Source organism: Lacerta agilis, chromosome 1, assembly GCF_009819535.1.
Source record: "Lacerta agilis isolate rLacAgi1 chromosome 1, rLacAgi1.pri, whole genome shotgun sequence".
Lineage (NCBI taxonomy): Eukaryota > Metazoa > Chordata > Lepidosauria > Squamata > Lacertidae > Lacerta > Lacerta agilis.
In genome coordinates, this window is record NC_046312.1 from 69,710,821 (window position 1) to 69,912,858 (window position 202,038).

General features: G+C 40.2%; 1 protein-coding gene across 13 annotated transcripts; it reads right to left on the minus strand.

Moving 5' to 3' along the window:
- Positions 1–318: 318 nt before the first annotated feature.
- PLEKHA7 (pleckstrin homology domain containing A7) lies at positions 319–146,286 on the minus strand. Of its 13 annotated transcripts, none has more exons than XM_033153623.1 (29): positions 146,164–146,286; positions 145,925–146,001; positions 145,513–145,570; positions 79,514–79,597; positions 70,206–70,317; positions 65,824–65,928; positions 63,136–63,208; positions 62,111–62,211; positions 50,316–50,494; positions 49,535–50,011; positions 39,163–39,685; positions 37,945–38,031; positions 36,080–36,133; positions 30,135–30,215; positions 27,079–27,147; positions 26,889–26,969; positions 26,115–26,264; positions 24,301–24,402; positions 21,218–21,326; positions 19,800–20,038; positions 19,062–19,250; positions 18,691–18,808; positions 17,756–17,835; positions 16,918–17,118; positions 10,057–10,209; positions 8,705–8,832; positions 5,466–5,605; positions 3,107–3,209; positions 319–1,459 (listed from the first exon to the last, which is right to left on the minus strand). In XM_033153623.1, exons 1-28 carry the CDS (start codon positions 146,259–146,261, stop codon positions 3,118–3,120), a joined length of 3,960 nt encoding a protein of 1,319 aa, XP_033009514.1. In that variant the 5' UTR covers positions 146,262–146,286; the 3' UTR covers positions 319–1,459; positions 3,107–3,117. The 13 variants fall into 13 exon arrangements, with proteins under 13 accessions (XP_033009514.1, XP_033009505.1, XP_033009523.1 ...); XM_033153614.1 differs by having other exon boundaries at positions 8,699–8,832; XM_033153632.1 differs by lacking the exon at positions 3,107–3,209 and having other exon boundaries at positions 8,699–8,832.
- Between the last annotated feature and the right edge of the window lie 55,752 nt (positions 146,287–202,038).

The following is a 202,038-nucleotide window of genomic DNA, read 5'->3' on the forward strand; positions in this document are numbered from 1 at the left end:
ATAAATATGACAAATGCACTGAATTATGTGTGAATTCATTTTGAATTCACTCAATATGAACAGCGCATTGGCTGCTGCAAAGCACACACTTTTGAATACACACATACACATATTTTCAAGTAAAAAACCACCAGCTTCTCATGAACTCTTTCTCCAATTGTGCCAGCCTTTTGTCCAAGACTCAAGAAAATATACTTGAAAGTTTTAGCAAAACTGAGGGCACCAGCTGAATTACTATACAAAGCTAACAACAATGGATAGCAAATCATTTTTTGCTTTTTTGTTGTTGAAAACGTTAATTTAAAAAGAATATAGATGTAAAATTATACATTCTATTAATATTTGCATTGTTCACTTTACATATTTCAGTTTCCATGGATGATCTAGTCCCATCTCAGGTGCAGCACCCATGTGCAGAAAAGAGCTTCAAAAGACCAGTTTCTCTTCACTCCCTCTCCTTGTCTTTGCACAAGCTATTATAGGGAATTGGAGGTTTTGTGCATACCTCCTGCTCTCCCTCTCTGCATGACACAAGTTACTCAAGCTCAGAGCATGAGTAACTGGTGTTTAGGCAAAAAGAGTGAAAGGTGCTCCAGATCTCACATTCCTCTTAATGGCCAGTCATGCTTTTGCTCTTAAGGAAGGAAGTAGGGAGTAGCAATAGAGATTCTATTGACCTCTACGATAATCCTCTGTAGTTCGCAGATGCTTCATCTGCATTGGGATGGAAACCAGATCACATTCAAAATATTTCAGTGCCCACACCCTAAGTTAAAGAGAAAAATATATATTTGAAATAGTAACTGGACAATGTTCGCTTGGACTAAGCTACGTAATAAAAGGACAGTGACATACAACTATTAGCAATGTTTTGTACCTGCCTTTTGCTGTTTGCATGGGATTCCAGAACCATTGAAATTTTGAATATTTCAGTAAAATTTTATCTGACTGATAATCAGTAGTAACAAATGTATTATAAACCCTGAAAAAATAGGAAAATATTTCATTATTCCTACCTAAATGCTATGTGCTTCCAAAAATCTTCCTTTTTAAAAAAAGAAGCTAAAAACATCCACCTTCCTTTATTGCATGCATCCAAACTTTTAAATGAAACTATATATATAGTTTCTAAAAATACATTGGCTCACAATCCAGCACTTTAAAGCATTAGGACCTATTAACATCACAGGAATTGAATGCAGTTGATTGTGCAGGGTTGTAACCAATGCCAATATACAATGTCAATATATAATATAGTATATTAAAAGTGCTGTTTATATAAACAATTGTTCTTTTTTTGTACAAAACTCTTCTGTGCAGTTATTATTTGTAATGTGTGTTCAAATAAAAATAAACAGGAGAGAAAGCTAATGTAGGGAAGTCCTCCTCCTCGCTGCTCTCTTCTTCAGGTGTCTGTTACGGGTTTATATCAGGGATCAGCGTTCATTTACTGCTTTGGCTAGTTTGAAGAGAAACAATGAAGTTAGATATTATTCCAACAGGTTTAGCACACACATCCACAAAAGGAGCAATATCCTTTAACAGCATGCTAATGGATGTTTCATGAACACTAGATGATTCAGAAAGTTTGTAAATGCAGTCAGATAAGCAGACTGCTTACAATATACCTTGATACTACTTAGCCAATGGAGAATACAATCAATACATCAATACTTTTCCCGTTCAAACTAATTGTTTTGCTTCACCTGTAAACTGAAGTTTCTTAGTCTTTGAAGAAGGAAAGAGAATATTAACAGTGAAGCTGAAGGCTTGTTTTGGGCACTTTCACTCATTGAGATATGCCTATATTATGTGAAGAACATTGCCCATAAAACCTTTAAAACCATTTTGATTAAATATGGTGGGTTTTGGTGATCAGGATTAAGAGTATGTTAAAGGGGGGGGGGGAATGCCCATCTCATTCCCATGGCAACTTGAGGAATTCCTGAATAATGTCACAATGATTTATTTGTTCTTTTAATATCCTGCCCTCCCTCCCAAATGGGAGCACAGAGCAACCAATGTCATAGAACAATATATTAATCACAAAAGCATTTAAACAGCCTCAACAATGAAAAATACAGTACCCTCCTCAGGCCTGGACAAATAGGTGAGTTATGATTGCCCTCCTAAAGTACGGTCTATCTCATTTGGACAAACCATTTTAAAAGAAGAAATTGAGAAGTCTGGGACAGTGATCTGTGACAGTGTAAATAGTTGAGTTCTGGGCCCTTGTTAATATCTTCTTCAGGTGATTTCCTAAGATTTAACAGTAAAGAGCTCCAAAATTATAAATAGTGCTTATAACACAAAGTTCTTTTGAAATCTTACACTTTCTGTACAGATACTTATCAATCTGCAGAGTGAGATATTCACAGTTAGATCCTGCCAGTGAAGGAACCCTTAAAATTATAAATTGTGATATTGTAGGTGGAGTTAAAGAGGAGTTATATGTCAAACTGCACCATGGTAGAGAAATGGGAATACAGAGGGAAATGAAATTTCCTTTCATAGAATAATTACAATTGCTATAATTGCTATAATTGTGGCAAAAATAGATCCCTCAATTCATGGCAAAGATTTCTCATATGGAAAATTATGAAATCAACAGGTTAGGAAAATGACAGAAAACATTTAACATAGAACCAATTTTTTCTAGCTAGTTAGTCTGTAATTTGACGAAGGCTTTTTCCTAGACCCAACCCACCAGCAGTATGTTTCATACAGTTGTAATTTTCCCATTTAATACAGGAAGGGATTATTTGTGCCATTTAGCACATGTGCTGCATTAGATACCTTTTTAAGGTGTAATCTTTAGTAGGTTGCTGATGAAATGCCACATCTACACATTTCTCTTTTAAATTTTACATCATGGTGATGGGGCAATCAAAATCCCAAACTCACAGCAATTACTGAACATTTCCATGAGCTCATATATATTTCATAAGGCAATTTTTAATAGCAGGAGGCAGGAATCTTTTAGATCACTAAAGTCTGCATGCATTAATTAGGATTACGTTTACACTTAAAGATCAAGTTAGCTACCAACAATGTTAAAACATACAATTAATGACAAAATAAGCAGCCAAGAGCAGTTAGTTCTTACTTTCAAGATGCTTAGACAAATGTGTAGTGAAATCCATTGCTTAAGGGGGGTGGCTGAGGTACAGAAGGTGAGGGTGCTTTAGATGGATAGGTCAATTGCGGAGCTAGAAGGGATCATACAAAGGAATTAGGCACCGTGATTTTACACTCACACATAACAGACATGTGGGCTGGAATACAAGACAGCAGGGTCAGCAGCCAGTGCAGCTAGGTCTTTTTAGTACTGTATAATAATAATAATAATAATAATAATAATATTGTTATTGTTTATGCCATAGCTATCAACCGGGCCATAGCTATCAACCTTTCCCTTTTCTTGTGAGGAATCCTATTCGGAATAAGGGAATTTCCCTTTTAAAAGGGGAAAAGTTGACAGCTATGGTCCGGGCTGCATGCAATCAGAGAGGGTGCTTTGGAGCCAGACAGTCGATAGCCCTGGTTAACTCCGCATTCCAGTGGGTCACCAGGGAATCAGCTGAAAGGCGATGAGCATGGGATAAAACATCCCCTATTACTCTCTGCAAACCATTTGGATTCATTAAGTGGCGTGGGCGGACCATCCAAATCGGTCCCACCTCCCTGCAGAGGGGAAGGGTCACAGAGAAGTAAACAAATTCTTTGCCTAGGTGTGCCAAATTCTGCAACAAAAAAGCCAGTTCCTGCAATGTTAAAAATGACTAAAAATTCTCCCAACTTGTTTGTTTAAGCTTTCTGCCTGCACAAAAAGAGGACAGGGAACTCCACCCCCTGACCTGTAGAAATATTGCTCAGTACTGCCCCCACCCCTTAAAATATATTTTCTCTCTCTTTCCTCTCTTGGCACTGAATTAGGGAGGAGCTGTTTTCTGAGCTCTAAGACCTTGCAGTGACACTATGTCAAATGTGGAAGCAGTGCTTCTGCATGGTAAGTGAAGGAAGATGTGCTCAATTTGGCATGGGGAGAGGGGGTGGCACCAGAAGAGATTTGTGGGTTGGGTGCAGCCTGCAGTTTTGCAACCCCTGCCCTAGTGACGCATCAAAATCTTAACCTGAGTATCTACAGAATTGCTTTTTTGTGCCTCGACTTTTCATGGCTGATGTAAAGCAGGCCCTTTGCAATCATGCAAGGTTTTTTTAAAAAAACAAACAAACAACAACAACAACTAGTCAGTCAATATTTACAGGAATTACCAAATAAAACTGGATATTATATTTTAGTAATTTTATTGTGTTGTGATTCAAAATTGTTGTTACTTTTCCTGAGTATGGGATAGAAACTGAAATCAGTAAATAAAACATAAAGCCACCTGGGGAGGCTGCAGGCCCTGCTAGACAAACTGAGAAGAACGTGCTATATTAGTAATGTACTGAAGCACTGAGCTACAAGGAAAAAGTAATTAGCAATAACATCTTCATCTGCTGTTTCTGGCTCATGCTGTTTGTCTAATGTACATTGTGCAAATATAAAAGTTTTTGGTTTTACTATACTAGGTTCTACAGAAATAAAAACAACCAAAATATCAATAATAATTTGAAAAATCAAATGCATTCACCAATTTTAAATCTTGGAACAGTACTACAAGTTAGTCCAGATTCACTACTTTATTTTTATGCCTTTTCTACTTGAGCATTCTATATATGTGGGCAGAGAAACAGACGAGAAGATGGAGTGCAAGATATAACAGTTAAACATAGGCTTGCAGGGAATGGGAAACAAAGATGGAATTTTACCCCTTGAGTAACGAATCATTCAGCACAGTCTGATCCATTTCGAAGCTGTATTGTGCAGGCAAGTACAGAGAGAACCCGCCAGCACAGCTGTACACACAGGGGCTGCTTTGACATAATGCTGAATAATGCAATTTAATTTCCAGTCGTCAAACTTCTATCCAGCTTTTTGCAATAAGTTTCCAGGCTATTTAAAAAACAGTGTCCCTAACAACTTGATATTTGCCATTTCAGTTCTAAATCAGAGGTGGAAAAATTTCGTGTATTAAGACAACAATGTCTGCTTTAGAAGATATGGAACCATGGTAGAGCGATTCCCAGTAAAAATATACATATGGCGTGTAATTGCATCTCCCCACTCATGACATTGCTTCTGATTGCTCCAAGTTGCGGTAACACTGTGCTCAACACTGATAGCAACCCATTTATGTTGTGCAGGTGAGTCCATGGTATAAATCCAGTGTCTCACAACTACACTGGAGTGCATTCAAAGAGCACTTGCCTGGGTATACCCCAAAGGGTAGATATGGCCTTGCTGTTGTTCCTGGTATGTACTGCAGTCCAGAAGGAACACAAAACCTTAGAAGTTTGCAGCCATAGGATTAAAAGAACATATTGTCAAAGCCATTGCTTTATAAATAACTGAGCAATACCTGCCACCTCCTTGCTCCGCTGAGAGGCTTCAGAAGCCAGTGCGTATGATATGGTAATGATGCGTTCTTGCTCTTGCAACTGTGAATCTAAATTAGCAGAGTTGTGTTTGTCCTGAGCTGAAGGCTGGAGGTTGTGCATACTAGGGCAAAATACAAAAAACCCACATTAACTTTAAGGCATATGCTACACATGTATGCACACATTTTATTTCTTTCTTTAATAACATTGGTATACTGCTTGATTGTAGAAAAATAGAAAACTGTCACATGCACAAACACACTCGTTTCCACAATGGCAAAGTCCTCAGGATCATGATGCAATTATGAAATTCCTGAAGCTGGGAATTCAACAGTAGACTGTAGTCTTTGGATCATGTTTGAATTTCATTTGATTTCATTTGAAAATCATTTGATTTCAGTTGATAAAAGGACTTGTTAGCACATACAGAGAAACATGTTCTATTGTTATTTCGACTGAAAAACCAACATCTGGTTATTAGCAACTATGGTGCAGACATGAGCTGAAACGTTATACTTAGTTGCTGAATAGTCTCCAAATTCCAGTGGAAAAGCACAATACAGTCGTACCTCTTAAGTCGAATGGAATCTGTTCCGGAAGTCCGTTCGACTTCCTAAATGTTCGGAAACCAAGGAGCAGCTTCCAATTGGCTGCAGGAAGCTCCTGCAGCCAATTGTAGGCTGCGGAACCCGCGTCAGCCATTCAGGTTCCAAAGAACATTCGCAAACCAGAACACTCAACGTTCGGGAGCCAAAACATTTGACTCTCAAGGCTGTATATCAACTAGCCCTGTGCTGCCAGGACAGCTAAGGTATGGGGCTGAAACAGAAAGCTCATCTGCTCAGCAGAAAGTAGAGCTGGAGAGTTGCTTCCTCTAGAGGAGGAGAATAGAGCTGCTGTTCTTTTTTATTTTGTTTTGCCTGAAAAATTGAGTCTCAGTGTAGTAATTAATCTTTGCTGTCCCATTCCAACCCTGCACCTCATGTGCTGCAATGAAGTTTCAGCTGTGTTCTCTAGCTTCCACCAATTGAGAGACATTAGCTTCCTAGGAAAAAAACCGGTCTGTGGAAACCACTACCTCTGGCTACACTTAAATTTTAAACACAGGAGACGCTCCAGGGAACCCTTTCAGTTTGCTATTCACAGTTCTTGCACTGTTCTCTTGGCATCTTTGGGCTCTGGGTGCTACTGGAGGCCATTTTATGTCTGTTGTGAGATGCTTCAGAACATCATGGGGCAATGGGGAATTGCAAAGCAATGTCCAGGGTGGATCATAGCGGTTGAGCCTTGCCTTGCTTCCAGGCTGGACATGCAGGAAGGAGATGAGCAGTTCAATAGCAGTATTCATTAGCCTATTTTGCTGCAGTGTAAGCTGCAGGGAGAAGCCCAGAACAGGAAACTCTGCCAGGAAAAGGAGGTCATCTCTCCTCAGCAACTCTTCAGACTTAGGGGTTAAAGAATAGTTTAAAAAACCTCTAGGATGAAGAGAAGGATAATTAATTAATTAACTATTACATTTTAATCCATCATTACTTACTTTGACCTCTCTGATCTGTCCTGTTTAATTAATATAAAACAGAATATATTTTTATAATCAAAAATGCTGAAATAAGGAGAATGCCCTTGTTCTTATTGTCAAAGCAAGACAAGGCTCTGTTATAGAATCAGCCTACTTGAGGTTAGTGGCATTGTTCCTAGGAAATTCAAGACCATGAACACTAGCCTCCTATACTCTAGGGAAAAGTTATCACTCAGGTAGGAGATCTCAACCTCGGACGTATCCTGACTAGAATGTTCATTCTGTTGAGACTTTAATCTTCCTCTTTAGCAACAGCAGTCTAATCTTTTATTCTGCTGAATTATACCATCAAACTGTTGGCTCAGTTCACCTAAATACCTGTCTTAAGTCAGCTTCTACCAACTGCCTTCTTGTCTAAGCTCTATGTGGGCTGACATAAATTCTTTCTTTAATATTATCTCTTGTCAACTTGGAGAAGAGGCTGCAGTGGTAACCTCAGCAAGATAGTGAACTGAATGTATTATATATATTTGTAAATAAATCAAGCTGAGAACCCGACTACTTAAATGTGTTGTTTGAGTTTTAATGGCCTGATCCTAGGAGCTGCTGTTCTTAACCAGTGATCCCATCATATCTGAAGCAATGGAAATCCTCCCCTGTAGTGGTACAGCTTTCGCCTCCACTCCCAGGGTTCCAACAGCCCTTGATGCTGCTGTACCTCCATGTGGCAGAAGAAGAGGCTATGCTATGCTACGTTCAGTGGTGGGAAAGCGAGGCAGCTGAGCTACATGTCTTTGCTCAATAGCAAGGTCAGAACAAGCTGATTTAAGTTGCAGCAGCACTTGCCATTTCTTGTGTCAGTGAAAGCAGGACTGGGCTGTGTGTTCAGGCTGTAAATAAGAGTATACAGAGAGAATAGGAAAAGAGAATAAAGCCCTGCCCTGCTTCTCTCCACCTGGCTTGGGGCGGGGCCTGACAGGCTCCATAAACGACTGCTGCCGCTGCTGCTGCTGGGCAGAGGGGCCCCAGTTTTTGTTTTTGAAATTGTTTTTCATTTTTATCTATGCCATTTTAAATTGTGATTGATATTAATACTATATTCTTAGTTTTAGATTTTATGATTTATGTGGAAAGTGTTTCCCACTTGGTTGTGTATTTTTTGATGTGTTTTATTTATTGCTTATGACTTTTGTTATGTTGGTAATTATGTAAATCTTGTCATGTTGTAAGCCGCCTTAAGCATTGTTTTAACTATGGAAAGGTGGCATACAAATAAAATGATGATGATGATGATTCACCATATTCATTACATGCAGTAGTGCTGTGGGTGGTGTTGCTGCATTGCTGTTCCAACTATGGTGGTGTTGCTGCCTGCCAGAACTGGAGTGGTGGGGAGGGCAGGAGAGCACCATTTTGGTAGCGGCAGTGGGGAGAGGGCATCTGAACTTGCTGCGAACCTGGTACCCCACACTCTAGCTCTGCTTGGCAAGCAGCACTACTCCCCACCTCACATACCACACTTGATTCAATGCAAAAAGTACAATTAGTATTAATTGTAGTACTAATATATTTCTATAAGTTTCTGTACTATGATCAAATGCATATAACTCTACCAAGACTGAAGCAGTAGGTTCCCCCCCCCCCCATTTCTAATGTTAAAAACGAATGGGAGTAATATGTTTATAAGAATCTGACCTTGACTTTGTAAGAATATTCTTTATTTTTTCTGCCTTACGGTGCCTTGCTGCTAATTCTTCTGGAGTAAGAGGTTCTTCAGGTTCCAGGTCAACGTATCGCTCTGGAATTGCAACCTTTTCAGGTTTTGACAACTGGTGGTGGCAGGGAGAGAGAATCATAAGTGATTAATGTAGCTTATATAGAATACTACAATCAACTGAAACAAAACTGTTGAAATCAACAAAAGGAAAAAAGCAGGGCAAAACAAGAATTTTAACACTTCCTTATGAGAATTGTAACATAATATACTTGTGGACCAATCCCCCCCCCCAAAAAAAACAATGTTTTGATAAAAACAGTAATTCCAATGTTGAATTGCTGATACAAACTACAACAAAGTCTAGCAGTATGTTAGAAAACCAGAATTAAATACAAACATTATCTGCAGTGTGTGTATATGTTTGTGTGCTTGTGTGTCACACTGACGAAGACACACACACACACACACACACACACAGAGAGAGAGAGAGAGAGAGAGAGAATCATGTATTTTTAAAGCTGTAAACCACACAGAAAATTAAACAAATGGGTGATATATATAAGAAAATAAAAATAACAGAATTCTTAAAGTCATTTAAAGATTTTATTGCTTTTAAACTGATCTTGCATTCAGTAGATTTTCCTCCCTGTTCCTTCATATTTCAGTGACAGCGTAATATACTTCATTGGGCCACCAGATGGCTCTACAGCTTTTCAAATATATGCATAAAAACGTTAATACCCTCTTGCTTTTCCATTAGCCATGGGGATTATTTGTTACCTTTTGGGGAGAACACAATGAAATCTTAATCTCTAATACCATTTTCTCATAGATCACCATTTCATAGACACTGTGCTTGATAGGTAATGAGAAAGCATAGGAATTCTATTTGACTTTATTTTAAGACAAGGGATAAACGAAAAAAAAGCTTTTTAGTCCGGACACAACTTTTGGGTCCGGAATTTCACTTTTTGAAATATGGCAACCCTAGAGGAGTGGCGAGCCAAGAAACTTGGCTTCTGCTCGTGGTTTGTTTGGTGAGAAACAGGTTCAGATGACACAAACTAGATGACGGCTTGTTCCCTGGCAGCATGGAGGAAAGTGAAGCACTCATGATTTCAGCAGTGTGTGCCAGCACGCTGCTCGTTCACAGTAAACCATAGTATTTTAAATATGGTTGAATGTGATGTGCGCAGACCATTATCTCCCTTTTTTCTAAAAACATAACACATTTCTGCATTGTAGACTTCATTACTTAAAGCTGCCTTTCTGGTCGTTAATATTTACCCCACTTTATACTGCATATAGCAATACGAAAACAGACAATGAGCCTTACCTCTCTGTTAATATCCAAATTATAATCTTGAGGTTCTAGGTCTGCTTCTGTCACCAACACGGGTTCAACTCTTAGCCAGTTATTTTCCTCTTTGTGTTCTGGGCGTACAGCTCTTTCCAGTAGCTGCAAGTCAAATTCTTGTTCCCGCTTCCACTATTAACAGATAGGAAACAATTACAAGTTTTACCATTCCAACTAAAACACCATGTAGAAATATTCACTCCCACTACCTCAGATTCTGGATTGATGCAAGGGGAAGCTAGGACTTACCATAACATTTGCTTCTGGGTGCTCGCTTGATGGCTGTCCTTGATGAGGTACTCATCCTGTTCAGCCAGCAGATGGCAATAAAATCTCACAAAAAAGCTGTCAATAGACCAGGGTTAGATCTGACTTTCCCAGTCAGGAGCCACATTCAAGTGGCACAGACAGGGGTTGCATGGGGAAAGCAGGACAAAGAACTAAATGGACTAAAAATAAAATGGAAAAGGAAGTATTCTTTGGAATTAATAAGAGGCTATGATCAGAAGGAAAAATCTGAGCTGAGCTAGTTCATACAATAAAGCCTATTTCCATGTACAAGTGTTTAGGATCAAAAAGTATGGTTTTGTTTCTGATGGTATTGCCTTTTAAAAAAAAATTGGTCCTGTTTTGAGAGATGATATAGCTAATTGCTGGCTTAAGAGAGTGAGTACCCCATGTAGGTTCACCATCTAGGGGAAAATACATGTTGTTATTCTGTTAAACAATCTGCACAAATGATAAGCCAAAACAATGTTTTCAAGACACAACTTTCTAGTAATGTGTTTGCTTTGCAGATGTGCTCCATAAATTCCACTGTTTTGAAAACTGTCCACTATAATAAACCATGTTTATATATTAGATCCGTTAATTCTTACGAACACTCCATATTCGTTAAAAATCCATTTGGAGTACTTTTTACAACGACAGAACATTGAACACTATGTATTCTGATCAGTTTACAGTCTTCAAAAGCACTGAATGCATGCTCTTCTAAATTGCAAAGAAAATAATCCTACTATTTATCTCAGGGCAGCCCAACTATTCATACCAAGCGGGCCACAAGAATACCTCAACACAGAAACTGCAGGTCACACATTGCTTTGTCGTGTGCGGGGGAGAACAAGGTCAAAATTTGATGTCCCACCACCAGCCCTCACACTGCCTTCCCAAAGCCAGCTAACCGAGGCCCTGGGCCTTGGGAAGGAGGTGTGAGGCTCTAGCTGGTTCCTAGGACCCTCCCACCTCCTTCTCAAAGCTGGGAATGTGCTAACTAGGTTTTGGGGAGGAGGACTCTAGGACCCTGCAGAATCCTCACACCTCCTCCCATTTGGGAAGGCAGTGGGAGGTCGGGAGGGAGTCAAATGTTGCTGAGAGCTGCGAGAAAAGACCTTCAGTTGGACCACCCTGGTTTAACTGGACACCTGAAAATGTTTTAAGTACCTCTAAAATACGTAATATGTTTCATATAAGAATAGTTCAGTGCACCTCATTAAACTGCCCTAGAGCTAGCATACTCTACTCATACAACTGCCCACAAAACAACCAAGTTTTTACTGTTACAAAATGTAAGGCTTGAATGGAATACCTACTTTTGGGGAATGCAAATGTGAAAATATGGTATCTGTATTTTCCTCTCTAATTACAGTAATATGTAATTTTGATCCATTGGCTACAATCCAGAGACCCACACATCTACTGGGGCTGTGGACCTTTGGACCTGCATTACTCAAACTGTCTTCCCAGCATGCTACGTGGCAGATAGCTTTTGATAATGCAGCTAATGATAATGCAATTGTCCCTGCTGTTCCGAGGAAAAATAAAATTAACCCTCCCTTAGTCTTTGCAGAAACCAAGCAGCCCTCTGGCTCACAAGCCTAATTGGATGGTTTATGTTCTCACCCATTACCTCAACTCACAAAGGAACATTTCTGTTTTCTCCCAGTGTGCTTAAGGGATTAATCTCCCCTCAAAGACATAGGTTCAACAAAGAAAGGACATTACAGCAGCATATTTGCATTTACACTTTGTAAGACATGGGATCCAACCTCATGCTGAGTCAAGAGTTCCAGTGACAGCTGGAAGAAGTGAGGAGAGTAGTTTTTGCTGATTCCTACTTCCCCCTGCCATTGCTTCTGGAACAGTGTGGGAAGTTGCCCAGGGAAAGGGGGATCAACAAAAATGGCTCCCATCCCTTTCTTCAGTGAAAGCACCTGCTAGATCTTAATCCCTTGCATGAACAGAAGCCCTTCAGTTCACCAAGGGGACACTGGATCTATATATAGTCCATAGTGGGTTTGGGGGGGGGAGTTCAGTGGGTGGGGCAATCATTCATGCACAAGCTCTTGATTTTCACTCAGAACATATCAGGTATTTGTATCAGGAATAGGATAAATATTGCTTAATTTAAAGGCAGCTGCTTCTCAAGCAAAATTTGGAGCCTTTAAAACTGTTGAAGAGGAGAAAGGAGAATCTTCTTCACCATTAAAATGCACCATAACCAGACATCTCAATATTCAAACCAGGCCTGATTGCCAGAATATGTATAATAGAAACACAATATTAATTTCGAATTAATTTTATACTTGAAGAAAAACGTGAATTCAGTATTAGGAAGTATGTTTATTGGTGTTGATACGGAGTCTTTTACATCAAAATTAAATGACAAATCCATATATTCTGCTCAACATTTTAAATGTCATACTACATTTAAAAAGTGATCTTTTAAAAAAATATCAGTGCATTGTATTAAAAGTAGATTTACACATACAATGTATGCAATGTTATAAACTGTGCACAATAATTACATATTCCATTGTTTACCATTTGGCTGCTAAATTAGTGTCCTGCTGTAAATTGTGCTATCAAATGTTACTTTTTGTGCACTGGAGCAGTTTGGGCATACAAGGAAGAGATCTCTATGAAACATTTTCTTCTTGGCCCTACTGTGCCATTTGTATATTTTACAGCAAGAACACAGACCAATATGGCATGCAAATATGTAAAGTTATTTGTTTAACTTGTTAAAAAGTTATGAAATGTTTGCATTTGAAATAAGTATGTGTGCAATAGCTATACATTTTTTAAAAAGATTTAAAACCTGCTACTTAAAACATGAATATGGCAGGGCTTTACCTTTCCTAAAAGATATATACTGTTACTCAATTAAAGTGTGACTGCAAATATATAAATGTGAATGCACCAGGTCCCTTTAAGAGTCCAAATGTGTATTTAGTAAAGTAATGAATCATAAATGGATTGCAAATTAGTGCTACTAAGCAACTATTTAAAATGGGAACAAAAAAGGTTAAAGGGCAAAGCCCGTAACAAAAATGAAAAACTCAGTAGGAATTTAACAAAAAGCTACTAAAATGCAATTAAGCCTGGCAGAAACTGAGTGGTCTAGTTAGAAAAATTGTTTTAAATAATTAGAAACAAACATAAAAGCCATTATGTATGATGTGAGTGGCAACTCTAGAAGCAAGAGACCTTGTGCAATGAATTAGGCAGGTGATGAGCATTACATAGTTCTAGTGTACCAAGAGGAGAAGGCAATGCAAAGAATTAATGTTACTGTGATTGTGTAAATCTCTCAGTGTTATAATCAAATCATTATCCTAAGCAACAGATTCCTATGACACCTTAAAAAATAACAAATTCATAGTGATGTAAGCTTTCATAGGCCAGTGTCCACCTTAAATATAGAGAGAAAAATTAAGATATTGTTTGTTTTTACAAAGTGGGGCCAAAGGCTACACCTGTAGCAGTGTTACAGTATTATGCAGAGCACAAGTGAATACAGAATACAGTGGTACCTCGGGTTACAAACACCTCGGGTTACAAACACTTTGGGTTACAGACTCTGCTAACCCGAAAGTAGTACCTCGGGTTAACCTGAAACGGTTCTTAACCTGAGGTACCACTTTAGCTAATGGGGCCTCCTGCTGCCGCCGCACGATTTCTGTTCTCATCCTGAGGTAAAGTTCTTAACCCGAGGTACCACTTCCGGGTTAGCGGAGTCTGTAACCCGAAGTGTTTGCAATCCGAGGTGTTTGTAACCTGAGGTACCACTGTATATCTTTAAGGGAAATTCTTATCAATGAATTATAGAAGTATTAGCTGAGAGCAACATTATGTTAGACCAAACGATGTCAGCCTGACATCAAAAGCTTGTTCACTCACATCTAAATGCCATTAAAAAATTAATCAGGCTAGTCTCTATGCTCAAGAATATATGGAGAGAAATCAGACATTTAAAATAGTCACAAAAACCAGTGGAAGAGCATTTTAACCTTCTAGGACTTGAAATCCAAGAAAAAGATTTCAACGTGACACTCCAATACAAAGCCACTATATGTGAATTCATTAGCAAATGTGACACTCCAGAAATCATGGAAATGGCTAGCTCGCTATGGAAAGTAAGGGTTCCAGTGGCTGCTAATCAGGGGAGGGTCACACCTACACTGATTGGATCTTATTTTCATTGGATCTTTTTTTCCATTTGTGCTATGCATAACACTGTAATTCACCTACCATTATCTCTTGCATTGTTTGACCTTTCGGACTCACTTTGATCCTCCTTCCTCAGCTGCAATCAGGATCTATATACCCAGTGCCTTTATAAATTAAAATAATAAAGAATGGTGCCAGTACTCACCATGAAGTTGTTACAGTAAGTGCCACACTTTTAACATGGGGGGTAGTATCAGTACTGCATACCCTTGAGTACCCCCAGAAAAAGCACTGTTATACTTAACTTCTAAGGGCCAAACTAGATAATGGCCTGGTTTGCACATCATGGTAGGCCAAAGTATTGGACTGCTTGAGCACATGGATTCCCAGACAGGAACTTGCAGCTGCTTTGCTACTCCCTGACCATTTTTCTCCCAGGCACTGAGCTAAGCCAAGGTTAGGCTTTGCATGTCAACTGAACCTGGACTTTCTGAAACGGGGCTTATCTATCCTTGCTAACTATAAGATGCAGCCAGGAACAAGCCAGAATTTGGTTTGATGTGCCAATATTCTAAATTTATGAATGCACTTAACTTCTCTGACTTTTGTTATTAAATAGCAGTCACAGTATGTGTGTGTCTTCAGAATGAGGACTTTGGCATGCTGGGACTGTGGCCATTACTGTCTTGATCTCTCCCACCCAAGCAGCTGCAGTTTAAAAAACTCAAATCAACCATATTAAGTGCATTTACTTATTTAACAGATAAAATAATCTGGTTCTTAGACTACCACTTCATGCATCTGGGCCACAAATCGAGCTGCAATAAATTTGTTTTGCTGCAACAGACAAGTACAGTTACCCATCTGAAATTTATCATAATCCTAAACACATTGGCCACAACCTAACATTATTTTCAGAAGTGACACTTCAGCAAGGTTTTGTATGTCCCACATCCATAAATTTATATTTAAAATCTACATTGGGTGGTGTATTACTTTCATTTATGCCTCTTTTCTGCCTTTTTTTTACATCAACATTCACAACGGACACATTCCAGAGAAAGAAGTATTCTGAGCAATGCTTAGAAAATGCAAATGAATGCTAAAAACACAAAATTTCAACAGGCGCTCTGTACTTTTAACTGTGCATTGGACTGAGGCCAAATACTGAAAGTAAATCCCATTTAGTTTAGTGGAGATTATTTCCATGTAAACATGTTTAAGGCAGCAGCCTGGCACCCGGATCCTAAGCAGGATGGTTGCAATCCCAAAATGCAGTGCACACATAAGCAAAACCAGCACATGCCGTAAAAAAAAAAACTTTGCTCACTGTTTCTGTCCCAGATAGTTACCATAACCAAAGAGATAAGCTATTCGTTTTTTTAAAGAGCCTCATTCTTTGGCAATGAAAACTGCTGTTGTAGAAATGGTAAATGAAACTTTGCTCTTCATGAAATTCTGTCCTGTGCACATCACTCTTAGATCATGCCCATTCCTTGGAAGTAAAACTTATTAATTATAATGGGATATACTTCTTTGTAAAAGTACTTAAGATTTGTTATGTAAAATAGAAATGACTGAACCAGTAAGAAATGCTGTGGTTAACCACCCAAAATGAATCACCCTGCGTTTATATTTAATCCAACTTTTAACCATTGAAATAATTTAATTTTTGCTAACTGAATGCAGATACTTGCTAAACTATTCTAGGAATCTGAATAATAATTTATAAATGAACATTAGCAGCTGTATAAACATCTGTTAAATTAGCTTCTACACTTTATAGTTAATATATAAAATTTGTCAAATCCTATGCTTTCTTTAAAAAAATCTTTATTTGACAGAACCATAGCTACTATGGTCTACTAAACTTGCAATATAGTTTCTTTAATGTACTACCTACATCTACAGGGCTCATTCTTTTATGCTTCAATCAGAAAAAAATGCAAACTTATTGTTTTCATAGCATAGCTTAAGCCAATAAGATGAGGTGGGAAAGCTGTAGCACTCCAAATGTTGCTGGAATACCATAATTCCTAACCACTGACCATGCTGGCTGGAAGTTCAACAATATCTAGAGATCCTCAGATTCCCTACCCCTGCAATAGGGGGGATAAGCCAAGACCAACCCAATATCCATATATGAATCCATTTCCACAAAATTCTTTCATTGCTAGACTTTTCTTATGCCAAGTTACTTCTGCACCTGCTACATTAAGCTGTGACTATTTAGAGTTAAAAGCCATATTCTGTTATTTGCACTTCAGAAACTGATATAGCACTATAATTAAATAATACAAGTGTAATGCACTTTCAAATAAAAGTGCTTACTAGAGAAGCTACAGATCATATTTTTAGTCTAGTCCTCTTAAGGCATGTCTAACATACTGAGCCTATGTCTGCAGAAACAGGCCGGACGAATGATCGTGATGAGACAGACTGTCTTTCTCCTTGACCAAGAGTTCTTTTGCGTTCACGAACTAATGCCTTTTGATGTCGTTTCATTCTTTCTAGTTGTTCCTCGGCACTCATCTTGCCTCTTTGGTGATCTCCGGAGTATAAACGTTCCAAGGCACTCTTCGGTCTATCCTGTTAACAGTGACACACAACAGCGTGTGATATTTAATACTTTTAAAGCTGTATCCTAGGGATGAAATCCAAAGCTCCTGTTCTACATACAGAATGGCTTCTGATCCATCAGAGGTGTCTGCTATTTTTTTAAAAAAGGGGAGAGGACAGAGGCACCAGCAAAATTTGCCTCCCCTCTATTATAATAGTAGATGCACCTGCTAGACCATACACTGTACTGGATTTCCCTTTTTATTTCCAAACTGTAATGCACATACTCTGGAACAATTCTATTTAGAGTATGTCACTATAAAAGACTAAAGACAGTGACCAATCCTTTTCTTCTTTCAATGGAAACAAAAAAGCTGTCAGTTTCCCATACATTTTTCAGATGTATAATTTGCAAAACTGCTACAAGAAAAACATTAGGGAGGAAGAATATGGTGGAATGCGTTGTAACCTTTCTCTCGAAAGTAAATACGCCCCTATGCTGCAAGCTTAGGGTTTATAGTTACTGCAAGCACCTAACAAATCTGACAACTGAACAGAATTATATAACCCCTCCTGTCTTATATTGTGGCTGAACTTGTTATATATTAAAGCAAAAAGCACCTCTGTTGATTAGATTTGGTATCCATAAAGACATGTGCAAAATTACCTTGGAACCATCTCTTCGAAATGTTGCATATGATGAAGCTGTTGATGACTGATGCAGTCTGGAAGTTGATCCAGATAATCCTTTACAAAGAAAAAAAGTGCATTTAAAGCAAAATTGTATTTAGGAAGAAATGTACTCAGTGCTTTCTAAATCTATTTTTTAAAAAAATATTTTTCTTTCTATCCAGGTATGTCCTATTAACTACATGTAAAAGGATCTGGCTGTCCTGATTTGTGAACAGGCTATATGCTCAAAGCTAATAGCAAATTTCAAGAAAGAGATGTCTGAAATGGAACAAGAAATTCAGCTATGAGGTCCCAGAAGCTAAATTTAGGTTGCTAGGTAGGAGGTTGAAAGACAAGGCAACTTTTTCTGAAATGCAATGCTATCTGTCCCATACAAAGGGCCAGCTAGACAGGCAAAGCTGGGGATTTATCAGTGTATGGATGACACAGCAGTGTATTGACAAATTAAAAACTAACAAATCACTGGGTCTAGATAGTATCCATACAACAGTCTTTATAGAGCTCAAATATGAAACACCCGATTTTCTTTTTAAATAGATCTATTTAGAGCATTTAGCTCCCAGAGAACCTACAAGTAAATATTGGTGATAACATTATTGCTGATGGATAGGTGTGGCTTCAGACTCAAGCTATGTAGATTCTTTTAACTGAACCGTTCATTGATCTCTGGTGTGAGTCACTAAAAGCTCTGCTTCTGGGATAACACAGTCTCAATTAGGTGGGTTAGTCTGCCAGGGAAAGGGATACAATGAAAGCTTAAGCACTTAGTATAGGACTGGATAGGATCCTTCTATCCCTTTAAGAATCATGTAGAGTTTTAACACACCCATGTATCAACACCCATGTATCAAATGGAACTAAACAGCTTTGAATCTATATTTATATGTATTGGTGAATCTCTTAACTTACCTCTGCTAGGTAATGTTTGGTATCTACTGTCAGTACCTAGAAAACCAGCAGAAGGTTGGCTCAGATCACTGCTTATTGTTTCCAGTTCAGGTTCACTCACATATGAGCGGAGTTCTACCTGTACAGATGAACACTTGATTAAATCAGATTGCAAAACTATAGGACACATTTTCATAATTTTGTTGGAGTTGTATACTGTCCCCTTGAAGTCATCATATTATGTTTCACAATGGTCATATTTGAGGAAATACCAAGAACAAACTCAGTTGGTCTCTAAGGTGCTACTGGAAAGAATTTTCTATTATATTTGAGGAAACATACTTTATAAAGCAATACAACTACATTTGGAAAACCAGGGCCTGCGTGCTTACCCTATAATCTCCATTGACATACTGCCCTAGTTCACGGTCTCGTTTCCTTTCATCTGACTGGCGTTTCAGGCCCCGCACTGAGGTGTGCCTGATGACAGTGGCTTCCCTGGGAAGAGGTGGGACGGCTGGTGGGTGGTCATCAGGGCTGTACAACTGTGGAAGAGGAGGTCTTGGTGGCGCTTCATCTTCCTGACACAATATCAAGAAGCAAACATTTCCTTTAGCCTGCGGTGTTCAGCCATTTCAACAGGTAGAAAATGGTAAAACTGACATTTCTTTTGTTTAAATCCAAGAAAATAATGTGCATTAATTCAAACTTAATGGCCTTAACACAGCTTCAAGAATGTGTTTTGGGTATTTTTCAGTCCTGTTTCCTGTCTTTCTTAAGCAGCGCCAGCAAGTCACAGCATTACATCTCAATTAAGAGCATTGCAAAAGTGAAGTAAAGAGAGTCAGAATAAAATGCTGTCTGGTATCAGGCTTCATTACTGTATGTTGTATACACAAAGAAAACCCATTCCCAGATACTTTTAGCCAGTGCTTTTTTTCTAAAAAATTGTTTAGGGGTACTCTCATTTTTACTCAAGGAAATCACCATTTTATAGTTCAAATCGGGAAAAATAAATTCAGTAAATGGACAAAAGTACAAAGATTAACAAAATGTTTAGGGGTATGCGTACTCCTGCATTCTCCCAGAAAAAAGCACTAATTACATGATACTGTAGTTATGACACTTACAACATTTGGCGTTAATTTTACAGGTGACTGAACTGGAGGCTCAACTTTTTTCATTTGCTGGGATGGCGAGAACATTCTAGGTTGCGTATAAGGCTGCGGAAGAAGTCTGACTTCTAAAGAGGGCTTGACAGGACTAGATGGTGAGCTTTGCTGAGTAGAAAGTTTGCTGTCCCCTGACATGAGAGTAGACGATAATGAAGGCACTAGAGGTTTTGAAAATGAAGGCACTGTTTTTCTCTCTGCAAAGAGGAAGACATAATGCACACAGATGTAGGTCAGAAACACTGAGGAATCCACATGCACAATATGAACCTAAATATAATATTTAGACACAGCACCTTAATGTTTATTGAACTACTTTTGGAAATATAAAAAGACATACTCTTCTATGTATGAACCTGACTGATTTCAGCAGGCCCTGAATGGTAATGCTAATGAGGTGCAAGAAAAGTTGCCAGCAGTGCAAGGTGGGATATGCTTTTGTTAGAAAAGTTAAGAATGATAAGCAGCTCGCGACTGGATTCTTGCTAGGGACGTTGCCCTTGATCAAGAACTATCTACTGTGGCCAGACTCTCCACTTGGTTCCCCTCCGTGAAGGTAGTTAGATCTCTGGCCCACTATTTGAGTGATCTGATAAATCCTGTGCTAAGAAGGGCCTTTACACTAGCTCGATTTCATGCCATCCCCACAGCATTCTTACAGGGTGTATTTTCCAATACTCCTCTGGACCTTCGACTCTGCCCATGCAACAAAGGAAAGATAGAGGACTTTATTCACTTTTTCCTCTACTGCCCACTATATGCCTCAATAAGTCCCAGGCTTTTCCCTCTAATCCCGCCGACTATCGCCAGGGACGATGCCGCATGAAATACTTACTGGCGGATGCCAACCCCTTGATTTCACATGGAGTGGCCATCTATACAATACAGGCCCTGAAATTCAGGACCACCTTTTCGGCAAACTTGCCTTAGCCTTAGTCCTATGTATCTTCCTGACATGGACACTATCAACATGCCCTGCTATTGTTCTCTATTTTATCTGTATTATCCAGCACGATTTTACATTTAATGTTTTAACTGTATCTGTAGTATTCTTAGTATAAACACGCCAGGCCACTGCCTAGTTTTTTACTATGTGCTATGGCCATATGGCTAATGCAATAAATAAATTGATTGATTGACTGATAAGCAGCCAATTTGAATGCAATAATGTTGGATAACCTCCCATCATTATGCAGAATTAGAAGTGAACCAAGGAGATTCCTCTGTGATGCAGATATCATTGTCCTAAAATAATAGATGCAACTCCTGAAAGAAACAAATGTGGCTGCCAAATTTAATTCAAGCATAGATCTGGATATTTGGATAAGGAGATATAGCTTTTAATGTATGCATTAAAATGTGTGCATTTTACTTACCTGGATTCTTTATAGACTCTATGATGACTTTATAGTTGGATTTGTTTGCACTTAGGCCAGCCGTAACATCTTCTATTCTCCATAAATCTTTTTGCATTTGGGCTTTCTCCTAATAAGCAATGAAGACCAGGAAGATGGTGAAGGAATGGCAAAAATATGAACAATAGTTACATAAGCACATAACATATTTTTCCATTTATTTTGCTTTAAATCAAATGTTGTATATGGTTGCTTTGGCTACAAAACAGCGTACAGTGATACCTCTGGTTAAGTACTTAATTCGTTCCGGAGGTCCGTTCTCAACCTGAAACTGTTCTTAACCTGAAGCACCACTTTAGCTAATGGGGCCTCCTGCTGCCACCATGCCGCCAGAGCACAATTTCTGTTCTTATCCTGAAGCAAAGTTCTTAACCTGAAGCGTTATTTCTGGGTTAGCGGAGTTTGTCACCTGAAGCGTATGTAACCTGAAGCATATGTAACCCGAGGTACCACTGTAGTTGAAAATGAGAGCTCTTACATCATTTTTGCAAGAAGAGACAATGGTCCTGACAGTAAAGTCTAACTCAAGGGCAGCAGTAACCACTGGTGTTGCTACCCCTGCTACAGACTAACGCACACACAATGCTGATCCTGATTGTCAAGTCTGTTCTTCTCATGTGTGTGTGGGGGGGGGGGGAAGGAAATAGCATTGTGGTTAGCATCTTTAACATTGTGCTTATCCTATCATGCACAAATCAAGAATAGAAATAGATAACCCAACCTACAAGATGATTGACGCATGGAATTTATCTATAACAAACAATTTTAAAAATCAGGTAAGAAGCTCTGTCTTAACTTAATACCTTTTGCTCACTTATGCTCTCTGCTAGTTGTACAATATTCTGGATAATGTCATTATCCAGTATGGAATTGTGCTACAATGAAGGTATTAAAGACAGACGGCAAGTAAAACACTTTTTCTCAGTGCTGGGCAGTTAGGTAGATTGTAAGTTCTATGATGTATGTACTGTATGGCTGAAAGAGACAAAGTGTGAGTTTCTGGAAAACAGACATCCACTGGGAATGCAGAGATCCGTGTGTAAATGGATGTAACTTCTGCTTTGTATGCAGGAAGCATTAATTTTCACCGACCCTGCCCCTCAAGCAATAGCCACCTGTACCTCACTGTACACTGTTCCAGAGGGTCTGTGGACTGCAACCACAGTCTTTCACGGGGCAATGGGAGGACAGTAGGTAAGGATGTGATAAAACCCTGATGTGTACATTCTGTTTGGGGTTCAAACCACTAAAATGAATGAAACTCAGAAATCAAGATGAGAGAAGCTTTATTACTTATTTTTGGCTGTTGTTAGCGAGTAAGCCCTCATCTCTTTATATGTGCAGGTGTAGAAATGAAATTTTAAAAAATCTCTCCAGACAGGCATTTGGATTTCTATTCCAGTTTGATATGGATTTGTAACAGTTTGATTTAAATATGAATTTCTGGAATGTTTTATTGTTTAATATTTATATTAATTTGCATGACACTTTTCAGAAGCAGCAAAATTTAAAAATCAATACAATAAATAAGGAGAAATAAGCTGCTTAATAACCTGTAAAGCCATGCCATTTTATCCTTCAGATGAACACTAATATACTGTTTAACTTGGTTGCAACTTCTGACATCCTTTTTCCCAGCCAAATACCAAACCTCCCCCCCCCCACAAGAGCTTATTAATATAACAATGCAAAATGTCAAGGAGCACTACCAAGTTCTCATCTAAATCTTACTTTTATCTCAAAATTAATTATAACTTCCTTTTAAGTAATACAGACTTTTTCTTTATAATGCATTTTAAGAGTTTGCTTGAGAGATGAAATTACAAAGGTCAATTTTGATCAATTCATTTCAGCAAATGGAGAATGTGCATAATCTTTTTAAAAAAGATTATATAATATGAAATGCAATTTAAGAAATCCTAATTCCTAGAATGAAGGTCCCTGTGACCAAAAAGGAGCAATAGCCTGCTTGGCATAATTGGTCTACATTCCAAACTTACATGTGTTTGTGTCTCATTACTAAAAGCAATCAAGTATGAATTTGAAAATAAAGAATGAGAATATTTTAACTCTATGTAGTCTAAATCAGGTGTCCCCAGACTTACCGGACCTCAGGCCGCTTCCTCCAGTGCTGATCGCGTGGTAGGCCGGAGTGCGGGGGAGTGTGCGCCCACATGCTATTTCCGGCACACTTTCGGGTTGACAGAGCGCCGGAAATAGCTTGTGCGCATGCGCCTCCGCAGACACGGAAGTGCGCCGGAAATGACGCAAGCGCGTGCACACAAGCTATTTCCGTTGCTCCGCTGACCTGAAAGTGGGCAGCCGTACCGGTAAGAGCGGGCAGCAGCAGCAGGTGGCGGGGGTTGCCGGGGGCCAGATAAATGAGCCCCTCGGGCTGCATCCAGCCCACGGGCCTTAGTCTGGGGACCCCTGGTCTAAATGAACACAGAAACACATGACACTACCTCATACTAAATCAGACCAGTGGTACCATGTATGCTGACTGGCAGCAGCACTCCCAAGGCCTCAGGCCTTGTGTGAAAATTGTTATGTGCCCATTTTCTTCACTTACTCATTGCCAATCCCTCGTTCCTAAAGCAGCTTTTCCAAGAGCAAAAAAGGAAGTCACTGGGCTACTGATACATGCGTTTTGGTATAACATGTAGGTTGCTGGTGGTGCATTATTACAGCACACTGTGGTGGAATCCACACGTGCAACTCTCCACAAGTGTGAGGAATTCAATATTGGTCTAAGGCGACTGTTCTGTCACAGCAAATATTTTGGCTTGCCAAACAGAATGATCTCCCTTCTTCTCCCCCTGCATGCTGTTCTGGGAATTCTCTCAACCTCCAAACAATTTCAGGGGATGGATGTGGGGCATGGGGAGGAGAGAGGGGGAAGCCCCATTGTGCAAATGGAATCCTGGCCCCTGCGTTTACCTCAAGATTCAATCACATAATGGGACAAGATCTGGCTACACAGCCAAAGGGCTTGGGCACATTGTGCAAAAGCTACTTGAATCATGAAGGTGAATAAGCCTCACCTGAGAAAAAAACGATCTGTTCATTTGTTCCTGTAAGGCTTGCTTTAGCTGGTGTACATCTTTTTCCAGTTTCAGATATTCATTCCAGGCATTTTCCATTTCCTATTGACAAAGACAAAATATTCAGCTTTATCCTTTCATCCCCACCATCCTGTGTGTGTGGTGGGTCCATATGGATTCCTCACCCTTAGAAAAAGATGGAACCTGAGGTGTTCCTGAATGCTCTGGGAGATTGAATATACCCCCACCTATGTTTTTAGCTGCTCCGGTTTTGTCTGTAAGTCACCTCGAGTCCCTGTCAGGGAAAAAGGCAGGAGGAGGAGGAGGAGGAGGAGGAGGAGATTGATGATGATATTTCCCAGTGGATAAAGCTGTTGATCTTGTCAAAGCCCTGATCTCGCTATGCTCCCACATATCCTCTCCAGCATTATGGAGCCAGAATAACCTCTTGGTATTCCGGGGAGCTCCAGGGTATGAAACAAGCCAGACAAAGACTAGAGCACAACTGGTGCAAGTCTCACTTTAAAGCCGATGGGACACTGTTTAGAGCACATAATTGTGTTTACCATGCAGCAGTATCAGCTGCGAAGAAGGCTCATTTTGCAGTTTACATTGCATCCTCTAGAAGGTGGCTGATGGGAGTTCTTTTAGACAGTTCAGAGGTTACTGACTCACATTGTGGGGGAGGAACCTCTGGAACATTCAAGGACCCAATGTGATCAACTGGCTACACACTCTAAGGATAAAGTCTCTTGAGTTCAGAGTGATATTGACTCTGCAGTTGTTGCCGCTCTGGTTGATGTACCCAATGCTAGAATCAATGATGTGTTGTGAGATCAGTTTCAGCTGCCCTCTGGACCCCTGTCCCTCCTGGCTTATTAAATCTAGCAGAGGGGGGTCTGACTGGTTGGGTCTAGAGCATCATTAATGCTTCACTGTGTGAGATGATGCTCCCCAATGCCTTGAAAGATATTTGTGTGGCAGCACCCACACTGTGGAACTCCCTGCCTATTGACATCAGTCACGCACTTTCACGGTACCATTTTCGGTGCCTGCTAAAAACATATTTATTTAGGAAAGCCTACTCAGAAAAGTAGAATTCTGGCATGAGTTTTAATCTGGTTTTTAGCTTATTGTTGATTATAATTATTTTTTCAATGTTTTAAAAAGTTTTTTTTAACTGCTTTTCACTGATAATTTATTGTTTTATTCTTTTTGTAAACCATTTTGAGGTTTTAGTACAATCAAGCAGTATTTACATCTTTTGAAACACATACATAAACAAACAAGCAAACAAGCAATAAAAGATATAAAACACTGCAGGCTGATCTAAGTATTACAGCAACTACTTTATGCTGTTTAAACCACAAACAAACATACTTTAGCTTACAAGACTATGCATTCTTATTTGCAAATTACACCCACTGAAATTGATGAGGCATTATTCTAAGCATATAAGAAAAGACTGGACCTAAAGAAAAATTACTATGGCTTTGGATTCACTGGCTCCAAAACCATGAGGATCCCTGAAGGGCTCAACTCTGGAAGTAATGTAGCAATTTTGTAAAACAAACCCCGTCTTCCCACTTTCTGTCCTAGATAGCATGAAGTAGAATGACTTTGGATGCAAAGGTGGATTCACTGTTCAGCTCTGCCCTACTGCTTCCCAGTCCCAGTTCAGATTGCTCTGAAAGTATTGGTAGCAGATAACCATATTCCATTTCAGTGGGTCTGACATAAATATTGAATTAAAATGACTGAACACTAAAATATTTGTCTACAAGTTAAATTTTGTATCTCTAGGAATTACTTACTGTAGATACTTTGGATATTTCTGCCCGAATATGTATGAGATCCTCCTGCAAAAGTTTCTGCTGGTATGAAATCTTTTCTGTGTGCTGTGGTTGGTCTTTGTATTGTTCCATCTGCCTATGCAACACTTCCAGGACAGATTCCAACTGATCCTGTAGAAGAGGATTTAAAAGATATTGAAAAGCAGCATATCATCAAATTTAAAACAAATTTATACACATATCTAATTGACCTTTAGCCCTGGAAATATATATGCATATTATCTGAGGGAGATATACATAGGATTGTGCTGTTATTTTCTTTTTACTATATTATTAACCTCAAATCAGCCTTAGTTCTTGTTCACTTTTATTCTATGTTATTAATGATGCTACCAGCATCTACTATCACCCTCATTTGGTTAGATAAGTATCAGAAAACAGAATTTAGCTACTCAATACAATATTACAACATGGGAAATTTCAGACCTTCTCTCCAAAAAGTTGATTACGGACAGCAGTTATCAACCATTGTTGACCTCTGCCTTGATCATTCTAATTCCAATTCCATACCCAACAGCTGGGCTTGGAAGCAAAACATGCCGTGACATCTATTTGCCAAATCACTGTATTTTAATAATGCATCCTACTTTCATCTCAACCCTGTTCCCATCAATGAACACAGCAGTTGCATGTACTATCCAAAATAAGCAATTGCAGAAACTACAATGACTGCCATATTTTACTGCAAAACCTGTTAGAGAAACAAGGCAATGGAGGGATTGCAATACTATTTACTTTATTTTCCTTCAGGGCTCTTATTTTGTCTTCTAGGTCTTGTAGAATCCTGTCTTGTTCACAGAGAACACTTAGTTTCACCTACAAACAAGAACGTATATAAAGAAGATTAGAATAATAAAACAAAACTGGATTCTGACTGCTTCATCAGGACAACTGCATCCTTAGTAAAATTATGCTTTATTCTTACATCAATATCACTTTCTCCAATCCTGATGGGTTTCGCATTTCGTTCTTTTATTGTATCACGACCTGTTACCTAAAAAAAATAAAGATTTGAAAGTAAAATCAAAAGTTGGTCATAAACAAAAAAGGTCTGGAGAAAACTTTACTAATTCCCTCTAAATTTTAAAGATTATTTAAGGAGCAATCTAAGCTCCTTGGGAGGCATCAGAAGGGCCTCTGGATGCTGTGGACCTAGAGGGTAGTCTGCAGATGGAGGAGAACACTGTAACCAGATGTCTCCTTAGTGCAGGAGCAGCAGCAAGGTCTGTCGCCATTACTTTGACAGTAGTAGGAGAAGAGAAGAGCTTATAGAGACGGATCCAAGAGGCCTTGGACACACAGGATCTACAGAATTCCCAATCTCCCAATAAGGAAGAAAAACTACACCAGCCCTGAAGCTACCAGTTATTTTCCTGCCCACTGAAACCAATAGAAATTTTTGTTTGTTTGTTTTTTAATAGCAAAATGAAGGGAGGGGAAAAAGAAAGAAGCCACCCACTACCATCTCCCGTGGGCACAAGCCTGGTAGGGCTTAGGAAGGAGCAGATTCTTCACCACAGATATATCCCCATATGATGGTGTTGCCTGCACTAGAAGTATTACAAATATCTTATATAAAATTTGGGATCTTTTAAAATATGGTTGTTTAAGTTTTATAGCAGCAATGTGAATTCTTAACAAAAGGGGCAAGCCAGCATTATTTTTATCTTTACACATTCTATGATTCTTATACAAAATTTCTAGACAAATCCATTTTATCTTAACACAGCACAGCAGGTTTTGCTGGACTACATCCTCCCAGCACTAATTCTTTGATTTCTTAATGCTGAAAATTAAACATCCGTAGTTCTATTTAAAGGCTAGGTTTCTTGGGCTTTTTTTCAGAAACACATTGTTTTAAAATGCTTTAATACCCATAAATGTCACCAGTTCTTTGCTGGTATAGCAGCCTGATATATAGGCCCTGATCCAAAGTGTTTCAGGGATGATCCACATGCACAATAATTCTTTCAAATTTGGCTGGGTTCCAAATGATAAGCTTCCTTATGCAAACAATGTTCACCTGCAATATGCTGCTGGTAGCTGAAAGAGAAATATACTGACCCTATAAGGTGTTAAGTTCCTGCACTATACAGGATAGAAAGAGTAATGGGTGGATGGATGGATGGACCCAGTATTGGGAGCAGACCCATAGAAACGTGGGGGGGGGGATAGTAGAGACAGGAGTGCAATGTGCAACCATCCTAATAGATCAGATAAAATTCTCAAGTGAATAAAATACAGTGGTACCTCAGTTTACAAACTTAATTTGTCCTGGAAGTCCGTTCTTAAACTGAAACCATTCTTAAACTGAGGCGCGCTTTCCCTAATGAGGCCTCTTGCCGCTGGTGCCCTTCCACCATTCGGCTTCCGTTCTGAGACCGAGGTAAAGTTTGCAAACCAGGACACTACTTCCAGTTTTGTGGAGTTCATAAACAGAATAGTTCACAAGCAGGGCTGTTCTTAAACCGAGGTACCACTGTCTATGTTTGGCCTATAACATGGTTATAACCCTATAGGGAGACATGCAGTGATGAGCAGGGCTAGAGGCAAAAGCGAATGGAACAATGAATGTTAATTTTATATCTGCACACTAGGCTAGTTCCATGCCCCACCCCCTCCTCCTGGCAATCTCTTTATCACCCATCCAGACAAGCAAGAGGCATTATCAAGAGTTCAAGGACACATTCCAGCCATACAAAATACTTGGGGCATGAAGCAGGGCCAGTGAGGGGTGTGGCTGGAGGAGATATGAGGGCCTGGAGGGAAGCATTCAATCCCAGGTCTGAGGTTCCTCACGCCTCGTCTGTAACAAATCTGGTGCTACTAGAAGTGTTTCCCAGTTACTCAGCACATGCAGTCATGTACATATATGTATATTTACATATTTAACGAATGCTACATACAAAACCCCAAACAAGAAATATAATAATGAATGTTACTGGGAGGTTTTTTGCAACTGAAATATATTTTTATTTTCACCACATGCAATTACTTCAGGGGCCAAGCCATCATGATTTACCCAAAGGATATGAAAATGATATTTAACTCTTGAGGTAGAAGACAGTAGTTAGTATAATGGCTAAGAGAACAAGTAGTGAGCCAGAAAATGTCTTGTTCAAAACTCACCTTCTGTATTATTACACTAGGTAGCCTTAGAAAAGGTACTGTTTCAGCTGCAGCTATGTGACTGCAAGGTGGTGTAATAATTCTGACCTTCCATATAAGATTGTTACAAAGATTACTGAGAAAAATGTATGTGAAGCCTTTGAACATTCAGAAGGCACTATAAAAAAGCTGGAATTAATATTAGTACTATTATTAGTTCTATTTACCATTCATGACTATTTGTCACAGCTCCATCTTCAAGTTCCCATCATTGTAAACTGATAAAATGGAAACCAAATCATCAAATACAGGAGGGCTTATTGCCTTTTGGCAATATTTAGATTAAGGTTTTTTTTATTGCAGTAAAGCACTGTTTCCTTTTAAACTGCCACCTAGAATATTGTGTGGATTTAAAACTTTCTAAGATAAGCAACACATACTATATATTGGTATAACAGAATGTAAGTAATCAGTATAACAACAAATATGCAAGCAAGAGAACTGATCTGAAATCTAAAAGGTATACAGTGCACAGTGAGCCAAGGAAAAAATATGCAATTGTATCATATAACAGTACACGTAAAATCAACTCATTGTCAAAGCAGCAAAATCAAAACAAAATTAGCATGCTTCTGTATTTTCATAATTATAGAAATGGAATCACCACCACTAGTTTCCAAAACATGAGAAAATGAAGTCAAGCAGTATTGTGCCAGCCATAATATTACACAAAGCCTCCAAAAACACACATCTTGCAGAAAGCTGTGGTGTCATATATATCATGAGACACCTGTGGATGCTTAGCCATTTAAACATTGACTGCCATTGAAGAAAGCAATGGAATGGTTACATTTCCGTTACAGGCACTCTTACATTTATACTGGATAGTAACCCTTGTGCTGAGCTCTTTAGAACTTTGTAAACCATGTTGATCAGAGGTCCATTATTTTTTATCTGTTTCAAACAAAATTTTAATACATATCTTGTTATAGAGGAAAAGTTGACACTAGAAGCCAATAAACAAAACAAGAAAATAAAAATATATGTATACTATTATTTTTAGTAGCATGACTTCTCCTTGCTGCAGTTCAACACTGCATACAGTTAGTTGACTAACACACATTTCTTAGAAACTGGAGTGGTGGGAGGGACGGGGGGGGGGGGAGAGAGAGAGACGTAAAAGCATTTTTTGCTTCTCATGTGCTGTTTTCCTTTATGTCCCAAGTTTGCAGATGATACTAAGTAATTCAGGGTCATTGAAACAAAAGCAGATTGTGAAGAGCTCCAAAAGGACATCTCCAAACTGAATGAATGGGTGTAAAATGGAAAATGCAAATCAATGTAAATTCTCCAAAGATTCTTTGCAGCAAAATATATTTATTTCACATCTACACTTATGTGGTCTGAACTGGTAGTGAATGACCAGGAACGAGACCTTGGGGTCATAGTGGATAGCTTAATGTCAATCCAGTGTGTGGCAGCTGTGAAAAAGGCAAATTCCAAGCTAGGGATCATTAGAAAATGAATTGAAAATAAAACTGATATCATTACACAAATCTATGGTGTGACTGCCTTTGGAATACTGTGTACAGTTCTTCTCTCCTCACCTCAAAAATGATATTGTAGAGTTTGGAAAAGGTTCAGAAAAGGGCAACCAAAATGATCAAGGAGATGGAGCAGCTCCCCCAAGAGAAAAGGTTGCACTATATGGGACTTTAGAAAAAGGTGAATAAGTAGTAACATGGTTGAAGTTTATAAAATTATGAATGGCATGGAGAAAGTGGAGAGAGAAAAGTTTCTCTCTCGCACATATCCCTGGAACTCATAGACATCCAAGGAAGCCGAATGTTGGAAGATTCAGGACACATAAAAGAAAGGACTTCTTCATGTAGCAGTGTAGCACGCAGTTAACTCTGGAGCTCGCAGTGATAGTCATCAACTTGGTTGGCTTTAGAAGAGGGGTAGACAAAATTCTTAGCTAAGTCTATCAATGTCTGTTAGCCATGATGGAAGCTATTCTCTGCTCTGATCAAAGGAAGTATGTTTCTGAATACCAGTCACTAGAAACCATAGTGCATGCTCTTGTGCACAACCTCTGCTTGCGGGTTCCCCCACAGACATCTGGTTGGCCACTGTGAGAACAAGAAACTAGACTACTGTAGATGGATCATTCACTTGATCCATCAAGCTCTTCTTATGTTCTGATGATCACGATGGAAGTAATAAGTGGTGATTTTCTGTAACTTTCAAATACAATACAAACTAGGGACTCGAAATAAAAAAATGTACTGTACAGTCTCCTACACTCCTTGTTTATAGAAAAAATTCTAGCTATATATACCTAATATGAAACAGCCTTCAGTATGTTCTGGTTGCTAGCATAACAGTTAAGAAATTCAGGGCATTAGGTTTATCTACCAACCTCCTCCAATGAATGAATAAAGAAAACATTATTTGTGTGCATTATTTATGTGGAACATTATTTGTGTGCATTTTTGGTGTCCTTGGGTCTAAACATTGAGAAGGCATGGAAGCACAGAGTCTTTAGAAACAAAACATACCCCCTACTACCACTGCATACAAATATTGAGGACTCCCTCTTCCTTCCACCAAATATCCAAAACTTGCAGAGGGAGAGGATGAAAGAAGGACAGGCTGAAAGGGAGCAGGCGGCCACAATCCCTACAGACTGAATGCAAAGGTGAGAAAGGGAACTGGACTCTCAGGGCTTCTAAGACTAGTCTTCCTCTTCAAATGACCCTTTTGGTCACTGAAAGGATCCTGGAAGGAAGAATTATTAGCCTTGGATGATATGGCACCATATCCAAGCCCAGATCATCCCAGGATCCCTTCAGCAGCAAGAGGACTGCAATGGGGTGCATGCCATTCAAACCTGAAGGATATTGTTGCTGATAAAATGTGATTGCAGCCTCTTTAGATTATTTGCAGGTAATTACTTGTATATTCTACTTCCTTTTCCCTTCCTATTCTACATTCTGAGTGCTTGGATACTGCTGTGATGACAATATACAGCAGGCTAGCCTCAGATTAACAGCTCAGGAGAGTATCTCAGGCTAACTTGAATTTGCCTTGATTTAGGAACTGAATTTATTCTTATGACTTCCCATCCAGCTTTCTATGACAGTTCTTTTTTACATCTTGATTTGCTTCATATACATTAATTCCTTCAACTTATTTTCCAATATTTAATATTGTCAACTGTTGGTCACAAAGTAGGAACTGAATTTATTCTATGCAGAATATAATCTAAAGCATTATTTCAAACTCCACCAACAAAAATTAGTGGCCACCAAGGAACTATAAACTTAACATTTACAGGATCACTCATGCTGCAGGTTTTTTTAAAGCAACACTCTTCAAAACATACTGTACCCAGTTTTTATTTTCCTTAAAAAATGTTTAGGGGTACTCTCAATGTCCTACTCATATTGAAATACTGCACCTCAATGAGGCCAAACTTAAGATTCACAAAATGTTTAGGGGTATGCGTCCCCCTGCGTCCCCCCAGAAAAAAGCACTGACTGTACCTAATTCATAAAAACAGAAAACAAGAACCATTACAAGACTCAATAGTTACCATGATATTCCATCATCAGAATAACTGCATGTTACATGAAATGCTGCCTATGCTAGCCAAAATATATACATACAAAATATATAGAATATTTTGAAGAGGTGACTGTTACAAATTTAACATTAACTATCTTTAGAATTTCAGACTGCAAGCCTATGCTTACATCTATGGGAGCAGGTTCCATGGAACTCAATACAACTTATTTCCGAGTGGTAATTTATGAGATTGCACTAGAAAAGTAATGGCCGTCTAAATCAGATCATTACAATCTGGTATCATTCAGACATGGTTTTCCTGAGCCCATCTGCTTTCTACTTGAGATACACAATGGTATGGATATGTTAGGATTTTTAGGTACTCAGGGTTTTGTTTGAACATTGGATGTTGGGCAATTCACAGTATTCATTCGAAAGAACCTTCTGACAGTGGGAGCTGTTTGGCAGTGAACGGACTCTCGCAAGAGGTGGTGGACTCTCCTTCCTTGGAGGCTTTAAAGCAGAGGTTGGAGGCCATCTGTCATGGATGCTTTAGTTGAGATTCCTGCATTGCAGGGGGTTGGACTAGATGACCCTTGGGTCCCTTCCAACTCTACAATTCTATTAATGGATTCTGTGAAGAAGAGGGGCTTAAGGTACATTGCCCAACTCCCCCCCCCCCCCAAAAAAATCTCTAAGGAAAGCTGAAGTTATATTAGAATCTGGGATGGGAATCAGAAGCACTGTGTTCCAGTCCAACCTGGCAAGGTGGTTCCACAAAGCGATGTGGGGCAGCGGCAGGGGGTTTCTTCTCTCTCCTATGCAATGCACATTTTGAGGTAAAGATGGGTCTACTCTGTCCTCCATGCCATTTAACATCTGCCTAACTTTTTTTTAGAGATTTGAGGTGGGGGGCCATCAATATGCTGATGACACAGAGTTTTCCTCTAATCTAGGTATGGCACTAGAAATGAGCAGATTTTCTCAATTCCACTCTGCTACTGTTCTGATATCCCATGGATTTTGGATTCAGTTGAATTGCAGAACGGAAGAATGGACTTGACATCAGCTAATAAACTCAATTCAGACAATACAGAGGAAGGGATAGGGTAATATTGGCCTGTTCTCAATGGGGCTGTTCTCAATGGGGCTTCACTCTCCCTGAAGATTTGCAGCTTTTAAGGAGTATTACCTCAGGCCCTGCATATCAATGCTCAAATGGTATTTATGGCCAGGTATACTTTTCATCAATTCCTGTTGATGTGGCTGCATCACCTCCCACGAAAAGCTTATCTTGCCACAGTCACCTATGCCTTGTAAACCTCCAGGTTGGATCACTGCACTCTGCTCTGTATTAAGGATGTCGCCAAAAATGTTCAGAAACTTCAAATGGTTCAGAAAATGAATCAGTTTATTAACTGAGACTTATACCAAACATATTATTTCAGTACTTGAATATCTTCACTGGGTTTCAGTTTGTTTCTGGGCACAATTCAAAATACTGTTGATCCACAGAGCACTATGTGGTCAAAGACCAAGATCTCAAGGACTGCCTCCTCAGGTATGAATTTAATTGTTTGGTGAAATTGCTCTGGGTTTTAATGGCTCGTGTCTACAGATTAAATAGGAAGCTACCAAGGATTATCTCTATAGAATACTCTTCTCCAAAAACATCTGTATAGAATCTACTCTGTTGTCTTTTGGGCACCAAGTTAAATCTGTTTTGTTTACACAATCTTTTGGTGAGAATAAATTTGGAAATGTTTTCCTACTACCTTTAAACACTATTTAGTTAACTGCTGCTGGATCTGTTTTGTTCTGCTTAATTCATATATGTTATGTTTTCGTTTCTTTTATATTGTATTATTGAAGTGTATTTTTTTTAAAATAAAAGCTATGTCTCATCCACTTACCTTCAAGCAGAAAACAACAACTTCAAAACGGAACCTTCTATCTTGGAATACTTTTTTAAAATAAACCTTTCAAATATGTCTTTTATGTGCAGTCCAGAAACTCTAAGAAAATGTATTGCTTTGGGGCCTCCATCTGCTCTGACCAGGGGCAAATATCATTATGACTATGTTCCCAGATACAACACTACATTTGAACTATGGTTAGGAACTAATAACAGGCTATAGGCATGTGCCTTTTCTATTTTCTTTCCCTTTGCAAACAATTTTACCCTGCCACCCTTAACTGTGGGTTTTAATTAGGGCTGTACGGAGCATATTGCAAACAAATAGCTTCAAATGATGGTTGTGTTGTTTCACAAACCACAGCCTTTATTTTTAGTATCAGGAAATCACATCTCCCCAAAGATTTACTTTGGAAACATTTCCTAACAGAAAACATAGCCTAGGTTAAGGTATGTTCAGAAACTTATTTCTATTTTTCTGTCCTAATAGAATTAAGGTGAGTGCATTAAATTGCACACATATCTGGGAGTAAGCATCATTAAATACAAGCGCTCTGATTTCTGAGTAAACATGTAAAACATTACAGTATTATTCACACGTATCTGCACTCAGATTTAACTCTATATAACATTGTTATATTTAATTTTTATTCCTACTCCTAAACCAAACTGCTGAAGGTACCAGAATGTCATGATAAACATTTGTCAAATTGGTGCTTTTTATTTGCTTTGCTTTTTTTGTTGCTAGTTTTACTGTTGCTGCCGTTTTTAATGAAGGATTTTAATGCTGGCATTTGTATTTTATTATTAATGTGAACTACATTGTTAGTCTTTTGCGCTACTATTAGGAGCTGACTTTGGAATTGATAGCAAATAAGGTAATACAAATATTGTAAACAAATAAGTGAATAAATAATTATTAGTAAAACAGGCAGTTTTTAGCAGAAATAGAATTAAAGAGTAAGAAGAAAGCACTACCATCTGTTTATTAGCAGCTGATAATATTGAGCCCCTGGCATAAATATGTTGTGACATGGGGGTGCAGTAGTAGGGGAACTGACAAAAGTACCTTTCCTTGCATGAGTGGAAGTGCCTTCAAGTAGTGCATGAGACTCTCTGATTTTCTCCAAAATAAAGAGGCTGTTTTGATGTCATGTTATACTGTATATCCAGTGTATTTTACATTTAAAATTTACTCCAGTTACAGAAAAAAGAAATCAGAATATCGAAGGACTGATAACTGATACTATAACATAAATACACTAATGAGGATTGTATATAGAGGATAGATCAACTGTAAAATACTAGAATATTTTATACAAACATGTTTTACCTTCAAATCCAAATAGTCAAGATCTTTCTTCAGCTGGATGTAGGTATCGTCAGCCTGCAAATGGAAGTACATAAAAAGAATATAGAACATTCTATTGCAATACTGGACTCTGTAACTAACTAGCAACTACTTCTGGGAACTTCTGCAAAAGCATATAGATGATAAATTAGCTATCTAGGAAGACTTATCATTAACACACTGATGTTTATGGTTGAATGACAAATGAATACAGTGCATCAATGGCAGCACATCATCTTCATCAACCTTACAAACATCAAGATCACAGATTTTTTTCCTTTCTACGCAGTTAGCTAACATGCACTTGTACATTTTAAATTATTTTCAATTATCAAGACCTTTTTATGAGGAAGATATGAAAAAATCTTTATTAAATTCATCATGTAATTTTTTTTTCTTGACAGAGAAGTATTAATTGTTCATTAATTTTTTTTAGCAATGTACTGTATTTTCCAGCGTATAAAACAACTGGGCGTATAAGACGACCCCAACTTTTCCAGTTAAAATACAGAGTTTGAGATATACTCGACCGCAGATTCTCCACTCGGCGTATAAGACGACACCCCGACTTGAGAAGATTTTCCTGGATTAAAAAGTAGTCTTATATGTCAGAATATACAGTATCTATCACTTTCATCTAATTAGTGTAACTGATGGACAAAATATTTTTAGTTTTATTTTCAAATAATATACAGAGGCGATGACTATTTCATGCACCATGAGGCACATCTTTGTAACACAAATAATTTTATCCTAAACTACAAACTAAAGCTCCAAGCTTAAAACGATCAAATCTGATAATTATTCATTCAAAGTAGAGTTATTGTTATACTGCTGCCTTTGATTGTTACTTGTATATGGTGCAAAAAGACAACTAGATTATGGTAAGCTAATGGACACACAAGTAGCTGACACAATGCTGAGGCAATACGGATATCCTCCCTAGTTCCTTAATATATATCAGTTTGAGGGGGGAGGACAAGCAGCATGTGGTGAATTAAGCCACTTCCATCAAGAATGAGTGGAAAAGCTTACTTTTTCAGCCAAAATTAATAAACCTGCAAGTTAGTAAGCTTGCCTCTTGAACGGATTTTTAAGGCAACAATCACAAAAACGAACATCAAAGCAAAATAATAGCAGTTATTCATATGCAACAGCATCCTATAGTTAAAAAAATGCTTACAATCTCCAGCACATGCCAGAGCAAAGTAAAACTATGAATGAACTGGGGACTTGAACATACTGAAGAATGGGCAAGAAAGCACAGACTTGAGCATGGCACCAGTGAAGCACTTGCAGTCACAGAATATCATATACAGCACAAATGAGCCAATCAGCAGCTGACCTGGTAAGAGGAATTAGTTGGCAAGTGCTGTAGTAATTGGGCGATTGTGTAATTTCGTATACTAGCCAACTTAGCCTGATGTCTCCTTAATCGAATGAGAAGCAATGTTAGCTCTTCAGGCTGTAGGTATTTGGACACATTGTAAAGAGGAAATTAGCAGTTTTCAGGGAGAGTCACTGTAGCTATAATTCTTCACCTAAGGTGCCCAGAAAACGTATATTTGACACAGTTAAGCAACCAGTTGGTATTTTTGTCTTTGATTGGAATATTGTACTTTAATGTCAGAAAACACAAAAGCAAATTCCATGAACAGTTCCACTTATAATGACTTCAATGGCAGTTGAATGTAGGCCACATTTAGAGCCAGGAAGTTCAAGTTACTTGATTCCGTTAAGACATGAAAAATCAATAAAGAGTGTTTTGGACTCAGACATCCTTAGAAGTTCTAGTAAATTCAGCTGGTACATAGAAGGGGAAGGAAAATAGAAATGCTTATACGTACCGATTTCCCATGCAAACTTGGAGCACTTACAGTATGGGTCATATATCCCATTGTAGGCATGGAACGCCTATCTATGTGTGCTGAGTTCTGTATAAATGGAAAGGCAGTATTAAAGAGTAATTTATAATGGGATTTTCTTTTCTTAAACCCTTCAAATTCACACCTCCCATCCTTGCATCAAGGTGGATTGACTTAAATTGCCATTCGATGCAGCCAATACTGAGCTAGATGAACAAATAATCTGACTCGAAATAAGGCAGCTTTCTATGTTATAGTTATGTAAGCCCTCCCCTGCTGTCATGTGAATAATGCATGAAGCAGGGTTTAGTTAAAGGGCATAAAAGGAGCAACAAGCAGGGTCACCTAAGTGGGCAAAATGGACAAACCTCCAAGAGACATATAGGATGGTATCCCCTGGAGCCAGGGAATGAATCTTTGTGCCTGTGGTGACTTACCAGTCACTGGGTCTCTCAGTATAAAGCCTATAATAATATATGATCTACAGTGTCATATTTATACTGCTTTACCTCCAAAAGACATTTTTCTCATGATTTTTTTATATAGAAAAATAGCTTTATAACTCGAAGGGTTAGAACCAGATTAATTTAGTTGCACTTAGGTTCATAACAATATGAAAAGTTACCCATGATTAATTTAGTTCCTACTGATTTCAGTGGGAACTAAGTGCAACTAACTTGGCCTGAATCCAACCAAATAAATTTACATAGAGCCACGGACTCAGTAAATGTACGGTTAACATGTTTATAGTCATGTGATGCTTCCATACATCATCTAGCCTTTTTTTATATATAAACGACAAAGTTTGCATCTCATTCACTTCATCTGGCCAGGGCCTCATATGTCTATTTGAACAAATTTTGCTCAACCTGCAACTGACCAAGCACTGAGGACATAAATCCTGCCTTTGAAAATACAAGTTTCAGTGGATAATGTAAGAAAATTGACAGTGAACATTGATCAAATAATCTAAAGGTTAGCACTTAGAACGGTAATTTTATTACATCTGAAGAAGTGTGCATGCACACGAAAGGTATCTGAAGAAGTGTGCATGCACACGAAAGCTCATACCAAGAACAAACTTAGTTGGTCTCTAAGGTGCTACTGGAAGGATTTTTTTATTTTTTATTTTTTTATTTTGTTTTGTCTATTACACCTCACTAGTATAGTCTGAAAAATGTATCAGTAAAATTTACTCACTTTTATAGTTTGACTTCGAATCTTCATGGGTGATCCAGCAAAAGGAACATCTATCATTGGTCTCTCATCAGATGGTATGACAGTAACCCTTTCTGCAGGAGTGTGTGGTCTTCGAGGTGGAAAAACTTTAGGGGGCCCAGGTGGTGGTATATCAGAAGGAGATGGGGGAACAGAAACTGAACGTGGAACATCTAATGAACTTCTTCCCTTACCACGGTCTGTAAAGTCTGGAGAACCAATATAAATAGGTGCTGTGGGACTGCCGTGTTTAAACTGCTGTCTCTGTTGCCACTCATACAGCTGCCACACAGTACCATCTTTGTTAGCTCTTCTCTCATCATGGGACATCTTCAAGTGGCTAACCCGGTCTTGAGCATACTTGTAGTCACTTGGCAGATTGCGATTTGAGGGCGGTGAACTTCCTGAAGGCTGCCTGGTATTCTTTGGCAAGGTATGATAATTCTCAGGAAAAGATATGGAATGACTGGGCACTTGGCGAATAAGGGACTGATCAGATGCAAGACTGTTTGAGAAAAATTGTTTCATTAAATATTAAATGAGAATGCAGCTATTATTAAAGTCAAGGTTTCACAAAATCCAACTTTAGAATTCCTTTATTTAATTGAAGCAAACAAGTATGTGCAGAATCTCATAGGCCACAATGGCCTTTAACAGTTAACCGTTTTTTCAGAGTTGACAGCCATTTGAAAGAGTGATGCCCTTTCATGGTGTATTTACTCAGGCTACTTTTGCCTCTGTTTTATCATGTTCAAAACCCTGCAAAATATTCAGGCAAAATTTGGATTTTAAAAAGTGTGTCTACACCATGTGAAGCAAGTTACTCAGCTCTTCTTAAAAATTGTCAGTCTCAAACCTGAGACAGTTTCCTTAGCTAGTTTCCTAACCTGTCTAGATTCCTTAGTTGACCACTAGGTGGAGCATGCTATTCAACAAAATGTTACTTGTTTATCCTAAGGGTTCCCACCACCACCACTTGAGACTGTTTTGGCAGAGCACTTAATGATTTTTCTGTCTGTTGCAGCAAATGTGAAGTCCTAGATGCTGTATGATTTGTAATTGTATTTTCATTAATTATTTTATTTATTGTATTCTATTGCATTACTATTTGTATTCCAAATAATTCAAATTGTAACAAAATAAATAAAAGAATTAAAGCAATAAAAACACAATTAAAATAAGTATGATTATTTAATGTGGACATGCCACAGCCACTTGAATGCAGCTTGCAGACCACTTGTGGTCCATGGACCATAGGCTGGAAACCCTTGCTTTTTTATCCCAAATAAATCAATCACCTGCTGTTGGAAAAAGGAAGCTTTCAAAAAGATATGTTCAGTAAACATACGTGCATTTTGTGGAAACAGAAAGGATGTTTCTGATACATTATCATTTGCTAAAAACGTCTCTATCCTCAGGGAGTTATTTGTAAAATAATATTCTCAGCAAAAAAACAAGCAGATTCTCCCAAGGTTCTACATCACTTGACTACCTGGCTTCATGACAAGATTAATTATGCTTCATGACAAAAGTAGCTTAAAGCCTGAGCAGCCAATTTAACAGGAAACCATCATGTCACATAAGTAGTCTCATCTGTTGCACAATTAAGGAGCTATTGATTTAATGCATCAACCGACTTTACTGGGCCTTTTGCCAAGCTAACATTAAAAATCATTCTCACTTTTTTCTTGAAGAAAACAAGCAAGGACCTGAAACACTTGGACTTCATCAACAAAGTAACTGTTGGGTAGCATAAGCTCATCATGCTCATGCTGTGAAGGGTGTCCATCAGTTAAATGTTAGAACTAAATGGATGGAAGACAAAGGACCATATAATTGTAGAGCTGGAAGAGACTCTGAGAGGGGAAGGGGAAGGGGAAGGGGGTTATTGACTTTTTTGTTTTTGTTATGTATTTTGTATTTTTATCTTGTATTCTCTTGCTGTGAACCACTTTGAGATCTAAGGATGAAGGGTGGTATGCAAATTTAATGAATGAATGAATGAATGATCTAGTCCAACCCCCTGCAATGCAGCAATATCAACTAAAGCATCCATGACGTGCATCCACCCAACTTCTGCTTAAAAGCCTCCCATGAAGGTGAGTCCACCACCTTCCAAGGGAGTCTGTCCCACTGTTGAACTGCTCACACCATCAGAAAGTTATTTCTGATTTTTAGTCAGAATCATAAAAGATAACGCCATGCTGCTGCTATCTTTTTCAATAGGCTCTGAGATTGTGAGACCAGATTCCTGACAGAGGAATGAATAGCTGGCAGGAAAAAAATGAGCCCCCCCTTGAGCTTCATACAAATTTTTCTGTACATTTTAACCGGACTTTAAGGCACTCCTTTTTCCCCTTCACAATTTTCCCGCCTGTATAACATGAAATTCACTGTGACTTTTATGTATAATGGTCAGTGAAGAAGCTCTAGTTTTGCAAGGCTTTTTCCTCACTATATTCCTTTCCATGAATACTTAGAATGAACTCTGTTCTCCCATTTCATCTTTCTGGTTACAGAGAGAATGCTGTTAGTCCCAGCTATTTATTGGTAGAGAGAGTGAACAGTTTGCTTCTTGAAGAGGTTTGCTATAAAAGTTGGAAATAAGCACACATTTGGTTGAATTCAAACAACATGCCCTATAAGATGCAAAAGCTGTCTTCAGCAGAGGAGAGATATACCCTTTGCTTGAGAGTATTGAAAGTATTGCATGGGAAAAGTGAAACTTGACATGATATTTTTCCTTCCACTTGTGCAAGAGGTTATACAAGCAGAAGCATGCTACAGAACCTACTATAACACATGTGAACTACTATGCTACCGGTAACTCTTGTCCAAGCATTTGTGGAGCACAATATCCAACTATTTCCCTTCTGTGCAGTTTTTTTTATTCAATCCATTTAATTTCCATTTTTGTGTCTGCTAGTATAATTTTAAAAAGAGCAACACAATACTGTACTAAAACACAACTTACATGACAAACCAAGGTGAGAGAGAGAAATGTGAGCTTTAACACCTCTTGTATATAGTCCTTTATATAATAATGCTATATAGTTCTTAAACTGTCCAGAGGGCAGCACCAATACAAAAAAGGGACAGCTGGCAACACCACTGGTTCACTCACAAACACACACAATGCTCCCCCCCACCAACCCTCCCCAAATGTTTTTCTTTTTTTTTTTTTGCATGAATTTTTTTATTTTCCAGCAAATAAAATACAGACAAGTTGAACATACAATATTTTACAATATTACATAAAACTCCGTCGAGTTTTCTGACTTCCCTCCTTCTTTTCTCTGGTTTTCTAACTTCTCACTACTTCCTCGCTTTTTCTTATTTCTGTTCATTTTACTAACTTGTTTTCCTCACTTTGTCTTAACATGTCATCCTAGTGCAAGAATTCTGCCAGCACCCGAAAGTGTTACCAATTTTTACAGTCTTTCATATAATCTAAAAATTTACCCCACTCCGATTGAAACCTTTGGTCTCTTTGGTCTCTTACTCTCCCCGTTAATTTGGCCAATTCTGAATATTCCCATAACTTTGTTTTCCAATCATCTACCGAAGGTAAGTCTTTTGATTTCCAATACTGCGCCAAAAGTATCCTTGCTGCTGTAGTTGCATAAAGGAAAAACCTTTGGTCCTTCTTTTTTATCTCATTTCCAACTAAGCCAATTAGAAAAGCTTCCGGTTTTTTTATAAATGTATATTTAAGTATTTTCTTTAGTTCATTATAAATTACTTCCCAATACTGCTTGATTTTATCGCATGTCCACCACATGTGGTAGAAGTCGCCGTCCTTCATCTCACATTTCCAGCATTTCTTGTCGTAACTTCTATACATTTTTGCTAGTCTTACCGGTGTGAGATACCAGCGATACATCATTTTCATGATGTTCTCCTTCAAAGTTATGCAAGCAGTAAATTTTATGTGTTCACACCATAATTTCTCCCACATTTCAAATTGAATATTATGACCTATATCTATAGCCCACTTTATCATTGTTTCTTTAATTTCTTCATCTTTTGTGAACCACTCTAATAGGTAATTATACATTTTAGATAGTAATTTCTCCTTTCCTTCTAATATTTCTTCTTGGAATTTTGACTTTTTCTTATCGAAATTAAGTTTTCTTTTATCCTCATTAAATAAATTATACACCTGGTGGTATTGGATCCACCCTGTCAACCTTTCCGCCACCTGATCATAGGGTTTAATTTTCCATCCTTTTTCTGATTCAATTAACAGGTCTTGATATGTTATCCATTTTTCATCTTCCGTATAAATCTTTTTTATCGTTATTATCTCTGTGGGTGAGAGCCACCTAGGTGTCTTTCTTTCTAGTAAGTCCTTGTACCTTTGCCACACCTCGTATAATGGTCCCCTAAATATATGTGATAAAAATTCTTTGTGAACCTTCGCTTTGTCTTGCCAGAGATAGGAGTGCCAACCGTATCTATTGTTAAAACCCTCCAGGTCTAGCAACTCCTTATCTTCCAGCATTATCCATTCTCTCAGCCAGACTAGACAAGATGACTCATAATAAATTTTAATATCTGGCATTCCAAACCCCCCTCTTTCTTTTTTGTCTACCAATAATTTATGCTTGATTCTCGGGTGTTTGCCCTGCCAGATAAATTTTGTCAGATTTTTCTGCCACCCTTTTAGCAGGCTCGTTCCCTTAATTACCGGCAATATTTGGTACAAAAACAGAATTCTCGGTAGTACATTCATTTTTATACATGCTATTCTACCCCACAGAGATAAATTTAATTTGTTCCAAATTTCTAAATCTCTTTTAATTTCTTTCCAAATTGTTTCATAATTATCACTAAATAGGTTTATATTTTTTGGGGACAACCAAATTCCCAAATACTTGACCTTTTTCACCATCATAATACCATACTCTTTTTGTATTTCTTCGATTTCCTTCTTGTCGAGATTCTTAACCAACATTTTTGTCTTTTCCTTATTTATCTTTAAGCCTGCCAAATTACCGAACTCCTCTATCACTTCCAGCATTTTCCCCATACTTTGTAATGGATCTTCCAAAGTCATAACCAGATCGTCCGCGAATGCCTTGACTTTAAATTCCCTCCTACCGACCTTCACTCCTTTTACCTCTTTTGTGTCTCTTAATTTATTTGTCAGGATTTCCAAAACCATAATAAAGAGAAGTGGCGATATCGGGCAACCCTGCCTTGTGCCTTTTGTAATTCTAATTTTGTCTGAAAGTATTCCGTTAACCACTAATTTCGCTGTTTGTTCTTTATAAATAGCCGTGATGCCCTTTAAAAATTTTTCTCCCACCTCCATCTTTCCCAATACCTTCAACAAAAATTCCCAAGATACATTATCGAAGGCCTTTTCGGCATCAATAAAAATTAGTGCTGCCTTTCTATCAATTTTCAAATCCAAATATTCTATCAGGTCCACAATTGTTCTTATATTATTTTTCATTTGGCGACCTGGTAGAAACCCATTTTGATCTCTGTGAATTACTTTATTCATAACCTTTTTGAATCTATCAGCCAATATGTTTGTAAATAATTTATAGTCCAGGTTCAATAAGGAAATCGGTCGGTAGTTTTTCACATTCGTCAGATCTGTACCTTGTTTGGGGATTACTGTAATAAAAGCCTCTTTCCATGAGTCTGGTATTTTTCCATTGGTTAGAATCCTATTCATCAATTCTAGCATCCTTGGAACTAGTTGTGGTGCCAAGTCCTTATAATACCTAGCCGATATGCCATCGGGGCCTGGGGCTTTCCCCCCTTTTAATTTCTGTATTGCACTTTTGAGCTCCTCTTCCGAAATTGGAATATTCAACTGTTCTTGGTCTTCCTTTGAGATTTTCCTTGGTTTATTTTTCTCCAGATAACGGTCTATTTCTTCATCTTCCTCCTGCTCCTTCTGATATAAATTCTTATAGAAATCCTGGAATACATCTCTAATTTCCTTTGGATTATCTGTTATTACTTCATTCTTTTTAATTTTGTTTATTATGCCCTGTTCCTGTCTTCTTTTCAATTGCCATGCCAATAATTTTCCTGTCTTATTTGCATATTCAAAATTTTTTTGTCTCAACCATTTTAACTTCCACTCAATTTCTTGATTGATCAGCGATTCAAATTGGTTTTTTAGTACCTTAATACTCTGCTTCAATTCTTGATTTTTTGGTTTCCGAATTAGTTGCTTTTCTTTATCTTCCAATGCCTTCAGTAATTCTTCCTTCTTTTTTTCTCTTGCTCTTCTTATAGCAATATCTTGTGAAATCATGAAGCCCCTCATCACCGCCTTACTGGCATCCCAAATTGTGTTTAGATCTGTTTCTTCGTTTGAGTTCAATGCAAAATAGTCATTTACTGCCTTTTTTGCTTTTTCAACCACTTTTTCATCATTAAATATATTCTCATTCATCCTCCACCTACTCTTGGCACCTTCTCCTTTTAGTTCCATATAAATGGCATTATGATCTGATAAGGTTCTTGGCTGGATCTCTATTTTGTTAACTTTTGACACTACTCCCTTGGTGGCCCAAATAAAATCTATTCTTCCTGAGCTTTGGTTGGGCTCTGAGAAGTGCGTATACTGTTTCGTTGTTGGGTGTTTGGATCTCCATATATCCATTAAATTTAAATTCTCTATCAACGTGAAAAAAGACTTCGGTAATTTCCCTTCGGAGCCCGTGCTTCTAGATGATCTATCGATTGCTGGAGTTACCACCCCGTTTAGGTCTCCCATTAAGATTTGCCTTTGATCAGCATATTCAAGTAAGATTTCCTCAAGTTTTTTGTAAAACTTGGCTTTCTTATTGTTTGGGGCGTATATTCCTACCAGCAACAGTTTCTCACCCTGCCATTTAATTTGTACAATTATCACTCTCCCCTCCTCATCTTTATATATTAATTTGGGTTCCAACTTGTGTTTTACATAAAAAACCACCCCACGCTTTTTCTTTTTATCCGCTGTCGCGAAATCCAGACCCAGTCTTTTGTTTATTAATATTTTCCTATGTTTTTTGGCAATATGAGTTTCTTGCAAACATATGACATCTAATTTCTTTTTAATCAAAACATGTTCAACTTTATTTCTTTTACATTTATTGTTTAAACCATTTATGTTCCACGATTGGACCTTTAAAATCATGTCTACTTTCCGATTTTATGATCTTTCTTGTCAAGTTCTTTTAGGTATTTGCGTTGTCTTCCTTTTCTTCTTTCTTCTCTTCTTCTTCCTCTTCCTCTTCTCCTTCTTCTTCACTTTCTTGTCCACTTCCTTCTCCTTCTCCTTCTTCTACCTCGTCCTCTTCTTCTGCTCCTCCTACTGCTCCTACTTCCGTCTCGCCCTCTACTGCTTCTCTCCTCCTTTTTCCTTTCTTCTCCTCCTCCAGTCCCAACTCCTTTGGATATCTTCTGGTGAATTTCTTTAATTCTTGCTCACTCTTGATCTTATATCTCTTGCTTTTGAAGTAAAAGGTTAATCCTTCAGGAAATTCCCATCTAAAGCTTATCCCTTTCCTTCTTAAAATACCTGCCAGCGCATGGTATGGTTGCCTCTTGTTTAAAAATCTTGTTGGGATTTCTTTATAGATGATGATTTCCCTTCCCCCTACTATCAACTTCTGCGAGTGGCTTAATTTCAATATTTCATTCCTAATGTCCATCGAATTGAACATTACTAGGCAGTCACCTGGCAGTTTTTTCGCTCTTGCTTTTGCCGACTTCACACCTATTCTAAAGGCGTTCAGGATTGAGTATTCTATAATTTCTTGTTTGGTGTCCAGCCATCTGGCCAGTTCCACCACTAATTTTTGTCTAATATTTTCATTGGCTTCCACCGGAATCCCACGAAATTTGAGATTAAGCTGTTTCTGCCTCAGTTCTAACAATGCAATATTATCCAGCATCTCTTCCTGGGCCCTATTTAGGTCTCCAATCTCTTCTTTTACTTTTTCTGAATCTTTTTTTGATTGTTTAACTTCTTTCTGGACTTTCTTCACTGAATTTTCTATCGTCTTGGATTTAGTGGACAGCTCTTTTAGCTGTTCTGTTAGCTCTCCCACTACTTTCTCAAATTTCTCATCCATAGATTCCTTCAGATCTACAATTTTTTTCTCAATATTCTGCTCACTCTGCCTTATCTCTTTTTTAATTTCTGCCAATAAACCTTCCCACTCCTTTCCTTCCTCCTGCTTTGAGGGTCTTCTATCCCTCCCCAAATGTTTTTCAAGCAATTTTTGGAATTCTGTTCTACTAATAAAGACAAGAGGCTTAACTGGTGGGACAGGTAGCATTGCTGACATCTGTATTTTGCTCTATTGAAAAGTATTATTATTATTACTAACAAAACTTTCCAACAATGGGGATGCGGCTGCTTTCCAGAATGGAGAGAGTTGATGTAGCAGGGGGGCTAAGGTTGCAAGGGTGGAATCAACACAGAACCTGCTGGTGTGCTCACACAGACCCAACCTCTCCCTTCCAGTAAGCAGTAGTGATGCTACTGCCAAGGATCTAGCACTGCAGCTCTGTCCCACTGGGTGAGCTGCTTCTGTTCTGAAAACAAAATAAAAATTCCATGGCTCCTTACTGTACACAATAGGCACTGCTGCCTTCTGCTTTTAAAATATTAAGTTTCAACCAAATGAATATATACCATGTATCACAAATTAAAGTTTATTTTGTCCAGGATCAAAGACACATTTAAGCAAAGGCCCTAGTGTGGTGGGGCTTTTGACTTTACCCCACCCAGCCTTTACAGGGTATCCTCCCCTTTAAGAGTTAGTGGAATAAGAAAATCAGTTTTAGCTTACACAATGATATGCTACTAATCTCCAATATATAAATTGCTTTCCACAGGCTCTCACAACCTTTGGTCTAAGATCTCACCTATCTCAAAAGCAGCTTTTCAAATGGCACATGGAGATTATGTAAGGAAATAAAAGACGCTTCACTATACACAGAGTCTGCAAAATCAGGGCTCTTATGATGTGCATTGTTCTCAATATTTTTGAATGGTAGTAATATAGTAATTTAGACCACAATGCTGGGATGCAGTTGCAATGGTCAAGCTAATCAGCAAATCTTGATGGTATCTCAAACAATTATCATGCTTTTTATCTTAGCCCAAAGTTCTAATCAATTATCACTCTTGTGCACCCATTATTCTAATACACAAAGATCTCTTATGAAGCATGGCTGCACAGAAACAGCATTTTGTAACCAAGAAAAAAGAAAATTAACAACGTAGATTAATTACTATACTACATGAAATGCTAAGGGAAATTCAAATAAGTAAGCTGGATTTTGGCCAACAACAACAACACTCTAATGCATATGGTGTCATACTGGAAGTTTGGTCTATTTGTGAAGAGTATTTTATCTTGACCATAAAGAATAGCTGATGGAATAAGAAAGAAGCAACACTAGTTTTTGTAGCATTATGTAAAGGGGAATGACCTAATATATGAGAAGTATATAACAGCCTATAAGCAGTCTTCACTGGTCTGGTTTTGCACATCACACCAAGCGAAACCTTGGCTTAGCACAAATGTGTAAATATGTGAGGGCTTCTGGACAGGAGTTTGAAGCCATTCCAAGCGCAGTCACACCACAGATTTGTGTAATGGCATTATGATTTTGGTATTTTTGTTTTCAATCCATCTCCTGATGATCTCTAGCATGCCAGAGGTGGGTGACTATCACATATGTTAGTTTAAAGCAGAGGTGGCCAACAGCTTTTGGTCCAAGTGCCACATTCTCTCTTGGGCACGTCTCCAGGAAGTCACATGCAAAGGTTGGATGTGGTCACCCAAGCCTCTCACATACGTGCACACAGGACATACCCAGCCACAGAAGAAGAAGAATAAGAAGAAGAAGAAGAGGTAGTTTGGATTTGATATCCCGCTTTATCACTACCCGAATCATGCAAACACACAAACACACACACACACACACACACACACACAGACCTCCTTCCTTAGTTGATCCGTGCAGATCAGATAAGGAGGAGGGTCTATCACCCTTCCCTTCTCAACAAATGATCAATCTGATGACTAGGGCATAGCTGTCAACTTTCCCCTTAAGGGAAATTCCCTTATTCCGAATAGGATTCCTCGCAAGAAAAGGGAAAAGTTGACAGCTATGGATTAGGGATGGGAAATTTGCATCCCTATCAGGGCACAGGACCAGGTATAGAAGTTTAAACCCTTCTGTCCACCCCAGCCTACTTTATTTTTTATTGTTTTAACTGCTGTTGCCACTAAAATTAGCAGGGTCTTGCAGCCCTCCCTTGCCAAGGCCCTAGCAACCCATTTTAAAGCAATAAAACAGACAATCTAAGTTTATTACTAACCTTTTGGGATCTCCTTTTTGGACTTTAACCCAGTGCTCTATGTGAGCCATATTGTTTTTCCTCTGTGTCTGCTTTTTTTGAGCTGGTCTGGAAACAAATCCTTGTTTATATAAACCAATACCATTCTGCTCCACTAGGCCAGGACTTGTATTTAACGAATTGGAAAGTGTTCCATTCTTCTCAACAGGCTGAGCTCTCTGGGACCGAGACAGACTTGACTCTGTATTCAATGTGCCAACCTCCGATATCAATGGATGTTTAGATTTCTCCCTTTTTGATTCCACCGTGTTCTTCCTGACAGCATAATGCTCATCTTCTATTGCTTTTCTCATCTCTTCATGCTTATCATATGCAGAGGTTTCAGGAGATTTTCTGTAACATCCTTTTGCATCAGCAGAATCTAACTTTGCACATTGTTTGCAGGCATCCACATGATTAGCTTGAGGAACAGCTTGCTGATCTGGATTTCCTGTTTCTCTAAGGGGGGAAAATGTACACGAAAAGTCAACACTTTATTTGTTGACACTGTAACGCTAGTAAGTTATCTTTGTACAGACTTAATGCTTAGCAAACTTCTTTAATGCTAAGTGATGCCTCAGAGCTCTTAGTTTTGTCCCATCACTTAAAGGCTCCTGTATATGGCTGATACGTCATTTTTGCAGACGTCACTCAGATTTAATATATGAGTATTTTTCAAAATGCAAAATGTACTTTTTAATATTGCATTGATATCCGAGAGACACACAATGGAAGTCTAAATACAGACGATCCCTGAACTTGCCTCTTTGGTGATGAACGTGTTTGCATAAGAGCAGCTTGATTCATAGCACGGATCCAACCATTCATATCTTCTTGAGTATCCGCACTAAAGTAGTACGTGCGCATCCCTGAATGCTCTGCCTGAGAGCCAATAACAGAACTCTTGTTATATATATAAGCCCTCATGCCTGTATGGACAGCCTGCAACAGAAGAAAGATGAATTAGGTAATTTTAAGGAAGGAGGGTAGGCAAAATTCCTTACATATGAAAGTAGGTTGGGAGGTTTTTTGTCTGTTTTTTGTCACATCTGATGAAATGTGCTGCTTTTCCTCCCATTTGCATTCAACTTTTTATTGTTTGAGCATCCCCCAAAACACACACACACACACACACAAAAACCCAATGATGAGACAGCGCTAAGATGTCTGAATTATATGGCAATATAAAGTGTATATCTGAGCTTAAAATAAAATAGGTTGGTAGTTTTTAAAACCCAACAGGATTGCATCACATTTCCAAATAACCAGGGTAGCCCTTGTAACTAAACAGAAAGTTTTACTACCAAAATCACTGCAGAGCAGCAACTTGGCATTCTGTAGTGTTCCCCCCCCCCCAAGCACATTTGTGATAGGGTATTTTTGTTGTGGCGGGGGTGTGTGTCTTTCATAATGTTGTGATATTGTTACAGAATTTTATTCAGCCTTTGTACCAGTAAATTTAACTCTTTATGATGTTCCTCTTGATGCATTTTGTTTACTGCAAATGTGACACAAAACAAGCTACTAGGTATTTTATTTGCTATTTCCCTTGCTGAATTTACAAACTTGAATATATTTTATAGATCACTGTATGAGGGTTAATCAGCTGAGAAGAAAAGTAGGCTACATATCTTGTGGTGCATAAATGCTATTTTAAAGTATCATTTTGTAATGAAGAAATTATTTCCCTTTTAATTATAGTTTGGTCTTCGAAAAAGCTTTGTTGAAAGGTCACTAGAGATGAATGAAAATTATTGGTACCAATCATGAGATACCCAGTCAGGATAGAGTGTTCTTTATGTATGCCACAACAGCTGCTAGAATTTTACTTGCAAGAAACTGGAAAGGTGAAGAGATCCCGACAGTGGAAGAATGGCAGATGAAGCTAATGGACTTTATGGAACTCGTTGAACTGACCGCGAGACTCCGAGACCAGAGGGAGGAGAAGGTGCAACAGGATTGGAAGAAATTTAAGGACTATTTAAAAAATCGTGAAAAGTTAGATATTTGAAGCAGAACTGGCTTGTTTAATTGGCTTTAGCTAGTTGATGTTAGACGAAAACAGTAGACAAGAAGTAATGTTATGAATGGTTTAAAATATTTAGAAATGTCTAAGGATATGTTGTTTAAGTAATGAATTATATACGGTTAGTTAGTATCTTTATGATTATTAAGAATAGTGGTGAATGTTAAGAAAATCGTTACAAAGTTACCAAAGTATATTTGATATTGAACGCAGTTGAGAGAACGGGGGAAGTCCCCCCAACGAAGATTGGAATTAGAATTAAACAATGATTTTCTCTTGGTGTTCCTGTTTAGGTATGTATAGGTTTCTTTTTGTTACTCTTATGTTGTTTAAATGTGTTTGATGTGTTTTCTTTGTTTTATCTTTTGTTAATTGTTTTTGTTTATTTGTTTGATGTATTTGTTGTTTAATGTAGAAAATAATAAAAATCTTTTTTTTTTAAAAAAGAAAATTATTGGTACTTTTGAGCTTATATTGAGAGAAATATGCTTCAATAAATATAATGAAAGATTCTATTAAAAAGTAAAAACAATGTCTTTACTTTTAAAAGTAAAGAAAATGAGTGGCATAATCATATGGGATCCAACATACTGGGGCTATGTTAGTACAAGGAATGGAGTTCTACTGCAGCGGTTTTTCAAGGCATGGCCCTAATAGTCATAACATGCAAGGAAGCACAGGACAAAGGCTTGGTGGAAGGGGAAACTAGAAGATTACAAATTGCACAAAGTAAGTACAGTACAGCCATATCAGCATGGACAAGGAAGGGATACACCCAAGATGCCAGAGGGAAATAAATATATAAATAAATATTGCTTCGGAACCACAACACCAACACTAAACACAAACACATTATTCACAAAGCCCTAACAATATGTGGTGCTCCAAATACTAAAGGATATAGTTAAATACAGGCAGCATGTTACTTGTAGGCTAGGAGCAGCAAAGGTTTCAATATCAGTCATGTAAAGCAAGACATAAAACTATAATTCTCAATAGTTAACAGAGTTAAAATCAATGGCAGCAAGAGCAACCACTGTTGGCAAATTTTGAACATTAGAGCTTCAGAGTTGCTATATGGATAAGAAAAGGAAGCTGAAAGCAACTCAGTGTCCTGCAATGTTTGCCTAGTTTCTCAGGTCTAGTATCCTACCTCTTCTCCTTCTGTGCACCAAACTACATGGGACATTAACCGTCTAGTTTGGTGTTGCACTTGTCTTTTTTCCTTTTTATTGTGAATAGCAGCTGATGGGGACTCTCCAATCAGTATAAGGACTATGGTACTATGAAATAAAAAATAAAAACAAATTCCTTCCAGTAGCACCTTAGAGACCAACTAAGTTTGTTATTGGTATGAGCATTCGTGTGCATACACACTTCTTCAGATACCATGCACACTTCAGATACCATGCATACACAAGAAAGCTCATACCAATAACAAACTTAGTTGGTCTCTAAGGCGCAACTGGAAGGAATTTTTTTATTTTTTATTTTATTTTGACTACAGCAGACCAACACAGCTACCTACCTGTAACTAGAACTATGGTACTATGGTGTGTGTGTGGCAGTTAGCCCTTTCCTCCCACACTGCAGTCACAATGAAAAGTATTCTGCTTCTCTTTTAAATTCCTATTTGGCATGGAGAGGAAATTTTGTTGATACCAAGTGTATCTTTTTTATACAGTGGTACCCTGGGTTACGTACTTAATCCGTTCCAGGTTACAGTACATAACCTGAAAAGGACGTAACCCGAACAATTCGTTCGAAAAAACCCCGGAAAAACCATGAAAAACACTCTGTGCATGTGCAAATGGCACACACATCGGGTTGCGCTTCCGGGTTAGCGGAGTTCGTAACCCAAAAAGTACGCAACCCAGAGCGTATGTAACCCGAGGTACGGCTGTATGTATTTTTGCTACCCCTTTAACCATTGCTTCAGTCTCCTGCTGTCGTTCAAGGCATCATGTAACAAAGAACAATCCACAGTAAAGAAGTTGATTTTGCTCCCAAGTTAGCAGGGAGTTTCATGCATCATTGAAACTTGCAGATACATATCTGCAAAGGGCTGCAGCCGTAGACTGTGTGTACCACAGCTCACCACAACATCTACTCAAGATAAAAAAAACAAAAAGCAGAAGTTCTGTTCTGTACATTGCAGGGACTACCATGGGTATGCAGACCTGTACATACAGTACTAGGTATTCCTGCAATGTCTAAAGTAGCCTAATATGAGACTGCCCTCATGAAAGGGTCTTACAGTTTAATTTGATATACTGTGGATCTTTAACTAATAAAAGGATATCAGAACCACAGTGCTTCTGTGACTGCAACATACAGCCAGACAGATTAGACAACACACCACTTCAGGCACACCTACATCTCCTCCAGGCTTCAACATGTGTGGCCATGGCCTATCTCACATTTATAACTAACCTGCCTCCTGATTGTTGAACACTGGTGAACTAATTTATAGGATTTCTGTTGTGGCCTCTCTAATAAGGAAACCTATTTACGATCATGTGACCAATCTGTCATGGTCCTATGCAATGTCTGCAATAGGGAAAATCCATCCTGGTGTGCTTGTCCTATATAGCGCTATAATCAGGCTGCGGGCATTTTCGGTGGTGGCTCCCCATTTGTGGAATGCTCTCCCCAGGGAAGCTCACTTTAGGCACCAGGCAAAATCTTTTCTCTGTAACCAGGCCATTGACCTTTAACTATCCATGGCTTTTTAGAAGTGGGTGGGATGTTTTTAATGTATTTCTGTCCTTTTGGTTTTAATGTATCTATCTGGGTTTTATTGTCTGTTTGCTGGGTTATAGGTCAGTTTGGGTTGCCCTGGGCAAAACATTGCAAAATATGTGGGGTTTTAAAAATAGGACTTGGGAGATAATATTATATCAGAAGGGACTTCATTTCTGAACATGCACAAAAGATAAGAAAAAATAGGGCTGTGGCGGAATAAGGCCTGGTTCATCATGGGTTAACCTATCACTCCCATGTTAGGTAGGTGTTCCCTGGGAGGCGGAGCTACTTGGCATTCTAAAAGGAGGGGGAACAACCTAGAAAGGGAGTTGGGGGTTTGGCAGTTGGGTGTGGAGGTATAGAAAGAGAAACTGCGAGGTTAGGCTTTGGGGAATGGGAGGAAAGGTCATTACCATTGCTAACGGGATGCTGGAAAGATTATAACTGAGCTGAATTATATTAGAAGATTTGTACCAGTATTAACTCAAGACATCCATGTTTTCAAGTTACCTTAATAAAGTTAAAAGTGCTTAAACGTTCGCTGACTGTGGCAGTGCGTCAATGCCTCAAGAGGTGTGGCTGAGGGGAAAAGCACTAAGGGTTTCCTGTGACAGAGGGAACGGGTGGCTTATTTTCCTGGCATACAGAGGACTGGGCAGGGAAGCCAAAGGTGCCACGCAGTTGCCAAAAAGGGAAGGCAAGCTGCAGTAGTTTGGGAACCCAGGGCGGGAGATCCCAAAGGTGGCAAGAGTTGTTTCGAACGTAAAGCACTGAGGTACCCCAGAAACACTCCCATATAACCACTGAAGGATTCATCCTAGTGGACAGTGAAACTTAGGGAGAGTCACGGTTGGGGAAGAATCGAAAGGGGAGGGAGTGGGATCCCTCACAAGGGCCAGTTTGGAAATAACATTATGAGTCATGGGAAGCCACTGGCATGCATCCTCCCTACTTCTTTTGCATACCAGAACAGAACAGGAGGAGATCAAAAGCTATGTCTTCTATTTTAAACTAACCAGAGCTCTATTACATCTGAGCACAAGCAGAAGAAAAACTTGGCAAACAGTAGAGCAAAGATTTAGAAAGATGTTGATTGGTTTGATAGGTATTTTAATTTGAAAATGTCAGTTGCTCATTCCACAACAGACTTTGTAAGAGAAAGATAATTTACAGACTGAAAGAGAAACCAATATCTAACACTGAGGGTGAAATATATTGCATGGTTGTATAAGACAGGCAACACTACAAAGGGATGTATGAAAAATCATCTTTTTCCATATATGTCCATAACGTCCTTCTTTGTATGGGTCAACCAACAGATCTTCAGAGCATATTGGCTTGTGATAGTAAGCTATTAGCCAATATAGCAATTCATACAATCCCTATGCTGCCTATACAGCAAGGGTCAGGAAACTGTGGCCCTCCAGATGTTTTAATAAAGCAACAGCCATCTGGAAGGCCATAGGTTCCCTGCCTCTTCTATACAAGCTATAGATTGGATAAAGCCCATCTTCTCCCTGCTGAAGGATTAGTCTGAAGAATAATTTACAATGCTTACTTGGTTTCGAAATATAATTATAGTTTTTGACAGCACAAAATACATCTAATCCTCCCTATAGGATCTCAACTACATGCATTACTGGATATTACTGAGTATTTATTAGAAGACTGAAGCTTCATAAATCCACCGCCAAGTCCCCATATGCACAGACAGACTTCTTGGAACTAAGTCTCTCCCCCCCCCCCCATTACTGCATTTAATATATTCTGAATCACTGAACTCCTCTCATTCATTTACACAGCAGCACTGAAACTTTCTGAGTAGGGAATAGCCTTCATTCAAATCAGGGGTGAGGAACTGTTGGCTATCTACATGTTGTTGAATTATGTCTCCCATAAACCACAATAAGCATGCCTAAAACCAGGGGGGGATAAGAGTTGTAGTCCAGCATAATATGGAGCCCCAAAGTTTCCCACACCTGATACAAATGAACAAATAAAGGTCCTTTACACTTCCTTTAAAGCTCAATATATGGTGGACTGTTATTACTGCAGTTATTTTGGCTAGTGACAGCCTCTCCATTGTAACTCTGTCTATAGAGCAGCTACAATCTCATTTTAAAAGCAAAAGCAGATACTGTACAGTTTCATTATCAATTATCTAGCTAAAATGGAAGCAAGCAGAACATTGCACGTTTCCACATCCAGCAGCTGAAGAAAGCATATTTACAATATTTGAGAAAGCAACATGTGCAGTGTTATCAGCAAATTATTTCCACTGGAAGGGCCAGCTCCAGTGTGATTAAATTAAACTGTGCAAACATATCCAGTTATCTCTTAGCAACGTAGCAAATGAGCAACATGTACATGTGTGAATGTAAGCGTGAGGACAATCAGTGACAGGAAAAAACAGAAGAGCTTTGTGATGTCTTAAATTATGAGTAAGAATTTCTAAAGCATAGCAGTCTGAAGGACAACACATACACATTCACAATAGGGATGAAAAAGTAATATTTGTACCTATTCATGCATTCAGATGCCCTTATTCTGGAAAGAGGGAGAAGAAAAGGCAGCCTCTCTCCCATATTGCACAGAAGAAGAAATGGAGAGCAAACCCCAAGAGCATACCAATAAGAACAAAACAAGGACAAAAATTCAGTAAGTTAAAAGAGCAGAATTCCTAAACAATTCATAGAAAGTTGGCATGATGAAACAAGAAATTGAAGTCCATCCCCTCAGACACAGGCATTATTACTTATTTTCACACAACACCTGTTTACACACTGAGCTCTTTAGAGGTTCACCTACTCAAAATGCTCACACCCTTAATTCCTCCCACACAAGTCCTCAGGGTCAAAATACAGCAGCACTTTTAAATGCAACCTACTTGAATGGAAATAATTAAGAAGAATTGCAAAGGGGCTGTGTAATTGCTAGCAATGTGCCTTCCAGATTTCCATCTACCTCTACCCAGTCCAGGCAACCTAATTCAGCGCAGAGGCTCACTAGATAGGAAGAAATGTGTAATAAATCCACTGAAGGTCTCTGTAAGCTAACCATTTGCCTCTGAAGTTTAAGTTTTAGCATTGCTAAGCAGAGACAACTAAGAAATATTGAGTAATGTACAAGCAATACACTATGGATCATTGTGATTCTTGCAAAGGGAAAAGTTGATTTACACAAAATAGCAAAAAACAAACCACCCAGCCCTAAATAAATAAGCACATCCTTCTAAATGTCCTATTTTAAAACTGTTCTGGAAGGTTTTTAAAAGGAGTGTCACTTTTCAAATAAGAAATGAGCTGGATAGGCCACATTAAATTTGACAAACTTCTATTTTTAGTCCTATATGAACTAACCTGGGACCATGTCACATTGAACATAATGGTGCTAACTTCTGAGTACAAGAATTGCACTGTTAAAATGATTTAATAATGAGCTAGAATATAATATTTCAGCTTTGTTTAATAGAGAAAACATCTTATCAATTCTGCAATTAGCGTTTATGACACAATAAACATTTTGGGAAAGGACCCACATAAATTTACATCAATAATGCAAAGTATGAAGCAGAGGAAAGTTGGAACAATTTTTAGAATGAAAGGCTACAATGTTAACACTTTCATTAGAATAATAAATACAACTATTTCCTAATGACAAACAATCCTTCTTGAAAGTTGGAATGAGTTAAGTTGAATTTACTGCCCAGCATGTATGCTTATGACTGCAGTCAAATAATGATACATTTTAATCAAAGTGGTAATAATAAATCCAAAGGTAGCAATTGTTTATCATATATACATGCATTAAGTTGGACCCAAAATTGGTAAGTAATGTGGGGAAATGAATTACCGGTACTTTGAGCTTACACCTTAGAATACAGAAAAGAGAAAAGCACTGCAGAAGAGACAAATAACCACACTGTTTGCCTCAAAGGACCAATTCAGATATTACATTTTTCACCAGGGAAAAGAGGGGAAGACAGAGATAAAAAGACAAGGCCATTTTTTCTCTTATAATGCCTTTCCATAAAAATAAAAAAGCAGAAGTCTGAATAGATCCTTAGAAGCAAACTGTCTAGAAGGATAATTCAGCTAGCACATTTTCTCTTCAGGGATCACCTTCAAGAACATTTTAAACATGGAGATCTGTGGAAACGTCAACCATTTATTTCCCTTTTCCAATTAACTACATGTTCTAATATTCCAGAATTTAATGGATAAGGAAGCAAGTTTCAGCATTTATGAATTAATGTTTAATGCTTCCTTGGGTATCCGTATATGGGAATTGCTTCCCCAGCAAATGTAATACTGCCCTATTACAGTAATTAATAAACAGAAATTAATATGATGGTAATTGGAGCAAAGTATAAGAAATAATTTAGCATTACAGTTTGAAAACTAAAATCAAGGATATTATGCATGTACCCTAATGTTTAACTCATTGCAGGGGCCTAGGAAGGGGGGATGGTGAGGGTGGTCCACCCTGGGTGTCATCCATGGGGGGGGGTTGATAAAAAGGCGAGCCCACTGTCCTCCTTCCTATGACCCTGCCTTTAGTCAGAGGGAGGGACCCATTGTAATAGGACTTCTTTTTATTTTTTATTTTGAATAAAATTGTATTAAGACCTTACATTGTACATTACAATAAAAAAACTAACCAATCTAAACAGAAATAGAAAAAAAAGAAAATAATAATACAAAAGTATTCTTTCACAGCTAAATCTTAACTTGTGCCATACAGAGAGATGTGAACCCTCCTAGTTCTCAGCTGGGAACTTCCCTATCTTCTTCCATCCTCCCACCCTGGAGATCTTCCCTTCCCTGCCTCTTACACAGGGGTAATAGGACCTATTTTTCAACTTACTTTTTCATATGTAGATTTCCCCACTTCAAATTCAAATAACACACATTCTTGCTATGCTTTTTTATTTCAAACTGCATTTAACAGCACTAAACTGATTAGAAAGTTAGCTATAAAACTAATGAGTGATAGAATTCTGGTCAGATGGTAGTTTAAAGCTGACAAACAATGGCACTTTAACAAGCATTTTTTAAATACTGCTTTGGAACTTCTAGAAAAATTAATATGTTCTTCCCTTCTAGATGATGATATACAATTTGAAGTGGTCTTGATCTTAAAGCTAGGATCAGAAAGCAGATGAATTATTTAACAAGAAGAAATATAAATACTTCAGGCCATGGTAGGTTTAATAGCATCAAGTAGATATTTCCTTAAATCCATCTATAATGTCAAATATGCAGAGATGCATACTGATATCAACTGGAAAGAATATAATATTTTACCCAAAGGATTTTGGATATAATACAAATATGCTGATATTTCCTTTAAGAAGCTTCCCTCATTGATCCCATAATATTAAGTTTAGGAAGCAGGTTCAGAGTTTAAGCACTAATAGATGATTAAAGGGTAACATACATTCAAAGACCATCAGCAGAAATAGGTTTTATTTCAGCTACTCCGAGTACAGATGATAAATGTGCATGCTTTGAAGTTCATCCATTGTCTATACATATTCCATTATATAAATAACCTAGTCTTCATTGAAGTTATGCTTAATCATAAAAAACAAAATTACTTCTAAGTTAAAAAGAAACTAAGAACCAAGACATTCCTTGACATTTTAAATTTACAGTTAAGTAAACACCTTGCACATCACTGTTATCTCCAATAAGAATTAAGGATTCACAGTGCACTGTTATATGTTATGTAGACAGACATAGGTCACATTAAGTTCAGTGAGACTTGCTCCCAGGGTTGCAGCCTTAGTCTTGCATAGCATTAACAAAATTCAGCATGTTATTGAGTAGGCATGCAACTTCATATATTTTAATACTGGGCTGAGGCAATCAATGCATTGCTGCAGCTAATCCAAAATCTGACTATATGTTGAAATGACTGACCAAATGCAATCCAACTTACACTTTATATTTTAAAAAGCCATGGGTGAGATTCAATCACACTACCACCTCCCTGAGTGCAAGTGGGAAGCATTTGTGCATGAGAACGGGGAACAGGCACGTTTCTTCTGAAATCAACTCCTTATATACCTTGAACCTATACTGCTGATCTTGAGAGGGGTTTGGGGACTGAACACAGGATGCTCTTTGAAGGGCTTAGGTTAAAAGTCCCCTTCTATAGGCACAGCCAGCCAGTTTAAAAAAATGAAAAATCAAATTACTGCAAGACACTTTAAGACTGTTGGAACAAAACACTGTGTTGGCTGATTAAATTCTAGTAATATTTGTAAGCCTCTTCAGAATTTTTTTTATGCCTCTATGGACAGGGGTACACCAAAAGGTGAGACTATGCTCCCAGCTCTCCTCCTCCTTCGCACAAATAGATGTAACCACTGGGTTGCTCAATTCACAGCTGTTTATTAGGGACATGTTACAACACATTCTGATTTCTCACTGAATATAATCTGGCAGTTTCTTCTTAGGAGGATGACTCTCTGGATATATGCGACAGTCTACCTTTCAGTACTGCACACCATGTTTCACCCCCAATATCCTGATGCAATACCAAATTACAGACAAGTTGACCTCCTTGGAGCCTTCTCCAGATGATTCCAAAAATGAAGAACTAACCTGGAAGTAGAACACATTGCTTGGTGTCCCCTTAATGTTCCTAAGTAACACCCCATACACCAAATAACAAAAAAAACAAAACCTTGACACACAAAAACACAAAAAGGGGGCAAGGAGATGAAACAGAAAGAGCTAGCAGGGATAGCCTGGCCACAGCGACCCTTGAATTGGTAATCTCAAGAGTGGGTTATTGCAATGTATTGTATGTTGTGCTGCCTTTGAAGTTGGCCTGGAAGCTGCAGCTATTGCAAAATGCCACAGCTAGGCTTTTAAGTGGCACAGCTCACCAAGGAGCTGCATTGGCTGCTGATATGCTACAAAACCAAGTTAAAGATGCCCGCACCAACATGTAAAACCTTATATGGCTTAGGATCTGGATGGATAAAACTGAACAGAGGACTTTCCCCCATATCAATCTGCCTGGAATCAAGCTCCACTGTAATGATAAGTGTTCAAAGAACAGCCCAAGTAATAGGACTGCGTATAGTCACAAAAGTGGATTTAAACACTACCATACTCTCGCATTGCAAAAATATAGAGGGCACATTATCACAAATTGTTTACAGCTCCATTTAGTGAATTCAAATTAAACAAGCACTTTGAAGCAAAATAATAATTTAAACAGAAGAAAAAGAGTATTGCCGTTATCATGTACTGCAAACCTATGTATATTTATTTAGATGTACTGTAAACTCCACTCCACTCATTTAAACCTACTTCTGAGTAGCATTGGTTTAATGATTTAGATAGACAACAGAGAATCATAATTTAGACTAACATAGGAAAACACACATTAAAGCAATGAATAACATTGTGTTATGGTGGAACAATGATCTGGTCTGATAATTTTCTTCTAAGAAAGGAGATCCATTGCTATAAAAATATAAGGAGGTTTGAAGTCCTACAACTGCATGCAAAACGTTCTATCAGTGCACAAGCAATCTCCAGATTTCCCTTCCAACTGCAACATGTCACATTGCATTGGAAGCTATTCAGGGAAGACCATCCAACTTTGCAGGGAGGACAAGCACTGCGGTGGAAAGGAGAGGTTCCAATATGTGTGCAAAAACTATCAGTGGCTCTTTACATTTTACTCCAGATACACATGAAAAATGATAGGAAATGACAGGTTTACTGTTTAAAATAAACCACAAACTTTGAAATTACTAAATTTACCTTAAATGAGTACTTGCGGTTTATATGATCTTCAGGTCCAACTGTAGATATTACATAGCTAGGCAATGGTATACTTCCGAGAACAGATTCTTCTCTGCTGTCTTTTGAATGAAGAAAGAAACAAATTAACTTCCATATTTCAACTGAAACACAAAATGTATTCATGCTATCAACCATGTATTGCGCAACAGCCCACATCTTGTGCAACTCACTTTAGCTGAACTCAGGTATGTGTATAACTTGTGTGGTTCTTTGGGGGGCAGTTGGGCACAATACAGTTCCACAAGCCATTTAGTAATTGTACCACTGTAATTGTACCACTGTACAGCAGTAGATGGCATTTGAGATACAGGCTGACAGAAAGGTTATGGAGCGACTAAACCTTGGAGGGACAAGGTGCACTCAGGGTTCCAGGTTCAATCACTGGCATTTTCAGTGAAAAGCATCAGTGGGTAATGTGAAATATCTCTGCCTGAAGCCCTGATTGATTAGCTGCTGCAAGTTAGAATAGACAATACTGGCTGAGATAGACAAAAACATTTATCAGTTTTTCTGATAATTTAATGTGCTTTATTAATGTTACATGTGACTCTCCTTTTTTGGTAACACAAACATTTTGTGCATCTCACAGTGGAGCTTATCAAGGCATCTGTATTTTCCAGTGCATTGTTATTATTTGTGAGGAGCGGAGAGAAAGAAATACTCCTAGCAATCAAGAATTGTTTGAAGGAAACAAATTAGAGGGCAGGGAAAGAGAGAGAATTGTTGTCACCAAGAACTGGGAATGGCAATTGGTTTGCATAGATGTTCTTCAATCAAAAAGGTAAGAAATGCATAGATTAGCTTCCATAAATGACTCCCTGACATTAATGCAAGCAGGAGGCAGGGAGTTGTTCTCTAGCATTCTCCCAGACATTGTGAACATCAAAAAGCTCAGTTTCTAAGACTTTAGAAACAAATGTAACATTTGTGCTCAGCTCTCAGTTCCACAAAAAAATATTAAAATCAGATCTTCATTCACTAACCTTTGTAATAAAATAAACAATAATCAGCAAGCACAAACCACCGCCTTTTCCACAATCTCATGCCAGAGCTATCCTAAAAATACAAATAATAAAATACCAAATTGGTAACACAGACAGTAGAAGAAACGATACAGCTAGGCACTGAACAGAATCTGAAATGTTTATATGTTTTCTTTAACATATGAAAATATGCTAACAATCATGCAAAGCTATGACATAACCTTTCCAGTACAGTGGTACCCCGCTAGACGAATGCCTCGCTAGACGAAAGCATTCATGATACAGTGGTACCCCGCTAGACGAAAATAATTCGTCCCGCGAAAATTTTCGTCTAGCGGGGTTTTCGTCTTGCGGAGCGGCAATGGGAGCCGCGCTCCGCAAAACGAAAAAAAAAAAGACGAATTTTTTTCGTCTTGCGAGGCAGCCCCATAGACTTTTTCGTCTAGCGGGGCTGCCTCCCGCTAGACGAAAGCATTCGTCTAGCGGGAGGCAGCCCCGCTAGACGAAAAAGTCTATGGGGCTGCCTCGCAAGACGAAAAAATTTCGTCTTTTTTTTTTTCGTTTTGCGGAGCGCGGCTCCCATTGCCGCTCCGCAAGACGAAAACCCCGCTAGACGAAAATTTTCGCGGGACAAATTATTTTCGTCTAGCGGGGTACCACTGTATCATGATTGTCTCATACTACTTCCCAAAAGCTTAATTTTTTTGTTACTGGGAGTAATCTAACTTGTGCTCTTAAAAACATGGAAGGCTTTTGATTCTGCAAACACTTCCACTAATAAAAGCGGAATTTTCGCTTGCAGCTGCCATGCTGCCTTCTACCCTGTTCTGGAGAGTCTCCCAACTCTCTTGAACTGATTTTCAGGGCATCCTGGGGGAGGCAGAAAGGAGCCAAAAAAGGCAAAAATCACATCTCTTTCTTTATTGCTAGTGGAGCCATCCACTGGATCAAAAACTCTTCCATCACTAATTAGATACCATTATTATGAAGAAAAAGCATATTACAATTAGTGAATGCAAGTTAGCAGAGATTCAGTAATGCACAAATGACAGATATTATAGGTATGCTGGATGGATCAAGAGCAGTGGAGCAGTAGTGGCCACTGTGTGATATATCTGAACACGTTTATGTTTTTAATTCTATGTAGCTTGGGAAAGGTTTTCAAGACTGCAGTGCTAATAATGATACAGGCAGAGTTCATCTTTCATGTCAGTAGAACACTGACAGGCACTAACCGCTGACCTTTTTGTTTCCAGATAGTTGTTGACCTGCCTGGCTATTTATTACATGCTGCCTAGGGCAGTGCTGTAATTTTATGCAATAAAACTAGTTATGTTAATATATGTGTAGGACACAGTAATTTGCATTGTAATACTTTGAAAAAATTGTTAATTATATTTATAGAGTCTGGTATTTCATACTTATTGCCTCCTGGAAAGGTGTTTAGGTTACAATCTTTCTGCTTGAACTGTTCACATTTTGATATGACTAAGCTTTTATTCCCCCTCTGCTTTAAATACACAGCATCCTACGCTGTAAATTTAACAGTCCTACACGATATAATTTGACAAAAATATTACAGTTGTGTTAAAGCTCTTATTGGTGGTCTATTTTCACCTAACACTCACAATCTGTTCATAAGTTGCCCAAGAAAAAAACAGTAGACTTTTTAGTACGCTATCTAGATAAGTCATTTGCAGAACTACCTGCCTATTAGATTATTCATAATATAAACATGTATTTTCCAATGTTAGATTTTCTACAAAGACTGTACACTTATACTAGAGACAGAAAACAAGACAAGAAGATCTGAAGTTAAATTCTGAGATTCCCTGATCACATGAAATTTGAATCCCAGCAATTCCACTCCAGTGGTGGAGGAAGCCGCTCAGGCTCCTGGGGCGGCACGCCCAGGGGCAGGGCGAGTTGCCCATGGGGAGGGGCAAGACGCCCATAGGGGCAAGGCGAGTCACCCACAGAGGCGAGACAAGTTGCCCATAGGGGTGGGGTGAGGGCAGGGCGAAGTGCACCATGGGGCCTCCAGCGTCTGCCTGTCTCCTCCCACTCAGCTGCCCTACAGCTGGGGGGGGCAGTGGGTGGACCGTTTGGGCAGCATGGAGCCTGTGCATGCCCAAGCCACCACATCTCTCCCAGGATGCATGGCTTGGGCGCACTGCAGGTCCTGTGGTGAGTGCCGCCTGGCATTCTGTCACCCCCCTCAGTGATGATAACTTGGGCGGCCCGAGTCGCCCACAGGGGCGGGGTGAGGGCACAGTGAGTTGCCCATAGGGGCAGGGTGAGCCGCCCATAGGGGCAGGGGGATTCACCCACAGGGGCGAGGTGAGTCGCCCACAGGGGCGGGGTGAGGGTATAGCGTGTTGCTCATAGGGGCAGGGCGAGGTGCACCATGGGGCCTCCGGCATCTGCCTGCCTCCTCCCACTCAGCTGCCCTGCAGCTTGGGGAGAGGCAGTGGGTGGCTCGGACGTGCTGCAGGCCCCACGGTGAGTGCCACCCGGCATTTTGTCACCCCCTCAGTGGTGATACCCGGGGTGGACCACACCCACCGCACTCCCTGCCCCTGCTCCACTCCAGCATTTTCAAATGCTGTGCAAAAAAAAAGAGATCCTTTTCACCAGGCAGTTTCTGATTTAACTTCTTGCAACACATAAATATAATTACAAACTCACCTGCTTATGAAGCCAGCCTCTTACCACAACAGGAACATTAGGGTTTCTCCTTATAGCCTGATCTCTTTTCCCAAAACTGTGTATTTTATTGCCAGATTTTACCACCTTCAGACAAGTATAATACAGCAATAGTAAGTGCATGACATGAACAAACATAACAAGTACACATACAATGTATTTTTTATAATGTTCCCTATTTTATTACACAATGATGTAGTATTTAAACCATTCTGCCACAAAGTGGGAATTAGCAATTACTACACAATTACACGTTTCCATTTCCTCTACATCTTTTAATTCTTTCCAAGAATCCACTTATTCAGCAACTCTTTCTGCAAAGAGAACATCCTCAACTGGGGGTACCGGTATATCTAGCAATTTATCATTGTATCTTGGGGCTAATCTGAATATTAATATTGATTTATGCTGGTCAAGAGGGAGGAAACTAGCACAAGTCCTTGGGCTTCTGAACCCAAATTCAGACTAGACTCCAGCTTTTGTGCAAAACCCCTCCAGTTTAAATACTGGTATTTTGAAATCAAATCTTCTCTTTCAACTCCTCCTTAACTTCACACACTGACTGCACTGATCAATTATGTTAATTGAAACCATGGCTTAAGAATGAACGAGTCAACATGTTGGCTCCTCAGGATGAGAAAAGCTCTCTGGGCTTTTAAGACTCAGAGTATTGACTGAACCCAGGGTCACAGTTAAGGTCATTCTTCCTTAACCATGATCTGTAGCCAAGGTTTGTCCTACGGTTAGATGTCATGGTCAAGAAGGAGAGACCTTAATCATGATCCCAAGTTCAGAAAACCTTGGTTTATCTGCCATCCCACACTGACCTAAAAAGCTAGGAGGAGCAAAGTAGGTGTGAGCTCCTCAGCAGGAGCCAAAACATTTGCATAGTCATGGTAGGTCATACCCAGGCTCAGAGTGATGTGTGAACTAGGCCAGTGAAAATCAAGTCCTCTTTAAGGTCAAGCAGCTTTCTCCTTTTCTATTTTCTAGTATTAAGCACATAGTAATATATCAGCATTGATTATACATGGGTGATATATTCAATTTCTGCCATGAGCTTAGGGTGGCATAACATGATTGCACTAGTGGGTGAGATATTATTTTATTCCTCGATATAGTAAAATCCTTAAACTCATGCCATAGACACAAATCTTAATTTCAGGAGCAGAATCAGAATCACTATGGCTGAATTTACCATAGAATAAAGCCTTTCACTCTTGGCTAAGCTCTTTCTACCTTCATGTCTATGTTAGGAGGTATAATGAGAAAATAAATCTACTTAAATGTAGGCTTCATTGACTTCTGCTTCATTGACTACGCAAAAGCATTTGACTGTGTCGACCACAGCAAACTATGGCAAGTTCTTAAAGAAATGGGAGTGCCGGATCACCTCATTTGTCTCCTGAGAAATCTCTATGGGGGACAAGAAGCTACAGTTAGAACTGGATATGGAACAACTGATTGGTTCAAAATTGGGAAAGGAGTACGACAAGGCTGTATATTGTCTCCCTGCTTATTTAACTTATATGCAGAATTCATCATGCGAAAGGCTGGACTGGATGAATCCCAAACCGGAATTAAGATTGCCGGAAAAAATATCAACAACCTCAGATATGCTGATGATACTACCTTGATGGCAGAAAGTGAGGAGGAATTAAAGAACCTTTTAATGAGGGTGAAAGAGGAAAGCGCAAGATATGGTCTGAAGCTCAACATCAAAAAAACTAAGATCATGGCCACTGGTCCCATCACCTCCTGGCAAATAGAAGGGGAAGAAATGGAGGCAGTGAGAGATTTCACTTTCTTGGGTTCCATGATCACTGCAGATGGTGACAGCAGTCACGAAATTAGAAGACGCCTGCTTCTTGGGAGAAAAGCAATGACAAACCTAGACAGCATCTTAAAAAGCAAAGACATCACCTTGCCGACAAAGGTCCGTATAGTTAAAGCTATGGTCTTCCCAGTAGTAATGTACGGAAGTGAGAGCTGGACAATCAAGAAGGCTGATCGCCGAAGAATTGATGCTTTTGAATTATGGTGCTGGAGGAGACTCTTGAGAGTCCCATGGACTGCAAGAAGATCAAACCTATCCATTCTCAAAGAAATCAGCCCTGAGTGCTCACTAGAAGGACAGATCCTAAAGTTGAGGCTCCAGTACTTTGGCCACCTCATGAGAAGAGAAGACTCCCTAGAAAAGACCCTGATGTTGGGAAAGATGGAGGGCACAAGGAGAAGGGGACGACAGAGGATGAGATGGTTGGACAGTGTTCTCGAAGCTACTAACATGAGTTTGGCCAAACTGCGAGAGGCAGTGAAGGATAGGCGTGCCTGGCGTGCTCTGGTCCATGGGGTCACGAAGAGTCGGACACGACTGAACGACTGAACAACAACAAAATGTAGGCTTCCATAGGGTCCATAACTTCCCTGAAGTGGCTTGCTAAAACCTGTCTCTCTTTTTTTTTTTTACTGCACATCACATTTTTATAACTATTCAATAGCAGGAATTCTCCCAACAGTGTCATAAAGGGCTCCCCAGTCATGAAAGAAATTGCTGAAGCATCCTCAAGCATGACAGCCAGACAAAGACAATACCTCTTTTAGCTGGTTGTCCTCTCAACCTGAGCATGGGGAAATGAGTTACAAGAAAAAAGGAACCAGAGCCGTATCAGCATGCAACAATCTTTACAGCTCTTCACCTCAGGGGCATACCAAATTAAGAAACAATAAGCCATACTTGACCCCACTAGCTGTTTCAACTACACAAACATACAATCATTTGTATGGTACTGCTTGGAAATGAGCAAAATGATACTTTCTGCCTCAACAAGAGCTACACAAGAGTGGGACTTGGAGGAGTATCCTAATAACGATCTTTACATGTTTTTTGTTTTGTTTTGAAGGAAAATGCAACTAAAAACTTTTCCAGTTTCTATGATTGGGCTTTATACACCAAAATCAGCACCTTGAACTTAGTCCAGTAGCTAAATGGCAGCTGGTGCAATTATTTCAATAGCTGGGTAAAGTGCTGGCCTGATCCATCTCACTGTTCCACAACATGACATGAATCTATTGGATTCCATTGGTCTCCAGGAGTAGATCATCAAAATCTGTCTACCACCCTGCAGGGAATGACTGAAGCTACAAGTACAACCTCATCATGAAAACAGGGTGACATCTACACCCCTGTTTCCAGACCATGCCTTCCACCCTCTGGAGCAAAAACTGAAATCAATACTGTGCTCTGCCCTATGTGTCAGATCAGAGACAACCTGAGACAGCCTCATGGTCGTCATGGAAGCTATGAAGTCATGAGCCAGAACAACCAAGGTAGCTTCAATATGGATATTCATCAAACACCACATACAAGACCACCTCTGCCAGCTCAGTCAGAGAAGCTGCTAGACAGCAGGGTGGACAGAACACCAGCAACAACTATAGATTACTGTCTCCTTGGCATGATACCAGGTGCAGGACCTCATAGTAAGCTCCAAGACAGAGGGCTTTCCTGGTGATGGAAGTTCTATGGACCATGCCACTCCTCCCTTCCATTCTGTCCCCAGTTCCTGCAAGCCAATGCTTATGCTGCATTGAATATCCAGGTGGGTGCAGCTGGGTCAGATCAACTCCTCCCAGCACACCCACCCAGGGCTCAGTAATACACGCCAGATTAGCACTCTCATCCATGAACAAATCATGGATAACAGGTCAGTGAGCACAGCAGATAAGCAACCAGGAACCAGCCCATGGCAGCGGTGGGAGCAAGGAACAAGGCGTACATAGGTTTGTCCCCATCTTCCGTGGTAACCTATTGCCTCCCCATGGCTACAACTCCCACTACCCATGATCATTGAAACTGGGATGGCATCACCCATGCCCTTCCTTCCCAAACTCCTCCAAAACATATTATGCAAACAACAACAGTCCATCAAGAAAATCTACCACAACCAATTATACATATACAGAGCTCCCTAGTCCATAAGGGGTTCCCTTTAATTTCTGTTATCAGAGCAGCTTTATAAAATGACACTGTCTGATATAATGAATGGTGCAGCCAAACACCATGATATATAAAGGATTTAAAAAGATTTTAAAGAAATGCTTAAGGCTGATATTGTGCAAGGAAACAGTGTGAAAGAAAAAACTCAAATCAATGAAATAGAGAACATGTACCAGAGTGGTTAAGAGAAACAGGAAGCTTCTAGCTCAAATCTTAACTCAGCCATGAATTACTGTATGACCTCAAAATGACTGATGTGCCATTTATCTGTGCAGATCTAATGAAGTGTAATGATCACCTTGCCCAAGGGCTAAGCTCAGTCCTTGATACTGTTCACGTTTCAGAAGGGGTGGGGGTGTCTTACCTTGGAACCAGGTTTTGTATCTACAGTGGATGTAGTCACTGCAGTAGATGTTTCACTGACCATGCTTGAGGGTCTTTGGTTTATCCGATGCTTGGACATAAGTGAATTTTGCCTAGAAAAAAAAGAATACTGTAGGGCATTTATGACATATTTAAGCTCCCCCACACCCGGGGGCCTTTTTGCTCTTGTATAACCATGCCACAAAAGGATAGGTTGAACTTGTGAGCTTTTCTGCACTTGCGCCAATGCAGTAAACTGTTCACTTACAACAGCTTTTATTACAGATATCACTGCTAACAGAAGCGTGCTCATTCAGTCTGTCCTGCAATCTAAACACTATCTTCTATAGTTCAGCTAACAGATGTGCATTAATTTACTTACATCATATTTAACACATTTATACACTGAAATGATTTTAAGAGCCAAATAAGCTGATACAGTCAGTAACTGTAATTTTCTGCAGAGTGCAAGTTTAGAAATTTTTATTTAGTTCTTTCTGTACATGCAACTGAACAGGACCCAAGAGGGGCATATCAGGCCAACATCAGCTTCGGGCATTACAAAAGCCTGGGCTCCTACCCAGTTTGGGCTAGCAACTACTTCTGGGTCAAGCTCACTCTCAGCTCTCACAACGACCTGGAGGAGGTAGTGTCCTTCCTGATGAAGCACATGCTCTGGGGGATAGTTGTACCCCTAGTGGTCAATCCTGTGTCACAGGTGGCCAAGGAGTGTGGAGATAGAGGGCCACAAGGTTAAGTGCACCGGAGTGTGCAGAGGCTGAAATGAGAGCCAACACAGTCAGTAGGCAGAGCAGGGGTGGCGAACAACAGACGTTGTTGGACTCCAACTTCCATTAGTCCCCAGCCAGCATGGCCAATGGTCAGGGATGATAATTTCAATCAGTTTCAGCTGGTGGCCCAGCTGCACATCTATCTGGATAAGGATAGCCTAACTTTTGTTGTCTATGTCCTGGTAACCTCTAGGTTAGATTACTGCAACATGTTATAAATGGTCTGCCTCTGAAGATGGTGCAGAATACAGTGGCCAGGTTGCTCACCGGGGCAAGACGGTTTGAGCATATAACGTCAATCCTGGCCCAACAGCACTGGCTGCCAATTTGTTTTTGGGCCCAGATCTAAGTGCTGGTTTTGACCTCTAAAACATTAAATGGCTGAGGACTGCAATACATTAAGGACTGCTTCTCCCCTTATGAAACAACCCAGAGCCTGCAATCATCACTTGAGGCCCTTCTTCATATTTCTCTTCTGCAAGAGGTCTGGAGGGCAGCAACCAGAGAATGTGTTTTTTCTGCGGTGGTGCCCTGCTTGTGGAATGCTTTCCCTGGGAGGTTTGCCTGGTGCCTTACATATTATTAGGTGCCAGTTAAAAACATTCCTCTTCTCCCAGGCCATTGGCTAATTAAACAACCTGTGTGATCTTTAAACTGGGGGGTATTGTTTTTGTTTGTTATTATTGTATGTATTTTTGTGTTTTAATATTGTCAACCACTGTGTGATCTTTGGATGAAGAGCAGTATAGAAATAATGATGATGATGATGATGATGTGGTGGTGGTGTTGTTGTTAAGAAGATACAGCTAAAACCACACATCAATATTTTAAATATTTTTTTAAATTAAATAAGTTAAGAAAACTAATTAAGGGAACAGGAGCAGGTAAGCGGCGCCTACTTTAGAGATGAGGTCAGTGAGTGCCACATGAGTTTTTGTTGCTACTAGTTAATGCAAAGGCAGTATTAAATAAAACATCAACCATTCAGGATTCATTTCAGCATGAGACCTAGTTCACTCAGGTGTTTCAGTTAGTGGTTGCTCAGATGATTTCACATTGCAAGCATTAACCAAGGCTATCATGGGCAAGAAATTTTGAGCTAGGTCCAATTCATGAGCCATGGAAATTGAATGTTCTTGCCATTAACAATTATTTGGAACTTCAGCAAGTACAAAACAGAGAAGCTGACTTACTGACTCACAACATCATCTTGACTACATGATCGTCTACATCAGGCATCGGCAAGGTTATCCAGCCACGGAGAACGTCCGTGGGCGGGACATGCGCAGCGCGATACTGGAAATCGCATCTGCCCATGTCCATGACACCAAAAATCGCGTCTGTGCATGCCTAGACGCCAAAATTCGCGCCTGCGCAGATGCAATTTTCGGTGTCTGGACATGCGCAGGCACGTTTTCCGGCATCACGGACATGCGCAGACGTGGTTGGCGGGCAGCTCAGGGGCCGGTAAAATGGCCTTCGTGGGCCGCATACGGCCCACAGGCCGGAGGTTGCTGACCTCTGTTCTACCTGTCAAACTTAAAAAGTAAAGCACACTTTTCTGCTGATGGCTGTCTTATAAATTTCCATTACAAAAATGTAAGCATGTTTATTTGCATTAGAAAGTTGTGAACACACACACATATATACACATAAGCTTTCGTACTGGGGCAGCCTAGAAACTGGAAAAGCAGCAAGTGAAATAAATGCCTTTAGCTACCAAGTCTCTGAATTCCAGGAGATAAGTGTGTGATCTCCCACATTCATATTTGTAAGACTGATCATGTTGCCTCTTCATTTTTCCATTAACTATATCAAGACTCTTGATTTTTAATCCAGATATGAAACCATTCTTATAGCTTCCCTCTTCCCAGAGCATCCCCATTGTTATGACAAATCATGTGAAATATTTCATTTTATAGAATAAATATAAAACCAAGAATTTCTGTTGAAAGGATAGACAGGTGAGAAGAAAATTCCAGCCAACTTAATGATGGCAAGGGTGGAATTTTAATTAATTTAAAAGAAAATTTTATTCCAATTTCTAATAGTGGAGTGTGGGTTTTTTTTTGGGGGGGGGGGTTGGAAGCTGAACAGTTCAACTCACTGACATATACATAAATATGCAAATAACCAAATCACAAACCTGCACTATTTTACTGAAGGAATGTTAAATATAAGATCATGTTTACCTTTATGTTCAGGGAATGAAAGCAGCTAATTCTTTAAATGGAATACTATGAACTTTTATGAAGGATGAAATCTCAACACACAGTAGGGGAGGAGCTTTCTAACTGTTGTTATAGTTCATTACACTTAATAAATGGGCATTTTAATATCACATCTATATGCTAAACACGATGAGCATACTCAGCTTCTTCCTTTGACACCTGCCCATTGTGCTTTCCTTGCTGTGCACAGAAAGAAAAATAGGATTTCTTATTTCACTTCCTACTAAGAAAGTAGGTATCTGCCTCTTTACAAGGTCAGAGGTGGGTGGGTGGATGTTCCTTTTTCAGAGAAAAAGAGCTTGTGCCTCATGTTTCAGAACGAACTTTGCCATGCACCACCACTAATCTACTAGGGAAGTAATGTTATGCTGACATTTCTCATTAAAAGCTAACCTGTTATCTGTAGTAGTGGTGGTGGTGGTGGTGGTATGCCAAACCAGCATAAATGAGCGAGCTTATTCAAAGTTCATATAAATTATCTGATATGGAACTGTTTAAAATATTTTACTGAATAAATAAATTACTTTTGTCATGATCATTGTAAATACTGGAGACAGTAGCAGCAACAATGGCCTGCTTCAGGTTCCAGGATTAAAGGGTTTTCTCAGGACGGTGGAGGGTGTGTATGCTGTGTCCTGTTGGTGTAGTAGTGGTGACACTCACCCTTCTTCCGATAGGAAATGCTCCGTGGGTGGGGACAAAATTGGGGGGGGGGGGTTGAGGAGGGTCAGTTGAGGAGTGAGAAATGCCCCTGATTTCATCTGAAGAATGTTGGAGGGTATGGTCTTTAGTGTGTCAAATTTGGACATCACAACTAACAATGGTCAGAGTAAATTTATTTATTGGTGTTTTTCTTTTTAAAAAAATTTTTATTCTTTGGTAGATTTGCAAAAAGAAAAGCACACACCAATAAATATATTTTGGAAAGTGGCAAGATTAAATGCAGACACACAAAGCATTTTTCAAAAAATCAAAGCAAGCAGCCACTACAAGCTGTCTAAGGGAGGAGGCTGACAGCAGCAGAGAGGCAACGGGATGCTCCCTTTCCGCCGCCCGGGACAAATGCCAGCTCCTCCTCCTCGAGCTCGGCAGTGGAAGCTCTGGCAGGGGGAAGAGCGACCTTTTGGGATGAAATCAGAAGCCAAGATGGCTTTCCTAATTCCAGGACTGTCCCTGGAAAACCAGGAGACTTGGAGGGTACGAAAGACAAACTAACCAGAAATGCCTCAAAATAATGGTTCGCAAACCCATTTCTTGTTGAGTTTGATTGTTTCAAATCATGGTTTGGAGGCAAATCCAGTTACCATTGTTTATCTGATCTGAATGCTGTGGAAAACTACAGATGGATTACAAGACAGGTGGAAGTGCATGAGCTCACATGGTGTTCCTGATTGCCAAGAAGTGTTTCGTGCCTCATATTTAGGTAGCCCTTGAGCAGGTTCAGACAAACCTTGGCTTCACCGTCATAGTTTCTTTGGAAAAAAACAGCAGGTTTGGATGGCAGACAAAGCCAAAGCTTCGAAATGGGATTGCTTGAGCTGTGATCCAGAACACAGATTTTGCACATTATGGTTTAAACAAGCTTCCCCTCCCCCACCCTTCAGATATTTTGTACTACAACTCCCATTATCCATGACCATTGGCCATACTGGTTGGGACTGATGGAAGCTGTAGTTCAACAACTTCTGGAAAGCACCAAGTTGGGGAAGTTTTAAACAAACCATACAACTTGACTTAGTGTCATATGTGCCAGTTACATACAAACCAGAAAACAATGGTTTGAGCAAACCATAACTTGCCTGCAAATCAGAATTGGAAACTACCAGTTTGAATGCTGTTTTCAGTCCAGTGTTGTACAAGCAAACCATGGTATGCCACAAATCCAGAAGTGTAAGAGGAAAACTCATCACGTAAGTGGGGGATGAATGGGACTGAATCAGCACAAGGTTCCTAGCTGAAGAATGGTTGTGCTTGATTAATAGTCCAGTAATGTAGTACAAACTTTCAAGATCTATTTTATATTATGCAGCTTTATTTTCATAATAAATAAATTGGTCATACTCAGAGCAGATTCACTGAAATCAATGGACTTACACAAGTCATGTCTTTTGATTTAAGTGGGTCTACTTTGAATTTGACTTGGTTTGTTTCAAACTGACTAAGGTGAAAAGGAAAGAATGATAAGTCAGTATCAGTAAACACATTTTGCCAGCTCTGCATATTAATTAAAAATCAAACCCACACAGCAGTTTTTGAACAAAGCTATAGGCCATTATGCCATGGGAGATTTGGTTGTTTATGTCACAGAAAGGGGGCCAGGAAAAACAAATAGAAAACAATGAAGTATTATTTAGACTCAGAGGAATAAAAGCAGTTTAAAAGGACAAGGTCTCTGGAGGACAAGGAAGATGCTCAATTTTGCCAACAGAAAAAGGTTGCCACATTAAGTTAATTATCTCTTGCAGAATCAAGTCATAACATGCTAGTTAACAAAGTCAATTTTAACTGAACACATCTATTTAATAAACCTTAATTAGGGTTTTATACATTAAGAGAATAATTTTTTGCTACCTTCACAAATTATAGAGACATGTGAGAATAGATGAGTGCATTCTTTTACATTTAATGACAGTTGTCAAAACCAATTTTAAAATATGTTACTTTAGTCTTTCGATGTATATAGGCTCACATGCAAGTAAAAACATGATACATTAGTTATGCCAGAAGTAACATGTTCCTTACAAGTGTTAATTTAAAAGTTTCCTTGCTTGCTAGCATCTATCCGCATTTTTAAAAGGGAAAAATACTATAGCTTAGAGAAAGTGTCAGAATATGGAAGAAAATGTGGAAGATGGAAGAAAATATGGAAGAAAATGCATGGATGAATGTGGTGGGGGTTTCTGTTTTATTTTTTTACCAACAATGACTCCTATTAATCTAAACCAAAGTGCTCATGCCATACTAATTTTAAAGCATCAGACAACAGAGTTTGTTAAACAACCTGCACAATTTGTAAATGGAAAAAAGAGGACTCAAATTAGCAACATAAAGAACAGAAGGTTGAGTCTAAGAGCACGGCTGAATGAGGCTATACTGGGCAACATATTGCTGCACAGAAACCTTACAACTTCTTATCTACCTTTAACACAGCCAAATGGGAGCTCTGACAAATTGGCTGTCCTGAATGTTTCTGTGGCTGTCACTGATATTCAATGAAAGAATAAACGAAATAGGTAGGTAAGAGCAATTCTTGGGTCATTGTTCATTATTTCTCCTACAAAAGAGCAACCTATCAGACGAAAACAGCTAGTGAACATGACAATCAGCTTCATGGTTTCATTCAAGACAGGAACAGGTCGGCCTCCAACATCTACTTGGGATTAATTATATTTTTAGCACCCAACTGTTAAGCTGATTCCACCCTTCAAAAAAAGGCAGTTTCATTAAAAGGTTTCACAATATTAGTTGCTTGCATGTGCACTATTTAAGAATTCACTTAATTTTTATTTATTCTACCTTGTCCTTCCTCTCACAATATCCCAGAGTGGCTTACAACAATGATCAAAAACCAACACTATAAGCAAATTAACTCACACCCCACAATTGGTATGGATGCCTTCCATTTAGACTTTGTAGGAAGGCTGAGTTTCAGAAAGTGGAAGATTCAAAGCTCTTTAATAATAATCTCAAACAAAGTTTATGACCTTTTTGAATAATTTATCTTATATATTAGCATATGCCGTAACAGTTGCTGTCTTCTTTTCTCTACATCAGAGGAAAAAATATATTTTTAGTATTTTGCTATCTTATTCGTTCACTGCTGAGGGAGAACATATGTATGGTGCTTTACATAAAGAATTCTATTTGGCAAATAAACACTTTGAAAATTATTATGCTGTCAGATGCATATTCTATACCCATATAATACATTTGTCTTTCTCAGCTAATATCTGCACCTTTTACACACTTTCCATTAATTAATTTCACTGGAGTTTGTACAGAAAATTTCCTGATAGATTGCACTCAAAATTTTGGATTCCTTCCAACTGTACAGTTCTTTGATTTTATGATTTGGCAAGGTTCCAGCTTTTCCTTCTTAAATTGCGGCACCCAGAACTGGACACAGTATTCCAGATAGGGTGTGACCAAGGCAGAATAGAGCGGGACTTTTACTTCTGTTGATGCATCGTAGAATAACATTAGCTTTTTTTTTTTACTGCTGCAGCACACTGTTTATCATGTTTGATCCTTTTCAGATACACTATTAGCAAGTCAGATGTCCCCCATATTATATTTGTACAGTTGGTTATTCCTGTCTATTTGTTTCAATGGAAATTCATTTTGTTAGCCTTGGCTCAGTTCTTCAATCTGTTAATGTCACCCCAATTTTGTCTTCTGCGGCATTAGCTACTCCTCCCAGTTTCATCATCTGCAAATTTGATGAGCATCACCTCAACTCCTTTGTCCAAGTCATTTATAAAGATGTTGAACAAAGGGCCTAGGATAGAACCCTGCAGCAGAACCCTAATTGCCACTTTTTTCCAGGATTACAAGAAACCAGAAAGTAAGTACTCTTTGGGTTTGGTCAATCAACCAGCTACAAATTCACCTAACAGCTACCTTGTCCATCCAAAATTATACCAGCTTCATCGCAAGAATATCAAGGGGGACTCTGTCAAAAGTTTCACTGAAATAAAGATAAAGATGATATCCTTCCTCCAAAAAGCAACTTTGAGCCTTTCACATTTTCAGCTAGTGAGAGATCTGAGAGATGAAAAGAGGTATCTCTAGGAGTTATGGCTGAGTTCACTGGCAGTCTTTGTCTCATTATCAATTTTTTTCATCTTCTTCCATCCCTATTTTATCAATCTGTGGTATACTGCAAGCCTTCTGGATAGGATTGTCACACTTCCATGCCCTTTCAAGTGACTAGAACTGTGTGAAGTGAGAAGCAGTATGTGAAAGACTGGATAAAATTTACTATATGAAGTATAGTATGTTCCTGGAATAAATGGTTTAAAAAAGAGGCCTATGTCAAGTAATTGGTCACTAGCTAATCAGCTGTTTGACTGAAATACTAGAATATTGACTGTGACTGTAGAACTGCAGGCAAAGTTGCAGAACTTCAGCAATTAATTGTGGACTAAGCAGTTATTAGATGTGTTTCTGTACCAGCACTGAAGTGATATGATCTCTCTCTATTTATGGCAAAGGTCCAAGGGGCCACATGCCAGTGGTGGGAAAGGCCAGAGTCAAAAGTGGATGCACAATACAAATACAATACAAAGTGTGCATGCACACGAAAGCTCATACCAAGAACAAACTTAGTTGGTCTCTAAGGTGCTACTGGAAGGATTTTATTTATTTATTTATTTTTGTTTTGAATACAAATAAAGTTTACCTTTGTGCAGCAGACTAGTTTTGACACACACTCTAACACTCCCTGCTATCCTCCATCTAGGCAAGCAAGATGCATTGTCAGTGTTCAAAGGCATATTCCATCCATAAAAAAACACTTAGGGGAATGTGGAAGGTGGCAGTTGAGTGTTTTGGCCTGTAGAAAGAGGATGTGGCCTGGGGAGAGTCCCAAAGGCCAGACAGAGAAGCCTGGATTTGGCCCTTGGGCTTGATGTTCCCCAGCCATTATTTAGATCTATGTGGATGAACCTCAATGAGCCTTGACAAACTTCAGGATTACTAGCTCCTCCCTTCCCATCTCCTCCTCCTGTGCAGCCAGAATTACTTTCACAGAGTTTAGTTTCATTTTTAAATAATCTTGGGGTAGCATTATTTTAAACCAGTTATCCTGGATTTAAACTAACTCCATTCAGTTTCACAGTAAGGCTACTTCATGGTTTATGAAGCTATAAACTACCTAGACTGTTTTCAACCAGGACCTCAGGTTTGAATGCAATGCTAAGCAGCGATTCTTTAAAAGTGAAACTAAACTTGGCAGAATTTTTTTTCCTGGCTGTGTGAGAGAAGGAGGGAAGAAGAAGGAGCATGCAGGTTTGTGGGTTTGCTTTGGCTCCTTGAGAGTTGTCCACAAAACATGACACCCTGACCATAATCTTTGACTTCAGAAAAAATTCTGATTCTCTAAAGTTACTGTTTCTAAAAAAAACTTTTTAGTATCAATACAGAAGGTAAGATTGTAGTTGGGAATAATGTTGATAATTGACGTATTTTAGTTGTACATGTTTGCGTTTACCTTGCAACACAAAAATTCAAATGTTTACAACACATCCTATTTTGTAAAAAGTAGTAAGACTGATCAAGCTACTTACTCCTCTTGTAAAATAAACTCAACGTTTTCTGGGGAAAACTGGCCAGTCACAGGATGCCTAAATGTTGTAGTCTGCTGGTTGTGGCTGAAAGGAAAATCAGAATGTAATTTAATGCCAAAGCAAGGACAACTCTGAGAAAATTACAACTTTTCAAAAATATTTGCTCTGCCTAGTTGCTGATCTTACAAAGAGATCATATTTCCTGCAGTACAGCAGGAACATTAGATCCTTTTATCTGTTTTGTCACAGGCTTGTTGAATCTACGAGAGATCTACTATCCTATTTAAGTCCAAAATAAGGACATCATTTGTTACATACACTTCTGATATTTAACAGAAACAGAAAAGTGTGTTTCTATCATCACCACCAAATGCTTGCTCCCATATTGAACACCGGTTACATTTTTTGTGTACAGACAGGAGAATCAGTCTTGTCTCAAAAAAATAAACAAATATTCCAAGAGATAAATTCTATACCACATGATAAATGTTATGCTGTACAACCAGTACATAGAAAGTAAACAGCTCTAGCAATAAGAAATGTTGCTGTCAACACTTATTTCCCCAATATAGTTTTGACTTTTACTGAACAAACTTTAAAACAAGCTAAAGCTTTTGTACAAATGATCTCCATTGATGAGACTGGTGTGTTATTAACATATAATGTAATCTCAGGGAAAGTTTGTCAGTATTCAGTAGTACTGTATAAGGCTCTCCTAGTCTTTCATAGCCATTCACAATTGTATTCTTCCTACAAAGATATAACCCTAAAATGATACTTGTGAAGAAGGAATCTCCTAGTCCCTGAACTGGTATTTTGGCATTTCTTGAACTCTCTGCGGCAGAAAAACTGAAGGGACTTTCCAAAACAATTGGCCTGGCCACTTAGTCTTCAAAGAAAAAAATGGTGAACATCACACCAGCTACCTTTAAGCTCTGGGGCATTCCTAAAGGAGGTCTTTGGATTCTGACCATACTGCCTATTTGCATGAAGCATGTTTTTTAGACAGCATAGGCATGAGCTCTGTGACTTGTATGCAGCCCCTGTGCACTAATGGGAAAACAAACCAGAAGGCCACAGTTAATCATAGCTGTGCAGTATATAATAACCGAGAAGAGTCTAGGGCTTGCTGATCAGAAGGTCGGCGGTTCGAATCCCTGCCACGGGGTGAGCTCCCGTTGCTCGGTCCCAGCTCCTGCCCACCTAGCAGTTCGAAAGCACGTCAAAGTGCAAGTAGATAAATAAAGACCACTCCAGCGGGAAGGTAAACGGTGTTTCCGTGCGCTACTCTGGTTCACCAGAAGTGGCTTTGTCATGCTGGCCACATGACCCGGAAGCTGTCTGCGGACAAACGCTGGCTCCCTCGGCCTATAGAGCGAGATGAGCGCCGCAACCCCAGAGTCGGACACGACTGGACCTGATGGTCAGGGGCCCCTTTACCTTTACCTAAGGTCAGTAGTTACTAAACAAGTCAGGTTTAGTAAGCCACCTTTAAACCACAGCTTTATATCCTTGCTGGTTTTGAACAAATTAGCTAGTTCCCTGAGTTAGGACATAACAAGAAGTTCTTTTTGTTCTTCCTGACTTGTTTCTCCGTTTGTGCAAAGGAAGGAGTGAAGGGGAAACAAATAGACAGCGTGAGAGTGCATGGCTCATGGAGATCATCTGAATGTATGCAGAGAGTGACAAAATGCATCCAGAAAAGCTATAAGCAAATAGAAGAATAAATTAAATATTCAAAGTACGCTATGTAGCTAGCAAAACCTGTTCCGTATCTACTGGAAACAACAACAGTAAAATCCCTCCAAATACCAACAATGGGAGATAGTTCCATCTCCTTAAGAGCTATATTTAAACAGTCTCTAACAATAGCTCTTAAATAAAGCACCAAAAATGGCAATCAGTTCTGCCTAACAGCCTTCACGAGTCTTCAAAATATTTCAATTAGCATCCTATACTTTGAACAGCTATTTAATCTGGTTGAAGTACATTCCAGTAAGATACACCTGGCTTTGGAGGTCAGCTGTTGCTCTTTTCACCAGCAAGCTCTGTTCAAATTCTGTCCTTTCCCGTTGGTTAATTATTCCTGCATGGCTCAAGGTTAACTGCTAAATACCTTTTTAACAGGACTCAATAGATTGCTGAGTATGGGGAAGAGAAGACTTGCAACTGGCTGCATATTTCCATGTCTGGGCAGGTTAAATCCGACCTAACACAAAACACCTTTTTCTCACACATTCCTATACTTTTCTTTTGTCTGTTAATTAGCTTTCCAGATATATATATATAAAGTTCCCATTTGATTTTTTTAACGCACATAAAAATATGTAATTAGATTCATACTTTTGAGATCTTCCATCCCAGGAGTAGGTTCTGTATTGAAGTTATTAAATCACCAGGAGCACGCACAAAATATGTATTGCAAATCTATGCAAACAGTAATTTATAACATGTTTAATCTATCAGAACCAAGCTTCAATTATTCTAAACTATAAACTCAAAATTTACAAGGGCTGGGATCCAAAATGCTACTTTAGGCAATTCCATTAGACTGCCTAAATAAGGTACTTGAGATACTTAATCCCTTCTTCTATTTGCTTATAGCTCTCCTGAATGCCACATGCCTGGGAAAAGAGGAAGGTGAAAGGAGTTCTCTTATTCATGAAAGAACTACTCTGGATCCAAATCATTGTTTTCATTAATATACACAGCCTGATAATATATTAAATATATGGATAAATTATAGGTATCTTTGACAAAGTACTGGCTACTGTAATAATGTATTGATGAGCAATACTGGATTGATCAGCTGTTTAATTGATCCAGTTGAATGTCTAATCTGATGAACTTGCATATCTGGCTTAATTTTTAAATCTTAAATTATAAAATGCAGGCTCAATCCCCAGCATCTCCAGGTACAGATGGAGAGTACCCATCTGAAATCCTGGAGAGCTGCTGCCAGTCAGTATACACAATAGTGAGTTAGATGAACCAATGGATTCTCACCTCAAATTCCCATTAAAGCCATGAGAAAACCAGGAAGATGTATGAAACCAACCCACCTCTTGCACAGGGAGGCCTCACCAAAAACTCCTCCATCCCCTGGCTCTCACCCAGGGTGATAGAACGAAAAGAATGCCCCACATAGTATGACCCAAAGAGATGATACCCTTAGTGGTCTCATCCTGCAAAGTTTGCCCTGCTGCTAGGCACTCTGACACCCACAGTGGCACTTCCTATTGTCCCTGAACAAAATGCCAGCCAGAGCCCTCTTAAGGAAGCACCCAGAACTGGCTCAGTTCATTAACACTTCCCTTCATACCCACTCTTGAGCTGCCAGAAAAGTTCCCACTGCACTTAAAGTGCCATTAGTTCTCAGCAGGGCGGGTGTTTCAAGACCAAGGGGGGAAATACAAGGGAACAGTCTGCCACTCCAGCTCAGATGCTACAGCCTCTGCTACTCAGCATCAAAGTTGCTGCTGCTGCCATAGGCACCAAAAGAGTTGCAAGCAGTGCCTTTCCCCACCCCCACCGCCACCCCCAACCCAAACAGCAGCCAGAGCTTTCCCAAGAACTAGCTCAAGTGTTGCTGGCCAGGAAATTAAGGGTTAGTGTCATGTCCCATTTCTTCTCTGCCTAGCATTTTTTCTTGGCTAAACAAGAGAGGATGCCACTGCAGTAGAAAAAGGTGAGGAAAATAACATGCTGCAATGAATGGTCTCCATGCTAGCTATAGCACCATGTTTGATGGAATTGAGCGGAATAAAAAATGGGAGAAATTTAAAAATCTTCCCTATACAGTATTGTATTATTTAGCATTTATTTACAGAGAACTCTGCAAATAAGGTAATATTTCAGCATTCTCTTGATTTAAGACACAATCATCATCTCATATAACGTGAAGGTTAATTTATCAGACATTGAAACACGTACTTTGTTTCATATCTACCATAAAAATGGGGGGGGGGATGCTATAAACAAAGAACATTGATTGCTTTGGTATATGACTCCAGCACTGCTTTGTTTGTAAGAAATATTTTCCACAACATGACAATTCAGCACTTTGATTACCCACCAACAATGTAAAATCTAGAAATCCAGACTTAAATCAGCAAAACTTTTGGGAAAAAACATCTTCAAGCTAGATCACACCAATACGTTTTTCTTTCCCAACTGAGAAAAATTATTTCTATGGCTTAAAATTTAATATAATGGAGTTCACAGAAATGAAGTTCCCCTTCTCTCTTCCCTACAGCAGCACCCCCATGCCCCACCCTACATTCTTACAGAAGGCCTCCCCATTGTCCAAGGAGGATTTTTGAGGAATGCAAGTGACTGTTGGGGAGGGGAAGGGGGAAACATTATTTCCATGACTTTCCCTTGGTTAACTTACGCTAGGATCCAAGTCAGTAAATTTCTGAGTACGCTATACAGTACATTGATAACAACAAACAACAACAACAACAACAACAACAACAACAACAACAATTTATTTATATCCTGCCCATCTGGCTTGGTTTCCCCAGCCACTCTGGGCGGCTCCCAACACAACAACAACAACAACAATAATAATAATAATAAATAATGTGACAAAACATCAAACATTAAAAACTTCTCTAAACGTTTTATCTCAAAGAGTTGTCCGTTTATTGTACTTATTTTTCTCATAAAATTTATACACCGCTTGATTGTTTTAAAAAACCCTCAAAGTGGTTTACAAAAGATAAAATAGTAAAATCAAGAAAAATTCCCAACCTTACTTTAAAACATACAAAAGTTAAAGTACTAAAACAGACTGAAATGACCTCAACTTTCTAAGCATCTGGGAAGGCTTTTCTAAACAGGAATGTTTTTCGCATGCACTGAAAAGAGCACAGTGAAGGCGCCTGCTTGATCTCAATAGGCAGAGAGTCCCAAAGTTAAGTACTGTCACACTAAACGATTCAGTTCTTACAAATGCAGTGGGTATTATGTGGCACCTGTTGTACTGCCAGTTCTACTGATCGAAGCAGTCGTGTTTAGTTCCCAGTCACATCAAAGACATGAGGTGAGGGTTGTCAAAATAGTCACTATACTATACCCTTCCTGGTTCTTCTTAATCAGTCAGCATTTAATAGCGCATTCCTGTGCATACCGACCTCAGAAGAAAGCCTCATTAGTTCAATGGGACTTATTCCCAGCTAAGCATGTAGAGCAGAGTTTTCATGTTGATGACACAATTTTTAGATATGCATCATTTTGTGACACAGTAATTCAGTTTTACTAGCAAACCGGAGGTTAAATTAACCCCTTTCTAGCCCCGGGAGGAGCACAGGGAGCACTTGCGCAACACACCTACACACTGCAGCTAACACACTAATGTGTCGCGACACACAGTTTGGAAAGCTCTGATGTAGAAGACTATGAGTGCTTAGTTTACCATATATTAGCATGGAGAAACAACACCTCATACTAGCATAAGTTTTTATATTTTACTATCCCCATATTTATTTACTTAGACAATTTAAATACCACTTAACATAAAATAACAGTTTTCCTGCAGAGGAGGAAACGAGTCCAGAATGAGTTGTCATGGCCCACTTGCTCCACTGGCATGAAATTGAATCTTTCAGAGGGGTTTCCTGAACACTGAAGAACCTGAACCTCACTCACCAGATTCACTTCCTGCCAGCTCCATTGCAGGTCAAGAGCTGGAGTTCTTTTTCCAGCCATCCAGGGAGCAATAGAAGGTGCACATAGGGCCTTATGTATATATGTTTTGAAATAATCTATCAACGGAATAGTCAGCATAGTCTTGATCTCAACTATTGGTTCAGCACAATGTTGGGGAGTTGTAAAGAAAACATTGTTTGCGAGCAGTTTTCCATGGAAAGTGGATTAGAGCTGGATGGCTCTACTTTATTTGCCAGGATTATAATGCCATTTTAGTTATTTCTATCACTATTTAAAAAAATAAACCTTAGAATGTGGCTATTAGACCATACTTTCTGGACATTGTGGTTGCTAAATGAGAGAAACATGTTTTAGTGACTGATTAAATCTCTCTCTCTCTCTCTCTCTCTCTCTCTCTGTGTGTGTGTGTGTGTGCATGAATGAATGAAGAGGACATTTAAGAAATGAAGGCTATTGGCCTGAAGATGGTTGAGCTCAGTAGTATGGCCAGTTTTTTATTACCTCCTCTCTGTGAATGTGAGTATTGCTGTCTAGTTTCAGGTTCTCATTGAATCATTTCTGGCTCTATAGTCTCATCTTGTGATGTTTTTGTCTTTTGCTTTTTGCCTTTCAGATGGTGACCATTGCTTCTGTTGCAATCAACAACCTAAAATAGGTTACTGTTTGACATATTTCGTGATGGATATCACTCCAGTTGATGTGATAAAAGATATACAATACAGTAATTGTAAGATTTTATATTTATTAGTATAAAGCAGATGAATCTGGCATTGACAGACACTTATCAAACTGGCAGGTAGTTTCTATCAGCACCAATTGGGAATAAATTGTGGTATTTCAAAAGTTATTTATTGAGCATACTTTGCACTGTGAGCTGTATTATGCCAGTTTTTGTCATCCTCAGTATCAAGCAGTGATAGGAAAGCTTGATAATACACCAGACAAACAAATTTAAGCTCAACTATAAATATAGCCCATGAGCTGGAAGGCTTCTGTACTAGTCAGGGGGCAAAAGCTCATCATGTGTTTTTTTGTGTGAACTCCATGTTTGGTAGTGGAAAATAGCTGATAGCCTTGCATAACTCTCTGCCTTCTCTGTGTTTTCAACTACAGCCCTAAAATTACTAGAGTTATACAATTGTGTCAGGAAGTCTTTATATTAATTGCCTATTAATCTTTATTGGTTTAGTAAGACTATTCAAATTAAGTATACTTAATTAATTATACTCAATTAAGATAGTCAAATGCCTTTCAGATATATTCTTCTGACTGTAATCACTTCTGGTAACAGCTTAAGATAATGTCATAAACATTCTTAACGAAAGTCAAGGTAGCCCATCGTTTTGACATACTAAGAGTTTTGGTGCATATATATGCATATTCTTAACTCAAGCAGTCTTACGTGTTTTCATGAACCTATTAGTGCCTGTGTTGAAAATGCAGGAAACTTTGTGAATGCAGAAGAAGATATACCGTAAATCACAGCAAGATTAAGGCATGTACAGCCTGGATGGTCTGATATCTTGATTTGTTAACTAACTCTTATTTGCAGAAACCACAGTCTCTCATATTCAGATTAAACAGAAAAGGAATTTGTTTTAAACAGTGAACAGATCTTTCACATGCAGATAAGCCCTTCTCGTAACAAACCATGCAATTAGTGAGCTGGTTAATAGGAACAGGGAAGAACCTCAGTGAAACTCCCCCACTACTGCACAGCTGGGAGAATAACTTCTTAGTGTTTGCTTTCAGATTCACAGAATACTAGCCTATAAATATTTATAATCCAGAAATTATGGATCCAGAATAAAAATAAATAAAATAAATAGAAGCTGAGTTGTTGTATGAAACTTCACCTAAGAGGCAGAATGGCAATGCTTGTTTTTCCAATTTGTGAAATAGAAACACTACAAATGTATATGAAATACAAAGGGTCTTTGCTTCTTTACCTTGATCATTTTTTAAAAAAAACCATGCATTGATTACAATTTGGTACAGTTTTCAAGTGCCAGATGTGACCAATGGACAACCAGATGGTCCTGATGCAGATCATGCAATACTAACGACAATTTCTTATATTCTGTTTGTACCTACCCAACATTGTTGGATTAATTGCCTTTCCAGAAAATATATGTATACTTGAGAGCACAAGTACTGGTATTTAAACTCAGCCCTCCAGATGTTTTGGGACTACAACTCCCATCATCCCTAGCTACCAGGACCAGTGGTCAGGGATGATGGGAGTTGTAGTCCCAAAACATTTAGACAGCCAGGTTTGCCTGTGCCTGCTTTAGTAGCAATATTCATGATGTTCACTGAATACAATTAACATAACACAGTTTAATCCTATATATATTTGTAAAATACTCAAACTCAACAATGGGATTAAAGAAAAAAGAAAAGAAAAACCACTATACATGAGGCATTGGCTATGAATTACAACTTCAATAAGCACCGGAATGTAGAAAAGTAGATAGAAATCAGTTCTGTTAGAAAGGTGAATGATCTATAAATTTCCTCTTATACCGGAAGACCAGCTAATCCCTGTGACCCTGTTTGGACAGTCATATCTCAGTTTATTAAAATGAAGCCTCCATTGGACAGCTCAGTTAGTAGAGAATGAGACTTTTAATCTCAGGATTCTGGATTTGAGCCCCACCAAAAGATTCGGGCATTGCAAGGGATTGGACTAGATGACCCTCTTGGTCCCTTCCAACTCCACAATTCTATTATTCTAAGCATGCACAAGTTTTTATTTGTTTATATTTATTTATAAAAGTATTTATATACCACTAATTACAAGACATCTCAAGTTGCTTGTGTACTGAACCCTTTCACTACTGCCTTCAAGCAAGCTGTGATTAAACCAGAAATGCTACCTCAACCATAGCTTCCCACTTCATTTAAGCCAAAAATCTATTGTTACTAGCTTTGAAACTAGCCAGGAATTTAAACCAGCTTCAGAACTGTGGAATTTGAGATCCTGGCTTATTCTAAGGCTCATAACCCTGGTTCCCCTGTTAAGATGGATGAGGAAGCATGGCTATTTAGAAACTTCCTGTTTAATTGCATCTAATGGGAGGATGAAATGGACTACATAGATGGGTAAAAGGCTCGTGCATTTCTTGACTAAATAAGGGGCTTAAGAATCTAATACATGGTTTCCAAACACACCTTTACTCTGCATAGCTTTAAGGTAACCCTGTGAAAAAATAAATTTCTCCACGCTGGACCCATAAAACATTCAGAACAAGAAGATAATGTCACTCTCCACAGCTGACCTACTAAATGTTTTTTTTTAAGTTCATATATTCATGTAGCCTTGAAAGAATAAATCAGAAAAGCCATGGTTGATTAAAACAAGGAATTGCACTTTACTTCAATATAAATTTTAACAAATGATTGATTGTAATAAATTTCATTTTATTTAAACAGATAATTATTTCAAGAAAATTGATTTTAAGCAATGTCTTACATGTCATCTTCATATCAGAAGGAAGTCTGACAAAAGAAATCCTAATCCTTGAAGAGGCTGCATGGCATATCAGGCTAAGACTGCAGGCTCAAATCCCCACTTAGCAATGAAACTCAGTGGGTGCCCCTGGGCCAGTCCCTCTTTCTCAGAGTTGCTGTTTGAATAAAACCAGTAGGAAAAAGCACTATGCTTCAAGCTTCTTGGAGGAAAGGTAGGATATAAATTAAATAGATCAAATCCAAGTTAAGATACACATCTAGTATGTCCTCAGCATGGAAAATCCCATAGTTCAAGAGAAAGTTGAGGCTGAATTCCCATATGGTTTATGAGGACATAGGATACTGCCTTATACTGAGTCCATCCGCTGGTGCATCTAACTTAGTGTTGATTGACTGGGAGCAGCTCTCCAAGGTTCTACACAGGGATCTTTCCCAGCTATACCTGGAGATACCAGAGACTGAATTTTGGACCTTTTGTCACATGCAAAGCATGTGCTCTACCACAGAGTTATGGACCTAATAGCTCAGTAATAGCTAACTTGTAAATATCTTTTTGTCTTGTATTCTGGAGAGGGTTGCCGAATCATAAATATATAAAAGAAACTTAGAATAAACAAACCATGGACTTCCCTCTCCCCAGCCGACTCTCACACCGAAGAAAACCTTATCTCAGTTCAAACCTTTGATCCATGTAGCTGATATGTTCTGCAGTATATTGTGGTGACCTTTTTCCACCATGCACCAGTACTTTAAAGTCAATTAAAAATCCAATTAAACAGAAAACCTCTGCTTCTTAATGGAGGTGTAGGAGAGTTGTCGCCAGGCAAAGTGCTTTTGTACTCAGCGCCTCCCTGTCTCCCACATTCCATGCCGGAGCAACAGCCCAGTACCAAGATGAACTGTGAGTGAAGCCCATTCCTCCCATCCCTGGGGGGAATTTGCAAGGATGATTTACCCTCTGTCATCCTTGTATTTCATTCGCCAACGATCCCCCACTGACATTGGGACTGCCTTCATTAAGGTGGGTGGGACCAGAAGCTGTGATCAACAATTCTAAGTCATGCAAATAACATTGCTAGGTATGTAGCTCTTTGCTTGGCTTCACAGTTGACTATCAAAGTTATGTACAGTACAAATACACACACAGCTTTTTCTTTTAACTCACGGTGATTGGAAGGTGGAGTTTTCCTGAAACAAGGCTCTGAAAACTGTGGCTGAATCAAAACATTCTGATTCTGAGAATTAAAATATTCTAGAGAAAATTCTAACGACACGGTACGGAATAGAAAGAGGAAAAGAAGACATGGGTTGGCAAGATAATTTTGACAAAAGATTACCTAAACAATACTGAAAGGTATGCTAGACCAGATCTGGAATATTATCTGGTGTCAACCTCTCTCTCTAAATTTAAAAAGAGCATTTATGGTACTGCACAAAAGTTATAGAGCTCATTCACTGACTGGTTTTACCCTCCTCACAGTACAGTTAACAACTAGCCAGGAAAAGAAACTGGATTGGCCTGCTCTTGGGTCTTTAACAGCAGTTTGCTATGCAAAAATCAACAGAGAAAACATTATCAGCTGCAAATTGCTACGAGTGTTTAAAGACACTGCAAACTGAACATCAAAAATTGGTTCTCTTAGTTTTATCTTCCTAAGTATGTTATCATGCTGATCACAGCAAATAAACAACAAAATCTCACATATTTCAATATGCCAATAAGCAAATTTAAATGACATTTTAAAGTGCCCATTATACAGAAGTCTGCAATTTTATTCTGCAAACTATTCTCAATGAAGTTTTAATTATTCTCATTAGCACTTACTTACTTTTATACTGCACTCAAATATCACCATGGCAACACAAAAATCTTCTCATGATCAAAAAGGCAATGGACATTTTGCTTATTGCCATCCATTCTGCAATTTGAATAAAACTGTTTGTACAAAAGTTTGCCAAAAATGAAGAGGCAGTAAATACTAATTGAGATTTAAAAAGTAAAGTTGTATTCTTCCTAATAGTTTTATTCTTTGCAACTTTTAAGAAATTTGTATCTAATAGTACTGTGGATGTAATCTGCTGGCTGTTGACATCTGAGGCACAAACTAGACATCGTCCTCATTTACATGCAATGCCAAGCTAAATCATAGCTTAGTGCAGTGTTTTTCAACCACTGTTCCGCGGCACACTAGTGTGCCGCGAGATGTTGCCTGGTGTGCCGTGGGAAAAATTGTGTTTATTTGATTCCTATTCAAGAGAATTACTTTATATATAGTCAATATAGGCACAGAGTTAATTTTTTTAACATTTTCTAATGGTGGTGTGCCTCATGATTTTTTTCATAAAACAAGTGTGCCCTTGCCCAAAAAAGGTTGAAAAACACTGGCTTAGTGCAAGTGAACAAATGTGTGGACTCCCCAAAAGGATATTGTGGCCTCTTTGCTTCTCCCCGTTTTGCTGCTGTGCTGCGATGAGCTAAGCCTTCTATGGCTTAGCATGTTGCCAAACCTTCGGTCACTGTTTAGCTCTCCCACACAAACCACAAGCTGTAAAACATAGCAAAAAAATTGTCTGTAGGGAACTAAATCATGATTCTGTGTTTGGACAGCTCACCAAGCGAAACCATGGTTTAGCTTATGCAGCGCTTTCTAGTGATCTCATCTCATCAACTGGTACATGGGCTCCTACCTCTCCACTTGAAAAGGGAGGTTTGGCATCTCAGCATTATGTCCAAGGCCACATTGCAGCCATGTCAGCCACATGAAAACTACTGTAACATGACACAATCCAAATTCCATGAACTACATTTCCAAGGACTCCTGGCTGCTGGGATGCTGTTCAGGCCCTGTGCAGTAAATTCTATTGCTGTACTAACAATATCTATTGCCACATGAATACAAACTTATATAAATGTGTAAACATGTGTGTTGTGTTCACCATAAACCACATTACATCTTCTAAGGAGGCATCTGTTTGAAGTTTCAAACTAAACAACCATGAAACTAGTTCCATGAGTCCAAGGTGGCTTTAGACCTCACTGTCAGCATCTAGCCCCATGCTGCATTTGGTTTGGTTGTTCAGTAAAAACAAAACAAAAAAACCGTATCTCACAGATAAATACGCAGTGTCAGTAATAGGCTCTTTGTCTTGCCATGTTCAGCAAGTCAAGTGAAATAAAAGACTTGTCGCATGCAATCATCCCTTGAACCAGACAAAATAATCAATTCCTGGATGTCCTCCACACATTTTTGTAAACTTTTATTAGGAGCACTATCAGATCTCCAATGTGGTGGAGTTTGAATTGTGCAAATACAATTTATGGGGAGCCTACCAGTTATTGTGTATTGCCCATAACGACAGTATACATTACTTTGTGGTAAATCATATTCACCTCAGCACTGTCCTCATGCCAATCACTAACTGAGACGAATATTGCTGCATTTTGGAAGTTGCATACTGATGCAAAAAATTCTTATTTTCTCTGGATGTAGTTGCATACTGCTAGGAATGCTCCACTCTTCTTAAAAGTAGCTTGTTTGCTCACTCCTCTGCAATAAATATTTATTTTCCACTGGATGTTACAGCTGACTAATGAATGTTTTTAAAATGCAGGACACTCTATATGGTGCTGTTATCTGTCAGTCAGCTTTTTGAAAGAGCAGAAAAATCTCAGCTCTGAACTGAAAATTGGTGAAAGTTAGGATCTATTAATACCTGCTAGGAGTAATTTTCTCTTCTTAAATGGCAGGTAAAACCACTTCCTCCTGTGGTTTTATGGCTGCACTTTGTCAGGTTGCTGCCTTCCAATAAGTCAGTGTTAGGATCCCCTAGCAAGCATCTATTAGTTTGCAGTCTGCTTCTTCCATCTGCTGACCACTGCTACTCATACGCAGAGGGACCACAAAAAGGAACTGTAAAAAAGACAGGTTTGATAACTTGAAAGCAGGACTTCTAAGGCTACACATGTACATATTCTGCCCGTAGACAACTGATCCACGCACAAAACTGTTCTTCATATTTGATCTTGATCCTTCTTCACTTTTGTTTAGAATTTCACTTAACAGTTCTCACTTTTTGAATCCATGAAGCGGGTGGGGAGTATGTTCCGACATGTCCAGAAACAGAGGAAACTGAGAAATCCTTCATTAATGTAGAATACAACTAGGTCTCATGGCTTGGTTTTTAGGCACTGTCACCAAAGGGGACACAGGTGTATCAGAAATGTAGGTGTCTCATTAACAAAGCCGGAGGGTAGGGAGCCTTCACCAATTCATGCTGTTGGATACTCCAGGCAGTGGCAGAGGGCTATTCTACAGCATTTTTTCTTTCACTTACACTATGTGAAGCTAAAGAATGGAGAAACACAGCAGTCTTGGTTGATGCTTGTTTTCTCCTGGACAACAAGACTATAGAAAGGATGATTCCATACAAGAAACCATCAACAGTGTTTCAATCTACTTAATCATTATGAAGAAGAAAGGGACACCTTAGATCTCACATGCTGTAACTCAGGGATGTATTAGCCTGATTTCCACATTCCCATCTCGGCAACTTTCTTGGGATTATATGCCAGTGACCAGAGGAAAAAGTGTGTGGAGCAAAAAATGTTACTTTTACCTCTTTGCAGCAGGCTAGATTCTATACACACGCAAACACACACCACTCTATCCCACCGCTCAACAACTTAGAGGCATTATCAAAGTTCATGGACATGTTCTAGCCAGACACACTCAAGGAGGGTGCAAAGCAGAGCAAATAATGGGTATGGCTTAGGGAAAGTCCAAAGGGCTAGACAGAGAAGCCTGAATGAAGGTTCACAGTTGGCGTCTGGGTCTGAGGTTCCCCATCTGTGCTGTAACTGGTGCATACATGCCTGTTACAGAGAAAGTTTACTAAGGAGCTTTTTGAACTTCTGTGACTTGGCCTGAGAGTCTTATAAAAATTCTCAGCTTTGCATACAGTCTGGAGCAATGAGACTGGCTACTGGATTCAGTGGTGTCATCTCAGACCTCTCCAACTCTAAATGTTCTCTTGATAAACATGTCAATCCCAGTTCTTGATTTTTACTTGCCAATGAACATGTGGCTCCTGCATATGATCTCAGTGATGAAGCTGGGATAGAAGGGTTCAGGCAGCCCCTAAAGTACCCTTGAATTAAGTTGCTAGTAAGTGTCAATACATGGGAACCAGGTGGTGTTGTGGGTTAAACCACAGAGTCTAGGGCTTGCTGATCAGAAGGTTGGCGGTTCGAATCCCTGCTACGGGGTGAGCTCCCATTGCTTGGTCCCAGCTCCTGCCTACCTAGCAGTTCGAAAGCACGTCAAAGTGCAAGTAGATAATTAGGTACCGCTCCAGCGGGAAGGTAAACAGTGTTTCCGTGCGCTGCTCTGGTTTGCCAGAAGCGGCTTAGTCATGCTGGCCACATGACCCGGAAGCTGTCTGCGGACAAACGCCGGCTCCCTCGGCCTATAGAGTGAGATGAGTGCTGCAACCCCAGAGTCCCTTTACCTTTACCTAAGTGTCAATACCAATTCAAAGTGAAGACTACTGAAAACATACCACAATGCAGAAGGCTAGAGCTGCTCTGCACAAGGTATCTGTAAAATAAAAAAAACTTTTCTTTCTTAAGCTCTTGTTCTGCATTCCTTAACAACACCAGCTTTGAATGGATGTGGCCCAGTATTTACATGTTACTCAAAATTTAAGCCATTAAAAATGTTTAAAAAATATATAATGAATCTTCAGGGGAAAACTGTTCCCCCCCCCCCTTTGTAACTCTCAGTTTCACCAGTTGTTTCACCAGTATCTGAAGCATTATTGTGAGAATAAATTATCAAATACAGAATTTACATATTATCATTGTCCTTTAATGTTTGGAAAGATAGCATGAAAGAATAAGAAGCAAGTTATATTCTAGGTCTATGCATGTACTGTATGTGTATATCATAAATCATATCAATTCTTACGGAAAGTTAAATGATTTGTTTCTAAATGCAATTACATCATATGGTTCCTGCCACAGAATATTAACATCCCAAGCAATACTGCATAAATCAGGCTACAAACCAATGCCTATTTATCTTACATTTACCTTATATTATATTACATTACCTTACATTGAACTGAATAGACATTCTGAATAGTATACTGTACTTCTGAATAGACATCCCTAGGATTTCACTACAAGTATCAATTTCAACAGTGATAGAAAATATTCTATTTTATACAAAATGTTGCTCAGAGTTACCTTAACCTACATAATGACTTTTTAACAATATGGTATATTAATTTATCATTTAGACATTTACCAATGTAACCTAAATAATATTAGAAAAAAGAGTTGATTTTATTATGTCATCCTCAAAATATTAGCACACCCCAAAATTTGCCAAATTTGCCAAAAGTCTCTAGCTTAATTAACATTGATTAGTTAATATTACATTGCTTTAGATTTCAGTAGATACAGCAAACAAAGTAGGTACCATATATTTTTAAGAAATGTTTTGACCAACTTTTCTGGAAATATTGTAGTAACTGTAACTGAAATTTTTAGTTAGCAAAAATGCAATAAAATATAGTTTTATAGCTCCTTCTATTAAAAGAGTGTTAGATGTGTGCTGCCCCACAATAAGTTCATGGAGAAAAAAATATATCCATAATGTTAGTCAATTAATCATGGGAGTGTAGAGCACCACCCTCTACAGCAGTACTGCTTTGCTTTATATTAATCTTCTTTATTTTTATTGAAGAGAATGCATTAAGTTCAGTGTTCCTTTTTCCAAGCCCCATTTTGCCTGCTAGTGTGATTTATAATAAAACACTGCATTTCTCAGCTGCATTACTCATAACTTTATTCTCACAGTAAGTTTCAGCTTGCACAGTATTTAGAACTGTAGTCAGGAGAAAGCCAAAAGGACAATATATAAGCAGAAACAAATCAAAATTCAACTTCTACTAATATACCAAACAACTTACAACTTTGTGATTATTCTTCCCCAAGTGGGAGACAGGGAGGTGGTTTGGAGTGAAGATTGAGGATTTCTACAAGTGATTTCTACAACCTTTTTACAGGTTCTATACTCTTGCACTCTTGAGGACAATATTTTCCTGCAAAGTAGACTATTACAAATATTATTCCTAACATTATCCCCAATTGAGGAAGAAGAGAAGATCTTGAGTTCTTCTGTGATGGAACGGAAATGCTATTATGTATTGAAATGAGTTATATCTTTTGTTTTGCTGTGTTATTATGAAATGGTTACTATGTCATTGTTTTGCTTTTTTATTATGAGATTGTTTTTCTAGTGTTTGTTTGAAATGCATTACTATCTCTTTGTCGTAAGCTGCTTTGAGCATGATTTTTTTTTGGTGGGAAATAAAATGAATGAATGTCCGAGTGCAGATTTGGAATCCCAGGTCCTAGTCTAACACTCTAAAGCACCACACCACACTGGTTCACATAATTACCATATGATTTCTGTAATACAATGTGAAACTTCATGCTCCCCCCTATCCAGTTGGAGAGCCACTGTTGTAGTTTAAGAACTACTGTTGAAGTTTCAAACTCTGATTCAACTGACTGAACTGCACAGTAATCCAGATCTCTCATGCTCTTTGATTTTTACAAATGACTAACAAAATAAACTGGAGGTCTATCCAACAAGCTGAAGCCTCAAAATGCTCCTCTACTATCACTTTGCCTTTGAAGAGAATGTTCAAGTATTATTCCCTTCAAGCAAAATGAGTCTACTGTTAATTTTAAAGTACATTCCTGCTTAGCAAGTTATTTTTATAATATGCAAGTGTTAACTGTGTTGTTTATTCTGTGAAGCCCAAATAAGTGCTGACATTTTAACTGTCTGCCAAAAACGTTTCTCAAAATCAATTTTCTGATTTGCCAGTAAAGTAATTATATGATATTTTATACCCTTTCATTAAATTACTTCTATATCCAAAGCTTCAGCAGTGGATAAACTAGACTGTGCCATCTTCTTGCATTTTGATTTTATCTTATTTAATCCACTGTATGTAGAGCCAGTGTGGTGTAGTGGTTAAGAGCGGTAGACTCGTAATCTGGGGAACCAGGTTCGCGTCTCCGCTCCTCCACATGCAGCTGTTGGGTGACCTTGGACTAGTCACACTTCTCTGAAGTCTCTCAGCCCCACTCACTTCACAGAGTGTTTGTTGTAGGGGAGGAAGGGAAAGGAGATTGTTAGCCACTTTGAGACTCCTTCGGGCAGGGGCGTAGCTAGCCGCTGGGCTGCCGGGGGCGGCAAGCCAAGCGGCACCCATGGGGGCGGGGTGTTGCTCCGTGCGCATGACGTCATGACGCATGCGCACGGAACGACGCCTCCGCCCGGGCCAGTTGGCCCACCCCTCTCCCGCTGCGCTCCGTGAGCGGAGCCATCCCGGGGAAAGGAGAGGGGTTGGGCCAGCGAGCCCCTGTCCTTTCCCCCCGGGCTCCGCTCCCTGATTACAGCGGGCAGGGAGCAGAGCGGCGAAAAAAGCCGCTGAAAGGGGGAAAGCCCCCTCTTTCAGCGGCTTTTTTTCGCCACTGGCTGGAGGCGGGCCGTGCGCTGCTGCTCCTGGGTGACAGAGGGAGCGGCGGCGCGTGGGGAGTGGTGGGAGGGGCCGCCGCTTGTCACCCCACGTGCCGCCGTTCATTCCGTCGCCCCGGGAGCAGCAGCACCGCTCACACTGTGCGCTGCTGCTCCCACGACAACGGAGCGAGCGGCGGTGCGTGGGGGTGACAAGCGGCGGCCCCTCCCGCCACTCCCCACGCACCACCGGTCACCCCGTCCATGCAGCGCTGCTGCTCCCGGGGTGACGGAGGGTGCGGTGGCGCGTGGGAGTGGCAGGAGGGGCCGCCGCTTGTCACCCCCACCCTCCCCTGTTACTGGGGGCGTACCGCCCCTACCGCCCCTCCCCAGCGACGCCCCTGCCTTCGGGTAGTGATAAAGCGGGATATCAAATCCAAACTCTTCTTCTACTACTAGTCCTCATACTCACAGAGGAAGGAATTATTCTTTCTGCATGAAAAGCACATAGAACAAATCCATGTTCTAACCAGTATAAAACTGCATGTTTCTAGGTTTATTGGATTAAAATACAGCTTTATCTGGTGGCCTAATGTTCCTCTATTTATGTTTAATATTACACTTTACATTCCCTACATATTCCCTATACAATCCAGATATTCCTATGAATTCTTTTTTTAAAATACTAGTGAAATGCCTGTCATGAAGACATGTGGGAAATGATATATATTGCACAGATGGATAGCACTGTCAGTGGGGTCAATAAAGGCTGATGAGCCTGCCTCTGTCAGAAGCAGAAAGGCACAACTCCCAGATTTATTTCTGTTGTATCTTCTGCTGAGAATAGCAGAAAAAGGAACTATGACAGAACCAAAAGTCAGAAAGTGAACAGGTCATAGTCTACTGAACACAGAAAAAATATAACTTATTTTCCATCTAAATATGTCAGTGTCAAACAAGGGAATTTCTCTTTGCATGAAACAGATCTACTATCCACAACTATGGAATGACTTCACTTTTGAAAAACCATGTTTAAAAAGTCTCATTCATCTTAACAACATATTCCAACACAATGCAGGAAAAATCATGCCAATTATACAATCGTTCAAAATTCTGTGGCATTTCCCCAAAGTTCTGCATTGTGATGATGTTTTTACTATCTTCTCACATGCCAGCCTGGTTATTTTACTGAAGGGTGACCCAAAAATATTTTCCTCTCTTCTCCCACAACTAAGTATGTTACAACTAAGTATGCAAAGACCTCACTGAGGTATTTTTGAGATATTTTTTGCCTTCAAGCATTCTTTTCTTCAAGCTTTTCTCCCTGACCAATTATCACATTTTCATACAGATTCAAATGTGTATTTGCAAAGTTCTATGTATTACTCTAGTTGCACACTACTGGTCTTGAAATTAGTTTCTTGTCTTTTTCTATCATATATACTTGTTATCAAAAGGGACACGGGTGGCGCTGTGGTCTAAACCACTGAGCCTCTTGGGCTTGCCGATCAGAAGGTCAGTGGTTCGAATCCCCGCGACGGAGTGAGCTCCCGTTGCTCTGTCCCAGCTCCTGCCAACCTAGCAGTTTGAAAGCATGCCAGTGCAAGTAGATAAACAGGTATCACTGCGGCAGGAAGGTAAATGGTGTTTCCGTGCGCTCTTGGCTTCCGTCACAGTGTCCCGTTGCACCAGAAACTGTTTAGTCATGCTGGCCACATGACCTGGAAAGCTGTCTGTGGGCAAACGCTGGCTCCCTTGGCCTGAAAGCAAGATGAGTGCCGCAACCCCATAGTCACCTTTGACTGGATGTAACTGTCGAGGGGTCCTTTAGCTTTTTACATTTACTAGTTATTAATGAAAAGGTGAGTTGTTATTTATAAGCCTGTCTTAGAACAAGGGAAAAATTAATGTGACAAGTTTGCCAGGTCCAGAAGGTGCCAACATCACAATGGGTGTGTTCAGTGCTGGCTACTCGCTTCTCCCCTGGGAGGCTCCCTTGACTCCATCACTACATATTTTTAGACACCAGGCAAAAATGCCTTTTTAGTCAGACACTTTTAACTTTCTATGGCCTTTTTGTGTGGGTGAAATGTTTTAATGTAGTTTTAAAAAATATATAGAGAAAATTATATTTTAGGGTTTTTAATGCTGGTTTTAATGTATGTGTATGTTCATTTTTCGCTTAAAATACTACAAGTTGCTTTGAGTTGATGTGGCAAAAAAACTACCAATAAATTTAAGAAATAAATAAACAATATTCCTATGTCTAGAATAGGATTATCAATTATATATATCAATGAAAAATCCCAAACCATGTAAGGAAAGCTATTTATATATACAATTACTGTGATTCTATTTTCTTTATATTTGCTATTTGGATTTATTTTACTTTTTTGTAACCAAGTTGGTATGAGCAGAAAATCCTACATGGAACAACAGACAACCCTAAAATGTCTGTCCCAAAATGAACAATGCCATAAAAGTCTCCCCCCCCCCCAAAAAAAACTCCTCAATCACATAATTCATCTCAATAAAGCACCAAAAGTAATTCCCAAAAATGACAAAACTTTGATTTATGGTGCTGGAAGAGACTCTTGAGAGTCCCATGGACTGCAAGAAGATCCAACCTATCCATTCTTAAGGAAATCAGCCCTGACTGCTCACTGGAAGGACAGATCCTGAAGCTGAGGCTCCAATACTTTGGCCACCTCATGAGAGGAGAAGACTCTCTGGAAAAGACCCTGATGTTGGGAAAGATGGAGGGCACAAGGAGAAGGGGATGACAGAGGACGAGATGGTTGGACAGTGTTCTCGAAGCTACCAACATGAGTATGACCAAACTGTGGGAGGCAGTGGAAGACAGGAGTCCCTGGCGTGCTCTGGTCCATAGGGTCACGAAGAGTCAGACACGACTAAACGACTAAACGACAACAAAGAAACCTGAATGCAATCAGTAATTAGAAGGCAGAAAACTTAACAAGAATTCAGTGTGGATTCCACTAAAATTAAAAGGGAGCACAGGGAGACTTGGCAAATGTGTTAAAGACAGTCTGCCTCCACTCTCATTTGAAACACCAAAAGCACAAACAGAAGCAGGGGGCGCTATCTTAAAGCCCTCTGAAGAAAGTCTTCACAGCAGCCTCACTCCTCTAAACACTGATCATTAAAAATTAAAACACTCTTTAAAGTAGCTACCCACTATGCAGCTTTAAGACGGTGAAGTGGAATGGGGGGGTAACTTCTTTTCAGAACCATTGGGATAACTCTGTGGTCCCCAGGTTGGGAACCACTCGTATAATCCATTAAAAGAGTTTTGTGTGTTTCAGTCCCAAATACCTATGCTCAGTTTTATTTTTCTAGGAAGAGGTGTTGGAACTCAATGAACACCTCCCTTGTTCTCTTACAATGACACTGGTGCCCACTTGAGAGGTTCCGGCAAGTTCTTGCTGGAAAAAAGCCTGTCTACGATACTTCCAGACAACCAGACTAGGGAAGATAATCACAGTGTTCTTCTCATTCTGGAGAAGTCAGTCATTCCAAAATATTTGCATAAAATGGGAATTGTGCAGAGACAAGACATGAAGACCGATAATGTTGTTTATTGTATGTTGTATCCAACTAAGTTATACTTAATAAAATTAATGTATCTAATCTAGTAATGTCTATTAATTTCAATAAGACATTTCTGAGTGTGACTAACATTAGATACAAACCTGTGCTTTTAAAATACATAACTGAATGATACTAGTCAGCTGCTTTCATAGAAATTATATTCTGAAAGTTGGGATATAAATAATTGTGGTGGATAAATAACTAAAATTTAAGACAGTCGCAACTACACTGATTAACATATGGAACTGCAGAAAGCTTAGTAGCTATGAGCTGATGAGTGAGACACGACTTCCAGTCTCCAAATGGATGACCCCATCCTACATCAAAACCCTTTAGTTGTTGTTTATACTGCTCCTGAGTCCACACATCCAAAATGTGCTCAAACATGCCTGCCAGAGCTGCACACCCAGGCCAAGCAGTCACCAAAAGAATGAAGACAAGGACATCTCAAAAGCAGGCAGCCAGATCATGCACAGGCTGTGGCACCCAGGAGCTCAGAATGGCCCCTCACTGGCCTGATCTGGCTGTGCCCCTACTAACCACCCTCCCCACTTCTGGATGGCTGTTTTATCAGTGGGTAGGTGGCAGCACCCCTTTTAGATGGGAGCAAAATGTGATTTCTTCCTGCAGTAGTTGTCCACCTTCAGGTATAGGTCCAGGTAGAGGTCCAACATCATGTGGAGAGCTCAAAGTCCCCCCACCCTTTTCTAAGTGGTGCCTCAATTACCAATGTCTCTAGTTCAATCTTATTCCTAACCCACACTACTAAGCCAGTTGCAGCCTGATTTACATCCAGAAATTACCTTAGCCTTCCGGAAGCTCACACATGCAGTGTCTAATAGTGGAACACACCCACACCCACAAACTGATTGCTAAGGCTAATTTGTTCATGAGTGGGCAAAATTCTTATTCAGACATCAATACGTGATCAGCTAGTCTCACACTGTTGAGGAAAAGTAAGCAATCTGGTTGGCCACTCAGAACAGGGTGTTAGACTAAATAGGCCTTGATCTAATCCACCAGGACTCTTCTTATGTTCATATGTTAACAATGGAGAAATCCAGGATTTTAGTATAGCTGCAAATAGGTAGAAGCAAGTACCCTCACAGACAAATAGCAGCAACAAAGGGCATGTTTTCCTCTCTTTACTATCAATGTACTTCAGTAGGTTTCATCACCAGATAATGAGGCGAGTTTTCATGGGTTTCTTATCTCTGTAGATTCAAATGCCAATTACATTCCTTCAATATAGGAAGTGCCTAAGTCCTTCTCAGGCCATTTAGGGATATGTGTGTGTGTGTGTGTGTGTGTGTGTGTGTGTGTGTATATATATATATATATATATATATATATATATATATATATATATATATATATATATATAATCTCCAGATAAATACTAGGGAGTCCTGCATTTAATTTTGGGTAGGCCTGCTTTGCTTCCGAACTAATGGGTAGTTCATCACCTGAGTTTGCTGTTAGAGGGAATGACCCACACTCTCTACACAATGCTCCTCACATGCCAGGTAGTGTAAGCTAACCATATTCACCATGATTCCTTCAGGGGATTTAATATAAGCAATCACAACTGCAAACATTCCAAGTCCTATCACCAGGTACATTCTTATGTTTAGACACATTATTAACTTCCTCTTTTACTCTCTTCCTCAAACGCATTTCAAACACATGAGTAATTTTACAGAAACTCTGAACTCTAGTTTTCACTTCTTTTTACAACCTTGCACCAGAAAGAGGCAAAGGTTTCAGATACAGACACGGTAAACAAAGACTGCATTCCTTTAAAAAGGTGTGCCAGAAACCAAAGACAGTTAGTGAAAGCTGAGAATGAAACTTGTTTAACTCCTATTTGTTCTTTATTACACTTCAGTCATCAACACAAGGAACGTAATTTAACAGAAATCTTTGAACCTTTGAGCCATGTCACAACATGCCTAGAAAAGTTACATGAGAAACTATTTCTATAGGCAATATTGATCTCTTGCTTAGCAAAGGAAACCACATACAAAAATGCAGGTATCATTCTTCTTATCAGCATTCACTAATTTCCCCACATGCCTTGCCCTATAGCATTGAAAGTATAATCAAGTCACCAGAAAACTGATTTACCAGGATCATGTTCTCTGGGACTAAACAGGTTTCCTTTAATAGGAACCTAATAGCACTATAACAGACACATATTTGACACAGCATGACAAAACAACCATCCTAATGCACTATAGGCACTGTTTTAAAAAACTGAATGATAAACGCTTCACTTTTGCTCTATTCAAAACATTTGGAAGCTTCAAATACCTGATTATGGAAACATCAACTGCCTGTTTAAAATGCAACATCTTTTTAAAACACTGAATAGAGATTAGCGCAGAAAAGCACACCATAATTTTACCGTTAAATATTGCCTTTGTTCTCCAGTTCTAAGTCTTTTCAGGCAAATGTTCATACTGCTATTAGTAAGAGAAGCACCACACTGCAGTTTTACAAAACTAAATACATATACTAAATCTAAACATGTACATACCTGCATGACACCTGGAAGAATGGATGTTCTGGCTGAGAAACAGAGTTTGAAAATCCAGCTTTACTCCCCATTGTGTTCGTGTACTAGAATCACTTACATTTCTTTCATATTCCATATGTTAAAACCGGAGTATTAAAACACCCACATCCATCTGTACAGCATCATTCAGCATCGTTCAGCAGCCTACTAAAAAAAGCCAAGAGCACTCTGAGCTGGTCTTAAAATTCTGACCGCATATCTGATTGCTTCTTCCTCAACGGCAAAATTTCCCACTATCAACAGTCTTCTAAATACTATATACCACAAAATTTACAAACATATGGTTGTATAAGCAAGAAACAAGCATCTTATTCCCAACTGGATATAAAATCTTGTACTGTATTCTTCTTTCAAAGACAAGGTTTGGAATGCTGTAACGAGAACAAGGGAGAGAAAAAGAGCGAGAGACCTGGTATCTTAAACAGCAGCCTGGTTTGGCTGTCAGCCAGCAACCAGCAGAACTTATTGCCAATGCTGCAAATCCCTCCTATCAGCTAATGAAGATCAAGACTGCAGGTGAAACATGATTTTTATCTCTATGACAAGGATTCCCTTGGAAATACAAAGATATATGACCTTGAATTCTGTAAAGGAAATTAAAAACAGCAACGATTTAAACCAAATGGCACCATTTGTATTATATTATCTACCATAGCTAATGTTTCTGCATATCATAGCAATGCAATAATTCACTGGGTTGAAGTCTTAAAAAGAACATAGAAGGGTTTAATTAGCTGCTTTTATTTTAAAAAAATAGTCATAAATTCCTACTGATTTCTATAAGATCACATATAAGCCATTTCAGAGGAAAGTAATCATATCTGGAACTATCAACAGAAAGTATGAACAATAGTAAATTCGTCCATTTCAACCTCTTCTGCATTATCCAATGCCAATAAAACTTTAACATCACATACACAACAGTCAAAGACACTACTATGAGCACTTACATTCTGAACTGGCATCAGGCTAGCAAACTGAAAGCACAGCCATGCTTGAAAATTGTGCTGGATTTAATATGCTAAGGAGGAATGCCATTCTAAAAAATTCCTTACAAGACTGTGAGGTCTATACCACAGTTGTGGGAGGTTTTAAATTAATGCAGATAATTGGTGTAGGTGACAGAGGGTGCTGTGCATAGTCAATTGAACAACACTGTATGCGGAAACCCAGGATGTATTGAGTTCTCACACAAGAAGGGCTTGGCTGAAGACTGCAGGCAAGACGAGTGAAAAATTCTCATTCCCCACCTTGCTGGGAGCAGTGGGGGGAAGCGTTCTCCCACACTTTGTGACTGTATGGGATGATGAGGGTGCCTGGGATCTTGGGACCCAATCAGCACCCAGCTAGGCTCCTGAGGGGCAGAATTCAGCATGAACCTGGGTGATAACTTCTATCCAAGTCCATTCAAGGGGTGGTTTTAGGCTTTGCTATGGACATCCATTGGTTGCTGGTTACAGGCAGGATGTGAATTTTCCTAAAGACAAATTGACTGGTTTTGCTTACTTCATAGCAATGTTGCAACTTTGGGGTGAAGAGGCATTGGGTTGGATCCTTAGTTGTGACAGGCATGGAAAAGGTCTCTGCTCACTTGGTCAAGGTCACCTAGTCTAACCCCATGCAATGCAGGAATCTCAACTAAAAATTAAAAACCTCCAGTGAAGGAGAGAGTCTGTTCCATTATTGAACAGCTCTTGCCATCAGAAAGGTGAGTCCAGCACCTTCTGAGGGAGTTCGACTTGAACTCACTTCTGTCCTATTTATTTTGACTCATTTCATTTGGTCCACCATAAAGATATAGGGTGCAATTTGAAGTCACACTAAAGCTTTCCCAAAGGAAGAATCTCCCTTCTCTCCCACCCCCATGCGTTCTGTTCCGAGAGTTCTTTCAACCAGATTTGGGAAGAGCATGAAACGAGGAGAAAGGAAGTCCCATGCACTACTTGAACTCATTGTGCTGGCTTCTGATAATGTGATAACTTAGTTGAATGTAGCCTATAATGTCAATGGTTTTCCTGTATTGGCAGGTTGAACTAGATGAACTTTGAAATCCTTTCCAACTGTATGATTTTGTGCAGTTGAAAGCAACTAGTAGATTCAGAAGAACCAACAGGATGCATTCCTCCTGATTAAGATAATCTACAGGAGGACCAGGGCAGTTTCAGTTCCAAACCTGGGTAAAAGTAATCAATATAACTGAAGAAAATCTGGAGTTCAGATGTCACAACATGTTCCATGATTCCTCCAAGTGGACTAAAGTTTGCTGGTGCTTCCATTTTTTAAATTGGGAAGCATGGCCTCTTTCTAGTCCATAGGGGTCACCTGCTCTGTCATTTATTATTTTTACCATCCAGTAGCCAATCAGTACCATCTGATTAGCCAAGGTGGGCACTGATGGAAAAAAACTAGTTGCGGGTATCACATATCCAAAAATCTTGTCCCCAGCTCCAGGTTGCACAAACTGAAAGATATCAAGAATCCAAACACACGAGGACCAGCGGAAACTTCAATCACATCCAAATCCATATCTGGAGTGAAAATGGCATCCAAATCAGAACAGTTGCAAATGATCTAATCCGTAATGTGTGAAGCATATGGGACACAGCAGAGCAGAGGGTCTGTAACAGGCTCCTAACCACACAGGATAGTTTCTGTGAATGGCACTACATTCACCCAATGGCAAAAGATGACATTCTACCATATTTTACATCTTAATTGCCACAGAACAGTCTATAGCCATGCTCCGTTAGTTTTCATCATGAGCCTTCTATCACTGCCACAGAGACTTTACTGCCCCCAAGCTCCTCAGAAAACAAAGGGGACCCTTGGGCTCTAGCCAGTAGAAAATTCTAAGCGTGATTGTGCTTAGGCTTAGGCCACTTACCTTTTTCTCAAGGTAAATTAGGCTTTCTACAGTATTACCAGCTATGCCTGCAGAGTAATGAATCCATCAGAGCCATCTAAGAACCATAACAATCTTTCAGCATCCAAGGCAAACATTATTGATGGGTGCCCTCCCAACCACTGCAGAATTACTTTCATTTCATTTTCATCATATTCTGTATTAATCTCTTGTGCTGCATGCAAAACATTTATTTTTATTTTTCTTCCACTGCTTTGGGTTAAAACCCAATGTTAACTGATGAATCAGGTTTTGTGAGATCCTGGGATAATCTGAAGAAAGATTTGCCCCACTTCCTAAACTGCTCCCAAAAAAATAGCTCTTGGACAGGATTTCTTGTACTTTCCCTAGAGCTGCATTCTCTCCTCCTCTCCTTATTTCTCTGCCTACCCCTCAAGGATTATTTTTCAGTTGCCTTTCCAACTTATGAGCAGTCCATTCTCAGCACTGCCAACCCAACCGATTGTATGATATAAGCACAAAAGTAATTTCTGCCACCTTAGCAGTTTGTTTAAACTTTAAATGCAGGTCTGACTATGAGAACATAATTTGTTTCTGATAATGATGGGGTGTGATGCACTGCCCGCGGGGGTGTGGCGCACCGCCCGTGGGGGCGTGGCACCTGGCGCGGTGAGGGGAGGGGGTGCATGGCGAGTGTCCAGGGGGACAACCGAGATGGTACCCCCCGATGGTGCCGGGGGCAGTGTGCTCCCCGCCACCCCGCCCTGTTCCTCCGCCAATTGGTGGAGACAACATCAAAAGAAGACTATTGATTATAGGAAAATGAACAGGGTTTCAGGGGTCTTTCCCTGAGTAAAATCTGAGGCAATAATCACAAGTGGGAACACCCAACCCCAGACCAAATTGAAACAGCAAAGATGTGTGGACTTAGAGGGAAAGTGTGGCTGAGCCCTCAGCCTCAGAGACCATTTGTGGTTGAAAAAAGAGAAAATGTCAGAGAACAGATAACATGCTGCAACTGCCTATACTACTATGTAGTGTTGTCCTAAAAGTTTTCTATTTTGACTGGCTTTCTGTGGTTACTGTCAAGTCAGAAGATAGGTGATAGTTTTGTAGAACTCTAGCCTAACTTATTCTGCTTTATGCCCCTTTAATTGTAATCTACCCCAAGTCTTCAGAGTAGAAGAGGTTGTTGTTGTTGTTGTTGTTGTTGCTCAGTCATTCAGTCGTGTCCGACTCTTCATGACCCCATGGACCAGAGCACGCCAGGCACGCCTATCTTTCACTGCCTCCCACAGTTTGGCCAAACTCATGCTAGTCGCTTCGAGAACACTGTCCAACCATCTCATTCCTCTGTCGTCCCCTTCTCCTTGTGCCCTCCATCTTTCCCAACATCAGGGTCTTTTCCAGGGAGTCTTCTTTTCTCATGAGGTGGCCAAAATAATGGAGCCTCAACTTCAGGATCTAATCTTCTAGTGAGCACTCAGGGCTGATTTCTTTAAGGATGGATAAGTTTGATCTTTTTGCAGTCCATGGGATTCTCAAGAGTCTCCTCCAGCACCAGAGGTTACAGTATATACATAATTAATAAACTATGAGTTAAAATGTATTCTAACAGTGGTCTCACAAAATTTCCAAATGAGACCTCTTGTTCATTAAAATAAGAAAGACCTGTGTAACATAAGAAAGCAAGTAAGACTGAGGTTTGCTTGCACCATTACCAGTAAGTCACTAGAGATTTCTCTTGTAGTAGGAGCAGGACAACAAGAATGACAGACATAAGATGATAAACATAAAACTCCAATGAATGGATATGTGGTCTGATCCAATTCTATACGTCTGATGTGCTTGCTAATCCTAATTTTTTTAAATTCAAGAATAGTTATGTTGTCTGAAAAGTATTTAATGCTCTTACAAATCAATACTGAAAAGTATTTAATGCTCTTACTTGTCTCCTGAGTTCTGAAGTCCTGGGTTATCTCAAACCTCCCTCACCAGTTCTGGTAATAAAAAAGCTATGCAGCTCCAGTAAGTGGCTCGTGTCTGTTAAAGTGATTGCCTTCTTTGCTACTAAGAGCAATTTCAAAAAGGAAGTTCACTTTCACTGTTAGAAAGTTTGGTACTATTAATTCTAGTAATATAATATGCTGCAAAAATCCAGGCACCCAAATTTATTGACCCATGTCTATGTAGGCATTTTTATAGTTTCAGCAACACATTTTATAGTTTCACCAATATCCCAAAAAGGTACATAATAGCCCACTGTGGTTATTTCATCTCAAATTTATGAAATGATGTGCTTCTTTTCTGTTAGGATAAGGTATGAGAAAACAGTGGCTGTTGACAGACAAATTGTAATTTAAATAGAAGAGAATTTTTTCCTCTTCAGCTCTTGTATGGCTCTTGGAGTTGAAAATACACACAATACACATTTGCCTTTAACTCAACCTCTAAACCAAGGGCATGAGCATGTGATAACTTATGAAACCAGTCAGCAAATATTGCATAGTCCCCACATGAAAAACTGCTACATGACAAATATATATTCTGAACAGGAGTTATTAACATTAGCAAAGTACCTGCACCAGCGTACCTTCCATTTCATTTGAGCATCTTATTGGTAGATTATACAGAACCTCCGCTAAAACAGCCTTTCGTGTTTTCTTGTTGCTACTTCTTTTCTTCTCTAACAAATTTGTACAAAGGCCCTGGCACTAGCAATGTACAACTAGTGCCCTTGAATGGAGATCACAGAATTGTAGAGTTGGAAGGTACCTCAAGGGTCATCTAGCCCACCCCTTGCAATGCATGAATCTCAACTAAAGCATCCATGACAGGTGGCCATCCAACCTTTGCTTAAAAACCTCCGAAGGATAGTTTGCCACCTTCCAAGGGAGTCTGTTCCACTGACAAACAGCTCTTACTATCAGAAATGTTTAGTCAGAACCTCCTTTCTTGTAATTTGAACTTGCCCTAGCCTTTTGAGGAAAAAACAAGCTTGCTCCATTCTCCATGTGACAGCCCTTTAGATATTTCAAGATATGAGTTTTCTCATATTGTGTCAAACTTTGCAGCAGGTCGAAGCAGTCAAGTCCTCCTCAGGGGTGTAGGAAGGCGGGTGCGGCCCGTTTCGGGTGTCATCCTTGAGAGGGGTGACAAAATGGCACACCGCAGGGGCGGCACTTACCGCGAGGGCTGGCCTGCAGCATGCCCAAGCCACGCATCTCTCCTTAGAGTGACATGGTGGCTCAGAGCCCTGTGCCGCCCGAAATGGCAGCGTGGGGCTTGTGTCCGCCAGGCAGACTCTGTGGGCAGCTCGCCGTGGGGGCCCCATGCTAGCTACGTACCTGGTCCTCCTGGACCAAGCTTTTAAACTATTGTATTGTTTCATTACCATTTTGTAAATTGTCTGCATAGGCAGTGCTTCTGCAATATCAGCAACATGGCAAACATGTTGATAACATGGGGAAAGCCAGCACTTAAGCCCCTTGAGCTATAGGCTTGCAGGGGTTAAGTGTGAAGAGTGTCTTTTAGACTAGGAGATTAAACATTGCCAAAAAAAATCCCTGGACTGCTAAAGTTTCTTGGATATTCTGGCCATTTGCCTGTTCAGAAAGCCTTCTCTTTCTTCTCTTTTTCTTCTTCTTCTGATCATTCTCACTAATATTTATTTACGTACAAACTGAGTCCAGAAAAGGCCCTACCTAGGTAGACAGCATTATAAGCTGACTGTCAGTAACTAGCCTGGGGAAATTCTGAATTCAAAGGATTTGGTTCTAAGGTCTAGAACAAGCTAAATTCAGAGCAACACTAGTCTTCCACAAAATAACATGCATACTACCAATATTTAGACTAGTTTGTAATTGAAATGTTTCAACATTTTATAAATGTTAATAAACAGATGTCAACAAGCCTTTGCATTTTCAATCCAAGTTAAAGGCCTTCAATGAAATGTTGTAAAGGAATTGAAATAGCTTATAACAGCTCCTGAACTTAATGGACTGATAACGAGAGAGCTTCCAGAATTAGCTTTCCTTATTAAGGCTTAGGAAACTATGCTAGCTGACATTCACTTACTATCACTTCCACAAACAATCTAAACTATTCCTGATAAAATATTTGAAGTACTGCTGTTGCTCGTTTCCAACCTACAAGAGCAGGTTGAAGGTCATTTTTAGCCTCAAGAATAAGAAGTCTCAAATTGAATAAGGGCTGAAATATTAATCTTAAAAATACAGAAAACATTTTAAGAACAATTTCACAACATGCATTGTATTTTGGCTCATGGGAATGAGAATCTGCTAAAGTCTGAATGGTTTGATCATTTTTATATGCCTTAGTGTAAATATGCTTGCTCTACAATGCTTTTGTTTTATCTATGAAAGAACACATGCCATTGTATTTCCTATGATAGGATAATTCTGTATTAATGCTACATTATGAAAATAAACACATTATAAGGTACTTGCCAATCTGGTTAGTGAACGAATGCCAGGACTAACTTTCCATCCCAGCTGGCTATGCTCCACCACTATTTCTGTTTCTGTTTGTTTGTTTCTATTCCTTGGCATCCTCAACTCTGTTCCTGGTTCACCACGTCTGCAGAGTCACTCATTTCTTTCTAAACAATAGCTCTGCTGATAGCTGCTATCTCCATATCTCTGTACATCCACACTAATTTTTGAATAATTGCTCCCAGATCTGTTAACCATGACAGCCTACTGTCTTTTCTTAGTATGAGATCTGCTGATTGGTTGGCATGCCAACTGATCTGACATGTGGATTGGGACCAACATAATTGGAGCTGCCATAAAGACAAAGGTGTCTTAAAGCTTAGAAAGCTCTCATTTTGGGGGACAGTAGTAGCCAGAGATTTTACTTTCTTGGGCTCCATGATCACTGCAGATGGTGACAGCAGTCACAAAATTAAAAGACGCCTGCTTCTTGGGAGAAAAGCAATGACAAACCTAGACAGCATCTTAAAAAGCAGAGACATCATGTTCCCAACAAAGGTCTGTATAGTTAAAGCTATGGTTTTCCCAGTAGTGATGCATGGAAGTGAGAGCTGGACCATAAAGAAGGCTGATCACCAAAGAATTGATGCTTTTGAATTATGGTGCTGGAATAGACTCTTGAGAATCCCATGGACTGCAAGAAGATCAAACCTATCCATTCTTAAGGAAATCAGCCCTGAGTGCTCACTGGAAGGACAGGTCCTGAAGCTGAGGCTCCAATACTTTGGCCACCTCATGAGAAGTGAGACCACTGTTAGAATACATTTTAACTCATAGTTTATTAATTATGTATATGCTGTAACCTCTGGTGCTGAAGGAGACTCTTGAGAATCCCATGGACTGCAAAAAGATCAAACTTATCCATCCTTAAAGAAATCAGCCCTGAGTGCTCACTGGAAGATCAGATCCTGAAGTTGAGGCTCCATTATTTTGGCCACCTCATGAGAAGGGAAGACTCTCTGGAAAAGTCCCTGATGCTGGGAAAGATGGAGGGCACAAGGAGTAGGGGACGACAGAGGATGAGATGGTTGGACAGTGTTCTCGAAGCTACTAACATGAGTTTGGCCAAACTGCAGGAGGCAGTGGAAGACAGGAGTGCCTGGCATGCTCTGGTTCATGGGGTCATGAAGAGTTGGATACGACTAAATGACTAAACAACAGTAGCCAGCAGGTCGGAGCTGCTTACCTAGCTTCCCAACATGGAAGTAGCTGCTAGTAACTGAGAGAGGGAGGAGCAAATTGGCTGGGAGGTTGAAGCAATGCAGACAGAGGTGAGGGGGCACCAGATTGGCTCCACTGGGCACCTGCATCTCACCTCTCCCTCCCTGCCAACTTCTCTCTGCCCCCCCCCCCATTGGGAAGCCAGCTAAGTCAATTCCGCCCAGCTAGCTGCTACTGCCAATTTTGCACTTAGGCATTACAATAAGATATTCATTCTGCCAACAGCAGTATAAAACACCACAATGATAACATGTAATCCTAACTTTAACAAACAAAACTTTTAACAAACCAGCAGCGATACCAAAGTGTGCCAAAAATAATCCATAAGAGGAATCCTACACATACATTACTTTCAAATAACAAACATAATCACAAAATCAGTTTCTAAAATTACAACCAGAAACAGAACATAGTTGCCTGTTTTCTGTGTTGCAAATATTGTATATTTGCTTTTGAGGTTCTGTGATATGTAATTTATGCAGATTTTCAGCAAGAACATTACAAAACACAAGAGTAACCTTTCAAAATAACACAAATGAATCAATCAAACAAAAAAGTTTGGTAGGTTTCAGGAAGTGCTGAAATCAAATAGGTCAATGATCAGAAGAGATCTGATTATAACCAGATCAAAGTAGCTAGGAGATAAGTGAAACCTGTGATAGTCCCCTTTCCAGAAAACATGGAGAGTTCCCCTCTGCTCAGTGCTCCACATTGTCGCTACTAGTGACACTGCTGCCAAGAGGCTAATTGTTGTGGCTCTGCACTACCAGGCAAGGTGCTCTTGATACCGGTATGTCATGAAGCAGTTTCTGTTACCTAACTCTACCTAGCTTGAATGACAAATTTCAGAAGCTTGCCACAAACAGTTCCAAGCATTAGAACATAGACTGCACCCTAGAAGGAATGTCTCCAAAGAAACTAAGAGTCACCAGTTATTTGAAGGCTCTGTAGAATTATTCCTACGACCTGTAAATTACTCCATCATAGATCTGAGGGTAGTTCATGAGACACTGGGGAAAGGGGTATAAGGATGACCCAGTCTTATAAGTCATTCACAGTAGATACTAACTGCCTGCCCACATGTATTTATTTTACTTATTTGTGGCACAGTGATTGCCTGAAGGGAAAAACGAGCCAAATTTATTCCAGTTCTTAAAAAGAAAATATTCCTGGATGGTTACCTACAAGGAATTTTTACTCACCATAGGCAACTAATTGTTGCCTGATTCACAGCAAACCACCAATTTTGTTTTAGATAAACATGTTGAGCTTGTAAAGAACTTTGCTAACACAATTATTAAAACAAAATGCTTTTGCTTTAAAATAAGCTTCCAAATTAGGCTGCTGATAAGAAGAAGGCAGGAGGGTTTGTGTGTGACACGACTGTGGATCATGGAATTATTAAGAACTTAAGAACTACCTACAGGATCAGGACAGTGGCCCGCCTAATCCAGTATGCTGTTCTCACAGTGGCCAATCCAATACATATGGAAAGCCTGCAATAAAAATAAAGTAGGTCTTGCAAGCCTAAGGTGCGCCTTTCCCTGCTGTATAGATCATTGCTGCTCTATACAGAGGTGCACCTTACTACACTCATAACAAATGTAGAAATTCCAGCTCTGCGGGTGGGAGCTGATGGGAGCAAGTCAGAAAATGTTCATAAACCCTGATTTAAACAAATCAAGTGGGATCAGAGGGTTTTGGTTATGGTTTTTTAAGAAAAAGACAAATTTAACTTTCTAAAGCAGGCTTTCAGCAAAATATAAAAGATGCCTCTCGAAGAACTATAATTGCTGACATCAAGTAGCAAAAGCAACCACACCAGATGCATACACAATCAGGTTGTAACAGGCTCTAAATTCCAATGGCTATATTTCTGCAATGTTGTGTGCACAAAGCAGTAGTCAACTCATCATAGGTGTCTTTTAGTTTTACATTTAACTCTCAATTTGAAAACTCTCAGTAACCTATTGAGTTTGTAACCGATGCATTGATAAGCTTCCATCTACATTGTCAACAAAAATTATTCATGTGATTCATATGATTTTAGGTGCTTTTAATATTGCTGATAAGAAACTATGTTCAAAGTCAAACAAACTTCTGTTTTCTAAAGCAGACTTGTTTCCCTGGCCCCCCCCCCAGTGCATTCCTCTGATCTATAGATAGTGATTTATGAGGCTGTAAAGACAGCTACAAAATAATGAAAAATCACTTTATCTCCCATTTCCTCCCTCAGGTTTTTATGAACCAAATGAAATTGACACGTCATTCATGAATAATGTGCAAGACAATTGGTTTAAGACAATTACTTTCCTAATCTGACAGGTAAGCAAGATAGATTGGAACTAACTCTGAATCCTGAAAGGAGTCAGATTTCCTACACTGATTAATGGTATGTAACATAATTGTGTTTCCAGGTAACCAATATTGTTTAGACTTATCCAATACAAAACATAGGTTTTATATACTGATCCTTAGAAAACCAAACAGCAGTATGGAAACATAAAGACCACTGGACTTGGACACAGTGCTTGTGTTCAGGCACAACACTAAACCATGGGCACCAACACAAAGAGGCCCATACACATTTGCCCCTCCCAAAATAATATTTAGGGAGTGTCCCCCGAAAAAACTGACCATACCAAGCCACCCCAGCCTCCTTTTCCACTGCTGCCACATAAGGCACCCGATCAAGCACCCACCTTCCTCTCCCAGGGCACCCTCCGTCCTTGCCTCCCACTGCCTGCTGGCTTGTGGACGGGGCGAGGAGGGGGGCTGCGCAGGCTGGGTCTGCCATTGTCCCCTGGCGAGGGCCCCCCGCCGGCTCAGCTTCGTAGTGCCAGCCCCAACTTGAGCAGCACTGCCTCCCATGCTTGGAGCCTGGCTGCCCATGCCTCGGAAGTGCCAGGTGGAAGAGGAAGGTGGGGCAGCCTCCACCGAGCCAAGGGAGGCCTCACCCTGGGCTGCATTCATGTGGCTTTAGCCTTCCTCCCTCTTTCCTTCTGACAACCTTCTGGCAGGGGTGGAGCAGCCCCCTGAATAGTTTTTTTCAAGTTGGTGCCTACATAAATGAGCCTTAAAGTTGTGAATCCTGGGTTCATACAGTTCTAAGAGATCAGGAAGGATTCTAACAGCAATCCAGTGGGTCTTAGTTCTTCGTAGACATGTACTGTATAGGATTGTATTGCTATATCCCAAAATGTGTATGAAGACTCTTCCAGTAGGATTATTAGCAATCATGTGATTAGAGAAGAATGAACAAAGCTGATATGACATTAGTTCAAAACTATAATACAGGAAGTAAGTGTCACCTTCATTTTTGTTTCTGTCACCCATTCTAAACATGAAATTGGTAATTTAGCCCAATAGTCAAATCTGTTTGAATCGTTTTCATCACCCGATGTAATTCTCATCCAGTATCTTTGAGAATAATCTGTTGTTGTTGTTTTTTTTAAAAAACAACCCTCCAAGGTGCATATACCCCTTGCATTGTGAATTGTTGAATATTTAATATGTGATTACTACTGTTCATCCACACTTATAACTAGAGTTTCTGATTATAATTAATATTATAACCAGATGTCCAACTAAACAGTATTCTTTTATTCATAATGTTATAACTGATAGTCTAGAAGCCACTTAAAAATGAAAATAAAGATATGGAATTTTGTTTTAACATTTTGGACTTGGAGCTAATGTGCCACCATAGTACAAGGAAATAGACTTTCAAATAATAGGCCCAGAGGTAATTTTTTGTTTAAATTCAGTGTCAACATTCAATTGTAGAGGAAAAAGTAATAATTGATGCTGTACAGCAAATGAATTAGGAATATTTGCTGCAGAAACTAATTCATTTCCAAAACAAAAAGGCTTTTATCACACTTAAAATAGGATTTCAAATACAATATACCGTATTGAAGGGGAACACATATTAAATTACATAAGCAGATATACTTCTCATTGCTAGGTTTCCAGTTTAGTTGCATAATCAAAAAAAGACAAACCAGACAAGATACCAAGATAGCAACCCAAAATCAAGACATGTTTTATAAGGTTAAAAGAATCCTGAACTTTCCATATGGAGAGATTAAGAAGTCCAAATAAGATTTAAGAGGTTTAACTTTAAAGAGGAACAAATTAAAAATGTGAGTATAGAAAGATGAGGCAGATGGTAGAATTACATTCTATCTCAATATGCAGTGATAGAGCATTATTGAAATAATTAGCTCAGCACTGTTTCGGAAAATATGAAATTCATATGAGTAACAGCCTCAAAGTACCCTAATAAATAAATTATTTTCTTTAAATCTGTTAAGACTGCATGGCAAAACTGAAAATAATATTTGAGCCTCAGCTGTATTTGGCTTTGACAAAACTAAAGTAATTAATGAAGAGGCTATTTCTCCCCATGGAAAACTTTTCAAGCAAATAATTGCTCAGGCTTTGTGAAGAGATACCATTGCATAAGAGGGATGTAAAATATAAACTCCTTGAATGTCTGAATCAGCTGACTAATTTAAAACCAAGAATATGTATATAATTATGAAAAAGGCAGCATATGTCTGATCGACATGAGTCATGAAAAGCATTTTATTTCAGGTGAAATGCATATTAGTATTGAGAATTAAGGTTTATTGACAAAATTACCATTGTAATCATGCTATCAACTATTAACAAAGATGGCAGCCCTCTTCCCAGGAATCACTCATAGCTTTATGTAGCAGAGATGATTGCTTTGTGTACACCAGGGTTTCCCTGCAACAAAGTCAGTATGGGTGGCAAGTATTATACCAGGCATGGCCAAACTTGGCCCTCCAGATGTTTTGGGACTACAACTCCGATCATCCCTAGCTAACAGGACCAGTGGTCAGGGATGGTGGGAATTGTAGACCCAAAACATCTGGAGGGCCAAGTTTGGCCATGCCTGTATTATACATAGGTTTACTTCCATATCGCTTCCCTCCTCTCCTGCATTAAGAACCCTCTATTCCCAACTGCAAGACGGGAGAACTAAAAGGAAACTGGCCTCTGCCACTAGTCAGGGCACTGAGCACCACTGGGAAGCTGTACTTCCTGCTTCTCAGGAAGAACTTCTGCATATCCCCATACTGTACCAGACCCTCCAAGTGTCCCTATTTTTCAGGAACGTCCATGATTTAGAGAAGCCATCCTGGCTTCTGATTTGACCCCAGAATGTCCCACTTTTCCTTAGGATGTCCCTATTTTCATTCCACTGTGATGGAAACTTCAGCTTCAGGCAGGTGGTGGAAAGCTACCATCTGAGTTAGCTGGCAGAAAGCCCAAAACTGTGTGTTTGGGGCAGGACATTGACAGCTTTGGTTCTGTTGGATCCAGATCTCCATAGATCCCCATAGTGGCCTAATCCCTGAGCTCCTCAACCATACCATCCTGGAGCTTGGAAAGGAAAAAGATAGAAAAAATGTCTCCATTGCAGCAGCCTGAATATTGGTAGCAAAAGGTTGGAAAGACTAGGAACTCCCAAAAATTTCAGAATGGCCAAGTAAATTTACAAGAATACGCTGAGATGGCCTTATTAACCAACAGTTTAAGAGGAAATTCCAAGCAGAAATTTGTGGGACAATGGGATATATATATATGAGATATGTGCAAAAATATAACAACAGCTTTGCTTCCATGCCAGCTTTTGAGTGTTAAATGAAAGATATGTGCTGGAAATTTTGGATGTATAATGTTCAAGAATGTATTGGAAAATTTATATATGAAAGTTTATTGTTTGGATCACATTCTGTATTAAGCGAGGTATATGCAAAGGGATTTAACAGGAAGTCGGACTCGTGGAACTATTTTTTGTGTATATGAAGGTATGCAAGTTTATATATATAGAGGTGTGGTTTTTTCTTCCTTTTTTCTTCCTCCCCCCCTTCTTTTTTTTCTTTTTTTCTCCCTTGTTAGTTGAAAGGGGATTAATTAAGATACAAAAGACAAAATACAGACAAGATAACGTTGTATGTAAAATTTTATTTTGGAATGTCATATAATAACAATTGGACTAAGATGTTTTTCCCTGTGTTAAATTATAATAATTAATAAAAAATAATTTAAAAAAAGAAAAGAAATAATGTCTCCATCTTCCACCCTGGTGAATGTGAGCTGGCAGAGCTTGGAAAACTGTAGCAAATCCACCTCTCTAGATTTCTTTATCCATCATTTCTAAAGGTTTTTGCAGCTTTAAAATGAAGAATCTGGATGGCTATATTAAACTAAGGTTGAATCTATAAATGCTGGAGAATGCAGTTGCAGAATGGACTCTATTATTTCACTGTTAAAGGAAAGAACGCACATATCCGAATGCTCCCCTGTATTAAAAAAAAAGAAATCTGCAAAGAGAGCAGCACAGCAGAATCATCTTGATCTGAAGTCTTCTTTTGCTACAGACATATAACATGAACTCTACAAAAAAAAACTATTCCTGGAAGACCTTTAGTCTTTAAAAGAATTGGATTGCTGGTACACTAAGGGTTGGCAAATTGCCATCCATGAAATGATATCTCATAAACTGCAAGTAACTAAAGAACAGAGCTCAAAAGGCCTCCCTCCCCCATATGTCCTATGTCACCAGTATATGCAAATACCTGGCTCATCTAAGACTTTATAAAACCTTTAATTGCAATAATGATGGAACTCACAGGTGAAGAATGCCTTTGTCCTTCCAGGTTGTGGTGTTTTATAGTTCACATTTTTTATTCTTTGTTTTCTTTCTTTTTCATGTTTGTACTTTTAAACAAATCAATAAAAATACTAAAAATGAAATGATAGAAAGTTCTGTTTTAAAGGCAAAGTTCTGAAAATAATTAGGTTAATGATATTTTATATATCTCCTCACGATGGCAGCATAAACCATTCTGAATTTAAATTGGCAGCATAATCCTTTCTATCCTGCTGTTTTAAGTATTAAAGTTATCTGTAACATTGTTTGTGACTGACAGTTGTAAGTTTTAGGCAATAGTATTAACCATTTTCCAACAGCAGCTTAATATACTGGGTATTAAACAGAATTCAGGAGCACCCAAGCGTGGCAGATGTCAAGTATGTCATAGTCCTGACTTCAAAAAAAAGTCGAAGTTTCAATAGAATGAACAGCACATAGTCCTTTATTTTTATTTTGTTAAGTTAATTTTTTTCATAACAGACTTAGAAAGCACCAAAAATGATTAAAGGAAGGAGTAATAAAGAATACTGAAGCCAAGGTAAGTTATTTCTGCCCTGTTTTAAAAGTGAATACAGTATGAAGCTGCAACTATTGCATACTTAAGATAGGGAGGGAGGATATTACATTTATAAAGCTGGTGGAATAAAAAGGAGAGCAAACATTTTTCTCCATTAAAGAATGTAGTGAATGATGTAATCAAGAAAGCTATATGGGTGGAGTTCAGTGGTTAATTATGATAAGTAGAGAACTTAACTTAAAAAAAATAATCATTAACACCTTGAAAGCAGTCTAACCAAACATGGGAAGGGCCATTAGTATGTTGGTACTGGATATAGGGAAAGCTCTGACATTTCTCTAAAAAGCAATTCTATCAGCATGACACATTTCATAACTGACTAAGAATGAGAATAGTACAGAAAGCTGAATACAGTACTAGGAATAGATACTTGGCAACATCTTCAAAATACAGTACTTTCATCCAAACCAGATATACTGCGGTTAATCTTAACTATGGTTTGGTTGAAGCAAGCCAACTTTAAACCACGTCTTACAGAGTTGCTTGTTTCAAACAATCCATAGCTAAGATTAGCCACAGTTTAGGGTTCAGACTTAAAATTAAATTGTGCTTAATCAAAAAGCTTTCATTTTCCTCTTCGTGGCCACACAAGAGAGAGAATGGAGATAGGAAAGTGCATGAGCCCAGAAATCATCATCTAGGCTTATTCCCATCACAACAAAACAGGAACACCATCATCAAGGAAGAAGACAGAGATCAAAAGGCAATCATGACTGACAACATGTATTGATAATCATGTATCTTACCTAGCAAAATATAAAAAGTGATAACTGCTATTAAACCGTAATAAGACCTGATAAGGAGGATTAATATTCAAGAGATAATAGTTAACAGTTTGAGGATGGTCTCGCTTGTAGTTTTTCAGACACACTGTGTAAATATCTAGCACTGTGTCTACATTGATAAATTCACTTAATTTTACTTTTAAATTTTCAAGATGGTATCTGAAAATAATCTCAAAATATTCAATCCCTATTTGTAACTTAATTACATTCTGAGATGTTCAAAATGGCATTTTATTTGCAGATGTGCTGCAACTGCACAGAGATCTGTAAGCATTTGTGGAAGGTTTTCTTGTCATTTAAATGTTTCCTTAGTTATTTTGTTTAATGTTAGCAATTCTAGCTATGCTACTTCAGAGTAAGGGCCAAGGTCCACTGTTAAAACAGTTATCTGACAATGATTCATGAATATTTGTGTTTTGTGTTTATTCATTCTAGTCACTGATACTGTAGTCCAGCAGGAACTCAAATTCTAGATTTGATTCTCCCTGCAATGCTACTCCACATGTAAAAATGCAAAGTCCATTTAATCTTATCAAATCATTAACTGTGATTTAGAAGAGCCACCACCAGCAGATAAGTAAACTATACCTTCCTGGTAATATTTCAACTATAGGTGTAATGAATGTTTCAACACTCTCATTACACATGCCAGCTCAAATGTCTGGAAACTGCTGGCATTAATAGTACAGCATTATAGCAGCTTTGTCGAAACAATTTTTAGAGCCTCCCTATAGGGAATGTAACATTTAAGTCAGCCATAAGATACATTAAATTCAAAATTCAACCCCACAGCTTCTGACTAACCAGGATTGTTTCCTACACAATCACCAAAAACATGTTTTTGGCCAGAAAGCACACAATATAAATAAGTGTTTTTAACATTTTTTTTCTTCAGTAAAATTTATATACCATTTAAAACCATGAAATTGTTTGCAATAATAATAATTCAATTAGTACTTCACTGAAAGAAGCCCAACTTATCTCTTAACACCAATGCTTTTTTCTGGGGGAACGCAGGGGTACGCATACCCCTCAACATTTTGTGAAATGTTTGGCCTCATTGAGGGGCAGTATTTCAATAGTAGGAAAATGAAAGTACCACTAAACATTTTAGGGGGGGGGACACTGCTAATGGGACTGCTGTGGCCACAGAAGCTGGTTGAAATATTTGTAAAATATTTTTTTTGCAAACCTGAGCTAGTTCATATTCCATCTACTCCTCAACCTGTCCTCCTCTCTATTTGATTTTTTCTGTTTTTTTGCAATAAAAAATTATTTTCCAAAATAATAAAACTTTTAACAATAGCAACTGGGTAAGTGTCTAGTTAGGACCTAGGTGGCGCTGTGGGTTAAACCACAGAGTCTAGGGCTTGCTGATCAGAAGGTCGGCAGTTCGAATCCCTGCCATGGAGTGAGCTCCCATTGCTCGGACCCAGCTCCTGCCCACCTAGCAGTTCAAAAGCACGTCGAAGTGCAAGTAGATAAATAGGGGCCGCTCCACCAGGAAGGTAAACGGCGTTTCTGTGCGCTGCTCTGGTTCACCAGAAGTGGCTTTGTCATGCTGGCCATATGACCCGGAAGCTGTCTGCGGACAAACACCAGCTCCCTCGGCCTATAGAGCGAGATGAGCACCACAACCCCAGAGTTGGACACGACTGGACCTGATGGTCAGGGGTCCCTTTACCTTTACCTTAAGAGTATAGTTATATAATACAATCTACACACAAAGATTAAATTGAGTTTGTAATGCCATTTCAAGCACATTCTTAAGACATTAATGGTAATATAGCCTATCCACAGACAAACTGAAATGTTGGTGGGAGAGAATTGTTATCATCTTTCCTTACAACACCTTTTGCTACCCTTCGTTCTAACCCCAGTTAGTTGCTGTGAGATAGTCACATCCCAAATGTTGTTGAACCATACCTTGAGGGGGTAGCTCAGCCTGAGATTTCCAAAAGTAGGCTATCACCAAACATGAAGCCATAGTAGAAAGAAAACTACTGTAAATCTTTATGTTGAATAGTAAGGTCAGAATCTACGTTTAATGAAAATACCTGAAGACTGTAGTGATTGCTCTCAAATTATAGCAATTATTATAACATATAAAGGAATAGAAACAAGTACACAAACTTCACCCAATTTATTTGGCATAAGGTTTTGTGGACCTCAGACCAATCCACCAAAGAACTCAAACTCAAGCGTATTTGTAGTTTTCAGTCAATAATAATTTAAAAATCCAAATAACATCCACGACAACTGAACAGTGTGCCTGTAAACATGATTTTCGACTCTCACTTTATTACCATTTATGTATAGGAATTGTGAATTGCATTCTAAGCACTAGATAAGATTTGTTATAAAAAAATTACAAACACATTATACTTCAAAACCAGTAACAAATCAATGTAATGGAACTGAATTAGCTCAGTGAGAACATTGTTTACATTCCATTGTCTTGATTAGAAGGGTGATTAGGCAGTGAAAGTCCACACTTGGCTGAAATCTAATTTAATCTGTGGTTGCAGAACTGAAAGCACAATTTCACTGTCAGTAAACTGCTCCTTTACCTGATTCTGCACTCTCAAAGACACTTTGACTACATGGATATTCTCTTCACATAGTGGTGTGCTTTGCAGTCTATTAACAAGTACCAAGAACCAGTGCTAAATTGACAGAACCTTTGATCACAGGAACCTTAGTAGGTATCAGTATACTTAAATAATCAACAGAAAAAGAGCCAGTGTGGCATAATTAGGAGTGTAGCATGGGGGGTGGGGTGCCGCGGGGTGTGTGCCAGGAGGGACATAGTCTGGGAGCATGTGTGCCTGGGAGCATGCTTTTGAGGGAGTGCCAACCAGGCACCCCCACCTGGGGATCCCCGTCCCACTCTGCCTGCCACCAGGGGTCTCTGGGCCCAGCCTGGCCTTGCTGCTGTGTCCCTGGCCTAGAGATGTCAAATTTCTAGAAATTTTGAAGCTCGGGGGGGGGGGGACCCGGTTTTTTTCTGGGGGTTTTTGGGAAAAAATGGAAATTTTTGGAAAAATTGAAAAAAAATGCTACATTAGCACTTGTTTTTTCTTTTCCAGATTGAAAGTCATTCTGTTACTTTAGAAACATAAAATATAACTATGGACAATTTTAATGGGCATAAAATTATCACAACTAGCATATTAAAAATATAGTGTATCCAAACAATTATTACAAACAGAATTTACTTTTAAAATAATATTTATTTGTATTTGTAACAAATGGAGCAACAATCCCCTGAACTGTTTACTAGTTTATGTGGAACAAAAAAAACTCTACAAAACATTTTTTAAAAATCCAGAAGTAACAATTATATTTCCTCTCCACAGTATTTAAAAAAAACATTCTCATAAAAAGAACTGAAGAAGGAAGTGGGACTAAGTATCAATGAATGGGCATGAAATTTAATCAGAATCATTTTCTGAGCTGTAATTAAGTATATACTGTACTTTCAGGCCCTTTTGTTGCTCTATATTTTCTTTCAGTGCTTTGGGGCATAGTGAAGAGGAACAGAACCAATGTATACCACACGCATGCAAAAACAAAACTGAAACCTTTTTCTTTTCTGGTGACAACAGCACCTCCTAAAGGAAGAAATGTATCTTGTTCTTGCATTGGAGAGTTCAGTTTGTAAACTAGGACTTGCTTGTCCTCACAGAAATTAGAATAATCGGATACCATACATATTTTTTTAGAAATGATTTATAAAATATTTGAACCCCTTATCTTAAAATGTTTTATTCATCATGTTAAAATAAAACATTCCATAATCTATTTTTTATTTTTCCAATTTTTTGGAAATAAACAAAAAAGGCTTCAGGGAAATCAATGGAAAAAAACGTTTTCCTCCCTGAATTTTTCTGGGTTTTTTTCCGGGCCTTCACATCTCTACCCTGGCCCCTCACTTAATGGCCGCCCGGCCAGTGTTGTGGGGATGCGCCTACCAAGGGTTACATTGGCCATTTCCCCTGTGTGGGCAAGCGACGTAGTGCAGCCCCATGAATTCTCCATGCCCTGTGCCCACCCAGCAGCATCACTAGCAGGTGTTGGGTGGGTTTTGTTCACCCACTGTGTCCCACCCCCAGTCCCGACCAGCACGTATGCATGTATGCCCAGGGTGCCAGCAAAGGACACAATGTCACTGGGCATAATGATTAGAGAGATGGACTAGGAGCTGGGAGAGCAGAGTTCAAATCCCCACTCGGCCGTACAGTTCATTGAGTGACCTTGGGCCACTCACCATCTCCTTATTAAGTCTATATATATATGCCCTATAATATATAGAGTGGTATAGAAATGTAATTAAAAAATACTGTATTTTCTGGCGTATAAGACGACCCCCAACTTTTCCAGTTAAAATATAGAGTTTGAGATATACTTGACTGCAGATTCTCCACCCGGCGTATAAGACGACGCCAGACTTTTGAGAAGATTTTCCTGGAGTAAAAAGTAGTCTTATACGCCAGAAAATACGATAATATCCTTCTGTGTTTGTGTTTGTGTTTGTGTGTGTGTTATTTTAATAAGCTTTATGTCATATCTTTCTAAAGAACATTTAAAATGGAATGTTGTTTTGTAACTTGTGTTGCTTTCAAACTTTACAACAATATACTGTTTGCCCACTCACAAGAAAAACTTTCAAAATATTCATCTCACTGTTATACTGAAATATGATGGGAAGACTCAAAGCATTCAAAACTTTGATTTAAATGTCACCAGTGATAATCACATGAAACAGAATGTGACTTTCCATGTTGAATTCACATCTTCCCACTAGCAGTAAGTTTGAATACTTGCTCTATTTCTTATTTACAAAAAGAAAAGTAATCTGCCAAGAAAAGGCTCATGAGAAAAGCAATCCCACACATACTACATCAATCTATTTTCAAATTAAAGATTGTTTTTCTAAAAATTCCCTGACAGAAGAGTTCCAAAAAGTTTTCTCAATTCTGGGACTGTAGAGCTGTAGAGCTGTATACTCTAGACCCCTCCATCAGCTAAGGGCTAAGGGCTCCTGTGCTACATGGCACAACGGTTGTGTGTGATATGTGAACTGGCATTATTTTCAGATATATTTAGTAGAAGTATATCTGCAAAATATTATGGGAGCAATTCAATATAGCACTAAGAAGATTGCCCTCTCAGCACAAGCATCTCTGCGTGCCTGATGGAATGACCTCTCCACTCTCCTCCCTCTGCACCGCTCTGGGGGTTCTCCCAAACTCCCTGAGACGATTTGGAGGGGAGGGTGAAGGAGAAGGGGAAAGCCCCATGGCACTATCCAAACTCCTTGCACAGACTTCCACTTGTGGGACGCCAGGAGACTACTATTAACTTTCAAATATTTTTTGCAAGGTTATTGGAAGAGGGCCTCCTTGGTAGTTGCACCCACCCTGTGGAATGCCCTCCCATCAGATGTCAAGGAAATAAACAACTCTCTAACTTTTAGTAGAAATCAGAAGGCAGCTCTATATCGGGAAATTTTTAATGTCCAATATTTTATCATTTTTTATTTGTGCTGTAAGCCGCCCAGAGGGAAACCCAGCCAGATGGGTGAGGTATAAATAATAAAATTAGTAGTAGTAGTAGTAGTAGTAGTAGTAGTATTTAATAAAGTTTACAATCAGAGGTGTACCTAGGGGTTGATGAAACCGGACTGCACTAGGGGCACAGGCCCGGGACACACACAAATCACCTATCAGGGATTGTATAATATATACGTGTGGCAACGTGATGCCAGTAACGTGGCAAGATCAAATGTGAGAGAACCTTTCCATCCTTCTTGCACAACAGCACAAAGGTGTGTAGTAAAGTAATTTTATTCAGTGGGTGGGAGTTGCCAATACAGCTCCTTGCCAAGGGCGCAAGGGATCCTAGATGTGTCTCTATTTACAATATACATTAGTTGTCTAATGCACAATAAAAAGGAAGCGCATACCTTTTAGAACTCTACTCTCTACATAGATTAGCAAATACATTATCAACTCTGCTGTGATAATTATGTCAATGTTTAAACTTAGAAAAAGACAAGAAGATTAAGGCTGGTAGATTAAATCAATTTAATCAGTAGACTAATCACTAGGACAGATGTTAATCAATAGGGATATATTTTAATTCACAGACTGAAGATAGAATGGCATAAACTATTGTGACTATAATACATTATGATTTTGCAAACGCAAAATCCAGCATTACACAAGTGGCTTCCACTCATGCAACAGGACTTCCCCCCCTCCCCGTCCCCTCCATGCCCCCACTGGTTATGCTGTAGAGTACATACCACTTATGCAGAGACTACATTTGCATTTACTTCCTTTAAAAGCATAAGTCAGAATAATAAAATCAGAATAAAACACAACAATAAACTCTGCAAAAACAAATGCATGCCAATAAAGCATGGCAATAAACATTAGATGAAACTTTGGCCTGATCCAGCAGGGCTCTTCAAATGGTTTGAGGAGAAATTCATCACTCCAAATACAGTGACTAGATAGACCCTAACCATGAAGTATAACTGATTTACCAAAAATAAAATTATATTTTAGGTTTCCAGCAAAGAGTATCTCTCCACTATGTATAAAAGGTTTGCTATAAGGGGGAGGGGGAGAGTAGGGAATATGTTACACCATTTTGAATTCATTGAGGGCACACCATTCCTCATTAAAGCATTCTAGAGCACTAAAGCTTCAACAGAGCTTCCATTGTATTAATCTAAATACATTGCATACCAACTTGTAAATGAGAAACAAGTCATCGTAAGGCTGGTATGTAAAGCTTTGTCTTCAATTAATGATACCAACCCACTGCTGTGGGTCTGTGTTGAAAACAATAGGTTTAACAGTGCACACCTATATGCCCACTCAAAAGTAAGTTCCACTGTGTTCAATAGCGTTTCCTCCTAGTGTGTATAAAACTGCAGCCTAAGTTTTGTAGAGAATCTCAAAAGAAATATTTTCTGGTCACTAATTTAATGTGTTTAACATAATTAGGCATTTGATAAACAAGGCAACTGCACAATGCACAGGCTTGCACCAGTTATTTAGCTGGAGAATTCCATGAAAAACAGATGGCCTTAATGGCCTTCATCTTTTTTATGTGGTTTAGAGCCACTGAACAAAATCAAGTATTTTTAGGAGAGGTAACAAATTTAGAATTGGATGTAAAGAACTGTGAAACAAAGGAAAATAAATTATTGCACTCGTTCACAAATGCTTGCATAAGATTGAGGCCTGGTTCACATATCATTGTAAGCCATATTTAAAAATAAACTATGGTTAAATGAACAGCATGCTATATGCTGCTCAATCATGCCTGCTTTGCTTCTCCAGTGCTCATTCCTGTCCCCAGCCAGGAGGAAACAAACCAGAGTGTTGGGTTACTGTTACATGCAAACCAGTCCCTGTTTCTCTCTAAACAAACCACAAGTGGAAGCCAAGGTTTGTTCTTCACTTACCACACAAGATTCATTTGAGGGAAACAAACCACAAGTGCTGGATTGCATGAAATACCAAGCCAGCACCCTGACTCATTTCTTCTCCTGTACAGCATAGGAAGGAAAGGGCAGGTGTCAATGAACAGTGTACACGGGTACATTTTTCATTGGTGAAAAGCCATGGTCTACTTACATACAAATTGAGCCACTGTGTGAGCTCACAAAGTGCTATAACAGAAGTTCTACTGAAGTTCTCATACACCCGCTTACACAAACAAATGAACCTCTTTGCATTCACATGAAAACAGCTTTTCCAAAATTGGAATATGTGTTCCACATCTCAATCCAACCAAGGATCAATAAGACAAACAACAAAATAAATGCAAGGGATATGAATAGACCCTTCATCTTAGTACAGGAACTTTAAAATCTTACAGTAACACTGTCCTTTTATGTTGTTCTAATTTATATAGTTTTGTTGCCTTCAAGGAAAAGGTTTATTACCAATCAACATAATTTGTTCAACATAACAAATTAGTAGGCTCCCTTCTACAATTGCAGTTTATTATTCTCTTAGTATTTTGTTGCTGTCCTAAAAAAGGACACAGTACAATACCAAAAAGTTGGGAATCTTTCTTTCTTCTACAAAACTTTTATTTCAAAACAAATTAAAATATTAGGACAGAAATCAAGAGTGCAAATAAAAAATGAAAAAGTTGGTAGCCAACTTCAGATGTGTTGGTATGTGTGTATGCATGGAGCATTAAAGAAAGTCTACACAACATACTGTATAGCAAGTTACCATGTTAAGCAATCTACAAATGATCTAAAACGCACAAAAGTTCAAATGGAGCCATTGTAAAATGTATGGTGAAATAACCAAGACAGCATAAATTCAAATGCGATAATCAGAACACCCTTATTGGAGGAGGGTACATCAAGGTACCGGTATATGAATTTCTACCAATGCAACTGATGCTTAGCAACATCAGCCTATGGCCCAGTTCACATGTCATAGTAAGCCATGATTAATTGCTTGCTGTGAATTAAGAAACCTTGGCTTCATTATCTCAAGTTCTTATGTAAAATGTAGCGAAGTTTCATGGCTTGTTGTTTTTGCTCAAAGCAGAGGAGGAGTGAAATGGGAACCATTGAGCAACATCCGCCAGCATACTGCTTATTCACAATAAACCCTTGACCAAAGCTTTCAGTGATATGCAAACTGGCCTACTATCTCACTATGACAAATTCTGAATTGCTGTATCATTTGTGTAAGAAGTTCCATCCTAGAATGAAACGGGGAGGACAGCAGGAGAAGCTTATCATTTCAGAAGAGATCAGCCTGCAGAAAAGTGGCAATACAAAGCATTGTTTGAAAACAAAGAGGTAGCTGCATGACTCTTCCTAGCAGCTATTTTAACATTCTGAATACATCCACAATGTTAGAAAACACAGTACAGTATTCCAAACATCAGTTTCCCCAGTGAAATCTTTCAGATTCAGAGAGGCATAAGAATGACACAGCAGAAGTATGTTATTCCTTTAACTGTAGAATTCCAAAACATTCCACAACATCTTTAGGGAACAGAAAGCACTGCATTGTGTGTTATTCTAATAATACTGTTTTTAACAATACAAAAGACTGCATTGAACTATGACCTGAGACCAGGGTTCAAATCCACACTCAGCCATGAAGATTAATGGATGGCCTTGGGGCAGTTACCATCTCTTAGCTATTAACCCACTTCACAGGGTTGTTGTGAGGATAAAATGGGGAGGAGAACCATGTGCACCACCTTGAGCTCCTTGGAAGAAAAAGGTGGTATACAAATGTAATAAATAATAAACATAAGTTAAAATTGAGTGTGCTCAATAAATCCTTCAGGAAGATTTAAGGGGAATTGATAGGTTTAGAAAACCCACATTTTCACTTATATGTCCCCTGCTCACTTTATAAGCATAGTTTTTAGTGCATCTTTCAGTTAAAAGGAGAATGTAATACCGAGTTTTCTAGAGAGATAGCAATTTAAAATATTATACAACAAAAGCATTACTATGCTATTCATGTTTATTTAAAGTGTAAATGCAAGCCTGTACCATCTATGCACAAGACAGAGCTATTACTAGACTTGAAGTTACCCTGAAGTTTGCAGATGCTCAAAACACCTTTAAAGAAAAAAATCCAAAGAAGGGCCCCCTAAAACAGGCATCCCCCAACTGCAGCCCTCCAGATATTTTGGTCTAAAACTCCCATGATCCCTAGCTAACAAGACTAGTGGTCAGGGATGATGGGAATTGTAGTCCAAAACATCTGGAGGGCCGAAGTTTGGGGATGCCTGCCCTAAAACATCCCCATAAAAACTCAATGGCACAGAATGTTGTGAGACTGAGAGGGGGAAACAAACAACCAGATGGGATGGGAAATATAATAGAGTGGCTAGACATAGGTATATAAACTGATCACTTTCTAGTTCACACTGAGAAGATGTTTTAAAATGTATCCAGGAGTTACAGTGAGAGCTGCCTACTGAAATCAATGGAGAAATTCAAGTTTTTAATATAGCTGGGACTGCACACTAGTATGTCTATTATTAGTGGACCACCAACCACCACCACCACCACCACCACCACAACAACAACAACAACAACAACAATGTGGAGTTGGGGGGGGGAAAGGGGGGCACAAAATAGGTGAACATAAAAAGCAACTGACTGTTGGTGGAGGTAGAAAAATCAGGGGAAGGGGGAACATAGTGGCTGAAACTCTGAACAGAAACACTCGCTCAGCAATCGTTTTGTTTCAATGCCACACTTCTAGCATTTCAGTTATGTAAAAATATATGTGACAGTGTGGAGTATATTGTCATGGTGAATGCTTGTAGGTTTCCCATAGGTCACTGCAAGAATACGGACCCTCAACCTAATCCAATAAAGCTCTTCTCGTGCTCTTCTTATTGCTTCTTTTATGGTAGGACTGTAAACATTATGCATCTAGTAATAATTGCCTTTCCCCCCATAATACCATTGTTTTGAAGAATGAGGAGTTGAAGTTCTTACAAAATTGCTTAAGAACAGGAATTGGAAACCTGTAGCCCTCCAGATGTTATTGAATGCCAATCCCATAAGCCTCAGCCAGATGACAAGTGGTCAGGAATAAGTTGAGTTCTATTTCAGTAAAATCTAGAGGGCCACTTGTTCCCCATCCCTGGTTTAGAAGACCCACACACTCTGTATTCAGGTCATATGTAAATTCAATTACAGCTAAAAGCATTTGTGCGCCCACACGACTGCTTATATGTTTGGAATACTGTGTTTTCTAAATGGCACTAGTCAGCTGCTTTTGTGCCGTTTCTATGGGTCACAAGTTGACCCAAGGCAACACTGCAGTTTCTTAATGTATGTACACCCTGCATCGCTGGAAAGAACAAGGTGCAAATTTAGAGGTTAAACCAACACTGCCCATCACATTAGTGGAGAAAATAGAGTACATTTATAACAGGAAATTCCCAGGCTGAAACTTAGCGCTGAATGCTATTAACTGCAAAAAGATAGCAGTTATATGGTGCAGGGGGAGCCTAAAAAGAGATCACTAAAAAGAGCTATTACAACCATGACTTGAACATATTACCCAATGGCAAACATAATCATCAGGATATGACAATCAGTAAATAAAATAAATGCTACAACAAATCATGGATCTAGTATTCCAATAATTATTTTTAGTCAAGAGTCTTTGCCTATACCTAGAATCCTTGAGCAGCAACTTATAAGGGCCAAATCCTGCAGCAATGTCTTGCCCCGCCCCCCACCACACTGGACATCTGTGCCTGTGAGCCACATAATTCACAGAATGGCACAGTAGCAACTACCGGTAAGTCATATTGCAACATACACTGCTGTTCTTGCAAGTACAGGAGAATTCTTTCAACGACAACTTTTTCCAAATCATCCAGTGTTAAAGGGTTCAACAGCTATCCACAGTGCTCAGGAGTGGGTGGCGCTGCAGACTGAGCATCTTGGGCTTGCTGATCACAAGGTTGGCGGTTCAAATCCGCATAACGGGATGAGCTCCCGTTACTTAGTCCTAGTTCCTGCCAACCTAGCAGTTCAAACACATACCAGTGCAAATAGATAAATAGGAACCACTGCAGCGGGAAGGTTAATGGCATTTTCATGCATTCTGGCACTCATCACAGTGCCCCTTCACACCAGAAGCAGTTTAGTCATGCTGGCCACATGACCTGGAAAGCTGACTGTGAACAAATGCCGGCTCCCTCAGCCTGAGCAAATGCCGGCTCCAGGGGTCCTTTACCTTTACTTTTTAGTGCTCAGGAACCCAAATAAAACTTATAGATTAACAATTGTTATACAGAATTGAAGCTAATAATCATAATCATAATAATTCAATTTATATACTGCCCTTTATCTGAAGATCCCAGGGTGGTGTACAACGTTAAAAACATAATTTACAAAGCATAATAATTAAAAACAATAAAACAATCACAGAAAAAAATCCTTACAGTCCCCCACTTAAAAAGGCCATAGATTGTTTAGTGCCTAAAGACGTGTAATGATGGTGCCAGGCAAGCCTCTGAAAACTAGAACTGACCACTGCGTGGAAGGGGTTGGAGCTAATATTATTTGATCACTCTTGTGACTAGCTGGTCACCCCATCCAACAAGACTTGGGTTCTATACATAGACTGGTTAGAGGGTACATCCATGTTTAGTTTGAACTTTCATTCATGAGCCTGCTGCTGACTGGCCATCTATCCATCAGTCATGCCTCGAATGAACTATGTTGTCCCAATGATAGCAAAGCTGGTATTTGGGGGAACACCATTATTTTTTAATGTCTTCCTAAATGTCTTTCTTTATTATCTCTATGCAGCCCTCTAATCTAGACAGATGGAAGTTTCTTTTAGAGTTATATTCACTACTACATTTTTACATTTTTAAACATGCTAACAGAATCAATTCCAGGCTTCTCTATATGTAAGAGAACATTTCTGCAAGATGTCTAAAGCACTGCAAAAGGGATACATTTCTCTTTTTCTAATTCCTATGATTTACTTTAGTTGCTAATTGTAGAAATCACACTCCTTTGCAGCATTTTGGTGATGCAAATATTTGATTATATTTGAAAACAAGTTTACCCTTAAAAGTTTGACCTACCGGTATATAATCTCAAAATGAAGAAAGATAGCTCATAATTTCCCAAAGAAGTTGCCGCAATACAAAGGAAAGCTTGCTGTTAAACAGGGAAATAAAACTACTGTCAACAACACTAACATCAGCAAATGAACAAATGACTTACAAGGATTAAGAATGCTGCAGAAACAGGTTTAAAGTTAACCGTACTGTACTTTATGATACTGCATGTGAGTTTCATTAAAAATTACAGCTAAAGGGTTAGACTTTTGCATTTGTCATTGAACTCTTGTATAGTTACTGTAAAGCCATTACTGGGTATTCCATATTTCCCTCAGCATGTTTTCAGTTTAAAAAGAAAAGTTAAAGGTCAACAATGTTCTTTCAAATATGGCTTCTTACACTGAAGCATACAGGGCTACTGAAACAGCTGTCTCAAAGGATACCCAAGGACAGAAACAGGCATCGTGACTGAGTCAGACAGAAGTGGCTCAAAGGACTAGCTAAAGGTTAACAACACCTTTAATGTTTTATCAGAAATGCCTCACACTGACCAGTAATCTAATTTGCATATGCTTTCCTCTCTAAGTGCCAAAATAAATGCCTCTATCAATAATGTTTTCTCTCCTACAATCCCTCTGCTCTCATGGAGGGAACTTACCACAGGGAGTGGCTGCAGAATTCATGTAGGAGCAGAACAGCAATACTGATGTAAGCTTGTATATTTAATAAATCTCAGGTAAGCAAAAATGCATAGTAGTCTAATTCTTTTTTAAAAACTCACAAGAAGTAGATTATACTGTACCTTGTGCTTGTATGCCAGAGGTTTGGCATTTCCAATTAGCAATCATACTATCTTTTGAAAAATGAATGTTTCTTCATACAAGTACCGGGTACTTCAATCTCTTCAGATTCTCGGAGCAAAAATTTTCAGTCCTTCTCAACTCCAATCATGGCACAACTACGCATGGACTTCTGAATGTACTTTTTCTACCTATAGAAATGTCCTGCAAATAACTATTTATTTTCATCAAGTGGATCTTTTTTGTATAGTGTTTCACAGGCCATGAATGCAAAATGCTTTTTATCTGACCCAAACATCTCTTGTAGACAGTTCCAGTCCAGAGTGTCTTTCCTATGTTTTCTCCCATTGATTATAACCCAGTGGCATGAATGGAATTCATGAGGCACACATAATTAATTTTAATTGGTCTCTGACAAGATCTCTACTCCAATTTATGTATAAACTGAGTCAATTACAATAAATTACAGAAAGTTATGGAATCTGTGAGGTGTAAAGTAGCAATGCATCACAGTGAGGTCATAGGAGGTAAAACAGGAAGGCAAACACAGAAGCAAGACCAAGAAAGCAGCTTGCATTCAAGGTTTTTAGTGCTTAGCTCCTATAACAGTCATCTGTTCCAACCCACATCATTCTCCATAAAGACAACATTGTTAGGTCCTGGGAAGCAATTATTCCATGCTCCAAATGAGAGATGTAAACATTTTCTTCTGTCAAAAGAAATGTAATTTTCCATCAACATTTCATAAACATTTGTAAATGTTTGCCTATTTTGAAACTGTATTTTGCAGCCTGTTGTTTAGTGTGGATGAAGGAGTGGGTGTCTCTGTGAAATAAGACACTTTTGAAATTAGAAGCTTATACCTTAAGGTTTGGATGGCATGGATATTTGTGGTAAGATAAGGTCAAAATCAATGTGGACTTTAAAAACCATTTTATCAGATGTACTATACTGATAATCTGGAATAGATATAAAACTACCTTATATGTGAAGATACCTTTATGAATCTCAACACTAGAAGTGTTTCATGGAAAACAGGTGATAGGCAAAGAGAAATGATTAAAGTACCAAGAATTATTAGCGTGGAACCAAGGAGACTGTAAAGTTAAAACAAGGGAACAATTAGCAAGGGAAGGTCACAGTCTCCAATGGTTTTCCTGCTTACAGTTTACAGAGATTTAAGTTACAGTAGATAAAAAGACTTTTGGTATAGAACAACAGAAAGACTTTGAAACACAGTTGTGTATGAATGATGATCATGTCATTGCAAAAATGTACAAATTACTGTTGAAATTTGAAATGCAAGAAAAACAAGTTAAAGAATGTCTAATTAAACTGGGGGGGGACTTTGGGCATAATATACAGATAGAACAGAACATATGTCAGCAAACTTTTTCAGCAGGGGGCTGGTCCACTGTCATTCAGACCTTGTGGGGGGCCGGACTACGGTATATTGGGGGGGGGGTGAATTAATTCCTATGCCTCACAAATAACCCAGAGATGCATTTTAAATAAAAGCACACATTCTACTCATGTAAAAACGTGCTGATTCCCAGACCGTCCGCGGGCTGGATTTAGAAGGCGATTGGGCCAGATCCGGCCCACAGGCCTTAGGTTGCCTACCCATGGATTAAAGAATAAACTGTGACACCTAGCAACTTTTTCCAGAGTACTCTTACCTAGTCTTGGTTGTCCAGGTGGTTTATATTTTGTAGGTTGACGAAGTTCTTGTCTACTGCAAGAAGTATTCTGTTGTCCAACCAGGGCTTTCAATTTCTCTTTTTGTTTTCAACCCTGCTTTCTATTATGTATGTGAAGGGTGCAAACTGCTCCAAAAAGGCATACTACAGTGCCCTTCATCCCATCCAGCTGGGAGCATTACTACCAAGATCAGTTCCTACTTGAAGTCCTCCACCTCCCTAGGCTACTGGTTCCATTGTTGCATTACATTTACTATCAAGTTTCTCATAATGTTACACTAAATACATACTGTTCTGCAATTTAAGTACAATAAACCTAGTACTGCCCTCTGTACAGCAGAGAACAAATCTTTGTTCTCTTCTATATGATAGGTATTTGGATATTTGATGAGAACCTACTATACCAATGTTTCGTGCCACCTAACCCCATTTTTTTGCCACCATCCACATGTGAATTGACATGCCAAATTGGAGTTTGTAGGTAATGCCCCCCCAATCAACATTGTCGGATCAATGTGTGCCCCAATGCATTGAAAACTCTTGATTTATCTAGCATAGAAAACAAAAACAAAATTTAAAGCCTATAGACCGAACTTGACATAAATGATAAGTAACCATTTGGCTTCTTTGGAAATTGAGTAAAATCTCTCTTATTCCAGTAGGCTTTTATAAGTAAGTGCAATGTTCAAGGCATTCTGGTTGATTTGATATCATAATTTCATGGTGATTATTTTATTTTACCCCTTAACTACAGAAGCTACATCAGTTTCCACTTTTGCAAAATTTGAATATAAAAATAAAATGATATCTTAAAGGCAAACATTTAAGATGGAAGAATGTACATTTAAAAAATTAATGGCTCTATTATATTCATTCTTTATTAAGTCTTGAAATTCTTGTGCCCATCACATTATAATATTATATACACGCACACTTTTTATGCCCCACAATTCCTATAAACTAGAGTCTGGGGCAGCTTACAATATAAATACTGTACACAAAACCACCAGTACAATAAAAACAGGACTTAAAAACACAACCACAATCAGTTAACATAACTGAGCTGTGATGAACATTTATAGCATCGCAATTCTCAGCATCACTCCTTCTACAGTTCAAAGGCCTGAACAAATAAGAATGTATTCAGCTTATGCCAAAAGGCCTCTACTGTGAGGGTCAGCTGAATGTCTCCTGAGTGGGAGTTCCATAAACATACCGGTATTATCTTGGGGTGTTTTTTTATTATAAGCAGTTTCATTGAAATATCAGCTGTGTACTTCATACATCACTCTTCAGTGCTACTTGCATATAATGAAACCAATCAATCTTGATCTTGAATGATCATTATCATTTATTATTATTATTATTATTATTATTATTATTATTATTAATTAATTATTATTATTATTATTATTATTTACTGTTTAACTAAAAGGTTTATCTGCAAATTAAAAACACAGCTTTAAGTGAGAAAAAGGTCTGTTTGTAAACTGTGTTAATACAACCTTATGCATACCTGTTCAGAAGTAAGTTTCAATGAGTTTCCTCCCAGATAATTGGATGTAGGGTTGCAGCTCTAGTTATCCATTCATAGCACAGTAAACCATTGCTACTGATTTCCTAAAATAATGTGCTGGAGGAATGCACACTGATAACATGCAAATTCCAGATAAGTGCCTCTAATTTGTTCTAAATGATATTTTTAGTACTACTAAACTATAAGCCCAACACATCCAGCAATAAGCAGTGTTGATTTTTTAAAGGATTGTTTCAAAATATTCACTAAGAAACATTTCCTTTTGTTATAGAAAATATACCAGCAACATTTGCTGAGAGTTAAATTTTAATGTTATCCCTGTCATATGTCAAGTCATCACTGCTCGTTTTTCAAAAATCAATAAAATAGATTTTTTTTAAGGAAGTGTCTAAGCAACAGAGCTGCCTCAACAGTAGACAGTAAACCATGAAAACTGGTTGATTGTGGTACAAAAAGGTATTGTTGTCAGACAGTAAGACAGCACAAGTTGACAGGGAGGTAGTTACAGAAAGCTTATTTTGACACTGAACCATGTTAAATTGTACAGAAACACAGTTAAAAGCAAGCACCCAGATTAGTCAGGCTCCTATAACAACCTGTTAGTACCACATGCACTGCCAAAATATAGCCCCCCCCCGCAAAAAAATGTATATTGATTTGGAATCCAGAAAACAGTTCGGCCACTAAATTTTCAACAGAACACTTCAAAACACTTTGGATTGGATCAGGCATAGGCAACCTCAGTCCTCCAGATGTTCTGGGACTACAACTCCCATCATCCCTAGCTAACAGGACCAATGGTCAGGGATGATGGGAGTTGTAGTCCCAAAACATCTGGAGGACCGAGTTTGCCTGTGCCTGGATTGGGTCCATATTTCACTCCCAACAGCTAGAATGCTCTCCCTAGCAAGCAGAGGGAAGTGACAACTTTTCCCAATCCTCTCTTTTCACTGCCCTCTGTTATAGTAATTTACAATAATATCCATCTCCAATAAATTCTAAATAGCTAATATTCCTTCTTTGACTCACTTATTATAAGTTACTTATTTATAAGATTAGTTACTTGTCTAAAGCTATTGAACAAATCTGTTTGTAGCAGTCCATCAAAGGAGATGGCCTTGGAAATCTCCAATATAAGGCTTTACATACAGGCCACACTCTCAAATTTATTAATTTTTATTAATTAAATCTGTCAGTTGCTTTATCTTGCCCAAAGCAACCCAAATAAAACCCCACAGAGATACACTAAAACCAAGATGAAAGAGAACTACATTTTAAAAATTCCACCCATGGGATACAACACTAAACAGTGAATTCTGTGCATAAGCCAGGTTCAGAAACCATAATTTCAAGTTTGCTTATGAGCCAGAAAACACAACAAACCAATGTTCATTAAAACTAAAAGTAAATGTTAGCAAAGTCCTTCTCCTGGTCATGTGGGAGAAGGGGACGGGAGGGCACAAGTCTTGCACACACTCCTTCCTGCTCATGCATGAAACACATATGGTTACACTTGTAAACACAGCCATCTTCTAAAGTCAGCAGGCATATGGTTAATTCAAATTATCCTCCGAAGTCAGATCTTTCAGATAACCCAAAACTGCAATTTTGGGATTATATGGAATGTCACAGCAGCCTGTCTTTACTTTTGTCCAAAAACATTAGAAAATATGTGGATAAGGAATTAACAGCCTTTAAAAAATAGGTTCTATCCCAGCAATAGGTATTTTCATTAGGCACAGACATATTATACTTTAACTACGGGTAGCTTTAAATACAATCATTTTAAATGGTAATATAAGCACTCTAGTAAACATGAAGGAGGAAATCCCATAAAGGCAAGATAACTGGTGGAAAGGTGGCAGCTCCCAAGGAGTTGACAATTGTGAAGGGGCTGCAATAAAGCAAAGGGTTAGGTTTTTTTGTAGCAGTATTACTATTCATAAAGGTTGTTAAGGGTATGAAAGCATTTGATCAGATAGCATTTGATCTGCAATATTTAAATTATGCTTTAAGAATAAGCAACAGATGAATACACAAACAGGATCAAGAGTTAAAACGTAATTTCAGCACTGTGACAATCAAATACCACAGAAGACCAAATGTGGAAACTGATATGAAAAAGGGGGGGGGGGATTCCAGCAGCTCTCCCAGCTAAGCCATTATTCTTAAGAAGCACGACTATTCTGGGCACCCTCTTGTTTTTTCTTGGTGACTGGATGGTAAATATAACTAATTACATAGTGGACTCCAGTCTCATAAGTAGACTACTTTTTTGTTTCTACCAGATCCTACACGTAATTATTGCAGTTAGTTATGAATATTATCCCCAGACAGCTACTAAACATTTTTGCTGGAAACTACCGGTAGGAATTTGAAATATTTTTCCAACCATGAATTCAGAATCTCTGAAAAGCACAGGTCATTTTCCATAGAATTCAGAACACAATACTGTAGAATATCCTTTTAGAGCACTGCAGTTCTCCCACTTCAGTACAGCATTTGGGACAGATGCATTATTTTCATGCATGCCTATCAGCAAAATGAACATGAGAAGAAACTTGTTGGATCAGACTGAAGTCCCAATGAGGCCAGCATCCTGTTTTCACAGTGACCAACTACATGCCACTGGGAAACCTACAAGCAGGACTTAAGCACAGCAGCACATTCCCCACATGTGATTCCCAGCAACTTATATTCAGAGGCTTAGCTGGTTTTAAATGATGTCATGCCAATTGATATTGATATGGTTATATATTGAAATTTTTATAAATGCATTTTACTCTTCTGGAAGCCACTCTCTGAGCACATTTGTCCCAAAAAGCATTTTATAAATATTTTAGTAAATAGTAATAAAATATTATCCATACAAACAGACTCCACATTTTAAATGCAGGTTGATTCTGGTTAGTACCATGTTCTCATGTTTAGGCGAACCTGAGGACATGGATAAGATCTTTATAGTGGCAAGGCACACTACATGTTCACAAGAACCCTGTTCATATTGGCTGGTGAAAGTGGTCAAAGGAAACCTGGGGTTTTGGATGTCAAAAATTATTAATGTCTTATTATACAAAAACCTCAGATAGTGGTGGGACACAAAGCAGGGCTTCTTCTACTGCTCTCAGTGGATAGGTAACTCTACAAAGGATGAAACAGGTACTGTCAGAGAGAAAGTTATTGAGAAATTGGCCATTGAACTTTTTCAAACATACCTGTTTGTTATCTTTTTCAAAGTTCTGCCAGTCTAGGTTGTATACAGATATGGCACTGGGGGTATACTTATGACCTTGGCTAAAAAGTCTACTACAAAAGATCAATAAAACCAATTATACTCCATTGATCCTGTTAGATCTTTCCATGACCTTTGTTACCATTGACCATGAGAAGCTGGTGATATGACTGAGACAGGTCAGGCACTCTTGAGTGCTTTTGCTACTGTTTACAAGAAAGCTAACAGACTACAGAAATGGCTCATCAACAAGCCACAACCTTAATACCAAAAGACTAAATTGTCTCTTCTCCTGTACAAGGTTAACAATGAGAGCAGCATTGGGCAAAAACAGCAGCACATTTGGGGCTAATTTTTGCATTATTTCCCATGCATTAGAACAAAATTTCAAAATAAATTTAGCATTATTTATGAATGATGCATTGGCATAACAATCATTGCTTTTGCAAAGTACATGTGAATCATGGCACGGCCAGGATAAGGCCCTCACTAACATGGCTTATTCAAGACATTTAGGATGTAAATAATTATTCTCTATGGCTCTGAAATTTCCAACCCATGGAGATCCAGTGAAGCATTATAGCCAGACTTTTTTGGCATCCAATTTGGCACTTGCCCTACATAGGCATTAATTTCTGAAGCCTGGGTTAAGTCAATAACAAGTATGGGGTCTTGGTATCAACTATATCTTAGCTATTTCAATCCGATTCTTATTTGATATTTGATATTTGTAATTAAGTCTATTGTTATGTATCCTAGACCTTTGGAATGGTACCATGATGGCTATGTTCCAACTCCATTGTTGGAGGCACTATGCTTCTAAACACCAGTTGCTGGAAACTACAGGAGATGCCTGCATGATTCCCACAGGCTGGCCACTGTCAGAACAGAATTCTGAACTAAAGAGGCAATTGGTATGATGAAGCTCTTCTAATGTTCTTATGAATGGGGTTACAAGTTATAAATCTTGTTCATGAATAAGTATGCTACTAATCATATTGGTTTTTATTGGTTTTAATGCAGCACACCACCCTGATATTTTATTAGATATATAATTTTTTATAAATAAAAATACACAGGGAATTTTGCATGGAATTTTGCAAATTTAATGAATTACACAGAATCCTAGAAAACACAGTTATTAAAAATAGAGCTCTAACTGTTACAGTTGTTGAAAGATGTTGCGACAGCATCTATACAAGTTCCAGTATTCAGATAGCAGTGCTTCAATGTCTCGCATGACTACATGTTCCAGGCTCATGGCCTCCAGTCATTATTCATCACTTTCCAATAATCCCCACCTTGCCACTGTACTGATCTTTGCCAGGACAAAAAGAAAAAATTAAAAATCTGTGAACACTGGAATGCTGAATTTATCACATATATTTAAATACTGAATCTATAATTTTCAAAAAACCTTTTGATAAAGTCTGTCACAAAGGACTCCTGAGTAAACTTAGCATTCATGTCATCAGAGGAAATGTCCGCTTATGGATTGGTAACTGGTTAAGGAATGGGAAGCAGATAATAGGAATAACACTAGACAGTTCTCTGGAGGGATGAACGAAGTGAAGTCCCCAAAGGATCAGCATTGGCATCTGTGCTTTTTAACTTGTTCATAAATGATCTATAGTTAGGGCCGAGCAATAAGATAGCCAAGTTTGCCAGTAACAAATTGGTCAAAGTGGTTAAAACAAAAAGGGACTCTAAAAGGACATCTCAAAACTGAGAGAATGGGTAATTGAAATGGCAAATGTAATTCAATGCAAGCAAGTGTAAAGTGATGTACATTGGGGCAAACAAAATTCCTGATTTCATATACTGTATATACTAATGGTGTCTGAAATGGTGATGACTACTCGGGATTGTGACCCCTTTTTCTTTTTGGTGATCAAACCTTTCCGTTCATCCTTCTCCTGATCATTTATGCACAAGTTAAAAAGCACCAGCCCAATCACATCCTTAAGGACCTCGCTTTTTCCTCCATTATTTGAACTGCCCATTTATTCCTACTCTGCTTCTTGTTCTTTAACAACTTACTGGCCCATAAGAGGACACATCCTACTACCCCATGACTATCAAGTTTGCTAAGGAGCCTTTGGTGAGGGACTTTTTGAAAAGTCAATAAAGTGTGTCATTATTCCCAAATATTTTATCACAGCAAACCTCTTAATGTCAAGAAGCAAACTGTTCATCCTCTCTACCAATAAATAGCTGCAACCAGGAAGATAGAATGGGAGAACAGAGAGAGCCTGAGTTCATGGAAAGGGATATAAGGGAGAAAACCTTGAAAACCTAAAACTTCTTCACTATCATACAAAAAGGTGACAGTGAGTCTCATGTGATATAGGCGGGCAAACTATAAAGGGGGGAAAGGAGTGCCTTGAAGTCCAGTTAAAAAGTACCGAGAAAATTGTATAAAGTTCAAGGAGGAGATCATTTGTTTCCAACCAGTTATTTATTCCTCTGTCAGGATTCCGGTCCCACAATTTGGGAGCCAGTTGAAAAAGGATAGCAGTGGCATGCCAGTATTTTTTATTATTCTGACTAAACTTCAGAAAGAACTTTCTGATGGTAAGAGCTGTTCAACAGTGGAACAGACTCTCTCCTTCACTGAAGGTATTGAAGCAGAGGTTGGATGGCCTTCAGTCATGGATGCTTTAGTTGGGATTCCTGCATTGCAGGAGGTTGGACTAGATGATCCTCAGGGTCTCTTCCAACTCTACAGTGCTATGATTCTAAGTATACAGTGTCTACCATATCATCCCAATCCACATATTTCTTGATGTTTCTCAGCAAACTCTAAAACATAGGTGGAGAACCTCAGACACAGGGGATGAATACAGCCCTCCAGGACACTACCTGACCCTCAAAACTCTTCCACAGAAACATACCCTCTCCCCCCAGGCCAAATGCCTCACTATCCCTGTTTCACACTCTGGATGCTTTGCCTTTTGGAGCGTGTTTCTGAACTATGATAATGCCTCTTGCTTCTCTGGATACAGAAGGGTGGTGTGCAAGTGTGAGTAGAAACTAAACTACTGTACAAAGGTTACATTTACATTTGCTGCTCTGCACACTTTTGCCTCTGGCTCTGCCCACCACTAGTATGTAGACTTTGGTATTTTGCCCAGAAGGAAATGCAGTCATTGAGCTGAAGAAGCTTCCCCACTCGTTCTAAAAAGTTGGTCAGACAGGATATACCTTTGTACAAACCATGCCGATTCTTGCTGAACTATAGCTCCCATCATCTCTATGGCTTAATGTGACATGCAAACCAGGTCTTTGAATTGCATCTTGAAAATGACAAGTCTCTTTCGCCAAACCTTTTTTAGGCATATTAGACATTACAAGTATAGGCCATCATAAATCATAAAACATCCATATATAAAATTGTGAAATATACAAATAAACAGCCATGTAAAACATGTAATGACAAGGATTTTCATTGGGAAACTGATATTCACTGTCACTTACTTCAGATGCAATGTGTTATCTAAATTTTGTATTATTGATTCATAACTGGGCAACCGCTTTCCCAATTACTCTATTGGGCAGTCACATTTCAAAGACCACCCCATATAGATCACACTGCAGTAGTCTAAACAGGAAATTAGTACAGTATGTATTCTTTCAAACTATTTATTCCCCTGGAAAGGGTATAACTAGCAAACCAGCTGAAGTTTGTAAAAGTAACTATTTATCACAGCTGGCCTTCTAGAAATAAAGCTAGATTTAAAATTATTTGATGTATTTTCGTTGTTTCTGTAATTGGTTCTGCATGTGACACATACTCCATTAAAAATGTTCTGCCATGTTTACGTTGTCTGGCAGTTTTTTTAATAAAAAACCTAGAAATTGTTCAACCTAAGTGCAATCAGGAAAAATTAGAATAAGTATATATCACGTAAAGCCTTTACATTTGGTGGTAACTCGTATTATTTACCAATACCACCCATCCTCCCTTTAGTCCATCCAGATCAAACTCTTCAATTTACCATGTTCCCTCCTGCACAACAACAGGTCATATGTATGTAATAATTGAATGGAATATGCTAAGGAGGTGGGGAAATGGCAGCCAGCTTTTAAAAATTGTCCATATTATTCCTTCAACACCCTAAATTCCTTCAACACCCCCAAAATTCCACTTACACTGCATTCTAAAACAGCTTCCATTTTTTTGGGCATCAACGTATTCTTAAAATGTCCCCAGACTATCTTCTTTTACAGCTCCTGGGAATATGATCACGTCTTTTAAGTAGTACATACTGAACAGGTGCACAAAGCCATTGTAATTCTGCACCACCTATACTGTTCAAAGTGAATGCAGTTTTCTTGTGGTGACATTCCAACCACAAAAAGCTAAGTGCTCAGGCAAGAATTATTTCCTACAAGGAATATTGTAATACAACTTTTCTAGTATTTTAGTCATGCAAAAATCTATCTTTCTACACTCTTGCAATATATATAAATTTATTACTTTTATTTATTACTCATCCTTCATCCCAAAATGGGTCACAATAATTTAAGATACAACAGTAAAACCCGTTAAAAACACATTAGAAACACAAGAACAGGGTGGATCCTAAAATATCAGGTGTCAGTGTTCATCAAAGGTTATGAACCTAAAGAATTCCACAGATCCAATCCTGTATAGTATCAGATTAGGCATTACTTATTACTGATCTATAGCAACATTCCTCTTTTATTCAAATACAGCAGTAGCAATGGAATAATCAAAAGGCGTGAATAAGAAAAATCTGTCTTGCAAAATGTTGCCTCATGTTAAGACAACAGCCTCCCCGTTTGCAACAGAAAAATTAAAAACATTAAAAAAGACTATAAACCAAAACAGACTACTGTTCAAATTAAATCATTTTTATTCACCCCCAATGTTTTATAATGATGCTCTCTGTTTTTTGCAGTGCTGTTTATATTTTCAATATGTAACATGTGATATATAAGACGACCCATTCTATGTTTCAACAGATTTGTGACCATTAATTTGATCTAAACTTCTTTTTTTGTAGAAAAACGTGACAGTCTTTCACATACTGAACACAGTTAGCCTGCCTTAAAAAAAACCTCATTGCCACACTTCAATTCAGCAGCAGGCAACAGGTTCCAGCCAGTGTGTTAGTAACACATTCAGCCAAGTTTGGCTGACATTCAGTCAACCGTTCACTACGGCACGAAATCCAGAAGCAATATAAACAGCTACAAAGGTAAAAGCCTGTTGCTCTTGCCAGACAACGGAAGTGTCAAGAACACCAAAGTACGGCAATATAAAGCACTATTATAACCAGTGATTTAAAAAAAACAAACCAGCAGAGAGTATCAGAATTCGTGCTCTCTCTCACACACGAGACAAACGTCTCCTTTACTTCAGTTATACTGGACCCAAAATAAGGTGATGTTGATTCTAGGGGGAGGGAGGGAAGCAAAGGGGGGGGCAATAATATATCCCATTTTCTGATACGGAGGATTAATCCTTTCTCTCTCTCTCTCTCTCTCTCTCTCTCACACACACACACACACACACACACCGGGTTAAGTATGCGAGTGTATCTGGAGAGTGGGAAATACTCACTCAATGAAGTAACTGGCTCCTTCTTCCGAGAATCCCTCCTCCCATCCACGGGGAAGATCTAAATAAAAGAACAAAAGCAGGAGGGGGGGAGAAAGAGAGAGAGAGAGAAAGTGGCAGTGAGAGAAAGACGAGGGAAGCAAGATCTCAGTGCCCTGGAGATACGCGAGCGTAAATCCCAGTCACACAAAGGTCGCTATCCCCCCCCCGCCACCCCCCGCGCTCTCCCTTTCCCGTGAGAGAGAGAGATAGAGAAAGGCAAACACGAGCGCGGGGCGAAGCGGGGGGGGGGAAGCAGAAGAGTCCCATTCAGCCTCCCTTTCCCGCCCCGCTTCTTTCCCACCCCCACCCCACAACAAGTGCCCTAGCGGGAAAGTGTAGTAGGGGAGGGCGAGGGGGAGTTTAGGGCACCCACCTGAGCGGATCATGTGGCCTGAGTTGACGGGCTCCCCGGTGCGAGGATGCAGCCAAGTAGTTGAGCGGGTCAGGTCGCTAAGGAGGGAGAAGCGGCAAACATGCACCTGTTAGTACTAGAGCCCGTCGTGAAGGTGGGGGGGGGGGAGGAAAGAAAGGAGCGGAATAAGCGGCAACACTACCGGCCCCCACCCCCACCCACGCACCGCCACCTCCTTTTCCCGCCGCCCGCCGCCTTACTCGATGAAGAAGACGCGGCCGTCTCCACAGACGCCATAGGACCAGTGCTCAGGTAAAGTGTCCCGCCCCACCGCCTCGGCCGCCGCCGCCGCCGCCATGTTCGCCGCGCGCACAGCCAGCCAGCCCGCCCGCCCGCCTGCCGGAGGGGGGCGGAGGGGGGTGCAAGGGAGCGAGAGGGCAAGGCGAGGCGAGGCGAGGCAGGCAGGCGCCCGCCGCAAGTGCCCGGCTCTGCTCAGCAGCGCCACCGGCCGGCAGCGGAGAGCGGGAGGCGCAGGGATAGGGAGGCGCGCAACGGACAACGCGGCGCAACGCAACACAAGGTGGCTCGCCTCCCCCGTCTGGGTGGGGAAGAGCGCTGTGTTTGTCCCCCACCCTTTTCAATTAAGACCTGCAGGCAGATTGGGCAGACGGCTTGTTGCCCCGTGTTTGGAAACCGGAGAAGAGGAAGAGAGGGAACTCTTTATTTCGAACAAGCCTGTGGTTTTGTATCCCATAATAGCAGTCCGGGCAACAGGTTGTGTGTGCCCAGCTAAAGTCCGCTGCTCCTTGTTTAGGGCTTAATAGGTGCCACCCTTAAACAGCAACGCTTAGGGCTGTAGGTGAATAAATAGAAATGATGAATATGCTACCTGAGTTTCCCAATCGCACTTCCAATTTCAGACAATCAGTGCCCTAGAGATACAGATATTAACTCCTTGTTGTGAAGGAGTCTAGATGCTCCAAGTGTTGAAATAGCATCGCATTTTCACAACACGCGAGCAAGGCTACTTCTTTTCCCGCCAATTTGTGAACTTTTTTTCCTGACTCAGGATCTGGCTCTTTTCCCCTTCCTATAGCACTAAACACAAATTTCCCCTGAATATATATATATATGTGTGTGTGTGTGTGTGTGTGTGTGTCAATATAATACAAGTCACACAAACACACATCTCTAAATGAAACCCTCCTACTGTGTCCAACTGTGGTGGCTTGGCTAAGTGTTTTAACTGCATAAGGTAAAGGTAAAGGGACCCCTGACCATTAGGTCCAGTCGCAGACGACTGGGGTCGCGGCACTCATCTCGTTTTACTGGCTGAGGGAGCTGGCGTACAACTTCCGGGTCATGTGGCTAGCATGACTAAGCCACTTCTGGTGAACCAGAGCAGCACACGGAAATGCCGTTTACCTTCCCACCGGAGCGGTACCTCTTTATCTACTTGCACTTTGACGTGCTTTCGAACTACTAGGTTGGCAGGAGCAGGGACCGAACAACAGGAGCTCACCCCATTGCAGGGATTCGAACCGCTGACCTTCTGATCGGCAAGCCCTAGGCTCTGTGGTTTAGACCACAGCGCCACCCATTTGTTGTTGTTCAGTCATTCAGTCGTGGCTGACTCTTCGTGACCCCATGGACCAGAGCACGCCAGGCACCCCTATCCTCCACTGCCTCCCACAGTTTCGCCAAACTCATGCCAGTCACTTGGAGAACACTGTCCAACCATCTCATCCTCTGTCGTCCCCTTCTCCTTGATACTTTTCAGTGTCTGCACTGCCAGGCTTTGTGGGATACTTTGCCACCCTTAACACATATCAGAAATCAAGCTGCCCTCAATGGATCATCCACACCATACATTTAAAGCAATCCTACATCACTTTCCCCCAAAGAATCCTGGGAACTGTATTTTGTTAATGGTGCTGTCACCAAAACCATCTTCTTCTCACAACTCTTTGTCCACCACGCCAGAACTACCATCATATGCCTTACTTTTATGTGTTCCCATTAATCAATCATTTATTGCACACTTTTTGGTGCATTTCCCCATCACTTTCCTAAACAAAAAATGTCAATGTTTAAAACCTTGATTTGTTGCAGTAAAGCACTTCAATCCACTTTTATTGTGTAAACTAAATTTCTGGTATGCAGCTGAATCCTGCTTGCAGAATATTGGCAGTCTGGTAGCAAACTTTGTTTCGCTTGTTGTTTTCCTTTGAATGCTGTCAGACACAAACTCCTAACAAACATACAAGAGGATACATGTCTCTTCGCTCTATATAATTTGACCCAGCTCTGCACATGGTCTACCCAGGATACAGTGTCTTTCTGTAAAATTGTTTCTCTTGCTTTTTTTCCGTGCTGAAAATGCAATCTACAGAGAAACCAGCAGGGCATGGAAGAAGACAAAATCAGAGTTGGAGTGGATCAGCAAGCAAAGTGAATATAACTTTGTTTCTTTCTTTGCTGCACAGGCTAAATCACAGGTCAGTAAAAGCTCACCTGTCATCTTCGCTGCAGCCCTGAGCTACATTAAAGAAGCAATCAGAGATGTGATCATGATTGTTTGATGTTTTGAGATTGGTAATTACTGTAGGGGAAATTCTAAATTTAAGATTTGTTGCATTTTTAGCCAATACTAGTAAAAATGTAACAATGCAGTGTGTACCTATCTAAAATACAGATAAATAGCGCATCTCAATCCACAGCATATTTCTAGTTACTGAAATTGTATTTTATGTCAATAGAACAGGGATATTGTAGAAAGTGGCAGGGCAAATATCTACTTTTTCCAGCAATTGTGTTCCTGTTTGTTATTGTCAAAAGAAAACTCCCCAATACTTCTTCCCTTTTAACAGAAATGAAAAGAAATACAAAGCTGTTCCTGAAGGTTAATCTGTACAGCCTGTGTAGAAGCAGAAAAACACTGTACACATCTCCCAAGTGTAAAATACAAAATACAGGCCTTCCATCTTTGTGTATAAAATCATGTTTGTCACTTCAAAGAGAAAGGACATTCCTTTTAATATGGAAGCTCTCTGTAGACATATCCTAAGTCACTTGTCCAACCTGTGCAAAGCTTTTATTGCTTCGGTCTGTACCGGCTCTCATTTACTTCAATATCGCCTATATATGTTGGTGCTAAAAAAAATGAACCGTTCCAATTATTTCAGCTTCTACAGTTAATTCTTAGTTTAGAGTACCAGCAGTATACAACCAAATTCAGATGATGGCTGTTCTTCTCCTTGGTATAAATTTAAAATACCATATGCAGTAATTATATTGTTGTCTTTGGAGTAACTTCAAGTCTAAAACCTTGGCCTTATATTGTTTCATGAGCATACCCTGAATCCATAATGTCGCAACAGGCTCAGGCCTTAGCCTTTAAATCTTCTAATTAAAACATTGACACCCTATGGTATTTTCTTCATCTCCCCTACAATTCACCCATTCACTTTCTGCTTCCAGTGCTCTTCACTCCAGGGGTGTCGCTGGGGCGGGCCACCCCAGGTTCCAGGGGAGGGGGGTGACTCTCAGCATGCCCACCCCACAACTCATAAGTTGCTCAGTGCAGCAGCTGGCTTACACAGCACACACTTTGCTTTTTCCTTCTTGCTGGGAAGAGCCACAGAAGCACAGCTCTGCCCAGCCAGGGCTCCACCCAGCAGCCTGGCACATTTCACCAGGGCACTGCCCTCTCAGGGGGCACAAAGGGATGACATTTGGCACCTCCACCTAGAGCCTCAAGCACAAGCCAGAGCAAATCTACTCCTGTAGTTCTCCTAGTTCTAGAGGCTTGTATGTTCTCTGGATTTACTTATGCATGCGGATGCAAACATCTGGCCTTCTTGTGGATCTCCCTTAAGGGTTTTTTGTCGTTGTTGGACTATATCTTCAGAAGTGCAAAAGAAATGGATTTTTTTCAAGTTATAATACAGTTCAGGATCTGGTGTGTAAGCAATTCCGAACTTTCAAAAAACAAAAACAACACTCTGCATGCTACTCATCCTGCCACAGATAATTACTTGCCAATATTGATTCTGGCACCTTAACACGTCCATTAAAATGCTGTTTGCACCCTCACAGAGGTAAGAGCTTCTTATATTGGTATTGACATCTTGAATCAGTAGTGTTTTTTTTTTTAACCTCAGGTGGTATCTTTAAGAAAGAGAAGACTGTAATGATATATTATTCAGTTACATAACCTTCAAGGTATAATCTCTGGTCCTTTCCTATTAATTTATTTATAGTTTTGTCTCTGTAAACAGCATATTTAGAATATTTGTCCAGAGAACAGAAAATGAAATTGTAGTCCATTGATCATATGGAATCATTGTGAAAGCTAGCAGTAATGAAACTGTACAATGTAGTACAAGAATGAGGAATTATGAGGAATCCCCGCGACAGGGTGAGCTCCCGTTGCTCGGTCCCAGCTCCTGCCCCCCTAGCAGTTTGAAAGCACGTCAAATAGCAAGTAGATAAATAGGTACCGCTCCGGCAGGAAGGTAAACGGCATTTCCATGTGCTGCTCTGGTTCACCAGAAGCGGCTTAGTCATGCTGGCCACATGACCCGGAAGCTGTATGCCGGCTCCCTCGGCCAGTAACGTGAGATGAGCGCCGCAACCCCAGAGTCGGACATGACTGGACCTAATGGTCAGGGGTCCCTTTACCTTTGGTAGTGAAATTGTAGAATGTAGTGCTGTATAAGCTATCTTTAGTGGCCTCTGTAGTGTCTCCCTATTGTTCCACAGGGATAGTACAAGACAGTATTTTTGTCCCATACTTCCTAGTTATAAATATCAACAGCACCAAGCATGAACAGAAAAACGCCTAATGAAGTATTCTCAGTGGCTTCCCCACAAATGTAGAACTCTGTCTCCCAAAGCATATGTTGAGCAGTTCCCCTTCTCTCTGTCACCCAATAACATTTTTCTGTCTTCTCCACCCAGAGGACCTATCACTTGCTTGTTCTTCCTCTTGCTTCAAACATAGCTGAAGAAACCATTTTTTATTAATGTTAACCTCTCTTGCAGAGCTCATTCTGTTATATATATTTAATCATAGGCAAACATAAGGATGGCTTTTAAGCAGCAATGTATTTTCATCACATTTTGGATTGTGTTTTATAATCAAGTATTGTGCTCCATCCTGGGATCCATTGTGTCAAAGGGTGGATGGAAATATCCTTAATAAATAAAAATAAATATTATTTTTAATACAAATTCAAAAATTCTCTTGCTTGTGCTTGTATATCCAACACTGCACACAAGAGAGAACAGTCAGCAGAGTCAGAGTAACACAAGGATTGTAGAAGTTATTAAAAAAAAAAAAAAAACTTTAAGAGGACATAAGCGGAAAAGAGCCGAATGAAAACCAAGAGTTTTGAGAAACTAAGTGAAAAATAAAAAAGTGGGCAGGGGGGGAGGAGGAGTGGAGTGGCTGGAAAGGGAGGAAACAACACAGAGACATAAAAAGGGATAGAAAGAAACATCTCATCATCTGGATAGATCATTTCTACTTCACACTGTTTTAAAATGTCTCCAAGGTCAGAAAAGAGAGCAGCCCATAGACATCAATGTGGCTGGGAGAAAAACCAAAAGGTGGGAGGAGGCAATGGCAAACACTCAAACAGGCTAATGAGAACTGAGCCTGCTCACATGGTCCTGAATGCTGACTTACCGGTACTACTGTGGTGAAGGAAACCCTAGGGAGGGAATGGAATTGTGTGGCTAGCTAGTACCTGAGAAGAAGCACTCAACACTTAAACATTTTGCTATAGGACCCAGTGCCGGATTTATGTATAAGCTAAACAAGCTATGGCTTGGGGCCCCACTCTCTTGGAGGACCCCCAAAATATTTAATTTTTCTTAATTGTATTTCACTATTAATATACTTCTTCTTAATTGTATTTCACTATTAATATACTTCTTCTTAATTGTATTTCAGTTCAACAATTACTTTGATAGAATACATATTTTGTTATGTGCAAATGGCTTTAGATACCTATTAGGTCCATAAATTACCATAATTTGTTGTTGACAAAGTACAGCTAGACATATAAAGGGCCCCATTACCTTCAAATCCGGCCCTGATAGGACCCCAGTTGTCATTACTACATATCAGCATCTAGAGATCTCCAAATGAGTTGCAACAGGGCTTTCTTTCAGCTGGAACTCACCGGAACTCAGTTCTGGCACCTCTCAGGTGGACCTCATTGCCATTATAAGAGAACAAAGGGAGGCGTTCATGGTGAGTTCTGGCATTGAGTTACAAAGGCAAATAAAGATTTGTCCAGTTTTTCAGAGTACAATGTGAGACATGATGTGAACAGAATGCCTGGAGTTACTTTGGTCATAAGCAATACAGGTAGAACAGGAAGCACAAGCCACTCATACTTGCACATGATGGGGAATATGAAATAGTTCCACTTTGGATGTTACAGAGATATATGAGACGTTTGTACTTGCATTGTATGTGTTGGTTTCTGTTCAGGGGCCCAGCTACAAAATTCCATTTCCCCTCTCCCTTGTTGGTGACCATAGTTAACAGAGATGCACAGAATTAGTCTTAAAGTGTGTTTAAAAGGAGAATGATAATGGAGCAGGAAGAGCAGATCAATGAATAGAGGAAGGACATTGTGAGACATATAGGAAAGTTAGTACTTCTTCCCTTGAGGTTCAAAGATTAACATGAAGAAGCCTGATAGCAGTGTGACATTCCTGCACCTAGTCTTTGTGTAGTATCAGACAACAAAAAATTGCATGCAAATTAACTTTCATGTTCATTACAGAAATTTCTACTTTTTCTCGATTGTAGACTGCTTCCTTCGGCTTCCATTCAGTGAATTGAATGGAAATATTAATAAACGTGGGGCGTATAGTTTGGTCACAGCTTCTATTCATATATCTGTAATAACTTTGAAAAAGGGAATGGAGGTTAATAAACTAAACAATCACCTTCAAGAGAGACACTATAAGAACTGCCTTTGTACCTACATATACAAAAGAAGAAAGAGTCAAAATCTTTTATCAAATTTATACAAAGCAGAGACTAATTTAAGATCATACAGAGACTATTCAAATAACAAAATTTTGCCATTTATTTGTATATATATATTGGATCCTTTGAAATACTGGGCAGAATTAAACACTGAGGAATATGCTGTGGTTACACAATTATCTAAAGATGCATATCTTCAGCTAAAAAACTAAGATTAACACAGTCTTATGCACGTCTGTTCAGAAGTCCAATTGAGTTCAACAGGATTTACTCCCAGTTAAGCATATGTAAGATTATCGCCTTAAATTTCAACCCTACACCCATTTACTTGGGTGTAAGTCACATTACATTACATTACATTACAGGGACGCAGGTGGCGCTATGGTCTAAACTACAAAACCTAGCCTAGGGCTTGCTGATCAGAAGGTCGGCGGTTCGAATCCCCACAATGGAGTGAGCTCCCGTTGTTCGGTCCCAGCTCCTGCCAACCTAGCAGTTCGAAAGCACGTCAAAGTGCAAGTAGATAAATAGGTACGGCTCTGGCCATGCGCTGCTCTGGTTCGCCAGAAGCGGCTTAGTCATGCTGGCCACATGACCCAGAAGCTGTCTGCGGACAAACGCCGGCTCCCTTGGCCAGTAAAGTGAGATGAGCGCCGCAACCCCAGAGTTGTCCGCGACTGGACTTAACGGTCAGGGGTCCCTTTACCCTTTACCTTTTTAAGTCCCATTGAACTCCACGGGACTTAAGTCAGGGCAGACATGTCTAGGATTGCACTGTTAGGCTACAATCTTAAGCACACTTACTAGGGTGGACACCTCATTGAAAACATGAAGATGCATAGGATTGCACAGTAGTTGGAAGGAGGTTACTGCAGGGAGAGGGGTTCTAAGGTTTTAAAAATTATTTCCCCCATCAAATATTTGGAAAAAATACACATACTTAAGATGTTTTTGTAGTTTATCTGAAGGAGGCATAAGAAGCTTAAGATATTGTTGCACGCCCCCTCCCCATCTGAGCAGTGAAAAATTCCAGGGGTTCCAGGCGCTTACCCAGGGCTGGGTTTTATTTGGAATGAGGGACAGTGGAGACTGTGATGTCTTTAGGATATATTGTTGATTTACAGGTAGATAGATAGATAGATAGATAGATAGATAGATAGATAGATAGATAGATAGATAGACAAACTGAGCTACGATAGAGGGCCTCACAGCATCAGCACCACAATAGGGTATTGCTTCTTCCATAGCCACAGCCTTGGATTCCAGTATAAATCAGGCATAACGCTGCCTCTGCCTTCCCAGCCTGCTGCCTTACACACACTCAACTCTAAACTCTCACCTTTGACTTTCTAACTACCAGCAAGTTGGGGGGGGGGGCACTCATACACTATCTGGCACAGTGCCACTTCCTTTGTTACTTTAATGGTCCATACTTAAAGAGCCATTACTTCTCCATGAAATGAATCCATGCTGGATCCAGGAATTAAAGGGGGGGCAGGCATACAGTCATAACAATAGTTATCAGTGATATTCATCATAAATACAGCACCAACATGCTATGCAATCTGACTGAAGAGGCCACACATTGGTCAGCCTAGAGGGGTTGCAGTGTATTCAAGTGAAAATATGTGGAAATGCCACAAAATCAGTGTTCATAATGTAAGCAAAATTAGATCCTTTGTGATCCCTCAACCTTGAATGTATATGAAGCTTCATGAAACATAAATGCAAATGCTTAGGAATTCAGAACTCTTAGTTTTAAAAAATAACTATTTCAAAAATAATTTACTTTCTGAAACAATAAATGTGTAAAAGTGCAGGTGTGCCAGAAGTCTCAGAGTACAGAGGAGGAGTCCACTCCAAGGGGAATTCCTGAAGTTACTTTGGCAACCAAACCGTTGAGGTCCCACAGTATGTGGATAGTAAAATAAACTTTTGCCAAGTCCCCAGCAAGAGCACAACCTTTGCTCTTTAATAAGTAAGTTGGGAGGCAACACAACAGGAAGAGAGAAAACCCCAAAGAAGAAGAAGAAAGTTCAATTCTATGTCTGCCTCACTTTTTAGCTTACTTTTTGCCCTGAAGTTGAAATATTGCAGCCTGTCTCCTTGTATTGCTGTTTACATCAGTATCTTTATCAAACTTTATTTCGGTCACAGACCAGTATAAGATAAAACATATAAACTGAACACATAAGACTTCAAACAGGTAAGGGATTAAAAACTAGTAATTAAAAGGTGGTTATATCATACATAACTTAAAAAGATAGAAACAAGGGCAAACAGTTCAAAGTGACTGTAAGCGACTGATTACACCAGACAGCAAGGAGAAGTTGCCTTCTTGCCCCTCCAGGGCTGGCTAGAGTTTTTCTTCTCCTGGCTTGTGTTTACAGGATGTCCAGAAAGAGCAGCTCCCTTTTGGGATCCATCTTGAGGAGAGAATGACAAAGTTGGTATATATGCAGCAAACCCCCTCCCCTTCCTGTTGGCTCTGTATCTATCTGTCACTCTGACCATCACAGCCAGCCACGTTCCCGTGCTGTTTACAAGATGTGGGGTTTCCTGGGCAGAAATGGTCTGCTGTCGTAAGGCGCTGCTGGTGAACAAGCACCACTGTGGCATAGCCCAGTCTACTGTACCACAACAAACTAATTTATATATATATATAAGTTTCCTGGAACTAAAGCCTGTGGGTCCCTTTTGGCACTGCACCCTCAGTAGACTCCCTTAACTTGGAAGAGGTGGGATGCCAAATATTATTGGGGGTGTGTGACAACAACTTTTTAAAAAAATGCAGAACAGTGCAGAGCAATTGCTGGAGAGAAGAAGAAGAAGAAGAAGAAGAAGAAGAAGAAGAAGAAGAGTTTGGATTTGATACCCCACTTTTCACTACCCGAAGGAGTCTCAAAGCGGCTAACATTCTCCTTTCCCTTCCTCCCCCACAACAAACACTCTGTGAGGTGAGTGGGGCTGAGAGACTTCAAAGAAGTGTGACTAGCCCAAGGTCACCCAGCAGCTGCATGTGGAGGAGCGGAGACGCAAACCCGGTTCACCAGATTACAAGGCTACTGCTCTTAACCACTACACCACACTGGCTCCTTGCACTGTGTTTGGTTTTGAAGCATTTGGGGACAGGATGGAAGAAGTGACAGGGGTGGCTTCCCCACTCACCTACTGGTCCCCCATTGGCTTATTTGTTGCCCACCAGCCCTGTGAACCTTGCAACAAGCAACTTGTTCACCTGATGAAGTGGCTGTCTGTGTGTTTGATGGGGAAAGATGCACTTGGGCAAAGAGCGGGGGAGATGCATGTGTAGTGTGTGTGACAGAGAGAGAGAGAGCAGGAGGGAGGGGGGAGGCATCTATGAATGAATGTGTGGTTTGCATGTGAGAGCAGGAGAGATATATGTGAGGTTGGGAGGGAGAGAGAAGGGCAGCTATGTGTGTGGTCTGTGACAAATAGAGAAGCGTTTTGACAGAGAAAGAGGGAGAGATGTATGTGCAGCTGTGCATATGTGAAGTGTGTGTGTACAAAAGATGCATGCTGTATCTGCCTTTTGTATGTGTGTGGTGAGTGTGTGTCTGTGTGTGAGAGAAGGAGAGAGGGGGTGAGTGTAGTGCCTTGTGTTATTTTCTGAGTATTAGGAAATGTTCCATTTTGTTATTAGACAGTGGGTGGATGTGATATTGTGTGAACTCCACAACCAGGACCAGCAGGACTCCTATAGCAGCCATGTTGTGTTATGCCATTCTGGCTCCCCTCACCCCACCCTACATAACAGCCATTTAGTGACTAGAGTTCTCAGGATTTTCTCAAAATTTGAAATGTGTCCAGTGGTCCAAAAAGCTTGGCAAGCCCCACTTTGAACATACACTAGTATTTTTTGTTGTTTTAAAAGGTCATGGGCACCACAAAAAGAATTATAAAACCTGAGGTAAATGCAGTCTGAAGTCTTTGACATTTTCCTGGTCAACCACTTCTTAAGATATTTCAATACCATTGAAGTGACTGTGATACCACTGAGGTCAGAAAAATACAGTAAGTCTCCACACTATTGATAACCTGAGGTTTTGTAGTGGTATGGAATTCTCATTAATAATAATATAATAGATACACAAAGCAAAGGTCAAAGAGGTAGACAGAACTTTCACCTGTTCTTGGTAAAGGATGCAGAGAAGTTAGGATGCAGAAATACTGCAAGGAAGGTCACCTCTTCAGCTGGGTGTAGGAATGGGGCACCTGAGTGGTCTTCAGACAATTGAGTGGAGCAGTGTGTAAATGACCAGTCTGGTATATGTGTGAATGGGTACAGAAGCTGGTGAATCAATCAACGAGACTATAGTTAAAGGTGGAGTTAAAGAGAAACTTCCAAAACATCGTATTAAACTTTCTTCTTCAAACTGCAGCTTATTTTTTCCATAAAACAGGTTTAAAATAGATTCTATGTGTGAGCATTTTGTACAATAGAATAAGTCAGTGGGGTGCAGAACTCTATTCTGTAATTTAAAGCACTTATACATATATTTCACCTTTCATTCCTACTTTAAAAAACAGAGGTTTGTCAAGTTGATTGACAATGCAGGCAATATAATAAATAGGGCTATTAATACGAACACTGGGTCCTAGAGAAATTTTGTATTGTTTTATTTGAATTAAAATATTTTACCCTACCTAAATAGTGCAGGTTAATCTTTTAAAATATATGCATACTTATAGCTTCTGGAAGACCTGAATCTCACATACAGTGGTACCTCAGGTTACATACACTTCAGGTTACATACTCTGCTAATTCAGAAATAACGCTTCAGGTTAAGAACTTTGCTTCAGGATAAGAACAGAAATTGTGTTCTGGCGGTGCAGCAGCAGCGGGAGGTCCCATTAGCTAAAGTGGTGCTTCAGGTTAAGAACAGCTTCAGGTTAAGAGTGGACCTCCAGAACGAATTAAGTTCTTAACCCGAGGTACCACTGTATATAGTTAAAATACACAGTTGCATGCACACAAACACAACTTCCAAATGAACAGCTATTATTGACTACTTTGTTTCCTTGCTGATGTATCTTGAAGTATTTTGACAAATGGGGTGTACGGGGCATTAGGGGAGGGGTAGGGCCTCTGGTGCAGGAAACGTGCGCTCCTTCTGGGGTAGTTTGTCTGCCTAGGGTCCCCACCCTGCACTCAACTCTCACCTGTGGATCTGAGAAGCTGTCAGCATGTGACAGCAGGCACACCCCAGGAAATGGCTTTGACTGGCCAACTAAGCCAGGTGAGGGTAGCCGATTTATTTCAAACCCTTAGTGAGTTAGGGACTTCCCCTTGCATGACAAGACAAGCTCTGGCAGATTGAGCAGACAAGACCAATAGTGTAAAGACCAATAGTGTATCCAACGGTCAATGAGGTAGTTTCTGTATGTGCTGTAGAGGGAAGTGGGGGCAGATGGGGATTGCCTGGGAAGGTAGTCTATCAAGGAGAAGGAAGACTATGATCTCAAACCTCTGCTGCCTTGTGAGATATGTTCGGGAGAAGAAAGGGATAAGGAGTAACATGTATACAAATCTGGAGTGCAACCCCTAAGACGGTTAGATGGCACCTTGTACACCTCCTTCTGGCAACTCCTGCAGCTAAGCTGATGCCAAATGTTTTGTTCTGTTTTCCTTTGGACCACATCAGTAAGGCTGAGAGGGGGGCGGTCTTGTCACGTGGGCAGCCATACACACTGCCCAGGCTTGTGCCCCAGGGAGGTCACTTTGGTGCTGCTAACACAGCGGTTTGACTTCACCCTCCGAGGCATACTCCATTGTATTTCAAGACAGGCAGATGCCAACAACAACATTCTGACAAACTATTTTAGAATACTGTAGTTGTTAACAGGAATAGCTGTAGTTTGTGTTGAATTCCGCTAGCTATTTGTTCCAGATTGCTTCCCTGGAGTAAATCTCTTGCTTCAGTCCAGAATGCCAGATGTTAACTGATGCAGGCACAGAGTGGTTTGCATGCATAGGGTGTCCCATTTAGTTATATGGGCAAAGCAGATTTGTGTGAACAGTAGAATGTACATGCCCATCTTCTTCCACCATAGAAATTAATGGAGACACATAGGAGTTCAGTATGTTGCCTCACCTCCATAACCAATTACAGTGGTACCTTGGGTTAAGTACTTAATTCGTTCCGGAGTTCCATTCTTAACCTGAAGCGTACTTAACCTAAAGCACCACTTTAGCTAATGGGACCTCCTGCTGCCGCTGCACCGCCAGAGCACAATTTCTGTTCTTAGCGGAGTTCTTAACCTGAAGTGTACTTAACCTGAAGCATACTTAATCCGAGGTACCACTGTACTTGAATGAAGCAATAACCTTCTAATCTCCTACATTTATTTGTATTCTTTCAAAACAACTTATTGGGAATTATTTTGGTCATTGATTTATATTTAAAAAGACTTAATCTACCCTGACAACATATTCACAATTCTTTAACAGCTTATTGAAATTGCTAAACTGAACATTCAAAACAGAGACGATTTCACAAATTGTCTATATTTGCCGCTTTGTGTGACTTCTTCAGAATCACTATCAAATATTTTATTTCTTCTGTGTCTCCTTGGGTTTATTTTAATTTGGTTTTGCATATTGATTCATTCAGTTACAATGATAATAATCAAGTGAAAATTTAATAAAGCTAATTCCATTTGTGCTTTAGAAGGCTTAGCAATAATTACTCTTCCCTTGTACTATCAACTGAACAGATGTCTTTTACATTATTTGTTTCTCAAATAAAATGGCTGCACATTTAGTTTAGCCACTAAATACCATCAAATCATTATTATGTGGGGGTATTGCCCAACTTCAATGTATCACTTATGGGCTTATGCTTCACAAAATTAGTGTTGTGCTTACTCAACAATAATTACATGATATTTGTTTTCCCTTTCTAATCCTGTTTTCCCAATATTCTTTATGTGCTTGGCAAGTATTTTAGAAAGCTGAAACACATACATCTGGAAAAATAAGTCAGCTCTATCAGGTTTACAATGGACATGTAGTATATGAGACACAGCCAAAGTGCTAAAACATATAGAGCCTGCAATGGAAAACCATTTATTTGGAAGTATGGTCCAATGTCCAAATAAACATACACTTTTGTAGGCTCAAGGGCATTTTATGATTATGCTAACTGAAACACCACACTGGAACTTCTGAATTACTCCCACTTTCAGGGCCTGTCTCTGGAATACAACAAGGAACCTGATTGTTCAGGCTCCTGCCTAACACAAGAAGGCCGAGGCTCAGTTGCGGCTCAACAACTGGCTACATCTAGTGTTCAAAAGAAAGAGAGTCAGGATTTCTTGACTGGCAGGGCTTAAAATCATGCTTCAGCTATAGTGGCACAAGTCACTAGTCCAGCTTGGCGACTGGGGTGCCTGTTATAAGAAAGAGATATTTATTTTGGCAAGTAACAGTACAGGCTCAGCAGCAGACACAGTGCTCAGGAGTCACGGTTCAGGAGCAGGGCAAGAAGTTAAGGACCAGATGGAAGTAACAAATATGTTTCTACAAGTTTCCCTTCCCCTACCACCAAGCTTTTAAAGATGAGGCATGCCACGCTCACGCATGAAACTCTTCCACCACTTGGGAATATTCGAATGGAAGTCCATGCTCTGTCAGGGCGGATGAGTCTGTTCCCATCTGCAAAGGTGGCAACTTCCATGCGACATGCAGTGGCGGAGCTTCATGCTCCGGCACCGGGGTGGTGGTGGAGAGCAAGCGGGGCAGGGCTGGCGCTCATCCCAGGAGCATGGCGCGCCGCCCACAGGGGCATGGCGTGTGTCCTGGGGGCATGGCGTGTGTCCTGGGGGCGTGGAGCCCAGCACGGGTGGGTGGGTCAGCCGCGATTGCACCCCACCAGAATCGCGCTGCCAGGGGCAGTGCACTCCCCCTGCACTCCTCTTCCTCCGCCACTGGCGACATGACTGCACCCTTCTGTTCAGCCTCCTGTTCAGTCACTGCCATCTTCTGTTCAGCTTTTCCCCTCGGCTGTCCACTCTGCAGAAAGGTCAGAAGAGAGAGCTGGCATTCTTGCTCCCCATTCCAAGATGGCTAAAGTCAAAGTGGAAATGGGAGGGCACCCCCCCCCCCGCCAGTGCCCACAATTCATTCCTCTCTCTTTTCTTCTTCCCCCATCAGAGCCTACCATCCGAAGCCTAATCCTGACAGCACCGCAGGACTCATGACATTGATCCCTCTTGCTAAGAAGTAACAGGAGAAGATGGAGTTTAAAAGAGTCTATAATACACTCCATGTTCTGTTCACCTCCCCCCAAGCCAATGACTTCCAATATGTATGGCCACACTGCATTTCCTCTTTACCTTTCTATTATGCAGGTGCACATGGTATACAATAGCCTACAAAGTGTTTTCCCCTCATCCTATAGCTAATCTTCTGACTCACACACTTCCAGCTATTCTGGTAGAACAAAATTCCTAGCTCAAAAACTACCAGATTCTGACCGAATTCAAACTGCTAAAATGGCTCTAAAATGTGCTCTGCCCCATCCTTCTAACTGGGCAGTGTCACTTTTGAAAGGCTGGTGAGATTCCAGGCCACTAGGAAAACATCCAGGTAATCAAATAACACTATACATTATTCTGTTCAGACTAAGTATTGAAGAAATAACAGCTTAACAAAGAATAGTCATTCAGCCTTTGTAACAATACAACTAAATGATCTGAATGCATACACAACACAAATAACTATAACCAAGCGCTAATATAAAAATATTCTGCTTTACATTTTAGAGTATGACAAATTCCCATAATCAAGACTTGTTTCTCCATAATATTGACTTCTTAAAAAGCAAGATTTTTGTTATGGAATCAAGTATTAGCAAAGTAGACTTCTACTATATAATAAGTAAGGCTTGAAATCATACTGTAACTGGTGAAGTAGCTATGTAGGTATAGTTGAATGGTGTTCATATGCAGGCCTACTGCAGATATAACAAACATAGTTCTCGCATCTGACTGCATTGCTCTGCTAAAAGTATAAAGGTGCACTATACCAATCTAAAGACATTCTGAAGATGAGCAGAAGGTAGTGACTGAGAGGCATCCACACCTGTCTTGATCACAGACTGTAGGGAAGGTCATGTCACAGTCTGAGCATATCCTGTTTGGGACAAAGGTATATTATCTAGCTTACATCTTTTTCAGGCAGTCCCCACACTCACACTCCATCCCATGCTGGTCTCCTTACTTTATCTGCACATTTACACTTTAGGCTGCAGTAAATGCACTGACTAAAGCTTATCCCCAAAAACACACACACACAAACACACACACACACACAGAGAGAGAGAGAGAGAGAGAGAAAGTGATAGGAAGCTACCATCCAAATACATCCTCAGATGGTACGAGTTAGAAGAAGCCATTACAGCTACATATCAAGAGTATTGTGGATAGGTGCATAGTAAAGGTGGGCAGGAAATGCATTATATTAATACCCACTCTGGCTATAGTGGGTCTATTTGTCACTAAGCAACCTGGGAAAGGAAATAGGTGTAATTTGCTGTGCATCGGATATGCCCTTTCATTTGTTTCTAAAATTATTTCCAGACTGAGGGTTTTTAGCACTGCCCCACTATAAGCTCCATAAATGTCCACATCTCAGCAGGTACATCCATTTATCTTCCCTTATATCAAAGTTTCATTTACTTTTTATAGGGCAAAGAGTGGGAATTTCACATTAAAGCACATAGGTTGGGCTTTAAGAGTTGGCAAAGAAATTCATGACATGTTTTTTACTGATATGTGTTTGTTTTTTATTGATTTCTTGTTGACATAACGGTATATATTTTTATTTGTAACTGTGAATTTGATTTTATAATAGGTAGGATACAAATGCACAAAATAACCAAGTTAATAAATGGGGATTATATTCCAAGTTAAAAACTTTCCCCTATTTTTCTGATCCCAGAGGTAGAGCAATCCAAACCTGTGGCAGGACAGGATATGCTTGTATACCACCTTAGGCAGGTTTTGAGAGTCGTGCTGCACAGAAGTAAATGTAAGCCACACAAGGGAAGAACAGTGGATTACACGTCATTGCAAAATTATGGTACCTGCATGTGGCTCAGGGATGGGCCCCCAAGTGAATCCAGGGGTGCAGGACAACTATTGGTGGGCCTGGGGGTGAAACCAATCCTCATGGCTAGGCCCAGGAATGGAGCCAAGGAGTTTTACGCAAATATATTCCCCCCACTCCACTAGACACAGTGAATGATGTAAAACAAGAGCAGGAAAATACATGTTGTGATTATCTGATCCTAGACGTTGCAGCAGGGCAGTGGATGACTTGCAGGCGTATGGTGTGGCACATCCCTTTGTGACTATTACATTACATGAGAGCGTGTTAGCTGAAATATTCTTTGGAATTTTAATCATTTTACATTGTCATTTCTAAAAGTGAGCATTGTAATACTTTATTTTGTTTACCCTGAAATTCCCAGCTATTCTCAGGATTATCTCCATTTCAGCATTTATAGTTTTATCTGCTTAGAGACACCACTGAACATTAGGCTTACGCAGTAGATGATGTACTTCCATCAAAGAGCTATTAAGGCTTTACAGATACATTTTAATATGAATGTATTATATACAGTAATGAGCATTTGCTGAATTCTATCACATTAACTAATTGTGCCATAGTACTTTTGTACTGCATATATGTATTTCAGAGCATAACAAATGATAAATGGGGCAAAGGGATTTTGAAGAAAGACGTGGCTTTTATTATACACATATAAATGTAACAGTACTATTTTAAAAGTGTTGAAATACTCCACTGTGAATGTGATTTACATACATTTATATGTTGATTGAATGATACATTTGGATGCGAAGAAGGATTGGTAGCTATTATAGATGAAGAGGGAGGAATTACTTTACCTCACAATTTTATTTACTGTTGACAATAAATTTATTTTTCCTTATTAGGAAGTCTTGATATGCAGAAAGCTTGTGATATTGCATACAAAGCAGAAACAGATTGAAAGGAATGAGCTGTATAAGAAAGATAGTGGATAGTGGGAACTCAAATGTCATAAAAACCAATGACTATGAGTTGGATCCAGTGCTTAGAATGCACTAATTTTATTTAATGATGTTCACTGAATTAGTTCAAAAATTAGAACTATAGATTTATTAATAGTATTCTATTACTCAAATAAAATCATGTGTAGTTTTATACTACAGGCATGCACAAAGCCTGCTTTTTACAGTGTTCTTTCAAGCTGCTGTTTTTGCTGGGAGAACATTAATTAGGTCTGTAGCTATGAAATATTCTGCCCAATTGCTCAGTAGGAAGTAAACTCCTGCCAGTGTTATGGTGAATGTATAAGGACTCTGGTATGATTGACAAGTAACACAAGCAGTAATGTTCTGCTTCACTTCTTTCTATTCCATATACTAATCAATGAAAAAGGGTAGTCAGGCTTTTTCCATTTCAGCAGTGCTGTTTGATGTATTTCAGGGTGGCTAATTTTTCTATCTCTTTTTCCAAAGCCATGTTGCAGATGCACACATTTGCAGAAGCAACACATAAATATGCTTGGCACAGATGCAGGCAGCAGGAAGAAAGGCAAGGACAGCTCAAGGGCATACCACTCTTGCTAACACTCATGAACCATCAGTCTGGTTGGGACCATTTGCCATATGGGACTGCATATCAGGCAGTAGCCAGGGGATCTCAGCAATGCAGAAAGGGTATGGTCCAGAAGGAATTTCATGAGAAAATATGCTACTTGCATCTGCCTTGCCCTCCCTCTCAGTTCCAGGAACCTTCCAAAGAAAGCTGCTTATAGAAGGAAGGAGGGGAGACATTCTGGCTGCCATAAAACAGTTGCTATCCCATTTAATCCTGGGAAGGGAGGTTTAACACTTGACAATGTTCATGGTGTATTTAGTGGGGTCATGGTGTGCAATATCATCCCAAGTGATAAGCGAATACAAAATCCTTGTATCTAGTGCATGGGTAGGCAAACTAAGGCCCAGGGGCTGGATCTGGCCCAATCGTCTTCTAAATCCGGCCCGCGGATGGTCTGGGAACCAGCGTTTTTACATGAGCAGAATGTGTCCTTTTATTTAAAATGCATCTCTGGGTTATTTGTGGGGCCTGCCTGGTGTTTTTACATGAGTAGAATGTGTACTTTCATTTAAAATGCATATCTGGGTTATTTGTGGGGCATAGGAATTTGTTCATATCCCCCCCCCAAAAAAATATAGTCCAGCCCCCCACAAGGTCTGAGGGACAGTGGACTGGCCCCCTGCTGAAAAAGTTTGCTGACCCCTGATCTAGTGTGTGAGAGTGTGTGTGACCAGTGGCGGAGGTAGCTTCTTGGGCACCTGGGGGTGTGTGCCCAGGGGTGGGGCAAACCTCCCATAGGGGCGGGGCGGCCTTAGGGAGAGATGGGATGGGGCGCACAGCGCCCATAGGGGGGCCTCAGCCGCCCTACAACTGGGGGGGGAGGCAGTGGGCAGACAGCATGGAGCCTGCAGGCACCCGAGACGCGTGGCTCGGGCACACTGCAGGCCCCATGGTGAGTGCCGCCTGCCATTTTGTCACCCCCCTCAGTGGGGACACCCGGGGCGGCCCGCACCTACCACACAGCCCTTGCTACACCCCTGTATGTGACTACTTGCATTAATTAAGCACTCTATAACTAATCAATCTACTGTTGTTGTTCTTTAGTCATTTAGTTGTGTCCGACTCTTTGTGACCCCATGGACCAGAGCACGCCAGGCACTCCTGTCTTCCACTGCCTATATTAGTCTGCTACTCTTATCTCTTTTGCTCTCTTATCCTGCCTGATCCTCCCCACCATCCCCTTAGAGCTTTCCTTTCACTTTCCTTCCAAGCATACCCTTCAACATTTCTACAATGAAAATAGGGACGTCCTAAGGGCCTAGGGCTTGCCTATCGGAAGGTCGGCGGTTCGAATCCCCGTGGCAGGGTGAGCTCCCGTTGCTTGGTCCCAGCTCCTGCCAACGTAGCAGTTTGAAAACATGTCAAAGTGCAAGTAGATAAATAGGTACCGCTCCGGCGGGAAGGTAAATGGCGTTTCCGTGCGCTGCTCTGGTTTCACCAGAAGTGGCTTAGTCACGCTGGCCACATGACCCGGAAAAGCTGTCTGCAGACAAACGTTGACTCCCTCGGCCAGTAAAGCGAGATGAGCGCTGTAACCCCAGAGTTGTCTGCGACTGGACTTAACTGTAAGGGGTCCTTACCTTTACCTTTTAAGGAAAAGCAGAACATTCTGGGAGCAAATCAGGGACGTCCCTGGAAAACAGGGACACTTGGGGGCTCTGTCCAAGTAGCACACTATTTTTTGTTATATGTCTGTACAGTGGTGCCTCGCAAGACGAAATTAATTCGTTCCGTGAGTCATTTCGTTTTGCGAAAATTTCGTCTTGCGAAGCATGGTTTCCCATAGTAATGCATTGAAATTTAATTAATGCGTTCCTGTGGGCAAAAAAAGTCTGGGCCTGTTGCTGGCAGCAGCAGCAGCAGCAGCAGCAGCGACTCCCAGCTCCGCCTCTGCCAGGCTGCCCAGCACTGTCGTTGGCGTCCTCACCGCCGCCACGGCCGCCGTCTTCGCCCTGCTTCTCCCGCCTCAGCCACCGCCGCATCCCCTCAGGCGGCGGGGCAGGAAAGGGGCTGCCGCATCCTGACCGGGCTTGGGCTCCGTCTCCGGGCTGGGAAGGGGGAGCCGGAGGGAGAGAGGGAAGGGCGGCGGAGCTGTGCCTGAGGGGAAGCAGGAGGAGGAGTGTTGTTGGGCAGGCTTGCGCTTTGTGCTGCTGCAAGGAAGGAGGGAGCAGCGCCTGGCCACACCGGCAGTGGCGGCGAAGACGAGGAGGAGCCGCTCTGCTTCAGGTTCCCGCCACCGCCACCGCTCTCCTTGCACCGGGGTTCAGGCTGCGCTGCCACAAAAGACTCCCTCCGAGAGCCGCGGCGAAGACGAGGAGGAGGAGCCGCTCCGCTTCAGGTTCCCGCTGCCGCTGCCACTCTCCTCGCACCGGGGTTCAGGCTCCCTCGCTTCAGGTTCACAAAAGACTCCCTCCAAGAGCTGTGGCGAAGACAAGGAGGAGGAGCCGCTCCGCTTCAGGTTCCCGCCACCGCCGCTCTCCTCGCAGCGGGGTTCAGGCTCCCTCGCTTCAGGTTCACAAAAGACTCCCTCCGAGAGCCGCACTTCTTCTTACTGTGGTACCACGCAAGACGAATGCCTTGCGGAACGAAACGCCTTGTTGTGGTGTTTGGTTTTCTTTGCACCCTGCCTAGTTTTCGTTTTGCGAGTCACGGCCATAGAAAATTTCGTTTTGCAAGTCACCTAAAAAATCGCAAAGCCCTTTCGACTAGCGAGTTTTTCATTGCGCGAGGCATTCGTCCTGCGAGGTACCACTGTACATGGCACCTGCTTTTGTGACCTGGCTTTATTCAGCCCCTAGACAACATCAGGTGCTTTATATATAAAGAATAATTTGCCAAAATTTATATAGTCCCTTTTGGGGCGCTTCTAGGATGAGTAGCTGGGGTGGGGGTTCACACAAGAGTCTTCAGGAGGCACAGAGTACCCATGAGGTAGCAGGCCTGTAGTATCTCAGTTGTTATCACCCTGTTCTCATTTTGGTCTATGAAAATAAAATTGAAAATAGGAAACAAAACAAATAATACTCCATGCATTTCTGCACAGGATAATTTTTTACAAAATGCAACTTTCAGTAGCTGTGGGCAGGCCACCTATGGCTAGCTGGCAAATCTGAGCAGCATAATGACATTCTTGTGTTGGGAGCAAGGGAAATTCAGCAATAAAAGAATAGACAATCTGTGGGATATTTACCAAGTTAGCTAGTGCATTATTAAAATAGCTTTGCAAAACATTTTGACTTGCATCTGGTGACATTTTTAATCTAATAAAAACCGTCTAATTGACATAAATAACTAGTGCACTGCTGCCAAATGATTGCTGCATGAAATTAACATGCAAGGCATACTGCAAAGGACCAATTCAAATAAATCTCTTTGGAATTCCAGGAGGAATCCAAAGCCACTTAGAGCAAACATTCGCCAGCTTGACAATTTGAAATGCCTTAGACAGATCTCTGCATAATTACACACAAAACACAGGACAAAGAAAAGATGCCAGCACATCATGAAAATATAAAGCTGTTGAGGAGATTATACATAATCCTATTTTGTGACTGAAAAGGCATATAAGAAACAGAACTCTAATGGAATGCATTGCCATATTCACAATACAGTAATCCTTTTGGCATGTTGACCACAGTTGTAAGGGAAATGGGAGGCACAGATTATAATTAAATTGGTAGTGTTAATAATGATGATGGACCAAACAAAACAATATAATTGTCAATATACAAAGAGTTTGGATTTAGCTCAGATACTTTACCAAATAAAAACTGTGACAGTATTTACTAGTATTTTCATTACACTGAAGCAGATGCACAGGTGAGGTTTACTCAGGTACCATTCAAAATTCACTTTAAATAGCAAAAACCATTAATATATTGTAGTGCATTTGCATTTAGAGCCCTATAACTAGTTGAATTCAGGTCCCAAACCAATATGCTTGATCAGAGTTGGAGAGAGATAGAAACATAGAAACATCCTGTGGATTAAATCGTTGCATTCTTTTGGCAGAGACTTTCTCTTCATGGCACTCTAAGTCATGCATCAGCTAAGAATGACCTTGCCAAGAGAGTAGACTGTGGTAAACACTGATATTGTAGAAAATCAGGTGGTATAAATAAGCTTATGCTTGTGGTGGTGAAGCCTGTGACACTGATTTACTAAGCTGATATGGTGGAACAGACTAGCATGGTGGCTGGTGTTTTCAGTCCAGCATCTGTGAGGAAATGGCAAATTGTCACTGTGTCTGGAATTAACACCTCCCACAGGGGCAGGCTGAGAATTGAAAGAGAACCTGGAATGTTGGGAAGCTAGTTAGGAAATCCAGAGATAAGGAGGCTGCAGGAATATACAGAATAGGAAATTGATTTGATAGTGGATACCTAAAGCATAGGTGATTGTTGAGAGATTGAGGAAAAGTCCAACAAAAATGTGAATCCCCAAAAAGCATATGAAAGCAAAAGCCATGGGAGTGAGGCCAGGGAGAGAGACAGAAACCTCCTTTTGATATCCAGGTCAAAAAACCAGGGTGGTTGATGCAGAGGCTTAGGAAGGTCAGGTGGTACCCAGTGCAGGAAATTTATTGTCACATACCCCCCCCCAAATGTTTCACGTTATTTCATATTTTCTTACAGAGGAATGATAACTAATAATAATAATGATAATAATAATAATAATAATAATAATAATAATAATAATAATAATAATAATAAACAACTTTTATTTATATCCCGCCCTCCCCGGCCGAAGTCGGGCTCAGGGTGGCTAACATCAGATACATAACATTGGTATAAAATAAAATAATAATTAAATTACCTCCTAGAAACATCTCAAAATCAAATTAAAGTCTAATTAGATGGCTTTCCACAGGGTTAGGGTTGGGAACAGTAAGTGCTCCACTGAACTGAAATTTCAGCCTTCATGACATAGGAAAACAGCCAAGTCAACAGCTATTTTGGTGGAGGAGGGTCAATATATTAACCGATATGCATGAAATTTCATATATAGCTATATAATCCCTAGTATAGTAAGATAAGACCTTTGGCGCAGGCATTTTTTAAAAAAGTTGTTAATGAACCGCCTTAGTAGGGCAGTAATTGTTCCTTGATAATTTGTCATGCCCTCCATTATGGAACATGGGGCGGTCCACCCCCTACGCCCCCCCTTGCTATGACCCTGGGTTGATGGAAGTAACTGCTAGGTCTAGAGCAGGCTTCCTCAACCTCGGCCCTCCAGATGTTTTAGGCCTACAACTCCCATGATCCCTAGCTAGCGGGACCAGTGGTCAGGGATGATGGGAACTGTAGTCTCAAAACATCTGGAGGGCTGAGGTTGAGGAAGTCTGGTCTAGAGCCCAGATACTGACTGCTGAATTCTAACCATTATGACTTTTACCACTGCTATGTCATTGTGACTTGGCAACCGTAAGGGCTAAAAAGCAATGTAGGTGGGGCTGATTTCATGTATTTAATGGACATAACAAGTCAATTATTGGGCTCTAGGCTTCTAGTTTATGTATATACCCTTAATAACAAAAACTGTTTGGCAGAATGGGTTCTGTGCCATAGGATTACAGAGTTGTCAGATATTCTTATTGCTGTGGACCCCCCACAAATAATGCCTTATGTTTACCCACTCAGTCATGATGCTCACTGGGCAACTTTGGGTCATTTACCATCTCATAAAATGGGTGAGTGCCTGCAGCCTAGCCAGCTTCTAGCTCAAATAACTCAACTCTTGTCTTTCTCACTACCAGGAAGTTGAAGGAGCGGGGGGGGGGGGGCACCCAATTGCTGTCTGGCACAGAATCACATTCTTTGCTACCTTAATGGCCCACACTTAGCGGGCCATTACCTCACCAGGAAGCTATTCCAGAAATTGAATCCATGCTGGAGCCAGGAATTAGAAGAGGGCTCAAGCATACAGCTTATCCCTCCCCAAAGTCATAACTACCGGCCAGTTGCTAAGGTGATCATTCCATCAGCACAAGCATTTCTGCTTGCCAGATAGAATACTCTCCCCTCTCCTCCCGGCCTGTGCTATTCTAGGGAGTTCTCCTGACCATCCTGAGCAGATTTGGGCAGGGCACTGGGGCACAAGGGGAGAGAAAATTTCTTTTGGGCTGGCTAGTGGGACTCATGGCACTGGCTTCTGCTAGCACAGCAACTTCGTTGAATCTGGCACTAATAGTTCCTTCTGCAAATGGGAGTCTCTTTATTTAATAACAGAAGCAACAAAGCCATTTTCAGCCTTCTCCACTCCCTGAATTCTACTCAGGAGGGTTGAGGACCCTCTAGAACAGTGTGGAAGTTGGTGCAGAATGCAGAAGAGGGGTAATTAGCTCCTTAGGTTAGACGAAATCTCAGCAAAATCTCCTATGAATGGAAGAATACCTTCCTTTTATAGGAGAGCACTATTGTATACATCCCATTAACTTTAACTGGTGCCCGATGCATAGCTACAGTACTAGTTTTCTCACTGTGCATACCAGGTGCTTTCTGAAACATATGAGGTGTTTGCATCAATATAAAGGAGGTGCAGCCAGGGGATCAGGCAGTGTTCCATTATTCCAGTAATTAGCTGATCTCCTGGTATGCCCCAACTTGGGCTGTCAGCACTGTTCAGTTTGACGCTAAATGGGGCAAGAGGTCTCAGTGCAAAATAAAGTAATGCCAAAAAGCTTAAGTCTTGTAAATTGTTGGCTAACAAATATTTTCCTATGCCTGCATTTTGAAATTTGCTTTTGATGTCGCAAGAAATTGAATTGTTTGAAGTGTTGCCAAACTGCTGGCATGCTATGAGAAGCCTCCATCAACCCTCCTCTTGTGTCACATGTGTACTTTTAGCTCAGTTTCCCAACACACACACTTTCTCAGCTAGCTCCCAGACCATGGGTTAGTCTCCTTGTATTTGCAGGATAGCTCAGCTCATTATGTCTCCTGACATCCTGCCTTTCCTTTTGTTGAGACAGTAAGGGTTTAGAGTTGGGAGGATTCCTGAGTAATGCTGATACTTCTGAGAGGCCCCTGCCCACTGCCTGCTTGTCAGCTGTAGCATAGTTTGAATCAAGAAATCCTATTGTGTCCTTAATTCATCTCTTATGATGATGTCACTACTCATATACAGACACAGAGAAGTGTATCACTTTTACATGAGTCCTCCCCATTCTGCTCACCGTAGAGTGGTGCATGTACCCAATATAGTGTCTTCATTCTTCAAGCCATATTTCATCTCTTTCTGTGGCCCAGCAGTTTTGGAATAACTTTTACCCTCATCTGACAAGCATGCCATCTCATGTGAATTTATGTGTACATGGAAATAGGTAAAAATATTTATGTCAGTTCTGGAAGCTGCATTGTTTTGTTCACGTTGCAAGGAATGCAATACCCTAGGAACCAGCTTCAGCCAATTGTCTTGCTTGGGTTTTGCTTTACTGAAGGCCCCACATATCTCAAAAGAAATCCTAGTCGTGACTTCTGATTACAGCTTCAGTGGTGCAGAGCCAAATGACAGATCATTTCATTCCACTCAGCTGCATCTGCCCAATAGCATTTTCACCTTTGGTCTGTGCAGTTTAGTTCCTGTTACTCCTCACCCCATGGCTGTTGAAATGAATGCTACCTCCCTCACTTACTTATCTTATTTACTTTGGCTGCTCATATCATGCATTAAAAGTCACAGATTTAAAAAAAAACACTGTATAAAAATGCAATGTGTTATTGAAACTAGGACAGATCACTGTCTTCAGATATAAGTGGCTAATGCTTGAAAAAACTAGGGCACTTGTGGGTCACTGCAAGGAGCACAACATGTGTGTGTGTGTGTGTGTGTGTGTGTGTGTCAGAGAGAGAGAGAGAGAGAGAGAGAGAGAGAGAGAGAGAGAGAGAGAGAGAGAGAGAGTCGTAGCTGGGAATTTTCCATTTGCCCAGGGCACACAAAGAAATGTCAAATAAGTTTTAGTTTTATTTGGTAATTTTAAGGATACAATGTAATTACTTCAATGTAATTTTTTTTAAGGTGATGTGCCAACATTTTGCAATTTTTATTGCTATGTTCATAGTATTTTTAGTTTAAGAACTGCAAAGATCCTGCAATTCTATAGGTTTAAAAATAGTCTAATTCAACTCTTTCCTTGTTAGAATAGTTTTTGTTGTTGTTTAGTCATTTAGTCGTGTCCGACTCTTCATGACCCCATGGACCAGAGCATGCCAGGCACTCCTGTCTTCCACTGCTTCCCGCAGTTTGGTCAGACTCATGTTGGTAGCTTCGAGAACACTGTCCAACCATCTCGTCCTCTGTCTTCTTCTCCTTGTGCCCTCCATCTTTCCCAACATCAGGGTCTTTTCCAGGGAGTCTTCTCATGAGGTGGCCAAAGTATTAGAGCTTCAGCTTCAGGATCTGTCCTTCCAGTGAACACTCAGGGCTCATTTCCATAAGAATGGATAGGTTTGATCTTTTGCAGTCCATGGGACTCTCAAGAGTCTCCTCTAGCACCATAATTCAAAAGCATCAATTATTTGCCGATTGGCCTTCTTTATGGTCCAGCTCTCACTTCCATACATCACTACTGGGAAAACCATAGCTTTAACTATACGGACCTTTGTTGCCAAGGTGATGTCTCTGCTTTTTAAGATGCTGTCTAGGTTTGTCATTGCTTTTCTTCCAAAAGGCAGGCGTCTTCTAATTTCGTGACTGCTGTCACCATCTGCAGTGATCATGGAACCCAAGAAAGTGAAATCTCTCACTGCCTCCATTCCTTCCCCTTCTATTTGCCAGGAGGTGATGGGACCAGTGGCCATGATCTTAGTTTTTTTATGTTGAGCTTCAGACCATATTTTTCGGTCTCCTCTTTCATCTTCATTAAAAGGTTCTTTACTTCCTCCTCACTTTCTGCCATCAAGGTTGTGTCATCAGCATATCTGAGGTTGTTGATAACTCTTCTGACAATCTTAATTCCGGCTTGGGATTCATCCAGTCCAGCCTTTCGCGTGATGAATTCTGCATATAAGTTAAATAAGTAGGGAGACAATATACAGCCTTGTCGTACTCCTTTCTCAATTTTGAACCAATCAGTTGTTCCATATCCAGTTCTAACTGTAGCTTCTTGTCCCACATAGAGATTTCTCAAGAGACAGATGAGGTGATCAGGCACTCCCATTTCTTTAAGAACTTGCCATAGTTTGCTTTGGTCGACACAGTCAATGAAGCAGAAGTAGATTTTTTTTCTGGAACTCTCTAGCTTTCTCCATAATCCAGTGCATGTTTGCAATTTGGTCTCTGGTTCCTCTGCCCCTTCGAAATCCAGCTTGCACTTCTGGGAGTTCTTGGTCCACCTAGTTTTTACTCTGTTGCTATTAGTTCTTTTATGCCTTGCTTCAAGTTCTGCAATTTCTTTTAAAAGTTGTGCTTGTAAATGTATTTTATTCTTATTTTTCCTGCTTTGTTCTGATATGAAAGTGCTTCCAAGAACTGCTTTTGACATATCCCATAATAAGGCAGGAGTGATTATGACTTTCAAAGAGTTATTTTCTATCTTTTTCTATCTTTCTGTTATTGAGTTCTAGAGAAGTTCTGAGTTTAAGTGCAGATTGGTATTTTGAGGTTATTAGAGTTTAGTTGTGGTGTTGCTGATGTGTACTAATGATCTGATACTGTTAGAAATCCAATATCAGTTTTGTTGGATTCCCATTTAAAGCATCAGAAATCATAATTTAATCTATTCTAATTTTTATTCCAATAATGTATATAGTCTCTTATACTGTAAGTGGTACCTCTGGTTACGTACTTACCAGTAATTCGTTCTGGAGGTCTGTTCTTAACCTGAAGCACCACTTTAGGTAATGGGACCTCCCACTGCCGCTGCACCGCCAAAGCACGATTTCTGTTCTTATCCTGAAGCAAAGTTCTTAACCTGAAGCGTTATTTCTGGGTTAGCGGAGTCTGTAACCTGAAGCGTCTGCAACCCGAGGTACCACTGTACTAGAATTAGCATAACAGCATGTATCTATTAATGCCATAAATGGAAGATATAAATGCTAACAGGAACCAGTGAAAAAATTCCCCAATGACAGTGTTGCCTGTAAGGATCACCTGTCTATGCATCGGTAATTTAAGCAATGGTTTGATTTGGCCCACAGCATCTCAAAACCACAGTCTCTTGGTTGTTGTTTTTTACAGGCACAGACATAGACTGCATCATATTTAGCTGGATGACAGCAGGGTGTGGGGATCTGGAGTGTTTATTTGCTAAAAGGGTTCTTATCTCTGGAAGGTCCTTGCATTTCCTTGCCACTGTGGAACATTTACCTGGAATTTCCCTAACACAATATATACCTGGCATGCTTGAGCTAAGGAACTTTAAGCAGTCCCATTAACCTTCTGTCCAAAACACAAAACTTACAATATTACAATTCTTGCAGATGTTCCAGATTATACACATATGTACAATACAAATACACATTTCAGTTTTACGGCATAGTAGGCCATTAATGCAACTTGCTGGTAGAAGATCCAATGCCTGGATATCTGAGTAACTGTGTACACAGTGTAATTTACAAGCAGCCATCTAGAAATAACTTACATCAGTGTCACAGAATGCTGATGTGTGTGGACATGCCCCCAGGGAGCAATGTAAGGAACTGCCTGAGAAGCATACCGTTGTTGTTGTTGTTGTTGTTGTTGTTGTTGTTGTTGTTGTTGTTGTTGTTGTTGTTGTTGTTATGCTACAGTATGCAGTAAAGGATAGTGAGCAGAGTGTTGTCCTTAGACCAGAGAATCCTGGGTTCATGTCTCCATTTGGCTATGAAGCAGAATGGGTAACCTTGGGCTACTCACTATAGCCCTCTTCAGGAATTCTGACACCATGTTCAATAAGTATATGAGAAAGGGCTGTGTTTTAGAATGCAGGAAAATCAGCAGGCCCTCACATAAAAGTTTGCCCTCCAACTTGTATAGGGCAATAGGAACAATGAGGTGGACAAAGCTAGCGTGTGCAGTCGGTCACTGCTGACCGCACATGTTTACTGAACATCAGAGCATCAGAACGCCTGAAGAGGGCTGTCACCCTAATCTACTGCACCATGTGGGTGTGATGATTACTTGGTGTGGGTGGGTATGAAACACTGCCTGAGAAAGGATGGCAAACAAATATGATAAAAATCAATGCATTTGTGTCACTTTTACAGTGTGAATCTGAATTGGAGGGGCAACATAACACCAATTCTAGCTGTAAATATGATAAAGAATTTAATGTACAACATACTGTAAGTTAGTATAACGTTAGAACTGAACATTTCAGCGAGATAGTCTTGAGATCCCTGTTGGAACTGTATTTATGCAAATTTATTTTGGGTATCAGCCTACTTTGGAGATAGCTACACAGCTTCCATGCTAATCAGCCTCAAGGTTAGCAAAGGATAGCACCTGCTATTTTTACTTAGTGAAGCCAATTTATTGAAATTAAAGTCAGTTTACCTGCAAGAATACACAACATGAATTCATGGTGATTTGCTAAAATCTATGCTAATAGCCTCTGGGAACACTTTCACCCGTAGCTGCATGACAAAATAAGGTGCCTCTTTACAGTTCTCTTCTATATACATTTAGTGCTACTCTTGACAGTGTCCATATACATTACAGACTTTCTATTGAATACCTTGACAATAGGATAGTACATATTTGAGGTTAGATTCTGTAAGTATAGCCCAATTTAGGTACCCCCCCCCAAAAAAAAATCTACATTGGAAGAAAGAGGAATGAGTCCATGCAAAAGAAGAATCAGACCCTAGTGGCATGTCAATTCGTTTTGCAACTGTAGTGTTGTGAATGCAGACCAAGCATGTTTCTGCAGATAAATCTTATCCCCTGGGTAGAATGGGTAGAACCAGGACTATGACATGGACCAAGACACTAAATGACTTCTCTTTGTGTCAGGGCAGTGTCCATAATAACCTTGATGTATTTTGCCATGCCAGTATATCATATAGTATTTAATGTCAAGGCTTGGCTCACATAATTTTTTGTATGACTTAGAAGTGGAATTTATTGCAACAAAGCACTGCAGTGCACCCTTACCTCCTAGCAGAAGTGCTTCTGTTCAGGGTTTCAGCCCTGCAACCATGCCCTGCAGAAGAGTTCTATGAGCAATCAAGAGCTCAAACATTTCCTGACTACTAAGAGCATACTTAATCCTTGCTGGGGATTTTTTGTTCCCACTTAGTGGGGGAAATAAGGTTGTATTTCTACAAACTGTACTTTGGATTTGCCTGAGCATGTTGATGCCTCTGTTGGAGGCAGTCTTTCTCTGTATACCAACGGCTAGAAATCACAAGCTGTTGCAGTCAGGTCCTGCCTGCAGAATTTCCATAAGCATCTAGTTGGTCACTGTGAGAACAGAATCCTGAACTAGATTCACTGACCCTTAAGAAGTAGGGCTCTTCTTAGGGCTCTTATTTCAGTTGCAGCTTCCAGTGTCCTCCCCCAGGATGTTTGTGATCAGAAGTGTTATGTATTGAAGTTCTCACCCTAGGCCACTAGGGGTGTTGTGTATATAGTTTCACTCTGCCCACCGCAACTGCAGTTCTCACTCAGGTCCACATGCAAATGAAGGATTGAGAGTGCCATTCACGGATTGGGTAGCTAGAGAGAGTTGTTACTGTTCCATGTTACTGAAGTACTATATAAACAGGCTGGCTCAGCCCTTCAGTTCAGTTCTGTTCCAGCCTGAGAATAAAGAGAGCTGCTTGGAGAATCACTGTGTCGTCTGCTATGTCCACCCACTACTTAATAAGATGGAACATAGAGTAGCCAAAAATAGTGGAAACTCACCCACCCTCAGCATTAGCAGAAGCTCATTAGATATCACTGGATTACAGTAGTCAGAGAACTTTAAGCAGTCCCATACATATTGCTTCTAGTTTTAAGCCTGGAAGCAAGACTCCTAAATAGTTGATTTTGACAGGTTAGCCTGATTTACGGATGATGACTGTAACACTACATCCACTTAGATGGGTAGCTCTTTTGAACATTTGCTATTACTTAACTAACTCAATCAACTGCAACGTTTATATTCTTACGTAATCTAAGGCTGGCTGTGCTCTGGCATCACAGATAAATAACTAAGCTGGGTCATTTATCAAATGGAGCTAGCATTTCCTGCATAGTACTACTTCCATATACCACCTCAGTTATTATTTCATGGATTGAATGAACCTTGTAAACCTTCCCTCTTGCTTCCAGATACATGAGAGCACTGGGAGATACATCCCTACATGCCATATACTGCATATTCTGAGCCTCAGACATAGCCAAATGGTAGCAATAAATTATGCTATTTATTAGTCAGTTTAATTTCTGCTCCCAATTATAAAATATGTTTGCAGAGTCTGTTATGCATGCAGAGTTGATTGTGCTAAAAGAAGTCAGAAGTAACTTCTATTAAATTCAATGTGATTCATTCCCTAGAAAGTATGTTTGAGATTGTAACCTAAGGCTATATAACCTTGCTAATAAGTGTCTCTCAATGAACTCAGTTGGACTTATTTCTGAGGAGACATGCATAAGATTTCACTGCACATGAGCAAGCAACCTGGTCAAGTAGTCTGTAGGCTGGGGCACAGCCTCGTGTGCTCTCTTTGCTTGGAGAGGCTGTGCCTACAGGCGTACATGAGTGTGCTCTGCACATCTGATCCATCCAATGGAAAAGAGACATGGAAGAATGAAATAATAATAAATAAATGTGCCAGGTTGCACAGAACATACTGCATGTGGGACAAAGAAAGTATACAGATCTGAGACTTGCTACACATACATGCATAGAATGTAAAACCTCAGAAATATATACTTTAAAAAAATAAATAAAAACAGTTTCCCCACTAATCTGAACATGAGTGGCTTCCAAAAATAGCCCCTTCCCTCTGTCTCATAGATTTCCTCTCTAAAAGGGATAAAATAACAGGAGAAGCAATTAATCTTTGATCCCAATTCTTTTTCTCATCCCCTCATGGCCTAATTCATAATCTTAAGATGTCTGATACAGAAACACCAGCAGCCTGATTAAAGAGTTGATAGTGGGGTCATGTAGTGCCAGAGAAGTGTGGAGGTTTTTATAGAATGCCAAGTATATGCCATGACTGACCGGCTTGGCGTGACAAAATGCACTGGGAAATTCTCCTGAACATGTGCCATTAATCTGTAAGGCAGTGGCATATGAACCTGGCTTTCATGGTGTGTTGTTTGTATGCTAAATAAGTAGCCCCTCTTGGGTTTTTGGGGGGTGGGGGGTGGGGTGGAATGCAAGTCTCCCAAGACAGGCTACAATTGTGATGACAGGACAGAAAAATGTTACCTTGCAAATTATATTGCTTTAGCCTGTTGTTTTTAATCAAACAAACTTTACTTTATCCCTTAATTTTTAAAAAAGAAAATCAGTGTTAAACAAGTTGCAAAACTGCTCAGGGAATAGGGGAGGGATTGTTATGCACAGCTACCAACCAATCAGTGCTGGGCACAGCAAGCTGCTGCTACAGACCAGCAGAACCACTTTTCTCTTATCTTGACCCTGGAAAGCATAGTTAGCAATTTTCCATCACTTTTCTTATCAGACCTTTTTTTTGCAGTTGGCAAAGCGGCAGGATAATTTCACTGGAAAGTGTGGGATAATGACCAGTTTTCTGTGTGAATAAACAGCGTGTCTGGAAGTGCCCTAACTTGTGTTGGGACAAACATACTTCGGAAATGGAATTGAGGGGAATAGTGGCAGTGTGAGTAGCACAGTGGGTAGTAATGGCTGCCGCCACCAAGTGATGGCCAAGAGGATGGGGACTGAGGAGACCTTGGACCACCCATGTCATCAGGTCCCCAGAGGGAAATTCTCCATTCCCTCAGCATGTCTTCAGCCAAGTCCCTCTCTGCCTCTTCATCTGTCTTCCAAAACGCTTCTGCTTTAAGGTGGAGGGGTGGGACTCTTGCATTCACATACGTACATAGATAAATGCCCCATCTGTCAGGAAACTGACATAGAAAGTTGTTCTAGTTACTGAGACAGCAGCTGACCAGCCTTGGATACCCAGTATGGAAAGGCAGGATATAAAGTTTTATAATAACTAACTAAATAAAATAAAATAAAATAAAATAAAATAAAATAAAATAAAATAAAATAAAATAGCATTGTGCCTATATCTCCTCTTAGAAGAAGGTTACAACTGTGTTCTGTTTGGGAATTCTGTCAAAAATCAGAGCTCTCTGTGAATGTATTTGGCTCCAAGTCCGTGTGCAAAACAGGGACTGTACCCTGCAGTCTTGTATGTTGCTCAGACATTATCAGGCAAAGACCCAACTAGAAGAAGCACCAGTAGAATGTTAAATAAAACCTAGCTTTGTTCATAGGCTGGCATATGATATTGCCATAATGTTCTTTTCTTCTCTGACAGCACCTTAGAAGAAATGAAGCACTTGAATTATTTGTGAATAGGCAGCCAAACAAATAATCTAATTGTAATCACTCTTTGCAGTTTGTGTCACCAGCCTTAATTGCCTCATACAAAAAAAAGAGAACCTTACAAGCTACTAGAATATTAAATCTGATGAGATAGGGAACATTTGACATTTTTGTGAATATCTTAATCTATTCAGAAAAATATCATTCTGGTAATTAAAAAAATACTGATTGAGATCAAGCTAAAATTTTGGACAGAAGCGTTCTGTGGAAACCGGAACAGTAAAAAAAAAAGCTGTTAATTATTGAGAATTTTAGCTTTGATTTAAAACAAAGAATGCTGTGAGCTCATTGCTGCGACCCAAATGGTTTGAAAATGTGTAAACTTCTTGCCAAATACCCAGAAATCAATGAGAAACCTTGGGAAAGATTTCAGTTAGAAATCTGGGAAGGAGATGAAAAAACTGGAGACTTCCATTGCTATGCAACCTTCTTGTTGGCTCGACATATATTCATATTAAGCAGGGAACTTACAGTGAGTGAAACTCAATGAAGGCAAAGCAGCTGTAGTTACCTCTAAATAAACATGCTTAGGATTGCAATGTTAATGCGGCAGCTAGACTGGTGACTAGGAGTGTCCGTCGAGACCATATAACACCAGTCCTGAAAGACCTGCATTGGCTCCCAGTATGTTTCTGAGCACAATTCAAAGTGTTGGTGCTGACCTTTAAAGCCCTAAATGGCCTCGGTCCTGTGTACCTGAAGGAGCATCTCCAACCCCATCATTTAGCCTGGACATGGAGGTCCAGCTCCGAGGGCCTTCTTGCGGCTCCCTCACTGCGAGAAGTGAGGTTACAGGGAACCAGGCAGAGGGCCTGCTCGGTAGTGGCGCCCGCCCTGTGGAACGCCCTCCCATCAGATGTCAAGGAAATAAGCAACTATCTTACTTTTAAAAGACATCTGAAGGCAGCCCTGTTTAGGAAAGTTTTTAATGTTTAATGCAGTATTGTGTTTTTAACATTCGGTTGGGAGCCACCCAGAGTGGCTGGGGAAACACAGCCAGATGGGTGGGGTATAAATAATAAATTATTATTAATGTGGAGAGCTGTCTTTCTTTACCCTTTAAGCATTATCTCATAGTCATGGTTAGGTTTATTAAACAATGACAGATTGATGGATTTTCCTCCCTACTGTTTTAGTGTATGCACAAGGGTGAAAGTAAGATTCTAAGCCATGGCAGTCATAGTGAGTATATATGGAGTCGCTCAATTGAGGTTATTCTAGATTAAATATCATGCAGTATATGGTATGCATGTTATCTTGGAATTATAGTAGCATTTTTCTTGCCAGTGCAAAATTAATTTACTCCATGTTTGGAATCTCCGGTTCTGCAATATACAAACTGGAGCTTTTGGGCACTTCTGCATGGAGGACTTATGCCTTTCCCCCCTTCTCATTCCGCTTTTATCAGAATATGGGATAGCACAGCATTGTCCACACTTTTTTGAATGTTATGTTTTTACATCCACGCTGTCCTATCTACAAAAGTGGATGTTGAGTGCCTATTTTGTTCATGCATAGATGCATTTTCCATTCTTCCCATCCACTACCTTTACACTTCACTCAGCATGCACATAAAGTGCCAAGTAAGGTAAAGGTAAAGGTACCCCTGACCATTAGGTCCAGTCACGAACGACTCTGGGGTTGCGGCGCTCATCTCGCTGGCATACAGCTTCCAGGTCATGTGGCCAGCATGACTAAGCCGGAGCGGTACCTATTTATCTACTTGCACTTTGATGTGCTTTTGAACTGCTAGGTTGGCAGGAGCTGGGACCGAGCAACAGGAGCTCACCCCATCGCGGGGATTCGAACCGCCGATCTTCTGATCAGATATACACTTGTGCATGCATCTTAAGTTTAAAAAGCAGTTTGGGGATTTGGCATTACAGTGGTACCCCGCAAGACGAAATTAATTCGTTCCGCAAGACTTTTCGTCTTGCGGAAATTTCGTCTTGCGAGGCACCGTTTCCCATAGGAACGCATTAAAATTTAATTAATGCATTCCTATGGGGAAAAAAGTCCGGGGGCCCCTTCCGACCGTCACCGGAGCCTCGCCGCGCCGTGTTTTAAAGCTACAGGGAGCGAACAGCAGCACTGCTGTTCGCTCCTTGCAGCTTTAAAACGTGGCGCGATGAGGCTCCGGTGGGGAGAGGCGGCGTCGGATCGCGCACGGCCATCCAAAATGGCGGCGCGATCCCACTCCGCCCCCCCGCGCACCGGAGCCTTGCCGCGCCGTGTTTTAAAGCTAGAGGGAGCGAACAGAAGCATTGCTGTTCGCTCCCTGCAGCTTTAAAACGTGGCGCGACGAGGCTCCGGTGCGCGGGGGGCGGCGTCGGATCGCGCACGGCCATCCAAAATGGCGGCGCGATCCCACTCTGCCCCCCCGCGCACCGGAGCCTCGTCGCGCCGTGTTTTAAAGCTGCAGGGAGCCAACAGCAGCACTCCTGTTCGCTCCCTGCAGCTTTAAAACGCGGTGCCGCGCCATTACAGGGAGCTGTAAAGGCTTACCTTTTTCTCCGGTCGTGCACAGTCGATCCAAGATGGATGCGATGCACAACACCCCTCCCGACCATTTTGGATGGCCGTGCGCGATCCGACGCCGCCCCCCGCGCACCGGAGCCTCGTCGCGCCGCGTTTTAAAGCTGCAGGGAGCGAACAGCAATGCTTCTGTTCGCTCCCTCTAGCTTTAAAACACGGCGCGACGAGGCTCCGGTGCGCGGGGGGGCGGAGTGGGATCGCGCCGCCATTTTGGATGGCCGTGCGCGATCCGACGCCGCCTCTCCCCACCGGAGCCTCATCGCGCCACGTTTTAAAGCTGCAAGGAGCGAACAGCAGTGCTGCTGTTCGCTCCCTGTAGCTTTAAAACACGGCGCGGCGAGGCTCCGGTGACGGTCGGAAGGGGCCCCCGGACTTTTTTCCCCATAGGAACGCATTAATTAAATTTTAATGCGTTCCTATGGGAAACGGTGCCTCGCAAGACGAAATTTCCGCAAGACGAAAAGTCTTGCGGAACGAATTAATTTCGTCTTGCGGGGTACCACTGTATGTTCAAGATTTCAACACATCTCCATCAGAATGAACAAATTATAGCAATACCTGACCCATTAAATCTCCTTATCTATAGAGTGTATATGGCATATGAAACTGATAATACTGCATTGAGGGAAGAGACAAAAATATTTTGCTGCTGTTTTAGAAGAAAGCAGATGAAGGGAGATGACAGAACACTACTATCACATTAACTTAAGGCAAAGGGAAGTACGGTATTAAAAACATTCCAAACAGAAAACACTATCTTTCTGAATCAGCCTGAGAAATCCATGTGAAAATGAGAAAGCATGGCATGGATCACAACTCTCACTTCCATGGGTGAAAGGTTTTCTTCTGTTTTTGGAAGGGCTTTTGATCCAGCATAGGCTCCTGCTGGTAGAAGAATGTTGAGGTGAATTTTGCCAGTGATTATGGGATTGAGAGGGTGCTGATTGGCTGTCAAACCCGGCATTACAGGTACAGTAATTGCTACTTAATTGAATCATGCAATGAATGTGTGTTTAACACAGAAACCAGACATTAAAATAGCTGTAGATATTAGACATTTAATAAAGATTTAGAACATTTAAAAAACACCTGGGGTATTTTCAGCCGTTATGAAAAGTTCTATATTTAGGATGTGTGGCATTACATTGCACAGCACTAAGAAGGAAAATGAATGCTTTATACAACCTTTTTCCATGTTATAGATAAGAAAAAATATTTTTGCTTGGACATCCAAGTCTATTTTAGTGACAATATCAAGCATACTAATGTAGTTAAGGGCTTCAGACAGTCTTATCCCCAAGCCTTTATTCACTTAACAAGGCTCTGCAAAAAAAAAAAAATGTCCTTAGTGATAGTTAATTATAAATGTGTTTGTGCAATGTTTCAGTGGAAATTGATACAGTAGCTTAGCGCATCAGGAGCAAACGTTTTAGCTTGTATGCACAAGTGAAGCATAAACTTGTTCCAATTCGGGGTGGGCAGGGACAGACTTCAGGCCAGTGTGATCTCATTTGTTTTTCACTAAAACTCAAAGATCTACCAGCTGGAGCCAAGGGCAAAAGATATACACTTACAGATAAAGAAAGGGACAGGCTATAGCTCAGTGGTAGAGCATCTGCTTTGAGTGCAGAAGTACCTACCTTTGGTCCCACATCTCCAGGTAGAGCTCGGAGCATCCCTGGTCTGAAACCCTGGAGAGTCAACTTCCAACCACTGTGCACAATACCAAGCTAAATTGGCCAATGGTCTGAGATGGTAGAAAGCAGTTTCTTATCTTCCTAATTAGAAACCCATGAATTTGTTTTTAATACCTGAACTTAACGGAGGTCAAAGTCCCTCTACATAAAACCCCATTCCTAGGTATCACATGCAGCTTGTCACTTCATTTCAGTGTTATAACATGAGGTAGCAATTTTGTTGTTGTCACTGTTAAACTATTGGGGGATCAGAAATGCTTGTCAATCTACTTCACTTTACTCAGATATCTACTAGTGCAGCTATCTTCAACTTTGGGTTCCCATATGTCATTGCACTACAACACCCATAATTGTTTGAGAATCGGCTAAATTGTCTGGGGCTACTGGGAGTTGGAGTGCATCAAGATCTGGGAACCTAAGAACTGTGGATCCCAATCTACACTTGTTCTAGTCCTCTGAGCAAGATTGTATACTGCAGCACCGCACTGCAGAGGCAGACAAATATCTTAGCCTGAATCTGCCATACCCAGGCCCACTGGCCCTCCAATTCCTGCCCAGCCTACTATTGCTTATGGTAGTCCTGCTTTAGGGCCTATGCAAAGCCATTATTTGTTTGCTTGTTACTATTTATTTATTTATTTATTTATACCCCACCCATCTGGCCAAGTTTCCCCAGCCACTCTGGGCGGCTCTCAATCGAGTGTTAAAAACAATACAGCATTAAATATTAACAACTTCCCTAATCAGGGCTGCCTTCAGATTTCTTTTAAAAATAGGATAGCTGCTTATTTCCTTGACATCTGATGGGAGGGCATTCCACAGGGCAGGCGCCGCTACTGAGAAGGCCCTCTGTTTGGTTTCTCGCAATGAGGGAACCGCCAGAAGGCCCTCGGTGCTAGATCTCAGTGTCTGGGCTGAACGATGGGGGTGGAGACGCTCCTTCAGGTATACTGGGCCGAGGATATTTAGGGCATTAAAGGTCAGCACCAATACTTTGAATTGTAGTCGGAAACGTACTGGGAGCCAATGCAGATCTCTCAGGACCGGTGTTATGTGGTCCCGGCGGCCACTCCCAGTCACCAGTCTAGCTGCCGCATTCTGGATTAATTGCAGTTTCTAGGTCACCTTCAAAGGTGTAGAGCTCATTGCAGTAGTTCAGTGTGGAGCCAGTGTGGTGTAGTGGTTAAGAGCGGTAGACTCGTAATCTGTTGAACTGGGTGCTCCTCCACATGCAGCTGCTGGGTGACCTTGGGTTAGTCATACTTCTTTGAAGTCTCTTAGCCCCACTCACCTCACAGAGTGTTTGTTGTGGGGGAGGAAGGGAAAGGAGATTGTTAGCCGCTTTGAGACTCCTTCGGGTAGTGATAATGCGGGATATCAAATCCAAACTCTTCTCTTCTTCTTCTTCTTCTTCTTCTTCTTCCTCCTCCTCCTCCTCCTCCTCCTCCTCCTCCTCCTCCTCCTCCTCCTCCTCCTCCTCCTCCTAGCGGGAGATAACTAGAGCATGCACCACTCTGGTGAGATAGGGTCTCAGCCTGCATACCAGATGGAGCTGGTAGACGGCTGCCCTGGACGCAGAATTAATCTGCACCTCCATGGATAGCTGTGAGTCCAAAATGACTCCCAGGCTGCACACCTGGTCCTTCAGGGGCACAATTACCCCATTCAGGACCAGGGAGTCCCCCACAAATTTGCCTACCACCCTTCATCTCTACATCTCAGAGCAGTTGACAGCAATATTTGTTTGTTTGTTTAAAATATTTCTATCCCACTTTGCCCCCTGACAACCAGCATCCAAGGTGGCTGATAACAAGTGAAAAATAACACATGATGAACATGATACATTTTAAAAAGTAGCAGGAAGGGAGGTGAACTAAGCTCTTAAGTGAAAGTTTTTACTAGGAGGCTAGGACTGGCCTCATTCCAAGCTGCAGCAGGCTGTCTGTGATTAACTGCGCATGCTCCAGTTAGTCCTATTTAGAACCTGCCAGAAGAAAGTAGGGCAAGAATTCAACTCCCCTCCTTTTCTTCTTTTTATTTGCCAAGTCCTTCCCTTTAAAGATTCAGGTTCCTTTGGAGCTTTTCTCCTTTCCATCTCTCCAAACAAATTAAAGTGATATTGTAAGACTAGGAAAAAAAGTTAGAACTACCCAGAGAGGTTTAACCATTGGCCATGCTGACAGGGACTGATGAGAGTTAGAACCCAAAGGTATCTGGAGGACAACAGAGCCCCCATCCCTGATCTAGGCAGTGGGTCTTCCTAAGTTGTTTTTCATCTGATATGCAGACAGGTGGATAAACTAAAACAATATTTCAGCAACTTTGTGTGTGTTTTTTTAACCTGTCCCTTATGCAATTATCAACTCTATTTACCAGACCCTCCAAGATGGAATCTACACAAATATAAAAACCATTCTGAAAATGCTTTTTTAAAAAGTGTTTTTAAAAATACATTGAATTTTCCATAAGGCTCAACATCACCATCTAGTGCCATATTGTATATTGCACTTAAAACACACTTAAAATGTTTTCTTTGCAGCTGTATAGTTGAGAAGTGTTCCTATTTTCCAGGGATGTCCCTGATTTAGAGAAGCCATCCCGGTTTCTGATTTGATCCCAGAATATCCCACTTTTCCTTAGGACATCCCTATTTTCATTGGCAAAATGTTGGAGGGTATGGAATTATCTGACCCCCGAGACTTCTGAAGGCAATTCTGTACAGGGAAGTTTTTAATGTTTAATATTTTAACTCCAGCTTATACATGGAAAGGCTTGCATTTGCTGCAGAAAATAATGTTACACTGGATCAATTGGCCTGTTTAAAGATTGTCCTAGTTTTCTTTACCAGGGACGTTAATGTTTTAACAGGGTAAATTTGCCAGCATCAACACAACACACACTGAATAAATTGCTTTTAATCACTTTGATAATGCTATTGCTTTGGCAGTATAGCAGCGCAGATGCAATTTGCTGAGTCAGTCACATGAATAATGATGGGTCTTCCTGATGGATATGGAACTCTAAAAATATGCACAGGGCCAATAAATAAATCTCAGTTGTTCCAAAAATACCTAACTTATCATTAGGACAGTATTTCTATAAAAGGTCACTTGTTCTAAAAGGAGGAAATGCTGATCCAGGTTGTTCTATTACATTTTGCATACATTAAGTAAGCCTTAAGAACAGAAACAAGTGCCAATAACTGTGGATATAAAGACCAAAGCAAAAAAAAAAATGCAGTTACATTCTTGGCAGAGCAAGGAGAATTCAGAAGGATGGAAGGGACCTGGTAAACCAATTTGTTCAATTGCCTACTCAGTGCAGAAAGGTATAACATCCCCAACAGATAGGGCTGCCATACGTCCGGATTTTCCTGGACATTACTGGGATTTCAAAGACTGAATTGACATCCAGGTGAAATTTCCGAAAGGCGGTGCTTTGTTTAAAAAAAAAAAAAAAAGCTCAACATGGCAACCCTACAACAGATGTCTGTGCAGCGTCTGCCTGGAGATTTGCAGTGAGGGAGAGGCGAGCATTTTTATTGTCCCACCCCCAGGAAACACAGCAGGTGTCTCCTTCTGCAGGTGTGGTTGGGAGCTGCTATTTAGAGCTTGTAATTTGAGAAGTCCTGGTAGCTTCCCCCCCCCCATGGCATAGTTAAAAACAACAACAACAACCAAGTGTGCATAAGATGAGTGGGGCTTTCCTGACATTTATGAGTTGTGTTCTCAAAACAGTGATTGATTCAAATCCTTGCCTTCAGGGATGCCTGGGAACTGCTGGGGCACTGGCACTGATGGAGTTGGAGCTATGTGGTATTATCATGCACATCTGACAGTGCAGGCAGGCTGTGTGTCCTGATCATCATGAATTCATTTAATGCCTCCATATGTGGGCAACATGTGGGTGTTGTCACCAGCACAATCCCTTATTAGTGGGCTTACTCTTCTGTGGATACAGCTGTTATGCATTTTTTTCTGCCATTTTTGTATTTTCTATGTTGTATATTTGGTGGCTGTTTCACCAGTGTAGTGGCAGCATACCTGAAGTCCCTCATAAGGTAAGTATTGGATTGTTCAGGCCGTATCTACTAAAATAGTGTTGGTTCAGTGCTTTCTAAACTTGGTCCACTATTATGTTTGTTTGTGCTGGCAGATGTCGGTGAAGATGACAAATATTAATCATATATGTGCCATTTTAGGCATGATCTTTTTTTGTTTTTGTTTTTATTAAAGATTTTCTTGGTTTTACAAAAGTATGTAGGCATGATCGTTTTCAACTAAAGTTAGACTTGTAAATTCCAGTGGTTTCAGTGAGATAGCTAAGCATATACCGGTAATTAACTTTCCTATTGAGTTCAATGGGGTGCAGAATTGCTTGGCTTTGGATGGATTTTGACTGTAACTTGTGTTTTATATGGTTTGCTACTATTGGCTTAATATCCTCTGTGTTTGTATCCATATGTTGTTTTGGTTGTTGCTTTTTTTAAGGCTTTTAAATTGTTGCTCAGTGCCCATAGAACCTTAGTCAGTGGGCAGTATATGAATATTGTTGATAAATAAATATACAGTGGTACCTTGGAAGTCAAACGGAATCTGTTCCGGAATTCTGTTCGACTTCCAAAACATTCAGGAACCAAGGCACGGCTTCCGATTGGCTGCAGGAACCTCCTGCAGCCAATCGGAAGCCGTGGAAGCCACGATGGACGTTCGGGTTCCAAAGAACGCTCACAAACTGGAACACTCACTTCGGTTTTGTGACATTCGGTAGCCAAAACGTTTGACTGGCAAGGTGCTGGACTTCCGAGATACGACTGTGCTGGTTTTCAGATAGGTGACTACAACCAGCTAAGAAAGGATTGTCAGTAGTTGAATAGTTGTGTTTACCAGCCTAAAATAGTTGTTCTCATTCTGATTCCCTGCAGCTTTTTCTGTGGGGTAAGAATATCTGGAAAGCTTTTGAAGGATTCTGAATAGCACCTGGATGCAAAGAACAACAGCTTGGACTGAATATGGTTTGACAGGCTTAAGGAGAAACACCATAGATACTTGGAAAAACCTAACAAGGGATTGAAATGATACATGGCAGGACAAGAGAAGTTAAGACAGTGGTACTGAAATGTTCAACAAGCTGGTTCTAGTCTCAGAAATGTGCACTGCACCGATGTGAATGGCCATCACTGCCACACTCAAAATGGAGCCACGCCCACTGGTTAGCCTGAATTTTCTATGCGTTTATGTGAATTGCCAACCTCCTGTTGCCTAGAAGAGCACTGCATTATTATTTTTTATTGAAACTGATGACTTCTTATCCTGTACCTCATGCAGACAAGGTGACCTTTTCCGACAAATGGCAATAGTTTTTCCTACTTCTGGGAACTGTTATGAGGTTATCACATTTTACCAGCCAAGATGCATAACCCGTTTATTACTTTAATTAACTCTAGGGAGGGGGGAAATCTGCTGCTTTAAACAATGCTTACTGACAAGTATCAAGTGCTTTTGAGCAACAACTGTGCTGTAAAACGCATTGGAAGGTCTCCTTTCTTATCAACGGTAGTCAACTGAAGGAGGGCTGCAAACAGCTGAGTTGACATGAAAAGCTCACAAATTCCTTATTAAGTGTGCTGTACCCAATGGCCTGTGAAACCTAAATGAGTCTAAGTAGATTATCCCATTACTCAAGATTCAAGAACAATGGTAGCAGTAATGCAGCAGAAGTGAGGGGTGGACCAGCACAAGGACAAAAGGCACTGATTCAGGTTTTCTGCCCATGTGTGAAAACAACTGATATTTCAAGAATTTGGGTGCTGCAATGGAATTCCTGCCAAACCACCGGGGGTTGCTAATAAATGCCAATACCAGATGTTCCCAGATGTAGCACCCCTTGACTCTTCTCCAGCACTCCCCATTAAGGTGCTCCAAATCCATTCGGAAGGTCAGTACAATTGCTTCAGCCAAAATTGTTTGCATTTTCACAATCTTTTTAATAACTATAATACATTGTTTTGTTTTTTCGCTCCATAGGGCACACCTCGTTTTTAGAGGAAAACAAGGAATTTTTTTCTGGTTTTCCTCCTCTAAAAGGCTGGGAGGCGGGCGCTGGAGGGCGAGCGGAGGAGGCAGCAGCGGCGGAGGGACCAGTCTGGCAAAGGGGGCGGGGGAGGGAGGCAGGGGGAACCTGGTAGCACCACTACAGCATCGCTAGCAGGCTGATCTCCCCCCCCCCACTGCCAGCACGCTCCCTGCCAACCCCGTTCGCGAAAACAGGCTTGTTTTTGCAAACGGAGTTGGCGAGGAAGAACCAGCAGCATCCCTCTGCGGTCCCCCGCTTCTCGCTGAACGCGGTGGAGGCGGGGGGAGGCGGAGGAGATGCTTCACGGAGCAGGGAAGGGGTGGCAGGCGGCTTGCTTGACAGGGAGCCTTCGCACCATAAGACGCACAGAGATTTTCCCTTACTTTTTAGGAGGGAAAAAGTGCATCTTATGGTGCGAAAAATACTGTATATCTGGCCTCCCCCCCCCCCAAGGAGAACAAGGTGGCATACACAGATCTCCGCAACAACCCTGTGAGGTTGGTTAGGCCAAAGGTCACTTCATGACAGTGTGGGGATTTGAATCCTGGTCTCCCAGTTCCTAATCACCACTGCACGAAGGCTACTCCAGATATGTTTATTCAGCATTTGTCCTGATTTGCTTGGACAAAGCTGATTTTTGGAAGGCATAAGTTCTACAGGGGGAAGGAAAAGTCTAACATTACCTCCCCACCCCACCCCGATCCCACTCCGTGTCCTATTTCAGAGGTCTGCTGCAGTCATGTCTAGATCCTTCCACATAGTTAGATACATGCTATATTGTCATTACTACAGCAGCATTTGAACTCAAAATAACCTTCATCTCAGTATCTGGGTTAAAAACTGGCATGGACCTATGTGAATGATCTCCGCTATTCTATTCCATACTCAGTGTTCCATAGCATCTTCTTTAACGACGGCAATAATGCTTGAATGAGTCTTATTTTTGACCTTTGTAATATATCTCTAGAAAGGATTCCTGGATAGCTTGGTGGCTGCTGACAGCATGAGTTAACCACTTCAAAAAGTTCAGTCTGTAATTTAGAGTCCATCTTTTTTTAAAAAAAAAAATCAGTTCAGTGGCATGGCTCTTGGTTATACTAAGACTGTGTACACATTGCGGCTTACTCTGGCTCTAGCACGCTCCCACCTCTGGAGTTTGAAGCCAAGTACACATGACGTTAAGCCACAATCCACAGGTATTCTGTAGCTTCTTGAGAAATGTTCCTGTTTAACGCCCTTTCACCCAAACCAGCTTTCATCTGATTAAAAAGCAGAAGCCACTGTTAGGCTGAGGTATGTACATTTGAGGCAGCTGTTGTGCAAGTGCAGATGACTACTTCTGTGAATTGAAGTTTGGCATGGGGAAACAAATCAGGTATAATGGGCCTTGGGTGAAGACATCTCTGGGGTGAACAGCAACATAAGAAAGTGACTTGAAACGCAGTGGGCGGAAACAACCTTGCTGTGTTTCAAGCTGCTAATGTCTGCTTAATTGAAGTTTCTAATATAGTACACTCACACATCCTAGGGTATGCTCAAACTGAAAATGTCCGCCTGGAATATCCATCACCAAAAGGAGGCGAGGATCCAAGCCAGATGCAGTCAGTAAGACTGGGGCTCTGAAAGAAACTGCAAAGCACAGCCAGATCCTCGGAGAGGATGCTAGTTGTGGACCATACACAACCTCTGAGGCAGAAGGAGCACAGCATCTTAGAGCTTTATAGTCTGGCCTAGGTTGTGAAGATAGAAGCCTCACCCACTCAGTGCTGCATCTAGGTTCTTAATACACCTGTCTTTTTAAAGAAGAAGAAGAAGAAGAAGAAGAAGAAGAAGAAGAAGAAGAAGAAGAAGAAGAAGAAGAAGGGTAGTTTGGATTTGATATCCCGCTTTATCACTACCCGAAGGAGTCTCAAAGCGGCTAACATTCTCCTTTCCCTTCCTCCCCCACATCAAACACTCTGTGAGGTGAGTGGGGCTGAGAGACTTCAAAGAAGTGTGACTAGCCCAAGGTCACCCAGCAGCTGCATGTGGAGGAGCGGAGACACGAACCCAGTTCACCAGATTATGAGCTTTCACTGGCTTCCCGTCCACTCCTGGATCATACACAAGTTTCTTTGAAACCCTCCATGGCTTTGCCCTTCCTTAAGAGCTGTGTGCTTGTTTTCCAACATGTCCTTTCCTGTGACTTTTGCTCATCCCACTCTACCACCCTCAGCCATTCAAACCTCTCCTGCTTGCTGAAATGATTCCATCCATTTCCCCTTACTGCCTAGAACTGTCTCCCAGAATCACCTCCCTTATTTCCTTTTCAAGAAACTTTTGGATCACCCCTAGTCCCTGTGCCTTATTGTAACTAATCCAAAGTATGTATAACTGAAATAATCACATATTCTTGCCCTGCCTAACCATGTCCTTTCTTATGTTGTTTCCTAGAGTCTTATTTTATATAGTAAGTCTTTGGAATAAGGACCTGTCATACCTGTTCTTCATAAAGTGCTATGTACATAGATGGTGCTAATAAATAAACAGGCTGCTCTATGGTAATAGAATATTTGGACCTAGGGTTGAATTGAATAGCTTTATTGTTCCATGGCTCTGTATTTGAGCCACATAGCATATGAAGTCAAACTGGGGGCAGCAGCAGGAGTGGGGAGAGAACACCAGTCTATCCCAGAGGCTACTTCTGAATAGTTTCACTATTTATTTTATTTATTGATTTATATCCCACCTTTTTCCTCCAAGGAGCTCACGTTCCTTTTCTATGCATTTATTGTGAACTGGGTGTATCTGACTTCTATCTATTTAAACCATTTATAGAGCTCCCTTCATTTAAAAAAGAAATCAGGGCAGTTCACAGTTGCTAACAAAAACATCTCCCTCCTTCCCTTCCCTCCAGCAGCAAGCTGCGCTGGATTGAAGTCATTTCTCTGAAGAGAGGGAGTCATTCTATTTGCAGAACTGAGGCTGCATGCACACGACATTTTATTCTAGAATCAATGGAGACGTTTTTCTACACAGTCCACACACAACCTAGATCTACTGCATTTTGTTTGCCATTGAAAAGTGTTTCTTGAGAAATTGGTTTTGTTCCAAAAAATAAAAGCTCCTTTCAGACTGAGTCTGCATTACCCCACAGTTTGTCCATTTGAAAGCAGGTGAAGGCAGTGGGGAGGATGTAGCCACACCTGCCCAGTGACATTGGGTGGGCAATCACCACTTCCTTCTTCATTCACCTGGATTGGGCAAGGAGGTAAAGGTATGGATAATCTAATCAAGGGGAAGGTTTTAAATAGGTAGCCAGTTACGTTACCACACCCATCCTGGTAGATTGCAGGATCTAGAATCAATCTTGATTGAAAGGAGCACTGTGTCACTATAACCACTGTAGTAAATCACCATGTGCGGTGGAATTGGGAGACAATTTGAACAAGTGAAGAAGATTGGCCAGATCCCATGCAGAGGTTATTAACCTGCAGGGAACAGCACATTAGGTTCAAAACTGAAAGCTTGTTTCTTCAGTTCCTGAAGCAACAAAACCTCACCCATCGAACAAGCAGGCTGACAGGAACAGTGTGCAACAGGTTTTCACTAGATGAAATGCAATTTACCTCCTTTCTAATGGATTAAAAATCATTTAGTTACCCTGAGATAACACCTCTTAGAATTGTTAAGTGTAAATAAACAAGTCATATCCTGAGATAAAAAGAATCATGTTTTTTAAAAGCCTTCCTCCCATTTATACATACCGGTAAGTTTAAACGTAAATATATTTCCAATGTAAAGCAATCTGTCCTTCATAGATGGCTGTACTAGGAGCTAGCGAGTGCTGGAGAATCAGACCAGAATAAAATTACTAGTTGGTAATAAATGCCCTGCTTCTATAAGCACTTTGCAGCTTTTCTAAGCTCACTTATTTCAATTGTTAATAATAATTCCACCCCCAAGAAGTAGTAAGATTAAAAAGGGGGGGGGGAATAATAGTGAAAGCATTTTGTACCCCAGTAATAAAATGGAAGCTGTAAGCGTAACTCTATGTGATCAACAAGCCTGTGATTTGCCACAAGGCTGGAGGGAAATGGCCCCAAGAACTCTAGAGCATTCAATGCTGTAAGAACACGCTGCTTCAGGAAATCTGTGGGAGGATATTACTGTGTTTGTAAATGCCTGGCCTTTGTGCTGCTCCCATGGTTTCTTTTAGTTCAACTTTAATTTGCACTCTTTGAAAAGCTCTTTTCAGGACTCATTAATCTAGCCGCCTAGAAAGCTTTTCAGCCACCATATACTACTGCATACCCGGTTTGCCTGACTTTTAGAGCAACCACAAATCTCACTGAAACCAATGGGAGCTGCAGGCACCTCCTGTTTTGCTGACAAAGTGGCAACAGCCTTAAGTTTGTGTGTAGGAGCTTGGACCACCGGGGAGTGTGTCATCCTTGATTACCCATGTGCAGCTTTGGCTACCTCCAACACATTTATTACCCGCTCACTGCCTGTCAAGAGCTGCACTTACAGGCCAGCGCACCAGAGGTCTCTTGCCATGCATGTCTTTTATTGGATTGCCTTTTTTCTAACACCTACCCTTTTCCAAGTATATGTCTAGACCTACTTCCACTTGCATTTTTGGCCTCTGCAGTGGGTCAAACAGTATAAAAGCCATCTCCAATGACTAAGCAGCTCATTAAGGAGCCTCTCACAAAAGATGAAGCTCTGTATTGAGGGAAAGGATGGCAGAGATGCATTGCTCCTGCTGATAAGCTGCTATAGACACCTTCAGCTGAGAGGCAGTCCTTCCATATGCTGGAATTTTTACTTGGGTGCCAGTTTGAGCGATAGCTGAGGTAATATGCAGCAGGGGTATGGCTCAGTGGAAATATATGTGCTTCACATGCAAAAGACCCCAGGTCCAATTCCCAGGATTTCTGGGTAGCCCTGGAAAAGATCCCTGTCTAAAACCCTAGAGAGATGATGCTGAACTCAGTGTGCGACTCAGCATAAGGCAGCTTCCTATGTTATTTCCTATGACTGCGCTCATAGGGCTAAATTCCCACAACCAAACTGACATGAGAAAGGGAAGAGGGTTAACCATTCAATTGCTTCACCGGAAACATGGCATTCAACTCAAGCAACTCGCAATGCACACGTGAATTAAAATCCAAGCTCCACCATTGATTCTTTTTAGGAACCAAACTGTATCTGTTGTCTCAGGTCAAATAGTATATACAATAACATACTATGGGAAATTAACATGCATAAAAGGAAATAGGATAATATATACCTGCTGGCTTAAGACAATGGACTCTCCACAGCCAAACTTCAAGGGCAATGCAGAGATGAAATTATGGCCTGGAAGGATCAAGACTCCAAGCAGATTGGCCTCACCTCCCCATTCTCGGTTTAAGATGTTATCCTTGTTTTAGAGCAGAGTGAGGAATCGGTGGTTATCTGCCTGAACACATGCCTTTATAATGTATGCTGGTATCATTAAGTGTACAGTATTTTCTTAATAATGGTGAAGAAGCGATTCTGTAGTTTCAGAGGATCCCAGAAGTAAAGCTGGACCCCTCAAATTTCAAGCCCCAGAAAGGGCTATCTTGAGGCAGCATCCTCAGCAGCTGAAAATCCATCTTCTAGTACTGTGCTCCTCTGTCAGTGGAAACAGATGCTACCTTGTGGTGATATCTCTTTAAGAGGCTTGTTGTGTTTTGGAGGGAAACCCTCTGGGAGGTTTATGTAGGAAGGTGAAGCCTCATCAGGTGGGAATTGTGTATGAGCCAGCTAGTGCAGGATAGGATCATTAAGGAGCAAATACTAAACCTAGCTTGTGGTCGTAAAATAAACAAAACAACATTAAACTGAAGAAATTTGATCTGACATCTGTCTTTACCTGTGTGTCTGAGAGAACTGCTAAATAGTCACATGTTGAAGAACAAATGTGCATGGTGCCTGAGGTAAAGATTAGCTCTCAGCTTATTACTAAAGGTATTACTGATTACAGCCACTAACAATCATGAAATACCTCAGGTCTTATTGGGAGTGGGGGGAACAAAAGTCAAACTGCACTTTCTTTATGCCCAAAGCACACAGTGGCTGCAGTCAGATGCAACTGGGTTGCTTGAAAAGTGTAGTTTTTCATTAAGGTCTTTGGAGCTTATTGCAGGGGACAGAAGCATCTATCATGTGTGATCGATCTGTTAGGCTTCCTGCCTGTTCCGAGTGGAAGTAAAGTGCAACCTCACCTCTTTTTATCTATTAAAGAATCTCTCAGTGAACTTGGGAGTCTTGAAATGACTAACACATAGTTACAGCCAGTGGAGGGCCAGTGTGATTCAGTGGTTAGAGCTGTGATGACAACATGAATTGGGAGAAACAGGTTCAAATTACCACTCAGCTGTGTGAACTTCACAAAGTGACCTTGGCCTAGTCCCCATCTCTCTCAGCCTAGTTAATAATAATAATAATAATAATAATAATAATAATAATAATAATTTAATAATAATTTATTATTTGTACCCTGCCCATCTGACTGGGTCACCCCAGCCACTCTGGGCGGCCTCCAACAGATATTAAAATACATTAAAATATCACAGGTTAAAAACTTCCCTAAACAGGGCTGCCTTCAGGTATTTTCTGAATGCCAGATAGTTATTTATCTCTTTGACCTCTGCTGGGAGGGTGTTCCACAGGGCGGGCGCCACTACCGAGAAGGCCTTCTGCCTGGTTCCCTGTAGCTTTGCTTCTCGCAGTGAGGGAACCGCCAGAAGGCCCTCGGTGCTGGATCTCAGTGTCCGGGCTGAACGATGGGGGTGGAGACGCTCCTTCAGGTAGGCTATACAGGACCAAGGCCGTTTAGGGCTTTAAAGGTCAGCACCAACACTTTGAATTGTGCTCGGAAACGTACTGGGAGCCAATGTAGCTCTTTCACGACCGGTGTTATATGGTCCCGGCGTCCACTCCCCGTCACCAGTCTAGCTGCCACATTCTGGATTAATTGCAGTTTCCGGGTCACCTTCAAAGGTAGCCCCACGTAGAGCGCATTGCAGTAGTCCAAGCGGGAGATAACTAGAGCATGCACCACTCTGGCAAGACAGTCTGCGGGCAGGTAGGGTCTCAGCCTGCATACCAGATGGAGCTGGTAGACAGCCACCCTGGACACAGAATTGACCTCCAGAATGACTCCCAGGCTGTGCACCTGGTCCTTCAGGGGCACAGTTACCCCATTCAGGTTTACCTCACAGGGTTGCATTGGTGGGCAGGAGAGAAGAATCATGTATGCTGTTGTGATCTCTTTGGAATAAGGATGGGATAAAAGTGTCTTGCAGACGGGGGATAAGGTGGCTTTATATTTTTGTGCTGTTTAGCAGGGCATGAACGGGAGTCACGTAGTCATATACACAACACTTGTTAATAGGCAAAGCAGCTTCAAGTGCAGCTGCCAAGGATCCTATGCAGCATTTATAATATGGTAATTAGCCTGGCTTTCTATGTTCATATTTAAAAACAGGCTCCTTGTGAGAAATATTATGTTCTCCAGACTGGTGCCCTCCAAATGTTTTGGACTTCAAGCACAGTGGTGCTGGCTAGGGCTGATGGGGGTTGTAGTCCAAAACATCTGGAGTACACAGGATTGGGAAAGTGGCATTTGTTGAAAGTGCAACATCTGGGATCATTCTGTTTGTAACTTATGCGATTAATTCTGTTTTCCGTGTTAGTCAACTACCTATGGGGAGGTGTTGCTTAGCAACTGGTCAGATTGGCATATCTCTGGTGAGGTGGTGCCTGCTCTGATTGGCTGCATACGTCTGAGAGGTGGGTGTTAAGTTGCACTGCACATTAACTCTGTACTCAGCAAGACCTGACCTAAGAATTACAAAACCTCTTTTGCTTCTTTCTCCTCAAGCTGCATACCATTTCTCTCATTAACATGTTTCTCTTTGGACTCCATCTGTGTTATTTAAGTGAGTTTGCTAACATTTTAAGACTTTGGACTTAATGGTGTTATGTGGGGCCCCGCATTTAACTTCAAAAGGTAGTAAGCCAGCCCTGCTGTCTTCCTGTTCATTTTTCTAAGTGGAGCCCTGGGCTATAAGTAGTGCAACTAGGGCTACTTATAGCTCTCCCCTCCCCCTTGCATCTGAAGATCTAAAGATGTAGTGATGTACTCACTTAATTTCTATCTCACTTTTATTCTCACTACAAGCCCACAAGGCTCCCAGAGTAAGGATGTGGAAGGGATTTCACCCTGGGCTTCCCTGGACTAAATTCCTTAGCCATTGGCAGTTCAGCCTTGCCACTTGAACAATGTTGGTAGCTCCTTGTTCACAAAACAGGGAGAGAGAGAGAGAGAGTGATTAGGCTCCCTGGAAACAGCACCACTACTAAGTTATATGGCGCCCTTGTGCAAGATGTTCCCAGTGGGCACCCACCAGCTAGATAGTGACATGTAAGCTACTTTTCAAAAATTCCAATGGAGTAAAAAACCCTAAATTACTTAAGCCTGCTATTGTTTACAAGTTGTTTTCCAGCCTTGTGAGTTGTAAAACACCACTACCACCATAAGCCTTACATTTCACACATTACACTGAACACAAATAAATCTGTCACTACACATTTTGTTTGCTGTACACTTGCTCATTTATTATGAAATCTCAACTATGGTTCTACACAGACTGTACATGCATTGAACATTACAGGTGAATAACTGCAGCTCAGCTATTTGTCGACACAGGTACACACATTGCACATTTGTTGAATGTACAATGTGCGTTTTACTTTAAAGAATGAAAATGCCTTAGCCAGATCGTGTTTTAAAAAACCTGAAATAAAAATCCTGAAACCAACATCCCTTGTGAAACACCTGTCTCCAGTTCACCAGAAGATACACTTGCTGTAGCAAGCTTTTAGTAGCGTGTTATATTAATGCAATCAGAGCAATTCTAAAGATCTGTTTAGCAACAGAGCACAAATAAAGCCAGCAGTTCAGCTTAGTGGTAGAAGAAAAACCAGCTGCAGGTTTGCCATTGAAGTCCAGTGTTTTGCCATTTTGAGTAAGCACAAGGACTTTGATCTGGCAAAACAAAAAACAAAAAAACATGCAGTGCTTTCTGAATACTTTTCTTGGCAGCTTAAGGGGGTAGCATTGGCTGCAGAAGAAAAGCTGATCACATGACCTGCATTCTAAAATGTTGCCAGGCCAGTGTCAACATACAACACTGCTGGGAGCATAGGGACCTCTGCTGATACTTCACAGCAACAGCTGTTTTTGGGCTCTGCGAAACAAGGCAGTAATCTTGCTTTTCCCCTCCGCCTGGATCACAAGAGATGTTCTGCAGTATTTTTGATTATTGTGTGCACAAACATGGAATCAAAAGCTTGACTGTGTTATTGCCATTCATATTAACTCCAAAAGCTCTTCTTCAAAGTGCAGTATTTTGAGGACTCCAGCCAAGATCTAGTTCCTCCCCCCACCTCATCTAGAGAACTGAGTTAACATGAAACATTGGGCTTGATTTAAATGTACAGTATCTCAGGAATCTTGTCCTAGTTTGTAAAATATGAATATTAGAATCCATTCAAAACTAAGTGCCAACAAATTCATTGTGGAAAATTTAAGCATATACTCAACTTTTCTACAGAAATCTGAGGTGGTATGTCTGTTATATGTCATTATCAAGGTGCAAGAAGATGGAAGATTTTCTTAAGGGATTATTATTACTGAAATTACATCTCCTTGAAATAAGTAAAAAAAAGGCAACCTCTTTTACAGGGTAACATTTACAAGTAGTTCTTTCTTCTGGGGGATGAAGCCTAAAACCTGATTTTCTATTGGAAATGCATAATGAATAATTTTCTTCAGGGCAGGATATTTTAGGAGCAAGATAAATCATATGCTTTACAGACAAAAGGTCTGAGAATGGATTCCTTCTGGTGCCAGTAAATGCTGAATATACAGTAGTATAAGGCAGCTTCCTGTGTTCCTTAAAATAGCTAATTTGCAACAGTTAACAAAGCCTTTTGTGCATCTGTCTATCCACATACTATTTGTTGGTAGTTGTTGAAGGGTAGCAGTATCAAAGTTAAAAAATGGCACGGTGAATTGATTCACTTCAGGAATAGCTTATTAGACCATCTTCTGTTTATACACTCTTTCTTTCAGGAATTTCAAGGTGTTATTGGTCTTTCCTCCCATTTTATCCTCCCAACAACTCTATTGGTAAGTTAGGCTGAGTCAATGGCCTACAGTCAGCTTAGCCAGTGAGCTTCATGGCTGGTCTCCCCAGTCCTATTCAAACTCTTAACCACTGTTTGTATTGTATAAGATCAAAACTTTCCATTCTTTGATACTTTTATATTTAACACTGCAGTTCTAGAGTCTACACAGAATAATCCCTGCCTGCCCCACTGTGCTTCTGCTGCTCAGACGCCATCATTATGCCTCATAAAGCTAACAGAAAGCTTCAGAGGAAAAATCAAATCCCTGCCGGAGGGCTGGATTAGTGTAGTAGGCTCTTATGCTATGCTTACCCCCAGAGTACCAGTAATACTCTTCCTAAATGCATGTCAGATTCTGCTTGTGAATGGAAATTCAAGCATTCTGTTCCTCTGGAGAAAACACTTCAAAAATAGAAAACCAATGCAAACTACCGTATATGGCTTTAACTCCAAGTGTTTTTATTTCCCCTGGCCCCTTTTGGAGAACTCAAAATGTTTGACACTCTGGAAGCTCTCGAACCTGTCTGTTTGGATCCAGTGTTCTTGAAAGATATTTGTGTAATGTTGCATGCTTTTGCAGTACCATGCAAAAACATTCCAGAACCAGCCAACAGCAGAGGTGCATATGTATTGTGTGTTGCTTAACTAGGTGTCTTAAATAAAGCTTGTATCATTTGCTGCCTAAAGCAAAACATAACTAGAATGTTATGAAAATAGCTCAGGGAACAGTGAATGAAGACTTGGTTTCAAATGGCAATACTTCTGGCAATGCATGAGTGATGGGGAAATGTTCATCAGTGAACAAAAAACTCATGTGGCTCATGCTGCCTTTAACAATGGGAAAAAGGTGGAGGGGTGGAAGAAAGGGAAGACTTGGGCATATCCTTGATGTGGCAACAAGACATATATCTGAATAGGGAACCCCTCATTCAAAGTTGAAAGATCTGTGTTGCCCTACAAAATAAAGTCACACAGAATCTAGTGTATTTAAGGAACACTTTTCAGTCTGAAGTAGCCATTTCCCAAACTACTGAAATATTTGTTAAAATGGCCTGTTTATAAAGGGTGCTTCTTTGAACATACTGGGTCACAGACTTGAAGCGTTGGAAGGGACTTAGTCCAAGCCCCGCAGTGCAGGAATACTGCCCACAGCTGTCCCTGGGTGGGCTTGAACCACCAATTTTCTGATTAACAGGCAGATGCACTGTGCCACCTGAGGTGCTGTCCTGGTGTGATTTCCAACAATGCATCAGTAGCTGTGACTTCTTGTTTCCTTTAGCCTGCAGTGCCTCCTCCCTCTGCTCCAGAGGCCCCCCCCCAACCCCTCTCTGCAGGTAGATTTCTAGGGCGTATGGAGAGAAAAGTAAAGTTCCATTGCGCAAATGGAAGCTTGTTGCAGAAGGGGGATGACACCAATGG

Bases quoted from the DNA above. Each gene is read 5' to 3' on its own strand.
- PLEKHA7 (XM_033153570.1), bottom strand. From the start codon at position 146,261: ATGGCGGCGGCGGCGGCGGCCGAGGCGGTGGGGCGGGACACTTTACCT. The intron at 24,403-26,114 runs GTAAGTAATTCC...CTTTGTCAATAG, and splicing joins AAATATCCAAAGTATCTACA to GAAATGGAAAATGCCTGGAA. The intron at 6,960-8,698 runs GTCAGATTCTTA...TCTTCATCCTAG, and splicing joins AATATTCTTACAAAGTCAAG to AGGTTTTTTAAACTATTCTT.